The sequence below is a fragment of the Alligator mississippiensis genome, chromosome 1 (genome assembly GCF_030867095.1).
Source record: "Alligator mississippiensis isolate rAllMis1 chromosome 1, rAllMis1, whole genome shotgun sequence".
In the NCBI taxonomy this organism is placed as follows: domain Eukaryota; kingdom Metazoa; phylum Chordata; order Crocodylia; family Alligatoridae; genus Alligator; species Alligator mississippiensis.
Window position 1 is genome coordinate 123,222,484 of NC_081824.1, and position 286,186 is coordinate 123,508,669.

Sequence of the window (286,186 nt, forward strand, 5' to 3'; positions counted from 1 at the left end):
CCTATATTTTGAGTCCATCCTGCACAGCCCTGAGCACTCCAGAATAAGTTCAGCCATTTCTTTTCTTCAGGCTAGGAGATTTCAAGCTGTTACCCTCCTATTCAGGCTTCTTCATCCCTTATTTGAGGCTTATCTCTGTCTGATTTACTTGACACTTCTTGGGTAACTACAGCTAACTACCTCTTTCAAAGGGTGTTTACCAAGCCCAAGTGAGGTATCAATAAGTCTATTCAGTACGTTGTTGCTGGAGGTCTGTCTTGTCACGCACACATGTAGGCAGCTCTGGGTCTTAGTAAGGGCCCTATTGACCCTCCTTTTCCTGTGTAAAAGCTAATGAGGGAAACTCAGAAATATTAACTCAGAAGTATTACAGCACCATCATAGCTTATCACTCCCCTACATGAAGAATATCTTACAGACTGATGGTAAAGGCAGTCTCTTATGAGGGATCAGCCAACCTCAGGCAGAGATTTTTTTTTAACCTAGGTCTCTCACCTCCTGGTTGACTAATTTAGTCACTTTTCTATTACCTAAAGGGTGAGAGAAGTAGTTAACCATGTTACTCTGAGGACTTTCACTCTCCATCAAGTTGACTCTCCATCAAGTTTACTCCATCTAGCAAATTCATTTCTTGGACACCGCTATGAAACTTTGCAATGTGTTGTATCAGAAACCAACCAACTGTTACAGCTACATCCATACAACTGATTTTCATGCCAATCACACCACTAGATCCATGTCCTATAGCCAAGCTCTCCATAACAAGCAAATCTGTTCTGATACCACCAACCCCTTGTACGCCATAGCCACTCAAATCAACAGGTCCAGACTTCAACCTCACTCCAATCTGCTGTAATATCAATTGTTACAAGGACAACTGAACTCCTTTTGTTGTCACCTTCAGCCCCCAGCTTGAACATCTTGTACACATCATTAATGACTTCCAACCCCTCCTGGAAAATGATGACTTAAATCCAAGGTAAAGTAGCCATAAGGGACAAGCCTGTCCTGGCTTACAGGCCAGGCCCTCAACTTGAAGCAACATCTAGATTACCTAACTCCTATTCTCACCAAGATAGTAGGCTTTACAGTGGACCCATATGCTAGTTGTGCCACCTCATCAACCCAAACTACATCATCACTGGACCAAACAAAATGGATTCATCCATGGTTCATTCACCTTCTCCTCTACCAATGTAATATATGCCATCACCTTCTAACAGTGCCCCTCTACTGTCTATATTGGCCAGATTGATTGGTGTCCATTCATTCTTTCACAAAGGGATTTCCAAACATCAATCCCAGAAAGACACACAAGCCTGGAGCAGAACACTTTAACCTCCCTGGATATTCCATCACTGACCTCAGAGTAGTTGTTATTAAGCAACAAAACTTTTTAAACCAATTTGAAAGTGAAATTGCAAAACAAAAAATAGCCACAGAATGGATTGTGTTAGGTGTGGTATCAACAGAGATTATAGATTCTTATCTAATTGCCTGGACATAACCCTTATGTCCTTGAATGGGTTAATTGCATTGTTTATCCTCTACGATGTCTACAGTCCATCTTTGCCTGTCTTAACAGTGCCCCTCCCCATAGCTTTCCCTCCCCCTTTCCCTATCTTTTGTATTTAAATTACTTTATTCCTTTCTATTTAATACCTCTCCACTCTGAATATCTATTCATAGCATCTGACATGATAAGCTTTCACCTATGGAAGTTCATGCATTTCTGCATGCGTTGGTTTCAAAGATGCCACCCTCCCCTGCATTCTTGTTAAAAATGGGAAAATACCTAATCCTCCAGCAGTGTTGTAAATATATCCTGCCATTTCATTGTTTCCCTACAAGTGCCCAAAACAATATGTTTCATGTTGAACAAAATTAATGCGCATGTTGGGATAGAGGGGCGATCATTTCAATATAAATAAATAAATTGAGCTTGATCCAAACTAATTTTTTTGTTTGATTTTTGGCAGCTTTATGGCTGGCAGATTTTTCTCTGTAGGAGCTCAATGATGGCTGTTCATGTCTTATAGGCATCCCAGAAGTAGGGCTTAAGGAACGAAGGGAAAGCAGAGAGGCTTGATGTGTAAAGCATTAACAGAATTTTCATCTTTTGGAAAAATGTTGCATTATTTCAGTCATAGCTGGCCTTAGGAGTGAGTGACATGGGCAACTGCCCAGGGCACCATGGTCAGGAGAACACCATACATATACACACACGCACGTGGGCACCGTGAGTAGCAGGTAGTAGTGCTAGCCTGGGGCACTGCTTGGGACCTCATACAGTGTTGGGGTCATGGGGGCCTCAGTGGGGCAGGGCAGGGCAGGGCAGGCTGCCCAGGATTCCGTGCATGGGAACTGCAGTAGCAGTGGCAGAGGGTACCGAGGGGGAAAAGAAGGGTGGGGGACAAAGCACAATTAAATCAATTAACCTAAGAAAGGTATTTTATACTTCCACAAAATGTCCCATGCCTTATTCAGGAGGCAGGCAGGTATGCCTTGTTTTACAGTCAAGTAATGTTGTGACTTCCAGCAAAAGCTCATTTATTAATGATGAAATATTGCTTTATGATGCTTTTTCTGAAGTTTATCTCCTACAGATAGGGCAGTGTGCCTCATATAACACAGGAGGCCTCTATAGCTGTTATCTTCAAAGATGGTTAAGCACTGAAGGAATGCTGAGCTTAGAGAAAATGATAGTTTGTTTTTTTTTTTTAAGATCATTCATTTACAAGAAGGCTCCAAATTGGTACAGCAGTAAAACAACCCAAGACATGTGACATTTGTGTCTTCATCCCAACTTCACATATAGTTCCTGTTCCTATAATTGGTGGGACAAGAGGCAAAACACTGCAGGAAAACCTCGATCCAAGTTTGGATTTCAGTTTTGTAGTTACAGCTGGTCTCTACTTAACACCTTCATGGAGGATTGTCACCCCACCTTTACAATTTCCCTTTCCACCAGGTCTGTACCCTAAAACTGAGTAGGAGATTAGACTTGGTTAGAATTAGACAGACACTGGTGATAACATTCACTGCTTTCCTGTATAACACTAACTGCAAGTTCTTTTCTTTTTATTATCACTACAACAGCTCTTGGCCTATTAATATGCCATTCTGTGCAGAAAACAGTCTAGCACTTTCAATAGGAAAAAGGTGGTAATAAGGAACATTGCAAAGTGCAGGCCCCTCCCAAACTAACTCAGAACTACCAGAGACTATAGTAGGATTTGTAAACTCTGAGGAGGAGGAAGTCATCACAAAATTTTTAGGAAAGAGTATCATCACACTACCAAATCAGTCCAATCTTAACAGAATTGGGATCTTTTTATTTACGCTCATTCAATGGAGAAGAGAATATTTATGTGCCAGTTAATTTTCATTTGAAATTAGCCCTCTGCATTGACACCCAGCTTTATTGTGGGGCAGCTTTTACAGATGGTAACTCAAGGTACTTGGCAGATCCCATAGCAGAGATTGTAGTATGCTCTCTCAACTCAAGTTTTGTTATCCAGAACAACCTACAGAGCCTATTGGGATAGAATCCAGAGCAGAGGCTAGGCACATCTACACGTACAATTATACTATACTACACCAAAGTAAACTCATTCCAACATCACTGTCTATACGTGTATTTCAGTGCAGTTATTTACTGCTTTGCAGGATACCACTTGTATCTGATGGGACTATCCAGAAGCACGGTAAATTAATCTAGGGCACCCTAATTGGACTCATGTGTAGATGGTGATTATTTACTGTGCAGCAAATTAGTCTGCTGCATGGTAAAGCATCTTGTGTAGACATGCTCAGGCTGCTTCCAAATTAGAACATCAGGATTTTATGTTTGAATGAAAGGATGGTAGTAAGGAGTTTGAGGTTCACCTTGGGTCAGCCATTACATGAACACATTTGCACTGTGTGTTTTCTTCCTCAAATGCTGCAAATACTTGGTTTATCTGCATTTTATATTCTTACAACATGTACTTAAAGCAAGAACATTTGTGTTTTCTATTTAAAGTAACAGTGGAATTTTTGTACGCACATCATGTAATAAATGTCTTTGAAGACAGATAAGGAGGCAGCCTGATTTCTCTTCCTCCCTCCCTCCCGGTTGTCTGTGACAGGTTTCACATTACATTAGTGTTACTGCCTGCATGTAGGCCTGCAGTCAAAAAGACCTCAGGATGCCATCACCACTCTTTGCAGTCACTGCCTGGGAGCAAACATAGTGATAGTCTCCAAGAATCAGGATGGGAATCTCTTTAGAAAATGACAAACCAGGAGCCTGAAGGGAAGTCTACAGACAAGTCACCCAGCTGATGGTGGCAGTGACACTAAGCTGCCGCTCTTTTTATCATGAGCCACCATTTCCAGCTGCCCTAGGTTGGGCATCTTAAGGCAGCTCTGATCTGGCTTTCATTGTCTGTTACCCTTTAGAAAGTCTTTTACACAAAGCAGAGAAAACCATCTATTTTTTTTTCCACAGGGGACTTCCTGTATCTATGTAGTGGTTCTGCTACCCAACCATGTTAAAGGAGTTGCTCTAACCTACCTGACAAAGGCAGGTCTCGCCTCCCACAGGCAATGACTCAATATACTAATTAGTACAATAAGGATATCTGAGGGTTCTTCTGTCAACCACTTCAACCTGGGATACACATTTTTTTTCCTCCTACATTGCTGCAGTCACAAAAGTTGCAGTCACTCTAATGATGGAAGTCATGTCACCTTCATTTTTTGCACATGCCTGGTATCTGGAAGGTACATATCACCCTAGCATCAAACAACAGTTAGAGGCAGTAGCAAGCATGCTCTAAAATTACTATTCTCTTGACTCCCCATGCTCCAGTTTCACCCTGCTACTCCTCTTTTCTCTAGTACTATGTTCTTTGTTTTGTGTCAACCATTCTTCACCCAGCTTTTTCTCTTTGGACTTGCCATAAGAAAAGATGTTGTTAGTGAGAGAAAGACCTCATTAAAAGATGTAGATGTTGCATTTGGTCCTGAACATACTTGTCACTATTTGCTCAAAATCTTCCCCATGGCAGTTTAAGAAATGAGGTGGAGTTTTCTTCAGAACTCAGAAATGTGTAACCAGAAGACTGTTCATTTATGTAACAACAGATCACTAATTAAAGTCACACTGGCCAGTATGACCTTGGCAAATCAACATGTTATGGAGGTCTGTGTAAGCAGGCAGCAAATTAAATCTAATACATTTGTATTAATTTCAACTAAGGATTTCAAGTACCTTCAGTGCATAAACTAATACAGGGATATGTAGACCAGAACTTTCCAAGCAGTCTAAATCATCCCACACCTAATGACTTTGTGAGTCATGTGCTTATCTTCTTTCACCTCTTATGTGAATCCCATCCCTAGTTTAGATGAATAAAACTGAGCTACCTAAAAACATGTTTATTAAAGGTCATATTCATTAAACCAATTCAAAAGCCTCACTTAATGTCTGCAGACCTTCATTTTTTAGCATGTGTCATGTAACTTCTGCAAGTCAAATCCCAGCCATGACAAGTATCCAGGATTATCTTTACAGGATGTTTTAAATTTGTTTCTACTGGCACCAAATGCCTATTTTCCTGTATAAATTATTTAGCCTAAATTTTGCCTCACTAATCCAATTTGTTTTAATATACAGTCAAAACATATGGAAGTATAGAGAAACTTGAAAGGATTATTTGTTATAATGAAATACACCACCTCAGTGGATTTATCGCCTGTAACTCTGCTACAAAAATAAGCATGAAGAGCCAGCCTTATACTAGGGCTTGCCTTCATATCTAGACTGATCATTTGAACACTTAAACAATTGTTCTTTCAGGTAGAATGCCAAAGGGCAATTGGCCAACTCCAAATTACACTCCTCATTTCTTTGAGGCTTATAAGCATAGGTCAGGTAAGGTGCTTCCCATATATATCTTTTCTTCATCCCATTAGCTGGGCCAAACCTTTCTGGTTTACCTCCTAAAAGAGCTTTCTGGCTTACCTCCTAAAAGAGGTGGGACACCTCCTCTGCAGCATCCCATACCATTCAACTAACAGAGGTATTGAATCGGCAAAACACGTGTAAACTGTGCCTGCATGCTAGGCCAGGTGGTGTGCTGGATTTCAGATCCTCAGGGTGCAATAGCCCTAGGAACCCCCTTCAGGCAGAGCTGCTGACTGAGGTGTCTTGTGGAGAGGTGTGTTACTCACCCTCACCACCCAGGAATTTACTCCTAACCCAATGAAAACATTGGTTTCTTTATCATGTACAACTATACACAGAAAAGAAATGAATAAGCAAAAGAAGAAAAATATATATAATAACAATAGTTGATAATAATATCAATAATTTGAATAAAATTTACAACTGCAACATTAGGTGAATAATTCCACCACACTGGGTGGTCCCACTTGCATCAAACAACCTCAATGATTACATTCACCTGGTTATAACGCTTTAAAACAGTTTCCCCACCCATAACCCAAGTTGATTTTCCTCTGGTCACAATCCCCTTCCTATAATAATAAATGGCAACACAGCTTTAACTATGATCCACCACTAGATGGCAGAGGCAAGGCTTCTGCTGCTCTGGGGAAAGTGGACTCCTTGGCCTTTCTTGGTAACTCAGCAAAACAAATCTCTGATCAGCCACTGCAGGTAATAGGCTTCTTTTTTTAGTTTCCTTCTAAAAAATACACCTCCTGCAAACACCAGGGGTTAAGTGTCCTCTTGCATACCCATACAGTTTTGGGATTTTCACAGACCGCTCCCTCTCTGAGATGTCTCTCTTCCCCAGCACCTCCACATGCAGATAGTGGATTACCTCTGCAGGTCTCTGTTCCTGCAGATCCAAGCCTTTCCAGCTCAAACAGAGGACTTCCCTCTGCAGGTCTCTGATCAGGCAGCTTCTCCCAGCTCCCAGCCAGCTTACCAACTCTTCCCCACTCCTTCCCTGAGTGCCTGTGTCCCTGATCACACAGCTCCAACCCAGGTGCAGAATCGGCTCCTTCCGGGACGACTCAGGCTCTCCTCTATCCTGATGTCTGCTTCACAGCAAGCCTCAGCTCTGTTCCCTCTGCCTGATAGGCATTTTGGGGTGGGGAAGCAGGAATCTCTGCCCCTCTCTCCAGACTGATATTGTTCTCCTCTGGCTTCTCTGTTCTTCTTTTCCCTCCCTCAGCTTTTTATGGCTCAATAGCAGCCAATCAGAGTCCTCAGTTTGCAATGGGGACTCTGGTCACAGTTCAAATGTTCCAATAAAAAGCATGTACTGTGAACAGCACACCCTTCTGCCTGGAAAAGCTATTGCACCCTCTGCAAACTTTTGCCACCTTTCTTGCAAAGTTCATTAGGCACAGCTCACCCACTCAGCTTGCAGCCAAGCATGCCTTTGCAGCTGTTACACATGTAAGAGCCTACTTAAATGGAAATACATTCTTGTATACTTTATTGAATCAGAACCTTTAAAAGTTTGCACCACCAAAATCAGAAATTCCAGTTTGCTGTCTTGATGCCTTTCCTTCTTGTCCCTCCAGTGCACAGCTAGGTTTTCAAAATCTTTTAAAATATATTTCTACAAAGGAAAGCAAAAAGAAGAGGTTAAAATTCAAGAAGCAATCAAGGAAAATTGAGTACATTTCTTTCTCTTTATAGCAGAATATATCTAATATAACCTCCCCATTTATCCTGATTTATACTCACAATACAGAAAAGAACTGGGTTATCTATACAAATATGAATATTCTTTTTAAACATAGTATAATAGTGTTTTTCATTTATGATGAATCCTGGCTAATTCTTTCCTGTAGTTAATTCCTATGGTTTGTTAGCCTTTCCTGTGGTTAATTAGAGCAAACTTTCAGAAACTGAATCACTGAAACGATTATGTATCATTTTATTTTGATCTATTTTAATTTCTGAGAGTAGGTATTTGATTATTTTGCCACTGGCTAGAATACATTATCAATGGACTTACAAAAAGGCTAACATTTTACCTTGAATAAAATTCAAGAGAATAAAATTGAGTCCGAGGGACAGTTAATGAACAATTATGATAATAGCAATGCAAACTGTTTAGACTTTGTTGTACTTATTCTTAGCATTACTATTAGCTGTGCACACCATAACAAAACCTTGTGCTCTTTTCTTATAATAAGATCAACCACTTGTTTTAATCCAAGTTGAAAGAAGTAAGAAAAAAGCCCAATTAATATAAAAAATAACAAGATCACAATGAAACACAAATAAAATCACATGTAATTTGATCAGATGTTCAATACGTATTAGATAAAATTTCACCTTCTACTTAAAGGATATGGAATGCATCTCTCCTTGTAACACTACAAATGTTGATAAGGTGCCAAAATTTTGAATCGCAAATACTCTATTAATGAATAAAAGAAAATTCCAAGACATAACTAAGGCAGGTTAAATTGCTTTGCTATAGCAACCTGAAAGTAGACTGAATTCCCCATTATAATATATTGGTTCTGCCTCAAGAAGTCAAATATATTTAAATTAGCCTTAGTGGGCATGATAACTTTACTGATAAATGGTACATACTGAAATAAAATGTGCCTTTCAAAAATAAGAAAAAACTAAGTACTGTATTGTAAGTAGAGGATATCTACAGGGAGCATATAGCAGACTTAGTCTGTTCTAGCTGAAGTCATTGAAAGAGGTTGTAAGAACATAAGAAGTGCCATACTGGGTCAGACCAATGGTCCATCTAGCCTAGTAGTCTGTCTTCAGATGTGGAAGAAATGGATGCTATGTAGGGAGAGCACTGAAGTGGATATCTCTAAAATAATCTATCCTCTATTTAATATCCTCCCTGACATCCACCATTCTTGGTTTAGAGATGCCAAAGGAAACATCTCCAACCATTCTTTTCAATACCTATTAATGGAACTATCATCCATAAATTTATCCAGTCCCTTTTTGAATATGGTTATGCTATCTGCCTCCATCGCTTCCTATGACTAAGAGTTGTACAACTTAACTACACGTTGCTTAAAGTATTTTCTCTTGTTAGTTTTAAACCTGTCACCTACTAATTTCAGTAGCTGCCACCTGGTTATAGTATTCTGGGACTTCATGTGTATTCGGGGAGCTGGAGGTTCTGGCCACAGCTGCCTAAGGCCAGGGCCATCTTTAAAACCCAGGCCCATGTGCTGCTCCCTGGCCACATGCCTTTCTGGCCCAGAACAGACTGCTCCATGCTTGCACAGCGGTCTGCAGCTTTGTTGCCAGAGCCTGTGCCACCATGTGATGGACACCATTGCTGGGCACCCTGGTTGCCCTGCTTCACCCCATGGTGACTGCCCCTGGCCCAGGTCAGTCTCAGCTGTGGCAGCCTCCCCACACAGTGCAGCCACCATGCTAGGCTCACTGTGGCATTTCAGGCCACCTGCCACTGTGCTGTTGCCCCCCAGACCCTGTGCTTCCCAGCAGGGATGCCTATGACATGCAGCTGCATGCCACCACCAGTGACATCCATATGATCCTGGGGCTCCAGCCCTGCTGCCTATAGGCCCATCCACCCAGCCAGCCAGGACTGATGGCTGCATATCATACAGACCACCTGGGATGAAGACCAGTGGCTGAAGTCATTCTGGATGACCCAAGTCACCTTCCAGGACCTCCTTGAGCAGTTCCACCCACACCTGGAGTAGCAAGCCACCACCATGCAGCCACCCAGGGACACCCAGCTGGCCATCACCCTGCTCAACCTGGCCATGCCCACTAGCCTGTGCTACACTGGCCACCTCTTCAGTGTGGGCAGGGCAACTGCTGGGGAAGCCATCCTGGAGGTGTGCAGCACCCTCCAGGACATGCTTGGGCATAATGTGCTCTGAGTGCATGACCCCCTGGAAGTGGTGGCAGGGTTCTGCACCGTGGGCTTCCCCCATTGTATAGGGCCCTGGATGGAACCCACATGCCTGTCACATGCCTGACTCATGGCAATAGCCCTTAATACAGCCGGCAGGGCTTTCACTCCATCATGCTCCAACATGCCATTGACCACCACAATGCCTTCACCAACATGAGCACTAGAAGGGTGACCAGTGCCCACAATGCAGTTAGGGGCGGCCAGCAGTACACCACAGGTAAGCAATAAGCAGGTAAGCAATAAGGGGCCCTTTGGGCATCAGAGCCGGGGGGCAACAAAGGCACCAGTCACAGGGCTCAAGTGCCTATACACTAATGCTAGGAGCATGGGGAACAAGCAAGATGAACTAGCACTCCTGCTTGCAGAAAATACCTATGACTTAGTAGGGCTAACAGAAACCTGGTGGGATTCGTCCCACGACTGGGAGGTACATATTGAGGGTTATAAGCTGTACAGAAAGGACCGGGGGGAAAGAAAGGGGGAGGTGTGGCGCTCTATGTCAATGAGCGATATACATCGACCCTTATCAAAACTGAGTCAGAGGAGGAGAAAGTTGAAGGATTGTGGGTTAGGTTACATGGGGGGCAAGGAGAAAGGGATTTGGTGGTAGGGGTCTGCTATAGACCCCCACACCAAGGGAAAGAACTAGATTTGGGGCTCCTGAGGCAGCTCTCGGAGACCATAAAAACTAGGGAGGCAGTAGTCATGGGGGACCTAAACTACCCAGATATCTGCTGGGAGACGCAGACAGCAAAGTCCCACTGTTCACGCAGGTTCCTATCGTGTGTACAGGACCTCCATCTGACACAGGAGGTATATGGTCCCACTAGGGGGAATGCCTTACTAGACCTGGTATTGGCAATGGGGGATGACATGGTAGGAGACCTACAGATCGGTGGTCCCCTGGGGGACAGTGATCACCAAATAAAAGAATTCATCATAAGACGTTGAGTGGGTAAGGTAACTAGTAGGGTGAAAGTGCTAGACTTTAGGAAAGCTGATTTCAATGAACTCAGGCGATTAGTCAAGGACGCACTGCAGAGTAAGAGTTTTGAAGAGATGGGAGCCCAGGAAGGGTGGCTGTGCCTTAAGGAAACGATCCTTCGGGCACAGAGGGAGACGATCCCAATGTGGAGAAAAAGAGGGAAAAGGGCCAAGAGGCTTCCTTGGCTGACCAGAGAAATCCAGAGCAGCCTACGGGCAAAAAGGGGGGCATATAAAAAGTGGAAACGGGGAGAGATTACTAAAGAGGAGTATGCCTCCTTTGCTCACGCTTGTAGGGAGGCAGTTAGACGGGCCAAAGCTACCATGGAGCTGAGGATGGCATCCCAAGTTAAGGATAACAAGAAATTGTTTTTTAGATATATAGGGAGTAAAAGGAAGGCCCAGGGTGGAATAGGACCTCTACTAAATGGGCATAAGCAATTGGTGACGGACAGGGGGGACAAGACTGAACTCCTCAATGAGTTCTTTGCCTCAGTGTTCCTAAGCGAGGGGCAAGACAAGTCTCTCACTGGGATTGTAGAGAGGCAGCAGCAGGGTGCCAGACTACCAAGCGTAGACCCTGAGATGGTGAAGAGGCACTTGGAGGAACTGGATGCGTTTAAGTCGGCAGGCCCGGATGAGCTCCATCCGAGGGTGCTGAAGGCACTGGCCGACGTCATTGCACAGCCACTGGCGGGAATATTTGAACACTCATGGCACATGGGCCAGGTCCCAGAGGACTGGAAAAGGGCCAATGTGGTCCCCATTTTCAAGAAGGGGAGGAAGAAGGACCCAGGCAACTATAGGCCAGTCAGTCTCACCTCCATCCTAGTCAAAGTCTTTGAAAAATTTAAGGCTCACATTTGCGAGCCCAGCAGGAAAAATTACGCTGAGGAGAAACCAGCATGGGTTTCTAATGACTAGACTAATCTAGTCTCTTTTTATGACCAGGTTACAAAACACCTGGATGCAGGAGTAGGGGTTGATGTCGTATACTTAGACTTCAGGAAGGCCTTCGATACGGTATCCCACACCATACCAGTGAACAAGTTAAGAGGCTGTGACTTGGATGACTACACAGTCCGGTGGGTGGCGAATTGGCTAGAGGGTCATACCCACAGAGTCGTAGTGGATGGGTCGGTCTCGACCTGGAAGGGTGTGGGCAGTGGGGTCCCACAGGGCTCGGTCCTTGGACCGATACTCTTCAATGTCTTCATCAGCAACTTGGACGAGGGAGTGAAGTATACTCTGTCCAAGTTTGCGGATGACACAAAACTGTGGGGAGAAGTGGACACGCTGGAGGGCAGGGAACAACTACAAGCAGACCTGGACAGGTTGGACATATGGGCGGAAAACAACAGAATGCAATTCAACAAGGAGAAATGCAAAGTGCTGCACCTAGGGAGGAAAAATGTCCAGCATACCTACTGCCTAGGAGATGACCCGCTTGGTGGCACAGAAGCGGAAAGGGATCTTGGAGTCCTAATGGACTCCAAGATGAACATGAGTCAGCAGTGTGATGAAAGTCATCAGAAAAGCTAATGGCACTTTATTGTGCATCAGCAGATCCAAGGAGGTGATACTTCCCCTCTATCGGGCGCTGGTCAGGCCGCAATTGGAATACTGCATGCAATTTTGGGTGCCGCACTTCAAGAGGGATGTGGATAACCTGGAGAGGGTCCAGAGAAGGGCCACTCGTATGGTTAAGGGCTTGCAGGCCAAGCCCTATGAGGAGAGACTGGGGCACCTGGACCTCTTCAGCCTCCGCAACAGAAGGTTGAGAGGCAACCTTGTGGCTGCCTATAAGTTCATCATGGGGGCACAGAAGGGAATTGGTGAGGCTTTACTCACCAAGGCGCCCCTGGGGGTTACAAGAAATAATGGCCATAAGCTAGCAGAGAGCAAATTTAGACTAGACATTAGGAAGAACTTCTTCACAGTTAGAGTGGCCAAGGTCTGGAACGGGCTCCCAAGGGAGGTGGCGTTCTCCCCTACCCTGGGGGTCTTCAAGAGGAGGTTAGATAGGCATCTAGCTGGGGTCATCTGAACCCAGCACTCTTTCCTGCCTATGCAGGGGGTCGGACTCGATGATCTATTGAGGTCCCTTCTGACCCTAACATCTATGAATCTATGAATGCCTGCATCTTCCACAACTCTGACCTGCCAGCCCTAGTGGAGAGCAGACTCTTTGCACCAGGGATGCCAGACCTCCAGCTGGGTGCAATGGTGGTCCCACCCCTCCTCATCGGGGACCCTGACTACCCACTTCTCTCCTGGCTCATGTGCCCTTACACCAGCCAGCTGGACCCCTGCCAGGCACACTTCAACTGGTACCTGGACTGGACCTGTGCACTGGTGGAGTACGCCTTTGGCCACCTATAGGGATGCTGGGACACCCTCCCCATACATCTTGAGGTCATGGAGGCCAGCATCTCTTGGATCATCATCACGGCCCATGTGCTGCATAACATCTGCAAGGCCTGTGGAGAGCTATTCCATGGGGCCTGGGCAGAGGAGGCACAGTGAGCAGAGGACACCTGGCACTGGGAGCACCAGCTGCTGTGGCAATGACAGGAATAGGCCCCTCCCGTGAGACCCCAGACAAGCCACTCGCTCGGAAGTGCAGATCAGGGCACCAGGTGTGAGAGATGCTGAAAGACCACCTGCTCCTCCACTCCCTGCTGTAGGCCAACTGAATGGCTGCCCATGAACCCCAACCCCACCGCACACCCCTGGCACCATGCTCACTCTGGACAGTTCTCAGAAAAGCACCTTATTTCCCTCCACAAGCACAGACTCCTGTCCCTCCTCCATGCCCAACAACAGAGACTTTCCCCCTCCCTGCCCACAATGGACACCAGGATACTGCAGGGAGCTGCAAGTCCTCACTGCCAGTGGGGATGGACTCAAGTCACTGGGCATGCCTGCCACACCCACATGGTAAGCACCTCCCTGCCCCTGACCCCACCCTTGCCCCTGCCTCTACCCCCTCTCCCTGCCCAGTCTGGCCGTGCTCCATTGGCCTCTGGAGTTCCCCCTCCCCGCCCACCCAGCACATAGGGAGGTAGGAAAAAGTGCAAAACTTTCTTGAGCAGCATGGGCATCGCACTTGCCAAGGAATGCATTGATACCAGTGATAATGTCCTTGGCTGCAGGGGAGCAGGGACATGTAGTGCAGCCACAGGCAGACATTGCAGGGCAGTGTGGACTATGCCAGGTGCTGAGGTACATCTGGGCACCATGGTGAGCAGCAGCAGCAGGGTGTAGTGGATCGAGTACCCCTCAGTCCACACAAGCAGTTCCTTGCTGTGTGCCCAGGGTGCAGGGGTGCAATGCCTAGGAGGAGCTGGTGCTGCTGAGGGCCAGTGGTGCCATGGCCAGGCTAGCCTCCTGGGTGGGGCTGCACACCCAGAGCGGCAGGGCAATTGCTGGCCTGGGCTGCCAGAGCTGCTTGATGAGGCTGGGGACAGGGACCATGGTGGGATGGGTGCCTGGCACCCCAAGGAGTCCTCCCTCACTGACACCTCATTACAGCTGCCAGGCCATAGTGGAGGCTCCGGCAGGCTGCCTGTGCTAAAGTATACAGCACAGCTCCAGCCTGGGTCTCGGGGTGCAAGGGTCTGATCCAGCTGCCACATAAAGGTTATAAACTTGTGGGCAGCCCCTGACCAGAGGTTGTGGTTAGGGACACTGACACACTGTGCCCACAAGGCCCTTGGCCTTGGCCTTTATACGGCACTGGCACTCTGACTGGTTGTGCCAATGCTCCTACATGTGACCTGACATGCCCTCATAGACATGCGCATTGGAGCACCCACTCCAGGCATATTGGCAGAGGACCTCCGCCTCGTCCCACAGTGCCACGAGGTTCTGCAGGTACCTGCAATGCTCAGCACAGGGGCATGGTATGAAACAGGCAGGCACATGACAACAGTATACCAGGAACCAGCACTGGAGTATGGACAGGCTGCTGCAGCTGACTGGGGGCCTCTGATGTGTGACCTGATGTCCTGAGTCTGGCCATGTGTCCCAGGGTGCTGCCAGGCCTTGGTAGGTGCCTGCAGCACCCAGCACAGCACGACAGTGCAGGACAGGCAGGCGCACAGCAACAACGTGCTGGGGACCAGCCCAGCTAGCTGGCCTTGGGGCTAGCCCGAGGGTGGTGGGGCTGACCAAATTTGCTCCCAGTCAGCGTCTACTCATGCATTACTGCTCATTAAGTTCTCCACAGTTAATTTGCTACCAGAATAATTTGGCATCATTTGAAAACTTGGAGATTGCACTGTGCAACCCCATTTCCAGGTCATTGCTGAATGACCTGGACAGATGTCTGTGGGACCCCACCTTTTGACCACCCTCTACCAGGAAAAGTGACCATTTAACCCTAGATTTTGTTTCCTATCTTTTAAACAGTTCTGGATCTAAAAAATAACTTTCCCTTCAATTCCATGGCAACACAGTTTTTTTTACAGCCCTTGGTGAAGGACCTTGTCAAATGCTTTTTTAAAGTCCAAATATATTAGGTCAACTGGATCCCCATAGTCCACATGCTTGTTAACACCCTCAAAGAACTCCAGCAGACTGGTGAGTCAGGATTTCCCTTTACAAAAACCATGTTGTCTCTTTCCCAGCAGATCATATTTGTCCATGTGACAGCTTATTTTATTCTTTATTATAGTTTCTACCAACTTGTCAGGAATGGAATAGAGACCCACTGGTCTGTAGTTCTCAAGATCACCTCTGGAACCCGTTTTGAAAATCGGTGTTTTGTTGGCAACCTCTGGCAATCCTTTGGCACAGAGGTCATTTGTAATGAAAGGTTACATACTATTGCCAGTAGTTCCACAATTTCACCTTTGAGTTTCTTTAAAATTCTCGGGTGACTGCCATCCAGTCCTGATGACTTCTTAGTATTTAGCTTATCAATTTGTCCTAAAACTTCCTCTGTTGTCATTTTAATATAGTCCAGCTTTTAGACCTATCTACTAGAAAGGATTGATCTGGTATGGGAATTTCACCAATGTTTTCTGTGGTAAACACCAATGTAAAGAATGTGTTTAGCTTCTCTGCTATAGCCTTATGATCCTGGAGTTTACCTTTTACACCTTGACCTTCTAATCATTCTATATAGACTATCTAGCTGGCTTCCTGCTTCTGATATATTTTTAAAAGTTTTAATAAGTTAATACACTTTGTAATTTTTGTTAGATGATTCTCAGATCTGTTTTTGACCTGCCTTATTTTGCTTGAACACTTGACTTGCCACCTGTGAGTTTTTCCCATTTTTTCATTCTGGGCATGCCTTGCATTTCTTGAAAGATGCTTTTTTGTCTTGAATGTCCTCCTTAACTCTTTTATTAAACTGTGCAGGGATTTTACTGTCCCACTTGGTACCCTTTTTGTCTTGTGGTACAGTAAAATCTGTTATCCAGTACTTCACCAACCAGAATACTCTATTAACTGGAGTTCTCATCTGGCTGGCCAGACACAAGAGGAGTGGGAGGGGACAGGGGAAAGCTTTCACGCAGCTGCTGGCACTGACCACCCTGTGGTGTCATCGCTTTGCATCTGTTTGTGCATATGTCTGTGTTCTGTATGTGTGCTTATGTGCGTCTGTGTGGTTGTGTGTGTTGTGTGTGTCTTCATGTCTATGTGTATGCATGTGTGTTGTCATGTGTATTGCGACTGTGTGTATGCATGTGCATTGTGTGTGTGAATGTGTGCCTGTGGTGTGTTTGTGTGTATGTACATGTGTGTTGTGCATTGTCTGTGGGTGTGTTTGTATGTGCCTATGTGGTTATGTGTGTCTGTGTGATTGTGTCTGCATGCTGTCTGTGTCTGTGTGTGCATTAGGGTTGTGCAACGCTTCAGTCACTGATTCGATTTGGCAGAGACGTGGCCTGATTCGGCAGCCAAATCTCCAAATCCGAATCGAATGAGGAGAGGAGACTCTTTAATCTCTCTAAATCAAATCAAAACCTTCTGAATCGATTCGGAGAGATTTGGAGAAATTCGATGATTCAGATGTAGACACAGCTATAAATGTTTTTTCTACATACCTCAAGGTACCAGGCAGCTCGTGAACGCTGAGATGCTGGGGTGCATGCAATGTCCCATAGGAGCATGGGGGGGGTCCCCAGTGCACTCGGCAGCGGACCTGGAAGTGGACCAGAAGTACTTCTGGTCCACTTCTGGGTCCACTGGGGAGCGTGTGGGCCCCCCCAGGCTCAGCGACTGGTGCCTCCTGGGTCTGGGGGAACACCTGGGGTCCCCCCACAGCCGATCCCTGAGCTGGGGGGGCACAGGGCGCCCCCCCCGCATGCTTCCTGGCAGACCCAGAAGTAAACCGGAAGTGTGTGTTGTGTGAATGTGGGAATGGGGGAGGAGGAAGGAGTCAGGGAAGGGCCAGAGCCAGGGAGAACCAGGCCTCTGATGGCAGGATAGAGGCTGCACCCATCATTCCCTTTTCTTCTCAGGGCAATGTAAAAAAAAAACAAACACAAAAAACCCAACAGACATCACCTTTAGCCAGGAGCAGTCTCAAACCCGGCTCATTCGCATCACAGACAATAACTCTGCCTGCTGAACTAATGGAGCCAACTTACAGGGCAAGAGCTTGTAATTGGTCTCTTCTCCCACCCCCCCCCATACACACACACACCCACACACATGCCCACACTAACACACATGCACACAAACACACGGGCTCTGGGCTCTGCCTGGCACTGGGGGAACACCTATATCCAGGCCCCAAGGAGGGGCTGAAGGGGACCTGTGGGGGTGGGAGGGGTGTGGGGGGAGCTTGGGGTGGAGAAGGGGGAGCCCCTGTGTCCTGGACCCAAGGGGCAAGTTGGAAGGCTGCAGCAGCCTGGAATCTAAAAATACCACCACCACTTGTCAGCAACTGGGTTGGGGGCTCAGTCTCACTCTGTGCAAACCCCACTTTTCCCCCTTGTCTGAAGAGCTAGTCCCCAGCAGCTGGCTCACCCACCCATGAAAAGAAAATAGCATAAGCAATATTGTATACAAAGATAACAGTGTCCTTTTATTTTTATGGCATTTCTTGCAAATCCACCCCTTGCCCACCACTCACAATCAGGGCCCTGCCACAAAACTGCACTCACTTGCTACACCTGGTGGTGAGCATGAGCAACAGCAAATCCTAGATATCTGTAGTATATACATGTTAATTAATACAGTTTAAGTTGCCCAATTCAGACTGCCCTAGTCTGCATTAACTTTAATCCTCACTTAATGAAGATTAGTTCATTTGGACTAGAGCCAATTTTAATTCAGACTACAGATGTCCGTGTATATAGTTATGTCTGTAGTCCAGATTAAACTTAGAAAATTTAAACACTAAAATACTTTGGATTCAGAATTTTGTGTGGAATTTTGCCAGCTCTCAGAAGAGTTCATTCTCTAGCACCCCGCTACTATTACACTTTCTTTGTTTCTTACTGCACACGACTCAGACCATTTTGTAAAGTAGTTGATGGCTATCAGGAAATATTGATTCCCAGCCTCTGTGTCAGGTAAAGGCCTGAGCACGTCAACCATAATGTGTCCTATTGATGACCTAATGAGATACTTCTCTGTACAAGCTATTCCTGTCTCTTTGGAGTCCTTTTCTGCAACATAAGCATCACATTTTCTACATCCTGCCTGCATTTTACCCAGCACAAATTCCCTCCGCTTGGCTAAGATTTTTATGACCTCAAAATGTCCAGGAGTTTTAGAATCATGGACAGCCTCAGAACCTCCTTTTTCAATAAAACTGACACAATAACATCATGTTTGTATATATTGCCTATTGGTTTTCACCATCGGTCCAACATAATATTTCATTTTTAAATTCCAGGTGAAGAAATTAACTATTTGATTTTTGGTCACATGCTATTCTAGTTTCAAGATTTTCTCTGAAAAGCTTTTAACAACTCTAGAGTGCATTCCTATAACCCCACATCTGCTGTTCCAGTGGATGAACTAGGATTATTTGCACATCCTCAAATAATGGAAGGAGGAAATGGACATCTTTTCCTGTGTGTGCATATTCCCTTAGGTAGCAAATTCCTTGCTCTTCTGTTAAGGGTAGAGTTTATAATTAGCCTCCTGACAAAACCAACTGGACAGCACATCAATGTCATAATCACTTTAAATTGCTACAGTGAATTTCTACTATGAAAGTATTCATTCCGCATCCTCTGGATCCCCTTCTCCTTGCACACCCACTTCAAATATTCAGTGTAAAATGAGATTGATCATACTACAATATCTAGGGCAGCACATATTAAGTAATGAATAAAAATCCTTCAGTGTGACCTCACTTAGTTCTCTGTTTCCATGAAATTTGCTGATCCCATCTTTTTTCTTAACCAGAAATTTGGTTTGGGCCCGAGGCCTATTTTAAAGTTTAATTACACTTTGCTGATAGATTTTCTCAAAGACCTATAAAATCTCTTCACTCTCTGTTATCAATAAATCATGAGGGGGTGTTTAACTGGCTGTCCTCCCCCTATACGGGTTTTCCTCAATTTATGCAGCAGATGTGTTCCCAGGGAACAGCGCATAAATCGAATTCGCATAAAGCAAACCCAGTTTACAATGAAACACATAGGGATGTACTCCCATGGTGGTGATGGAGGGAGGGAGTGAGGCTGGGGCTAGGGAAGGGGCGGGGAGAGGGGCATGGAACATCCAAGTGGCTACAAGCAGGCAGCGTCTGCTGCTCCCAGGGCTGCAGCAGGGGCAGCACCGGGCTCTTTGCTGTGCTCAGGGTGGGCAGTAGCCCCACTCACCCCACTTCTCCCCACTCACCCAACTGCTCCGCCTCTCCCCACTCACTGCAGCCCCTGCTACAGTGAATTTTGTAGTGGCAGCAGCCCCGCTCCCATTGCTGCAGCCCACCCTGAGTGCTGGGAAGAGCCTGGTGCCATTGCTGGCTCCAGCCTACTCTTGTTCCACTGCAGGCAGCTGCCCACCCCTGCTGCAGCCCTGGGAGTGATGGATGTCACCTGGTTGCAGCTACACTGTGCCGGGGGGTTTAGGGCATAGTCCCCCAGGGGAAGCAAAGCCCTGGGGTCTTTGGGGTATGACGCAACCCAGCAGCTGCAATCTGCTGGCATTGGCCACTCCCAGAGCAGCTGCAGCAGGGGCTGCAGTAAGTGAGACCCTGACCCCATGCCCTTTTCCTTTCCCCTTGCCCCTCCCCTCCACTCACGGCCTTTTTCCCTCCCCTCACAAACTCATAGACTTACCTGCTTGGGGGAGGGAGAAGTGTGCCTATGCCGATCATATAACAGCAAATTTACCTTGCATATAATGAATTTCAGGTATTAAAAGCATCATCACATGAGAGTGAATTCACATAAATCAAACCCACATAAATCAAGGGAAACCTATAATATTTTTGTGTTGTACCAGGACAATACAACCTCTATCTTTGCTGAATTGGGAGAACAGCTCCTGGTTCCTAAGCCTTAGACCATTCTACTGCTGCTCATTTAAATAAACTGAGCTGTGCTGGAACACTAGGAGCTAACCTTCCTCTCTCTGTCCCCAGCATTTACTAAATATAGTGGTTCACACTTTGCAACTATGGTTCCCTTTTTTTGCTGTTAATGAGAAATATTCAGCAAATAAACATTAATTCAATTCTGATTCCTATCCCCTAGAGTTTTAGCAGCTAACGTTCCTTCAAGACCTTGGATCTCAACCAAGTCTCAGCCAACCCCATCCTTCCTTGGCTAGTAAGCTGCTACTGCACCAAGCTGTATTTGTGGTTGCCCCTCCCTCAGGCAGGGTCTTGTACTACAATACAGCTGCCTACAAATCATTTCTTCCCTTTAGTACTTATCCTCAAAGGACTTTTCCTGAAGCTTATTTCATAGGTATCAGCCATGATAAAATCCAAATAGGTTAGAAGTTCATTCACTGTCTTGGCTATCCAGAGATGCTTCTTCAAATTGCAGTGGTCCCCTTTTCAAACTCAGTCCTCTTTCTTTTCAGACAGGTGCATCTTCCCTAATCCCAGTTTCTATTTGAGAAAAACAAGGTACATCAATTGTGTATTCCTTTCTTTTTAGTATATGTGGCCCAACGAACATCATATTTGAGCCACTGTCTCTCATCCTTGTACATTTCACAGGTCTCATTCAGTAGCCCAATTCCCATTACTGTTTAACTGAGCAAAATTATTGGGCTTATCCTTGTATCTCCAAGTTTTGTCCCTTCATGTTTAGTCTCTCTATTTTCCAAAATGAGTATGGGGCTTTTACTGGATTTCTGTGATACTCTCTCCTGGTAAACCTTGAAGTTAACAATCTTTTTGTGGCCATTTTTTTCATGGTACCAGCATGTAACTGAACTTTTTCCTTTATTTTTTTTTATTTGTAAATTTTTTCTTGTTTTACTAACCAAATTTAATTATTTTTCAAAACCAAGATTCATATTGCCTTCTACGAGGCTTAATAAACACAGCATTGTACTGACTAGGCTTCACATCTTCCTCCCTAGTGGATATTCCCTTTTCAGATGAATTGCTACAAAACAAAATCAAATTCCATGGCAAATATCAAGGTTTTTAAAAATTTCCTTGGCTTGATTTGCAAATTCAAGTTCAGCAGGGTGTCTTAAATTACTCCCTTGCCAGTTTATTCTGGAAGCCCTTGCTACTATCTGGGTGCTTCTACATGTGCAATTAGGCCAATGTAATAAACTCTGGCATAGTTTGCACCAGAGTCAACTGTTCCTGGGCTCAGTGTCTGCACACCTGGAACCATAGCACACTGAACCAGGACAGACCAGGCCTGAGCTGGCAAAGGGCTCGGGGGGTCAGCCCTGAGCTCTGGGTGGCAGCATTGGGTGGCAGAGGGGCTGGCTGGGACACGAAGGTGCTAAAGTGTGGGGATAGCCCCACCCTCATGCCCCAGCCATCCTCTGTCACCACCTACAAATGCATTTTAGCAGAGTAAATTACTGTCAGGGATAGTACTATCCTACTGTAAAGTTAATTAATACTGGTGCACATGTAGACTGGGACACTTTACTTCAGAGCTAATTAAGTCAACTGCACTAAAGCGCATGTGTGGATGTACCCTCTGACTATGCCACAATCACAAGCCTCTCCAGTCATATGAGGCCAGGGGCAGATCCAGGAAGGGTGCAGCAGTGTGGACACACACTGTTCCTGGCTGATTGTGCTATGAGAAGGAGCTCTAGAGCCACTCCTACCTGGCTGCAGCTGTGGGCTATGGCTTTGCAGAGTGCCAGGCTTGGCAAGGGACAGTGAGAGCAATATGATGGTTCCTCCTTCCAGCACCTTCTCCCTGCCCAATTCTCCCCCACAGGCTGGGTTGCCAACCCAAGACAATTTTCTTACTGACAACCTGTAAACTTTTTACAGATCACCAAGCTTTCTTACTGACATATGTTTTACATAATGTAAATGTAACCCTTCTGCCAGACCCTGGACAAGGGCCAGGTTTAAACTGTAGTGAAAAAGTTTAGTGGTTAGTAAAAAAAATATCTTGGGTTAGCAACCCTACTTGACAGAAGCAATGGTTTTATACCATGCTGCCTCCTCTCCAGGGGTCCCCTACTCACCCCCTCACTTCGGTACCCCTGACTATACCCCACATTTTACTGCCCCCACAGCTCTCCCCCCTGTCTTACCTCCACCAGCCCTACTCCCCCTGTCCTGGTAGAGGAGGACCAGTTTCTGCCAGGCTACTCAACACTGTTACAGGCTGATGGGGGGCAGCACCAGCACCAGCACCAGCATAACTGTGGGTTAGGGAAGGAGCTACAGAGAGTTCAGTGAGCCACAAAGAACTGAGAAGAGCTTCATTCATAGTTCTGTGCTCCTGTTTGGACACCAAGTGGCACTGCTGTGCTCCATTTGTCCTTCAAAACTGCCTCCCCCTGCTTTCCCACTACAGAGATTAAAACAGCTCTGGTGGTTTCCTGTTTTTACTGCTGGCTGATTTTTTTATGAACTTGACAGGCATGGGTTTCTAGCTTTGTTGTTTAGGGGGTGTTCATAAATTTACAGAGAGCTGGCAATCCTGCCCACAGCCATTTCCCACTGGCTTGGAGTAGGTGCTGAAGGAAGGAACCTCCATGCTGCTGCCAGTATCCCTAGCTGATGCAGGCATGGTGGGGAGGGAGCCCCAGGGCCACTCTTTTCCCTCTGCTGCCACATGCTACAGGGAGAAGCTGTGCGGGGAGTTGGGCTCAGATTAGGACAGTAGTGGGGGCATGCAGATGCCTTCTCCCAGTACCTGCTCCTAGCCATGGGGACACTGGGGAAGGGGAGATCAAGGGCTGAAAGGAGAATCTGCCTGCCAGTACTGCTGTCCCAGCCAAGCCTGGATCCTCACATAGCTGCTCCCTGAAGCCCCCTGCTGTAGCAGAAAGGAGTGGCTCTCCCCCACCAATCACCAGGTCAGCTGGGGACAACAACAGGGTTAGTGGGGAGCAGCTCCCTCCTTCTCCTGACTTCACATGCCTGCTCCCTGCTCAGATCCCTGGTGTTTCCCACCAACCTGGGTACTCCAGCCATGCCTCATCCTGTCTGTCCTGTGGTCTGAGGGGCAGTGTGCCATACCTGCTTTAGTAAATTCTGGATCCACTCATGTGTGAGGCCTCTTGCTTCTCTCTCCTTCTAACTTCTTGCTGTAACCTGTAGCCATCTTAGATAGATGGCTTTCTCCTTAAAGGGCTAGTTCTGCCATGTTGTCAAGGCTGAACAGCTCAAGTGGATTGCTAGAAATTGCTCTTTTTCTTGTATCTTCTCAGTTGAAAAATTTAGCTATGATGTTGAATTAAGTCAAATAAGCCTTAGTGAGTCTGGCTTTACCAAACTGTCTGACCCACCAAATCTTCCTCCATCCAGCTGGTTTCCACTATAGTCAAATGTTACTTCCTTGATTTCCCTCTGAAGCTAATATTTTAGCTCCTCAAGTGAGATTTGCAAATTATTTCTAATAAATAGCTCCATATTGACTAACCCATCCCTGGTCTCTTGTAAAAATTTATCTGGTCTATGTCAACCAGGGTGCTGTTCATCTCATCAATCTACCTGGGTAGTTTAGAGTGGGAGTTTGAGCTGGGCTTCAAAATTTGTTGGACACTGGCACTATTTCTGCAGTGTCCCTGGTGCTCCCGAAAAGAGACATTTTGTCCTCCCTCTTTCACTCACGTACACCAAATGTAGAAATACAGAGGTAAAGTCAGACACCCCAGAAGTAACTCCCCAACACACTGGAAACAGAGGTCTCAAGAGCAGCCATAAAGGATGTTCGCAGAGCAACCTAACCTCTGAATTTGGGAATTGGGTTTTGTGCAAGTGACAATCAGTGTGAAAGATAGACTTAAATGCACCATTTCCTGGGAGTGCTGGAGACATAATGTACAGGTACCCTTTGCAGCTGATGTCCCACCAAAGATTTTCTCTTTGACTTCATGTTTCACTCAGTCCTTCCTGGAAAGATTTCAGGTCTTGTTTTAATTCCTTTGGTGAAGTCTCCAGCTCCTGCCACCTCTGAGTTCTATGAGAAGTCCCATTATTTGTTCTATCTTGTTTCAACAGATTCCCTTTCCTCTCCTCTGCACTTAGGTAATATTTGGGGCCTTACAGGTTTATTCCTGTCAAGAATAATTAATAAGCAAATCAGCTATTTCTTAGATGCATATATGTTTATTTATGCACAATGTACAAGTACTGATCACAATAAGAAGAGAAGACAGATGCCATGCTCACATTTCTTAGCCTATTTCCACAAAGAGGATTCCACCCAGAGAAATACTCTCTTGGTAGAGCCATGTTTTTTGTGTCTCTCTCCTCGTTTTTGTGGTCCTGTCTGCTTCTGATACACATGGGCACACATACATATACATATATAGCCCCTGCATTTGTAGTCAGGCCCCAGGAGAAAGAAATAAGGTACTAGAAGGGAACTCCCAGGGTTCCCCTGTATTAGCAGACAACCATTTGTCCAAAGAGTCATAAGATCATCCACTTCAACCCTGCTTGCACACCACCATCACAAAGCAGCCTATGGAACCACCTGTCACATACCTAGAGTATGCCCTAAGTAAAGAGAGACATGAGTATAATGGATTTATTTATTAAGCACATGCAGTTTCAGCATATTGTTTCAGCCATCTTAAGGCAATGTTGTCATCAGTGTGAAGAGCTTGAAGGCCACCAGGTAGCATGAGTCAACAATGTGGGACATGGTTTGAACTGGCCCACAAGGGCATTTGTTGTCATTGCAAAAGCCCCACTGGTACAGGTCTGAGGCACAGTGATCCAAAGTATCATCAATACCTTGCCAGTACAGTGGAAGAGGATTTTGGTAGATTTTTTCTCAGACAAACTAGGAAGAGCACCATACCCTGAACTACAAAGGACAGCAAAAGCAAAACAAAACAACAATAAAACCACTTAGTCCTTAACAATCTGACCACCAGGAATTCCTCCCTAACCTCAAAGTTAGTTTGACCTTCAGCACATGAGCAAGTCCCTTTGGCCAGGTATTTGAGAGGTTTCTAAGGACAGATAGGAATCCTAGCATGTTTCAGTCAGATTCCAACCTCTAACTGTGGGCAATATCCAATTCTTTGAGAAAGGCACAAAAAAAAAGGTAAATAAAGCCAAATAAAATATTCATGCAGGTGGAGGGAATATTCAGATTCCAATGAAACTGCAAATTCTGCTAAATACCTTGTCACAATGAGACAAAAAATGAAAGGATAGGGATAACAAATATTTAAATCTACGTATCACATGTTCTGATTACTATTCCAAGGATACCTCTATCCCATAATACTACACTGTCCATAAACTTATTGTTCCAACCTACTGGACCAATTTAGGCTTCTTATCCCAACTGCTTTATTCAGACAACCATTCCAGATTTTTACTCCTTTGATAGAAACTTTCTTCTAATTTCTAATCTAAATTTGCTTGTGACCAGTTTGTAGCCATTTGATCTTGTGCCAGTACTGCTCTTTAATTTACATAGCACACATAGCTTAGTAGCTAATCAGCTTTACACATGGTCTAGTCCAGGGGTGCTCAACCTCCAGCTTGTGGGCAAACCCAACTGCCAGAGCCATGGCATCAAGCCTGTGGGGCTCCCACTGGGTCAGAAAATTTGGTGGAAGCAGAGTGGTAACAATTAATACTGCCGCCACTATTCTGCCATCAAATTTCCAAGTGCCACAAGACTGGGTCAAGCTCAGCCATGTAGTTGGATCAGGACTCAGCCACACCATTGCCACATGGCCTGATCAGGACCCAGGCACTCTCATGCAGCCAGACTGGGCCATGACTGCACCTGGCCCACACACCAGATTGGTCTCCCATTACATGACTGAATCGGGCCCACTAGCCAAATCCAACCGATGGAGGGATTTGGCACTGCCCATCCAGCTCATGGGTAAAAAGGTTGGGCACCACTGATATGATCCCTTTGGGTTGTTTTCCCTATTGTTTCAGCTAACTTACTCCATAATGGACTTTAAATGGTTGTCACATTTATCCTAAATGGAGAGTGCCTAATTTAGATTAGAATGGCTAGCTTAACCCATCAGCCTCAACAAGATTTGGCTGTCTGCTCACTCAGCAAGATTAAAAACATGCTGTGACAACATCTCACTGAGCAGATTGTTGGCATGCAATCAAGACAGCGAATTTCTGGGTGTCTTAAGGCAGTGGTTGGCAAACTATGGCCCACTGACTGCATCTGGCCCACAAAGAGGTCTTGTCCAGAAGTACCAGTCCAAGATGATCTGATCCAGTGACATGGAGCTGGCCCATGCCACCTATCCCCACGTGCAGTGCTCCCCTCAGTGGAGTCTGTCACTTCCCTGAGTCTCTGCTACAGAGAGGATGGGGATCCGTGCCTGCAAGAGTGAGTGCAGGTAGCTAGCTGCTCCAGGAGGTAGAGGCTTACAGCCTGTGGCAGGGGCTGGGTCACAAAGCGTATTGACCCCTGTCTTAAAGCCTCTGAAGTCTGACCAGAGCCTATACCATAAGCTGACACCCTTTTCTGAGAGCTGGATCCCACAGTGAAGTTGTCTGTTGTCCAGGTCTATTCTTGAATCCGCAGTCTCCCACTACAGCTAAAACATACCCTTTTCCAGAAACTCACCAAAGGTGTGAGCTTTCTGGTTTATAATTCACCTCTTCAAGAGGTACATATTATCAAAAAGCAAGTACCAACACATATGCAGATGGATGTTGCGCAGTTTCTGAATATATCAGTGTTTGTATTTGAATGTAATGCTTTTACCTTAGCTCACCCTTAGCTGATTCAGAAGGCAGGGTTTCCTTCAGTTATATGAGGTTCCTGGTTCTGGTAGTCCCCTGCAGCGTGCAAATGCTTAAAGGCAAATGGCTCCTGTCCTTTTATAACAAGATCATCCACTGATCAGCCCCCATCAGATGATCATACACTGCTGCTAAATGACTTTGTTGCAAAGGTAAATTATTCCCTGAAAAACTAACTCTTTAAGAAAAGATCTAGCTTATTGTTTAAAGCAATTCCATTTTAATGGTATGGGGGGTGTTGGTTGGACCCGGGTTGGTCTAAGGAATAGGCAGACAAGGTTCTTCGGGTAAATGTGATATCTTTTATTAGATCAATTAAATAGTTGGAAAAATTGTTCTTTACAAGCTTTCGGGCTTACGCATCCTTCATCAGGCCTAGGGAGAGTCTGGTAATGTTTTGTGTAGAAGCCAACGTGCAAAACGCAGGTCTGTGAAATTGCAAAATATGTGGCAGTGAGGATCAGAGGCCATGGGAGAAATAGGGGTGAGACAGGTGGGGTGGGGGGGAATGTTGACCTGGTGACAGAATGTAGCTGTAAAATGTAGAGGTTACCTGGGGTTATCAGATGGCAAGCAGGTTATAATGTGCCATCAATCTAATATATTCAGTCCATGATTTTTTATAACTAGTAGATTTATGAATTAAAGTTTGTAGGCTCATCACGAAAAGTGTTTTGTAAATTCCCTTTGAGGATTAGAACAGAGAGAAAGTGATTGTCTTATGGGAAGTGTGCACCCGCAGGTAATTCGGTATTTTTGTCTTTGAATGATTTTTGGTGTGCATTCATGCTGGTATGCAGTTATTGTTTGGTTTCTCCTACTCATTTTCCACCAGGGCATTTAACATTTCTGGAGGTGCAGGTGTAAGATTCAAGATGGTGATGATCCTGCTGTAGGTTGTAGTTATTGTGGGAGTGGTGGAGATGTATTGACAGGTTTTATATTTCTCGTCACTGCATGGACTGGATTTATTTGGTGTGCTTTGGGCCATAGGAAGTTTGCTTCTGGTGATAAGGCTGACAAGGTTCAGTGCTTGTTTAAAGGCTAGGATGGGTGCTTCTAGGAAAATCTGTTTAAGAATTGGGTCTTCTTCTAGTATGGGGTGCAATTGTTTGAGTATTTTCCATATAGGTTCCAGGGGCAGATGGTATGTCATAACTAACGGCATGAAATTCATGGGGATTTTCTTTTTGTACTACAGAATTCTTCACATGGTATCCAGGTGGCTCTTTCAAAAGTGTAATCTATCTCCCTGGAGGAGTGTCCTTGTTGAGTGAAAGCCCTTTTGAGATTTGCAAAGTGGTGATCTCGGGTGTTCTCCTCAGTGCAAATTCGGTGGTATCAGAGGACTTGGCTGCATATTACAGCTTTCTTGGAGTGTTTAGGGTGATTGCTTGTTCTGTGTAGATATGTATGTTGGTCTGTGGGTTTCTTGTATATGGTGGTTTATATTTTACCATTCTGGATTTTTTTCATTGATTTCATAGACGTTAGGGGTTGGAAGGGACCTCGAGAGATCAGCGAGTCCAGCCCCCCCCGCTGTAGGCAGGAAGTCAGCTGGGATCAAGTGATCCCAGCAAGAAATAAATCCACCTGTTTTTTGAAGGAGTCCAGAGTAGGTGCTTGCACCACCTCTGGGGGGAGTTTGTTCCAGATCCTGGACACATGCACCATAAAGAACGTTTTTCTTATGTCCAGTCTAAATCGGCCTTCCTGGAGTTTATGGCCATCAGACCTTGTTATCCCTTGTGGAGCTCTGGTGAACAGGTGTGTTCTCCCAGGTCCTAATGTACCCCTTTTGTGTAATTAATCATAGTGTTTAAAAAGGAAATGTTGGTACTGGAGTATAGTCTGATGGAGGCATGATGATTATTGAATTTGTGATGGAAATCAATCAGAGATTGCAGGTTTTCGGTTCAAATGATGAAGATGTCATCTATATATCTTCAGTATAGCATGGATTTGATGGTGAAGTTCCTAAGGAATTCTTCTTCCAGCTGGCCAATGGTATAGCACTTAAGTCCAGGACCCTGCTTTTAGTCCAGTGCCAGCACATCAATGGTATTTAGTCCAAAATGACAGTAGCTCATAGGAAGCCTTATAATTAAAATGCAGTCTGACTCAGACAAATACAGAGCTTGTGATCTTAGACAGAGTCCCAAAGCTGTATGTAGATAGATTCACCTAGTCACCATATATGCCAACGTGTGATAGCCATCAGCCTCTAGCATAGCAATATTCTGTTATTTATTCATTCAAGGGTCAGAACATATATCTCACCTAACTAAAAGGCATTAGATATTAAAGTACCCTACACATAATATAATAAAGACGTGCTTTGGGGCAAAAGAATATTGTGGTTACCCATGAATATCTGGGCAAAATTAATTAAAGCATAAGAATGAAGGAATATAATGATTCTGTTTGTTTATGCCTATTTCATAGATTTTATTTAATAATAGACATTTGAATTCTTTCATTGTGAATTAGGATTTTTAGGTAAAATTATCTAAGCCAGCTTTAATTTAGGCTGGTCACGTTTCTGGGCAAGTGCTCAGGTCTTCTTCCAACTAATTAGAGTAAATTTAAAATTTTAAATGTCTCAAGTTGAGCACCCTAAAAGGAAGGCATTCAAACTCAGAAGAAGCTTTTGAAAATGTGGACCTCAAGTTTTATTGGGTTCTACTGCCTTTCAGCATTGGCCAGTTCCCTCTCTCTGGCACGCTATCATCCCCCTGACTGAAAGCTCATTATCCTGTTCTAGAAATTATCTTGGTCCCACATAATACTGCTATCATATTGTTTATCCCAGATCAACATCAGAAAGGAAGAAAATAAAAATGAAGTGACAGAAAATGTCACCTGTTATAAAAAAACAGCTTTCAACCATTTCTGGCTTCCTGTTCTCTTGTTTCTGTTGGTTTAAGTAAAGCCTAGATCTGGATCTTGGACAGCTGAGAGCTACGCTTTTTATCCTAAGTTTACCTGTGGTCTATAATCATGTAGTCTGGAGCCCATTTCCCCAGGGCTTTGGTGAAGTGCCTGCCAGATTTGTGTACTGAGGTGAACAAACTCCTCAAAGCTTGCACCTTATCTTTTTCTTTATTGTCAGCCCATTAGGATCACAGTGAAGGATAAACCATGAAAATCTGTACCACAGAGACAATTGAAAAGTATTTTGTGCTTTTTCCTCCACCAGCTTCTGGCTTGCCACTCCTAGAGAGTATGGGAAATGCTCTTGGCAATTAAAAAAATTAAAAATAATGAAAAGTCTATGTCTATTCAACAAGATTTGTAGAGTTCTCCAACCTGAATAATTGCAGACAACTTTCTAGTCTATGGTTTGTATAAATCTTGATCCATTTCTCAATGTAGTCTATGTATGGCTTTCTAAGACTAGTTCAAATAGAATAGCCTGTTACTAGTTTCAGCTTCAGCACCTGTAAATGACAACACAAAATTAACTATAGAAATAATTATTCTGTGCATTTTTATAGCATCTTCCATCCTAGGAGCTCATAGTGCTTTACAATCAGTAAATTTAGTCTAACCATATTGTGAACCAGTGACATTCAGTAGTAATCACTATTAGCATGGCTTTTTAAATGAGAAAATGGAGTTTAAGTTACTGTTCCGTTATCAACAGCAGTGTTATGCACATGTAATATCTTGTGTATGCCATTTCATTTCATTCGGGGTTAGTGGGCCTATCTACACATGTGAATAATCTGGGAGCATTTCACTCTCAAATAAACTAGTTGAGAGTAAATTCTCCCAAGCATGTGTCTACACATGCAGAGACATGGGGGTAGATTTGCTGCTCCTAGCAGTAAACTGCTCCTGCTCCCTGCAACCCAGCAACGGGCCCCTGCTCCAGCCAGGAGGAGTTCTAGGCTCCCCCTGAGTGCTAGCCCAGAAGCCAAGAGACAGTTGTCTACTGGAGATGGCTAAGACATTGCTCCCTGCCCCTGGGAGCTGCCTGCTGCCAGGGTGGGCTCTGCCACTGGAGCCCAGGAGGGGACAATGTCCCCCTGCCCTGGCAGCAGGGAGCTCCCAGCCCCTGCTCTGTGATCACAGGGCCCAGGCTGGGAGATTCTTTTCTCCCAGCCCAAGCCCCACAGTCACAAGACCTGGGCTGGGAGATAAGGCCCTGCAGTTGTGGAGCAGGGTCTGGGATCTCCCTGCTGCCAGGGCAGGGGGATGTTGTCCCTGTCCAGGCTTCAGTAGCTGAGCCCACCCTGCCAGCAAGAAGCTCCCAGGGCAGGAAGCTATCTTCTGCCCCCTGCTAGCCAGCTGACCAGAAGCACGTTTGCTTCCAGTCAGGCATCTGCACATGAGCTGCTGCACAGTAACTAATCTCAAGTAAATTTGCTACTTGCATTTGCAGGTACCAGACATCATCACGATTAGTGCCAATTACCACGCAGTCAGCATCTGCAAATGTTAGCTCTACTCATCTGTAAAGCATCTCATGTAGACACCCAGTGTGAATCTTTCATTTGGCTTTTTTAATGTCTTGTATCCAATGGGCTCCCCAAAAAGTCAAAGCAAACCTCACTGCAAGCTACTGAGTTTCACCTGGCTACTCATCACATGATGAAAAATTGATAGCCTATTTCTCTACTGAGGTAAACAGCAGAGAGTGTGGACACTTTCACTGAAGTGGATGGAGCGAAACAATTTATAGCAGCAAAGTCTTGGGACACCAATAGCACTTCGTGGGTCTTAGGCCAAATTATCAATCAGGTTTATTCACTAGTATTTTTCTAAACCTTAGTGAGCTGTACAGCAAACCTTGGCTGATTTTCCAGATAATGAAAGTAACTGAAACCAGGAGAGTTTTGTGTGGCAACAATGGTAATGACTTCCTATTGATGATGAGAAGGAGGGAGCAGGAAGAGGAGCAGGAAGTAGTGCCTGGAGGTCTCAGCAAGGATCAAGGTTCTATTTTTTTGGATGTTATATAAAAGAAGGTTAGACATTGCTTCATCTGTGTTTGGAGCAGCAGAGCATGGTATGGAGCTCAGTTTCCATTTCCCAATGTGCAAGGCAGAGTTGATTTGTTCAAAAGAGTGAACCTTGTTCCTCCTCAGGAGCTGAAAGCTCTATGAATCACCTCTGTGATACTCCCAACTCTTTCTTAGCAAACACCATGCATTAGTCATGGACATGAACTCCCCAACCTTTGATCGTGGTAGAGTTAAGGTTACATAGTATGAACCTTACTCATATTAATGTGGACTTGCTCTCTTGAGCATTCCCATTGCTGTCACCAGTATGAGCAAGGGTTGCAAAATCTAGCCTTTTACAGGTGGGTTTTTGTTTCCTTTTAAAACAAGTGAAAATGTTTAAAAGATGCATTTAAACTGCCCAACTCATATAATGACTCAGTTGGACTCTAGGCAACTACCTACCCATACTCCCTTTGACCAGCTGCCACAAAACCCCCTTAACTTTCCCCTGCAGCCCTTCCACTTAGCTCTGGTTAACTCATTTACACAGGAGTTATGTGAACATGAAAAGCAACCTGCTCTTTATGAATATTACTTCAGCCACAAGTCAGGATAACTCAGATTCCTTATGAAGTTGTTCTAAGCCAGTGTCCTTACATCAATAAAATCACGATTCCCCATCAGAATTGCCGAAGTCAATGAAAAGGGAAACAACTCAAAACTACAAGTCAATACTTGAGGTAAGTGATGCGTGTACATGGTCAAGTGAACAACGAGAGAGGTTTTTTTTCTCCATAGCTTCAATCTCCAAAAAGAAAACTAGGAGAGAGAAACTGGATTAAATTATCACTAGTAAGAAAAGAAAGAAAAGAATGGAAAATGTGATCCCCAAAAATATTCACTCCAATCTAGTGTTCTTTTTAGGTTCTGCAAAGAACCCCACTCATTTCTAAACCTACCATCATAAAATTAAAAGAAAAAGTATTATGAATCATCATGTCCAAACACACTAGAAACATTGTCGCCAGCACTACCAGCCATTCTTGAATAAGGTCTGACTTGCCAAGATACATCTAAGTTACTTCTGACCATTATGGTGCCCACACCAAATTCTGTTAGTTAATAAGATTCTCATGCACTCAGTGAATCTCTAATCAAATTGCAGCCCTGGTAAAGTCAAATTTAAAGAAATTTAACTGAGGCCTGAAGAGGTCCAGTAATATGCCAAAGGTAACACAATGAATAGCCAAATTTGGGATGGACATCTATTCCCTGCTCCAGTCCTAAATACTAGACAACTGCTCACTAAATAATTAAATGTTTATATACTACTCAAAATATTTCCAATAATCCTCTATTGGCCTCAGCGTTCTTTTTTATTTTAAATTTGAATGAGGGTTGGCACTTACTTGGGAATCAAGAAAGAGACTCACTTAGGGGATGAGGAAACAATGCCTGTATATTTTCTGATCAAAAAGCAATGAGACACAGCATAACCAGGTCAATGTGTATGGCAACTGTGCCAGAGCTTCCCAGAGAGAGTCTGGCTTTTGTTGTTTTGCACAGCCAGTCAGAACAATAAGTAAATGTCTTGCAAGCACCTAAAGCACTGAGTAGTCACCAAGCCCTGAAGACCTTCTTTGTTAAGGTTGATATGGCTCATCCTTGTGACAGTCCTTGACTGTCCAAACACACCTACACAAAGAAGAACTGATTCCCAGTTCATGGGAGAGTCTGGCTTTAGACTGATGCATAGAGTGTGTAACCACATTCCATTATGTAATGTCATTGTTTGTTCACTGGTTGGTTTCTAAATGCTATGTAAATGTAATTGTTTAATAGGGGTAATGTACTGCTTACGTATATGCCTACATTACCTTCGCTGCATGGAGTGTCACACCTGCTCAAGTGTGACTAGTCAGGTTGCCCACCAAGAGATGACTGCACAAAGAAGTTATAGTCTTAATATTACTGCTGCTAACAACAAGCCTATTTCCCAACACATGGAATAGGAGAATCTGTGACTATGTCTTGTATCATAAAATCATGGAATCATAGAAAATTAGGGTTGGAAGGGACCTCAGGAGGTCATCTAGTCCAACCCCCTGCTCAAAGCAAGACCATTCCCAACTAGATCATCCCAGCCAGGGCTTTGTCAAGCTGGCCCTTAAAAAGCTTCAAGGATGGAGCTTCCACCACCTCTCTAGGTAACTCATTCAAGTGCTTGACCTCTTTGTCAGGTCTCTTCCTGACAATCCTTCTTCTTGGAACAACATCCCATTGTCAGAGAAGCTGCATCCCTGCTGGCAACACCACCTGCACAGCCACACACTGCTCTTGTAGGAAGAAAGTGTGTTGGAGGAGGGGAGGCAGACAAGGTTCCGTGGGTGAATTTGATATCTTTTATTAGACCAACCCAAATGGTTGGAGAATAGTTATTAAGTAAGCTTTCGGGTTCAAAAACCCTTTGTCAGGCTAAGGAAGCTTCAGCAGTTGGTGTGTGCTCTTCCTGAATGGAATGAAAGGAGGAGGGGAGGAATATAGAGCAAGGCAGGATAAAGGCAAAGGAATTAGGGAGATGTTTTAAGAGGTGGCCAAAACTTGCAATAGAAGCAATAAGGACTATATATGTCGGATTAAACGAGGATAGAAAAGAGCAGCCAGCACTATTTTTTTCCCCCAAAATCTCTGCAATTCAGGCTTTCAGCCACCACTGAGGTTGTGTAGCACCTAGCAATTTATGGACCTGGTCTAAGCATTTAAGTCAAAATCTTCATCTCTCTGTGCCCCTACCCAATACCCAAATATTTCTTGGTGGCTACACTCCTTATCATCCTGGCTGTCTTAGTTATCTTTTTGTATTTTAAGTAGGAGTGATGGAGTCCTTTCATGGTTTTAGCATAAAAAGAAAAATGAGTAAGCTTTATGTAAAAAATATTTCTGACCGGTCTGGACGCTGCTAGAATGCTCAGGCCCAGGCCCAGGCCCAGGGAACAATTTCTTGTTCTCCACTGGCAGAAGTATAGCTCTGGCATTCTTAGGTTTGTTACTAGCTACATAGTTACCTAGAGCCACATGCAAGAAAGAAATCCTATTCCCTGCAGGCAAGGAGCTGACAACTTTGTTCACAGAATAAAAATTCCCACAATCTGCCCTCACCCTCAATGGTTCACACTGTTCCTTCCTTGTCCTTCCTTGTCCATGAATAGCCTTGCTACCGGATATTAAAGTTCTTGCCAGACGTTTGTCCATAATGGCTCCTCTCCTAGATCACTTATCAGGCTCCTGGCACTTATATATATATATGCTTCAGGAGCTTTTGCATTTTCCTGGCAGATGTGAGGCTTTGGTTATGAGTTATCTATCAGGTACATTTTGGGGCGTGGGGAGAGTTGATTACGGCTTCAGCTTTGCACAGGACCTTGAAAAGCCAAGGACCAACCCTGTATCCAAGGAGATCTGCTATCCATTCAAAGAGCAGAATTTCTGAAATCTGGCAATCAAAGGCCATGCAGGCCCAAGCTCAGGAACCTGCTGAAAAAGAGCAAGCAATGCTGAGAATCCTGTTTTATTGGGTCACAAGAGCAAAATAGCTTGTGTAAGGGCCTAATTAGCTCAACGAACAGCACAGCAAGGTGGACCCATGCCATCTGGGTACTCTGAAACAGACATTTTGTACTGGAAAAAATCTGTTTGCTAATATGCACATGTAAATTTTTCACAATGAGGTGGAAACAGCATCAGAAATAACAGTATCAGCATCTGCCTCAGGACAGTTGCTACCTTCTTATAACTTTTTTCTTTTTTCTTTTTCGCATCTGGTTCCATTTATGACTCATACTTCCCAAACAAGCCATATGTTGCTGCAGAAGGCCTTTAACTTTGCTTGATTCATATTGAGCTATATTCCTGGCGACCAGCCAAGTAAATGTAATAAAACCACTTTTTCCATCAAAAATAAAAATGAAATCCCATTTGCAGTGAGATTTAATTAGCAGCCAGTAAGTCATTTTGGTGTTGAAAGCATGCACACTCATGTTTTGTTATAGCCTGATTTGCACCTTCAAACCCCATTCTAACATTTATTAGTTATAATGTGGAAAGGTTTTTCTATTCATTTCACTGCAAATTCTGTAGCGTTAAAATGATGGTAAAGTTTGGAAAACATTAGCTCTCCAAGTTATTTTCTTTAGATGCCACATTTTGCATCACCTCTTTAGAACATTGTGACATTGATGATTTTAACACTCCCGATATGGAGCTGACAACCGTAATTTCTGCTGAAATAGGCAGTCTATCAAGAAACTTGTGTATAAAATCAGTAGCTGGCATTACATTAAAACACACAGAATACAAATGATTAAACCATCGTCACTGCGGATGTTTCTGAAATGGAAAGGCCAAAAAATAAAGAAATCCATCCGACCCATTTAAAACAGTCAAAGGATTCTGTTTTTAAATATCTTTTTTTACTCTAATGAAAATGCTTGGATAACATGCACCTTGACAACAAAATTGTTAGCGTTTGAATGACATATTCCCCTAGGTAGTATTATCATCAGGATGTATGGTTCTGTTGCTATTACTTGGAACATCTTAATTTAAAAAAAAAAGGCACATACACACATCAGAGGGATTAGATTGTCCCCTTTCCTGGAAAATGTCACTGGATGAGCCAGGAAATTCTGCAAGCTTCAGTTTACAGAATGTCCAAGTATTTATCAGGAGCTTGTGGGGGATGAAGGACAGGCAGGGGGAGAGGAAAGAGGGAAGGGAGGATGGAGAGGGAGTGGGGAGAGAGAAGGCTTTGGCTTCTTGCATCTCTATAGGATCACTGAGTAGGAGACATCTGCTGGCCCTTCAGCACTGTTCTCATGTACCCTCCAGGCTAGGTCCCCACATAGCTGTGTAATAGCAGCCAAAGAGAAAACCCAGCCAGAGTTAAGGCTCTTAAAGCTTAAAGCAGCATTAACTCTCACTTGGAGTTCTGCATGGAAATCCAAGGGGTTAGCACAGGGCAATGCCCTAGACAGTGCCTGATCCTTTTTTCTAATGCCTGGCAGCAACCCAGCTCCCCAGAACACCAGCAGCAAGAGTTTCATGGGATCCCAGAGAGGCAATAATGACATGGAAAGGTTACTCCCTTCAGCCTCCAATTCTCTTCCTGCTCCCTTGTCATAAGTAATGCAGCAGACAGGCAGAGCTTCACTCATAATACCCTGCACAAGAGAGATCTGCTGTATTTGAGCCCCTTCTCCTCGCAATAGGACCATAGGAAATACAAATGGAAAAAACTGGTAGGCCATTTAGATCGTATTCTGCCAGAGGATTGTTCTCTTCAGTATCCAGTGCATTCCCCACTGATTTGTCCAGTATTAAAAGACCACTCTCTTCCCTGTAACCCATCCAAGCAAAGCTGCAGAGAGAGATTGAAGGTGAGACTTAGGCAATTTCTCTACAGCAATCACACATTTAATTGTAAAATATCATGAAGATGTATGAAACTGAGAGGAAAAACCTTGTCACAAAACGGCTGTAGTCGCCACTTTATCATTCTCATTTTTCCTGGCAGTAAAATTAAACAGAATTTTGCAACCATAAATGTACTTCTTTCTTTCCTTCTGGATAAATATGGCTATTGTGGAGGGAAGATGGATTATAAAAAATAACAAATGGAGTTAAAGTGCCAGCTGTCATTAAGTTAGTCATTAAGAAGTGCAGTTTTTAAAGGCTAGATTTTTAAACGTGCTCTGCATCCAGCAGCTTCCATTGAGAACATATGCCCAGTATTTTAGAAATACTGGCCGCTGTATTTGGAGGCCTGGATGGGAGCTGTTGAGTTTTCTTGAGATATTCATTACCTATTGCTAACTAGGGCTGTGCGAAGCTTTGGTCCCTGATTCGATTTGGTGGAGATTTGGCCCAATTCGGTGGCTGAACCTCTGAATCCGAATTGAATCAGAAAACCCTTTAATCTCTCCGAATCGAATCAGAACCCTCTGAATAGATTCAGAGAGATTCGGAAACATTCAAACATAGACACAGCTTTAAATGTTTTTTCTACGTGCCTCAAGGTAGCAGGCAGCTTGTGAGTGATGCAATGCTGGGGTGCATGGAGTGTCCCACAGGAGCACGGGGGGCTCCCCAGAATGCTCAGCAGCAGATCTGGAAATGGACCAGAAGCACTTCCGGTTCACTTCTGCGTTCACAGCTCAGTGACTGGTGCCTTCTGGGTCAGGGGGGGAACCTGGGGTTCACCCACAGCCAATTGCTGAGCTGAGTGGGCATTCGCCCCCCCCCCATGTGCTCCCCAGTGAACCTGGAAGTGGACTGGAAGTACTTCTTATCTGCCACGACTTTGAATATTATCTCAGTGGGGTGGTAAACCACCCAAGGTTCCTCCACAATGGGTAGTCCACTAGGTGGCCATCCATGGGACTCCACCTCCCCTATACCCCAGCCTCACGCCAACCTTCGGTGGGTCACTAGATCTTGTCAGCCGCTCCCCCGATGTTGTTGTGCTCTTGACCCCGACGTTCTACTTGTGCCTTATTGTGCCCCGAGCACTTTCTCTTGGGATGACTTAATTTGTTTGTTATCTGGTCTAAGGTGGGCCTCCTCCTGTCCTAGGCAGTCTTAGACCTGAGACCCAAGCTCAACCAACAAGCAAAGAGAAAAAAACAAAAAGGAAGGACAGAAAAATGAGCCATCCTACCAGCGCTCCTATCTGGCGCTCTAATCCTCTGCCTGGGACCTACTTCCCAGCTAGGGGACTCAATTCCCAAGCGTCATCTCGTCCCGCCGCACAACCCCTCGAAAAGGGGGAAAAATAAAAGGAAAAGAAAAGGACACCAAACAGAATTGCCCATTGGAGGAAGGGTCAGTCTAGTTTCTTTCTTCAGCCCTACCTCTAGGACAAGGAGATAACTTCTCATCACCCTCACTAAGAATTCTTTGAAAGCCCAAAGTTGCTACTTAGCATTCTGCTCCCGGTACCTGGGACGTCCATGGGAGGTGACCCGTCGTCTGGCCAGTGATGGCCATGGCTTCTCTTCTTGGGCCGTCACTTCCCTCACACTGTTGAATACAGCTTGCAGAATCGCTCTCCCCTGACATCCTCAGAGGCATCCTGATTTCAGCGCCCCCGATCCCTCTGGGTTTGATCGGTTGCTGCTTATGTTATCACTTGCTGCTGCATCTGCTGCTGCCCAGCTGGGTTTCCTCTGTGGGCAATTACACCCCTCTTCACTGGTGTAGAGAGCTTCCTTTTGCTCTCTTGTTTCCCAGGCATTCCAGCCTTTGCCGGTGGAGAGAGCCCCCATCGGCTCTCCCTTCTCCCACACGCGCTAGCCGTTCCAGGTACAGAGAGCCCCTGCTGGCTCTCCCTCCTTCTGTGTAGGCCAGTCATCAGTGGCATTGAGAGTCCTTGCCAACTCTCTCTCTCTTCCTCCTCCAGCCTTCGCCGGCACTCCTTTTAAGTTCCGCAGGCTGGTGATTGCCGATGACATCACCAGCCAGCTGCCCCTGAATAAAGGCATGGCTTACAACCTGCGCGGGTTCCTTCCCTTGTTCCGGCTGCGCCGTGTGCCCTGCTGCAGGTAAGTATGTTATTATTTTATTTTTCTTCTCTTTTGTGTATATTCCCCACCCTAGGGGCTCCCTGTGTATAGTTTGGGAATCTTTCGGCTGATTGCCCCCGTGACACAGTGATCACAAGCCATGCTGGTACCTCAAGTTATGTAGAAAAAATATCTAAAAGCTCTGTCTATGTCCGAATCGCTGATTCTCCAAATCAGCATTGAATCTTCAGATTCAGAATCAGCCAAATCAAATTGGGGACAGTGATCTGAACCAATTAATCAAATCACTGTTCCTGATTCGGGTCAAATCCGAATCGAATAGAGCCCATTTCGCACACCCCTGTTGCTAACTTTTTAGAGAACATCAACATAGACACTTGGGATAAGCATGCACACCCTCCTCCAAGCACTCTTTTGGCTTGCCTGACGAAGTCTGGAAAATGGCAGCATTTTGAAAGTGCCCACTTCCATGTTGCTTAAAAGCATGCTGGGTACTCATGCAAACACCCACTAAATTTATGGATCAGTGTCTCACACACAAATTTAGGGCCTTTGCCTGCTACTGTTGAATGCAATGATAAAACCCCACGAGTATCACCAGAAAGAGATGCAGGCCATTACTTCTAAAGAAGAGGATAATATGGAAAGAGCATGATACTGCAAGGAGCTAAGAACTCTAAGAGTGCTATTACAGACTGCCTATACAGGTGCTGAGGGGTAAGTGTTTTAATTAGAGCGGTTCCCGGACAGCCACTCTAATAAAAACTGCTCACTGTCACATGTATTAAGCCTTCATGCCTTTCAAAATGGCCATAGGACACTTTATCTAAATCTCATTTGACAAAATGTAGATAAAGCACCCCCACAGCCATTTTGAAACACGCACAGGCTTAATACACCTAACAGTGAGGCGATGCTGAAGTATTCTAATTAGAATGCAGAGCAGATTCAATTAAACAAATTTGAGCATGAACAAGCACATCTATAGGCATCCACTGGTTACCTTGAAAGTGCTTTAAATCTGTAGAAGGTTATGCCATCCTAAAGTTAGAACAGTTTCAGAGCAGTCTCAAGTTAAAGCTTGATGCCATCTTAGACCTGCACAACTCTGATTTGCCACTGAAAGGCCTGGTGAGCAGGGGTACAGACAGAAGCCAGGGGTCTGTTCCTCCCCTGGAGTGGGAAAAGAGTGGGGAGGGTGGCATTTAGCTCAGAGGTGGAGAAAGCAGTATGGGGTCAATGGCTTCCCTCCCTTCTCAATAGAAGGAGCCAAGCCAGAGCCGACAGTAGGAGGGGAGAAATCTTGAAAAAATTATTCAAGTGAAGGGGGAGGGGGAGAAGAAGTAAAGAGAAAGGAGTGAAGAAAGGAATTTTAAAAAATAAAGGTCAAAATCTTGTGTTTGTCTTAATGAATTGGGATTGGATACAGGGAGGAGTTGGGTTAGGGGTGGCAGGGGTTATACTGGCTGGCATGGGGCAGCTGTCCTTGCTCGGGGGTCTAGGGAGGGGAGGAATAGCCATGGCACGAGGCTGAGACCCAGCATACTTGCTGCACAGCACAGAGCATGCACCAGGTCAGAGCTGAGAGCCATGAGGTTTACAGGGTGAAGGAAACAGAGGCACAATGAAGTCGCTGGCCACATTTTGCTGGTCCTTGAGGTCTGAATGTTACAACTCCATTAGATTCAGCAGTGTGGGATGAGCCCCATTATTGTATGCTAACCTGTATCCTGGCTGTCATGAGAGAAAATGAATCATACACTACAATTTGCTTCCAGAGGGTTTCTGTATGTGTGCATGCGCATGTGCCTGCGTACATGATTACACTTCTTAGTTTGCCTCAGAATAGTCATGCCAGTCAGAGGCTGTCACTCATCATTGAACAATAGGAAAGGAGGGTTTATGCAGTGATAATGTTTTTGTTTTTAATTAAGTCCGTTGCTGATTAAGATTCAGGCGCCTCAAGATGAAGAACCAAATAAAACAGAAACACGGGGAGAGTCAACAGAGCAGCAATTGTTAGAACTTATTTCTGTTTATTTTTTCTAACACTGTTTTCTGCAGCCTGTTGTCCAGCCTATATAAAGGGCTGAGTTCATTACCCCTGTTTCTGTGTAGAGATTGGTGATGTATTTTGTCAGCTCCTCAGCCTCTGTAAACCAGGCACCTTGATTGACCCCCATCCTGGAGACCTGGCTGAGAGCGGTCAGTTTTATACTGGAAAGGAAGTGCAGTGCAGAACGAGGCAAGTTAAGGACACCTACACAGGTGCCGGAACATATGTCGGAGCAGACTCGACTAATCAAGGCTGCTGCGAGTCTACTGGAGCGTGCTCCAGCAGCCTCCAAGTCATATGTATTCAGCATCCCCACATTTCAAAATGGCGGTGGGGGGGGTGCTTTAACTAAAGCTCATCAAACTTTAGTTTAGTTAAGCTTTGGTTTAGCTTTAGTTAAAATGCCCCCACCGCCATTTTGAAGCATGGGACGCTAAATACACGTGCCGCTGCCAGTGCTTTAGTTAGAGCAGCTCTCAGTGCTGCTCTAATTAAATTGCCTCCGCCATCCACCCCAGAGCACATGTATAGATGCCCAATATGTCTTAAAAGTCTCCACAGCTGTTACTAGTGCAGATCATAAGCCAAATCAAGCTTTATAAGAGTCTTTAAGTGGTGTATGGGCATTGCACTTGCCTTTTCACGGGCATGAATTCAATCTAGTAATATCATGGCTCTGCCCAGGTGGAATTAGTACATTTGTTTAGCTTCTGTTTTATTTCATTCATACATCTACCATATATTGCTAGACCTTGCAAACTTTTCTAAAAGAAAAAAATCTTGTATGGTCATACAATATCAACAGAGACACTTCACAAATTAAGGAAACACTCCAAGAGTCTCCCTTACTACACACAATGCTCCCCTCCCCCATATCTTTAGAAAGTACTGTTTAAACATAACAGGGCAACTTATTATAGCCAACTTGCCCCTGCCGGGTGAAGGTTCCTCAGCAAGGACTGCATATAGGGGTCTCTGTCAAATTGGAATCCGCAACTCAGCCCTAAGAAACCTACAACCGTTCTGCCAAAGGAATGAGCAAGATTCACTCCTTTCCCTTGTCATTTGACAAGAAAGATCTGGCCTGCAGGAGGTTGTTGTGCAAGAATGAACACCTGTACTCTACTCCTCACAGTCTAGGAGTTGACAGCTGCAGTTCGCAGCTCCTGGTTCACCAGGAATGGAGCAGTGGGGAAATACTCCCCATGCCTTCCCAAGACTGGAGTCATTCCAGTCTGGAGAAGGTATATGAGCAGCAACAGTAGCTAGACGTCTGGGCCCCAGAAGCATTGATGAGCATGGCAACGCTCTCATCTCACCCTACAAGGGTCTGGGCCAACGCAGGGAATAGGGGTGGGAGGGGGGGCAGTGGTGAGAGGAAGGGAAGAGGGCATTCATCTGTTGTGGCAAGGCTTGGGTAGCCTTACTGCTGCATCACTACAGCTGGCCTCACACCACCCTGCTCTGGAGGAGAGCAAGGAGCGTGCGCTTTTCTCCTGCAGTGGGAAAAAGAGGATTCAATCAATGCAGACTCAACCCTTGTTGTGCCAATCGCTGCAGACTCCAAGCAGGGGAGAGGGCAATTAGAGGGCTCCCTTAAGAATAGACGTGACCCAGGGAGCAGCCTTCTAGTGCCCTCTGGCTGGAGAGCTTGCCTGTGTACCTCTCCAGCCAGGGGTCTGGGACATATGTATGCTCCAGCTCCCAGTCTATTCTTCTACCACTAGAAATGAATGCCCGTGCATGACCTATATCAGAGGCATTGGAGTGCCCTGGGCATCAGCAGCACATGGGGCAGTGTTGGTGGTGGTGGCAGTAGCCAGGCCAGCAATGTGCCTCTCCAGGGTCAGTACCTGGGGCTCGTATCCCAATCACCTCCCCTTCATTATGCTAATGCTATATAGATTCATAGATTCATAGATGTTAGGGTCGGAAGGGACCTCAATAGATCGAGTCCAACCCCCTGCATAGGGAGGAAAGAGTGCTGGGTTCAGATGACCCCAGCCAGACGCCCTTCCAAACCAAGAACCCTAAGCACCCAGCTTCAGGCTAGCTTGGGAAATGTTTACCTCTCCACCCCTCCTGCTGAAGCTGTGCCACTGTGCAGGAAAAAAAATGTGTGCACAAAAAAGTAAAACCTGACTCCTATGGGTTAGTTACTCCTATGGTAGTAACTCCTAACAGAGTAACTCCTATGTAGTTAGTAACTCCTATGGGAGTAACTCCTCTGTAGTTAGTTACTCCTATGGTAGTAACTCCTAACAGAGTAACTCCTATGTAGTTAGTTACTCCTATGAGTCAGTCATACCCATGGGTTAGTTACCTGGACATCAGTGCCAGTCCCTGTTTCCAAGATTATTCATGTCATTTTATATGAAGCAGCCCTTGGAGCAAGGACTTAACCTTTCTCCCAGGTGAGTGCCTTGTTCACAGGCCTAGATTCATATTCTTTTCTTCTGACTTGAGAAAACCTGCATTCTTCTCTATGCAGTTGAACAGTGTCAATAGAAAGGGTGGAGATGTACCTCTTTCCAAAACAGCCTGGGGATTCGAGTGATGAAATACAGAGGTGCGGGGGTGAATCACCTAAGATAGAGGAGGAAATTAACCCACTTCCCAAGCATGTGCTGTAACTATTAGACAAAAGATAGAAATCACCAGTGGCCACATTTAAAAGATGGTGGCCACAACTGCATTTTGTGAAGAGTTGAATCCTTTTGGTATATGACAGGTATGCTGTGAGAACACCTACTAGGATTAACCCCTTAGGGAATTTACACTGAAGAACACTTAGATTTTAGATTCCAGTTGGGCCGAAATGGAAAACTGCACAGGGTGGAATAGTTCTAGGCATTCCCAGTGATCAAGAATGGGTTACTACAGCTGAGAAAGGGAAGGAGTGTGAAATAGGCAGTGGGGCTGTAACCATACATCCCCATCATTGAAGCTCATGAAAGCAATGGAAGTTAAGAGTCAAACCTAGGAAGCTAGAGGGTCAAATAGGGAAGCACTGAGTGAGTTAAGTCTCCCAAAATTTGATAGCAGCTGAACATGGGCTTGATTGAGCACAATTTTAGATTTAGGGGGATCAGTTCCACCTAAGTCCTGCTTTACGCATAGCTGTTGTATCTAGTCTTGAGGCTTATTAATATCCCAGCCATTTTATCAATAAGTTCTATTACAGTAAATGTCTGTGTGCAGGTATTTAGCATGCTATAGAAACTGGTAGCTAGCTATCTTACTCAGGGTTTAACACTACAGATGTCATAAAATGATTTTGCAAGTCACTTTTCCTTCACTGATATAAAGGTGAATAGTAGTAACCCTATTCTGTAGATGGAAGGAACTTTCCAGGGTGTCCGTATCTCCCTAGTAGCTTGAGAATGGCCATACAGATTTTATTAGAAAACCATAATCTTTCCATTCAGTACACTAAGTAATTCTATGTCTGCTTTAGAATTCCATAAGATGTTTCATGACTTCAATATAAAAACATATACAGTAGATTAGGTAGTTTTTTTTATAATTTTGACAGTACTCTATTAATCTCTATAAGGCTCTCTTTCAACCCTCTTAGACTGTATCATAAGCACAAACATAGCCCAGGCTTACTTTACCTGGCTTCATCTATGCTATCACATAGAAGATTAAAGAGGGTCCAAGAACAGGTTACTATAGCTGAGAATAGAAAGGAGGATGAAATGGGCATAGATTCATAGATTCATAGATGTTAGGGTCGGAAGGGACCTCAATAGATCATCGAGTTTGACCCCCTGCATAGGCAGGAAAGAGTGCTGGGTCTAGATGACCCCAGCTAGATGCTTATCTAACCTCCTCTTGAAGACCCCCAGGTTAGGGGAGAGCACCACCTTGGGAGCACGTTCCAGACCTTGGCCACTCTTGAAGAAGTTCTTCCTAACGTCCAATATAAATCTGCTCTCTGCTAGCTTGTGGCCATTATTTCTTGTAACCCCCGGGGGCGCCTTGGTGAATAAAACCTCACCAATTCCCTCCTGTGCCCCCGTGATGAACTTATAGGCAGCCACAAGGTCGCCTCTCAACCTTCTCTTGCAGAGGTTGAAAAGGTCCAGTTTTTCTCGTCTCTCCTCATAGGGCTTGGCCTGCAAGCCCTTAACCATACGAGTGGCCCTTCTCTGGACCCTCTCCAGTTTATCCGCATCCCTCTTGAAGTGCGGTGCCCAGAATTGCACGCAGTACTCCAACTGCGGTCTGACCAGCGCCCAATAGAGGGGAAGTATCACCTCCTTGGATCTATTCAACATGCATCTGCTGATGCACGATAAAGTGCCATTGGCTTTTCTGATGGCTTCATCACACTGCCGACTCATGTTCATCTTGGAGTCCACTAGGACTCCAAGATCCCTTTCCACTTCCGTGCCACCCAGCAGGTCATTCCCTAGGCTGTAGGTGTGCTGGACATTTTTCCTCCCTAGGTGCAGCACTTTGCATTTCTCCTTGTTGAATTGCATTCTGTTGTTTTCTGCCCACTTGTCCAACCTGTCCAGGTCTGCTTGCAGCTGTTCCCTGCCCTCTGGCGTGTCCACTTCTCCCCATAGCTTTGTGTCATCTGCAAACTTGGACAGAGTACATTTCACTCCCTCGTCCAAGTCACCAATGAAGACATTAAAGAGTATCGGTGCAAGGACTGAACCCTGTGGGACCCCACTGCCCACACCCTTCCAGGTCGAAACTGACCCATCCACCACGACTCTCTGGGTGCGACCCTCTAGCCAATTCGCCACCCACCGGACTGTGAAGTCATCCAAGTCACAGCCTCTTAACTTGTTCACCAGTATGGGGTGGGATACCGTAACAAAGGCCTTCCTGAAGTCTAAGTATACGACATCCACCCCTCCTCGTGTGTCCAGGCTTTTTGTAATCTGGTCATAAAAAGAGACTAGATTAGTCAGGCACGATCTGCCTGCTACAAACCCGTGCTGGGCAGTAGGGCTACAACCATATATTTCCACCAGTGAAGCTCATAAAAGCAACTGAAGTTAGGAGCCAAACCCACTGGGCACTCTGAAAAACCCAGTGGGTATGTTTCTGAACTTTTAGTCACATAAATACTTTTGAGCAGTCCCCTTAAGTACATTTTGAAAACTAAATGCAGTTGCTTTTGAGTATTCTATGCCAAGTGCCTGCTTCATATAAGTTTCTCCTTTTGATTTTTTTAAGCATAGATACAATAACAAATATCTAACATTTGTATAATGATATACACTTTTCAAAACACTATATAAGTATTAAATCATTAGAAAAAGGCAATCAAAATGAAAACAAAGTGTCTTTAACCTCTTTGAGGTCATCCTACTGAAACAAAAAAAAGACCCAAAAACCAATTACCATTGCGCAACAATTATTTAAAAAAAAACAAACACATTTACCCCAAGATCAAAAGTTGATGGTAAACTGCAGGTTCAAATTAATTAAAACAAGCAAAACAGCAAGCTAAAATCCTGCAACAGAAGAGATTTTATAATGGAAATGTTAGCAGAGATTTTACTTCTGGAGCACCCTAGGCTCTGTTTTAATAAAAAAAAAAGTGTGATTATTTGTCTATTGTGCAGAGCATTTTGTTCTTAAGTGAACTAATACCTCAGCAGGATAATAGAGGTTTTGTTAGATAAGATTTTGTTTTTTTAATTTGTTACTGAGTCCTCCTTTTACATGGGTACATGATCCTGCATGCATCTTGGCTCTGACTAAATATCCTCCTTCTCCTCTCTCCAGGCTTATATGAGCCAATTCCTGGCATTCACACAACTTGGCAAGGCTACCATAATAATCGGGAATAAAGGTAAACACACTGCAATGGACATAACAAGGCAGATCTTCAGCGGGTGTAAATTTTCTTAGCACCATTGATGGAACTATGACAATTTATACCAGCTGAGGATTTGCTCCAATGTCTCATTACTGGGGAAATAAACTGTAGTCTGATGATATCTGGTAGGAGACCAAAATGTGATCTGCTTTTTCAGCTTCTGCATACATAACAGTCTTCTATTTACTCAGCCAATACTTGGGAATCAAAAGCACAGAAAATGTAATATCATACTAATAGGCTTCACAAATAAACTTGGAAAAATCAAAAAACACATGAAAACTACACACCTCATGCATGTAACTGTATATTTATTTCTTTTTAAAGAACACTCCTTAAATGTATTGTAATTCAATATACAAACTTGGTTTCACAGAATTATAGTCCACTAAATAGCACAAAAAATAACCCAGATTTTGGTGTGTGTGTGTGTGTGTGTGTGTGTGTGCGCGCATGTTGATGGTGGTCATGGTAACCCACCATACCTTTAAATATCCAAACATGGGTTCCTCCTCACTTCCCCCCACACTGACTAAACACCAATCCAGATGGTATCCTAGGGATGCTTTATTCTTAAAGAATACTTCTTTCTTGTTCATGAACCTTGTCCCCTGTAGATGGCCACTGTAGCGGTGCTCTCTATCTGGCCAGGAGAGCTGATGACCACAGTTGTGGTACATTTACTCCCATCAGATGGGTGGATGGATAGCCTCCCTTAAAGTTGATACAAGTACCATAGTAAGGACAGACCAGCTGGAGGCGTTTAGAACAGGTGTCCATCTTCTTTTCTCCTCACACCCCATTCTCAACATCCTAGATCCCATGTTTCACTCTTCATTTGATTACATCTAGCTCCACACCATTAGCTTGTGGAAAGAAGCCAAAGGTCTGTCAGAGTTTGTGTCTTCCTCATGCAGCGCACAGCGCTGCTTTCCAAACCATTGGGCCAGCCGATAACCAAGTTCTAGACAGTCATATGTGCTTTGTTACCATTTTTTTACCCCTTAAAGACCCTCCAAGATAGGTATGGGTTGACCTTTGTCCTGATCTTGCTTCCACTGAAGTCAGTGTCACAGCTCTCACCAACTTCCTTGGCAGCAGATCAAACCCCTCACATCCAAATGAGTTACAAAGAATTGTACCAGTGATGCACTTGTACTTATTTACATGGGGTGGAATGTTTTCCCATTTGTTTAAAGGAGTATATAGATCAACATGTTCACATAAGACCAAATATTTTTAATATATTTATAACTGTTTTATAAAGCTTTGAAAAAACTCACAATAGCACATTGTTTTACTTTAATGCTTTACGGTACTATCAGTTTAAAATCACAATCAGCACTTAAGTTATAGTCAATCCAGCAAACAAGAGACAAAAAAAATTACAAGAGTTAAGAACTGACTGATACATCCTTTATCTTTTCTTTAACTAATGCATAAGTGCAGAATAAGATAAGATACTCTAGTTTAAATATCTTGTTTACAATATACATTTTTGTTCTAATTACGCAACAGTAAATCCCATGCTTCACATAGAAAAGCAATCCACAACATTAAGAAAAAAATTTACAATTTATGAAACAAAGTAAATAAATATTAGTATTACAGAATCAGAGCTGTACATAAAAGCTGTTCAGTTTTAATCATATAAAAATATGTTTTAGTGCAACCTCACATATATATTGATGCTGTTTTGCTTTACATCATTTAGATCCAAGTGTCCAAAAAAGGAAAGAAATTACATTTATTACAAAGCAGATACACAAATTCTAAAATATGTACAAATTACTGCTAAAAAAATGCTTATAAGAATATAAGCAAAGTAAAGAAAAGGCACAAACATCTGTACAATTTAAAAGTACCAGACCCAATAAGAATTTCAAATTTCATTTTGGTCAGGCTCGTGATGACTTGTTATTTTAACTAATTCTTTTGATATAACAAAAGTATATATAATAGCAAACTACTGTAACTTAGACCAGGCATGCTGTAAAGTTGAATACTTCTTCTATCTCTAGGAAAGAAAAAAGGGTAAATGTATGGGTAAAAGTCTCCACTCATCTTGTATCAATGCAGTTTGCTCTTCTCAGATGATGGATCTTTCCTTTCCTGTGTGCTTGATGGGGATTCTTTCCTACTGTGAAAGCCTAACTGTCTGACATCCACAAAGCTCTTGTTGTAAAAGGTGGAATGAGCTAACGCAGTCTGTGATGTACCAAAAATGTCCTTTTCACCACCGTGCAAGTCAGGATGGGTGGCTGAGGCACAGGGCTGGCCTGGCTCAGATCCACTAAAGTGTTTAATGCTAAAATGTGCACTTTCTAAGGGTTTCTGATGAGGCTCAGAAGCCCTCTGCGGCTGTTCCACCCCATGCAGAACAGCTTCTTCTGTGGCGATTCGCAGAGAAGCTATGGCTTTTGTACAAGTCTGTATATTTTCCTCCTGTTCCCTCTCTGTAGCTACTAAACCATCTTCTGAAGTGCTTTGTTTCAACAATAGTAGCGAAGAAGAGGATACACCGGATGAAGCATTGTGAGGAGAGGTACGTTTCTCATGGTGTTTAGAAATGCTATAGGATTCTTTTGTAAGTGTTTCTGAAGTTAATCTTTGCTTTTCATCAGAGCCCTCTCTCTGCAGGGGTAAGGTGGACGGAGGATGTAAACCTGACAGGGCCACAGGTACCGAATGGACCATCTGGATGCCTCCAACAGGCATCATAGGGATAGGTGCTCGGATTTGTTGCTGGGAGTGTAGTGGAAGGTGACTGAAGATGTAATCATTAGGACCTTCAGGGAACAGGCTAGACCCGTGATGTTCCGGAACGCCTTTTTCTCCATACACATTGAAGTAAGGACCCTGAGACAACCCCCTTCTCTGTAATCAGAAAAACAGCAAAAATGGTCAGTTCTATTACTAGCAAAATCCCATGCAACTAACCAACCTGTCCAATTTCTCTTATACAACATGTGTGTCAAACAATCTATAGTACAGGGGGCATCCAAAGTATTTTGTAAACTCCATTCATTGCTTATAAATATAATATAGGATATATATAGAGAAGGTTCACAAAGTCTAGTCCAAAAAGACAGCTTCCTCTTAGGTAGCACATAGAATTGCTTTACAGCACCTTAGGTCAGGAAGGAAACAGTACCATATTCCACTGAATGAAAATAAAGAAGGAATCATAAGGAATTTCACTTAGAGAAATTTGGCTAAAACATCAGGGTTAACACATCTACATGTACAAATTCTGCAAATAACTATAGTGCTGGCATTGGCAGTCTGCATTGGAGATTGGCTCTCTACTTCTGGGAAATATACTTTTTAGTGGTCCCTTTTTCGTCACCAACAAGTTCATAGATTGTAAGGAGCTGGAAGGAACCTCGCAAGATCATTGGGTCCAGCCCCCCTGCACTAGGCAGGAAAGACAACTGGGGTCAGGTGACCCCAACAAGGTGACCATCCAGTCTCTTGAAGATTTCCGTGGCCATTACTCCAGGCTTTCCCCAAGGGTGCTCTAGCGAACAGTTGTTCACCAAGCCCTTGATATATTCACCTGATGTAGCGGTAAGTTGCTACCAAGCCCCCTCTCAGCCTTCTCTTTTTTAGGCTGAAGAGACCCAAGTCCCTCAGCCTTTCCTTGTATGGCTTGCCTTGCAAGTCTCTGATCATACGGGTGGCTCTTCTCTGGACTCCCTCAAGCTTTCCCATATCCTTGTTGAAGTGCAGGACCCAGAACTGGACCCAGTACTCCAGCTGCAGTCTCACCAACGTCAAGTAAAGCAGAAGAATCACTTCCTTGGATTTGCTTGAGATGCATCGGTTGATGCATGCCAGAGTATTGCTTGCCCTGCTGGCTACAGCATCACACTGACGCCTCATGTTCATACTATGGTCTATTATTACCCCTTGGTCCCTTTCAGTCGTGGTGCTAGTCGTCAGTATAGTAAAAATATTATCAGATATAATGCACATATTCCGGAGAAATGGGTGGGACTGAAGCCCTGGAAAATGAATTCCCCTATTACATGAGTAACATCAGAGCAAGCTTTTCCACAATGTTCTTCACCCCTGACTACCTTTTTCACAAAAGGGTAGTTCTGTTTCTATGCACATCTAAATCCTTGGCCTCCAGGCAGAGAACACAAGTATGTAAACAGTCTTTAATACAACAGAACACCAATTCTGATTGAGGCCTTTGGGCAATACTGCCATATGAATTCATGAATTATTATAAATGATTTATTAAATAATAATACTAGAGTCCCAATTAATTGGCAGTGAAAGTTGTGTCTCTAAAAGTGATTATGAAAAATACTGGATTTCATATAATCCATCACATGCTAATTGCAAGGTACTGACTTTTTGATCTCTCCCACCAAGTCCTGTCTTGAAAGAGTGATTACAAGTTGACAAGCTTTTATTTGTTCTATATTACAAACATCCTGAGATACAAAATTCCCCCCTTTAAGTCTCTTGATTTGTCTCATTCGTCTTTCATTGGATAATTATACATTCCTAATTGGGGATTAAAGCAATAGGGCTGGAAGAAAGGCAGGGCTACCTTTTCATGTATGGATCTACCTTTTAAGGACTCTCATGGAACTCAAATGCCTAAAATACTCTTCCCTGAATATGTAGGGGGAAATGTATTTACTTCTCGCTGGATGTGCTGCTAAACACAGTCCTGGTGCATGCAGTTTAGGGACTATGCCGGGGAACTGGTTTAGAAGGCAATTAACTATTCCACATTTGCTGCCCCAATTGCAGAATCTCATGATTCACAGCACCTTTATAATGCTCGAGATCTATCAATGCTTGGACACGAGGCGTGACCTGAGATCACCAAACCCAGGCTTGAGATATGCTCCTAGAAAAATGTAAGATATAAACCCCACAAAAACTGTCATAAGAAAACACGGTAGCAGGTCACTGTACTGCAAAAGGAGAAACAACGTTCGAGGAATAAGAAGCAACTGCTAAACCTCTAATCTGATAGTGCTGAAAGTCATGACCATTTCAGTGTTCTCTAATGCAAGCACCTTGGAAAGTCAGCTTGCCAAAGCTTTAGAGATTTGTGGTCCCTCGGCAGTGTTGTTTACATATGGGGTGACCATGTGTCCGTTTAGCTGGGACCGTCCCAGATTTCAGAGACTGATCCTGGCTGGCTGCCGCCCTGCCCCTGCCAGCTTGTGAGAGTGTGCAGGGGGCCTAGAGGGTCTGGGAAGTGGGCAGTGTCCCAGATTTCCCAGATGATGCCCCAAATTTCCAGGCTTTCCATATAATCAGCCTTATATATTTTTTCAGTCACAGTGCTTCTCAGCTCTAGTGTCCTCAGCTGCTTCCCAAGCCAAGATCTGTATTACTACTACATCTAATGTAAACTTGACCTCAATAGAAACAGAACCAGGACAACAAAAATGCTGCAAAGGCATGTAGCTCTTGGTAGAATGAGCTTGGATACTCAGAACCTCTAACTAAAAGTATCTGTCTATGAACCTGTGATGATCAAGGAATCAAGCAGAGGACCCAAGACAAAAAATTCACTTCTGGATTGACATTCTGAGCCTCCTAAAGCTCACAGATGTTCACATACAGTATTCTGCATCAAAACTTTATAGAAGTAGGAGCCGGTTGAACCATTCAAGCTCAAGTCCAGAGTCTGAGTCCCTCTAATTCCAAAGTAGGATAGAAGTTAGTCTGGGCTTTTTGGTTCAGGCCTGCCATCATTTGGGGATACAAGGGTTAAGGCATCTTGCTACAGATTCATAGATGTGAGCCCTATTCTGAACTTGCACCAAAAAGTGCCCTGAGCAGACCCTGGGAAGTCATAAGCTGCCAGACGTGATGCTAACTACATCACTTCTCTGTGTTCCTTAACTATACTGGCCTAGCATACCACCCAGGCTAGAGTGATTTCTATTTTACAACTAAATGAAAAGGAAAGATGAAATAAAGGGATGTCCTTATGATTAAACACAGCCATCTCTTCAGATATGAAACTGTCAGACATCAAATCCAATGCCTTATCATGTACATGACCTTTTTCAATGCAAGCCCTGAACCACAGCTGTCCATCCTGTCTTTTTAAAAGGTTCCCCGAGCCATTCAACTCCCAGTCTTGTTGTTTTGTCCTCAGGGCCAGCTGCCAACTGCACCAGCTGCTTTCCATGGCCCAATTCAACCCCTTTGCTGAGTCCCATGCCACAAGGGGGAAAAGATGGCAATATATTTACCAAGCCCTGATAAAGTTTCACTGCAAAATCACTTTCCCTTTTTAGGAAGGGGCACCTTTTTCTTTAAAGAATAATATTTTGGCTCATTTAGGGAGATGCCCTTTCAAAGATAAAATGCTTCTATTCTACTAATAACAGAACTAATGGGGAAGTTCTACAGGGAGGGCAGCTCAGGGAGATAGATGCTACTTTGTCTTTTCCTTTCCTGGCTGCCCAGTAGGCCAGTCTCAGGAGGAGGCTTGGAAAGCACTCAGCGTAATGGGAAGGTAGTTAAAGAATTTTATTTGACAGTAGACGCTCCAGATTCAAACGCTCCCTACGTGAAGGAGGCATACAGCCTGGGTCACCTGTTGCACGAGCAAGCGCCCTGCCTGTTGTCTAAAGTACCTTTCTAGACTTGCTTTCTCATTTCTATCCAGGAGAACTTTCACAATCTTTTCTCTGATGTCTGATGAAGGGTGTTTGTGACTGAAAGCTTGTTTTTTTGCAAAAATCTTGTTGATCTAATAAAAGATATCACCTCTGTCTGTGAGCCCTGATTGCTTTTTAGACTTAAGGCACCCCTCAACAGACTCATGGCAACCTTCCATAACTTTCATGAATTTAACAGCATCCCATTTAAAAAACTAACTTGTTTATTATGATGCTTACTTCCTTGCAAAGGAGCTAGGCACAGAGGGCAGGGGAACAGCCAGTAAGGGACTCAGTCTGAGCCTGTGCTTATCTGCTTATCTCCTCACACCTGGCTTATTTCCTCACACCCCATGGCACCCTTCAAAGGATCTCAATGCACACCTGGGTGCCCCCCCACCCTGGCTGCAAATCATCAGTGTAAAATGTGGGAGGGCTCTCCCCTCCTCTGACAAGCATGCACAAGATGTGGTTTTCCTGTAATTAATGTTTCGGAACATACCTGGCTTATACACATGCCTGGGCTATTTCTCCCCAAGCACCCACGCAGCCAGAGTATGGCTCTCTGAGAATGCTCTGAGTATAGCTATGTAGACTTCAAACTGCAAGATTGCAGTTCCATAGCTGCACACATACCAGTTAGGCATGGGAAGGTAAAAGAGGGGGCTTGATAATCTTTCAAACTGCAATATTCCATATAACATACTGAAAATCTCCACTGACATCCTGTACCACTTTTAGATTCTCTCATTCCTTGGAGTCTCAGAACACCAAAGACTCCTATGCCTGAAGAAGGGTGATTGCACCCGAAAGCTTGCTAAGAACTTTTTTCCAGCTACTCAGTTGGTCTAATAAAAGATATCACATCTACCCAAAGAACCTTGCCTGCCTATGTCCTTAGACCAACACGGCTATGACCAACAACCCTGACAATCTCCACCACACTTTCTGACCTGCCTTGCACAGTCAGACTTTCACACCATAACCCCAACACAAAGCCAACAGTCTATCCTTAATACATCTGCCTCATTCCCAAGTCTGGAGAAAAAAAGACGTGGGCTTTGTCATGTGCCTAGTAATACAGCAAAGCTGGGCTGTGCTGGATTAAGGGGAAGATCAAATTTCAAAGTTAAGTGCCCTTCACAGAATATCCTGCCAGTGGCCCTAGAACACCTCCGCAGATCCCAGCTTGTGGTAGACGGCATGAGAAAAGAAACACTCCTTTTGATTGCCATGTCCCAAAGTATATTAGGTAAAAGACAACAACATGTTGAATTCCACCAGGAAAGTTACTGGCAGGCAGAACACAAGACAGCGCACTGCTGCATAAACACATGGACACAATCGATGGAGTCTTCAGACCCAGGATCAACTCAAGATGGGGTTTTCAAAGAGTATAAGAGGTGCCAAAATTTCAGGTCCACTGAAAATCCCAGCCTAGTTACAGCCAACATAAAGGAGAAGAAGTGCTGCAAAACAGAATCACAAGCAAGTTGTACAGGAACTGCACATCAACTGGATGTGAGAACTGGGATGGCACCACCCCGTAATCTGCTTTCAACCTCCTGGCTGAAAGCCAATAGGCACAACTTTAAAAAAGTACTTTTATCCCCCTCTAAAAGCAAAAGGAAGGGTCTTGAGTACAGCTCCTGTAAAGGAAAACAGGACACAAGCAGCCTTCTCTTCTCCCCACACCTTCTCAGCCTGTATTAGGTCTGGTACAAAGTGGCTGGGAAGATAAATTACTTCACTTTGGTAATGGCACCAACCTTCTCCAAGGGGAAAATATGGAAAAGGGCCCCTTGTCCCAGCTACGACTCCAGATACTGAACCTGTGTAAAGGGCAGCAGGGTTGACAATTGCTCCAAAATCCCCTAAGAGAATCCTACTGCAGTAAAGTCTAATGGCCCTCCCTATTCCAATACAGAGTTGTGCTTTTATGTTTCAAAGGTTCAATTAAACAACATTGTTCACCAGCATCACCAACAGTGTCAGACCTGCCCTGGAGACAGTGTCTGTGAAATAACTGCTATTGTAGAGAAGTCAACATTTTTCTTTTTTTATTGCCTTTAGCTGCTATTCTTTTGTTCTTTTTCTTTTTTACCTGGAAATAACTAAAATTGATAGTTATATGGTGCTTTTAAATCCTAAAATCTGTGTGTGTAAGCATACCTGAAGTGGAGGGTGGGAGCCAATCAACACAGCATGACCATGGGGAAAGCAGGGAGCTGACCACTGGCTTAACTGCAAGACCACCTTGTTTTCCTAGTTACCATTACACACTTCCAGCCACAGCAACCAGAGCAAACCCCTGCTCCTGTAATACCTACCCTGGGAGCTCTAATGTCAGTGAAGAGCAAATAGGGTTAGTCCCTTCTATTGATAGCTCTATCATTTTTGTAATGGCCACCAAGTCAAAGGTAGGGAAGAAGGAACAGGATTTCATTCTGGAACCTGCACCAGTCACTTACATTTTAATTGTGCAGTTTTGAAAGGGAAAAAAATAGCCTTTTCCTTTCATATAATAGTTTTCAGTTACAATGAACTAAAGGATCACTTGTCCTAAAAACAGATTTAAAAATTCAGACAAAAGGTCACTTTTTCTGTTTGTAGTAAGGCTGACAAATGGTTTTTACGAAAATAATTGCAATTAATTGCAAGATTAAAAAAAAATAGTCGCAATCAATCACAATCTTAATTGCACGGTTAAACAACACTCAGCACCCCGTCCCCATCAGCCCAGACCTGGTGCACCCTGCGGCTCCTCCCCACTACCACCAACAGCACACAGCCCCAGCCCGCCCCACATCTGCTCCAGACTTGCCCCAGCCTGAGCAAACCAGACATAACCCATGCAAACAGCCTTGACCCCAACCTCTCCCATGCCTACTCCAAATTCACCTGCCCATGCTAAGCAGCAGCAACAGCCAGGCAGAAGTTGATGCTCAATGCAGAGGAAACGTGGCCCTTCTCCTTCTCCCTCACTGCTGCTTGGCCCTTTTTGCTGCAGCCTCCTGGAGCCCATGGCCCAGCTGCACTGTGGCTTCTCTGCACTGCCACCGTTGGTCTGCTGGGTGGCCTGGAGGCAGCGGTGACATTAGTGGAGAGGAGCCGCAGGGCAGCCCGGGCATGGGTCCTGACTGGCTGCAGCAAGAAGGGCCCAGCAGTGATGAAGGGGAGGGACTGCTTTTCCCCTGTGCTGAGCAGCAGCTTCTGCAAAGCTGTTGTCACTGCAGCTGCTGTTCAGCATGGGCAGGCAAATCCAGATTAGGAATGGGGTGGGCCAGGGTCAGGGTTGAACACATGGGCTCTGGCTGGTCTGCTCCACTGGTCAAAACTATGTGTGCAATTAAAAAAAATTAATGTGTTAATTTGTTTCTGCATTAATCACACAAGTTAACTGCAATTAACTGACAGCCCTAGTTTGAAGATTTAGAAAGCTTAAGGCTAGAAGGGACCATTGTACCCTGACCTCCTGTACATCATGGGTCATTAAATATCCTCCAGTTGCTTCTGCGATGAGTCCAGTAACTTTTGAAGCTTAGCTTGTATCTAGCTAAAGAAAATCTTCTAGAAAGAGATGGAGAATCCATCACTTCCTGTGGTAAATAGTTTGTTCCAGTGGTTAATCACCATCACTGTTAAAATTTGTGCCTAGTTTCTTATTTGAATGCGCCTGCCTTCTGCTTCTAGCTGTTGGTTCTTGTACGGCTTTTCTCTACTAAATTTAAGAGCTTTAAATTTACCCCAGTCACACTGTCCTGTCTAGGCCTATATCCAAGTGTGTGAATGAAAAAAACAGCGGAGATGCCAATGAGTTTCTGCTGTTCATTATAACATGATTTTTCTTTTATGTATTTTATTGAAATGGATCTGACATTACCTCAAAAATCTTGTCGTTTCAAGAGCCAATCTGGCAAGGTACAGAGCTGATGGTGCTAAACATTTCTCACACTGTGCTATGCACCTTGTAGGATGAGGTGAAGAATGGAGAAAGTGAATTGTAGCAAGTACTGTCAGGTTGCCCAGGGTGAAGTTTGTCACACACCCTTTCAGTAATATCATTAGACCTCCAGGAATTTGTACTCTAGCAGCGTTTCATGCAGTGTATTTAGCCATTCAGAGGACTTGCAGCTCTCTGTTCACAATGTAACAATGTCAACTATGTTGTTCCATATAATATCATTCATTTGATGCCAAGATATTATGACTGCTAAATTAGTGACCATTTATCTTTTTCTTTGCTTAATTTGCCAATAAAAACGGTGACTGATTGTGTGCCTTTTCTCTTCACTAACTGTAATGCTCCAGGACAATTACACCTGCAGGAGTGCTAAAGTGCACGAAGGAACCAATTCCAAAGTTCAGAAATTACTATTTTTATAAGCTTCCAGGTTAATTCTTGTCATCCACAGGGAGGCATCATAACTGGGATGAACAAACAAGACAGATAATGGAAGAGCAATGAGCACAGCCCTGCCAGACTGTTCCAGGTGGGAGCCTGTAGCTCTGTCATTGTTTGCCCATATTGAACCAACACACGTGAATTTTACTTTTTAAAGAACATATAATGTGATGGCAGAGGCAATGTTCAAACAATGTGGCCAAAAGAAGAATCTTAAATAAAAATGAGCTAATTCCTTCAAACACAGTGTGTGTGCGCCGCCTTTTCTGAATACTAGCGCTTGTGAAAAGTGCCAAGTTGACAGCTTTAGAGATCCAATATTTTACTTATTTGCAAGACAGGACTATAGCGGGGTCTAGCAGCAGGAGTTTTTACATATTTTAGTTTCCATGCAGACCTTCGCATCCCTGCTAAAACTGCCAGCTGTGAAGGTACTTTTTAGGATGTAGGCACTTGTCAACAGTCATCAGAGGATGACAATCTCTAGGCTCTAACCATGCAGTGTGATGCACATGGGTACCTCCCTGCTCCTAATTGGAGCCCCATTTCTTCACTGATTTTATTTATCTAGCCAGTATTTCAGTAGTGCCTGTCCATCACACTGCAGTAACAGGACCTTGGTCACGACTAGCTAGGGCTGGGTCTGAAGCTGGCAATCTTAAGGCAAAGACAAACCCATTAATAGTCTTTATGAGCTACCGTAAATCTCCTGAGACAAATGTAAAGATACCAAGGAGCTCATCAAAGGTCATGCAAACCAGCATAAGTCCTTTGAAGTTATTAAAGTCAATAGATTTTTTTTTTTGATTTTACACCAACTACTGGAGTTCTGACCCCAAGTCTGCAATGTTCTGTACCTAGTCACTGTAAGAGGCTCAATCAAAATCCTGACTTGTTCCGTATCTGCCATATCTGCTATGTTCTATTTAAAGGTTTCTGAGAAAACTACATCTTCCTCTTTTTTCCTCCTACAAATGTTTCTAAAAGTTTTTAAAAGAACTTAACATACTAGAGTCACTATATAGATGAAATAAGAGCGCTGGTTTTAATAACAAAAATTAAAATATTCTTTCATACTTACTCCATGTCCCAGTGGAACAGATTCAGACTGTAAATATTGACCCATAGACAATGCTGGATTATGGTATAAACCCCTCCTGGGTGATGCTGCTCGAACTGAGGCCATATATCTTCTCTCTCTCCTTGGAGACAGGTCTCTTCTGGCAGATGTGTCTTTGCCAGGTGACATTGGTCTCCTTGGTGACAGATGACGTCTTGGTGAAACATCCCGTCTTGGAGATAATTCTCTCCTCAACACAGCTTCCTTCCTTGGGGAAAGATGTCTCATGGGTGAAATATCTCTCCTGGGTGATAAATGTCTTCTGGGTGACAGATCTCCTTTGGGCATTAAATACCTCTTTGGTGAATTATCTCTATATGGTGAAGAATCATACCCTGGTGAGGACTGATGGCTGGAAGGTGAGAGGTCCCTCGGAGATGAGCTGGGATCTAGTGAAAGCATGTAATCCTCATCCATACAGCTAGGTATGTCCAACCTGTCTTTGTCAGGCTCTGAATCGGTACTTTTATTCTGGAAAAACCTCTGATATTCTGTTATCTGTGAGTCTTCACATGAGTCACTTGGTGTGATGAGCTGAGTTACCTGAATGCTAGGTAAAGTGACCAAGTAACTGATCAGGGAAGTGTGTCCCACTGAAATGGAACTGTCAGAGGACGCCCCCTGAGATACCGCAGCAGAGTTTACTGACAGTGAGGAGAATCTGGGGGGCTGAGGGCTGGTGCTTCTTGATCTTGTTTTTGGTGTTGAGTCTCCCTGGGTATCATCAAAATCATCATCCTCCTCATCGTCATCTTCATTGTCATCTCCGTCCTCGCCATCTGATTCCTCAGCATCAGAGAACTGGTGTTCACTTGATATGCTTGCCACATTGCTACTCTTCTCTGTTTCCTGGTGCATGTCCTCCATATTTTCTGAAACAACCACAAGAAGTCAGTGAAGTGTGGACATGACACACACTCTGGGCCAAATCCTGCACCCATTCCACGCTCAGAACATCTTTTGACTTTAACAGATGTTCTCTGTGTGGAATGAGCTCTTCAAAAAAACCTAAGTCAGTGGTTCTCAACCTTTTTAGACTTAAGGCCACCCTCAGTAGAAAAGGCAAGTGGAAAATGCAAGCTTTTAGTTTCCATTCATATTTTGACTGTGGAAAAATAGAGTAATTCTGTTGCAAAGATCTCTGAAAGACCACAACAGGTCAGAATGTCTTTGACATTTTGGATAGCTATTGAAACGTCTGGGTTTATGTTATGAATCATGTGTAGATGCTTCAACACCTAGCAGTGCTAAAATTGCATGGCACCCCACAACACCCTTAAAAGGAACCCTGATTGAGAAGTACTGACCTAAACAATATAATAGAAATAAAACTCCACAACTGCATCAGCAATTACACTCTAGGTGCAATTCAACCCTCTGTAGAATGTAAGTTTGAAACCCATCCTCTAGGCGTCTGCAAAGGGGTGAATTTTTACTTTCTGTGCACACTGAAATGTAGGAACAGGAGTGTTCTATTTATTTGGCCTCATGGACTGGGTCAGGACTTCTCATGAGCCAGCTGACCCACCTCTGGCAGCAGAGCAAGCAAAGGCATGGCTGCCAGAGTCACTGTGTTGGCACAGCTCTGGAACTCAGGGGTCCCTCCATTCCCACAACACATACACACGCTTTTCCCCTGCTGCCAAATTTTAGTCGCCAGGGGTGAATGAATTCAACAGCAAGTAATGGCCCCTGGGTTTCAGAGCCACACCAATGCACTACTCCAGTGGCAATGTCAACAAGACCCACAGTTTGACCACTTACCAGTTGGACAATTGTGTGTTACTCCATTTAACATGTCATATTAAAAAATCAGAATTCATGCAAATAAACAGGTTATATTTTTTTATATTTACTGCTTGTTAATAAAATACCAAAGACTTTTCTAAAAAAAAAAAAAAATTGTTTTCTTAACTCATTCTATGTCAGCCACTGTGCTACAGTGTAACGAGTGATTTTCCTACTCCAAAGGCTATTCCAGCTAAAATAACTCAGTTTGACATACCTGCTTCTTCAGTTTCAGCATCATCCACAGATGTCATTGATACTCCGAGCTCCAGGCATTTTTTCATGTGTGCTTTAGACTTCATATGTTTTGTCAGATTCCCTATGAAAAGGAAGAGAAATGACTCCAATCAGTTGACATCAGCAAGGAAAGCTCTTCAAATAAGTTCTTTGTCTTCCTTTCCTCTCTAACCTATAGGGTTTTGTCATTTAAAAACAGACACAACTGATTCATTTAACTCAATCCCCATCAGAGCCAGTGCAATTTAATAAATATGGTATTCACATTTTTCTTCCAAAAATGTCCATGCAAACCAAGGTCCAGATCCTCAACAGTTTTAAAGGAATTATCTGCCTCAATGGGTACATCCACACATGCAGGCACATGCGCTAGCAGCAGCTCAAATAGAGCAGTGCGAATTTGAGCCGGGGCTTTTTGCCTCCCACCGGACATGCACTTTGGTGGGGGCAAATTGTGCCACTTGGGGCAAAACAACCCTGCCTGGCTCTTTCCAGATCTGCAGCTAGGGGGAGCTAGAACCCAGGGCCAGCACCTGTGCTGTCCCCAGCAGTATAACAAGCTGCCCTGTCCTGGCCCCAGCAGTACAAAAAGCAGCCTTGGCAAGTAGCTCAGGGCTACTCGTTCTCAGGAGCTTCTGGGGCCCAGCCAACTGGTACCTGGGGACACTACCCCTTGTGCCAGCTGGACTGCTGCAGCAGCCCTGAGAGTTCCTGCACCCTCTACCCACTGCAGCAGTCTTGCAGTGCAGGCTGCTGCCTGGCTGTGATCTGCTGTGCACCTGCCAGACCTGCATGGGGACTGCACAGCCAGTAGAGTCATCTGCCCTCTGGGCCAGCTGTCAGTGGGCTGTGGCTGCAGGGTTGGCATTTGTGTGGCAGTACTGCCATGTGTGCCTCTTGCCCGGCCATCTGGGCAGCTATCGCCTGGAAAATGTTCCGGGTGTGGTGGCCTGCTTTGAACTGCCAAAGCACGTCCTCCTTGTCCCAATTGGCCAGGAGGTGAGCCACAGCCAGATGGGTCCACGGTGCCAGCTTTGAGCAAGCAGTGTCCTGCCACTGGCCTCCCTAGCAGGAATTCTGGTGTTGCCTATTGGAAAACTGAAAGTCACTCTGTAAAACACCCCCAAATCCATGTTCCTCCACAATTAAACCAAAAGACCACTATATATAGAGGGAGAGAGGGAGAGACAGACAGCAATCAGTTGGGCAATGTTTTATTGATATATCTACAGTGTTAAAGCAATTTGGAAGCCTACCACTGTCTCTACCATCATAATAAAGTGAATTCTAAATACCTATATGTTTTCTTGCCACCCACAGAGGCGACAGCCCTCCCACAGGAGCTAAAGCCCCCCCTCCCCCCAGGGGTTACAGTCCCCCAACAGGGGCCACCACCCCCCAACAGGGCCCAAATGGCCCCCACAGGGGCTACCACCCCCTCCCTGCAGGGCCCACATGCCCCACCCCTGCTTGCTCCTCCTACCCCCCAAATTGCTGCCCCACCTGGCCCCATCCCCCTCTGGCTCCTGCAGCCCCCCCACCCCCCAAGGGCTGCTCCCCCCAGCCCCAACCCCTGCTTGCACCCCCAGCCCCAGATAGCTGCCCCCGCCGCCCCACCCCAGCCTCCGGCACTTCAAAAGACAAAGAAAACAAAAAGGCTCTACTCACCCCAGAAGCGGGGGCTGTGGGGGGCTCTGGGGCCTCCTGGCAAAGCCCCCCACCTCCCACGCATCATGGAGCAGCGGGGAACAGCAGGGCCTGGGATGAGGCCGCTGGGACTGTTGCCCAGTCCTGTGCTGGGGGGGCAGCCCAGTGACCCCAATGGCAGCTACTAGTGCCGGTGAGTGCAAGGGTGGGGGTTTGGGGGCGGTTACTTGCCAGGATGCTGGGGTGGGGGGTCAGCGATCATGGGGGGCTCAGGCGGATGGGGCTGGGTGAGACAGTGATGGGAGGGCTCAGGGACCAGGTGGGGGATAGGTCTAGATGGGGCAGGGATCAGGGGCCTGGGGGAGTGTGCGGGGCCAGCGGTGGTCTCCCCCCATGGTCCCCTCCCCCCTCCTCCAGCCCCCCACACCCCCTAATTATCAGCACTGGAGCCTGGGTCCAGCTCCCTGTGGCCGGCACGCTGTGTGCCCTGCACAGGCAGGGAGTGTGCTTCAGCACCAGGGTGAGAGTCAAGCATAGCCTGGACACAGGAGGAGGGGTGGATGTCGTATACTTAGAATTCAGGAAGGCCTTTGATACGGTATCCCACCCCATACTGGTGAACAAGTTAAGAGGCTGTGACTTGGATGACTACACAGTCCGGTGGGTGGCGAATTGGCTGGAGGGTCGCACCCAGAGAGTCGTGGTGGATGGGTCGGTTTCAACCTGGAAGGGTGTGGGCAGTGGGGTCCCGCAGGGTTCAGTCCTTTGACCGATACTCTTTAATGTCTTCATCAGCGACTTGGACGAGGGAATCAAATGTACTCTGTCCAAGTTTGCAGATGACACAAAGCTATGGGGAGATGTAGACACGCCGGAGGGCAGGGAACAGCTGCAAGCAGACCTGGACAGGTTGGACAAGTGGGCAGAAAACAACAGAATGCAATTCAACAAGGAGAAATGCAAAGTGCTGCACCTAGGGAGGAAAAATGTCCAGCACACCTACAGCCTAGGGAATGACCTGCTGGGTGGCACGGAAGTGGAAAGGGATCTTGGAGTCCTAGTGGATTCCAAGATGAACGTGAGTCGGCAGTGTGACGAAGCCATCAAAAAAGCCAATGGCACTTTATCGTGCATCAGCAGATGCATGACAAATAGGTCCAAGGAGGTGATACTTCCCCTCTATCGGTCGCTGGTCAGACCGCAGTTGGAGTACTGCGTGCAATTCTGGGCGCCGCAATTCAAGAGGGATGCAGATAAACTGGAGAGGGTCCAGAGAAGGGCCACTCGTATGGTCAAGGGCCTGCAGACCAAGCCCTACGAGGAGAGACTAGAGAAACTGGACCTTTTCAGCCTCCGCAAGAGAAGGTTGAGAGGCGACCTTATGGCTGCCTATAAGTTCATCACAGGGGCACAGAAGGGAATTGGTGAGTATTTATTCACCAAGGCGCCCCCGGGGATTACAAGAAATAATGGCCACAAGCTAGCAGAGAGCAGATTTAGACTGGACATTAGGAAGAACTTCTTCACAGTTCAAGTGGCCAGGGTCTGGAATGGGCTCCCAAGGGAGGTGGTGCTCTCCCCTACCCTGGGGGTCTTCAAGAGGAGGTTAGATGAGCATCTAGCTGGGGTCATCTAGACCCTGCTTATGCAGGGGGTCGGACTCGATGATCTATTGAGGTCCCTTCCGACCCTAACATCTATGAATCTATGAATCTATAGAGATGCTCTGGCTACTACCAGAGCATCTCTGTGGAGGACCCAGCCTCCAGTTGCAACAAGACATAGTCCGGGACCATGCCTTGCCCCACTTTTTTCACTGCATTTTTTTTTTACCCCTGGATATCTCATTCCTACACATGCCTCTTGCAGCGTCTCAAAGCCCTGAGAGATGCTGCAAGATGCCCATGCACACTCATCTGGACGCGCCCAATATGGGCAAAATCCACTATGCAGACACCAGTGACATCCTTAAAATTACTGTTCAGCTGCCACCTACCCCTTAGTTTTCACCTGCAGGTACATGAAATCCAGCTAAACAATGACATCACTGCACAGCTAACTGGACATTCAGAGCTCAGAGCCCCAACTCTGAAGCAGGATTTTTAAACTGTATGCCTCCCTTTTCCCCTTCCCCGTCTCCCCCACACCATCACAACCATTTTCACTAGCAAGGACTTATCCTGTAGGTGAATTCACAGGACATCTGAGCTAGGTGGAGTGCATAAAAAATGGCTAGACAGAAACTTTTATTATGCTGGCGCACTGTCCATACATACCCTTCCCCAACCCTGAAGTGCCCCTCTGGTGCTTAGGGTGCACAGCTAGGATGTGGGAGACTCAGGCTGAGATCCTTGCTCTGTACTTGAACCCAGCACAGCAGGGCTTTGAAAGAGGATGTCCCATGCCCCTGGAGATTGACCAAACACTAGACTAGTGGGGGCCAATCATTTTGGGTGGTATGCCATAAATTAGCCCCATACCCTCCCTGAGTGCCACACTGATCCCATTCATGCCCAATCAGGTACTCTGCTTTCTGTTTCCTGCCCTATCCACCACTGTACTGTCTTTCCTGTCCCTATTCTGCCACCTGCCATACACAGAGACTGCCCGTGCCACTTGCAGCACATCCGACAGGTTGGCCAGCCCTACACTAGACTACAGACTTCTGAAGTTCCCTCCTTTCTGCCCCCTGCCCTCCCCCCAAGTCAAAGCCAAAACCAGACCATCTGCCTCCCCCCTCCCCACTGCCTCATACACAAACCCAAGACAAGGAGCTTTTTTCCTATGTTAAATGTGGGGGAAAAAAACCTCATCTTGGATTCAAGGAAATACAGTATGTGTTGGGCATTGTGAGACCTAAGCACCGCTGGGGATCTGGGGCCAACCATCTTCAGCCAACAGGAACAATAGTCCCGAGAGCTGACAACTAGCAGTAAACACCCAGTTACACTCTTCTTGTACTTTCTTTAAAAGTCAGTCTAACTTAACTTTCCTTCTCATTCACTCTTGTGCAATAGCACATCACGTTCCAGTTCAGATTCTCTGCCAGTGATGCCAGCCTCAGCTCTCTCTATGACCACTTCTTCCACAAGCAATTTCACATTTACTTCCATGCTACCTCTGATGCATGGAATATGCCCACTCAGAACACCTCTATAAATCCACAATCTTCCTTCAAATCCCTCTGACTTTCCCAAAACCACCTGGTGAGGAAGTGACAAAGCAGGAGACAGAATCCAGAAATCCTGCCTCCTTCTCCTGCCCTTTAGTCACGAGACACAATTTATTTCAGGAGGAAATAACTGAGAATCCCAATGCTCTGATCCCAAACATTACTGTATTGTACCAAAACCAGGCTATGAATGAATCATTCCTGTTTGACTTGTCAATGCACTGAAGAATATATGGCATACAGCCCATCAGAGCAATTGTGAAAAGTCCTTGTCAGGGACACTGATTGCTGTTGCATAGGGTGAGGGATGATGGACATTCATCCCCTTTGCAACACAGCTCTGTGCTTCACTGGGTCTCCCTGTGCTTGGGGGGTGATGGAGCAGATTTTGGAAGATGTGGCTGAAGGGGCAAGGTTCCTGGATCTGTTAATATCCAGGAACTGTTTTTAGCTATTTCAGGAGACAAGTGCTGAAGCCAGAGAAACTACTACTACCTTAAGGCTTCAGTAGTAGTCACAGAACTGGACTGGTACTGAGTGAAGAGAAGAAGAGATTCCTTCTGTCATCCTGGGGATATTCTCTGTGCGCAGCCCTCAGGGTGTGCACTGGGAGCAAGATTTGACCTCATATACTTTTTTTCACCAGTATCAAAGCGATGCTGAGAAAAGGCTTTATAAGACACACCAGAGCCATACTGCATGAAAAATGCTGGTAAAGAAATTGATTTTTTTAGAGAGATCGTTTCAAGGCAAATCCTAATTCCAATGAATATCATTATCCATGGCCTCAGGGTGACAAATGGAAGCTTTTTTTCAGTGCTGATAAATACATGTGAACACAAGCTATCAGATCTCTATTCATAATTAATGCAGCCATGGATGGAGTGGCCCACCTGGGAGCTGTACATTATTTATAAATTTGAAACTGACCCACTGTCAAGACCATGAAGGCATGCTTTCCTTGCAGATGATGCTCTGCTTCTGCACTATGCCACTACAAGTGTATATTCCCCATAGTATTTGTGTATTACTGCAATTCAATTTTTCACTATGCAACATTTTTAGCATAAGGTAATATTTGCAAGAGAAGATCTTATGCCACTACATTTTCTCTGCAGCCAGATGGGCTGGATAGGAGCCTATAGCTCTTAATTAAGCTATACAAGGAGTCTCACAGTCTCACATAAGTCTCATATCACTGAGATACAAGGAAAAAATGTATTTTGTGCAGTTCCATGTTCACAAACAAAACCATTTCATTTTGATGAAAGATTTCTCTTTGAAGAGATGAATGCACAAAAGAAAACAGACTTGTTTCTGAGCAGAAAGGGTCACCTACCTTTAGTTTTGAAGGCAAAATTACACAGCTTGCACACGTAAGGCCGTACATCAGTATGAGTGCGGATATGTTTTTTGAGCATGCTTGGTTTTTTGCAGCGAATCCCACATTCTTCACAGATGTACTTTCCACGTCCACGGCCTCTAACATATACATAATCCTCATTTGATTTATACCTGTTGGAAGAGGGCAGGCATTGACATTACATAGCCCCCAAGTCATACATATAAATACAGAGTACCTTAATAGACCTTAATATCCCAGTTCTACTCCATGCCCAAAGTATCCACTGAAACCAGTGGAATCTAGGAATGCTGGGGGCCATGCTTATTTTTCAGGAAACACAGTAGTTTATACCCATTTGCGTGTCTTGGTTATTGTTTAACAGCTTGAGAGCAGAGGTTCAGATACCAGAGTAATATACCTTGATAAGAGGCAGATGACATACCTTCTATGCAGATATAAGCACAACAAAGAACTCTCTAACTACAGTGTCCCAAGCTGATGAAGGCATCTACTTCTTGCAATAACACTGAATATTTCAAATCAAGATGTATAATTAGCAAATATATTGCTAAATGTGCTTGTCACCAACCCTACATTAAAGATAGCACTTGGTTGCACTCTTAGTTGCTCACACTGTCTTTCACTGCTAGACAATAAATGAGATCTGCAAAGTTGCACACTTCCCTGATTGTCATGATGGATCAGTTGTGACACGTGGAAGACAGTATGGGTCTGAAGAACTTGAACAAGGGCTATCTTGAGGGTGACAGTCAAGTGGTGTGGACATTTTGAACACTGATGAGTATCACCAAACAGGAAGGAGAACTGAGAAATAATAATTAACCCAGCCCCTTGCCTCTGCTGCTCTTCTCTCGAGAAGTGCAGAATACCCACCATCCTCACTGAAATCAGTGACACTGTAGAAATTTCTCACATGATACTGTCTCCACACTTAAGAAATAATAAGGCTTAGCCTGAAAAAGTATTCTAACATGGTGGCAGATTGTCAAGGAGCAGGAAGAGGTTATAGAGATGAAACTTTTTCAAAATGTATTTATCTCAGCCAAACTTTAGTTTTCATATGATCAGTGGCTCATGACAGCGGGTCTAATATCCTTAGCGTATACAAAATTTTCTTCCCTGCTCATCTCTGTCCTATTTTCCATTAAAAATGCAGACTCAGTTTTCACACTTGGATGCCTGAAACTGAGTGCCCAAATTCATATATTGCTAATCAAACAACTGTAGAGGAGTTTTTTATCTCTCCTCACCAGCCCTAAAACTTTCTCCTCTTCTCCCAGTTCCCTGTTACAATAGGAATTGCCACTCTGTGATCTGGGCCTCATCTTTGACTCAGCCTTATCTCTCTCAACCCACATATACCCACGTCCTACATCTTCTATCTATACAGCAATTCAAAGTCTCAGTTTGTCCTGCCTGCCCAGGCTCCCAGGGCTCTTGTTCAGACCCTCTTCATCTTGATTACTGTTGTCTTGTCTTGACTGACCAGCAACACTACCTTTTCTAAGTCCCTTCAAAACCCAATTTCCTGCCTCACTGTTCCTACCATAATACACTCTATTCTGTATTCCTCCACAGGCCTTCCCTTCTCACCTCACCTCACCTAGCACAAGCTTTTTACCTTTATAAGCTATTTGTCACTTAGCCTTGCTCTATCTATAAAATATACTAGACTGCCATGCTGTTGACTCTCACTTTCACTGTAAGTAGTGGAAGCCTTGATCACTTGCATGTCCACTTGTTTACATGCTATATCCATGCACAGGAAAAACTCTATCAAAATGTGTAAAGCCCTCACCTTATCCTCTACTAATTCTCTCCTTCAAAACTACCCTACTTTGATATTTATAAATCACTTCAGACTGCTAAAAATGCATTGTGATATCTATTTTTCTGCTAATCTCTTCTCAATTTGTTATTCCATCTTTTCACTAACCCCAACCTTGTCCCTCTGTTTTTTGCCATCTATTATACCCTGTCTGACATACAGGCAGCTAATCTCTGCAGGGCGGGATCATCTTCTGTGTCACTTCTATATTAAGTGCCTATTGATGGAGGTGCTAGGGGGCTATGCCTCAGTAATAAAAGTTAAATGTAGAAATTTGGCATTGAGACTGGGTGAAAATTAATCCTTGAGCATCAGAGAGCATGCTGGCCCTAGAGTGAAGACTTTCCCTGTTTGGAAGTGTTAGCTATTGTGATTGACTCATATCTGACCCTCAGTCATCACTAGCCCATTTCACCTTTGCCACCACAGTCACAACATAACTGGGGTTATTACTGATCTGGGCTGGATTTGGGCCAATGCTGTAACGTTAAAAGGCATTACCAATCCCAGAGCTAGGTGGCTCCACTCCAAAATGTCACTTTACTGTTGGTTTCCAAGTCAACCCTATCACTAACATACACAGAAGAGCAAATAAACAAGCCATGAGCCCTCATTACAATCTGGTAATGTCATCAAGCAGCAAGATGTTTCCAGAGCTACCAGGTTTTGTCCATCCCGTCCCTAGCCTACTTTCACTGTACACTATAAGTAACTAACTGAAATGCGGGATGTAGAACACAGACAAGAGGACATTAAATTGCTGATTTTCTTAGGGTAATATCACTTCAAATCCTCCTGGAGTGCTGTAGTCAACAATGATGGAAATCAGATTTTACTATTCAAAGAACTTAATTTGAATCAAGCTACCTGTCAGTACCAATAATGTAACTGTTAGTTCCCTCCTTCAAACCTCTCTGCTATGATGCCTACAAATAACTCCTGACTGGCATTGGTGAGGTAAATGATGTGTTGTGACATCTAGTTTTCTGCTAAGTGCTGCTCATTCTGTCACTTCATTGTCTCACTGAACCCACACCCAACTTTTCGTCCCCCTGGAATATGATAACCATGCTCTTCTGGGCAAATAAACATCTACACAAGAAGGGTAAAGCAGGAGAGAAAACTCCCGCAGTGGCCAGTTTGAAATGGTGCTTGAATGCCCCTAGGACTATCACAGATCTACTGCTACACACTTCTACTGCTACAAGTGCACAGAGCATTTCTTTGGTACTGCCGTCTCTAACAGAAATACATTATGAAAGAAAAAAATAAAACCAATTAAACAAAAACAAAATCCAGAGCAAGCAAACAAACAAAATTCCTTCCTGAAATATGGCACTTCACTGTACATGCTTCTCTCCCTCTGAGAGGACAAGAAAACAAACACGTGACAGATGTTAATCACACCGGTTAATGCACTACAGGAGGCAGCTCAGATGCTCCGATGAAGAAAGTAGTGAAAATACTTATATGGTATACAATACAATACAGTAGAATACAATAGAATAGAACAGAACACAATACAACACAATACAATACAACAGAAGAAACCTGCAAAGAGTGAGCTTGCACAAAAGAATACATATACTGTACACAAGCTTCTGTGAATCATAAAACAAAACCTGCCAGAAGGGTGATTCCATTACAATGAAGACAAAAACTAACAGTGAGCTAAGTGATGACAAAGAGAGAATATGACATCTGTTTAAAAAATAACCAAGCTAGTAAAAGAAATCAATCTACCCTTCCATGAACAATACCACTCTTATATAAAATGGTACTCTTCTGAAATGGATCTAAAAGGAAGACACACTTCCACAACAGAATCACTACCCTGCACACCGCAGCCATGGAGGTACAATATTTCTATCAGGGAAACTGTGTAAGGTGACAACACACCACAAGCTGAGAAGAGAACAGCAGTGCCTTCATCTATGTTTATTAAAGCCCAGCATTAAATCTACACATACGGGGATTTCTAGATTCTTTCTTGATGATATGTAGGATGATGTAAATTATGCTTCTTTACACTCATAATCCCTCAGCCTTTATTAGTGTTTAAGGAAGTTGTAATTAATATACCAAATTTCCCAGGGAAGGTGCTAAAAGGTAAGGACAGGCTCCATAGGGCAAGCTCCTTTAGCTTTAATCTATTTAAACTTTCACATTATTTGCTTTCCTTGCTATTCTCTTTTTGGAAACTCAAGCTCAGGATAGCCCTAACACTACTGTTGCTGGTAGCTGGGAGGTTTGACAGGGAATGATCACTCAACATATGCTCTATATTTTATACTCTTCAGGTGTGTCTACACGTGTCGCTATGGTGACATTGTTACCACACCGTGATTTAGTACTTCCATTTGGAAGTACTAAATCATGATGCAGTAACAGCACGTACTGCACCGTACATGTGGCGCACAGTTATTTTTAGCAGCCACTTTTTCGTAGCAACACGCTGTAATGCGGGAGCACATTGCTACAGCAAAGTAGCTGCTGGTCACATGTAGACACCCGTGGACGCTACATCGCCATAGCGGATTGCTACAGTGATGTAGCATCACATGTAGACACACTCTTCCTGTACAGCATCTGCTACTTGCTACTGGATACTGGGGTAGCTGGACCCTTGGTCTCACGCAATATGGCAGCTTTTACCAGTGTGGCCACTTAGCATGCAAATTGAATCAGCTTAGATCTGTTGAAGATGGGTGATCCAAATTCAGAGATGATGTGTAAGGGAAGCTTGGGTGAGTTATACACTTGTAAGTGGGTATGAGTTTAAGAAACAGTACTTTAGATTTCTTGTAAACTTAGACTCACCTCTGAATGTGGGTCACTGGAAAATTTCTTTTGTAGCCAGTTTACTGGCTGGACTAGTAGCAGAATGAACTACCACAGAGGACACCCAGGATGAGGGATTCCTGGGCTGGCAGAACCTGGAACAATCTCAAAGATGACATTTTCAGTTTTTTAAATGAGGCAGGTTATGCCCCCTTTCAGCTGCAGGTTATAGGAGAAATATCAAAGTCTGTTTGATTGAGACTCCCCACAAGGAAAGCACACACACTGTCATTTTAATGAAAGGGAGAATAAGTTTTTAATGGGTAAAAAATGAAAGATGTATTCAACAGTCTCTTTTCTTCCTTACACCTAAGTCCTTATTGGTCTAGACACTGCTACATGGTGGTAAGAGACATTGGGCCTGACAAGTATGAACAGAACTACCTGGTTGGGTAAGAGGATATTCTGCACTAAATACCAGCTTAGGGACAGTATAATTTCTAAATGTCACAATACAAAACAAAGTAGTTCTGCATGCACTGAAATATAACTGACAATAAATAATATTTTGAATATGCTTTTGTAAGAAGCTAGATATACCATGAATCCAAAAACTACAGTGATGGACCTTTTGTCTGTTTTTTTCAACTTGTTTGCTTGGTTTTAATTAATTAAGGAATAGTATATTTCAATTAAAGCTGGCCTTAGATTAATCTCTGTTTTTAAATTTACAGTCCTTCCAGCTAAACTGTCATACCAGAATTGTTATTACCATGCAAGAATGTATGCCTGAAATAAACATTTGATAAATAATTAAATATTATAAGAATAAGTATAAGTTCCCTTCTTAAGGCTTGCAGACAATGCAGCATTTAATAATAGAAAAATACCCACATGGAAGCCATTAAATACAATGTAATTGCCTGGGGCGTGGGAATATATATATATTTATTTTTATATTTATTTATATATATATATATATATATATATATATATATATATATATATATAAATACATTTTACCCAGCTACCCTTTTCTGTACCCTAATGAAGGAAGTAGCAGTTTAGAGTCATATCTATGCAAGTAGATATCCTTTGTCTTTGCAAAGTTGAGCTGAAAATAAGTCCATAGACTCCTCCATTTACCAGTTACTTGCTATAGGACTAACACATACACAAAAAAGGACCCACTGGAAGCTACAGAACATGGCCTGAATAGAAAAGGTTGTTTACTTCTTTAATTAATTCATGTCCAGGTTCAAATCTGTTTACTCACTAATGATCAGCTAGGGTTAATATTTCCAGTTGCATTTTCTTACCCTCCTTCAAAGATTTTAATTCGTATCGGTTCAGTTTGTTTGGACGCAATGTCTTTATCTCCATGGCTTTCTCCTTTTACTCTCTCTTTGATAATATTCCCCACTACTTTCTTTTCAAGTTTGCTGCCAAACAAGAAGAATGGTTCATGTTTCACCTGCAGAATAAAATCAATGAGTGGTGTTACTGCCCAGAACACAGAACAAGTGTATGCTTCATTTCAAAAGTTTGAATGCTGAATCCAAGTCAGACCTGCGCTTGGATATTAATCTATGAAGCCAATTCATTTGGCCCTTTATGTCTGGTGAGGACTGCTGAAAGGGTAACACAGACACATTTTTATAGGGGCTTGATCCGGTGACACAGTAGAAGCAACTCCATTTCATGCCTCAATAAATTCCCTGAAAATTGGAAATAGGAAATCCTTATTCACCAGATCATATAGGCTTGTAGTATTTCTCTTAACTATACTTCTTCATGCTCACCCAGAAAGGAGGCCTCAGTTTTTGGGTGACATCAAAGGTCCAAATCTGTAGGTCCTTAGTCTATTTCCATTCACTCCTTACCCAGGTAACTACATTTGATATCAGTGTGTATCACTTAAAAAAGGCAACTTAAAAACTAGTTAACAACATTGATTCTTGATCCATGGGAAATAAGGTCCTCAAGTCTTTTCCTTTTCTTTTACCTTTAACAGCTGATTCAGAGTATGATAAAAATGACAGAGTAAAGGGTGAAATGCAGTGACTCCAGACTTGGCACACATTTTTATTTCTCAATAGGAAATATCATAAATGCATTCATTCATTCCTCATAATTTATTACAATTTTCTGTGACGTGCAAAGTCTCAGCTAATGGTGCTTTTTAACTTGCTGCTTACCTGAGCAAACTGTTTCCATGCACTTGACGATGTCAGTTTACCAGCTCCAGGTCTATGCATAGCAGCTAAAGTGTAAATTTCTGTGGTGTTTTTCTGCTTGGACCTTAGAAGTGCTAGAGTGGTCTTCGTACTTAACCCTGATGGGTTTGGGTTACATGAACTAATGCACCACGATGCATACACAGAAGATTTAAGGGTTGCTTGTTGGATGTAATTGGGTTTTGTATAGTTTAAGAAACACCAGCTCACAGTAGTAGTAGTGCGTAGACTAGGGAACTGAAAGATGTGCTGGAAATCTGCTACATCTGTTAGGAGGATGGTTGAGCCTGTTGCTTTCCCACTGGGACTGGATGCCATCTGAACCAACATCCCGAAAGGCAATTTCTGCTGCTTCAGTTGGTCTTCTGTCTGAATGTCTCCTAATGGCAACATAGACCTCTGCGGGCTCATACTCATATCTGATGCTGTTTCATCCACATCCAGCTCTTCTGGTGACTCTCTTCCTTCGGAAGGGCCACTGGACTTTTGCCCTGGTGATGCTGAATCAAAACTGGAAATCTTTTCCCTGCCCAGCGGGAAAGCATCACCTGTTGGCAAGCTGACAGACTGGAAATCTTGAGATGATGAGGACGATAGTGGTAAAGAGGACGACCTGGATGGCAGATTTTCTTTTGGCTCAGTAGCACAGCTCTGCCTAACTAGCTGAGGCTTTTGTGGTCTGGGAAAATCCTTCTTTATATCAGAATTAGTTAACTCTACTGCACTCAGTTCCTCAACAATCTGTCCATACATTTTTTCTTCTTTGACCCTTTTTTGCTGTTTAGTCTCCATAAAGAGCTCCAAGCTGCTTGCCGGCGAAAGCATTCGTTTGCTTCCTCCCAAGTTAGAGGCAGTGTCAGAACTTGAAGTCAAACACAGCGGGATGGAGGATTCCAAGCCAAGTGGTAGAGTCTGTGGTACTTTCCACAAAGGATATTTTTCTAACCCTCCATGCTGACCTAACATCTGGGCTATGTTGAATCCAATTCCTTGCATGGCAGCATTTGTTGCTAATGTTCTTTGAGAAACAGTCTCATCGACTTTGCAAATGACAATAGCAGGGCTGTTGCTCTGTGCAAGGACCTGGGAAATACTTGTATACATGACACTACCATAAGATGGCACGTGGGTCTGAATCCTGACAGGAACAACTGTTCCTGGTAAAGACTGTACAGATCCATCATTTGAGGAGTCAAAACCTGTCTGAAGATGTTGCTCAGAGGAGGTGTCTGCTGATTTAATCCTATGGTCTGGCTGGTACTTAGCAAGAGTATTTTTTGAATACTGTCCAGATGTTCCTGAGTAATGCTGGTATGTTTGCTCTTTAGCATGTATATAATCAGCAGGTTTCTTTCCAATATGCTCTTGAGCATGCTCCAGATGATAGCCAGGAGAAACTTCTGTTTGGAAAGGTGGTTTGACATAGGATTTCTGGAGCTGTTGTACAAAATGATGTTGGAAGTGTCTCTGCAATGGTTCTGATGACTGCCACAAGAGAGGGGGTTGAGATGGTAAGTGAACCATGCAGACAGCAGGATATGGAAACTGAAACAAGGTGTTGTGAAGGGTGGGAAATGGAACCTTTTCTTGATGTGCAAATAAGTGCTGCTGCTCTGCGGGATGTTTGCTTGGAATATAAGGTGCTTGTTGGATCAAGGGATTCCTTAACATTTCCTGACTGTCTGCGAGGATGGCCTGTTGCTGGGCAAGGTGGGATGAACTATTGCTAAATTGTGCACAAGAGCCAACAGCCTGCTTTCCAGAGTCATCTGACTGAATGGGCTGAAGCATAGAGGAGGGGGGATGATGCCAAGCAACTTGGGAGGACCGAAGACCAGCATGCATGTGTTCCATCTGCTCTTGCTTTATATTTTGTTCCACGCTTTGATCAGTCTGGGAAATCTCTGGGAAACCACTAAAAGATGCCTGGCGAACCAGAAAGCATTTCTTCCTTTCTCGTGAGGGAGATAACGCTGTTGAAGGTGCCCCTGCTGCAGAAGCATGAGACAGATTCCCATAATCAAAGGATTTACTTCGGATTTCTGGGATTTCAGCAGTGTGAGGACATGGCATCTGTTCAGATGAGCAACGTCTCATTTCTTTCTGATGGTGATGGCCAGGGACGGAAAGTGAGTAAGCACCAGCTGGAACAGTTAAAAACTCGGACTGTTTTCCAAACTCTTCCTGCTTGGAAGGCGTGATGAATTTAATATTTTCTTCCCTTTCGAAAGACATTGAAAAACTTGAACTGTGGGATAAATTACTTTCTTGGCTGGGACTCCGAGACAGGCTAGTGCCTGTGGATTCAAAGCTGGATTCTCCAGAGGAGTGTTCCATATCAGCAAGTCGTAAGCGTTTCTTCTTGGGTGGGAGCTTTTCTGCTGGGAGTTGAGAAAGTGTTTCACTTCTCTGTGGCCACTGGAATTCTTCAGTAGGTCTTTCCTGCTCTTTACTCTGAGCCTCTTTCTCTTTCTCGGGCTTATCTGGCTCCTCTGTGACGCGAATCTCAGGTACCTGTATATTATGTTGGCGGACCAGTCTGGGCTGCATATGACATGGCTGAGTTTGCTGGGTTGGAGAAGGCTTACTGTCAACATTTTCTGTTTGTGGAACCCGATCCGGGCTCATTGGGGACTCAGAAATCTCACTCTCACATGCTTCAGATGGTGAATAGGTCTTATCCTGTTGGCAAGCAATGTGTTCTGTAGATTCAGACCTCTCAAATGAGTTTGGCCTGCTCAAGGAATTTGTGTGCTGAATGACAGAGATGACATTTCCAGGCAGTTTCCTGTTCAGTGATTCTGTACACTTTTCTTGTTCTGTGGGTAAAGATGGTTCTTCTAGGGAAGCTGCTGGGCTTCCTGACTGTAGGTGAGGTCTACCAATTTCAAAACGATCTGAGTGACAATGCACAGCACTGTCAAGACCTTGAAGGACATATCCGCTTCTTGACACTTCCTGCATTTGGAGTTTGGGATCATAATCTGAAGGCTGCATTCCCACTGAAATGCCAGTAGAACTGCTGCAAAGCATAGGAATATCTTCTTCATCACCTACACTCTTCTCTTTTCTGCGTTTTCGGTTTTCAAATGTGGTTCCATATATGGATGGCATGACCTGAGACTGTCCAAGTGAATCAACAAAATAATCTCCTCCTTGCTTTATTCCTCCCAAAGTTGGTGAGTCTCGATAGCTCTGCTTCTGAGCTTCAAATTCTTCCCATTTTCTGTAATGCTTTCCACAAGTGTCATAGTCATAGAAGGTCTTCTCCCCGGATGTCAACTTCTTCTCTTTTAAGGATGGTCCTTTTTCTCCTACTGTCAATCTGCTGGAAGCAACAATGATATTTTTTCCTGCTCTTCCATGGTAATCTGCATCTGAGTGCCCCTCCTGCACAGAGGGTAGTTCAAATGCAGCCTGTCTTCTTAACATCCGTTGATGGGATATCCCTACTGTCCCAGGGTAAAATACATCGTCTGAACCTGTCATTCTCTCATCAAATGAATGGCTTCCTCTCAAAGAAGGGGGAATACTTAAATTGGTTGCAGAAGAGGTTGGCATGGAGTTGCTTCTAATAAGTGGAGAAGCATCTACAGGGGGTTCTAGTAGCCCAGGGGTGCCAGCCTGCTGGCTTACTGGGTACAGGGTTGCTTCACTTTTAATAGATGATGTCGTAGTCTGAGATTGTTTGGATTCTGTGTTGCTGACACCAAAGACCTGGTTAGATTTAATAGTGCTGAGTTGACTAGGATCAAGGAGCTCTTCTTTATTTGGAGGCAGCTGAGAAATATGTTCTTCAAGCATCTTGATGTCTAACCTGTTGCTTCCAAGAGGTAATGGCTCTGCTTTGCCCTTTCTACCCATTAAACTATGTTCTTGATTGCTGGTTGCTACTGTTAGTGCTGTCCTTTGATTAATCCTATAGAACTTCCCAAAGATTATTTCTTCATAAGACTTTGCATTAGTATTTGGAGGGCTTACTTGCTGCTCTGCACTTTCTGAGCGAGAAAAGTAACCAGAATCAGTGCTTCCTTTGCTATGTGGGCTCAAAAGATTCAAGGACTGCTCAGAATCTTGTCCCTTTTTCTCTGAAAGTCTTAGTGCAAGTCGCTGTTTAACGGTATGAGAGTCATCAGACCTGGTACATAAGGCTGGGTTTTGCAACATGTCTGACCGGACATATGGGGAACTTTCACTGGGTACCTGAATCCCACTTTTAGGGATAATCAAAATGGGAACCTTCATGGGGCTGCTCAATGATTCTTCCATGGAGGAGTGAAAGCTACCTCGGGCAGCAAGGTCCAGTGGGACTGGGGGTACTGGGCTCAGTTTGTCAGAACCTTCAACAAGCAAGGCCTCCTCATCAGTGTCTGTGCTCTGCTCACAATCTGAATGTATTTCCGGCTCCACATCAATAAAACTGGCATCCAGGTCCAACTTAGATACAGTTGACTCTGTGAAAGGTACTAAGCCTGCTTTAATTGCATGGGCATGTGATTTCCTGTGCTTGTACAAATTGCTCTTTGTCTTAAAAGAGAAACCGCAAGGAACACAAGGGTATGGCCGTTCCCCAGTGTGGGATCTAATATGTTTTTTAAGTACACTAGGTTTGGCACAAGCCCTGTTACAGTAAGGACAAATGTATTTGCCAGGTTTTTTGGGTTTGTGCTCTTTTTTGTGAGCATCTTCTGATTGTTCTACTGATTTCTGTGAATATTGGCTATAAGCAGGGTTCAAACTTGAAATCTTCTTTCTAGAGAAACCTCCACTATGGCCATGAATATGAAAAGGAAATAAGTCTTCTGAGGCAACAGACTGCAAGTGGCCAGGAAACTGCCATGTGTGGCTTTCCAAGCTCTGATGTGGCTTTATGTTGTGCAAGTACCCTTGTGGCAATGAATGCTGTGGAAAAGAAAGTGAATGCTGACATGAGTAGGGACTTGGCCGATGCTGTGGATATTGCTCCTCTGTGACTTGCTGTGCAGCTTCACTTGATACCAGTTTCCCAGAACTAAAAAGTTGTGCTGATGCAGTGTTTCTAATTTGCTCGTGATCTATTTGTGGTTGCCTCTGTACATCTTGGTTGCCAAAAGTGCTCATCTTAATAACAGCTGAATCGTCTTGCCTCCATCTACTGGGTACTTTAGCAGTTTCTCCAGACCTTGAGGTAGCTTTTTGCCCTATAGCTGTGTCTCCAGAGTCCATTTTGTTACACAAGGTCTTAAGTACTAGTTCACTTGAAAGCTGTGCTGACACATGGAGTGTGTCCAATGCTGTGCTTTTTAAAGTTTCGTTGCTCCCATGTTTCCAGGACTGTTGCAAGTTCACAGACTTCTCTTTCTCTTTGGAACTTCCCACGTAGTAGTCTATAGGCATTAGATTTGTGTCTCTATGCTAATGTTAATTATCACACAGTTCTGTTCATGGCAGGAACTTTCCCAAACAGTTTATTAAACATTTGCAAAGACTTGTTACGGCATTTGAACATTTTCCACTGTTACTAATTGTTGAGAGGCAGAATGATCCAGAATGATATTCGCTGATCCGCTAGAGAAAAGTTCTTTTCACCCCTTGCTCAACAATGCACCAATCTGTAAGAGAGAAAAATAAGAACATACAGATTAATATAACAGGGCATCCCCATCATGAATAGTTTAATTTGTTTTACAATTCTCAACAGTAAGCGTGATAAATATGAAAAATATTCTAACATTTCAGTCATTTTTATTTGAATTATACTTTTTTTCCAAAGAAAATTAAAAGTAATCAGTAACATAACTAGGGTGGAGTGACTGGGACAGCAGCCTCAGGCACCAACTTACACAGGGGGCAGAAAAATAACATATACTGCCATAGCCGTGCAACTGTGCCAGTGGCACCAGCAGCCAAAAGCCAACATCGCCCTAGGCATCCACCTGCTCTGTTAAACCCCTGACTGTAACCAAGCTGCAAAAACCCCATGTTGTAAGTAGACAGAATGAATGGCTATGAAATGGTCATCAAGGAAGATAGTGAAACTATGGCCTACATTTTCCAAAGTGACTAGTAATTTAGGGTAGCCAACTAAAGCCACTTCAAAAAAGAAAAGGTCAAAGACCTGCCCGCATTTATGTGGCCCGCTGAGCTAGAAGAATTAAGTAAGGTATGCCAGTTTTTGTACTAATGACACACAACAGAGTAATATGCTAAGCATCACATCCAATGCCTTTTGCCATACCATCTAGAACAACCAGGTACCCATTTACAGCTGGTTTGACTGGGAGTATCATTTGGCACAAGCACAATAGGTGCCCCGAAATTACTCCTTTAGATCCACAGCTACATGCCTGAACCATTCTACCATTTCACCCCTTCAAAGACTCTGTAAAGTGGTGTAATTTAAAATAAGTACTGAGACACGTACTAAATAAAATCCAGGCCCTCTCAAGGTGTCCCAACTTGAACAAACAGGGTGCTTGTAGATGTGCAGAGACACTGCTCTGATGTGCTGTAATTACAGCGCATTGGAGCAGATTTGATTAATTGAGTCTGCTGGACCGTGTAAATCAGCATGCTCCAGCAGTCTCCACATCTCATGTATTCAGTGTCCTTGAACTTCAAAATGTCAGTGGGGATGCTTTAACTAAAGCTCAACGAACAAACTTTAAGGTGTCCCTGCCACCAGTTTGAAGTGTGAGACACTGAATACATGAGAGTGGCTCTTGGAGCTGCTCTAATTAAAGTGCCTCCCCACCTCAGCCCTGGAGCACATGTAAAGACATCCACAAAGACTGAGGCCCACAAAACCATCTCACTGGAAAATGTAGCGTTCTAATTCAATAACCTGTTCAAATCACTAGACCACGTAATTGTCTTATATGATAAAAGACAAATTTATATGATAAAACACAAGTTACCCCTTTTTAAGTTATTTTTAAATGGTATATATTGTTGACCCCCCCAGTGCTCCAAAGGGAGCTAAAGTCAAGAAGTTTGATGCTAAACAGCCCCTTTCTGCCAAGCAAAATGAATATTTCTAATGGAGTGATCATACAGCAAACTTTGATTGAAATTCTGCACAAATGGATATGGCTAGGAAATAAAGGAGAAGACAATACACATAACACATCACACAAATATATCTAGATACACTCAACAATCAAGTAGCAGTTTAGTAAACGCAAGAATCTTATAACTTAGTGCTACTTGACTTCCTAATTCTAAAATTCCTAACAGGCGACAAACCTGTCAAGAAGATCTTACCCAAAACCAAAGGCTAAGTTGGAAGAGGTATGAGATGATCAGAATATCTTCAGATGAGAACTTCAGTAAAGGATGCAGGAGGAACACATCTTAGGGTATAACTAAATGTCACCAAATTAAGTGGGTCAGCTGTGCCAGGATGTGTCCGCTTCATTGGGCAAAACGTATCACCTGTTGTCCTACCCACTGATCCTGCGGGACAATGGGCAATGTGTTTCCCACTTGCAGAGACCTGCCCCAGGGAATCTCTGAACTGCATCTCTGCAAGTGAGGAAAGCTGACTCTTTTGCAGTTCCAGGGCTGAGGCTGCTGAGATTGACATCCCCAGCCCTAGGAAAACACTGGAGCAAATTCGACACCCACAGGTTGTGCAGTCCTGGAGCTGGAGCCTCCTATCAGCTGTGTGGCAGTCTCAGCTCCAGAACCACAACAGAGTATTGACATGTGTCAAGGGACTGCCAAACCAGGGAACCCAGGGATGCCAGCCTTCCCAGGGCATCGGGGGACCAATCCTGCATACCCTGGGAACTACAAATGAAGGAGTACCTGCCTGGGGTGGTTGGATGGGCAGCTTCAGCCTGCCTGAACTTTCCAGCCTTAAAGCAAAAGGACATTGACCACAAAGCAGAGGCACAAAATCATACCACCTGTGTCACGGGCACAAATTTGGGCATGGACCTTTGTTTGCTTGGACTTTGTGCTGCCATAGTTTTTTTATGGAAGCACAATGGTGACATTTGTTTACATCCTTAGATTACTGACCCCTCTTTTATCCCTCTCCTCAGTAAAAGCTTACAACACTACTTAATAGAAATGTTCACAAATACGGTCAGAAAGATGATGTTCTTCTGTCATTCTTTTGGTCAAGCTAGAACACACTGATCTGAATACTTAAACAAGATTAGACATCCTAAACCTGATTAAAACTGACTTGAACTTCTTTCAAGAAGTTTCTCTCATTGGGGACATAGTTCCTTTTTATACTACTTCCCTTAATCTAACTTACATTAACCTAACTATACTTAAGGCCTATTAAACTACTATAAATAAATTTAACCTGACGGTCTACAAAAATAAAAAAAATGCATTTTACATTTTTAAAGGAAAGTGTTTAAGCATAAGCTAAACTAGCAATATCAATTCATATCTCCATCTTCCTGTCGACTGCATTACATTGTAGTCAGAAAATAATGCTGGAGATGAAGGCTGAAGATGAATTATGACAGTAATAGTTTAAAAACTGCAATTTCGGAAACTTATACATGTCAGATTTAAAAGTAATTTAGAACTGCATGGTGTCTAACCAGGCTACAGCACTTGATATGCTGAAGTGCAATATGTTTCCACAGTTCTATTTATAAAGAAAAGAGCTTAGGGGCATGATTTGCACTGCCAAGCATAGGCAGAAGAAAAAAAATTGCAGGTTCTCAGCTCCCATGTTTTCAAAACATAGTATATTTTCAGCCTGATACAAGGATGAGGAAAAAAAGGAGTCAAGTTTCCACATCAGCTGAAGGATCAAGAAAATACAGAGCTTATGGAATGTATTATATTCCTGTGGCTGGAGGACTGAACGTGAACTGAAAGCAATTGAGAAAGAATAGGAAAGTGAAAAGAGAATAAGACATGTTAGTTTTTTTTACAGAATAAGTAAATGTTACCTGCATCTTCTAGACCTCTAGTAGGCATGATGATCTTGAAACCTCCTGTGAAAAAAACACATGCAGTCAGGAGAAAGTCTTAAAATTGAGACCTGACACTAGACAGAGCATTATGGTAACTTCCTACTGTACACAGCAGGAGACAGAGAAGTGCATTTACCCACCCACTAGCAATGAGCAGCACCTTTGTTCAAGATTTCATCCCTGGGATACAAGAATATGTGCTAAGTAGCAAATCAACACCCAAATCCATTGGTATTCCTTGAGAATCCAGCTTTTTCTCCTCCAATAAGAAGCCAAGACATGCCAAGAGAAGTCACTGTAAAGAATGCCTCCACTATGACAGTCTTATTAAGAGCTATAACTTGCCACCTGCATGCATTACAGAAGAGAGAAGTCTCGAAGAGGGGCTTGAAGAAATAAGACTTGAAGAATCCTTTTTTCTTATGGACACCACTGAAGTATCTCCAGGCCAGAAGTCCTTTCAACAGGTACTAAGAGGACTCTTTTCAGCAGCTGAGACAAAATTCCATATCTCTCCTCCATCTCCATTACGTACCCAGCCTCTTGCAAGAAAGAAACAAAGTTCCTGGGGCTGGACTGCGTAGGGACATAGAAGGTGGGCTTAGGAAGATGAAAAAACATCAAGGGAAAGTTTTCTAGGTCTGGCAGGCTGTGAGGGGCAGAGGTTCCAATCTGGAGGTACATTAGTAGCATCTCTAAGTAGGTCTATTGAGTGATGCTAGAGAACAGAAAGTCCATGCTAGAAAGTCCTCTAAGGCAGCAGTTATCAACCATTTCTGGTTGTGAGCTGGAGTGACCCATTTCAGGTCAGACGTGGATGGGTAGGTACTAGGACCCAGTCGCTAGTGCCATTTCTCTGTGGCACCATGAGAAGAATGCCTGCAGCAGGTGCTTTTCCCCACAGCAGCACAGAAAAGCTTCTGCCAAAGACCTCTGCTACCAAATATCACCAAATCCCACATCCATGAGCCAGATATATTGGTTCCACAGGCCAGATATGGCCCACAGGTGTAGGTTGCTGACCCCTGCTCTCTGGTCATATTCATAGGAACCAAAGCCCATGAAATACATGGGAAGACTTCCACTGACTTGAGTGGAATTTTCACCTGTTCCCCCAACCTTCATTATGGTAAGAAATGTTCAGTAGAATAATGATTTTCATTTAATTCAAGTGTAAGCTGTGCAAATATTACAATCATATTTATTTTGATCCTTCAGAGATGGAGAACAAATTCCATTGCATTTCCATTTACCTTTAGAAACAGATCTTTATGTTAAAATGGTTGGGGCATGGAGGTGGGTATAACAACTCTCAAGTAGAAACCTTTACAAACATAACCTAAAAGACCTATGCTTAAGTCTTCTGAACAAAACCAATAGATAATTAAAGAATTTCTGTTATATATGATAGAAAAATATGCAAAAGAAAAAAGAACAAATATAGTACTAATTTTCTGTAACCACACATCAACAACTGTTGCAAACATCAGCGTACAAACGTTTACAATATGGCTGCATACAGATGTTTATTTCTATGGGAAATTTCCCAGAAATCCTTCTTACAGAGGGAGCAGTACAAATGTTCAGTCTGCACCTGCCCCATCTTCCCTTCTCTCTTGTGCTTTCCTGAGACCAGAGTGATTCCAATCTGGGGAAGGTAACCGCTCCCTTCCTCGGTTCCTGGGGGGAGCTGGGAAAGACTCCCCACGCCTGCCCCAGACCTGCTTCCTCATTTTGCCGTGCGTCTCTAGGTGTGGAGGGGAGGGAGCATTGGGGCAAAGCCCACAGCCCCTACCTGTAAGCAGGACAGTGCCCAGCTTGGGGAAGAAGCAAGGAGCAGTGGCTCTTCCTTCCTGGACCACTGCGGCATAGCCCTCAGCTCCTTCCCCAAGCTGGGTGCTTCCCTGGATCAGGGAAGGGACTGAAGGCTCTGCCTCACCACTATGTTTCCTTCCTGAACCACTGTGAGAGAGAAGTGGGGCAAAGCCACCCATCTGGAGCATCTGCTCCTTTGCTCTACTTTCAGTTTCAGAAAGTGGAGCAGAGAGAGTAGCAGGGTAAACCTCCACCTTCTCACTCCTGGGACTCTGGTGTGAGAAGTATGTGGGAGGGCTCTGCTCTGTTTGCAGTTCCCAGGAGGTGAGGGGATGGAGAAGTTGGACAAAGCCCCTGCCCACTCCAGAAACCTGGGACTCTGGTGTGAAGAGTGAGCAGGAGCTTTGCCCTGCTAACCTAGGGAGAGGCTACCTGAATTCTGTTACCTGCCAGCTTGCTTCCCCTTGCCCCCTCAACTCAGCTGAGGGGTCAGAGTGGAGGGAGCAAGGGGAGGTTGGCAGGGCAGGGAACTGCTCCCTGCACTTGGCTCTCAGTGCTTATTTCTCTGGAGTTTATTGCTCCCAGGAAGCTCCCAGGTACATGGTTTACATGTGCGGCTGGACTCTAGTACCCTGAGCCAGGTCACAACAGCCCTGGCTGGCAGTAGACTCGGGGGGGTCAGCCTGCTAGCCTGGGGCTGCTTTGACCAGACTCAATGGGCTGTGGAGGGACTGGCTGGGGAATGAGGGTGCTTCAGCGTGGGGTTAGCTGCCAAGCAGCCCCTGCACTGAAGCAACCTTGTGCCCCAGTCAGCTGGCTCAGTGTCTGTACGTGCGCTGCTGCATATAATATTTGTAGTATTTCTAAATACAAGTACTACATTGCTGTAGTATTTACAAGTACTACCCTGCTGTGGAGTTTATTAGTTTTGTGTGCTGTAATAGGGGTACATGTGTAGACACTGAGATGTTTACTGCGCAGTTAGTTAGTCAACAGTGCAGTAAATGTCTTGTGTAGATGCACCAAAGGACATTCAGCTTTGATATGCAAATGGATTTCTACCGTACAGAATTTCTCTCATCTTGTCATGAAAATGTCATGTTGCTGGAGTAAAAATCTTTTCATTTCTCTAATTTCTTTCTCCACTAAAGAATAGGAGTAAAAGAAGTTATCACCAGTTGTTTGAGATCTACAATGTTTTTGAAACTGCTACTGTGGAGCAGATCCACAGTTCTGTATTAGGAAATGGAAGTTAGCTAAAAAAAAAAAAAATCCTTCTCCAGACAACTCTAAATTGAATTTCAATTCATGAATGATATTACACAAGCAGGGAAGTCAAAGAAGAAAACCTTGCTGGCTTATGTGCTATGAGAGCAGAATACAGGAAGAAGAGAAAATGGTTACTAAATGATACAGGACAAATCTTTTATTCTACTGTAAAGAAAAAAACCTTTTTCTAATTAATGGTCAATATTGCAGAAATGGAGGAGAAAAATTCCAAATCATGTCCCTTAAGTTCCATATTCATCCTGTAATGAAATATGTGTAGCAGAAGACTGTTGGACTGTGGTTGGAACCATGATGGCAGGAACTATGTTTGGATAAATGATGTTGTTAATACAGTTCTAATAAGTTTTTCCATGTGGATAAGAAATCCTATATTATAAAAAAAAACAAAAAAACTCACCAAAAACTAGCTATTTTGAGATCCATGTTATTCCAAGACAACCTAGCCAATTCTTCATTATTTAAAGTTCCTATAGACTAATTATGGCAACTAACCAACTGCAGCCTAATTCAGCTAGTCAGAAATAAATAGTGTCAGAATGGGCTCCACCAGTTTTGTCAGGAAAACCATACTAGACAAACATGCCAGACAAACCGTACTGGCCACAACAAAGTTTGAACACAATCCTGGCTAACATGGTTTAAACAGAAGTGTAAGCAGGGTTGAAGATGACATTTGTACCTTATTTCTTTCAGTAGTTTAAAACATCAGGTGTTAGTAATCTAAATGAAAAGATCTACAGGTTTGAAACCTATCTTTCTGTTTTTCACAGGCAACCCCTCCTCCCTTATTGAGCACTGTTGTGCCACGTCAGGTCGGTAAAGACTTTCATTAATCAACTGATTTATATTCCTACTTTGGTCCAACATCACATATGTCTTTTTCCTATACTGCTCATCATAGAAAATAAGTTCTCTAATAAGCAGAAATTACCAATATTTCAAGCTAAAGAACAGAGAATAAAAATGCACACTTTCTTTAATGCCTTTGGCACAGCACTGCTTCCTTTGGAGTGATTGAGATGAGCCCACCTACAAGGAGGAGAAACTGCAATGCAAGCTAAATGGAGCATATCATTTGCCTTTAGTTGTGAAGTCTTCTCTGGAAGTGGACTGAGTCCAGATTTTCCTATAGGAAAGTGGAGTTGCAGCCAGACCCTCAAACCACACTAATACACTATCTTCTCAAAGCAAACCGGCGGATTTTAGATTTCATTTCAATGAAAAATGTGAACGTGAGAAGATTATTGGGAAACTGGGAACTGTATTTATGTCAAAAGCACCTATTAAATCAAGGGTATCGAGACATTTTATTAAGTGATCATTATTTCCCCTCACCTTTTTTCCTCAGGTGCTTCCATTTGTTGTATGCATGGGACATAGATATTCATTTGCCTAAAGAGGTTTCTTTTTTTAAGAACCATTAAAAAGAATTATACTCAAAAGCTGTAAGATAAAATTGGCAGGATACAGTTTGCACTGCTTCCCAATTTGTAGCTCATATTACTATCCTTGTAAATGAACAAGTTGGAAGCTTATATATTTCATGCTAAATTCTGAGTTTCTCATAAGACAAAGCTTCTTTTAACTGCTGAGTACAGACTAAAGGTCAGATCAAGCCTTGGTTTAATGCTTTTCTGTGAAACTATGCCAGCCTGAAGTTGCCCTGAAACCTCAGTAACTGGATACGGGGGAATTTTTATTCTGTAGGGGGATCCTTAGCATTGATAGGTTATGGTGGCTCCTACAGCACTGTTATATTGATGCAGGGGGGTGGCCAGGATCAGCAGACAGTTCTAATTTATGCCAGGGTTAAACATGGCAGTTAGCCAGCCTCAGAATAAAGGAAGGCCACATTTGATCTAAACCCTGTCAAAAGTAAAGACTTACTGCCGGGTTTGCCTCCTCCCGGTGAAGAACAGAACATCTTTGTTTTACTCACGTGCCCCCCACTTCCCTCTGCACTGCTTCTGATACCCTCACCAACAACCATGCATTGACTAAATGTTATAAGTAGGGTGGCCATATGGGACAATGTGAAATCCAGGACACTGCACCCCCACTCCTGGGACAGGCATCACTATTATAAGTATTCAGACAATTAAGAAGTCAATAGCCTGTTAATGATGCATTGTTTTCTTCACAGTTGTTAACAATCTCCTTTTTAATGGGCATTCTACTAATCAAGCTAACCTATTAAGGCAATTTTGCTATCTGCTAGGGTTTCCTATTTCACATCTTGTGCTGCTCCACCTCCCCACTAAACTGTACCCTGTCCCCAGGATGCTTGTTTTAATTTTCACCAGCAGCCAGACCAGCCTCCAAAATCTGGAATTGTCCCAGGCTATCCATGATGTATTGTCACCCTAGTTATAACCATCCATGGCTACCACGTATTCCATCAAGAACTTGGTGGTTACATTCCAGGTCCCTGGAGATAAGAGTTTACAGGCAATACACCACAAAATACCTGAGCATGCAAGCCCACACTACTGAGAGCTGAACTGGATATGCACAAGTGTTTTCAGTAACCAGTACTAATTGGCACCTCTAAATTCAGGGACCACACAGGGATGGAGACTAAACCATTCTCTCATTTCTCTGCTACATGCTAGTGAAACAGCCTGAGCAACTGTGTCCTGCTGCATGCGCTGCGCTCAGACCACAGAGGTACTTAGTCTGTTGGATTGTCAATATAGGCACCTTTCTACCCCACATGAGAAAGAAGAATGAGGAAATGTTCCCAAACTTCACGTCTCAAACGATATTCCAAACACCAGGAAAACTCCATTTCTATGTATCATTGCTCTGTATTTATTAAGAAAACAAGAAGGAAGGTGAACCTCCTCAAATATCCCAGTTTTGTGAAAACATTTCTTCTTCTTGATCAGAGATATTTTACCTGGTATTTTCAGCAGCCTTGGTTTAAGGGGTCTCCTTGGATTATGGTTTTGCAGCTGGCAATCTACCTGACTATTTAAATACCTCTGAGAATGAATGTAAATTCCTGTGCTTGCCACTGGTACTTGGCAAAGTTTTGAGTTATTTGAGCATGGAAGGTTCTTTGTGCTTTTGATACAGTTCTGGAAGAGCTCAATGGAATTCTTTTTTCCATACAATTTAAGAAAGGTAGCCCATTTTTGTCTGAGGCAACTCTTTTTTTCTTTAATATACCACCTTGTATATTTTAATATTTTTAAATACTATGGTTATCTTTTCACACAAGAAGACATCTTCACAATTTATTCACTTAACTCCACTACAGTCTATATGCCTGATACACTACCCTGTTTTATTGAATTCATTATCCTTTCCCCAAAACTAGCTATTGCATTAGTTACATTTCAATGAATTGCTACATTGAACAATTCAATGAAAAAAATGGAAAACTGAAAAGATGTTTTTACAATTCCATGAGTTAGGCTAAGCACACTGAATGATAACATTAATATCGTAATATGTTAGAATTTTCATACATGTATAAAAGTAAATATTTCTTTACTGAGGATGCTAATCAAATATATATTTGATTGTGAGTTTGTTATTAAACAGACAGATAAGCATCAAAGCTACTAAAGCTGCTAGAAAGAAAAAGGGAAGCCCTGATTGTTTATTCGCAACATCAGGCACCATACTAGTGCCTACATGGATTCCCAAGAAAGTTACAGATTTAGGGTAATGAATTACCAGATCCAGCTGCACGTGTAAAGTCTGAACTATATGAACAATTTACCATGAGGCAAAGAAGGGGAGAGGGTTTTACCACCCATCAGCTGTTGCCCATGTGAATGCTTTAACCTCTGGCAGCTCACTGAAACAGAGCTAAGCTATTGGGTGTTAGCTTCATCAACTACAGGGTAAGAGCATGCACATGAGCAGTTAACATGAAGCAGCTGATGTATGGTAAAAGCCTGCCTTCCCTTCCTTCATACCAGTTCCTTTTTGTGTCCAAACCCTAATATTCTTTGGAACCACAGGATCCTCAGGGTGGCATACCAGTTCATGATTTTAACTCACAAGAATATGTGCAGGCACTTTTATGTGCAGAGTAAGTCATGGCCTCAAAGGGCAGATGTTGTGTATATGTCAAAGTTGGTACTGGAGCAACAACTGCACTCCTGATTTGCATGCTCTCTTCTCTTTAGATACTATCATTACTTTTGGTGTGCATTTGGGAAAGACTTCTAGAAACATGAAAGAATGAAAGGATGCACACCAATGCACAGTGCTTTGGGTATTATCCCACAAATGGCTTAACTAAGTGGCTCAGACATTTGGGATCCGGCCTTAATCTCATTGAAGTGGATGGAAAAGCTCCTATATTTGTCAACCAGTGTTAGATCAGACCCTAAGGAATTAAGGGACATGTTACATGTGCTTGGGGGGGACAGGGTGGGGCGTTCATTAGAGTGGCTATTGGGACCCACTTTAATGAAAGCGCCTGCAGCATCTCGTGTATTCAGTCCCTCACTTGAAAATGGAGGTTATGGAGCTAATGCTTTAACTAAAAGCTTGTTAGATGAGCTTCAGCTAAAGAACCCCCTGCCACCATTCTGAAGTATGGGGATGCTTGACACCAAGGCTGCTAGAGCATGCTAATTAACATGCTCCAGCAGACTCGATTAATCACCTCCAAGGTCATTAAAGTTTGGTGCTGATAAAAAGAAAGATTTGTCTAACAACTTTAATGAGATACAATTATGAACATATCCCATAAACATTTGGGCACCTACTTAAATTAAGACCAACATAAAATAAAATAAAAGAAACAGGTCTCAGCCTAATTCTTTTGAGAAAGCTGTCCATTCCATTAAATTCATCTTAGCTTGCTACATCTGCACTCTGCACAGCTGTTTCAGTATAAAGCCAATGAATAAAAGTTACAAAAAAGTTACAACTCCCTCTCTTCTGGACAAATCAGAGATTAAACTAACTGAAATGGGAGATGGGGAAAATCCATATCTATGTTGCAATGGCCTGATCCAAAACTCATTTAAGCTAACAGACGCTTTTGCTTGACTTAAAGGGACTTTAGATAGAAGCAGAAGGATTAATTTTAAAATGACCAGAGCAAGAGCTAAATTATCCCAAAACTGATTCAAGATTCAGGGCCAAATGCTTAAATTACACAAGTATGAAGCTGAAGCAACTAATGCTGAAGCAACAGTGATAATTCCAACTATACACTGTATAACAAGTGAGTCTGACCCCTCATTTGCACTTAATTGCCAGATCCAAAGTACTGTATTTACTCAAATATAAGATGACCCCTCCCCCCAATAAGATTCTATATATGAAAAATATATACATTTATTATAATTTCCTGGTATAGAATCTAATTATTGGGGGTTCACCTTGAATTGGTCTCCCTCCCACTGCTACAGCAGGGAAAATAAATCTGGGGGGGTCAGGTAGCACTCTTGCCTTCTGCCTCTCCACAATTTCTTCCCCCTGAAACCCTTCCTCCTCTAACTGACAGACCCTACTTTCACTGAGTACATGGAAGTGAGGGGAAAATCTGAAAATACTAACCTTGAAATGGTCAAATTACTACAGGTACCCATAGACTTAGTTCATCCAGAACTGCTATATGAATTTTTTAAAACTGCTACCAGTTTCAAAACAGACTTTTAAGCAGCACATTTGTACCTACTTGTACATAGGATAAGCCATGCACAAAATTAATCCAAAGCCAAAAAGCTCACAATTTACCATATAATTCATTGAACTGGGCCCCAGCAGAGTCAACAGCATTTCAAGCCATGGTGACCCCACAGCTCAGCACTGCTTAGTATCACACTGCAGATACCCCCAATAAAGGATACATGTGCTAATTAGCCCCCACTCGTGACTGGGTGTTCTTGTTATAAGTCCTGGGATCCTCCAAAAATTGATATGCAGATAATGCACAGGACAACCTGGTCCAGCTTCACCTCAGGCAGGGCAGGACTACACTAATCATATTTGACAGGGCTAGAGAGGGGGTGACACAGGTATTCTGGATTAATTGTTTGAGGCCAAATTTAGTGATGTTTGCCAAATGTACAAGGCTGGTGACGAAACAGGAACCATTCAAAATGGGAAAGGAAGGTGCAGCTCAGTAGTGGCTTACCATGATGTGAAAAGGAATTGATGTTGAGGGGGGACTACATACAATGGGCATTAACATATATTTTATTCAGATGGGCTGCACTAATCTATCCTTGTGGTAAGGTTTCCATCAGCATGTTTGCCCAATATAGGCCATGTGTTTTATAGTTATGCTCAGTGTTGGCTGCATTTAGTCAACTTCATAGTTGGCTTTCATTACCAAGCACATGCTACATTTGGCAGCAGTTTAATGATAGACAATGTATTTAATGAAGTTTCTTTGTATGTGAATATGAGATGAGGACCTTTCTCCCCTGATGCTGATTGGGGAAAAATATCTTGTCTTGCATTTGAGTAAATACAGTAACAGTGTGAGCTGGAGGAACCACCTACAGAATGCTTATGAAGAAAACACTAACATCATATTGTAATAAATCTTCAGTCCTTTGACTACAAGGAAATGAAGATACTTTTCTTTAAGGAACTTGATTTGCCTTATGGATTATAGCAGCACAGCTGCATCCAAACACACAATTCTTCCTAAATTAAATATCATAAGTATAATTTTGAAAGTATGATTGCCACTCTTTAGCTATATCTGTGAAAAAGACACCAAAAGTAACTTATGCTCAAGTTAAGCATATTTTAATATTTAAAGAAATCATACAAGAAGCTTACAGCAGAACTACTTTAACATTGACCTTTTCACTGCAAGGACAAGGATTGCTCACTCAAACTGCATCACTATTTCCTGCCTCAGCATCACACAAAACATACACATTACTACCGGATGGAAAAAACATATAAAAAAAGCTTACATGTTGCCAGAATCCAGCTGAACACAGACTTATTTCCACAGGATGACTATAAAAAAAAAAGCTACATAGGAGCCAAATTCATCTTAAACACTTCCTTTATTGGTAAAATTTCCTAAACCAACCAGTTTTTTTCCTTGAACTGAACAAATAATTGCTATCAGAGAAAGGCCAAAACAGCCTACAGTACAAACAACTTTGTCAGTCAATAAACAGCTCATTGATCTTTCTGATCACATTGCTCTTAAAATAACGGGTAAATATTTTGTTTCTTATTGCCTAACCGAACTGAGCACAGAAGTGCATAACAGCTTGACTGAGGTGCTTGAACATATCGGATAATACTGCTTCTAACTGTATTGGCTATCCATGTTCCAACAAGGACATATTGAATCTATCTATACACACCAGAACAGGAATTATGAGGATAGAAAACAAACTGGGAACATCCTGAAAATCAATAATCTTATCACGATGCTACTTAGTTCTTTTAAGAACAAGTTCAACCAGGGGTGTCAAACTCATGTGGCCCGTGGGACCAGATAAAGAATGTGAAGCCATTCAACAGGCTAGATAAATAGTGCCACAGGCTGGATCAGGTCCATGGACCCCTACCCACCGCGCGCGCGCACACACACACACACACACACTATATTCCGTATCCAGTGCCTATGGCATTTGCTCCAGCCAGTCCAGGACTGTGCCACACACGTTGCCCACTCTAGCTAGATTAGATCAGCCAGTCTTAAGCAGGCACTGCAGGGATGCACAGAGCACACCCCACCCACTCCCCAAACTCCCTGCACGCCAGATCCACTGCCCACTGTGGCCAGTTGGAGACTGAGCCACACACGATGCCCATTCCAAGATGGCTTGCAGCACCCACCCTGAAATCAGTCAGAGTGGTTGCTGCATGCAGTTTACATCCCAGACCAGCCAGCATTTCTAGTATTTCTGTCATAGTAGACAATATTTGCTAGTGTAAATAAAAATATGTAGTAATTTATTCTTTTATTTCTGTTTTTTGCATCAGAGTGTATGGAAATACATAATGGGTGAAAGTTACCCCGGGACAGAGAGCCTATATATCATTTGGGTATGCTTCACACACTATTTTGATGGCTTTAGTAAAACTTCAGTGATGATGCACAAGCCCTCTAGTTAGGTTGTGCATATGCATTTGAGTTTCACTTGAGCAGGTTTAGTAAGAAAAACACTCTAGCAATGACTCTCTGCTTACCCTGTACTGTAATAGCATGGGAGCCAATAGCCTCTAGTCCCTGTTGCTAACTTTTACCTCACCTACTAAGCAATGTAATACAATGTAATGCAATTATATAGGTGCTGTACTGTCCTAGGGAGGCATGAAATGGGAACACAGGCACACAGAATACAGGTTAAAAGGGACCTTTCAGGCCATCAAGTCTAGTCCCCTGATATCTCAGGCAAACATATTACATTTTCCCTTCCCTAAATTTATGAAACTCCATCTCGTTTTTCTGAATACTGCTATTAGAAGGCTGTTCCAGAACTTCACTTCTCTGCTGATTAGAAAACATCTCTGAATTTCCAGTCTAACTTTATTTGTGGAAGTTTATGCCCCATTGTTCTTGTGCCACATTGTTCTTTAGCTTAAAAGGACACTTAGGTTCTTTTCTTTCCCTGATCCCTCCCTCCACCATTTGTATTTATAGAAGGTTATCATATCCACTCTCAATGTTCAGCTTGCTAGATTTAATAAGCTAAGCTTTTTCAATTAATGCTTGTTAGACACTCTCCATTTCCATGTTCATCCAAACAGCCCTTCTCTACACCTTTTCTAATTTGACTTGAACATGAGTGACTAAAACTGGACAAAGTTTGTGAGATGAGACCTTTCAATGTCCTGTTCAATGACATTAATACACCAAAATATATACTGAATATACCCTGCCATATTATATATATGTATATGTGTGTGTGTGTGTGTGTGTGTGTGTGTGTGTATGCTAAGATTGCATCAAATTGGTGGCTCATAGTTACCCTTTGATCAACTAACACACCTATCACTAGTCCATCTTTGTCCTACTATGTTACTTCCAACTGATAGCTTAAGAAGAAATTCCCATTTCTATTGCTCTAGTCCTCAAAGACTTTCAATTCTTCCTACATGATACTTTAGCACTTCTTGGGTTATCAATGCCTCAAAAAACTGTATCATCAGCAAATTTTATTGGCATGCTATTTTTTTTGTAAATATTAGATAAGAAGTGTCACAAGACAGATTCTCGAGGAACTTGGTCCTAGTAACTTCCCTCCAGCCCAACCCATTGTCATCTGTTCTTCAGTTAGTGTTTTACACTTCTTATACTAATCACCATCTTCTCCATATCTAATCACCAGTTCAGTAATTTGCCATGTGGCATAATACAAAATGCTTACTGAAGTTTACGTAGATGAGATCTACCACACTTTTGTTGCCTAGAAATCAGATTTCCTATCAAAGAAAGTTACTAAGGTTAGACTGGCATGACTGTCCTTTGGCAAACCCATGTTTCATTTTGTTCTAGCTCCATGTTTAATTTTTTTTCCTCCAAAAGTTGTTCTAAAGCTTGGCATACTACTAAGGTCACACTAAAAATCCTGTGGCTGCCTACTTCCCCATCTTTATAAATAGAAGTACTATGTTTTTGGTTCTTTAGCACCACCCTTGACTCGACAGATTTATTGAAAATCTAATACATTTGCAATTCCATGGGTCAATTATTAAAGCATATTAAGCTTTCTGAGTTTTTCTTCTACCTCACATCATCATTTTAGTAATTCTTACTTTACCCCTAGGTTTTTTTTACTCAGAAGCTTTTATAAATTTGTGTAAAAAATAGTATAATTTTTAGAGAAAAATAACCAGTTTTGTTTAGAAAAGAGAAAAAATATAGAATAAATTGATGCAGGATATTTTAGTGAGATATATTTGCATTTTGTTGAAATTTCTTTTTTTCCTTGAATTTTCTTCTAAAAGCTGGAAATTTGTGTGACAATATTAGAGAATAGTTATACTTCCTTTCATACCATGAGTGAAAATATGCATTCAACCTACATTTCACACTACAGTTCTGGGGCTCGATTCTACTCCAACTATTAGATGTGTAAATGAACTTAGGTGCCTCTGTAGGATTCTACTCCACCTTTGTTCATGTCCCTAAAAACCAGGCACCACAAGCCACATTTACTTTTGTGGCATGTGATGCATAAAATTGAGTCACAAAAAAGGAGCTAGGAGAAGGAGGACCCACCCACCCAGAGTGTCTCAGGAACTAGAGAAGAATGAATAGAATTGCATTTATGCACGGATTAAATCCACTTCTGGGCCTGATAGGTGGAACAACATCTGGACTCCAGTGACAAAAAGCTACAAAAATCTGTGTGTGTAAACATGCCTATTGACTTCAATGACCTGAATAAGAGCTATATGCATGTGGACAAAGGTTTGCAAACTTTTGTGCTTTCTTTGCTTTTCACCTCTACTAATTATTTTGTGCAATCTTATTTTAATTCCTGGCAGATTGAACTAAAACCTGACATAATTGTCAAAAAAAATGAACACAGAAGTACATTCAGAATCAACTGTGTTTCTCTGTTGCGTCTTTCCATTTTGGGGACTAGGAGCAAAAGAAGGCCTTTGCTCTCTGTTTTTCAGTCAGCTCTGAGCTCAAAGTTTAGCCAGGCCCAGCTAGCCAGCTTCCACTTCTGTTCATCTTCCAGATATCTTATTAGCTCCCATCCTCCTACCCCCACCCACTTAAACTGAGCCATTTGTTTCAATTGGTGATTTAACGCAGATGTTTCATTGTGCCAAATGAAGTCAGTTTATACCGCATCACATAAGGAGAATGTATATTCTGGATACATGAAGTATATTAATTAGACTGTACATTTATTACTGCTCTTCCGTTTATAGCCCTTAATAAATAACTTGCTTCTGGTTTTTCCCTTTCTATATATCATTGTAACATCATTTTGGAATATCCACCACTCCCTGACACGAGTCACTGCAAGCCGGCATGTATTACATATGTACATTTGGTGGATTTCTGATGGGAAATTTCTGTGCTTAATGAAAGAACGCATCTACTCTAGTGCACTCTCCCCCCAGACTACTGCAGCCCTTAATAGAGCTCCATCAGCAGATCCTCCTTTCACACTCACGCCATGTTTGAATCCTTTCCAGTGAAAGTGGAAAGGAGAACATTAAAGGTCAGATGTTTGTGTGGCAAAAGTCAGAATAGGCTCATGTGCTCAATCACGTGAGTCTGATCCCCCAGCTAGAGATCTGGTTCTTTCTCTTGAAATGATTTTGATCCACAGACTTCCAAATAAAGGCAAGTACCTGCATTCTTACTTGAAGACAGAGAAACTGAGACACAGAAAGGTTGGTGGCAAAGCTAGGAATGGAACAAGAGTCCATGTATAGTGCAGTGCAACTTCCAAGTTCTGCACAAATTCTCTTAATATCAATTAATATCTCTTTTGGAGATATTCTAACAATCCAAAAAGGTGTGTTGCCAACAAAAAAAAACCCATATAAACTATTTTAATTAGTCTGTGCTGCTGCTGTATTTTAACACTCAAAACACCTAAAGGAATTAATAACCTCCCTTATTTAGATGATATCTCCACCCCCATCCCCTTTGCAACATTTTAGGACACCCTGTTCACTTGGAGATGGTGAATCACTACAAGCCAGCATGCCCACTTGGTTCCTCAAAAGACACAAAAGGTGTAAAAATAGCTCAGGCTAATGAAGCAAGCACAGCGTCAGCAGCCAGATGAGCGTGGGTGATCAGATAAGGGTCTGTTGTTGCACAGATTATTAAGAGAATGCTTGTCTTTTTTGTATTAAGCTTTGTTCCTCCTGCACTGCAATCAGCCGTTTGCAATGCCTGAGAAATGACACCTGACAAGCTCCACTCCTCCTATAATTGCAAGTTTCATACAAGCTCAGGAAGCAGTGGCTCACTAGAAGCTGAAGGTACAGTGGAGGTGTCACTTTAAAAAAACCCCATAAAGCCTAAAAATAGCCAGGACGACCCACTGCATATGACTCTGTGTATATATTTAGCAAGTCTAACACCAAACTTGTTTTAAAAACAATCTTACCTTTATGCAAAGCAACTTCCTGTTTCTAAACATAGCCTGTGAACCTGAGCTATACGGAAGGGGAAAATTAAGAAAAAAAAAACAGATCTTGACGTTGTTGCTTTTAACTCAGAGCGCTGAAAGGCTAAATGTGACAAGGCACTGCAGAAAGTATACAAGGGGCTGGTGACAGCATGCTGGAACTAGCTAACAACTCTTTATAAAAAGATCCTATGGTAAAAGGAGGGTCAATTGGAATAGGAAGGGAGGGTCATAAAAACATAATCACTTACACTTGCAATAATATTTCCCTTCTGCTCACCATCCAGCAAAAGCACATTATATGCTATTGTGTGGCCATTTTACAAATATATTTCATACTACAACTTTAAGAGGGAGTGTTAGAGCCTGTAGCTTCAGAGCCAAAAACGAAGGCTTCCCCCTACTTGAACTGAAGAATCTTTTCAGCTGTGCGAGAGAGGAAGCCTGTATATAACTGTGTCAGTAGAAAGGGATACAATCACTTGCATAAACGCATTTTTATGGGCCAGACAATGGCAGTACGCTCAGTCCAGCATACATAGCTTCAGTCAAGTGGTTGCCAGATGCCCAGAGATGAGTCATAGCACATTTTCACGCTACCTGTAGACATTGCTCAGTATGGGTTAGGTTATAGATCAGTCACACTGATAAAATTTCCAGGGCATGCCTATTATGGTATCAAGAACTCTGAGAGTTTCACATTTTATATCTTAATAAAGATATCAATAATTGTGCAGCCCAGATATTCAGTATACTCATCCTTGGCAGCACATTTGCACTTTTTGGGCATCCATGCCTGTTAATGCTAACCAAAAGGAAAGGTTATTGGTCCCTTAAGAATCTTTGCAATTGTTTGAGGTGTAGTTCTGGAAAAAATATTGCTGGAAGTAGCTGCTGCTGTGCCAGTTTTCTAGTATTCCAAATGAGCCATGCAAGGAAGTGATCTTTTCTACAATTATGGTTTCTTACTTAATATTATGACTCCTTTGGCTGACGTTTGCATAAGGGTTTTATATTATTATTATGTATTTTTCTTGTGTGGAAACAAATACCTCACATCAATCATTCTTGAGTTGGGGTTGAATAAAAATATACAGTTGATCCTTAATATACTTCTCAAAGCAAATGTTAAAAAGTGCTCAGTGTAAATGATTACCAAACGTACAAGCAAAATTCAGCTAAAAGATTATCCTACTAAAAATCTTATAATTTTTATTTAATAAAGTCAATATTTTAAAATACTGGTAAATGTCATAGGAATATATGTAGAACATTAACCCCAATGGGAAGTATGTTCTCTTCTTCATATACATTGTTAACTCCCACTAATAAGACCATTATTTGTTCATCACCTTAAAATGATCTTCTCTTCCTTCCCCTTAGTAGTAAATGGTAATCAAAGCCAAAAGTCTCTCCTAAGCTAGATGGCCCATGAGGTAAGCCTGGTTAAGGCACGCAAGGGAATGGTATGGCCAGCATCACTGCACAAATGACCAGGAAACCACTTGGTTGAGTGGAGGTAAGGGAAAGCAGCCTTCAACAACTGTCCATAGCAGGGCTGAAACCATCTGTGGGCCATAGAAAGATGCTTTAACCACTCTTCCCCATCTTCCTTACCAAAAGGCAAAAGGTAGATATTTTTTACCACGACAGATATTCTGCTACAAGACTTATGATGTTATTTTCTAGACAATGAAATTCTGATATGAAACTGAATGATGATATTAGAGAAAACAGGAATAGAAAAGGTTTGCCAGTAGTTTTAAATACTTGAACCAATAGTTCGGCTATAGATGAGGAGTTACATGCACATATGACATTTAATAGGAGCCATAATACGGCTGAAGACACATTAGCCAAGCAATCAAAGCAAAAATTTCTGTTACACCACAGTAAGAGATATCTAAGAGATATCGATAAGAGATATCTCTTAATCTTTACCTATTCAAAGTCTTAAGGAGATACTTTTACAGAGAGAAATAAAAATTGAATGCGAAGGAATATTAGTAAAATGTAAAACCAAAGACATGAAGTTCATTCAGGAGTCTAAATGAGTGCACAACATCCTCACACGCTGCGCAAAATGAGACAAACCCTCCCTCACCCCCCTAAACCTGGTACTATGAAGCAAAGCTAGTTGTCTACCAACTGCAGGCAGGAGTCCACAGCCTAATCTGACTCCACAGATGGTAAGTCCAAGTGGAATCTTTGTGGGGTTTATTTGCTGTTTGCAAGAAAAATTTCCATGACTCCCATCCTGGCTCAAGGGAGACTGAATTGGAGAGGATGTGGTCACATGCAAGTAGAGAAAGGTTAACCCTAAAGAAGCCATGGAGTTCACAACAGCACAAACAGGTGACAGCACCAGAACTACTTCCTGTATTCCTACAATATAAAAGGTGAAGTATACAGACCACATTAATGGTCCTGAGTGGTATGCATGAATAACTGGGGCTGATGAGGAAGAGCAAATTGGTGCAGAATACAACAGTGAGGGTAGGAAGGGTAAAACTGTAATAGGAACTGGAGGAAGGCAGTAAGAAGGTGCTGAGGGGCTTCTCTATCTTATAGCTTCTTCCACTGTGCTCTTTGATGCTTTTCTTGTTATAATCTCCCTGTTCTACCCCTGAATGGTCCTACTGTCACCAGCTTGCACTTTCCTCCCACATAGCACGGTGTCTTATATAACCCCCATTTACGTCATCCTCAGTCTCGCCCAGAGTCTCCAAAGGAGTTGCTACAGATCATTCTCACAAAGGTGAAGATTAACGTTTTATTGACAGTTACTGGAGGTAAGCAGATTGGCTCATAATGCAATTTTTTTTTGTGACAAAGACGACTTATTTGGATATAGGGAATACACTACCACAGGCATGGTTTGTCCTGTAAGACTAACATATACCCTCATTGTTTGGTGAAAGGGCAGGCCCAATTATGTGTCTTGTATTATTAACACTCTTTTTATTTCATCTCTTGATCACATATCCTACTCTCAGTCTCCCTCCCCCTGCTTATATAGCTTTCTAACATCTACACAGATCTTGTTTTTAAATTGGAAAGGCTCTGAAAAATGTGGCTAATTAGGTAGGCCAAACTCATACCTTGTGGGGAGAGATTACAGTGGGGTACAGAGATAGCTATAGTGAAACATCCATTTAACTGGGATCCTCCAATGAAAAGATGAGAAATATGAGATATCTACCAGACTGAAGTAATAACTACAATGTATTATTAACAAAACTCAGGTTTCTACAGCTGATCTTACCCTAAACATGCTCCAAATTGCATTTAATATTATCCTCTTCTTTCACTCTGAGCTGTACCAGTACCAAAAGGGAATGGCATTATTAACTCTGCATTACATTAAGCAAAAAGCACAGAAAAAAACCCTTTCAAATGCTGCGACCAAACACACACAAAACAAAAATGCTTCCCCATGCCCCGACAATTCAAATGTTATCCTGCAAGAAAAGCTGAACCTAATATCCTACACCAGGTGAGATGAAGAGGGTTTACTATCATTACCACATACATTTCACAACTAGAATCATATCTCATCTGTAAGGAAACACTCCTATTCCCTTTCTATACTGAACAGCTCTGTAAAGTTACAGTTGCTATAACGAACTTACCAATTGTCTCAGTTGTGACCCAACTCCTACAGCAATAGACCCTTCTTTTTTTCTGTTCCGCAACCTAACTAAGCATCTGAACAACTAAAGTCTTCAACCCCATTTTCTCATTCTCTAAACTGAGGATGAAAATGTCATTTCTGATTTTGAATTAATGAGATTTCTCTGGATAAAATAACTCCAATCACTTGGATGCAATTGTAGAATATATGTCACTCCTACACCAATAAACACAATTTCTCTGCTAGCATGTGTAAAGAGCTGTCTGTAGAAGCTCTTAAAAGAAACTATAGGAGTAGTTGTTCGTATCTTCAGAAGCTGGTAATACTTTAGAGCAATACAAAGTTACAGATGTGTGATCCAAAATTCAGCCTCTTATTTCTGATCTGTAAAACTTCAAAGCTAAGAAGCTATCAGTCTGACATTTCACCTCATTGTTTGTCTCAACGCAGACTGAGTCACATTTCAGAATAATAATTTATCTTTCTTCTTGATCTGTTTGAGTGTATTATAGAACTAATTTAAAGATAGGATTTGACATATTTTGAGTATATAAAACTGGTTCATAAAATAACAGGAGTACAGGGAGAAGCACTTTGCAAATAACTGTTTGAAATACCCTGATTCACTGATTATGCTTCCCACTAAACCTCAATAACTTTAGCCAATTATGATTCAGTCTAATCCTCAAGTCCGATTAAGACATGTCCTTGCAAGGAAGTGCAAAGGGCAGGGAAAGGCCATTAAAAGGCCAGCAACAGTTGCATTTCCTGCTGGCCCTCCAAAAGGGACAAAAAAGCAAAAAATGTAGGACCCTGCTCTCTTTTACTCCTCTCCACACCACCTTGCAGAATTGAAGGTGTGTGCTCTAAATCCTCCTTAAGAGGCAGGATGCCCTGATTCTTCCCAAGAGTCTCCAGAGTCATCTTTCCTCCCTGAACTACAATAGCATTAGTGTAGTAATGCCTCTAAATTTGGGGTTGGCAACTTGCAGGTTGTTAAGACCCCAGATCCAGCCTCAGCAGCTGGAGAATCAGCAGTAGGCTTCAGTGGGAGCAGAAGAGGAGGTGTCCCTAACGTCCTACTGCCTGCCTTGTTCCATATTCCCTCCACAGCATCTGCTGATCACTTTGGAGGTGCAGAGATTTCTGGTCTGCAGTACTGCCAGGATTACAACCAGCTGTCCACAGTTGCCAATCCCTCCTCTAACTTATTCTGTACTCCTATGCAAAGTTGAGAACCCTGTTTTTCATTCAGTTGCGCCCAAAAGCCTGCTTCCTTGACAGGTCAGTGGTTAAATAAGTACAACTGGTTTCCTGCATCTCTTTCTTTCTCCCTACATTCCCTGCTTTCCCTTTTATTATGGTATTCATCTAAATCAGTGCTCAGAGGCTGTACAGTCTAGGGACATGGTAAACTGGCTGGTCACTACCCAGGTGAGAGTCACGGGAGAGGCCCAAGAGACTGAATGTCACCAGCCAAGGAGTGAGTCAGATAAGCCCCATGGCCTACGGGAGTTGCTCCAAGGGGAGCAGGGCAGAGTGAAGGGGGCACAGTATTGTGCAGTGAGCAAGAGGCCCTATGAGAGAGGGTGGAGTGCAAGAGGCCCCAGTGAGAAGGGGGCAGTATGAGTGTGCGTGTGCAAGAGGACTGACAGGGGACTAAGTTTGGTCTGGCTTTAGGCCAGGAGTACAATAACATTCCGGATGCCATCTGTGAGGCATGGGCCACGGTGTAGGGAAGGTACGGAGCTGTGGATAGTACCCCCGGCATCGGGGCATAGAATGAGCAGCCTCCCGCATTTTACCACCAGTTACAGAGTTACGGAAACAGCAAAGTCGTAGCAGGTGAGACTGGGCTGACTACCCGGTCAGCAGTCGTAGTAGGCATCATCTCAACTGTGTCAGAGAAATCAACCTGTGACTCCAGAGTTGGTGTCATCATGCAGGTTTTGGTTTCCTGGACCGTGATCCGCACTTCCATGCAAGGCACCTCCTGCGCCGTGATGGGCTTCATCTCTCTGCAAAAGGTAAGAGTCTCTTTTCTTACAGGTTGGCCGACCTCCTACATCAGGCTTTAAACTAAGTTTGACGGGGGACAGGGAGGAAGGAGATGGAGAGAGTCTAGAACCTACAAACTGCGAGATATGCAACAGTATATCCCAGGTAAGTACTAAGGGGCCCATTGGGCATAAGAACGGGGGGAGACCAAAGGCACCATTCGGAGGGCTCAAGGGCCTCTATACTAATGCTAGGAGCAAGGGGAACAAGCAGAAAGAACTCACAGTTCTGCTTGAAGATAATAATTTTGACTTAGTGAGGCTAACAGAAACCTGGTGGGACCCTACCCATGACTGGACGGCACACATTGAGGGCTATAGGATGTACAGAAGGGACAGAGTAGGGAAGAAAGGAGGCAGGGTAGCTCTCTATGTAAGGAGCATTATACATCTACCCTAATCAAAATGGGATCAGAGGAGGAGAAAGTTGAGGCATTGTGGGTGAGGATACATGGCGGTTGAAGGGAAAGGGGTTTGGCGGTGGGGGTCTGCTACAGACCATCACACCAAGAAGAAAAGCTAGACTTGGAATTCTTGAGGCAGCTCTCAGATAGATTTGAGAGGGTCCAGAGGAGGGCTACTCATATGGTTAGGGACTTGCAGGCCAAGCCCTATGAGGAGAGACTGAGGGACCTAGGCCTCTTCAGCCTCCACAAGAGAAGGCTGAGAGGTGATCTTGTGACTGCCTACAAATTAATTAAGGGAACGCAACAAGGGATCAGAGATGCTCTGTTCACCAGGGCACCTCTTGGGGTGACAAGGAACAATGGTCACAAACTGACAGAGAGCAGATTTAGGCTATACATCAGGAAAATCTTCTTCACAGTAAGGGTGGCCAAAATTTGGAATGGGCTTCCAAGGGCGGTGGTGCTCTCCCCTACCTTGGGAGTCTTTAAGAGAAGACTGGATAGGCATCTGGCTGGGGTCATCTGATCCCAGCACTCTTTCCTGCCTAGGCAGGGGGTTGGACTCGATGATCTGTTGAGGTCCCTTCCAACCCTAGCATCTATGAACCTATGAATCTATAAACATGCTTTTAAGCAGCACTTTTGCGCCTAGTTATATATAGGACAAACTATGCATGATACTATTCTAAAGCCAAAAATCTCATGATTTTACCATTAAGTTCATTGGATTGGGCCCCAGCAGAGTCAACAGCATTTGAAGCCATGGTGACCCTGCAGCTCAGCACTACACAGTACGTGTGTGCACTCCAGATATCCCCAAAAAGGATCCATGCGCTAATTAGTCACCACTCATGACTGGAACTAGGTGTTCTTGTCATGTGTCCTGGGATCCTCCAAAAATTTATATGCAGATGCATTGGACATTTATATGAGGGATAAGGCAACCTGGTCCTGCTCCACCTCATGGGGGATAGGGCCACACTAAGTCACATGCGACAGGCTCAGAGAGCGGCTGACAGATGGATTCTGGGTAAATTTGGGCCCAGTTTGGTGATTTTTGCCACACATTTAAGGCTACTGAAGAAATGTTCTCTGTATGCAAATGTAAGACAAGAGTCTTTTCCCCATGCTGATGGGGGGGGGAGGGGGGGAGGGACAGTGAAGAGGTGTGGAAGGAGAGGGGGTTTCTCTTATATTCAAGGAAATACATTATTAAGAATGTGGGGGCTGAGGGGGAATCGAGGATCGGGAACCCTTGGGAACGCTAGCTGGGGTTGCGGCTGCGATCCCATGACGGGCAGATGGGTACTCTCTATCACCAGAGCGAAATTAGGCACAGACTAGACACGTATCAATTGGAAAAAACAGAGATGGCTTTACTTACACTGTAGAGTCATATACAGCGCAGGCAATCGTAGTTGCAACAATTCTAATCTCTAGTCGCTAATCGAGGAGCTCTTGTAGACCGGGTAGCTCGGGTCTAACTCGGGCATGCAACACGGCGGATACGTCGCAAGGCTTCGTCGACATGGAGTCGTTGGCAGGTGATCAAGCTGCCGGAGTTCCACTCTAGGGGGAATCGCGGAGTTCTCCAACTAGGGCGGAAACACCCCTAACCTTTTATACGGCTAGCGAGCCAATTGCCAGCCGCCACGTGGGAATAATTTAACATCGGCCAATCGTGTTATGCAAATCTGCATATCCTCGGCGGGAACTCTATCCCCGCTGGAACTCTTCACCATGCCGAGAATTCCCCTGCCTTACCGTGCCTTGTGCTGGAAAGTTCCACTGTGTCAAGGCACTGATCCAAATCAGCTCTGACAAAGAATACTCTTTAAAACAATCATTGGACAAAAATTATTCGAGAGAAACTGCATCTCATGTAAGACCAAATTACACTCTATGTAATTACCTACTTCAGCGAGCCTGCCTATGCCAGTGGAAGTTTTGTTTGGAAATTTGAGGATCTGCTTCTGCAATGGATGTACAAAGATTTGGGAATGGAAACATAGATTCATAGATGCTAGGGTCGGAAGGGACCTCAATAGATCATCAAGTCCGACCCCCTGCATAGGCAGGAAAGAGTTCTGGGTTCAGATGACCCCAGCTAGATGCTTATCTAACCTCTTGAAGACCCCCAGGGTAGAGGAGAGCACCACCTCCCTTGGGAGCCCGTTCCAGACCTTGGCCACTCTAACTGTGAAGAAGTTCTTCCTAATGTCTAGTCTAAATCTGCTCTCTGCTAACTTGTGGCCATTATTTCTTGTAACCCCTGGGGGCGCCTTGGTGAATAAAACCTCACCAATTCCCCTCTGTGCCCCTGTGATGAACTTATAGGCAGCCACAAGGTCACTTCTCAACCTTCTCTTGCGGAGGCTGAAGAGGTCCAGGTGCCCCAGTCTCTCCTCATAGGGCTTGGCCTGCAAGCCCTTAACCATACGAGTGGCCCTTCTCTGGACCCTCTCCAGGTTATCCACATCCCTCTTGAAGTGCGGCGCCCAAAATTGCATGCAGTATTCCAACTGCGGTCTGACCAGTGCCCGATAGAGGGGAAGTATCACCTCCTTGGATCTGTTCGTCATGCATCTGCTGATGCACGATAAAGTGCCATTAGCTTTTCTGATGGCTTCGTCACGCTGCCGACTCATGTTCATCTTGGAGTCCACTAGGAGAGAACTTCAGGAGTTCTCTGCATAAGCACCCCCTCAAACATGCATGCATGGCAAAATGAGGAGGTCCCTTAGCCTAACTGTATGCCAATCACTAGGATACCCAGTAATTCAAGTGAATTCAGGAGTTTTCCTGTTTTGGTGGCCGGCTAACCAAAAAACAAATTAAAAAAAAAATGAACCTATATCTATACCCACAATTCATGAAACATTGTATAAAGATTCCTAAAGTAAATGTCAGCACTGAAACAAAAGAGCAAAGATGCAATGAATAAGAAGAATATTTTGTCTTTTTATACGGTAACCCAGTTCTACTGAGGTCAGATTTAATGGAAAGATTTCCCTGGATTTAAATGGACATTAGAACCTGACTTTACAAAATGCTGAACATCCCTCTGAGCTCTCTCAGTCACCACTAATTTTCATGGAAGTTCAGATTGGTTGGCTTTTCTCAGGCTCAGCCCCATTACTGTTTTTTTTTTCACTCAGGGTACTAGTTAAACCCAAAAGCCTGCTTCCTTGACCAGACTTCCATTAAATAACTGTAATTGGTTTCCAGCCTCTCATTCTTTCTCCCCATATTGATATATTTAGCATGAAAGTACTGAAATTCTAAGCTGGCATGCCAGGTCTGTTTGAAAACTTAGGTAGTGCATCTATAGTATTAGGGCTGTGCAAAACAGCAGTGTTCCGCTTTGATATCCATTTCGACGTTGCGACAAAACAGTGTTTTGTTTTGAAAGCACCGTTCTATTCTTTCGTCGAAACAGTTTTGCTGTTTCAACGCTGCTTCGACGTTTTGATCGGGATGCAGTTGGACTGGGGAAGGGAACTCAGACCGGCTGAGTTCCCTTCCCCAGTGCTGGAACCGTTCCCCAGCCCAATCGCAGTACTGGGAAAGGAAACTCAGCTGGGCTAAGTTCCCCAGCCTGATCACAGTGCTGGGGAGGGGAACTCAGCCAGGCTGAGCTGCTCAGCCTGATCATAGCACTAAGGAGCGGAACTCAGCCGTGCTGAGTTCCCTTCCCCAGCCCAATCGCAGAGCTGGGGAAGGGAACTCAAGCCGGCTGAGTTCCCTAGCGCTGCAATCAGCTTCCCACAGCCCAGTGGAACACAGCCCAATGGCAAGAGGCATCGTGCAGCGCCGGCTCTACCCACCTTCCACCACTGGGCTGAGCTCCATGGGGCTGGTGGAGCTGATCGGAGTGGAACCTAGTAGCGGGAGGCAGGTAGAGCCAGCGCTGTGCTCCCATTGGCTATGCCAGCTCCACCGAGCGCAGCCTGGCCATGGGAGTTGAGGAGAGTCAGGACTGCACTCCCTGCCGGCCTGAGCCACATGGGGCTGCAGAGCCGCTGCAGCACAGCCCCGGTTCTCCCGTCTCCCACCACCTGGCTGGCTCCTTTGAAACTCAAAAAGTTTCAAAACATTTCAGCTGCCCTCATTTTGTTTAGAAGCTGTTTTGAAGCCCTTCATTTCATTTTGATTTTGCTGTTTCGAGCTCAAAATGAGTCGAAACTGTGTCAAAATGAAATAGCCAGTGAAATTTCCCACAGCCCTAGTTAGTATATCTTGGGTTTGCCTACACCTGTACAAATTTCCCGGTGTTCCCCTGGTAACAGCAACAGTGGGGTCCCCAGTGTAGGTCACCTGATTACATTAAAATGAAAGTAGAAAGACACAACCTGGTGGCTACCATGCTGTTGGTTACAGATGCCCTGTCTATATTAGTACTCCTCCCACATGGGAAAAAAATAAAGAAAATAAAATACAGGCAGGGCAGTGCTTGTCACCAGCATTTTAGCCCCTATGTTACAGTGATCCATTCTGAAAAGGGTTGGATTGAAGGTGGATGAAATACGAGGCATGAGTCAACCTTCATTGTCCAAAGTCAAGAAAATTAAGGATTCCAGTGAAAACTCCCCAAGATTAGGAGTGTTCCTGTTGATCAAGTGGCAAATGCAATAGATCTTGGTAGAGATGCACCAATACATCAGTCTGATATCAGATTGGCACCGATATAAAGAAAATTGATCGTATCAGAAATCGGCCAATAATTTGGCCAATAAGTGCCCATGCATGCATACAGTCGCAGCGTAGCATGCAGGCAATGAGAAGCACAGCCTGGCAGCTTTGAGAGCTGCGTGCAGCTGGTTAGTCTGTTGTGGTGGAAGGGGAAGGCAGGGGGAAGGGGCGTGTGTAGAGGGGCAAATCAATGCCCCCCGCGGTGATGGAGGGAGTGGGGCTGGGGCAGGCGCTGCCCAGTCAGAGCAGGGTGGGGTGGAGCATGGGACGGAGCTATGGTTCATCCAAGGAGTGCAGGGGGGGTGGCTCCTGCCACCGCGTGTAGGGCCCAGGGGCAGGGGGCATGTGTCCCCGGATCTGCATGTGAAGGGGGAGGGTGGGCTGCAGGTGCTGGCTGGGGCTGCTCCAGGCTCTTCCCAGAACATGGGGGAGGGGTGGGTTGGGCCAGGGCTGCACTCGGGATGGGAGGCAGTACTGGGAGGAGGGGACTATGGTGAAATTTGGGGTGGCTGCAGTCCCCCTGTAGCCCCCTGCACAGCACTGCAAATGCCCGCTCTGAATGCAGCCCCAACCCAACAGCCCCCTTCCACACACCAGGAAGAGCCCAGTGTAGCCCTGGTCCCAGCCCAGAGCTGCAGCAGCCGTGCCCCCACACGCAAATCTGGGGGCACCCCCCCGAGCAGGAGCCCCCTCCCCACCCCATGCCCCGCCTGGGCAGTGCCTGCCGTAGCCCCACTTCCTCCCTCAGCACAAGGATCTTGATCTGCTCCCCCATGCCACTTCCCTCCCCATTCCCCTTCCGCCACAAGAGACTTACCAGTTGCATGCAGCTGTATCAGAAATTAGATCTGTATTGGCAGATGTGCCTCTTTAAAAATTGCGTATTGATATTGGCCCCCAAAATCTCTATCAGTGCACCCCAAGTTCTTGTTTTGGTTTTTTCACCCTTTCCCCTTTCAGTGCTGCGCTAAGCTGAACTGCACTGTGGTTCTTTCTCAGTAAATTGTGGCAGACTTTTGTGTTTCTTGGCATACTGTGAAGGCAGTGGCTGACTATAAGCACTTGAGAGCAAAGTAGGCATGCTACTGGTCCAAGTGGAAACAGAACCTGGGCTTTAATGGCAGGCACACCTGTGATGAAAGATAAAACAATCCCCATTCCATCCCCCCCCCCCCCCCCCCCAACACACAAACTGCTTTTTCCTTCAGAGTCCTGTTTTTCAGTAATATTCACTTGTCCCTTCAGGTTTGTCATTTCTGTGGTCAAAGGCTTCAACTTGTTTTCCACAATGTCCTCAACATATGCATGCTGTCTCTGTCTCTCTCTCACTTGACTGCTTCCAATAAAAGCTTCCTTTAATAGAGCTGTCCTGACTCACAGGTGCGGGGGGAAGCTGACCTCGCTGCAGCATCAGGAGTCTCTGACGCACTTTGGAGGCTGTGGTTTGGGGTTTGAGAGAATTCAGCTTGGCCTCCTTTGTTTTGGCCTGCATTGCTGAAAATTTTTAAAAACCATAACTTAGAACTCCTTGTCATTTTTTTAAAGCAGTCCAATTAGTAATACTTGGTATTTCAGCTATACAATTAGGAAGTTAGCAATATTCAGTATCAGTACAGAGCTACATGGAAAGGCAGCCACAGAGGCTCCTAGCTAGCTCCACCTCCACCCACCCACTCCCAGTTTCCAGCATTTCACATTCCAAAACTAGAAATGTCTACGTAACATAAGGTCACATTATTGCACAATGCACTCAGTTCCTTCTAAGAGCTACTGCATCTTCAGAAGTATATCCAGTATAACAGCAAGATAGTTGTTTACAGTGAATTTCTATCTGAGTGGGAGTATTTTCCCCAAGAATCTTAGAATAAGGACATGAAGTGTATGATTCTATCATGCATTTGGTAATATCATACCGAGCCCACACTCATTTAATACTTCCACGTCAGCACACTTCCTCCCTTAAAAGCTGATTTTTTAAGTGAGAATTAATTTGTATTTTTTCCTTAAATACTTATGCATGATTGGTATTTTAAGAATCCTTGAAACAAATTCTGCCCTCCTCAAACTGGAAATAATGAAGCAGATGTTAATAGGTTTTTTTTTTCAAGTCTAACTGTGAAATATAATCCATCAGTACCAGTGTTGACCATTCTGTCAACAGTATATAAATGTATTTTTCTTATAAATGCTCTGAATCAATTTCTATGGTTTCCTCATTCACATACTCTTTAAATGTCATAACTGAATGAAAAGCTCAAGGGTTACATAATTGTAAATGGATGAAATCCTTGAATATCAGTACAACGCATCAGAAAAATGGCTACTGCATCCACCAACCCACCCAAAGACAACACAAGGGTAGAAATGAGGTTGCCGAATTATATTATCTTTAAGACTGTAATCAGATTTCCAGTGACTGTCAAACCACTACAGTTAGTACGGTAACTGAATATGAAATTCCTCTGGATGCATAAAAGTTATGTTGGCATATCCTGAATAAAACTACTGTGTTATGTTCTAAAAAGGTTAGATGACCATCCCATATTTGTTGAATGTCCATTAGTTTAAAAAATCCTCATTGTGAAACATTATTTAGAGCTAAAATGAAGTCCCTTTTTAACTACAACCAATATAGAACAAAGGATGTTGCTTTTCTCTTTAATTTCAGCATTAGAAAAGAAAAGAAAAAATATAGCAGGCCCTGCTTCTAACAGGGCCAAGCAAAAATCCTATGCTATTCCATTTTTATTTTTAACATATACTGCACCCAAAGCACCACAATACAATGGAAAAACAAGGCAACATTGTGGAAAGATAAAAACAAGTAGTTACTTTTATGAATATTGTCCTGAAAAAGTAAGCCTTTCATTTCTTAAAGAGCATTTACTTTTTTCACATTAAGAAGATGCAGCTTTGCTAACATAAACTGATGTTCTACCCTTCTGTTAACTCAGTCTTGTAGGAAATGGTCTCCACCAAAATACAAGGACCTGCCAAGGCATATATTTTCCTCCTCTCCATTGATCTTTTGACTTGCAACCTTAACTACTCGCTATTAGAAATGGGTGCTTAGCAAAGTGCTTAGCACCAGGTAAGACTGAGTTTCTACTAAAAAGAGAGTGCCAAAACGCAATGCCTATTCACTTTCTTTGACTTTGGGACAAGATCCACGCAGGAATACAGAGACTCTCATATATAGACAGAAAGTAGGGCAGGGAGGCACCTTCAAGACTAACTGGACCCTCTAATGTGCCACCCTGCCCCACCTTCTGCCTGACTTCTAACTAAGAGAGCTAACCACCCTTCTACTAATACAGATTGTTGAACTGGGTCAGACCAAGGATTCATCTATCCTGCTCTCCCATCTCAAACAGTGACAAACTGCAGATGCTTTAGAGGAAGTATAGTACCAAATGGGTATGAACAGACTAATCAGTTCACTGTCATGCCCTGCCATTCACCAACAGTGGACAAGCCTACACAAGATGCTTATGTGCAGTACACTAATTGCGCATTACAGCGTCATGGCAAAAACCATGATATTATGCTAATGCACAGTAGTATTAGTCTATTATGCATTAATGTGAAAGCATGTGATTGCACTAATGGGCAGTAGGGTAGCCTACTGCATGTTTATTTAGTACTTCCTTTTGCAAGTACTAAATTTAATGCACATTCATTAAGGCACTGTTCATTAATGAACATGTAGATGCACCCAGTATGTTACATCCTTAACTGTCATAATTAAGATCCTCTGATGGACCTATCCTCCATCAATCTGCCTTATCTCTTTTTGAATCCAGTTATATTATTGGCCTCCACAACATCTTGTGGCAATGAGTTCCATATGTTAATTATACACAGTGTTTAAATTAAAAAGTTGTACTTCCTTTTGTTTGCTTTAACCCTGCAACTTCATAATTTCATTGGTTGCCCTTCAGTTCTAGTATAAGACAATGTAACTAACAGCTTTGTATTCACTTGTTTCTACATAATTCATGACGTTATAGACCTCTATCATATCCCCTCTCCATCCCCCCTCTTTTCCAAGATGAAGAAACCTAACCTTTTCAGTCTCTCCACATGCAGAAACTGTTCCAGACCTATGTGATAGGTCCTGTACATTCTCCCATTCTAGTAGATCATTTTTATCTTCCCTCTCTTCCAGTGAATTCTGGGCTTTCCTCTTCTCCATTTTCTCAATTTATACCCAAGCCTAAGGGCCTATTCCCATCATCCTGTGTTCTACATTTACTGGACATATTGTGAGAGATGACCCTCAAGTGCATTAGTCAGACTTTCCCAAGTGCCCTATTCTCTCTGCAATGTCTGTCTGAGCCAGAGTGAATGAACTAATGCAGCAAAACATGGAGAACAATATATTGGCAGATGGAGGATGGTGTCAGATGGAGGATGGGGTCAGGATATTCTTACTGAGATTTTCTGCCACAGATGTTAAAATACTTCTGGTAAAACACTGCCTAGAGTTGATTTCAGTGGGACCTCAGGGGTTAACTGAGGACTTATTAAACATTTTTAACTGATTTATATGAACCATACTTAAATATTCCTGCATAAAAGAAAAAAGGGGGTTGCATGCCCTACCACTAAAAATAAAATAAAACAAAACAAGAATTGTCATACAGCAACACATAGGGTGTTTAAAACAATATTAAACAGCCTTACTGTGTATGTCCATCTCAATACTCACTACCCAAAGAAAGAGACTGTAACTCTCTTAAATCCTTCACTGGATGTGAGAACTGTATTCCAAGATACATTATGTTAATATAGTTAGGTTTTATTCTAAATATTTCAGCAGGCAAAAGGTACTGTCTGTTAAATGTGCAGTGCCTAAAGATTTGAGGACATGGATTTATTTCTGTTAAGTAAGACCTGTACCTTGAACTCAAGGTAGCAACAGAATCTTAACTCAACCAAAACAACTTCCAAAGTAATGTAAAAAAGATATGATTACTGACAGAAAAATCCATAACAAAGCTGAAATCTCAGTACTCCTTTGATTTCATCTTTCATCAAGGTCTTTTGTCTTTATTTTCCACCATTCCAGACAGCTAAGTGAGCTGGGCCTCCTGAAACACAATCTGATATGAATCATAGGAGTTCTGCAGCACCCTCTGGTGAGGAGAGAACACATTCTCTTGGCTAATATACTCTGTCAGCAAGAAGCCATATTTCCAGCAGATATGCGGCTTATAAGGCTGCCTTGAACTCTTTATGAATCATTATTCCCTTCCTCCAGCCAAAAGTGAGATTCAGAACCAGCAGCCAGCTTTCAGAAGTAGCATGCTGACCCAATCAGGACTGAGTAATTCAGAGGGCCCAAAATAAAGTGGCTGCATAAACGAATATAAAAGAAACGGTAGGAAACACCTGAAAACAGTTCAAACGAGACTGAGAAGGATGTCGAGACCCAAGTGAAATTCCTGCTTATGAATTTTCATATTTATGTATTGTTATCCAGCTTCTACCTTACTGCTACTGTAGTTAAAGCAAGCTAGGGTTTTCATTCTAAGTCATTCATTTGGAAGCTATAACATGGTTTCTAAATCAACTAATCTTAAACCTGGCCCCATGGATGGAATATTTAAAATGAAACAAAAGGAAAAGATGTTTTCAAACCATCAAATTATTTTATCAATGATCAGGAAAAGTGTTAAACTATATTACATAGCCACAACCTTTGTGCCTCCAGGAAGACTCATGGAGAGACTTTGCCTTAGGTTGGATCAGACATAGGTAGTGCTGCTTCCTATTCACATGAAGTAAGCAAGCATGGGTTTTGCTGCAGCCTTCAGAGTGGTGCAGAATACATTCTCTGGAGGCCACCCATAACTTGGGATGGTCCCTGATATGTTCTAACTACTTCTAGAAGACTTGTTGCCCAGAGCATGGAGATTTATCAGGAAACTCACAGGTCCATTGAAGAGGGCAGTCAAGATAGAGGTTTTAATACTTTCAGCAACACTGAAGGCATTGGCGATGCGCAGGGGGTGCATGTGGGTGCAAATGCACCCCCTGAATGTGATGGCGCTCACCCTGCCCCTGCACCCCCCAACGACAGCGCTGCAGCTGCCTGCAGCAGCTCCCCACTTGCCTCCGCCATGCTCCCACCGCCAACAGTGCCGCCACCACCTGCAGGAGCTTGCTGTGCCCCACCAGCCTCTGCGGACACGAAGCATGACTGAAGCAGACTTGAATTTATACCTAAATAACTACATCCTAAAGACCAACTGAGAGGTGGTGTGACAATAAAACATCAGTATCAACCCTTAGACAAAACTTTGCAGAGAATAAAGCAACTGCTGCAAAACATGATGAATGGTCAGAATTATTGCTTTATATCAGTGATTCTCAATCAAGGTGCCTCGACATCCTGCAAGATAGATCCTTTTAAGGATGCCCCAAGGTGCTGTGCATATTACCACTGTTAGACGTACAAACATCAACACATGATTCACAGGAATAACCCAGAGAGTTCAAACAAGAATCCATACTGTCAAAAACATTCTGACCTGTTTTGGTTTTTCTGAGTTCTTTGCAACAGAAAAATTATTCCATTATTTTTCTGTAGTCAAAAAACACATAAAAGCTAAGCAACCATTTTTCCAAGCGGTGCCTTGAGTACAATGAGTGGTACCTTGTGTCTCTATTGTTTGAGAGCCACTGCTCTATGCAAGAGAATATTATACACAATACTCTCATTAATTTTTAATTGTTTTTGTAATTTGTTACGTTCACCAATGGTAGGACATCCTGGTTTCATGGTTTGATTAACCAATTGATGACAGCAGACTTTATTGATAGCAGCCTGAAGGAGGGTTCAAAGAGTATGGAGCTAAACTGTTCTCAGTGGTGGCAGATGGCAGAACAAGGAGCAATGGTTTTAAATTGCAGCAATGATATTAGGAAAATTTTCTCACTAGGATGGTGGTGAAGCACTGTAATGGGTTACCTAGAGAGGTGGTGGAATCTCCATCCTTGGAGGTTTTTAAGGCCCACCTTGACAAAGCCCTGGCTGGAATGATCTAGTTGGGGAAGGTCCTGCTTTGAGCAGGGGGTTGGACTAGATGACCTCCTGAGGTCTCTTCCATATCTAATTTTCTATAATTCTATGTTCTCCCATCACATACGCTCTTGTTGCCAAGATCAGGCACTGTTATTCTTTATGATGCCCCAGTCAGAAAAACAGTACAAAGGTTGAGTGGGGAGTCTCATCAATTCTGAAGGCATTATATCTAAGCCAGCTTTATGATCTCTTAAATTGTATTTTCTTAAAATTGCCATTTAATCTAAATTGTACCCAAACAGACTTTCAACTTTCCTTATTGTTAAAAGTAATCAGCATATTAAATGAACACACAAAAATGTGGAAGCCTAAAAATGAATGACCAAGTTAGATGTTTAAGAACATTCAGGCAGTCAGTGTTTCCAAATTAGAGCTCTTTTTGTAGAGAGTTTGTGATGGTTTATAAAGTCAGTAGAATAAAACAACACTTTTCTAAAAAGGGAGACATGCCTCATGGGAAATGAGGTCTGGCTAATACACGAAGACATGGGGGTTTTACCATTTTTTGCCAAGTGTATCCCTTCTGCTTCAAAGTTTCAGCTCATGTACCCCATTATATTTTTTTCTTAGTTTTAAGTGTGTGTGGGGGGGGGGGGAGCAGATTGAGGTCCCTATGGTGAGCAAGGGAATGGGGCTGGGACAAGAGCTGCACAGCTGCGGCGAAGTGCGGGACAGAGCCACAAGAGTGGTTTGTCCGGGAGGTGTGGGAAAGACCTCTATGGAGGTGCGTGGGGTAAGGCAGGCACTGCTGCAGGCTGGACTCTGCACCCTGCTGCCCCAAGAGCCACGCAATGCCATGTGCCTGCTGCGGCCGACCAGGCAGGGGATACACACACACACACACGCGCACACACACACACACACACACGAAGATGAAGACACAGAGACAGACACAGATAAACACACACAGACGCACAAAGACACACGCAGACATGCAGATGCAGACACAGACACGCACACACACATGCAGACAGGCACAAGAAGATGAGGACGCGGACACACCAGCAGGTAAGTGTGTGTGGGGGGAAAGGGTGGGGGCAGATTGAGAATGAGGGGAGGAGTGCGTCTCTGTGCCCACTCTCAGGAGCAGGGCTGGGGGGCGATGGCAGCAGTGCAGGCCACACATGTGCTGTCCGGCTGGACAGAGAGGGCAGGGGTCACACACAGTGGCCACCACTGCTGCGCCCTGCACTGCTTTCTTGTGGCCAGTTGCACATGCAGCTCCACAGGCTGCTGATGGGCAGCGCGCAAGGTTCAAGGCATGTCAGCAGTGTGCGAAGCCACACATGCAACCGGCCACAGGAAAGCAGCACAGGTCACGGCAGCAGCAGCATGGAGCGGTGTTGGCTGCCATGTGCGAGCCCCAACCCTCCCTGGGCATCCAGGCAGTGCCCTCGCCCCCCTGGCCCTGCTCCTAGGAGCGGGCACAGAGAACAAGCTGAGGTGGGAAGGCACTACAGTGTGCTGCATGGGGCCAGTGGCACCTAGCGCACCCCTCTCCTTCCCCCGGGTAAAAAGCAAAGTATGGGAAGTTGCCGGGGAAGACACCGCTGCCGCACCCCAGGGTGCACTCCGTTCCTGCCCACCTGCGCATACCCCCTATGGCCTTTCTAAGTACCCCTAAAGGTACGTGTAACCCCAGTTATCAACCTCTGACGTAGACCATAGAAAAGAACTCATGATGAGGCACTTGGAATGCAATTCTCATGGTACAGAATCTTGCAGAACCATGAGCAACTCGTTTCTGGTCCTACCCGCTTGGAAATCACTGCCCCTGCTGCCCCGCTGGGAGCACTGACACTTGGAAGATGGAGACATGCGTTTCCCAGAAGAAACTGGATGTTTAATAAACAAAAGCTTGTATTGTAGTTTCTACTGTGAAAGTAACAATTCTCCTGGTAGAAATTTAATGCCTATGCATGGCCATTGGCACATGATGAGGAATGGATAGGTGCCTGGTGTTTTCAACAGATGGAAGTAAAACAGATGGAGTTCACATTTGATTTAATAAATTCACAGATCCCACATTAAACACACTGCAAGACTTAGGTTCATGTCCTTCAGTCACTTACGCACGTGCTTAACTTTAAGCATATGATTAGTCTCATTGTTGGTAGCAAAGTGTCTATAATGAAACTACCCGCTCACATGCTGCTGACTGAATGCATGCATGAGACAGGAAAACCTATCAGAGAAGACAGTGTAGAACAACCACAGTATAGAAAGGAATAATGACAATATTCCAGAACCTCAGTTCATTTGTATATAGCTTTACATAGTTTTACATTAATTTTGTGCCAGCTGGAAATCCCTACTGATGCATTTAACATACAATTAAAGACACATTATTATGAATCAATAATCTAATCCAATGCTAATGCAGGATTCCTTCCCACAACATATTTCAAATAATCGCATTTTAAATGACCCAAGTATTCGGGTTTCTCACTCTTCCCTATTTCAGAGTGTATTAAATCCTTTCCCCTCCCCCCAGTGAGAAGTAAAGAAGGCAATGAATTGAAAAACAGAAGAGTGGGGCATAAATATCAGACCTAAAATGCCATTAAAAGGCATCCATGATACTGGCCCACTGCCAACTGCTGCAGGGTACAAAGTGAAGGAGTGGACACAGCCCATTGCTCAGCTGCTACCATGACCTTGAGCCATGTGTGATGTGCATGCACTCTCTGGCCATGCTCAGATTTCTGCATCACGTGGCTTTGTCTTGGTTTTCTCCTGAAGTCCATGTGAATATATGATCTCATAATACATTTCCTATACATACCAATATAGTACACACAAATACTGCAAGAGAGCACAAGCATGTTTTTACTGACTTATCAACAGATGTGACAGCAAGACAATGAACAGTGCTGTTGGTTTAGGTCTTTATGTACTTGTGTAACCTGGCCTGGCAATTGGCTTACCATTAGGAACTCAGCCTGAATTTTCCATTATTTTATTTTAATCCCAGTACACCTGCTGAGACCATTCTTGTCCTAGTTTCCTATTTCCACACTGTTATTTCAGCTGACAATCACACCTTCATTACTGCTAGGAACAAGAAAACTTTTACTCAGGTGTAATCAGAGTCCAAAATCGAAGCCTAAGACCATATAAAAGTGATCACAGCTTTACTAATTAAAAAAGGGAAATCTTACAGTCACTTGGCAGAAATGTGGGCATTTGTCTGTTGATTAGCCTCTGGCTTCTGAAAAGGAAAATAAAACAATTTAACTGTGAACCTCACATGGGAGACCGATGGGGCTCTTGTATCACTGACCAATACGGTCATGAGAACTGGACAATCCTGGAACCACTAGGGAAAAGCAGGGAATGGAAGGGTTCAGAACACATTAAATCTTAAGAGTCGGGGTAGTTCACTGGGAATAAAATGATCTGAAAAAGAGAAGGGAGGGTAGAACATTTCAATATTTCGTTTTAAATGGAAATGCATTTTGCGGATGAATGTAATGCTCTTTAATAAACAAAGGGGATTAGACTAAATTCAGCCCTGGAAAAAATGAGCACAACTCTCCAAAAAACTTAAAGGCTGTATCCACTTGGAGCATACCTGAATTTTGTCCAAAACATTTCAACTTAGTCAATACAGGGCACGTCTACACAAGACATTTACTGCAGAGCTGACTAATTAGCTCTGCAATTAAGCCTCCATGTCTACATGTGCAGCCCTACTAGGTCACAGTAAACTAATAAACGCTGCCGTAGGTTAGCACTTGTAAATAAAAGTACTATCCTGCAGCAGTGTTATTTACTATACAGCAACGCACATGTATATGCAGACATGACTTCCTGGGGCACAAGGATGCTTCAGTGTGGGGTCTGACTGCTGGCTAGCTCTGCACTGAAACACCCTTGTGTCCCAGCCAGCCCCACTCCAGCATGCTGAGCCAGGCCAGAGCAGCCTCTGGCTAGCAGGCTGACCCTCTGGGACCCCTGCCAGCTGGGGCTGCTCTGACCCAGCTCAAAACTATACAGTCCTAGACACTCATGTAAATGCAGTGCCCGGGAACAATAAACTCCAGCACAATATGTGCCAGAGTTTATTGCTTTGTATTCATTGCGTGTGTAGATGCACCCACAGCCATCTCAGTAACTTCTCTGTGACAAATAAATTAAAACCTGCAAGACAGGTGGGAAACCTTAAACATAAATAAGAGTGTGGAAAAGCTGTGGTCATGATTATCTGGTTCAGCCAAGACCTGGTTAGTGTAAGTCCAAAGACAACATAAGTACATTTTAAGACAGTCATCCTTGCCTCCAAATCCGATACTAAAACCCATCAAGGTACACATCTGGCACCTGGTATACATTAGAGCAGCCTGAAATCTACCTGAATTCACACTGACTGCCAAAAAAAATCAACCAGGAGTACAAGAGACATAGTCAGACCCTCTATTCCACAGCCATGCCACCTAAAGAGGTAGCCAAAAGAAGGGCTGGCTTAAAGAGTACTCATAGAAACTTCACTTCACCCAAAATATTCCTTTAGCCTGGCCAGATACACCATGCTTAATGATGCTTCTCACATGTGGAACAGAGCAGCTGGAGAACTAGGGCCCATGTGGCCAGTAAGATATACTGTACAGTCATAAAATTCACAAATGTTGAGAAGTTACTTGGCACAGTCTAAATTCTGATCAATTAAATAATCCTGTGTCTTATTAATGGGAGCTAGTTGGATTTCTTCAAACCATGTTATGTCATCTATACCCTATGAGATTGTGGAACTAGTAAAGGTTTGATGGGTCACCCACCTTTCCTCTCACACTCACAAATTTCTTCCATTTACCCTTCTGTGGGAGGCAGGGGGTAGTTTGTTGAGACCTCTTGGTAGTAAAATTCATTTAGAATGGAAAACTTACTGGGTCCCCCGCTCTCTCCTTTTAATTAAAGAAAGAAAATGTACGTTAATGCCTGGATTTCCTAAGGACACACTCCAGACCAAAGGCAATCACTTATTGCAAAATTAGGTTTTCCCCTCCTACAGAGACAGCTCTGCTGTAGTAAAACCCATGTATATGAGAGAAAATGCCTAGGACTCTTCTCCATGCTCTTTGCATACCTGTCACTGTCACACAGCTGCTCTGATGTCGTTTACTACTTCCTGTGCAGTACAAACTTCATACCACTTCCCCTATAGAAAAAAAAGAGCCTTACTTGTTCTTAATTGACAATGGAAACACTGTCATATTTTCCACTAGCCAAGTTTGAAACCATTACTGAACAAACCTTCATTAATTTTTCCACCAGAAATGTCAGGAAACAGCTGCACCAGAAATGATTAACTGTCCTTATCACCAATATTTCACTGGATTCTCCTATATTATATCATTTTTGTTTGGCTCTCTTAAAGCTGTAATTCAGTTTTTGTTGCTGTCATTCTTTTGTTTCATACGTAGACACACAATCCTCTCTTCAACAGCATCTGAGCGTCCAGGTTCAGCAAAGCATGAATATTTTATGACAGGTAAAAGAATTTGCAGTTTGGAGCTACATACTTCTAGGAAAAGATTGCTTCCTGCAGATTGCTCAGCTGTGTCTTTCTTGGATTGCATTCTGTGAGGTTCATGACTTGAAGTCAAATAACATTTGCCAGTCAAACAGCTAAAATTCACTACACGTGCATGTATGTGCAGTTGCACGTGCACACGTACAAGCACACACACACACAAAAGACTTACTGCTTTTACTTTTCCATTGCTTTCAACCGATACTTATTCCTTCCTCCCACCTCCTCTTTGTCTGAGCTATACCATGTGTCAAAACCTATCACACAATGCATTATATATTTCTAGAAAAGCAAGTGGAACAGTACACCTCATAACTCCAAGTGTACAACCACTGACTTGCTATAAAGCTTCAGTACAAAAGAGAATACAGCTATCTGGAGATAGCTGCTAACATGGATCTGAGGTTCCTGCCTGGCTCAAAGTTTGTAGTCTCTGATCTACTGGGCAAAGTGCCAGTGGGTCTGGGAAGAACAACAACAACATGGATTTGCACGGTGCAGTGACTTTGAGGTAAATTCCTCCAACTTTCTGAGAAGCACACATTCACAAAACAATCCCAAGATTACTTTGCCTCCTGAGAAAAGGTATGAAATATATGGATGTAATATTACCGGATATAAAGTACACTGCTTAACATTTTAATCCAGTTGAAATGCTTAATGATATTTATCAGTCCTATATAAATGATGGAGGGATTTTACTGTGAACATCTCCCACATTCACCTTGAATCTGAGTTTGAACTTTTATCCTGAAATATTGTCACATAAGCTGTACATACACAAAACCAGGTCTGCTTATAGGACTAGGCACATATGTGTATTAGGTACCCTCTGAGGAGTTATGCAATTATGCGCCTGCGCAATTTTGCACATAAAAGGCATGACCGCACATAATTGCAAAATTTTGCATAATTTAAACAGGACAGGCTCTGTGCCTCCACCTCCATGATGTGAAGGCACAGAGCCACATGACTGGACAGCTGGATAAGTAAGGAAGGGAGCTCCTGCCTGCAGGTTGGTGTGGGGGTGGGGTTTGTGGGTGGCTATGGGCTGAGTGTCATTGGGCTGGGCCAGCCAGGTGGCTCAGTACCTCCAGGTAAGACTTCCAGCACTCCAGCTGGAAACTGCATGTGGAAGCACAGAGCCTGCACAGCCCAATGGCACACAACTCTGTGCTTCCATGTGTGGCTTCCTACTGGAGTGCTGGAAGCCCCGCATGGAGGCACAGAGCCAGCCTGGTCTGATGGCACATGGACCAGGAGCCATGCACCACCAGGCTAGGCAGAAAGCCGCACATGGAGGCATGCAGGTGCAAGCCACTGGGCCAGGCAAGCTCCTGTTTGCCTCCACATGCGGCCTCCCACTGGAGTGCTTGAAACCCCACATAGAGGCACAGAGTCCACCCACCAGCACGTGGCTCCCAGTCCACGCGTCATACGGTCAGGCCAGCCAGCTCCATGACTCCACATGGGACTTCCAGCACTCCAGCAGGAAGCTGCACACGGAGGCATGGAGCCCATCCAGCCCAATGACATGCAGCTCCCGCCTGCAGTGTCACAAGCCCTGCATTCTGGCATGGAGCTAGCCTGGTGTGGTACAAGGTGCACAACAGCGGGCCGGGCTGACCCCGTGCCAGCATGTGTAGGCCCTGGGGCTCAGCCAGAGGTCCGTGACACCAGGGGTTCTGCCTGCCACAGCCATGACCATCCCGAGGGCCCGCCACCTGCAGCAGGGGCTGTGAACCATGGGGGCAGGGGAATGTGCGTCAGGGGAGTTCACACCCACGTACAAACCCCCCCCCACACACACACACCCACGCCCCTTCATAACCCCACTATACCCACCCACAAACCCCACACCCCACAACACCCATCCACAACCCCACACATACACACATCTCCCACACCTTCACAAATCCCCCCCACATTCTATACCCACCCCAACCATAAAAAGTACCTGCATATATTTCTAAAGAAGGTTCAAATAGTGTTATATTTAGTTTAATTCCTATAAAAATATAAAAGTAATTACTTTTGCATAATTTTTCATTTTTCTGCGCATTAATTTTGAATGTTTTTGTGCATAATTCCCTGGGGTGTAATTAGGATTTCCATAAGGTTAAGCCTATCACGTGTAGTTTGATATTTAGTAACCTGGTTAATGTTGCCAATAATAAGATCAAAATCTTGTTTATAGTAGAAATATCACTGGATATAAATGAATATTAGCAGAAGTATAGAAAGCAATACACACACACACACACACATGCACACACACATTTTATACATGAGAAATAGTGCACATTGCCTAGCACATTTTTCAGTTAATCACCTTCCAAGGAAATGTGCTTTGTAAAATATGATTCAGAGAAAGCTTTATTCACAAACAGGCAGACACTGATGCCCTTACTTAGTGTTACTCTTGTGATCCATGAGTGTTTTCATTGTTTTCAGTACGTTTAAAGATATCAGAATATGAATATGAATTTCTAAGCTATGACAACTTAGTAGTTAATCGGTGGATGGTAGCTACAGGATTTTATTTTTTAGAATACCATACAAGACATTTGCTTATGGAGCACTATTTGCAGTAGTCTATTTTCTACTCATATGAAACACTGCCAAAAATGTCTGGTTTTCGAAGGCATTCACTTTCATAACACAATATTGAATTTCTCCTTCAGAATACCCTTATCTGTCTCTGTTCTAGTTTGAAAGCGATAGGTCACAGTGCCAAAGGATTTCAAGGACTCTACCCATCCAATATATGGAATGTTAATGTACTGCCAGCTATCATATAGCCGTCTGCTGCAGCATGATGAAAGCGAAAGCACATACATTATATATAGATACAGATGAAGCTAACTCATTAGGTTTCATTAAGTAAGTCTTGACATTTTTTGTCATTGGAGGAAACATAATAAGAACATGAAGAAAAATACTACCACCGATGCACTCTGTCATGTATCTCACTGCAATCACAATAGTGATACTGCTTCTTATAACCATAAAACAACGGTTCATACATTAAATAGGTGAAAGAATACATACATTTACTTTCAGATCTCTTTCAGTGAACTTAGTTCCTGTGAAGACTGCTACACTGACAGCCCTAGAGAATGCTGTCCTCTATTTATTCACAGAACAGGTGCAGCACAGGAAGTGACAGTGCAAGCATGGCCCTGCCTGCGTGCCTCAGACCTGCTCTGGAGTGCAAGGGGGCAGACTGGCTTTTGTACCCATTCACATGTGGCTTCCCTGCCGAGATGGACAACTGATATCAACTATGGGGGTCAGCAAGACCTGACATGGAATCTCCTGCTCCCTGGAGGACTTTCCCATTTACTTTAAGGCATGAGGTCCAGGTCCCATCCTACTGGTATTTCCAGCAACTGCTATTGCTTCTATCCTAAATAGTCAGGAAGCCAGCAAGTAGGTTCACTGTCCCATTAACTCAGCTATGTTCTGGGGGATGGGAACCAGCATGCCTACATTGCACAGCAACACTGGAACTGAAAAACCACTGCTGCTGCTTCCCTTCAAGCTCCAATTCACTCAGCTTGGACCCAAGCTGATGTCCTGAGAACAAGGCCCAGAGCTGCTGGATAAATGCAAAGCGCAGGCATACCAGAATAACAGGCAGCAGGCAGCACTGCCCCAGGCCAAGGTGCTTATGAAAGAAGAGATGCCTTAAACCAGAAAGGGCTTCCAGGGTCTGATTGTGCACTGAGTTGCCCCCTGTGCAGCCATTTCAATCTGAGCCAAGTCTGTGGAAACTGCAGAAGAGCAGCATTTTGCACAAGACTTGTGTTCATTTTGCACTGGTCTAAGTGACAAAAGGTGTCCACGTAGTGGAGAAGCAGTCCTGGTCTCCTCACAGCATTTCAGAGGATTGGCATCAAACAGCTAGTCCTCCACACTACATGGCATCAAAGCTTCCAGGTCTCTCGTGCAGGTGAAAGGAGGGCAGAGTGGAACCTTATTAGGCCACGTCCAGATGAGCATGGACATTTAGTTCCTCAGGGACAAGTAGCAGCGACACACCTTGTGCCACTGCTACTTGTCCCCCAGGGAATACCCATGTCACGCACGCTCTGGTGTGCAGCAGGTTACCCCAGGTGGGGTAGGAGAGTCTGGGGCCAGCAACCATGCTGGCCCCAGCAGCCTTACCTGGGATCCTGGGGACTGGGGAAGCTACAGCCATGGTGCTCCTGCTGCTGGGAAATTGGCTGGCAGCTGGAGTATGGCTCTGGCCCGCCAGGCTCTGGTTTTGGGCAGCATGCACTGCCACCACATGCGCTGCCCCACTTTTTTTCTGTGCGGGTTTTTTCAGCCCTGGGGTCTCCTAGGGTCAACTCCCCCTCCCCTCCCCTGCAAGGTAGCAGCATGGGGAATGCCTGACTGTGTGGTGTGTGATGCTACAGCCAGGTCTTTAGCACCACATACCACATGACCATGCTTGTCTGAACGTGGCCTTACAGAATCTGCTTGGAGACTAGTTAGCTTGTCTTTAAGGTGCCACCCTGCCTTCCCTTTTGCTTGACTTCACACTACAGGACCAGCTCCATCTTTCTCTGGGTGAAGACAGCCATTGCCTGAGAGGCTTTTGGGCCTGCAAGTTTGACAGTATTGTGTGCACCTGTCCTCAAGGAAGAGATGTTCTTTTAAGCCTCTGATCCCAAAGTTAGATTGCAAGATCTAGCCATTACAGCCAGCAGTGGAGGGCACAGTTTGTTAATGGGGATCTTTTTATAGCTCACACAACATATTTACTATGGTACAGTTATTAAGTGTTTGCTTTAATATCATTAGCACACAGGGTAACAACACATAGTATTATGACAATAGCAGAGCTTTGAACAAGCTTAATTGAGAACATCTATTCTAAATTCAATCACTCCCAACCAAAAAGCAAAATATGTCGTTACCAGCCACCTCATTATCAGAGAGACTATTCAGCACATAAGAAAGCAACAGCAATAAGGGCCCCAACTCACCAAAGTACCATAAAATCACACACTAATGAAACTTGAAAGATTTATGCTAAAATGCCATTTCAAGGAGCAGTTGCTACCTAGCTCCACATTCCAGTCAAATTTCATCCCAGTGGTGCCTTTCCTCAGTACTAAAGCGTGGTCACAAATTTGTTCTTTAGAGTGACAGACGTTCCATTTATTTTGTTATTCACATTTTCTTATTGTGAATGCTCTCCCTGCCAGTACCACCATCCTGTTCCCTCCCCTTAGGAACAGTGTTTGAGGAAAGCACAGCAGATGAGACAGGTTTTTTCAAGGCAGATTCCATGGGGCCTCCGGGTGAGGTGTTTCCTGCCTGAACCCTACATCTACCTCCTGTAGCGCTACCATTCAGGCTATGCAGCAAGGTCTCTTCTGTTGCAGAAAAAAGAAAAAGAAGAGCAGCACAATGCAAGCAGCTTCTCTTCTCTTCTTTGTGGCAAGGGGGAGATGCACAGACAACAAATCTCCTGTGTGTGGGGGGACCTAGCGTGATCTGAGCCAGAACTTTCTGAAACCTCAACAAAACTTTGGGATCAGTCCCAGGGCTTAAGTCAGGGGGTGGCCCATCCCAGTTCATGGCCCTTCCCATGAATGTGCAGATTGAAACCTCCATGAATTCACAGAATGACATAAAATTCTCACAGATACAGACCCACATATACAACTTTGACAACTCTTAGGGGTTTTTTCCCATTGTATTTGGTATCTTTCAAAAGCCTCATGTCCTGGGTCACTCATGATTAACTGGGAATTTCAGTTTGCTTTTTTCCCCTAAAAGGATATTTCTGGACATCATGATGCTAAGGAAAAAAATCTTGAAAATTGGAATCAAGTTTATCCTAAGGGTCCACAAAAGAAAGGCAAATGCAATGAAACCAACAAGTTTCTGCCAATCTTGTGAAATACTGAGGACTTCTAAAACCTGGGGCTAGCAATTGTTATAAAAAGATAAAATACAATTTTCTCAAAGTCTTAAGCCTATCATGGCAATGATAATTGTTATACTTTCATTTCATTAAAGGCACATACTTTTAGACAAAGTTAATACCAAATCTTTTCAACCTCTGACTTCTGGGCCTCATGGAAACTTGAGATTCGTAAGAAATTGCTGCGGGCATCTCTATACTGCAGTTGGATGTGCTTCCCAGCAACATAAATCAGTCTCTACTGAGCTGCAAGCTTTCACACCTACACTATTGGTATTCAAGCTAGTTGTGTGGGTCAGGTATCTACAACTTATACTGGAATGATTTCTGTAAGTGCCATGTAGATATACACATATAGGACCCAAGGTGTACTTTGGGGTTCCTTAACTATCAGAAGCATAAATACCACACTGGAAGTAACAAGATATTCAGAAAGATCTCATTAGTGCCTAATCTGATCAACTGCGTGGTCAGCGTCTCCTGTACACGCAGCTGCTTGGTATTAAAATTGATCAAATTATGAACTAATGAGAAATGTTCACCCAGTTTGTAAATATAGGCCCAGTGGCCTCGGTTAAATCAAAGCACATTCTTTTATTGTTCTCTTACCTTGTTGCTGATGTTGAAAGTGTGGGTGAACAATGGTTCCAATCAAGGCAATTTGGTTGACTACTTCCGTATGTATGGCTGTTTACATTCCTTTCCACCTATTTGGAAAACAAATTGGAAAAAAATATATATAAAAATGATGGTAAAAAGCCAGCCAGCTGTTTTATTTCAGAAGATAATTGGCATTATGATGCTGAATGAATAAATAAGTGTAAGAACATGAGTGAGTCAGTGCCTTTTCTTCCCCCCACCCCCACCCCCTCCCCTTATGAACAATGTCGCAAAAGCTATAAGTTTTTCTCCCAGGGTTTACAACTTGCATTAGGCTACAATATGCAGGTAACATTTCTTCAGAGCTGAAAACTTGCAGTATATGGAGCCAAGGGGTACATAAAAAAATGCATTTACAAATTCTAAATCAGCCACAGTAAGATAGTGCATGTGTGGGTGCTGAACATACTAGTTCATCATTAGCGGGTATGCACTTAGAACTTGCAGCTTTGGGAGGGTGCCTGCCTCTGAACATTTGAAGCCAAATTCGGCAACAGGAAAGCTATTTAAAGAAGGGTTTTTTTGGGTTTTTTTGCTTTTTTTTTTAGCTTTCAAACCCTCCTGAGCTGTTTTGAAGTAACAGAAATGTAAATGAAGAGAGAAGGCCTCTGCTTTTGACTGCTTTGCTTGGCAGTCTTCCTGTGCTTTAAACATGGCTTCATTTTTTAAATTCTTCTTTTTATTTATTTTTTTTTGCATTGCATCAGCTGTCTCCTGAGAAGTTATCCACCTATGCTGGGAATTTCCACAAGCAATTCTTTAACTTGCAAACTCAACACATACTCTATGTGTGGTTACTCTCTGAAAAAATCTCTTTAAGATGTCACCTTCTTAGTTAACAGATCTGCTCCTTGTGGAGGTAGATCTGCTGACTTTAGGAACAAAAAAATAAGTTTTTACTGCTTTCCAGCTATTTCTCTTGTTTGGGCTACATTAATAGGACAGCTGCAAGAAAGCAAGTTGTATTCTAGTCCTGAGTTGAGTTTACTAAATTCACATTCTGCCCCTGTACCTGAGGAGCCCCATGTGAATACAATGAGATTGCCTTTAGCCAGGATACCCTGGTAACTTACAGGAGCCTGAGAGCTACAACTAACATGCGTACAATAGCACAGATTAAAACAGCCTTCCTTTTTGTTACAGAAATGTTGCCTTCAGAGACAATATGTTCCAAATGTGCTTGGCCACTCAGGTCCCATAGAAGGACTGCCTGGTGAGACCTGCTTGGTAAGACCTTGGAGAAAGATGGCAAAGTCCACGATGCAATTCCCAGTCATTTCCATGGACACTGAAATGCATCAAGATGTGCATTGACATGCTTTGCCATATTGTACGTGCAGTGTGATACCCAGCCATGAAGGGGTGGGGTACGGGCATGGTCATCGCTGCTAGCAGGATACACCTGAAGTTCAACAGAAGTGCAAAAGGATGGAATAAGCTTGGAACTTTTTGGTAAAGAGGTATGTACTCATGGTTTTTTTTTCTTTAAAGTTTACTATTGACCAGGAAAACAAACAGGCAAATGATGTGTTACTACACAGTAATGTCATCAATGATCTGTACAGGCATTTGAGCATATAAAATACTATATGTTCTGGCTCCAGACCTATACATTAGATCACATCAGTGATATAACTTGCTAAGAAATAAAATAGGATACAGAGTCACGGTGCCACTTCTGAGGCTTTGAACACAATCTTTATAGGAGAAATCCTAGCAATACTGAAGTCAAGGGCAAAACTCTCTTCGGCTTCAAGAGGAAAGTTAAAAAAAAAAAAAAGAAGAAGAAGAAAGAAACCTGGCTCCCAATAAGACCCTCCTGCAGTAAAAACTAATGTTTCTACTATGTGGAATGTGTCTTCCCATGGGATGGTAAGGCCCCTTTCCAGTCCCCCTTATTAGCCCTTTTATTCTGTGAAAATAAGGCTAAATGCCTTTGCTGACACCAGCTATACAGGCAATCCTCTACTTATAATGTTTTGAGTTACAACGTTTTGCACTTACAACGTTTATAAATTGACACCCTGTTTCAACTTTATGACGTCAGTTTCGACTTTACAGCGCTTGATTCGATGCAATGCCACGCCAGCAAACAAGTTTGCTGCGTCACTCATCTCCCTGGAGAACATCTGTCCAAACTTCCTTGGACACTTTCTTTAAGAAAGCAGACAAGACTCCAGAAAAACCTGCAGCCAAGACTCCTGAGAAGACTCCAGCCAAGAACCCTTCAAACAGTCCAACCAAGAGCCCTTCAAAACGTCCAGCAAAGCCACCTCAAAGAAGTCCTTCCAAATCAATGATTGCTATTTACAATATAAATACATTAATGTAGCTATATTACTCATCTATAATTGACTGAGTACAAAATTCTGGGTTATTTTTGGTGAAAATAGGGTATCAGGCCTTGGTTCAGGAACCAATCCCCCATTTATCACATTGCTTCCTAATGGGAAAATCGGTTCCGAGTTACAACGTTTCGACTTAAGATGTGGTTTTCAAGGACCAATTGTGTCGTAAGTCTGAGGACTGCCTGTACTGGCAAGAGTTGGCTTTAATTAATGTGCATCATAAATCTAGTTCTTAAATTCCCAGTACAAAAGCATTTACTCTCATTTACACAGATCCCCCTTTACACAGCTTTGGCATTAGTAAATGATGCTAATAATAATAAAGCTTGGTAGGTGAAAGATATTATTTATGATAAAAAAGCAAACTGCTGTGGCTTCTCAACAGCTGCAAAGGCAAGTTGGAGTCTCTAAAGAACTCCACAGTCTGCACTCACTGATTTCAAATGTATCTCTTGACACACCTGCTCTCACACCAGTTCAGTAAGTTGCATGTGTACAGCTCAGGAGAATTTAGAATCTAATCCAACTGGCAAAAGTCTCCATTTCACTTCAGTAAGAGTTGGATTTGATTCTTAACCCACACTTCAGAGAGTTTAATTTTGCTCTCCTTAATTGGGCAAAAAGCCCAATAAATGAAAGCCTGGAGTAAGTAAGGACTGCAAGAGTTGGGCTGTGTGGTCTTACTAAACTTCCTTAATAGCATTTCAAAACAACATCAGAGTTAAAGCATACTACATGCTATAAGGAAGTAGCCAGCATTTAATGCTTGTAATAACCACAGACAATGCGTGTATCATCAAGCAGAATTTTACTGCCCAATTAAGGCTCCCAAAGGTACTATCATAATACTAAAAGCAGACACTTTTCATTTGTTTTTATCTCTTGCATTGCTAAAAGAAGATTTAAAAACTTGAGAAATTATCGGTTCTTTGGCAGGAAGATTAAATAAGGGTGGCTGTATCAGTCCTCTAAGAACTGTCCAGTGAACACACACAGTAATGCAAAAATAATCTCTGATAATTTGCTAATATTTGGTCATGTCTACTCAACAGTTTTTGTTCTAATTTACTGCTGTTGTTTGCCAGCTCAAATGTTAAGATTAAACAAACCTCCTAACTCATCAGAACTTTAATACTGCAGGAGGAGCAAGGAAAAGCATGGCTTATAGCTTGAAAATCTTTTTTCAATTTGAACTTTGTATCTCATAAACAGAAGGATTAGTCTTTAGACAGGGCCTGGAAACATGCACACAGAAGCCCTCTGGTAATAACTGTTATTGTCTGTGTCCAAGAAACTGTTTTTCCATTAGGTTACCCCGTGGCAATTCCACCCTTTATTTTCTATATGATAAAACTGCACATCAAGTGCCAACTGCAGACATATCAGGGACTTTGGTATCATAGTAACATCTGATTTTAGAGATGAATTCCCTTGATAGACAAACAAGAGCTGCAACACTGTTTTGTATAATGTCTTCAGCTGTCCATCTCTACATTAAGCATAGCGAGAGAGTGGGAATATACCGTTTCTAGCAACATGGAAAACTGGATCATTACAGTGATCAACAGCCCTGCTGCCTATCTTACAAGTACAGCCACCTAAAATCCAGATTCTCCTAACTTAGTTGTAAACCTGCATCCAATTTCTAGTGTAAACTGAACTGTAATGCTCTTATGGAATTTGTCGGCCAGGTTTGCAAGACAGCAAGGGACCTACTACATTATAATTGGGTTCTTTTGTACAATAAACACAGTGTACTCCATTTATTTGTACACCGGATGAGTGAATAACTTAATTCTATGACCAATGACAGCTTTGGTGTACAGTGCTTTGGGTGGCATGTGATCCTTTTAAGGGTGTCATGGAGTGCTACACAATATTAGCACTCTTAGGTGTACAAATACCTACTCATGATTCACAAGATAAACCCAGAAATTTCAAATAGGAATTCATAGTGTCAAATACATTCTGACCTCTTGTGGTCTTTCTGAATTCTCTGCAACAGAAGTGAGCTATTATTTTTTTCATAGTCAAAACATGAGTGAAAACTAAGAGCTGACATTTTTTAAGGGTGTCTTGAGTCTAACAAGGGGTTCCTGGAGTCTAAAAATGTTAGGAAGCACTGGTGTAGCCTTGCTTATGTTACAACAAGCTCTGGTTATCTGTGTATAATTTAAATGTATGAAGTACTTAAGTGCCTGGTCTAGCTAAGCCCCTCTGTTTACTTTGTAATTTAACTCTACTCCGGTTAACTGCATAGAAAACGTAACCATCTATTTTGTAACTAACTAACTGCACTCCATTTAACTGCCAGAAAGAGTACAGGAGAAACAGCTCTCAAAGGGCTGCTGGTAGAAGCCTCCAGTTTCAAGTTAACTCACAGACCCCCAGCATCCCATGATGCTTTGCACTTCCCCCACAACACCCTCCCCTTCCTCACAGGATGGGTGTGCTAGCCTTGGCTCAAGCTGTCTACGCCAGTTCAGCAGGGAGGCATGCTCTAGCGCCCCCTGGGTTCTGGCCTGGGCCACTGCAGGCATGGGGCTGCATTTCTGGAATCAAAAGTGAATGTCTGCTCGCTTGCTTATTGGTTCAATCTACACAGCTTAGACTACCCTGCAAAGATTCAATCAATTCAGCCTTGGGCTTTTTGACTATCTGTACTTAGCCTATGGATGACTATAAGGAGGTCTGGAAATGAGGGGAGATAGTCAAGTTTGGGGACTGCTTAAACTTCAGCACTGTGTATTTAAGGAACACTGTTCATGCAATTCATCTATGTCTAGACAAGGTGAAGTACACACGTATCTCTACATTTGCTCTCAGAGTTCCAAAAAAATTTGGCAGCTTTTGATACTCCAGAGCTTTGTTGTCTTATGAAAATAGTGCCAAACCTAATGGGCCAAAACACTGACCTGTCTTCAAAGTTACAGAGGACATGATCAAGTTAATGCATTGTTTTAAATTAGTATCCTGAATAACCTCACAAACTTCTTAACATAGATTATTAACCCAGAATTTAAATTTCAGTATTTATCCTGTTCACATTTCTGCTCAGTGAGGAATATTTATAGCTTTTTATAAAAGTCAACTTCCTCAATTTTTTTTTAAAGAGAAGAGCTATATTAATGGAAATTTTGCTACGGCACATAGGTTGTCTAAGTTTATAAACAGGAGAAAAAATTAACCTCAGAATATCCACTTGCATTATATTGTTCCAAGTGTCCCATGTATAGCATCCTCAATGATCTTTCCTTGTTCAGATAAGGGCATAAAAGGTTATTTCAGTTTATTAAAATGAAACATGAAGTAAAATCTTTCTGATGGATTCTTTTGGGATATTGTATAAAGTGCCAAATTCCCAAGACATTCTCTCTCTGTCACCCACAGCCCAGCATGCCCTTTTCTATGTGACTAGTATACCATTTTCATGCTAACATAGAAGCTAAAGGTTGCAGGGGGGTTCTTTTGGGGTTTTTTTCTTTATTCTACACAAGTGCTAAATTAGTAAGAGCACATCCCCCTAAGTACAGGCCTGTAACCTCAGTGCAAACAGTAGTTAGACATTGCCAGATGGGATTCATGCCCTCACTAACCAGACTTGATGCTTATAGACAATGTGACAGCTGACACTGTGTCCATACACAAGTTGCTCAACCCACTCGTCTAGTATGCAGTTGCCAAGGAAATATAGCCATTTGCACAGGCAGCTGGCAAAAAGATGCAAGTACATCTGGTGATCACTTGAAGTGGGCAGGCTAAACTAATCTATCAAGGTATTAGCAAAGCTCATTTTAGGATACCAGGTAAAGTCTGTGCTGTAAATGATTCAAAACACACCTAGTAAATCCAATTGTAATTACCCAGAGGAGCCCACATGGTGAAGTGCCATTGTTTTCCTTCCTTCCTCTGAATGACTACCCAGCTGTGCATCTTTAGCTGATGACACATACGCAGGGAGAAGAAAGAAAAAGAAAGGGGTCACTAGTATTATGCAGAAACCGAGGCAAAGATACTTGTGCCTGCCAATGAAGTAGGCTGCAATGTAGCAGGTGTTTTATAAGCCCCTGACAATCACTTGAGTTGTCAAAATTATCTCACTGGAAACATCATCCCTGCAGGCCGTCCATATGAGTTCAAGCCCACAGCAGAGCAATGGCAGTAGCACTGGACAATCTCATTTGCAAATAAAAGCTAACTTGCCCCAAGACATTGGCAAGCAGCCACAGATGCAGAACACAAGCAGGGAAGTGTGATGCCTGGGAATAATAAAAATCTGTCAGTGGGGAAAATCTGTGAATTCCAAGGATTTAGGGTCTTTCTGCAGTTTTTTGCTATTATCTGAAAAATCTAAGCTCTTACCCGTTATAAAATAGAAGCCCTTACTGCTCCCTGGATTTGCTTTCTGCACCTCAGAAAAGTAAATGTAAAACAGTCCTGTTGTCATCACATTCACCAGGTAGAAATAGGCACAATAACACCAAGGCAGCGGAGGTGCAGGCCCTTAATGCTGAGGCATGATCCCTCTGCACTGATGTCACTGTTCTCTTTGTGTGTTCAGTTAAATCAGTAATTTGTCATGAGCGTGGGCCCTCACCCATACATGGCATGCTGGAGGAGGGATGACTTCAAACTCCGTTTCTAATCCAGGGGGCGTTGCCAAAGCACAGTGTTTGAGTTTTATGCGTGAAGCGTAGAGATATTTTCAGCTCCTGAATCACACTTTGGCTCAACAACTAACTTCAACTTCTGCTTAACCAAACCATTTTTGTAACAATTCCACATCTTCTGTGATCTCTACTGACTCAAGCAAACGAAAATGAGTTGGAAGTGCCATTAGAGAAAAAAACATAATCGGCAAATAAATAAATTAATAAACAACCCCTTTAAAACTGCTTTTATTTTATTTTTGAGCTTTGTAAAAAAATACATTCTGGTGCTAATAAAGTAGTGTTTCAGAAATTACATTTGCTTTTGTTATTGTCCTGGAATTCAGGTTCATACTCTAGAGTTATTCTTTTATTCAGTGCTGTCAAGCAATACTTTTAAAGCCTCAAATGTCCCAGAGAGCACAGGAACCTATCTAGGTCTGCTTAACCAATATAGACAAAAATTGTGAATGGCACCTAGTCCTAGTTACAGCTTGGAGGAGCACTGCGTAAGGGGCTTATGGCCTCATTTAAGTGACCCTGGCTGCATCTACATGAGACGTTATTCTGCAGTGATTACTGCACATTTCTTTAGTAGTTGTATATGCAAGTACTAAATAAATGTGCAGTAACCTGCGTCACTGCACAATATTGCTGGCGAATGCCGGTTTTGTAATGCTATTGCACAATAACCTAATACTACTATGCAGTAGCGTCATATGTCACAGTTTTTGCCATGCGATGCTACTGCGCAGTAGTATCAGGCCACTGCACAGTCAGCATCTATTATGGACATGCCCCCTGAGTATAGTATGTATTTAAGCTGAAGGAGGGGGATTGTTATGCTGTGTTTTTCCCACAAAATGGTGTTGAACTGACCATGACATTAGCTACATTTAGCTGTGGTGAGAAAGCAATGCCTCTTTATACTATACTACCCCATTGCCCCCCTCCCCTCTGCAAATAGCTGGCATATCCTGCATATAACCAGGAATAAGTGCACTCCCCTTTGTCCAGGGCTCAATCTTCTTTGTACAGAAGTCAATGGGAAAGTTCTAGGAAAAGAAGTGCTTGGACAAAAAATCCTACCCTGCCTTCCTCACTCAGGCTCCTACTCAGAAAAACACTCAAGCACATGCCCAAGTCTATTTCTGATCAGCAAGGGTACTAAGAACATGCAAGAGTCCCGGTAAAGGTGACAGAACTAAAGGATATGGCACGGTGCTGTTTCTAAATGAAAAAACTTTGCAAAACCAGGGCCTCAGGCATAATTTATATGGATTCTGGCCTTAATGAGGAAGGCAAGAATAGGATTTATTCAGACTCTCCAAGGGCAAACTACTACAGCTCAGTGGGAATTTAGAGTCTATAGGCTAAAACACTCCCCTAAGCCATGTTGAGTTCAAGATGGCTTAAAAGAGTCTTTAAAATACCCTGTATTTCCCCCAATCCCATGAGCTATACTAATCCTTGGAATAAATTACAAAAGCCTTGTGGCCACCCTAAATTACACCTGGCTGCCCCAAAGGAAGGGACTATGTAGGGAGTTTCCTCAGGGGGACAGCATCCACTGGCTTCCAGGTTCTGTTGCCAAAATGACCCAAAACATGAACCAGCTTGAGGGCCAGGATCTGACCCTGTCTCTTTTTGGGGGCTATGGCTCACTGCTGTGCCAAAGGCCTCATGAGCTATATAAACATAATCCCAGAAAAATGTTTGCAGGAATTAAACAATTATGGCAAAACCAAGGATTACACAAGAATTTTATCTTCCAGGATGACACAACACAGAGGACACAGCACAAATCCAGACAAACAAAACACAAAGGCACAGTAGAAAAAATAATCACTTAACAAACTGCTTTTCTTATAACTACTAGGACAGAAATAATACTGAAATGGCCAGCCAGCCCTGAGATTGAGATAAACTGAAACAGAGGAGAGAACTGAAAGTCAGAAGACAGACTGAAAAAATAATAGAGGCAACAGATAGAAGGCAAAAAGGTACTATCCAAACTACAGCTAGGAACAACCATATCTTAAATGTAGTTGATTTGGCTTCTTGCTGTTCCCCATTGCAGAAAACACAGAGTTTTTCTTTTAAAGGAAGTGTGCTAGAAAAGTCATGCTATGAGCTACCCGCAGGTAATGTACAAAACGGCTTGAGGATTGTGTCAGAATTCCTTACTCAGCAAAAATGATTTCTCTCAACAAAGCAGAAGTGAAATGATAATGTAACACAAAAGGGCCAGATTCTGACACTCTTTAAATCTGGTGCAGTAGCATCTTACTGCACAAGTTGTCCCAGATTTCAGTGAAGCTATTTGTGAAATTACATCTTATTCATGGAAAGCACACTAGAATCTGGTCCCAAATGAGCAGTAGATATGTTCAGTTGTTGCTAGTGAGGGTTCACTCAAAGGACCAAAACGTAAAAGCTCCCTCTACCTGAGCTAACAGTTTCCCTAACTTGACTCTTGCCCTTCCTGTTATGAGTATTGAAATTTGATGGAGTTTGGTTTCCATTACAGCACTGTTATACAGATTATGATAAAACAGTTCTTACCAGAGTTTTTCTAGCATGATTCTCAGAAATGAAAAGGAGGCCTTTCACACTAGTAAGGAAAAAAAAATAATGGCAAGATCAACTATTTTTAAAATGATTGTTGCTAGCATTTTTTTCAAACACAGTATGGAAGGGGCTTTTATCGTCCATCTGTTATTACAGTTCTTATGCTGTTCTTTCTCCTTACTTTATTTCTATAATTAAAGGAAACATAATAATACTGTTGGGCCAAAACCTGACCAAAAGATGAGGTAGTCCAAAGGTATTGCCGACAATATTATGTGACTTCAGTGCAAAGCTCTTTTTCTAGCATCCCCTGAAAATTACATTAGATTTTGGCCACTGCAGCTGTGGATTTTTAAAATTTAAATCTGATGCACTCAATAACTAAGATGATTTATTGATTTAAGGATTCCAACTGTGAACCTGCCATCAAAGTGACATGCCAATCTGCTTGAGAAGAGTACAGCTATGTGATCGTATAACAAGCAGCAAACACTTATTTAGAAAGAGAAGGTGAATTTAATGATAGCACTAAGAAGAACAAATGAAGCCAACAAAATTAAACTGGAAGGAATTACAGGATGAAACATTAACCAACCCCTTGATACTCATTACTTCATATATGCTACTCCTTGTCACCTGGCTTGTCTGTTTATTATCCCTGAGACATCTTTGACTGTGGTGTTCACTTTTCCTCTTGAACCAACAGAGCCCAGTGTTTATAACCATCCAGGCAATTTTCAAGACCCATCTTCTCTTGAAGGCATTTCAGGGATGTTGGAGTTTTTCGTGTAAACAAGAGAGACAAACTGATTCCATCTGAATCATCTATTTCGCACAGCAAAGGCATCTCAGTGCTCATGGGACAGCCTATTTGATAGAAAATTTGTCATTTGAAAAATTTTATGAACCATGGGGTTGTCTTGAAAAATGACTTCCAAACTGTGTTTTTAAATGTTGAGCAATGTCTAGGACTTGGGAGATGGCAAAGCAAAATAAAGTAATGCATGCCAAAATGAAGTAAAATGTTTGGGGTATACATTTGAAAAGCTCTGGTGGTATACTATATTAGCAAAGTACTCTTAGTACAGATACAGTTTTACCAGCAAGCCACTGAGATAGTTTAATCCATGCTCCTCCGCTCACCTCCCACGAAGTGAAACACACTATCCTGTTAAATCTGAATTTTTGGCTATAACTACTCTAGGAATGTCTGCTGGTCAACCAGGGATCATACATGTTAAACCCCCAATTGTATGACATATGAGTGCTAACAGGGTATGGCCTTGAAGTGGCGAGGGTGAAGCAGGTATCGGCCTCTGCCAGCATTGTTAATGTTATGTTCTCATTTGCTTTTATGTGCAATACCAGTGGTTTTCAGCCTTTTTCCAGTTATGAACGCCTACAAAATTTCAAATGGAGGTCCAGCCCCCTTTGAATTGTAAGTATGGGTATTTGCATACTTTTGATTGATCTTATTAATCTTTTGCAGATTCCTTAGAAATAGTCTGCGAACTCCCAGGGGTCTGCCTACCACAGGTTGAAAACCACTGTGTTCTATCATATCGTATGCAATGTCACTACGCAGTGTCTCGGCAACTGCTCCCTAAAAAGGAAAAATCCAGCACTTTACTTGAAAGAAAATCCATAGCACTTGGAGGCATTTATTCACACTGCCGCTCTCCCAAGGATACGGAGAGGGGCAGAAGAAAACAGGAGGAGCCCAGCTGGCTCACCTCCCTCTCTGACCTGACCCCTCCAACTACGCAAAACCCACACTGAGCGCACGCTCCATGAAGCCAAGAGAAAGCGGAAGCACACTGCCAAGATGGAACTGTCACCTTCTGCAGACCCAGGCTCCCCTCCATGCAGAGAGAAGAAGGAGAACATGTTTCTGTAAGTTCCTGCGAGTGCATCTCAGTCAAGACACCAAACTAAGCATGCCAGATGAGAGAGACATGCAAAAAAGTAAAACCATATTCACCACGGCACTGAAAAAAACTCATCCTGTGGGGCAGCAAAAATATCTTCTGGGTGTGCAACCTATTGTATGGTCTCTTGTCCCCAATTAGTTGAGCTGTTTGAGATTTTAATGCTGTCATCTATGAGAATGGTTTTCATAAGAGAGTAGGAAGTGACTTTAATATGCCCTTGAATAAATTAAGAGCAGCAAGGGATTTGGCAACATGCTCAGATGTGGCTAGAAGCCTGTCGAAGGGTTTACCTGCCTTTGGTTTGGCAGTGTCTAGAGCTGTGCTCCCTGCCCACCAAGCATTATCTAATTTCTTTACAAGGCATGCAGTAGATATTTCTGGCTTGGATCTAGTCCAGGCGACTATGGTTTCCATGGACAGGAAGCTTGAAGGTTTGGGATTAAAACGGCAGGAGGCTGAGAAGAAAATTGAGGACCTGGAAATAACAACTGATGGGCCTGATGCAATCATCACTGAGAGCACTGCAGACTGTGAAGCTCTGAAAAAAAATTAATCAGCAGCCTGGGGAATAATCTCAAACAAAGGGCTATGTCTAGTATAAGAGGAGGCGGGTTCTGAGAACATACTGACAGGGTAGAATTTGGAATCATCTTACAAATGGATTTCAGCAAGTTCCCTATTGCACAACATACCCACATATGCCTGTGATACACAAGCTTGTGATGTAAAAGTGCCATCTGACCTACTTGGGTATGTCTTATCTCAAAAAAAGCTGCTTCTAAGAGCTGCAGCAGTAATGTGAATAGAAAATCTGGGATAGACACACTACATTTCCACATCACTGCAATGAAAACACAAAAACTAAGGGGTGCCAGGAAGTTCATTCAGGTTATCACTACAGGATAATGATCTAATAAGCAGTATTTGGCAGGGAAATAATTTCTTCAATGCTGACACACAAGTCTGGCCCTACTTTTCATAGCTCATGAAAACCCTGCTTCTGTCCAAACTACAGAAGAACCTGGGTAGAGGGGAGGAAGAGGACAGCCAATACATATTGCAGAATTCTGCCTTCTTAGAAGGTACAAGACATAGAGCTCAGGTTCATCTCTTCTTCCACAGGCAGATACAACAGATTCTAATCACAGAAGTTAAGATAGACATACTAAAAATCAGTCATGGAAGAAAAAAAGAGTATGTGATCCTCGTGCTGTTACCATGCAGTTTCAAACTTTTGTGACTATTCTAGATAAGAACTAAGAAGCCAAAATTCCAAGAAAACATGTAACTTTTCTTTCAAAATCATTCAATGATAGACACACCAAACTTACAGAAGTCAGGAAAAGGTGCTATCACATTTGCTTTAATCTACCTGGCCTGTATTAAAATATTTTAAGAGCAAGCTACTTCTCCAGGCTCTTATCTGCTGTGTCTTACCCGACCAATGATAGACACATCATTCTCCAATTGGGCTAACAGAAGATAAGCAAATGAACTCAAAATTATCTGCTTTGATATATTTCCTTTTTCTTTTGTAAAATCATAAGAAATGCTTGATATAAATTGCAGGCATATGTATCTGCATCTAAGTTCCAATGCTTTTTGTATCCTCGAGTTACTAGTTCTGCCAGGGAATGACAGAGTCCCTGGTGGTGGGTTGTAGGTCACTACAGCAATATGATTGTAAAGTCCAATCCAACTATTATAAAAATCAGTAGAATCTGGATTTGACCCAAAAAGAAATGATTTTTTCAGTTGTGGGTAGTTTATTTTCATTTTACATTAAGTTTCTTTTATAAAAGTTAATCCCTACTGGAAAAAATGTTAATTACATAAAAATGGGACCTATTTTTATACAATAAATGTTTCATGCAAAAGCCCATAAATGATAAAAACATGTCTCTTTTACTCTAGGTCAAATTCAAAATTGCATTAACAGTTGGATCAGGCCATATATATGCACTGCCCTACTGATCTGCAGAACTGTAAAGGATATCCTTGAATAGCTAGAATAATACACAGTAGTAAGAGTTCATAGGCTCAGAGCTTTAATTTGTATACTTGTAGCAGACGTACATTCCTAATTGTTTATGTCATGAATGTGGTGCACAACTAAAACTATGTATGAAAATATTTTTGTGAAAGAGATTTAATGCCAGAGGCAAACACAATGTTTTACAACTACTTTTGTGTTTATGAGATGTTTTAATTCTAATAGTGCTAGTAGGAATATTTTTTGTAATTAAGTATTAGGAATGATTATTCACATTAAGCATTTTAATACAGCATTCTTTTCTAGCATATTTCTGAAGTAAATCTCTATCTTTCTGTTTGTGTGTGCTGTAATAGTTGCATATTGTTAATACTATTTCTGTTTTTAACATCCTCATCTTGTACTTAGTTCATGATTTTGGTCCCTATTTTCTTAAATAGGATAAAAATTGCATGCCAGCTGGAAGAGAAAGTCAATCTGGAAAGAGATTCACAGAAGGATACAGATTCACAGCAGCATTCAGGCTGAAGGAAACCTCTATGCATCACCCTAAATCATCTATAGTAGATACATAGTCCCACCTTGACTGACTCCACAACTTTTCATGGCAGTTTGCTCTATTGACTTAAATGTTTATGTAGCCTTTTTCCAGGATTTCACACAACTGTTCCTTTTTGTATCTCAGACCTGTTCTTTTTTTTCTCTCCTAAGTGACACAGGAAAATAATTTAACTCTGTTCCCTTTACAACATGCCTCCTTTCAATTTTTCTTTCTCCAGAGTACTGTTATTTTCTAGAATTTTTGTTTTTTGGTCCTCCAATAAGGCCTTCCCACATTGGCCACTCTTGAAAATTAACATTTGTAGCTCTTTGGTACACTGAAAAAGCCACTACATTTCCCCAAGTCTCTAATGATATCTGTGTTGCTGCAACTGCACTGCTAGCAGTACCTGAGCTAGTTACTTTGAAGCTAGTTTGGGCACGTCTACACAAGCTGCAATTCTGGAAGTGACTACAGTGTACATAGAACAAGAGTTTCATCTAATGCCCATACCTATCAACAAATATGACATCCCAGGAAGGTTGATGAATACTATCAAAGATGATTAACCAAGTACAGAGGGAGTATGGGACCTAATCAGATTCACAGGGAAAGTCTTTGGTCAAACCAAAAGGAGAAAGTAGAGCTGCTGATTCTCAGACCTACATATTAATTACAAGATCATCCTTCCTTCCATAGTGATCTATTCTAGAAGTTCCAGAACTTTTGCTTATTGCATACCCCCTTCCAGATTTACCAGCTGCCCGTGTGCCACTACCAGCATACATTTTGTATTTTAACCCCTTCAAGCTCAATTATTATTATAATGAAAATTAAATCCACCATTACACAATTTCTCTCGCATATCCCCAGAGATGTCGTATGTACCCCCAGGGGTATGCGTACCAGCATTTGAGAACCCCTGATCTATTTTATTCAAAGCCACCTGGACGACAGAGCAGATGTCATAACAGTTAAGAACTGTAATGATAGGGATTTTTTTTCCTGTGTGATGTCATGTGATACTTTGTATAAGGGATCTCGCTTGAAAAAAATAGATTTTTTTAATCTTTAGTGATTCGTCCAGTAAAATCATAGTGCTACTTCTGTCATTAATTCATGTACATGCTTGCAAATAAAATCTATACATGTTATACTTTACTTTGATGAACTCAAAAGCCATTTAAGTAACTCAGGGCCTTGTCACACATTACACTGTGAGCTGTACAAATGTTCCTGAGTGTTAATGTTAGCTAGAGTTTGGAGCAGTCACGCATTCAGGCCAACAGGACCCTGGAGGACAGAAAGGTAAGAATATCCCCCTCTCTTTCCCCCATTCCAGGCTCCCCCCCTGCCACCTGCCACCCTACGGCTCCCCCAGTTCTTCCCTGCTCCAGGGGCTCCCCCCTGCCCCTTGGGGTTCTCCCCCCACTTCAGTTTTGGCTTCCTGCTCTTCTCAGGGCTGCACCAGCCCAGAGAGGAAAAGTGGTAGTGAGACCAGGCAGGCAGGTTAACCCTTCCCTGCCTGCTCCCCTAGGACAGACAGTGCAGGCAGCCATAAGTAAGTGGGACAGGGAGGAGGAAGGGTAGGCTGGAGTTGTGAGTGGGGACATGGGGTGTTGAGGAAGGCAGAGGGGCTGGGCAGAGTGAGTGGGGTAGCCTACTAAGGTGTAGCCTAAAGAGTTGGGTAACACGGATCAGAGATAAACCTAGGCTCAAGTAGCATGACTTTAAGCTGCTTAAAGAGCGCTTAAAACTAGTTTCAGGTGTTAGTGTGTGGACAATCCAGGGGTTAGGAACTCCAGGAGCTGCCTAAAATTTACAGGTGGGTCTACACATTCGTTAATGCACTGTAGTTACTACACACTGAGTTTAGTACTTGCATAACCAAGTCCTGAATCAATGCGCAGTAATTGGCACTACTGCACAGTAGCACCAGCGAATGGGTTTTTACAGCTGCTAGTGTATTGGCACGGGTTTTGGCCTGCATGTTACTGCACGGTGTTATTAGGCTACTGCACCGGTCACGTCTCTTGTAGTTCAGGGGTGGTCAACCTGCGGCTCTGGAGCCACATGCGGCTCTTCAGAAGTTAATATGTGTCTCCTTCAATCTTTGCAAAGGCACATGGTGGAAGCTGGTCACCATGTGCTTGGACACAGATTCAAGGACAGGTATTAACTTCTGAAGAGCTACATGTGGCTCCGGAGCCATAGGCTGGCCACCCCTGCTGTAGAGGTATCCACAAGACCCTCATAAAAAGAGGATAGAAAATATCTAATGACAAGAGGGAGTTAATGTGAGTGCTACAAGTCATTTGTTCTCTTTTCTAACATCCAAGTCTTACTCCAAGAGAGAAGGTTTGGCCTTGCTGAATGCAGACAGCTGAAGTTAGCAGATGCTGAATTCTACACCTAGTGCTACCACTGACCAGGCAGACACAAGGCCAAGACTTTCAAATCTGGGAAGTTATAGTTGGACACCCAAATAAGCGGCCTCATTTTCTGGAAGACCAAACCCACACAATGCTCTCAGATTATTTTCCAAATCAAACCACTAATGCAGATAAAATACGGGAACTGAATCTTTTAGTTAAAAACAGAACACAAAACTCTCCCAAGAACTAGTTAGACCTGGTTCTGGTGTTCTGCTGAAGCTCATGTTATGCAGTGCTGATCAGTGATAGCTCAGGCACTAAATGGGGTACAGACATAAAATAGTCTGGAAGGCAGGAAGGAGCCTCAGGAGGTCACCTAGGCCAGCCTCCACTGTAGATCTATGTTAGACTCCCTGGCTCTGAGTGATTTCTAAACAACCCAAAATATAGAATTATATGTCTAAGTGTAAGCACTAATGCTTGAAAATGTTGGCTCGACTTTTTGCATCCCAATTTCTCCATCCATGAGGTGAGACACCTATCTCACTCGAATGGCATAGGGATATGTGTTCACAGTCCTATGGTAAAAATGTTACATTTGTTGTTATATACAAAAAATCTTTTTTTTAAATCACCACAATAAATATACAAATACATTTTGTTAACCAAGTTCCTTGACCCGGTTTGTAATTTTAAATGAATTGTGTGCCTAAGAATGGGGTAGACAATTTTTTCTGCTAATATATATATAAACTAAATGGCAAAAAAAAAGGTACTGCCAGAAGGAAATAATTGTTTCTCTTTTTGAGTTTGAAATTGTGAGAGGATCCCTGAGTGGCTGATTTCACAGTTCTGGCAAATAGCTGTCACATAATATTACCCAACATGTTTCAGAATCAATAAAAAGGTAGGGTGATTTTTTTTTCTCCTTGTTCATGGAGCTGCCTCAGCAATCAGCTAGAGAAGAAGAACCACTGTGCCTCTGCATGTTGCCAACATAAGTAGCTGAAAACATGCTTTACAATAGCATGGCATGAGCAATTTATTTATTAAAGAGATAGCTGTAAAGTCTGATACAAACAGACAAGCGTTAAGCCTCCAATACACAGCTCAGAAGACAGGCTTATTGACCATAAAATGCATTATATAACCTAACTTGTATTATGTCATCTGAGACCTCAGTTAGTCCATTTTTTTCAGTCAGCCATCAAGCTACATTCCTTATGTAATACTGCCCTGATACTAACCTGAAGCAAACAAGTGTGTGAGGAAATACTGCTATCACAAGCACTGAAGCCAAGCACTGTCAATAATAATCTCCATTCCACATAAGGCAAAAAGTTCACCCTTATTATAAAGGGAATCCCTTATTCCATCCATCGAGATCAGTAGCCAAACTCCTATTCACTTAATTGAATTAAAGAACAGGATCACAGGCCCCAGTCCAGCAAAGCACTTAAGCATGTGTTTAAGCAGGTGAGTAGACCACTGAAATCATGTGCTTATAATTAAACCCATATCTAAGTCCACTGCTGGATGGGAGCCTTTGTGCATAATACTCTGTGCCCCAAATCAAATCAATACAACTGAGAAGTGACACAGAATACTGCAGTGCTTAGTGGCTTGCTCTCTCTCTCTCGTAAATACGTATTCAATCGTCTTTGTACAACAGGAATCTAAGTAGTAGCAATCTTCCTCCTACCCGTCATTTTTGTGCAGTCTATAAAAATGAAAATAAAAAAAACTCACAATCCACAGTTTTCCAGAGCGAGGGCTATACAGCGGGACCTGCAATTTTCAATCAAATTAAGCCCAGCTTTAAGATGCTGCTGTTCAGATACAATTTACATGCTGCCAATGTGTTCCTGCTTATAATATTCTAAGATTAATTGTTGCTTGGGCAGCCCAATTTCCAAATATTTTGCAGCCAAGCTGACCATGGCAGTACTAGCAGTTATGACTTCTAACATTTGTATATAAATTTGTTAGCTTTAAAAATGACCTCTCATCCCCTGGAATAGTCTCTCAAAAAGACAGTTTCAGCCCACGTGCAAAGAATTTGGACTGCTGCAGCTGTTTGTTGAAAAATACAAAGGACGCCTCTCCCAGGATCCTCAGTGCAGAGCTTTATCCCAGCTTTGAATTCAGATGAAACATTTCAAATTGGTTTTAACTGATTTTGAAAGCTTATCAATATTTAACAAGAATTAGCTGTGCTCAATTTCCCTAGTCCTTTTAAAACAATTTACTAATCCTTTTAAAACACCTGAAGTTCCATGTATAGGATCATACTCTCTTGGCAATGATATACCATATGGATGCAAAGGAGTGAACTGTGTTAAAAAACCTAGCTATGAACACCACCCACGTAGGTCCCCAGAAACAAATGGGAAAACCCCAGAAAGAAAGGGCGAAAAGACTTTTTCTTTCCACTTGTTAAAATTTTCTATTATGAAAGGGGGAAAAAATCATCATTTTAGGTTTTCTCCAAATTCTTTTCATCCTAGTGTACCTAGGTGGTTCATCAGGTTGCATATATTCTTACTAACCCAACCTGCCAAAAGAAGTAAGTTAAAGGTGGCTTTGTGTCACTGGTCTTTTATGCACATATATTTAGGTGCAAAGATTGCATTCAGCCCTTGATAAGGCACAATTCTGATCTCACATTCATCCCAGCAAATATCCAAATTAATTCCACTGTATTCAAGAGAATGACATGGGTTTGACTGAGAAACCAGACTGACGATGACACTCTATTATCCCTCTAAAACCAGGTTTTAAAAAAATGTATTCTCTAGTTCTCATGTTTTTATGGACACCCAAAAAGTTCTATGTTATTCTCTTAAAAATATTACAGGAAAAGGTTATGACTGATACTCATTAAAAAAATCAATCATAATTTCATTAAAAATTAACAAAAGAAAGCATTAGTGTTGTATTACTAACTAGTGGGGGTCTCATATTATTAAATTGAGAAGGGCAGCAATGGAAAACCTTTTTAGATTGGTGTTTCCATTCCTTTCCTCTTTTGCTTGGTTCAAAAGCCCTGCATAATTAATACTGTAGTACTTAATAAATGCTTATGAACCTACTACCTCTCTACTCTTTCAGTTTAATTAGGTGATTGACTTCAGGCATACTATAAATTATAATGACAATTTAATTACTTTTTTAATGTGCAGACTTAAAAGATTTATAAACAGGAATAGAATAGTACAGTATATTGAAAACTCGAAATACTGTGAAATGAAGCACAAAATAAAGTAATATAATCCAAAGTATCCATCTAATATTTGAGCAAATATAATGACTGAAACATATGTTACATGCAGCGTACAGTACAATCATACAGAATTCACTATTCCTCATCAAAATACTGTTGACAGGTCCTTGGAATTCATCCTCTGGTCAACATGATTAGATTTCATACTCAATAATCCAAAATTATTCTAAGGAATGGTCAAATAACAGAGCATCAGTATATCCTAACAAAACTGTTTTTGTTTTTTGTTTTTAATGAAGGGCTGATTCCCTTCTTTGTTAGGAAATTTCCCCTCTCATTTCATCCTACCAAACCCACACAGAGAAAACAGGAACAGAAACCTGTTATGAAGTTCTAGCATCTGATGAAGCGAGCGGTTGCTCGCAAAAGTTTGTGCATCTCTGATTCACTTAGTCCGAGGTATCCAAATTCTGGACACCGTGGGAGACACATGCCTCATGGGCCGCACACCCTGTAGGTGTGCCATCCCTAGAATTCCCCCTCAGCTGGGCAGCCCAGCTCTTCCCCCACTACATGGGTAGTGCAAGCAGTCTGGCTCCCCTCCACTGTGTGGGCAGCGCAGCCTGTCTTGGCTTCACTCAGTGCAAGCTAACTAGTCCTTTTCCTGCTGGGATCTCCTGCTGCCATGGATGCAATGCCCTCTTGCTGCCTGGCCCTCCCCTGTCCCCAGGAGTGGCAGAGAAGCAGAGGCCAGAGATGGGAATGAGAGCCTGGAGGTCCCCGCCACAGAAGCAGCAGGACTAGGGGTTGGGCAGAGGGGTGGGGGAGGCAAGGAGTGGCAGCATTGTAACCCCTTGCAAGCTGCTAGTTGGACAGTCCTGAGTTGGTCTATAAAATGCACCTCTACCCTGCCTTCTGCCTGACTTCAAACTAACATGACTAACTACCTCTCTCTGTCCATGGAAAAAAATACCAGAGTAGGTAACAGACAACAGATTTAATAATCTCCTGCACAAAATATCCCCGAATAGAATATCACACACTATCTGAACTGCTGGTGTTCCAAATGAAGCCTATTTTATATTGATATTATTTCATGTCTCACACCCAGAAAATACTCCTTTCATCCAGAAAATCAATGGGATCACATTTACATGAATTGAGGATAAATCAGAGAAAAATCAGAATCATTTACTTTTTAAGTACTGATCCAAAGCAATCATACTACAAAAGATATTCTGCAGTAAGTGTGTGGAAACCACTTGCAAGGAAAAAAAAAGGATTAACCAACAAAGATGTATGGGTATTTCATAAACACAGCTCTTCTGACAACAAAGTATCCAGCTTGAATTCTCTTCCCCACACTACTGCTGTCACTACAGAAATTAAGCAGCTTTTCTCTCTTTCTCCAACACCTGATATATACTGTGCACGGTTTTTCCATCTTGGCAATTTCTGCATGAAAACTGTGGTACTGTGTTGTGTGCATGTATGGGATGGCATAAATAAAGGGGGCAATGTTTGTTACTCCTAGCAACTCCTTCACTAAGCTTACTTTTACTTCTAGGGTCCATGTTCAGGCTGACATGAGTCTTCATGTTGATGTGAATTTTCTTAATTTGAACATATGTTTTAAGTAAGTCACATGCTGAAGTACTTTGTTGAATCAAGCCTTAAACATGCTTAGAAATAAAGATGAGCAGGGTATTCTGAGGCAATGTAGGAAATTTTTAAGACTGGTAACTTGTAATGAAAAATACTAGGCTAGCATTAATAGGTTTACCATTGCAGGTTTTCCACTAGTATGCATTCATTCTGGGGAAATCCATTGCCTTCTTTGTAACTATGGAAGACCCCAGTCCTGCAGCAGCTGTCAACAGGAGAAATGTGGCAGGAAATATATCCCTTATCTATGCAACCCTCCTTCAATGCAGTATGTAGGGTTCAGAGAGAAGCAAGATATGCATGGAACACCGAAGATCTGGAGACAAGTAGGCTGCATCCTGCACCACGTGGAGTTTGCCACAGGGAATTGTCATATGTACTCCATATACGGGAGGCTACTGCAGCTATTAATTTTGAATAGTGCTCTGTGGGGTTACACTGTAACTAATCACTCTCCCAAATCCTTCCACTGCTAATGTCCCTAATGTCCAACCCCAAGTACTTGAGTCAAGCACCTAGAGGCCTGGATTCTACCTTTAAAAATGATTAAGAATGAGTATCCAGACCTTATCTAAATGAGACATTTGCATCCATATAACTTAATTATTTTTAAACTAATATAAATAAAGAGATGGAAGATCCTATACGGACATTCTTATTTCAGTTTAAATTAATCCCATTCCCAATCCAGATACTAAACAACAGAACAAAAAGCCTTCTGAAATTGAGGCTAGCATCAGTTTTACCACACTAGTTTAATTCATGCCTTAGCTTTTATATAGGTAAGTATTTGGGCAAGAAGCAAAACTTTCCCATTTAGGAAGTGAATGTGGTTTGGTGAAATGATTCCTGTTTATCAGTTCACAAGTATAAAATTGCAAATTGGCCATTCTTACTGGAGCTGCTGAGATCTTCAAGATTACACTGTGAACATTAGAGAAAAATAAATGTTTACAATAAGCTAGAAAAATAGTAGGCAAATCATTATCATGAGCAGTCTACAAGTAGTTTTAACCATCTGAAAGGAATTCTGTGTGCGCGTCTATTTGTATTTCTATTGGTGCGTCTACACGTCACCATACGTTGACATTGCTCCGGCACTGTGCTTTAGTATTTCCTTTTAGTATAAAGCATGGCGTAGTACAGATGACTACTGTGCCACGCATGCGGTGCATGGTTAGATTTCACTTAATTTCATGTAGACCCACATATTCGCTACATCGCTGTAGCACACCATACAGCAACATAGTGCATCATGTAGATGAGCCCTATATGAACTAAATCTAAAAATATGTCCATGGTGCAATATTATGACAATTGTATCCATAGGTGGGGGGGGAAATTACTTTGTCTCACTCACGCGGAGTGAAGTTGAACAGAATGAAGCTCAGTTCCACAACTTCCTAATGTGTCTGCCTGTCTGCACTGGCACAGCTCAGAGCCAGAAAAGGTATATGTTAAAGAGAGCATACTGTAACGCTGAATAATGTAGTGTATCACAAGAAGCTGCTTTGTCTGCAGTTTCCGTTTTCGGAACAGTTGCGCAAGTTTTAAACAATGGATCTCCTACTGAGCTACTGTTTCATCTAACCTCACTGTACAGTGGGTGATTGATGATGGGTCAAGAGGGCAGTAGACTTTGGGTGCACAACCCTTAAATACTTTATCAAAGATGGCAAAAGGCCATGTACTACAATAACACAGCAAATACTTCCTTTTACTGTACAGCAGACAAATTCCTTCCTCTCTGTTGGCTAAATCTGCAGCTTGTGGTTCACGACTCAAAGCATGTACAATGCTATATTAACCAAATATACATTTAAAAAGGCCACCCATGGCAGAAAAATCTTTATTTTTATTCCTGAGACTATCTGACTGTAAACATTCTCACAGACATGAAAAGTCATGCATGTCTGACTTGACACCACTAGTAAGCAGTCTTACAGAAGCACTTCTAGATACTACATGGTCTTTTAGCAAATTAAAAAAATACAAAATCTATCACTTTTGTTTTGAAATTAAGCAGTAAGATTTGACCAGATTTTAAGATAGAGAGTAAACCTGGTCCAGATCTTCTGACTGAAAAGTCTTCTGCTGAAAAATGATAATCTGATGAAAATTAAAAATGCGATAAGAATAAATAAAGGATCGGATTTTGTTAATTTTTTGTTGCTTTTTTAGGCTAAAGTAGAAAAATAATTGTTTAACTTTGATAGGATCAAAATATCTTGTTTCATCATTTCAACTTTGATGTTATATTGCAGAATATAATAAAGGAGAGAGTCAAAACATTTTGATCTTATAAAAAAATTCATCACCTGCATTTTTTGGGAAATTTCACATTTTCATTATTATATGGAACAAAAAAAAGCCATCCAGATTTCTGGGATGTTGGTTCCACTGGGTACCCATCTATGTTCTTATCAGCTTAAATATCATTAAAAATCAGGTCCAGAATCTTTAAGATTACCTCTGTAGCCTTAAAGTCCTAAAATGAAGAGAAACAGCTATAAGAAAATCTATTCTCATATCCTGTTTCTAAAGGCAACTGAAAGGAAAAGGAACCTCCAAAAGAAAGCTCAGAGCAGTAGCATAACTAGGGTGGGTAAACCAGGACATTAGCCCCAGGCACCAATGATGAGGGGGTTCCAGAATCCCCCCAACAGGAGTCTTTGCCATGGAAAGGGCAGCCCTGTGCTACCCCTGCCTGGCCATAGAAGCCAAAGGCAGTGCCATACCAAGCAGTATATCTGGGAGCAAGGGGCAAGTAGAGCAAACAGAATGATGCTCCCCTTCCCTCTCCCTCCCAAACATCCCCTGGAGCCTTGGCCAAAGTAGGCACAGCCCTGCACCCAATGGGAATGTCTATGCGTGCATATTAATGCAACATAATAAGCTCTGGCACATCACATTGGAGGCTATTATTGATCCCAGGAGCCATGTTTACACATGTGCCTCGGACTACAGCATATTGAGCCAGGTCAGAGCAGCTCTTACTGGCAGGGAGCCTGGGGGGGGAGGGTCAGCCTGCCAGCCTGGGGCTGCTCCAACCCGACTCTATGTGCTGTGGAGGGGCTGGCTGGGGCATGAGGGTGCTCCAGTACACTGAAGCATCCTTCTGCCACAGCCAGCCGGGTAAGCTTCTACGCAAGCGCCGCTGCAAAGTAAAAAACTCCTCATCAAGGTAGTACCTGTATTTACAAGTACTACCTTGCTGTGGAGTTCATTAGTTTACTGCAGCCTAATAGCCCTGCATGTGTAGACACTGAGACATTTACTGCAGAGCAAATTAGTCTACTCCGCAGCAAACATCTTGTGTAGATGAACCCATTACATAAGTATCTGGGTCAGAGAGAGTGAATGGGGCACAAGGATTGGCTCCCAGGGAGCCTAGCCACAGGGCTACTGCTGCCAGAGCTGATGCTGGTACAGCAGCAGCAGTAACAGTAACCCAGATGAGTAAGATTTCCTTTTCCCTCACCCGCTCTCCCCACCCCACCCCAGTTTACAGTATTCACATACCCTCGCCGCTCTCACACCCTAAGTGCTCAAAGAGCTGATTGGGCCTCTGGGTCAGAGTCAACTATAACAATTTGAACTCTTCTTTGATTGATAAGGATTTAAGCACCATTCCTAGGTTGCCTTCTCAGTTGGCAGAAAAAGCTGAAATACTGGCAGCCACTCCAATAATGAGATTATTGAGTAACAACAGTGCAACCCCATACTGGACTCTTAATTTTGGGTACTGGAGATTGTTCTATGTTAGGACAATAGTGGCTAGCAGTTAAAGATGTAGAATAAGAAGAGTAATTGCCTTCTTGAAATAAGCCAGGATTATTTTGGCAAAGAGCTGCTACTGATAATGAGAGCAACAGGTCCAGCACAGATATAGCGTGCATGCAAGGGCTTCTGTTCTATTCTGTAGAACCATACTCATCACTATATCTGAGCCTCCCCCAGAAGCATGTTCTTCAACACAAATAACACTTGCCATGTATTACTTGTTCTATCATCTTCAAATCCAAGGGAGAGTATACAGTGGCGTGTCTAGTTCTAGTAGGGCTGGAAGAGAAGAGTGGTGAGGTTTGCTGAGGTCCTTAATTCCTGGGAAAATACTCACCATTGTTTTAGATCAGCTACCCTTTTTCCCCTTGAGAAAGTTGTTTCCTGTAGAAAAGAGCTTTACCCTGTTTGCAGGAAGTTCCGCTGAGGGAGAGGACTACAGCTGTCACTTCTGATTTATGCATAGTGCAAGGCACGTAGTAAAACCAAACAGTCATACTATTATTTATTTATTTTAGGATCAGAGTTGGAAGGGACCTTGAGAGTCCCCTAATCAAACTCCCTGCATGTAGGCAGGACTCACAAGTCCTAAACCATCCCTGAGAGCAGGGCCATCCCAAGGGGGGCAAATCGGGGCGACGCCCCAGGTCCCGCACTTTGAGTGGCCCCACAGAGCTGGGCAGAGCAGCCGCGGTCCCTCCTACAGGGCCCACCTAGTGCTGGTGGCTCTGCACTGCCACCACCGACTTCGCATCCTGCCACTCGCCACCCCCCACCCCCACCAGCTTCTTCACGTCCAGGCCCCGCACAGACTGATTTGACCTAGAAAGCCCACACCCTACTAGGGTAATCTCTGCCTCAGAGACACTATCCAACCTCCTGAGAAGTTCCAGTGAAAGAGATGCCACACTTTATTTGTAGATTGTTCATGTTATGGTAACGTCAAAAAGTACCACTCACATCCCAGGGTCCAACTGGACTATAAACAGAACCAGAAGATGGTCCCTGTGTCCCAAAGAGCTTAAATTATGTTGCACAATTCAATTGTGGATATGAATGTAGATGATTGGTGTGGAATAGTATGATACACTAACACCATTACAGTCAATGTGGTATCAGTCATTTCACAGTAAATTCCTAATTTCCATCGCTTAAAATTGGACAAAGATTGTCTTGTAGAGTGTATATTGGTAGTGGAGATGGCAAGTGTGTCACAACCTTGATATTACTGAAAGTCAGTTATTGCATACCTGCATGCATATATATATTCATATTTTTAATTCAACAAGGTAGGTTCAACAAGGTCCATGTTTCAGATAAATTTAATACATTAAGAACAAAATAATGACATTATTAATTAATAATCACTATATAGTGAAAAGACTCCAGAGTAATAAAACCCATCACACACATTTTTGGGGTTGTTTTTTTTTACTTTACGTTGAACCTCTATGTGCAAATAAATGCTGTCTTATAAGCAAGGCCCCTCAAAACAGAGGTCAAACAGAAGTGAAGCCCTGAGACACATACATCATTGGAGGCCTCTTCCATGAGAAGATTTCCACTGCTCAGTTAAAGGCAGAATCAGAAAGAGAAAAGGGCAAGCTGAAATGCAGTTTCCATTCCCCATACGTGGGTTATTTTTGCATAGGGCAAGTGGAACCGTGCACGTGAATTTCCTAATTAAGCATGAAGGGACTTGCAGTGACAGAATTATGAAAGTTACAATGAGAAATGATTATTTTTTCTACTTGTGATGATGAACCTCAGAATTTGCAGATCTTCAGTATTTAGAGATATTCAAATTATCCAAACCTCACGGGTCTTCAATCCTAATCTGAAAATCTCACATAGAAGAGGCTTTTTTACAAGATTATGAGTGTACCTGGCTCCAGAGAGAGCCAAGAAAGGCAAAAGTGTGCAAAAAATGAAAAAAAAAACAAAAATGAAGTTAACTAACCTTCTCTGAGCCCCCACAAAGAGATAGGGTTTTGTGTGAGTCAAGCAACAGGTGAAGCTTTAGGTTATTTCATACTTTTTCTGAACATGCTTGACCATTCCCACTTATTACCCTCTAGCTGATTACTATTTTTGAAACTGCATCCAAAAATTATACTGTAAAAATAAATACACAGTAAACACTGTTCTGTAAAGATTAACTTTTAAGATAGAAACTCAACATTCAAAGAATCTTCAGGATCCCAAACTTCATCAATTCCTTCAACAGAGCTAAAAACGGAAAAAAATAATTTACAAGTACTGATCATTCTAAGAATTTATACTTAGTAAACCTGAAAAGCAAGTGACACAATCAGGATCCTACTACCATGTGTTGACATATACTTGCTGCCTGACCTTGAACAAATTGCTAACCTTACTATGCTTCATTTTGCCTATTTACCTTCCTCATATAGGTATGTATAGGCATTTAGATGCTTCCACAGTAGACCTTTTCACTACCATATTTACCTGAATATAAGATAAGGTTTCCCCCCAATCAGAATGGGGAAAAAAGCTCCTCCTCTGATATTTGCATACAAGGAAACCTTATTAAATACATTTCCTATCATTAAACCACTGCCAAAAGCAGCACGTGCTCTATAATAGAAACCAACTATGAAGTTGATTAAATGCAGCCAACATTGAGCACCACTATAAAATACATGGCACATTTGGGCATTCATGCTGACGGAAACCTTTTTTTTGGCCCTTAAAAAAATGGGCAGGTGTTCTATCCATAGGGAAGTGGCACTAGGCCTGGAGGTACTGCAATACCAGGCTGGCACTGAGAGGGCCAGTCAGCCCTGACACCTGCTCCTTGGTGCCCAAAATAATGCATTTGGTCTTAGCCAAAAGGCCTTCTACAAAGATAGATTAGTGGAGCCCATCTGAATAAAATATATGATAGTGTCCATTGCACATAGCCCCCTTTGGCACCAACCCTTTTTAAAGTAATGATGAGCCATTATACTGAATATGTTTCAACTTCCTCTTCACTCCTGAAGCTGAGCTATGCCTGCCTTACTCATTTTCAATAATTCCTGTTTCTTCACCAGCTTTAAATGTCTGGCAAACATCATCAAATGGGCCCTCAAAGAGCTCATCCAGAATCCCTCTGCCACCCACTCTCTCAGCCTGGTGCCTATGATTAGTGTGGCTTCCTGAGGTGAAGCTGGATCAGGCTGCCCTGTGCCTCAATCTACATACACATTTTTGGAGGATCCAAGGATGCATGAGAAGAAAACCCAGTTCCAGTCCTGAGTGGTACACACATACTGAGTAGTGCTAATTTGTGGGGTCATCATGGCTTCAAATGCTGTCAGCTCTGCTGAGGCCCAGCCCAATGAACCATATAATTAAATCATAAGTCTTTTGACTTCACACTAGTATCATGCATAGTTTGTGTTATGTATATGTTGGCGCATCTATATGAGATGACATTGCCATAGTGATGAGCTATGGCGACATAGCTTGTTGCTACAGCTACACAGTGGGCATGAATTGTGATACCAACACTACCGTGCAGCAGGATTGCAAATGACCTGTGTGGTGCCAGGACTGAGCAGTACCGGCAGTAACTGCATGCTCATTTAGTACGTGCTAAAGCAAGTACTCAAAGATTGTACAGTAACAACCGTGCAGCTGGGTGCACATGTAGATGTGCCCAAAAGGTATAAAACTGCTGCTTAAAGATGTTTATGGAATACCTGTGCTAAAACCTGCAGCAGTTTCAAAATATGTAAAATACTTCAAACCTGGATGAACTAAGTTACTACAGGCATGTTTATTTTGAAGTCAGTATTTTCAGATTTGTCCCTTATTTCCATGTGCTCAGAGACAGCAGGGTATGACAGTAAGGGGGGGAAGGTGTACAAAGGGAAGAAGCTGGGGAGGACAAGGGGGCCACCTGTTCCCCCCTCCCAGATTTATTTTCCCTGCTGTAGTAGTGGAAGGGGGACAAATTCAAGGCAAAACTTCAATAATTGGATTCTATACCTGGAAAATTATAATAAATTTATACATTTTCCATATATACAATTGGGGGGGGTCATCTTAAATTCATGGTCATCTTATAGTTGAGTAAATATGGTAATGTGGCCATCTTTAAGTATAAGCTGTTATAAGCATATACAATACTGTTATATATTTAAATTTCCTTGGTAATCTTCAATTGGTTTCTGTTTCCTACAACGTAAGCAACAGAGACCAGCCACAGAGCTGGGATCTAGATCCAAAATCCAGTGGTTCTTGCATCTAGGGGTAGTTTTCAGGCTGCTGGCTAGTGTATGTGTGTACATATATGTAAGTACACCCCTGCACACAAAATACATGCTCCACAGCGTATTTATAAGTAGGCACTTATCAAATTATGCATATTTGCTGAACAACATGCAGCTATAATCTAAACCAAGAAAAGCAATTTTTGTTTTTTGTTTTTTTTAATGACACCATTGCAAAATTCTTTGCTCAACTGTCCTCAGTTATAAAGTCTCAGTGCAACATATAACGAGCAGTTCTATGAGCACTGCGGTATCTTCTGAATCACTGCCATTACCCGAGAAAACCCCAGGAAGTGGTTTGAATGAGAAGCTGGACTAGCCTTGCGTAGGTATCAGCTGATGTCACAATACACACAACACAAAAGTCAGTAACAATGAGGACATTGTGAAACCAGGAATAACCTTCCCTTATCTTCCGCAGTTTGGAAAATAATTTCTAGCCTGGTGAGTACATAACTTGGGAACAAGTCAAATGGTTAATCATTCACCCTGGGTTTAGTAATTAATCTCAGTTTCAGACCAAGTCCTAAAATATCCAGAATAATGTGAGGATCACTATGAGTGAAACAATAACAAAAGTGTGTTGGCCTACATCTGTAAAGCAGTCATTTTTCCATAAACACTTACAGTTAAGCAAAGGCAAAAGAGCAATCCAGACAGCCGCCTAAACTAAACTAATTAAAAAGGATGTTGCTCTCCAAACTTTTCAAACTAATATTTCTCTTGTGCACCCTCTCATGCTCCAGCCAATATAGATCCCAGCCAGTCTTTAATTACTGCTTCTCAGGAAAACTGGTAAGGAAATGATAAAGGGCCACAATGGTTTTAATCCTGTGAACAAGCACACAGTTGCAAATGCCTCATTGTGTATTTGCTATGCAAACAAAGTGAAGATCTGAACCAATGACCCAGACACCTCAAAAGTGCTGGCACAAAGGCCATCATCCTGCATTGCTCAGGCACCCACCAACTGAATCAGAGAGGAAGAAAGCCATCAAATCGTTAGCTGTATTTCTGCTCAGTATGTATACAAAATTCACCAGCCCACACAACACAAACTTTCTTGATATACCCCAGCAGAAACAATAACCAGAGCTTAGGAGCATCAGGTCCTTCCGCTTGATTACACCAAAATCACGTGGAACTTCAAGCCAACCCCCCCCAATCCCCCCCAAACCCAGCAGGCACCTGCAAACAGGTGCAAGCAGTGAATACTAAAAGCCATATCTTGTCATCATATCACATGTGAAACTGTCATTTATTGAAGTCAGTGGGAAGTCTGGTTAGAAACTGATAGCAAGATATGACCCCAAGTGAAAGATATTTGTGATACGAAAAATGGAAATATATGAGCAGGTTTAGAAAGGCAACCAGAGGATAAATAACTCAGCATAAAAGGAAACACCTGAAAAAATAAATTAATCTTGTTCCATTTTCAAATCCCTCCCCCAAATTAGCAACATATTTACCATATTTAAATTTTGTGTGGAAGGGTTGGCTTCTATGTTATATATAGGTGACTTTTCCAATCCATTGTAGTGCATAATCATGGTAAAAATTGCCTCCCACAACACCACAAGATTTGCTGTTATGCCTCCCTACAAATGTACAGAGAGAGGTATTGAGCTGTGTTAGTCTGAAGTCAAGCAGAGGACAGGGTAGGCTTTCACCTTCTAGACTAACTGAATCAGAGATGTGTAACATAAGCTTTTGGCTTGAGCTCACTTCATCAGATTCCATGCTTCTTCACATATGATCACTGGTTTACAGCTTTCCTTCATTGTTGCCTGATATTTAGTTTTGTTTATTTGCCTTAAAATAATAGCACTGAGGAAACGGTAAGTTACACTTTTGACCCATTGTATAATCCTACAAGTGTTTCTACACTAATAACCCATCTCGCATAAAGCAGACATTTCTCTAATTGGCATTTGCTGAATGTAACAGCAGTTTCTGCTAACACAGTGGCTTTTTTATTGGCAACCTCTTTAATTATCTCACGCTTGTTAACATGGAATCTCCTTTCTGTCATTAGAGAAAAGCAAACCTTTGTTGACCGCAGATGCAATAATGTAATATATTTCAGACTTTGTTCTTAATGAATATTACTGTTAAGGGTTTGTTTTTAAAGCTAGGATAGTGTTAACAGTTTTTTCTTGGGAATCTGTTACAGAAAAGAGCACAATCCTGACCTTCAAGTCAGTGTTTTGGTGTTTCTCTGATGTGCTTCAGAACAAAAGTTCAAGCTGTATCTCATTTCAGTTTGTCACATTTTGTTTTTGTGTAAAACTGAAGAAAAAAACTTAAGAGTTAACAGCCCAGGCTGCTGGTACTTTCCCTTGCCTTCAGGTTTTCAATGTCTGTAGATACCAACATGTGCAGTGCTTTCTTTTCCTTTCCTTTCTGGGCCACAGAAGTCTTCAGAAATTGTATTCCCACCCATCATCAGTGACTGGTGGTGTTATCACATTGGCTAGGAACAGACGTTGCATTTCTCCTAGCAGAAGTTGTGCCTGTGTTTGCCCTGTTGCACAAATATCCTAGGATTGGTGTGTATATACATTGCGCCCTGAATCAGGGTTTAGTGAGTGGCTGAATGCACTGCCCCTTTTCTGCCATTAATTCAATTAAGCAATCCCTGGATAACTGTTCAGACACACTTCGTGATGTCCCAGGATAAACTGTTAGTACTTCTTATCCTGTGAACCTTTTAAGGATTTATTCCAGGATAACGGATATAGGCATTTGAAAGGCTGCATTAGGTCCCTGGATAAAAGAGACAAATGACAAAGGACAAATCACTTAGGAAAATATTAAAACCTGATTTTCTTTGGAAGTCAGAATGCACCCAAAGCATGTTAACGCTTAACCTAAACCCTTACTTAAATAACAGAGGGCCCACATTTTCCAAACAGATGCTGGAGTTTATGCCTAGCCTAGTGACTGAATGGAAAAAATCCACTATGCTAGTAGCACACCTCTTACTTTCCATTCCTGTTGTGCTCACATCCTATTATCAATTTTTTATAAGCGGGGGGGGAAGGAATTTCCTAAAAAAAAGATTACAATTGTCAAAAAATATTTGGTGTCATTTAAATGGCAGATGCTGTAAACTGTTGGAGAAATCATAAAAAGTCCATGAGGAAATACTGGCAGCAGTGGAATAAAAGGAACAAACAACTAGTTCAGATATAAACCATACTTTTTAACAACACATATTGAAAACAGACTCATTATTCATTTTACTTGTTAATATATGGTTTTGATTTGAACATGCTGTTTCAATAACCCCTTCTAATAAGACCTCATGTTTTCAGTAAAGCTTGCAATTGAAAGCTAACACATTTATAAACTTTGTTTATATATAGTCAGACCAGAACAAACAAAATAAAGTTGTAAATACCATTTTTATTGGAACTCAAGTAAAAGATTCATATGCCTGGGTATTTAAGTGGGCATGTCTACATGAGACGCTTAATGGTCAGAAGACTAATTCTACCGCACATTAGCACAGCAGGCAAAACCCGCGCTAATGTGTGAATATGCAGTAGATCTAGTCTAACGCGCATTAACATCACTAAAAAACCATTCATCTGCACTAATGCACAGTAGCACCAATTACAGAGCATTAAGTTAGAACCTTCATTACAGGTACTAAACTTAATGCACCGTAATTACGGCACATTAATGAACATGTAGACGTGCCCAGTATGACATAACTATTAGTTCCTGAAAAACCTAAACTGTAGGTTTTACGAACTCCCCCCAAAAGCTACTGAGATTCAATCTTCATCCTTATTAGGGTATATATCACAGTTATCAATTGGGCCTCTGAGGAATAGTTATTGTAATAACCGTATTATGCTATCTATTTTTGTACAAAATTCTTATTGTTTTGGGGAATTTTACAAGGATTTAGAAGGATTTGGCTATATCAGGATTGCATTTTTTTAAATGTCACCCTTTCAAATGAAAGTGCCAATATTTTTTTTAATATATTTCTAATGCTTTGTCCAGCTTCCTTTTTGAACTACTCATATTAATCCAATTATATATTGCTCTCCTATGACCTTCATTAGGGAGACTGTTGCATAGTCTAGTCCAAAGTTTTCAAACTTTTTTGGCCACATACCCTGCAAAATATTGTTGCCTATACCCAGTGCATCTCTGCATGTTCATTCCTAAGGGAGAATGTCGACAGTGACGTCAACATGTGGCAATGCCATTACTCACTGAGTGTTTACTAATCAAAAGCTTTACCACCATTATTAAAATTTAGGCACATACACCTTGGCAAAGTGCCACAATACCTACCTCCAGGGAGTATACATGAAAACCACTGGTCTAATTGATTTTGCCACTGGGATTTTTCCCCCCTGATATTTGGCTTCAAATGCCATTTGCTTAATTTCACCCTTTTATGCAATTTATACTCCCCTAAGAGTGCCACACCTTCCTGGATGTTCACATCTTTGAAGTACTTGTACAGAATGATATTTAGTTTAAAACCAATCAAAGTGAAAAATGTACCTTATAAAAATGCTAAATTAAAAGGCTCATCTGGGTCTTCTGATTTAGAGCCAGACTCTGCTCCTGCAGTAGTTAGTGGCAAAAGTCCAAGAGGAGCAAGACTGAACACTTGATCAAGACTCAGGAGTGTGAACGCATGCCAGCATTAATACTTGAAAGAAAGGTTATGTTTAAATCAGCAACACAGTGGCTACAATACAAATCTTTAATGACATAACACTGACCACTGGAAGATGGAAAATCTCTCAGAAAAGCAGCTCCATGTAAAAGATATTATTGTTCCTTATATTGTATGTCATAGGATTATACCAGCATGATCTAAGGCATAGCCCTTCTCTCAGCCATTAATCAAGCAAGTCTGGCTCATCTCCACTTTCAGAATCTCTGCAGCAACTGAGCACTGGCACTTACACAATTGTAAATTTATAATTGTAAAGATCCTTTTTTGTCTGACTGAAAATTTGTATCTGCTGCAGTCATTCATAAGTGTGCAAAAGGGACCATAAAACATAGCCAAATCAAAGGGTATTGCTGCACCTCTGTGGAAGGGTAGAAAATGTCAGGGCCTTGAGGGTTAGTTTTCCAATGGAGGAAAAAAAATCAGTGATGGGTCGCTTCTTTATTTAAACAAGCCACATGGATGCATGAACAAATGTAGTTAAAAAGCAGTGTTCTGGCTGCTTTTCAGAAATGTCAGCCTAAGTTGTTATGCCACATTTTCAGAAAGCAATTCTGCAACCAGAACTCAATTTAATTTAAAAAAAATGAGGCTGTCTGCACAAGCACTGGTCACAAGAATCGTCAGGACATGCTCATGTATGCATGCCACAAAATCTAACACCATTAAAGCATTCCTTCAAAGACTGTTCACACATTGCTACAAGAAGCAGTAAGATTATATAGAACTGTATCTGCCACCTTATGATAGCGTTAGACCCACTTAACCTAGGTATAAATGAGCACGCAAGGAAGAAAACACAGAAGAACCAGTTACTCATATATCTGAGGATATGGATACATGCGTGTGTGGAGCTGTTTCAAAATGAGAACATTTAAAAAAGGCAGCAGCTGTTACATTCTAATTGTTATGTACGGACAAGCTGGGAACAATACAAATGCAGCAAAACTACCCCAACTTTAACACTGCTTCATCAAGCATTAAAGCGGTAGCAATTTTGCTGCATTTATTCCTGCATTCCTCCATGGCATGTCCACATTATTAGAACATGGCAGCTGCTGTCCTTTTCAAATGTCTCCAAATATACATGTGTCCATACCCTGTAATAGAATAACTAACTGAATCAAAGTAAAGCTTCAAGGTGTTGTCAGCAGCAATCCCTTGATTCAAGGATGATATCTACCATGGCTCGTTGAAGGGTCTTCAAGTGACTTGAGTCCAATCCTTGAGACACAAATCCAACCGCAGAAGTTGCAGGTCTTTCCACAAGGAAAAGTAGGCTACAGTCTGGGATTCCTCTCTTTTTCCTTTTTCCACTCTCTCTTCTCTGCTTTAACAGCAAGACATTTTATCTCAAAATGGGCTGCAGTTTGGTTGAGGCTGCAGAACCATTGAGATCTGTTGGCAGGGAGCTCCTCCCAACTCTTGATGACAGCATCTGTTTTTTTGAGGTATACCTTCAATGTGTCCTTGTAGCGTTTACTCTAACCACCAGAATATCTCAGGTCAGTACTAATAGAGTATCTCCAGGCTCTTATGATGACAGTGGTAGGTCACCCATGTTTCACATCAATAGATGACAGTGGGGTTGATGATTGCATTGCAGACCTGGATCTTGGTGTCTTTCTGGAGACTGTAATGAATAAAGACATGACAAAGCAGCTTCCCAAATGAGGAACTTATGCACCAGATCGTGTGCTGGATCTCCTCATCAATATTCACACTCTGAGAGAGGTGGCTACAAAAGTAGGGGAAGTGCTCAACTACCTTCAGTGTCTTTTCCTGGATGGTAATTTGAGGAAGGGGGTCATCATGGTCTGAGGCAGGCTGATAGATCACTTTAGACTTCTAAATGTTGAAAGAGAGGCTCAAAGTTCAGGAGGCTTCTCCAAAGAGATCCAGCATGGACTAAGGGTTTTCCTCAGTGTGCGTAAAGAAGGTCAAGAATGGTTGTTTTGAATACTTTGGCCTTACAACAGAAATGTCTCAGACTGAAAAGCCCCCCATACATTCAATATTAAATATCAATTCCAGAAGTCGGTCCTTAATGAGACCAGACAGTCCTTAATGAGAACCAGGATAACTGTCAAAAAAATGGAAAACAAAATTGGGGGGGGATGATGCATCCTTGCTTGACAACAGTTTAGATAACAAATGGATGTGTCCACAATAAACTACAAAGAGCAATCACAATCACCTGGTCACGGAGAAACCTCAGGACATTGGTGTACTTTTTAGGAAACCCAAAACTGGCCAATACTTTCCACAAGTCTTTGCGACTGATGGAATCAAAGGCCTTAAAAAGGTCAAGGAAGGCCATATATGGGTCCTAATGATGTTCCTGACACTTTTCTTGGATCTGATGGGCAACAAAAATCATGTCAAGTGACTTATAAGATGGTCTGAAAGCACACTGAGATTCTGGCAGAATTACCTCAGCAAGACGTGAAAGACAGTTCAGGATGACGCAGGAGAGGATTTTCCCTGCTGTGGAAAGAAGGGCAACACCTTGGAAGTTCCCACACACAGACTTATCTCCTTTCTTGAAGACAGCCATGATGTGGGCATTCCTCAGGTCCCCAGGGATCTCTTCCTTGATCCAAATTTGGAGAATAAATTTGTGGAGTCTCAGAACTAGTCCCTTGTTACCACAAACAAATTGCTGGCAAGGACACCTTAGATTGCTAAAAGCTAAACTGACCACCACTATTAAGAATAATTATTTATATTTTTCTCTTCTTCCATACCTACATCTTCACATTCCTTTTTTTTCTACATAGATTCTTCTTCAGACTAGATACTTTCGTTGTAGATACTTCACTCAGCGAACAAGGTTTCCACATGTTAAGGGGTAGACTGTCGCCTCTAGGTATGATTGAGTTCAAAAGCGTTCTAGTGACAACAGGCAGATATGTAGAAACAGAGAAACCAAGTCATAACATGAGACTGCATATCAGGCTCATTAAAAATTATTGTTAAATTGTTCAGCCTGAATTGAGTTTCCCCTTCAATTAGACTGAAATCTGGGGAAGGGGGTGTGTTCAGGTAAATTCAGAATGGAGAAGAGAATCAGATCATATTAGTCTACACTAATCTTTACCAGGATGCCAACATCTACATCCTGATATTTCATGTGTCTATTTGTTCTAGATCCATTTTGTCATTCTGTGCACTGATCTGGTAGCCTCCTTGAATAATTGGCCTTGAATTAGCCAGTTCCCTAAAATGTTTTCCATCTGATCACTGCAATAGACACTCCCTGGGGCTGTCACTAGGCCAAATGGAATTGAGAAACATGTAAGGTAAAGATATGTAAAAAGGCAGCTTTGTAATGATTGTAGTGCCCACAGCTGTTTGTGGTGTCCATGGCTGTTAACCTGCTTGATAGACTGCAAAGATCCTGCTCTGAACCACTGAGGTCTTGCATGTGAATTATGCATTTTGACTTCTGTAAGCAGGAAGCAAATTGAAACATGAAAGCAACTACAACTACTCATAGTGTATAGTGGTTATCACCTGGCTGACTGACATAAAGGGGCTACCACTCATTGGTCTGTAGAGGCTGATAATCCAAGTCTTAGTATACAGGCTTATATAACTGTCTTCATTTAACCTTTTTTCTCCCTGTTCCTACTCTGAAATGTATTAATGCCACTCTAGGCCAATATCAGTCCTGGGGCTCTTGCTCACTTAAGTAATCTTAAGAAAGTCAGTGTGACTCCCTGTAATAGGACTACTCAGATGAAAAGGAGTTTCACGATAAAGGATTATGAAAACTTCACCTGAGCCTAATCATCCTACCTGCATACAATGATTTAAAGAAGGAAAACCCTTCAGTTACTTAAAAAAATTCAGAACTAAAACATTCCTTCTTCCAAATATTTTTTTTCACCATACTGCAAAATATTGTACAAAATAGAGTGCTGAAAATATATTTAATTTTCCCACCTCCATTCCTTTTAAGCTACTTGCAAATTAAGGAAATGTAACCATTATAGCTTGAACCCTGATCCTGTAAGCTGATCCAACCTCAGGGGGGGCCTACTATGGATGTAAAGACTCAATTTCAATGGGATGTCATGCAGACATAATGATCAGCTTGTAACATCAGGATATGACGGTAATAAGATGATGATGAACTAATACAATCATAAGATAATACATTCCTTGAAGGGGAATACTTCAGTGCACTAGTCTGCCTCATGCTTCAGAATGCCCTTAAGGTGTGTAGTTGACTCACCAAGGGAAATATCTTGACCTGAGTTCACATTTTCATTGATTATTCAGCAGCAATGTCTTCTTTCTTCACAGAAGGCAATAAGAGAGGAAGGATCATGGGCAGGTTGCTTTTCGTATTTCTGCTGGCATTTTTCCTTCCCAGTGCAGTACCCTTAGGTTCCCCTTTATTCCCAAGAGCACTGAAACAACCACAGTGCTGAACAATATAGCAGTCTTGGAAATATTGATTGGTTGTCACTTTGATACCATTCCCAACAAATAAGCACTAAAGCAGTCATTCTGGGCATATGGTCTCAGAACTCTGCTTCAATGGTTAAGACAGAAATGTAATTAATTTAATTTAGGATGCTTCCCTAAAGCTTTTAAAAACATATGGGAATTCAGCCCCTAATACTAGGGAGACACGATTGGTTTTCCTATCCAAGGATAATCAATACAGCTCTGTGCATATGTGGTGCTAGCAACACATTTAAACACAAAACACACTTTGCTTATAGTGTTATGACAAGAGGCAGTGGTCATCTTTAAAGAATTGCCAGTTTTCCCTTAGGTCAGGGCTATCAGGCTTGTGGGCTGCAGGCTGCATGCAGCCTACAAGGGGTTAACTTGCAGTACCCAGGTTCCCACCTTCCCACTGCTCCCTTCATGGTTCTGGCTGCTGCCCTCATTGCTCCCTTCATCACTCCCTCCCCCGGCTTCCACTTCCTATCCTGCCCCGGGAGGTGGGGAGGGGCAGCCCATGGGGCTAGGAGAGCACGTGGCCTGGGCACCTGGGTGGCATGACGCATCCCTGGACCAGGGAGCTGGGAGTGGGGTTAGTGGAGGGAAGAGGGAATGCCCTTGCAGATGAGGCCTGAGGAGCCTGTGGCCCATGATGGTGCAGCCCATGTGGCCCCTGGCTGCTTAAAAGTTGGATAGCCCTGCCTTAGATCAACAGATAGCTCAGTATCTGTAGCAGTCTAAAAAGATAATACTTATATAGTAAAAATACGGGCAAGATTTTAAGGCTCAATGCAAAGAACTCCCATGGAAAAGCATGAGTTATTTTGCCACCAAGGTTCTAATTCCTCAATAAATCCTGTGTAAACAGATTTCTGTGTCCAGACTGAGTCATTGAAGTCAACAGAGCTGCATATAGGTATACTCACAATGAACCCTTGCAGGATCCATCCTGATTAGTATTCATTCCTACAATGACAACCTTGTCACAATACACAGGTAGTTACATGCATATGTCACACATCAAAATGGACTTCACCCCCTTATCTTATGCACAGCCCTGCATGGAGCATCCAGAAATGACAGGCAATTTGCTAATACTTGTCTCCTCCATAACTTAAAACCCTAAGCAAAAATGGTTGAAGGGTCTTCTGGAAACTCAGTAATATTGAGCTTTTTGCAGATATAGTATAAAAGAAAGCTACCTTAAAATATTATAGAAATCCTTGTCTGGAAAATACAAAGATAATAGCAAAGCCAAAATCAGCCCATTATCTATCTTTCCCATAGATATTAATATGAAGCAGGCTGTAATTGTTCCTAGAAAGTTGAAATAAGATAAACATAAATAGTAACATTCACAAATATATTTTCAAGCTCTAAATTTTCAAAGTGCAACACCCCAGGAGAGCTCAGTAAAATTTACTGCAAATGATTCAAGACTCATCAAGCCTTTTGTGCCTAACCTTTTACAGAGTCTGAATTATATAACCAGCTTGTCACGAATCACAAAGTCTTGTTGAAAAGACTGTAAAAAATATTATAGCGAGAAAGAGGTAGAGAGCGAGTGCGCTCTTAAATCATGGTCCTGTACCAAACAATTTTCTTTTCTCTCCTCTCAAAGCTTTTCAAGCCTCTTTTTAAGCACCACTCCACTTGCTGGTATTTCTGCTGAATGCATTTCTTAACTAATACCCAGCTACTAGGGGAACAGATTCCAGAAGTTTGATTCAAAGCCAATGGTCATGCCATTACAGGCATCTGTTTGCCTGGGTTGCTCAGGTACATTATACATAGTCTGCTCCCCACAGAGTGATGGTAGTAATGTTGCATCTGCTATAAAGACTAACTTAATGATTATGTGTCCACTAGTCACTGATGTTTGTTAACTAACTCACATAGGAAATCTTGTTTTGTTCAGCAATCAAGATTCTTTGCCTAGTAGATTAGAAAGAAAAGTTAGAGAGAAAAAGACCCAGCAAAAGCAAACTTTTCCTCTGAAAATGTAAGAGTCTAAAAATCCCACCCAAAAACCATTGGCTTCTATGTGAGAATGTTTAAGCAAAACAGAAACTAGGTACCTAACCAGTCAAGGCCAGATTGAGGTTTTTAAACCACAGGTCATACATAGAAATCCACCAAGAAGAATTTTCTCACCCCCCAGGTACCAATCATTCCCTAAATACATGTGGGCAAGATTAGTGCGTGGGATCAGTTTGCCTAAGATAGATAGATTTACCAGACAACATACACATTAACCAACAAGATGGAAAGTTCTAATTTGACTCTGCTCACGCTTCTTATACTGCATCCATGCCTGTGGTAACTGTATCACAGGGTCATTCCCTGACAAGTCTAGCTGCTAGCTAAAGCATTTGACAGATCCCTGCACCAGAGCTCAGGAGGACCTGAATATTGTAGTTGCCATTGCATTTGCCATCAAAAGGAGAAAGCAGGAAAGAGAGAAGAAGAAAGGGAAAGTGTCTCATTCCGGAGCTGGCTCGAGTTGCTAAAAACATCCCAGAGAACACTGACAACATCTCACAACTGTACTGCAACATCATGCACACGTGTTAGAGCCAGAGAGAGATGGGAAAGCTAGAGTGCAAAGAAATCAGGGGGTAATTTATTAAATGGATTCGTCATACTCATTTCCATAATGGAAAGTACTTCAGATCAGGAAATGAACTGCTGCCACCAGCTCAATGGGTCAATATTGCAGGTGTAACATAACCCTAAAACCACCTGGCTTAATGCACCTTTAGATTTATCCCAGACAGTGCCTGGATTACACACATACATAAATCCACTTCCTCTTCCTACCTATTAAATAATCACAATAATGACAACAGCAATAATAGGTATTATCTACTTGAAAATTCCACAGAATTTCATTTGATATAGTTGAAAATAGCATGTGTCCCCAGAATAAAACAGAATGACAAACTGACATCAAGTTCAGCTAATGAAAATACATGTAAATTATTCTACTGTATCATGTATCATTAAAACACTAAAAAAGACATGAAGAGTTAAGCAGTGCATCTGCTTGACAACCCTTTCTGTGTGGATACTTTCCTTGGGTTCAGGAAGCATATCTTCTCTCTAAAGGCTGAGCAACAGAGCTAGATTTACCGCCTTCCAGACAAGGAACCCCCCTTCCCTCCCCCCTCCCTCCAGTGAATAATATCTGTGTACTACCTGCATTTATCAGCACTGCAATCCCATATCTTCAGTCATTCAAAGAATTTAACAGCCTGGAAATTCCTGTTGTCCATTATTTGAGGTCACAGATAAAAGCTAAACAGCAGCCGTAACTCCCATCAATCATAAGTCACTCACTGATAGAATGTATGGTAGGAGACCTACTGATGTAAGCTAGTCACCAGAGAAAATACCCACTGATGACGCATATCCAGGCATAAAAATAGTTACAGGGCCCCCAAAGGGATTATTCAACAGCCTACATTTAGATATTCTTACAAGAGACCAGAAGTCAATTTGCTGCTGTTAGATGGCTGGGGAGTGTTGAAGTTTAAGCTTCCTCAGCAAACATAACCACAAATAGCTGGTTTAAATAAACTACTGCAATTACAAGCTGTTTTGTAAATTTTAACACTACATTACAAGGATTAAGCCTAAACAGACCTACTTACTATAAAATGCTATAAAGTCTTTTTGCTTTTATTCTGTCCTTATCCATTTACAAACTCCTTTATCACACTAGTCAGGGGTGGAGAAAACAATTTAAAATTAATCCAGAGATATTCAAAATAAACCTCCTGTTCCACCCACCTGAAAGTAATATTTGTTTTTGAAATTACAGCACAGTGCTTTGCATGTGCTACAGAAACTACTCCTTCATAGCCATGATCTTCAGACAGTACTTGAGTTGAACTTTCTGCCCTCCTTGTGTACTTCTCTATCTTCTATTTAGAAGGGATTATACTGTTAATCTTTTACCTCACAAGCCAAAACCATGTAAAAAATATAGTACAGTATTGCCCATATCCAGTACAATTTTAGTGATTTTTTACATGAATATTTAATTTAAACCATGGAGGTTTTAAAATAAATAATCAACTATTATTCATAATTCTCTCCTCCTTGAGGTTCTTAGGATTTTTCATATGCTGTCATGGTAATAGACTGTATTAGGATGTAAGTGGGCCTGCCAAAACTATTGACAGCAATGTTAGCAAAATTGGTGCAACTTCTAGTAAGTATAAAATATTTGGGTGAAATCATCAAAAGCCCTCATGTAACTTAGGCTCTCTTTCTTACCCAAGCCTATCCTCTACCCATTCCCGCTCTGCACGTATCAAACTTGGAAATGAGGTGGTGATGTTCCTCTGCAGGCATCACCCCTCCAGCCCCACTTCCGTTCTCAAGTCCTCTGTGCTGGAGAGTGGCAGTAGAGTGGGAAGATGACCTCAGAGACTCATTTCTGTTTCAGGACGTAGGAAGTAGAAGTGGGTAGGCAGCTGCACTCAAGAGCAGCAACCCCAAACGCATTCCCAAAAAAGTAGTGATATACCCTAAGGCTTCTCTAAGTCCCATTTCCACAACTGACACAAGCACACAAGAATCAGAATCTTACTGATTTTCAATGCAGTTTAGGCTCTAAATGGTTTACTCACTTCTGGAAATAGGACTCTGGAGCCTAAGTCACTTAGGCACTTTTGAAACATGTTCTCCTTTATCATACATAATCAAGCATACATTTAGAGACGTACCTCTCTCCACAGCAGGCAGGGGAAAAAGCTCATCTAAGTTTCAGGAAACAAAAGTTCTACCTCGTTTTTTTCAACTAAAAATAAAAGTGCAAATTATTTTCAGTACAGTGATTTCAGACATCACTCACGTTTCTCTCCTGTGCATATATATATATATATATATATATATATATATATATATATATATATATATATACACACACACACTGGCAGCCTGCATGGCCTAGTTTAAGAGCTGTAAGTAGAAAGGTTCGTTTGTGCCCTCCAGGCCGCTGCCAGACATTAATTTAATCACGTGATGGGATCTGAGGGATTTCATCCCGGATCCCCAAAATTGCGCATCCTGCCAGATGTTCAAGGTCTAGCCTGGCAGGACACAATTTTGGGGGCTGGGGATAATATTCCTTAGATCCCACTGTGCAGCTGCTGAACTTGTTTGAGCCTGCCAGCACATTGGGGAGCCCAAGATCAGGGAGTCATTCCCCAATCCTAGGCTCCCCAAATGCTGACATGTTCAAAGGATGTATAACATGCACTTTTAATCTGCAACAAATGTAACATCTGGAGGGAGTCCTAGATAATATGTCTACCAAGTCACTAGAAAAAGCCTAGTATTGTTCCCTCTTCCTCTCATCTATTAGCCCTGTGCCCATTCCCTGGCTGCCCACCCCAATTCCCTGCAGAGTCTAGGAATAAAGCAATTAATTTCCCAAAGAAAATGTGGGAGACAAAACAATCAAATCCTGTAGTGCATGCTATTGTAGGAGCTCTCACAACACCACAAAGCAAGTGTCATGAAGACTAGCAGAGGTGCAACTGTGCAATATACCACATCGCTGAAAATCTGTGAAGCAGTAAGTAGCCTTTTTAGCAAATTTGCTAATTCAAGAGGAAAACAGAGCCTACAATGTTTCACATGCAATGTACAGTCTCTCACCAATAAGAAGTTATAATTCTCTTTCTTGTCAGGAACCTTTAAATAACTCATATCAGGCGCACTTCTCTAAAATGAACGTAATAATCATTTATCATGGATTACCGTAACTTTCCCACATACAATCTAGCCCCCAGTCCTACACCCATGGAAATCAACAGGAATTACACCACTGGCTTAGATGGCAGAAAGACTGGGCCATGTTCTATATTCCCCTAAATGAAATAAACACTTTTTCTAATTCCATATTCCTTGCTTCTACATTGATGTGCTCTGGTTATCCCCAGGTACCAGTTCAGCCTTTTGGCAGCTGCTACCAGTCAGAATATTCACTGTTAAACTGCACCAATAACTGACCTGGACTTACTGATTTTCAGTGCAGTTTAGGCTCTAAATGGTTTACTCACTTCTGGAAATAGGACTCTGGAGCCTAAGTCACTTAGGCACTTTTGAAACATGTTCTCCTTTATCATACATAATCAAGCATACATTTAGAGACGTACCTCTCTCCACAGCAGGCAGGGGAAAAACCCAAGGTCTTGCAAGATGGGAGGGGATTAAACATGGAGAAAATTTAGTTTCTCCCCCAAGGTGTCACAAGTAGAGCTTGGCTACAGTGGAGGATTCAGTCTTCTGACTTTATATCTTTCACTAAATCTTTGTGTGCATTTATGGTGGTATATTAATATTTAATAAAAATAATAATAGGATTCTGGATGGGAATGTAGATGCAATATAGTTTCTGCTTTGTAGGATAGGATATGATTACAGTTTTTAATGGAAATACTGCAAAAATGAATGATGCACATTATAAAAAGTAATGCTCTTGTCTTTCATTTTAATGGAATTTTTTTCTGCCAGTCTCAGCAATACCATAATTGCTAAATTTACCATCAGCCACACAATTCCCCATGTTGTCTACTTTTGTGATTTTTATCCTGAGTTTTTTGATCTTTGATGTTTACCTTATAGTCCTAGGTCCTGAGGACATGTGATTTCCCGTGGGATTTCCAGCCTCCATTAAAAAAAAATATATGTTTCTTCCCCACCCTACCCCCATAGGGAAAAAAATCCTTGAAAGCATGAGCTTCGATTGCTCTCATTCCAGAAAGCAAAAAAGAAGGGGGATTTTAATCATGATTTTTGAGACAATTTCATGATTTTTTAGAACCTGACTCATAATTTTTGAAGTGTTAGGACTTGGCAGTACTGCAATTAATAAAAAGAATGCTTCATTGCACCGCATGTTATATTCAGGTTTTGGCAACAACTTTAATACAAGATTCCTTCAGATGATTAAGAAACACAAGCTTGTTCCTGGAACATCAGCTGCATTAAGAAAGGTAATTTTCTATGTGCTCATGATTTGCTGATGTATAGAAGGGGTTAATTATACTGGCAAGACATTTGGAAAAGATTCTGATGTTCTGTTTGCTTATTATCTCTTAACTTACTGTTAAGCAACTAACATTAGTTTCACCTCATAAGCTACACGATACAATAGACTTCATTTTGAGCAATGGAGCATTCAATTAATTCAAAATTCCATAGGCAACAAAAATCTTATTATTTAAGTAGACAAAGTCAATGTGAATATTACACAAATCTTGCCTCTACTAAAAACCACAGATAAACAGAGAACTCTCAAAATCCTTTGCTTATTTTACTTACTATGGAAAAATGGAATGTTTCACCAGTTTAACTTTTGTTTCCATAATTGAGAGTATGCTCCTGTAAACGCTTCAAGTTCATATGATCCAAAGCTAGTCGTAAGAGGATCAGCTGAAGACATGCTTTAATACCACAAGACTTCTTTACATTTGCCACAAAAAAAAAGGAAAAAAGAAAAACAAAGCCAGTCCAAACAAACCACAATTAAATCATATAGGTTAGGGACAGACCTTATACATAAATTAGTTTAAGTGATCAGAAACTGGTTTAAACCTGTAACAGAACAGATGTTCAGTGCACATAAACCAGTTTGAAAATGTCTAAAACCGGTCTAGTCAAACCTAGTTGAATGTAGCATCAGACTTAACTGATTTGACTCAAACCAGTTTATGCAATGTCTGTCCCAGACCCCTTGCTGGTTTAAGATAACCAGACCCTCACAGCATCCTGACATGCTCTCTGAGCTTGGCGAGGCTCTCTGCTCCATGGCAGGACTGGCCCCTCCTCTCTGCTCCCTGGCTGCAGCTCCGGCAGAGACTTTCAGGCACAGCAGGGTCTGCCTGGCTTCCCCCCCTGTCTCTCCACTGCTTGCCGGACAAGCAGGGATCCCCCACTCCCTCCCATCTCCCACACCATCTCCTAGCACCATGAACCCTAGGCATGTGGTATGCTAGCTAATGCTAGAGGTGTGTCTGTGTGTGAGTGTCTCCAATTTCACTGGGACAGGTAGACAGAACAGTAACCGCTTAGGGCTTTTTGCAGCTAATCAACAGGTCAGCTGTTAAGCTGTTTAAGAAGAGTTTAAACTAATGGAGAGAGGCCATTGTTTTTCTGATGAGATGATAATCACTGTTATCAGCCTCCTGCTGGCTTGCTCACCTGTCAGTTTGCTGCAGACAGTATAACAAACCAGGGAGAGGAAGATTGAAAAGCTCCATATCATCAGCAGATGCATGCACTGCACACATCTCCTTGCCTCAGACTGCTAGCCCATGGCTGGGGGCTGGCAACACTCCTGCCCTTGAACAGCCAGCAGGGAAAAGCCGAGGATGGTACAGGCAGACATCCCTAAACAGAGGTACTGCCTGGGCCTTGTCACACCCTGCCTCAGCTCAGTACTGTTGAAGGGAAGGGAGGGCTGCTCTACTGCCCACAGTTTCTAGCCTGAGCCACTGCAGGCATGTGCCTGAATTTCCTCAGTCCAGAAAGAATGTCTGTCCAGTTACAAACCAGTTCAGCCTAGCCAGGTTAGACTAACCTGCAAAGATTGATTCCATTCAGGCTCAGGCATTTTGAACATGTGTCCCTAGCCATACTGAACTTTCATGTTCAGTCTTCACAAGCAAGCTTTGATTTGATAAGCCCAAGCACTGGCACTAGAATTCTGATTCTAAAAGTTATGTTCACTTTTATATCAATCTGGAAAAAGAAACACAGTGTGTGACCTGGAGATAAAACATATGAAGAGTGCAGGGAACATGTATTCTCCTTACCTCTTTTCCTCTGGCCCTGTCACCCTATCAACAGCTTTGTATCATGCTACTCACATCTAAGTAACATTTTCATCAAAAGCAGGTCTAGGGCACAGCACAGAAAACCAGCTACTTCCTCACCCTTTAAGCAGGTGTGTGTAAATAATTAATTTGTATTTGGTTTGATAGCTAAACTGTGCAAAAAAAAAAAAAGGGGGGGGGGATTACTCAAAGCATTTTCTTTTCAGTTTTTCTCCCCAAAATGAAAAACCAAAAACATTTGGTATCAATCTGAATGAAATGTTCTGTTTGTTTCAAAACACGGTTTGTTTTGGCATAGTTAAAAGTGAGGGAAGCAAAAGACAATGGCAGCAATTGTCATTTTACCCACTAATTCTGACATTTGTGCAGAACTTGGGTTTACTTCCTTCCTCTGAGAGGACGTGAAGCCCCAACACCCACCTCCCAGGTACATGCCTCAACCACTAAGTTCTGGCTATTCTGGCATCAAAATGCTCTCAGCCTCTCCTGCTGATACTGTTCTACTCTGCATGGACTACTCAAATATTTAATGCATGTAAGAAAATACATGTCAAGATAACTCTATGCACTCGTGATGAGAGATTCTTGGTTCAAGCCCACCCTTTTCTTCAATCTCAGCAACAGTTTGAACCAGAATCTCTTGACACTAAGAAAAGGACCATAACCACTGAGCCAAAGAGCCATTCTTGCTCACTCAATGAATATTTAAGAGTCCCTACAAAGTGGAATAGCATCAACTGACAGCAACTCACCCAAGAATATCCTATAGCACTGTGCTTGGGGCACTCTTCTAGGATGTGGATAATGCATATTCAAATACCCGTAGGCAGAAGAGAGAATTGAACTACAGAGGATTACTTCCTGGTTGACTGATCTACACCCTAGTTAATAAAAGGGGAACCTCCTCCTTCTCCTACAGTTTTGTGAATCTCGCTATGTTTCACTGGTCCTTGCAACTGTCCAAAACAAAACTTTTCAAAAAACATTGGAAGAGTTAATTTTGATCTTTCTAAAACATGGTGTCTTTTTCATTTCAACCAAAACTGTTTGGCAAAATTTGACTTATATTTATTAAAAGTCCTGACCACCCTAAAATTGCATTTCTAGGCAAGTGAATGGTTCACTGAAACCTTTCACTCACCTGATTCCCTTTTCTGTATAAAAATAATGATATAAACAAAAATGCACTTACCTGAAAGTATTAATAATATTCTGATCTTAAAAATGTCCTCATAGAAAATCAAATGATTTTTATAAAAAAATTGATGAGTTATCGTTACTGTTTCTTTTAAAATCATTCTATAAAAATTTAATGGAAGGTTATACATCCCTGCTATAGTATTCTACAGGAGAATTTTAAAAAGCAATTCTTTATCAAGTTCTGCAGGTTTTAAGACCAATTCCAATACGCCCCTAACACATTTCTAAAGAACCCTTTTGGTTCCATCCCTATTAAATGCTTTGCAACTTTTCCATAAATTTTGTGTTTGTCTCAATGAAAAAGTTATTGGGCATTATTTTTCCTATCTTTGGCATCTGTCAGCTCACTTTGTGCAACTGCCCCAAAGCCATTCTCCAAAGGCTGAAAAGTCATGCCTTCACCAGCATCAATTCAACAATTCCTACCTCTAATCCCCACATGTGCACCACACTAATCAAGTCTTTTCCTCCTCTGCTGATCTCTCCCTAATGTTAACATACAAAGCTTTTAATTTTTAACATGACTTTCTTATAGTGATCTTTATTATTAGTTAAGCATTTTGAGAAATTTACAAACACTGCGGAAAAATCCCACTGAGTACTCTGAGAGTCTTCTATTGTAAAATTCACAAACTCCCTTAGCGCATTATAGAAACCCACGACAAATATCATGGTGCAGATTCAATACCTGACAGCAGTGTAAACATCAGCAAATTTTCAAGGAGAGTCACTAGCATCTTAATTATCTTGATACTGTCTCAGTTATCAAAAGGACAGTTTGACCTATTCTATGGTCTTGCAATATCAGGAGGAGAGAACCACAGAGAATGAGAACAAAAGACAGTCACTTGCTTAACTTCCTACTTGTTTATGGCATATGAGCATGGTCTGAACATTTTCTTTGCATTCTTATGTACCCCAGCACACTTCAGTGGGCAAGACAGACATTGCCCATTGTCCCACAGGCCTCTGCTACTCCCAGGAATTTAACTTAAGGTGCCCAGGTAATCTGAGTTAGGGTGTGCCTCTCTGCAAGTGGCAAAACTTGGGCAAGCGTTCCAGAATGACTGGAGAGCATGGGCAGCTCTGGGCTGTTTACGTTCTCATACCTTAAAGCAAACAGACATCAAAATAGGGGAACAAATTTATACCAACTATGTCACAGTCACAAATTTTGGGCATTTATAGAGCTTCAAGGGGTGTGGATGTCCATGGAAATGTTTATGGCAGCCCAAAAGCCATAAAAGTTCGTTAGCCATGTTAGTCTGAAGTCAGGCAGAAGGCAGGGTAATTTTGCACTTTATAGACAGTAATTAATACTAATCTTAAAAATTAAAATTAATCTATACTTTTAAACTAACTAAATCAGAATATCCCTCTAATTTAGTTAGTCTGTGAGGTGTAAATATACTCTGCCTTTTATCTTGTGCATGACGTGTGCACGCCTAACATCGCTAATGTTGCAAGGCACCCTGTATCGCTCGTAAAAGGATCTCAAGGCACCTTGATGTGCCATGGAATGCTTGTTGACAGTCACTGACCTAGACAATGGTATCACAGCCTTCGTTGACACCTGAGCTATATTTATGTCCATCAAGGGCTCATCCATCCCCTTCCATCCAACTGAGGCTGAAATCTGAAGTACAGGTCTCCCAACACAGTTGCAGCTCAAATTTCACACTCCAACTGTGATGGCATTTTCCAAGTCTTCAGAAGATTGCCAAAATTGACAAGTCAAAAAGTTCAATCAGCACATAATACTTCTGATGTAAAACATGCCAATTCACATACACACACATTATATGAAGCTGTTTATGATAGAAATACTAAAATGTGCAATTCACTTTGAAGGTACATAAGCTCCAACGTGACATTTGTATTTCACAGATCTCACTGCCCTGCTCTACTGCTTATGAGTTTTTCAGTCACTTGGCTGACCCACAAGAACAGAGAAAAGATTATGGCCAGTTCAGGAAGGAAGGCAAGAGAACAGCTTGCGAACCTACATTCCACTATGTATGAAAAAGTCACTAACTGAGCACAAAGAGTATTTACCAAAACCTGTCCCTGACCTGTGTGGGGAGGGTCAGATTGAAAGAGATCATGAGAAGAAAGAAAAGTGGACAGAAGACAACAGATAAAAAGAAGGATATTCAGAATTCTACAGCAGCTCTACTTGTCCCCAACCCTAATTCCTTAGTTTTCCACAAATAAATAAAACAAAGGCCAAGAAAGCAAAGGCAGGATGTCTTAAGAAAGCTGAATCCTGTGAAATAGTCACATAATACAAATTGGAGCAGAGAACAAAAGAAAAAGGGAACATTTTTTTTCTTTTTGGAGGGAGATCTTTTAGTTCTGCATGCAGATAGGCATCCTAGCTCAAAAAGCCTTTGAATTTCAGGTCCTGCAAACTTGTGTGTCAAACACAGTAGGGACATGTAAAAACAGAACTGGCAACTCCCCTACCACTCCCAGTCTCTAAGCAGAGGCGCCGACAGAAGTGACAATTTTTTGCCCACTCTGGCCCCTGAAAGCGCTTTATAGCCGTTACCTAACACAAGTGCACAGCTGCAGAACACTTTAAAACGGCCCAATCCAGCAACAATCTGAATCCTCATTATATGAGGGTTCAGATGAAGGCACTCCAAAGCACAGCATCTTCATTAACTTGTATCTGCGCATGCCAAGAGCAGGGTTCAGCTGACACAGCCCAGCCCTGCTCCCAGCGCTGTTTTCAGAATGGGAGGGGGAGAGGGAGCAGAGGGAGCTTGTTCTGGGGGGTGCCCAGTAAGCACTAGAGGGTGGAGCCACGGTGCATTGAAGCCTCTCCCACAACCCTCCTCAAGGTGGGGGCCTCCAATCCACCCCCCTCCCCCATCCATTGCAGCCTGTAGTAATCCCAGAACATACTGCCCTTCCCTGTCTTCTCCCCCTCCCATATGGAGACAGCGCTGGGGGCTGGAGTGGTTGGGGCAGAACTAGGGCAAGCTGCTGCAGATGCAGCCTCTCTCCTTGGATGGCCTCTGTAACAGGGGGCCTTCTCTGGGCCAATTTCACTGTGGCCCACCCACCTGTTTCTGGGCTAACCGCCTGTCTTTTCACCCGCTATACCTTGTTGTTAATTAGATAATTGATCTTAATAAAGTGGGAGGCTGCTCATTTCCTGCCCCAATGCCAGGGAGCGCTATCTGTGGCTCCTTTCCTCCCCTACACCGCAGCCCAAGCCTCGCAGATGGCAACCATAGTTCTCACAATCAGCAGCCCCTCACTGGGCCCCAGAATCCTACTGTTGAACCCCTCTATGATCCCTCTATTCTGGTGGCCTAATCCACCTTCGTTCTCAGCAACATAGCTCCCTGAGCTGCTTTCCCCTTATGGGTGTGGTCCCCCCCCGCCAGGACCTTGGGCTATAGCCCTGGCCCACCTCCAGGCCAGTTGGAACCCCAGGCCCTCAGCTCTTGGGCGTTCTTCATGGTGGGCCCCTGGCCCTTTGACCCTTCCAGTCCTGGCCCCAACATGGACCAGTCGGGGGAATGTTCAGACAGGTTCGTGAGTCCATGGCCTCACACTCTTCCTCTGGGGTCCACCTTCCAGACCCTACAAAAAGGGGTAACCCACCCAGTTGTGGGGGTTAGGGGCTGAGGCACCCCTACCCGCCTTTCACCTGGGTGGTAACTGGCCTGGCATTTCCTGGGGGCTCCTGCGCCACTGGGAGCCCCACCATGCCACCCACTCCTGGCAGGGTGCAGTTTTAGGTCGTACCCAGGACCAGGAGCCACCTGAGCATCCCCTACAGCTCCTCCTTTTCCTTCAGATGATACCAGCAGCCCTGCAGCCAGACGATGTTGTTGCCTGGCTCCCAGCAGTAAAATGCCCTGCTTATATGGGCAGCCCTGAATCTAAAATGGCTGCCCTAATCAGGCACCTGCCGGCTTCCGGCCCTTAAAGTGGCAGGCATAAACAGTGTCCTGCCACAGCCTCCTAATTGGAGCTTGATTTCACACCCTCCCAAGCCAACAGCTAACATCTGTTGGGTTGGGAGGATCAGTCTAACTCATGGCGCTTTCTGTGAAGCCCCATGAGTTAGACTGGGGACCTACACTGCTATCTGCACCTAAAAACTCATGCTGGCATAGAAAAGCTTGTCATGGGCATCTCAGTTCCCGCAGACTGGAGCTCAGTGTATGGTTTCTCTGCAGGCGGCCACACATTTCATGTTTCCAGTACCAGAAGGTGCTTGATATTTTCATTAAAAAGCCAAGGTGCCCTAATGTAAAAGCTTATACCATTATGACAGGAAGACACATACCAGCACACATTTACAGCCCTAAAAACTGACACTTCTTTTCCATATGAAACCAATCTCTTGAAAAATTGATCATAAGCATATTACCAGTTAGATAAGCTAGTAACTAACAGAAATTACTACACTGCTTAGAAAAGGAGCATTAAGTTATGTAAAACCTATCACAAAAACCGGAAGTTAACTTAACTCCTAAATGCAGTACTGACCCAACAGGATGAAGAAGGAAGGAAGAGCTGGAGAAAGATTCCATCTGTCTAATATACAGAAATGGCTTCCCTGTTCACATGGCATCAACCAAAGTGTTGTTTATCCTAAAAAGCCCCAAAAGAAAATTCATCTACCACCACATGAAATATATTCTTATAACAGCTATAACTCCCTGCATTTATATATATTGAATTCTAATTGCTCATGATTCTCTGAGCCTTTTAGATGGGGATTGAATAGCTAGCATAGCTTAGGGGAGGAGGGAACTAATTGTTGAGGTTTGAAATTAAAATAAAATGGAGATAAATGGAGACCATGAATAAAAAAATACTGGGACAACACATGGTAATATATGAGTTTTTATAAACTATAGTTTGTATTGCCAATATCAGATGCATCAAACATGACTTTTGTTTTTAAAGCATCAAGTGGAATCTGAAATGAAAGCCAGAAGTTATTTGCTGAATGCTTCATTCACAAAATCACTTCCAAAGACAAAACTCGAATTCCAAAGTACCAGAAGCTAGTTATTTCCTTACTGACAGACTATATGATTTGGCATTTCTGTTACAGTATATAGCTATTGTGTTAAATTATACTATGTTTCTCTTCCAAATTTAGTACCATATGCTAATTTCTCCTGAAAGCATTAAATTGAAACCACACCTTCATTTACTTGTCAGCTGTTTCAATGTATCAAATATTATCAATCCTGCTTTGTGACTATTCTCCAAATCTATATGGATCTTTTCACCTCAGGATTTCATCAGTGATCAATAGGAGAAAATATTAGTCACCACTTTACGTAACTGCAGAGTAATGCACAGGATTTAATGCCCAGTTCATCAGAGACAGGAGAATTGTGCTGGGGTTATTGTCAAGATGTTAAGAGGGATTCTTTTACCCATGGCTACATAATGCTTCTTTACCCCTTACTTTCCTAATATTTGGAAAGCTTAGTAAGAGACCATAACTAAACACGAAGCCATCCCCTCATGCCATTTTCCTATGGACACCTATTCTTATAGGTAATCCCCCAAGACATATAGCTACAGAATATTTTAGACACCTCCTTGATGCATACCCTGAACTGATGAGAAACTTGCACTCTTGGTGCTCTCTTCCTTCTAAAAGGTACCTTAACTTCCAATAGATTTTTCTCTCCAGCCTCCAACCTATTCTAATGCTTTCTTTTCCCCTGCATGGCCACTCAATTGCCATTTGACAAAGAGGCTCATCTCTTTTGGTCTAATCCCTTCATCAATGATAGAAAAAAAGTTCTCTCTCCCTGATAGCATGGCTTCTCCCTGAAAAACATCGGCTTTGTAAAAAAAAAAAGAAAAGTTATAAGGGAAGATAGGAATGAGTCAGTGTTTCCAATATTTGTTGTTTGGTCATGAGACTTTCAATAGTAATGTTTTAAGTAAAGCCCCAGCTCCTAGATACAATAACAGCATGAAAATCTCACTTTGTTTTTAAAGGAAAAGTAGATTTGTAGCCCCAGAGTTGTACAGATAGGTTTGAAAAATGTGACCTAAATTCTCCTTGAGACCTCAAAAAAGAGGCAGCAAAATAAGTAATTTTTAAAAAATATCTCATGACTTTCTGGTAACTCATGATCTTTAATGTTATGGCTGGTAATAATGATGACCAGTTCAAGGAGCAGAGACTAGCAGAGTGAGAAGGAAACAACTTCACACTGCCTTGACCTCTTTTCCTAGGGAAGGAAAGATTGAGGAGGAAAAAAGCATCTCAAGGGCAGGTTTTACTTCCCCAGCTAAAAGAGTAGGATTTTCTTTTCACAACAGGCCTCTGAGCCTCACACTGAACTGAGCTCAAGTAACATGAAATGATAATTGTTAGGCACAAGGTAGATGGTGACGAAGCGGTAAAGATTGGTTTTTATTTGATGCAAATCTCCTTCCAAAACTAAACCTAAAATTCTGATTCAGTCCAGTACTTCTTGGTAATCTAGCTTGTTTGAACAAGTGGAAGAACATATATCTAGAAAAGAGCTCTCAGTGATATGAATACGCCTCTTTGACTAAATAATAACTGCCTCTGCTGTCGCAGAAAAAGGCCAATAAAGCTCTACTGACAATGAGCTTTAAAAGATTAATTTTCTTATTAACTGCATTACTATGAAGTGTGGCATTCAGCAGGGGGAAAAAAACTGTAAACCCACAGGTGTGGCTTGCAAATTAAAAAAGAAAAATGCCTGCCCTATTAATCTAATTGCCGTATGTGTCCTATGGTAACAATTAGCAGCAATCTCACTTGAATCTTATAAGTAACAGCATTCTGGCCTTACCTCTTTCCCTCCCAAAATATTCTGACTCATGAGAAGCTTTCTGAATAAAACTGCCCCTAACCTAATCTCTGCTAACCTTATTTTCGATTTTATTTAAGGCACAGAATTATGCCCTTTGAGTGACAAATTAGGGGACCAGCATAAGGTTACTTAAATGCCACAGTAGCGATTCAAAATGAGGCACCAATGGGACTTAAGTGGTATATGGGCTGTGACCTGCTCTTCTGCGCCAAAGTGCAGAATGTAACCCTTGGTGCCCACCAATGCTTTAGGACCTTACGTGGCTAAGGGTCAACCTGAACCTTGCAATGTAGAACAGAATGAGCTTTTGACATCACCAGCTTGGCATCCATGTTTTCAAATCATGTGTATCCTATCCGCCATACCTTTCTCTCTTCTATTCTCTTTTTCCTCATAGGTACTCTCCCATTTTTGTCTTTTTGTTTATATCTTTTGCTTGCTCTCTTTATTTCCTGTGTTCCTCCTACAGAATAACTCCCCTCACTCCCAAGCAGCTTCCCCTTTCTTATTTTATGTCCTCTCCTGGCCCCCTGATTTCTGTTCCCTCTCTTGAGCTCCTCTGCCTGTCTTTCTGCTGTTGCTCTGCTGCCCTGCCCCTTCCTATTGTAGTTGTTGGTTCCTCTCCTTGTCTTCTCCTTCCCTTGATGTTTCTCTTGGTGCTTTCTCCTCATCCTTCCTGCCAGACTGAATGAGATACCCCACTGGGAAAGTACTTTTCAAAAACAGACAGCCTGTTCAAAGTGTTGTACTAGCTCTGGGCCTCTGATAGGAATTGTGAGCTTCGTTTACTACATTGTTCTACTTGAATGACCCTGCTATTCATTCAGGACTGTACATACAGTTCCTTTGTGAAAAAGAAACTGGGAAGATGAAGGCATCATATAATATGGGACACCATATATTAATTTTAAACCCAAGATTTTAACAAACTATGCTTGTTGTTTATTTAGTTGGGCTTAGTAGCAACCAGGAACCACAACAATAGCAAATCTGGGAAAGTGGTATCAATCAAACTGTTTAGGCTTCCACGTGTTGCTCTATTCCAGGGGTGCTTAACTGCTGGCCTGTGGGCCAGACCCAGCCTGCAGTGCCGTATCATCCAGCCTGCAGGGCTCCCCCTCGGTATAGAAATTTGGTGGCTGGGGTGCAAAGGCACTTCTCTGCTGCTGCCAAATGTCCAGCCCCATGGACAGCCCCAGGCCCTGGATGCTGGATGGGGCACCAGATCTTACCACATCGGGCCATGCAAGGGCAATATTAGGACACAGGGGCCAATCCCAGTATAGGAGTCCAGGAAGGGGTAGCATCAGGCCCTCAGGGCCCAATCCCAGTGCGTGGGGCAGGGAGGTGGTGGTGCTGAGCCTCAGGACCGAATCCAGCCCATGGATGGGCCCCATGCCGCTCAACTAGCCTGGGAGGCCAAAAGATTGAGCACCACTATTCTATTCTGAAAAGTAATTATCTAAAAATGGTACTGTTTTGCTTTACCATTCTGCTCCCGGGAAGAGAAAATCACCCTTGTGAAGAAAGCCAACCCAAAGTCACCACACCACTTAAACACCACTTAATTGCTCAGATTTCAAAGCCTTTTTCTAGTGTTCTGCACAGGGAAAATATGTGCCCACCCCTCCCCTCAAAGTGTGCCTAAATTCAAAAGTTTCAATTTTAGTGACAAAAGATGTATTTCTTCATTTTACTAGCATTTTATCCTGCTGGTCCTAAAAACACAACACAGGTAAGAGTGAGTCGAATTCTACTCCTGCATCAGAATAGTTGACGATGTTCCAACTGCAGGGATATATTCTCCTCTTGGCTACATTCATGCAACCCTACTGAAAAGTGTGGGCCAGATCCACTAATATGCTCTGGTGGCTTGTGTACTTTATAAACCCAGCTGTTGCAAATCCAGTTTATGGATTTATGGATCCAGTTTATGTCTGGTTTTGCCTCACTAGCTCAGGACAGCTGTTCTAGTCTCCAGAGTAACAACATCTGGAGACTCCTACCTGCCTGCATGAAACTGTAGCAGCCTGCGTTCCTCCAGCCTCACGGACTAGCAACAGTAGTCACTGTACTAGACTAGTGTGAGAAGGCTGGCACTGGAGCCAGGATCTGACACAGGCTGGCAAAACACAATTTGCTCTTCCCTTGCACTGTTACAACTACTTGGATATCGGGAAGGAAAGCACAGTGCAGCATGGTGAACCAAGGGAAACACAGGAAGCCAGAAGTGGATTCAGAGAAAACAGCAGAGTGGCAAAAAAGGAACAGATAAAAAACATTACTTGTTACCTGTGGGAACAACAACAGTAATATATCTTAGAGAAAAAAATAATTCCTGTGATTATGCATACTGTGAAAGCTTTCTTTTTCAGGGGACTCACCAGTCTCAGGAATTATGTATATTCCCCTGGCACTTTGGACTGCAATTGCCCTCACAGTCCAATACAAATTTTAATTTAACATCTTCATTTCTGAGGGGGAACTTTGAGGGAAAGCACAAAAAAGAATTTTTTTTTCAAAAGAGTCTGTGTTCCTCCAAGCACAAAGGCCTTATTTTATATATATGAGTGGGTAATGTTGAAAGTTCTTTTGTTTTTTTCCAACTTGCTCCCCACCCCTCACTCTGAATGCATTAATACATATACCTCGAACACAATTGGGCTCTTCGTGTTGCCATGCAAACTGAAACCTTTGCAGTTTAAATGGCAATGTATGCCAGGGAGCATACTGTTCTTACACTTCCCATCACAGAAGTAAAATCACTGCATAGCATTAACTCCCCTAGTATTTTAGACATTTAGCTTCTTGTCTGTTCATCTTTACATAGGCTTTGGGTTTTTTTTAATCCTGCCACATGTAAATAGGATACATCAAGCGTAGCTATTCTTATCTTTATGAAGTCAATCTCTCACATGCTGAGCATATTTTAAAAGGCACACCAAACTACAGACTTGCCCTTTTTTGTCAAAAATGGTTTGCAGGCATGAAACAGCTGAAGCAGTGGGTAGGAAAGGTTGAAGTATATGAAATATAATATGGATTCTGTAAATGCAAAGAATATACAATGTGCTCTTTTAGTAAAAGTTAGATGCTAATGCTCTCTAAAATGCTTATTTCTAATGCAGCCCAATTCTTCTGTAATGCCTTGCACATGTTTGTCAAGCAGATCAGCTTTGATAATAAGATTCTTATGGTAGGGAAAATCTTTCTGTATCTTTTTCCACATATGTAGCACCTATAGGGGCGCCAACAGTAATAAGGGCTTCTGTAATATAAATACTGTATTTTCTTGCACACAACTCGCATCCAGCCTCTCAAAATCATCAAGTGAAAATTAGGGTGTGATTATATGGGTCCACTAATTCGGTGACAGGGAAGCAGTGGCAGCTTTAATTGTCTTAGCTCTGGTTAATACTGCCACTGCTTCCTTCCCACCAAATTTCTGGACTGGTGGGGGCGTTGCTCCTGGATGAATGACATGGCCTCTCATGCCAGATTGGACCAGCCTTCAGGGTTAGTCCATGGCCATACCCAGTGCATGGCCCTGGACCTAGTGTGCAGTCTCAGACTCAGCATATGGGGTTCAACTAGGAACATGGTTCCAGAGTTGGTGTACAGGTTGATACCCAGCATGAAGCCCCAAAGCCAGTAAGCAGAGTTGGGCCTGGCACACTGCCCTGGAGCCCACATACAAGGTCAAATCTGGCATGTGGCTGCAACTCCAGCATGACAGATCAAGCCCAACACATGCCCAGTACACAGCCCTGGACCCAGAGTACAGTCCTTACAGTCCTGAATTCAGTGCACTGGGTCAGACTCAGCATGTGGCCCTGGACCAGTGCAAGGGGTTGGACTTGGTACACAGCTGTGGACCTGGTACACTGGGCTATCCATGGACTCCATCCAGTGCACAGGACTGATGGTAGGCTTGGGAGCAGGCTTGCCTCTCACTGCTGTTACTCAGTTAAGGAAGATCGTTTCTTCAGGCTGTCCTGCAGAAACAAGGTGAAGACTACATATAGGGTATAGCTGTATGCAATACAGCAATCCATAATACCTGGTAATTATGATTTTGTGTTACAGTTATGTTATATGTCTATAGTTGAAATCAATATTATTATTCTAAACATAAATGGGTTGAGTTTCTAGATTCCAAAAAAGGCTGCATCCAAAACTGTATTTCTTCCCATTTTTGTCTTCAAACCAAGAGTGGGATATAAAATTTCCAAACTTTAATATGCAAAATGGCCATATGTAAATAACCATTGGTGCACATAAATATCAGGCTTGTGCAGATATTCCAGCAACACCACAGGACACTTAGTTTTCCTATACAGGGAGGCATTCCCTAGATGCCTTATCTATAACATGAATCCTTGGGTAGCATAAAGAGACAGCAGACCACCCACTGGAAATATCTTCTTTTGCTTCCCAGAGAATCTTGTGACTGATTTTATGGATGAAAAAGCACTAGGTCATGTTATGGTGAAGGTACTTATCAGCCTCACATCACTGAAAATTATACCATATAGAATATTCATGGAATAGTCGCAGCAGGAGCTGTTAAGTGGCTGGTCCAGCCTGAACTCAAGATTACTCTTAGGCTCCCTTCTTTCTCATTCCTTTTCTCCAGAGACGGCTATTTTCATGGAATCTGGCATAGTACCCAAACTCCAGGATTAGTATGGAGGACTCTTCTACAGGCCTTAAGTTGAGTGGCAGAAGCAACACCCTCAGGGATCCATTCCACTTACCAAGAGACCACAGTTAGAAGTCTAACAGCACTTTCAACCATGCAGCTCTATGAGGTGGTGAATGGTCTCTTTCTAGTAGTGATGATGAATTTCTGACATGCTAGTATTCACCTCCAATGCATCTGGTCTACACGAAACCTTCACTATCAGTTGTCTAGTTATAGAAGAATGTGTATTGTGGCCTGCTGAAAGCCTTTTGTAATGTCACAAGCTTTAAAAAGACTCCAGGGACTGGTTAGAGACAAAAGGCAAAGGATTTATGATTGTTAATGACGTGTAACCTCCACATTTCTACTTATTCTTTCCAGTTTGATAAAACTAGATATTACAGGGAAAATTATTAACATTTTGGAGGTTAGCATTATTCCCTTCTAAACAATTCCCTGATAAGGAAATCCATACTCTTTAGGATTCCACCTGCACAGATTCCAGTTCACCACAGCTTCTGTTGAGATGGGAAAAGGAGATGAGTTATGTTCATTATTATCTGGGTGTTTGACTTGCACTGGAACATTGATAGACCTCAATCCAGCAAGGCACTTGCATAACCTGAAGTACATGAAGAGACTCCAATGGACCTTCAACATTACCACTTGAATACCAAGGCCTAGACATGTGCTTAAATGTTAGACTCAGCATTACTGAGCTGAAAACCAAATGATAGCAGTAAGAGTTTTCTGTCCTTTTTCTGTCTTTGCTGCAGTTGCACAATGAGGTTGAAGAATAATACTTGACTATGATTTTCATGTAAATGCCTTCCATTGGGGAATGAGATATTCCTGGACTCTCTCTCCATTGCAGCCTGTGTCTAATATAAAAAGTCAAAAGAAATCCAACAGTAATTAATGGCTGTTTTGCTACATGTAAATAACTTAATTTTAGGGGTTAAATAATTTTAGAACAATATCTAGAAACTGCACATGCTTGAATGTTTTTCAAGACTTTTTTATATCACCAAACAATCAGATATTTCTTATGCTTTACATCTCCATTTTATCACAGTTTTATAAGGGACTAAAAGAGGAAGGTTTCTTGGGTCACATGATATTTTTTTCTTTATTGCAAAGCTTTGAACCTTTCAAAGTGTAACTCTTTCAGTTGCTTTTCTGTAGCAGAACGAAACTAGCTCTTCTGAGGACATGCATTTCTATCAACTGTACTCCTGAAGACCAGTTTCCTAATATATTTTGTAAGACTTTATAGATAGTCTGACAAAAGAGGAAATAATAATAACAATAATAATAATAAAAAAACTTCTATGTTCTTCTGGCTTCTCCATTTCACAGGCTTTAATGTTTGAAATAAACTTCCTTTTAAATTAGGAGGAAGGTGCCAAATCTGTGAAAGTTATAATCCTGTATCTTTCATTTATCTACTTACCACTAACAGCTGAAAAAGCTCCAGCAGGTACAAAACAGTAGTACATATGCTTAGCATCATGGGGCACTGCATACACCTCACTCGGAGTTTTACTCTCTGTATTGGCTCTCCATTAAATTTGATTACCTAGGAGATCACGTCTCCCATTGCAATCATGACATCCCTTAGAAGATATCTTCTACTAAACAATGACATTTTCAGTTAGCAAAGGGAAGATGGTGGACTTTTCAAAGGAACTACAGAGGTCACGAACATCAGAGAAGAGGGGATCACTTTCAGGATAAAATGTAAAAGCTGTTGTTTGTTTTCAGTTCAGCTTTTCCTCAGAATTTTTTTCACCTGTACCTCAAAACCACTCAAACACAGACATTAATACATGAATTAAAAAGCCCTTCATAAACTAGTCAATCTGGAGCAAGGGGGATTATTATTCCTATTTCCATTTCCAAATGCTTAGATATCAACATGACAGGAGTCATCTAAGTACCTACACAGACAGGGTGAGAGACTGAAAATAATAGTGTTAACTGTATTAGGCAAGCCGGAATTACCTATAGGCTCCACATGGGCATTCTAGAAGCACTTTCTATGTAAACAGGATCCTCTCTGACTTCTAAGGGAGATACAATCTCAGAAAGCTTCTTTTTCCAGAAACATAGTTAAGTCAGGGCCAGAACCCGCTTCACCCCTCAGAATACCAAGTTACCATCTGAATTCCGTAAGCATTCAAACTTGTTTAAAGAAGTACATTCTTGTCTCCCTCAATAAGACTGCTGCAGTGCCATTTTATCTCTATTTTAAGTATTTCTCATATCTTCTGCTGAAGGGGCAATACTTCAACAATGTCACAAAGTGTCTTTAAAATTATAAATAAAATCAAAATACTCTGGCACTTAGCATATTTTTGGAGCAAATAATCATGCTTTTACTTCCATCTGCCTATACCTTCTGTAACTAGAGAAGCAAGTCCACTAACATGTTTTATTTGGTTGTTTTTAGTGGTAAGCTATAGCCTTGTAATTTTATTGTTATAACCTTCAACAAATCATTGGGAAGGAGCTGCTCATAGAAAACATATCCATACAGAGAACAGAGAATAAAATGCAATCTAGCCCAGCCAAAGTCAAAGTCCTTCCACTGACTTCACTGGGACATGGCTCAAGCCCCTACATCAAACCAAGATGCTATGAGCTAGAGGATGGGCGAGGTGCTATAAATTGCATTGGATTGGAAGGCAGTACAATCACTGTTCCCAGAAGACCAGTTTGTTTATAGCTTTACAGTATAAGAGCCTATATTAATATTTCTAGGGCAGAACAGTACAGTAAAACAAAAAGTGTGGTATATCACATCTCTGTCTAATTCTCTGCACGTAGGACCCTGTATGCAAACTGAATTCTTATCAGAATCTATGTTCAAAGTCTGTGGAGATGTAAATACCAGTGTAAATTACATGTCAAGGATATCAGTACCACCATCTGGCTGTATTTGGTAAGATAGAGTAATTTTCACTTATTTGGAATTCAGAGGACATGTTTATTAGTCTTATGTAGATGTTCAGAAACAGAAACAAAGAAAGTAATTATTAACGTTTCTACACAAAAATGTGCCTCTTCAACTACACTGGTAGTACAAAGAAGTACAAAACTATTTGTACAGTTGCTGTTATCTATAAAAGTGTTTATATCAGGACATCTATTCTTTTTTTGGGTACAAAAATAAGCTTTACCAGTATAAATCACTTTTATATCAGTATAACTAATGACATACCAGGGACTGTACTGCTATAACTAAACTAGTTTTAAAAAATCCACTCAAAACTAGAATAGTTTTATCAGTTTCTTAGTAGACCAGATTTGACAGATATCTTGCAGAAAGGCTGGGCTTAATATGTTGCATACATGACATAAAATTTACTACCAGTGATATTCAGCACCTTCACGTTATTATTGCCAAGCTGTTCCAACAAATGATGTCTAATGTAAAATGCAAGAGTTCATGTATAATCAATCACTGGTTCCCAGGATATAGAAACCATGACTCTATCACCATGGCTAAGTACAGATAGTCAAAAAGCCTGTTGCTGAATCAATTAAATCTTTAGTTGAAGGTGAGTAGATTGAACTGATAAGCAAGTGATAAGCAAGTGAACAGACATTCATTTTTGGTCTAGAAATGCAGCCACATACATGCCTGTAGTGGCCCAGGCCAGAAGCCGCGGGGCATTAGAGCATGCCTCCCTGCTAGGCTGGAGCAGACAGCTTGGGCCAAGGCTAGGTGCCTGTGGAGAGGTGCAAAGCATCCTGGGACGCTGGGGGACTGTGAGTTAACTTGAATCTGGAGGATTCGAGATCTGGGATCTGGAACAGAAGTTCAATAAACTGATTCAGCCTAAATCAACTAAAGATGCTACTATGTCTATCCAGATTTATCCTAAACTGGTTTTGGCCATTTTGAAAGTGGTTTATGTGCACTGAACATCTGTTGTGTTACAGATTTAAACTGGTTTCTGATCACTTATACTGGTTTATGTGTAATTTCTGTCTCTAGCCCATGTGTTTCAACGTAGCCTTTTTGCAGATCACATTCTAGAAAGAGAAAGAGTTCCCATCTGAAGCATATACAACAATTACAGACATTGAGAAGTTCATCACATATGAGTGAATTCCATTAGGGTGAATTGTGTTTTCACTTATTCTATTACACTAAAAAATCTGTCAGAAACAGTCTCACTATTTTAGAATGTTAAATGTACAAAAATAATGAAAATAAAAATAAAAATAAAAAAGTAAACTAAAGATTAGAGGTGCATCATAGCTTTTGTGGGGTTTTTTCAATCCAATAGAAATGATTTTGTGACACAAAGCAGCAAGCAAGCAATTTCTATTATGACCAGATTGCCTTGGCAGGTCACTCCAGTTCACAATTCAGAGGCATTGTCAGAACAGTCAAAAGAAGTTTGCACTGCTACAAGCCAGGTTGCAACTAGTCAGTGGACAAATAACTAAACTTCTGATTTTCATAATGTTGGGTCTTTGACCAGTACTTTTTTTATTTGACTTCTCATTTCTTTCTCTTTTTTAACTGAAAAAATTGGTTTAGAAAAAGTTGCCACTTTTGAATTATATTGTTAACTACTGCCTGAAAATCCCTTGCACTTATTGTCTTCCCATTAGTGACTAAAACCATTTTGTTTATTAGATCTATACCTAAACATTTTAGTATTAATCAGACAAAATCAATAAACAAATATAAAAATTACCTCGTTTTAGCAGTATACTGCTGAAAAATAAGATATTTGGGCAGAAAAGGAGTGGGTGGTGTGGGGCGAAGATTTAGTTTTAGGGTGCTGACTGGGGAGTTGATTGGTGTTTCTTATCTTGTAGAATGTTTGTCTGTTATTGTATGTCACCCTGAGTCTTTCTAGATAGGGCGGGGTCTAAATATAAATCATCATCATGACTATCATCATCATTATCTAATTGAAGGACTCTGGAGTCAGTGGTAAAGCCATTACAGATCCAGCCAGAGGCAAGCTAAGGCAACCAAAAAGGCTACTGAACTAAATGTGATAGGACTCTTCTCAGGTATTCAAATCCCTGAATCCCTGGAATTTAAGCACTGGCTCTTGGTTGCTAAAGTGAATCACTTCAATCTACTAAATATGTTACAATGATGATGAAGCAAAAGCATAGAGCTACTGACGTAAGAAACAGAGAATTAGTGTTCCCTCATTTTTGTGGAAGTGAAAACAGATTTATTCGGCATGGAAAAATACACATATATTATGCAGCACTGATAGCTGCACCATAGTTTAGAATGAATTCATCTTCACCGTAAAAAAACCCAAAAACTTAAGCATCCCCCAACTGTTCTGTATCTCATCCCAAGATACGAACTTTTGGAGAGGGAAGTTTGGTAATGATCAGACAAAAAATTTTAAAGTTATGATGTTTGGAAATTTTAGCTTCAGTCTACATTTTTTTTAATTAATTAATTAATTAAATTTATTCTAATGCTTTTTTGACTCATCGTATCTCTGAAATGGGTTGACTTTGACATCTGTTATGTTTTGCTAGCCAGGGATGCAAACTGGTTCACTCACGCTATATATTTCTTCTTCACTTATTGTCACCCAAGCAAATCTGGTTTACCCACCTAATGCTTATAGTATTCTTAAACGCATGTAATATTAAGACACAAGGTTCTTTCAGTAAATGTGATATCTTTTATAAGATCAACTAAATAGTATTGTTAAGCATGTAAAGTTAAGACAAATGTATTATGATTTTTTTCAAGAGGTGTATTTCCAATGTGCAATGGCTCTAATGAATTATCCCTTTTTTCCCCTATAGAGTGCAACAGTTAACTGGCAAGCGTTACAAGCAAAGGTACCAGTTGGCTGGATCTACTTACGTAAATGCAGAACACTATGGTCCAGTCCTTGAGTGTGACTAAAGAGAGCTAAACACAGGATCCAGGAGGAGCAGACAAAGATGCTGTTCCCCCAATTCCCTGTTTTGTTCCCAATATATGAGTTAAGAGTAGTTCTCACATGGCCTTAACTTATTCTGATGGGGATTAGCTCCCAAAGCCAGACTCACTGATTGCATGAACACAACAGTGTTCTAGCCATGCCCCATCTCTAGGCATACTGCTATTATACTTATGTCAGGAGTGGTAGGGCTGGCTTGGCATAAAGCCAGCTATTCTGGCTCCATGCCAGCCAGGGATGCCCACAAGCCAAGGGAATCCTCAGCTGCCTGATTAGGACATGCTGGTACAAAGGGGATGCATCAGGGCTGATGAACAGGCCTTTTCACGTTCAACCTGTTCCATAATCTCACCAAGCATGCTTTCCCTTTTAGTCATAAAAACATTGTTCAAGCAACATACTGCCTTAGCAGGAAATTTATGGAGTTCTGACACATGGTAGTGTAGTCTCAGACTGTTGAAACTCCAGTTCTAATGTAACAGCATATTATTTCTTATGAGTATATTATTATTATTATTATTATTGCTTCCAAAAAAACAAAGAGGTATAATTTAGATTTGCTGGACAACCATATCTGTTTTGGTGTACATATGACATAAGCAAAGTAGCTATATCCTTTGCTTGTTCATTTTCATTCTTTCATACTTCAGAGTTTTTCTTTCCCAAGTAGAAGAATGGAATGGGAATGGGAGTATTATTTCCATTACTCAATGGAACTAATATCTTTTCTAGGTGTTGGCTGGACTCATTCTATTGTAGGCAGTTCAAACTATTTTACTCTCTCTAAAGCAATGAATGCTTTAAGCAACTGCAAACCTGAAAAACCATAACTTTACCTACCACTATGGAAGCTACCCCGATATACAGGCTCTTTAATGCAACCCACAATGAGATGTGGTGTTCATTATTTTCCTTCTCACAAATTCATTAACATCTGTTTCATCAATCTGTTCCTAATGACTGCTGCTAAATATTTCATTTTACATCACCTCATTTACTTTTTTAAAAGATCAACAACATTTTCCCAGTGAATAATTTATTTTCTCTGCTACCCTTCAACTGTATTCTTTAAAAGACTGTGAAGAAATAAAAGCATTAAGGCACCACATGGATAGCAAAGAAAGATTTGAAAAGTTGTTACATTTTAAACATCAAAGTCATACTGAAACTAGTAAAATGACAGAAATATAAATATAGTAGGCAAGATGATGGAACTACTAGCAGACTGCTGCAGCTTTTCATGTCCAGACCAAAAGTTCAAATCAAGCCCCACTACTCATGAGTAAAAGTTCTCACTATTTTCAGCAAACTGATTTTGCCCAGAAAACTGGTGTCTCGGCAGTTGCTTTGTCCCTTCTAGGTCAAGATTCCTTCTCTAGTTCCTCACCCACTTCTACTTCCTATTTGAGGAAGTGATCCTGATCTTCAAGGCTAGTCATGGATCAGGTCCCAGCTACATCAGTGAATGCATCACCACTCACAAGTGAGCTCAAGAGTTCGGGAAGACTGTAAAATTCCCTGCAAAATTCAGGACAAACTGTTCTTGGAGAAGGCAGCCGATTGTGGAAAAAACACCCAAACTAAAACCAACTAATCCAAAACCAAACTATCTTCAAAACTTACTGCAGTACTAGTTTTGGCCCAACCTTCCCATAATAACCTACTACAGTGAGGGAGAAGAAAATAAGATTTGAAAAATGTGCATATACAAAACACAGAAATTATAGTTGTAATACTTAGCCCCTTCTACCAAAGAAAAAAAGACAACTCCAGGCTGTCCATGAAAATGTAATTTACATAGGCAGAACTTCAATATTCTAGTTTTGGGAACTACAAAATGGCTAAAATAGACAAAGAAACAAATGGTCCACCTGGTCCACAATTCCTTACTGGAAGTTGCAAGTGAAAAATTATGGATTGGGTAGAGGACTCAAGCCTAGAATTAAATGATCCAGGAAGAAACCATCATGGGAAAATTTGGACTACTGCTGTATAGATTTTACTTTTATTCTGGATTATAATCTCCAGTGTTGTCAAATAAGGGTTAAATAATTTTCATGAGCCATAAATCCACACTTTAAAAAAACAGAGGAAGTTGAATTATCAATACTAGCAAGTCAGCTTGCTATCATATCTGTGAGAAAATTTTTAAAAATAAATTGTATTGGTTTTTAAAGCAATTATAAAAGTATAGTAAGCATAATATAAACTATGGGTAAGCAACCAAAAAACAGACTAAAATATTCATTTTTTAGTGCAGCAAAGTACACTGATATAGAAGAAAATATGTGCTTTTTTGCATTATAAATTTTCACACCCGATAATGCAAGCAATATATTCACACCAACAGAGTTAAAGAGGTGTTACAAACACAGGGATTTAGACCATGGCTGCAAAGCATCTCTGTGTTCTAATATTTAACAGACAAAATCCTAACACTTAATTTCTTACCTTAGATACATGTAATTGGCTTATTTGAAAAATTCATAAGGATTTACATAATGGTCAATGGACTCAATATAAAATCCAAACTGGATTAGAATAATTTGATAATGTAGATTAGATAGACACTGTATTTGTTCAGTAAATACCATACTTAGAATAATAATATTTTTAAGTGCTATATACATATAGATATTGACCAACAATCAAAAATAACTCTACATTATAACTAATGTAACTTGGAAAATAAATACGCCTTTAACAAAAACCTGGTTGAAAAGGAATGAGGAAAAAGCAATATTGAAATAAATTCTAAAAGAATTGAGCGTAAAACCATAAAACTGTTCTTTTCTTCTCTTCATAACAAAGTTAATGAATTAAAAACAGCATGTCAATGTCAAGTTTTAATTTGTGGGCATCTTTCAGTTTTCCTGTATCAGATATTAATGCTATTTAAAAGTAAAGGAGACGGCCTCTATATAGTTGCATCTAACATCAAAAAGTACATTACATATACAGTGGTACTTGTGCATTGTATTATATAACATAAAACATAAATCTAAAACTCTCATAAAACAAAGGCTTATATCTACTTATCAGTTGTCTTTATATTATGTTAAATTTAGAATTTATTTTATTATCGTGATTGAGGCACTGGGAGGCTTTTACATTGCTTTAAAATTGTAATATATATCAATAAAACATTGTGTTCAATTTATACTTATATATATAGCAGGGTTTCATTTTTAATCATGGAAAAACTCAGATTTGGGGGTTTTAATCAGAGATTTTATTTTTATTAGAGAATGTTTAAGTTTTAAACAGAGAAAACCAGGCTCCCTGCTCATCACAGAGTGTAAAGTCCTTCATCAATAACCAGTGGTTATTCTACCCTATGGCTCCTAATATTGTTAAAAGTACTGGAACAGAATTGGTGTAGCAAAAGGTGGACAGTTTTGGAAAAAATTTCTACTTCTGATTTCTAGCAAGGTTTACAGCAGTTCTACCAGCCAGGTCCCTGGCTTCTCTTCTGAGAATGCTAAACATGGTGCTACTGTGATCAACCGAGATAAAATGTTATGTGATGCAAACATCTGTCTGCTAGGAAATGTACAGAAATAAGAAGATTATTTTACACAGGGCACTGCAATTATTCAGCTGTAATGCTTGTAGATCTCTAATAATCTGAGCCAGATTTCAGATTATGCCACAGAGGTTATATTGTACTGTGCTACCAGCCAAATCCCTGAATCATCCAGTCCAACCTCAGTCTGTTGGCCCAGAAATCACAGATCCTCATGCCCTCAGTCCTTTAACATCCAAGGCTCTCCTAAATTCTGAAGCATTTTCATTCTGCAAAGTGTTGTCTCAGGCATCATCTCAGGAGCCAAGAGATTCCTGATTACCTGGTGACCAAGCTATTTTCCTCTTGCTGAAACATTCTCACAATTTCAATTGATAATGCTCTCTCCAATAATTAAATAATCAATTTCTTCCCCCAAATGTAAATGAGTCCAGCCAGAAAAAAATTCTGTGGGACTATAACAGGGACCCCTAGCTCCTGTTATTTCAAAGAGATAGGCTGCAGCACTAAAGGGATACAAAGCTTCAGACAGCTAATTGCAATCAGCAAGACACCTAGGAAAAGGGCCGAGCCCCAGCACAGACAGAATAAGGGAGAGAATTTGAGTTTTTCTCAGAGGCAAGATGCCCTGCAAAGCGTCAGAATGGTTACAGATTGAACCAGACAGAGGTGGCTCAATGATGAGTGGGGCAGTGAGGCATCTAAAGTGGTACTCTGGTAATCTGAGGGCTGCCTCCCAAATTTATTATCAAGATTAAAGGGTGGCAGAAAAACACGGCAGGAAATACCCTGGTCAACCAGAGTGTGTAACAGGTCTTGAGCTGGCAGCTAGAGAGGTGAAGGCACCATTGTAGGGACAAGCAACAATCATCAGTAATAATAATAAGGTCCCCTGATGGTATTTCTCAAAGTGTGGCTTACAAAATAAAATTATAAAGAAGTGCCCTCCAAGAAATGCTTGTAATGAATAACAAAATTATATCATATTGACAAGTAAGACAGTAATTAGAGTCACCTTGTAAGCCCCTTAGTCATACTGCTAAGCAGGCAAATGGTTAGTCTCATAGAAATCAGTGGGAATGTACATGGGAGTGGTGTAAAAGATTCACAATCTAGTCCTAAACTTAATTGACCATATTTAGGGAAACAAACATAGTATTTCTGTGAGGTAATAAAATATTTTTTCTCGAGTTAGTCTAAGAAATAACTGCAGTACTCCCCTATTGTACTGCTGATTGTAAATGTTGGCTTTCACTGTATATTTAAATCTTTACTAACATTGTTAAGGTTACATATTTCCTAATCCTTTTCTTATTGCCATAGAAGCTTCTGGCTACAGCCTCCCTCTCAGTATGCTAAGTAACACACTTTCTCTGGAGAACAATAAATGAGAGAAGCAAGTTCGAAGTGTCATCTGTCACCAGTCCCTTTCAGTGTGCCAGTAGCATCAACAAGTGGAGAGGGGTGAAGGGAAGCCTGGATAATGAAAAGATGAACAGAAGGTACACTGAATCAGAAAACTACAGTGCACACTGCAGCACTGGAGAAGAATCTGTCTCAATGCAAAAAGTATCTTAACAAATAGAAAAATATGCAATATCCCCCAGGTATAAAACTGCAAGAAAGAAGTGACATATATTCCAAAACAATGCAAGGGGAAAAGGGGGAGAAAGCTGGCAAAAGGATAGTCCTGAATAGGTTCTCAACATTTTACAATGGAAAATACCAAGGTAAACTGCTTTTCTTTTCTCTGCCTTTCTTCACTACCCAGAACTGAAAGTCATATAAAACTCACATCATAATTGCCTATGACACACAGTACACACTTGCAAAAAAAAAAAATCGAATGTATTGCTGTTCTTAACAATATTTGTAAATTGTTCTTAGTACGTTGTTGTATCCTTTCTCTCTTTTCTCCAGCCCCAGCTTCTCAGTGGCAGTGATCATAATAAAATACGTCAAGAGTGACAGGCAGTAAACACTACTGCTTTTGCACTTTATCTGTAGTGAGGATGATCAACTAGGCTGGTGTGCCTGAGTGGCCTGGGGTCACTCAAGTACCAACTGCTCTGGAGATCAACATTTCTGAAAACAACCGTCCAGCCCAAGATCAGAAAGCAGGCATAGCTCACAGTAATTCCTACTCCCAACTCATCTATCATTAACAGTGATCAAACTTTCATTGCAGAGAGCAAAATGTAGTTAAATGGAGCATCTTGTCAAATGTAACAGTGTATGTCAGAGCTATGAAAGCGTGGGGGGAGTCCTTAAGATCACAAGTATAAGTGTGAGACACATGGGGTGGGGGGGGACGACAGAAAAAACAGAGAAAGAGAGTCATCGGGAGCACAAAAGATGAGCTGTGATTATTAATCAGAGCCTAGCTGAGAATCACAATGGGCTCTACAGACTTCAATTAAACAGAACCAAATTAGTTTAAAACCATATTCAGAAATAAATATTAGCTGACACAAAGCAGCCACTATGCGTTACTATGTTTACCCCGGCAAGCTGCCTCTGCCAGGGTAAGTGAAAGGTAAATTCATATTTTGCAGAGCAAAATTACGGAACATTTTCTGACAGAAATCAACTTTCCAGCTCCCTCCAACATAAGTTGGGACTGGCAACAGAAATGGTATTTCATTTGTGTTATAAAAGGATGGCATAACTCAGATGACTGAACAACCTCATTGTGTGATTTACATATATGCTGCTATACCTATTCAAACAGCTAAAAAACATCACTTCTTTCTTATGCTACTGCTTATATGAATTTTTAAAAGGGCACCCTGAGTCAGATCAGCCTGTGCCCCAGTACCAGGAGATACTTCTCCCCACCTCCCCAGCAGGTCTCCTGGGAAGGACAGAAGACACATCACATCTCACTTTGTGCAGTTTCTTATTTAAATAATACTAGCTCTTACAGTGGTCTTTGCAACAGGTTCAAAACACAGAAGTATGGGAGACTGGAAAATCTTCTGGCCACTGAGCATTTACTGTCTGTTTTAATTCATTCAGCCATGTCACCTTTGCTCTGCTTCCAGGATCTATTGAGATTCTGACTTCTCCTGTGCATGGAATGGAAGTTGAAAGGCTCCATGCAGCCTTGCAGCAGAGTGACAGTGGCTGACAGAAAATAAACCAGACAGAAACTGTGACCATAACTCATTTAGATAATGTCAGTTGGAGAATCAGTGATAAAATTCACAGGAAATCCAAAATAAGTGTTTTCCTAAGGAAGTCCTGAAGGAAATGGAATACCAAATACAAAGGGGTCCAAAACGGATCCAAGCAAATAAAATTTACAACCCTAGCTTTCTCTCATTTCCTTTCATTTACATATACATTTAGTTTGGTTGCAAGGTAACTCACCATTAGCAGGAGAAATGCTGGAAATTCTGTTTATTCACAAAACAGGTATGTTGGCTGTGGACCATGCAGGTGCAAGCTTTGAGCTGTTGTTATGCCCAAATAGTTCATACCTGCTATAACAGAAGCACATCTGCATCTTGGTCAGCAACAGTTAAATCTCCCTGGCTCTATACTGAGATCAGAATCAGTGCTAACAGCATTGATGGCCTTTGCAATACAGACATTGACATGCTGGGAAAAGAACTGAAATGATCTGATCCTTTCAAAAGCTAAAATGTGCTTCTATCAGCTAGTAATGGTGTTTGATAAGGATCAATTTGCATTAATTTTAAATCTAATATCAGATCTATAACACATGATCTATACATAAGAGGCTTTATGTTCCTATAAAATGTCTTTTAAAGAGGACAAAAATATTTTCTTTAGCATTATTAAAGGTCTAAACAACTTCACCTCGCTAGTCACTTTATGGAAAGTTTGTCTGAAAACAAAATGCAGGCAAAAATCTAGGTCCAGGGGCAGCAACTCATAATATGCCTAAAATTTCATAATAATAATGATAGTGGATTTTCATTTTGATAGACTAAGCTGCACATCTGATTGTGGCCCAGTTTAAGAGAAGCTGACCTACCAGTCAGGGATAAAAGCTGACATGAGCCAAGAGAGATAAGCTCCATTCCTGTTCTGCCAGTAGTTTGATAGTTGACCATCTCTTAATATCTCAGTTCCTGTGTTTCCTGATGTTTGAGGGATAATATTTCATCATCAATAAAAAGCAAACTGAGATCCATAGAACAAATGTGTTATAGAAATTGACACTTATTAACAATTAGTATTAAACGTACATCCCATCATTACCAACAAGTATAAGGTATAAGAATTTGCTGTAAACAAACCTAATGGCAAGCTGAGAGCATATGCTATTGCGCCATTACTTCTTGTTCCTCAAGGAAACTCACATGTACAACTGAACAGGAGTAAAGACAAGATTTTCATGATAAGAAAAACAAAACAATGGCCTGACCTGACCTAAATGAAACACAGGATACTGCCCCCAGCATACACATCTCCTTAATCCAAAACTTCCTTTAAACCGCTTTGAATATGTTGACCAAAATGCAAAGAAAGAAGAAATCCAATTTGCTATGTCAATAACATTAAAAAAATACTGATGTTTTCTATTATTGCAGGCATCTTCATAAATAAATATAAATGTCTTTTATAGCAGAAAGCCACTTTAAACTTCAGAATAAAATATGCAAATATCGGTCCCAATCCAGTCGATAATTTTGCACATAATTTATTTTAAGCACATAGAGTCTCATTGAAATAGAGGCCCTGAAATGCTTAAAGTTATGCACAGAGGAAAGGGCTGGATCATGACCTCTGGAATCACCTCCATGCTGCTGAATAATGTCTGGTGACAAGTGTGCATTTACCAATTGAATATAGGAGGAAATAAAGATTTTTCCCCTTATTAAAGTTCTAGACAAGGATTTGAGAAGTGGGTTCTGCCACAGATTTCCTGTCTGACTTCAATCTCTCTCTGCCTCAGATTGTCATCTGTAATAATACTTCCTTTCCTTCCTTGTCTGTCTAGACTGAGAGTTGTAAGGGCCAGGGACCATGTGTTTGCAAAGAGTTTAACGCAATAAAGGCCCATTTTTGTCGTGGGCCTTTAAACATTTTTGCAGTAGTATGTGAAATGTATTATTACTAATACGGAAGTGTCATCTTGCAGTTCCAAAATGCAGTTCCAAAATGTTAGTATTCTCACAAAGCTTGATTTGCAAATAGTAAGCACTAGGGAACGAACATTACCTTTCTCCCTACTTCCTTTTTTCCCCTTACTAAATAGATTCAGAGAAAGCAAAAAGATGTGGGGGGTTCACAGATACAGAACATGCACTGCTGCCTTCCAGCTATGACCTGCTGTGCTTGCATCCCACTGTTCTTCACATCTTTGGCCTAAGTTTTGAATATAGATGCCACTAAGTAACAAAATATTAATATATTAATAATTCACTCTGGATGCATCTCAACCACAGTTGTTTTTGAAGTGCCTGCCACCAGCTTCCCTGCTCTGCATGCTGCTGCTTTAGAAATACAGAATGTCAATCCCCAGCCCTCTACACACCACTCCTGGCTCACCAAGGTAGGGCAAGGCAAAATGATGCCTTTAAAACTTGATATTATTAACGTGCAGCTGCAAAAATAAACCACAGCAAACATCAGTTTGTTATCTACAAATAAGTCATATCCAGTACTTATCTTTTAAAAAATATATAAACAGATACAGGTATCAGTCCATAAAAGCCCTGTGTAAGTAACTCAGTGGAGAGGAAAACGTAAATGAACGAAAACACATAGGTTCTCTTCTAAATACATCTCCTGATAATTTTATCATAGGCGTCAAGGAGTGCAACTACATGTGCAATCAACATGTAGCAATACACTCCAGCACAGTTTGCACTGGAGTCACCTGCTCCCAGACACAATCTCTTCACACGCGCCAGGGACTGCAGCTGTTTGAGCCAGGGTGGAGAAGTCCCAGGTGGAGGCATTGGGCACTGGAGGGGCTGGCTGGGGCATGAGGATGCTACAGGGAGGGCTAGCTAGCAAGCACATGTCTGTTACATGTGTCTGCATGCTCGTATGTGTGTCTGCACACTTCTGTTGACGACCCTGGGCACAGTTTACATGTGCATTTCAGCACACTAAACAACTCCATCATAGAATAGGACTTGTCCAGGCCAGTACTATCCTACAGCATAGTTAATTAATTTATTGCACCTTAATACAGCCACACTTGTAGACAGTGATGCCTTACTGTGGAGCTAATTAGTCAGCTTCACAGTAAAGCATGTGTGTAGATGCACCCAGGTTTCTATGCATGAATGGGGGGTCCTGAAATTAATTGGGAGTAAGGCACTTAGTGCCCTTAGGCTCCTTTGAAATATTTTATGCTAAATACAAAAATGCCAGGACTGAATGATTTTATCTCAATTACCTCTTTTATTTGGGGGTCTATAGCACATGTTTACTCAGCCACTATTTTTACTAGGTCCTTTCCTATCTGTCTTCCCTTAGCTTTGATAGCATCCAAATATGGATTCTTTCAAATGATCTTCTAAACCAGAGCTGTGCTTATTGTTGTTTAGTTCTCATGAAAAGCTGAGGTAGGCATTGTTGCCTATTAGTCTGCTTGTGGACATTTGGGCACCAGAAATTCCCCAAGTTAAACTCTGGACTCTGCCATTCATTCTCAAAGTGAACATCTCTGGCCCTAATTTGTCCCTGGGATCTATGCAGGGATGGGAGCCTCCATGGCCCGGCAGCTCTCTGCATATGTGGAAGTGAAGGTCAGTTACCTCTGCTTTCTTGTCACATCACACACAGTGCCAGGAATCTGTGTGGCAAGAAAAGGTAGGGTCCAAAGATGCTGTCACTGGCCTTTCACTAATCACACAGCAAATACTTGCAATGGAGCACTTCCATACCAGGGAATCCAAACTTACAGGACGAGTTCTAGCGATTAGAGGTGTGCTGGGATCATAAACCCAGTGGAGGGAGGTCAGGGGAAATGGAAGAAAGGACACTAATCTCCAGCAGTTTTGGGAAAATCGTTGTGTTCTGTATCTGTACAGAATGATGTAGGAGTCACCTGCACTATTCTTCCTTCATGAATTTTCCAGAGAGGAAGTAAGGCAATGTTTGAAAAATCCTTTGGCTGGCAATGACAGAACATTTTCTTGAAGAATGCTAGGAATTTAGCCATCAAGTTTGGCAGACTTTGGCCTCTCTTAAATGAATAAATAAAAAAAGGCTTGTATCTCTTACAAAAGAAAACCTTTCAAATGTGAACTGATGCAGCACTATCATTCTGACTCTGTGGAGCAGGGGTGGCCAACCTATGGTATGCACAGTTGTGGGACAGGGAGTGCCACAAGTGGCACGGGTAGCCTCTGTGGCAGATAGGGCAGGGAGTACAGAGCAGAGCAACAGATTAGGCAAGAAGCCCAGGGCAGGGAGCAAAAAGCAGAGCAACAGGTTGAGCAGGCAAGTGGATCATAATGGCACTTGGGGAGAAATGTGGGCCTTACCTCATGGCATACCAGCCAAAATGATTGGCGTCCACTGCTGTGGAAGGTGCACTTACTGTTGCTTGTAGGTTTACCAAGGAGCTACAGTCAGTTAAAATTAACAAGATTTATGTGTTCCAAAATTAACAAAACTGTAGATCACTGGCACATAGCTCAAGAAGAATGTCAAACTTAAGCTATTTCCCCTCCGACTTTGGAAAACAGTAAGCAGCTACTGATGCAAGCACTGGCACTATCATATTATTTTATTGTAAAATACTCAGTAAAAAAGAAAAACTTGTCTTTGATTGTTATAATCCACTGAATTAAATGTTTCATTTAGAACTAATTATTCATACTTGTGCGTACCTATCTCAAAAAGATTATGTATCAAATAAAAAAACATATAAACAGATATTAATGAAACTTCAAAATACTAATTTGAATAAAACACTGAAGAGAAGCAACTTTTGAACCAATTTATTATTTTTTAAATATTGATAAGAAGCTTTAAAGTTAACTTTTTGCTTAATATTATTATTGTTATAGGCACCTTATTTGAGACTGGTCATTTTCCCCTTTACGAATCCTTCCCATACTTTATTAGCCCGTCTTCTTCACTTAAGCAGTAAGAAGTCTCGGCAGCTGGCATCCAAGAATATTTGAACAAAAAGAAGACACTGGGGAAATCCCTCTTGCCCAATACACTTGTAGTTTAAAGAAAGATAATCTCAGAATCTTAAATTGAAGGAATGGCTAGCAAAACTATTTCAAAATTCTAGTATTCTATCCATGTTGGTATAGACAATATTGGTATTTATTTTTAAATTGCAGGTTTTGATTGTTGTTTGTGCATAGAGAAGAAAAATAAAGTTGAATTTATAGGAGCAAAAGCAGATTGTTCTACTTCCTACCAATGTGCTGTCAGGCTAGTTGGTATCACTCTAAAGCATTAAAATGTACTCAAAAATCCTAAAATCAGAACTGTAGGGGTCCTAAACTCTTTATTGTGGCCTCATATAAACAGTCCATCATTATTCAGCCATGCACATAAATATACACTTAAAGCACATGCATAAATCCAATTGATTCTAATGGGGCTTAAGCATCTGCTTAAAGTTAGGCATTGTTGAACAGAAACAAATAAATGCACATTTAACTATTTTGTTGAACCACGCCTACTTCTTGGTCATATACAATAAGTGTTTTTGGCTTCTATAATACAAGTAAATCTTGTAGTTGCAATATTTAATTTATTGTTTGTAAAAGACTGAAACTCTAATGGTGAGCATTGCACACAAGTAACTAAATGTAGGTTGGATACTCCAAAGTACTGGCCTGAGCAATTCCAAGATGGCATTACTGTATCCCAAAAGTCTTCAGTTATGTTTCTCAGCAAAGGTAGAAAACAGTTTATTTGATTTAAACTATTCAACAAATACAGAAACTTAAGTATTTAATTTGTATCTCATGTGTCAGAGGTAAAAGGAAATACCAGAAAGAAGTCTTAGAAGCGAAATGAAGATTGCTTATTATTTTTCACTTTTCCTTTGAAAGCTGGATATGCAGCCAAAAGGTTTGTATGGCCTTAGAGAATTGCAAAACAAATTGTTAGGATGTTGGAAGTGGGGGAGGGGGAAATGTAGGTGTTAAGAGCATATGAGACTACTTTAAATTCTGTCTTCCTCTAACGAAGCCCAAAATACTTTTGTCCTCCAGAATCAGCTGTGGTGCGCAGAAAATGGTAGTGCTGCACTTTTGACCTAAAACACCTTCCATGTGTTTTAGTTCAAAAGCATGCTCCCACCATTTTCTGTGTACTGACATGCATTTCACCACTTATTGTTATTTATTTTTCTCTAGGAAATCATATTATTTATTTTTCTCTAGTTATTATTCTTTGTTTATTATTTACTAACTAATTGCCTGTCAAGAATGATGGATTTCAGAGTGTGCCGAAAAAACATGGCCCCCCTTCGCCTCCTGCTCACCCTTTGGGGCCTGGCATGTAAAGACTCCCTCCACTGATGCCACCTCCTCCAGCCTCCAGCACGGGGGCTCCCTCCCCGCACCCGCCTTCGTCTTGCAGCCTCGTCAACATCTTCCCGCAAAGTAGTCACATGATAGTAGTTTCATTGACTGAGGGCACATCTACACGTGTCACTATGGCAACACTTTTGGAAGTACACAGTAAGAGCCCACATTGCGCCATATACCCAGCACACAGTTATTTTTAGCAGCTACTTCACTGTAGTGGCGCACTATACCAGGGAAGCACGTTGCTACGGTGACATAGCATCACATGTAGATGTGCCCTAAATGTCCTTTCTGGTCTCTGTCATGAGAGCAGATATCTTTCCTGACATCTTTTTAAATCAGGTGGAAAGTAAAATCATCTTCTTCTCTTTCCCAGAGAAGGCCAGATCTTCAGCTGATGTAAATCAACATAACTTTAGCCATAATGCTGATTCTCTACAGCTAAAAATCCTCCATACTGCCTGCTCAACCAGAAGGGCACCTGCAATGCATCTTCATGTGCACTCTGTTGGTTCAGGAAGTTCTGGAGCCCTCAAAAACTCCAGAAGATCTTCCCCACTCCTCCAAGTGAAATATTTAAGTAAGATTTTTCAGATCAGTTGTCCTTTAAAATGTCTAAATTTTCCACAAGGACGTGGAAAAACTTGAGACAGTCCAGAGAAGGGCCAACTGTATGATCAGGGACCTGCAAGACAAGCCATATGATGAGGAGAGGCTGAGGGACTTGGGCCTCTTCAGCCTACAGAAGAGAAGGCCGAGAAGAGACTTGGTAGTGGCTTACTACTACATCAAGGGAGTACATCAAGAACTCAGTGAATAGCTGTTCACCAGGGCACCCCTGGGGAAGACCAGGACCAATGGATATAAACTGCTGGAAGGCCGCTTCAGGCTCAATTCCAGGAAAAACTTCTTCACAGTCAGGGTGTCCAGACTGTGGAATAAACTCCCTCCAGTGGTGGTGCAGTCACCTACCCTGGAAATCTTCAAAAGGTGACTGGACAGTCACCTCGCTGGAGTCACTTGACCCCAGTTGTCTTTTCCTGCCTAGTGCAGGGAGGGACTGGACCCAATGATCTTCCCTTCCAGCCATTAACAATCTATGAATCTATGAATAAATGCCCTCAAAAGCAATGATTTGTTGTTCTGGTAGTTTCAGTAGGTTTACTAACCCTGTCAAGAAGGCTGATACACAGAGTTGTGCCCACACACATCCTCTCCAGTGCTGCCATTCAATCTGTAGTTCACTCCGATACAAAGTCTTCTAGCTCACATTTCCAGCTGATGTGGAATCTTAGTTTCCTCCCTCATATGAGATTTTGCAGGTGGGAATTTGTCCCCATTGGTTCAATAACTCCACCTTGAAAGGACAACTATTCAGTTCCAATGTATTGCCTCACATGACATTCATTCATAGTGCTAAGGTTATATACTAGTAACAAAATAGAAACCTTTTGGGTTTTCTGTTGGGTTTTTTTTTTCCTGTTGTTATTTTTCCATACTTCAAATTCCAGAACATTTTATTTAATACTGAAGGGTCCCCCAGTATAAGGAGCTCCCAGTCTGGAGTACACAGTATAAGGAGTTCCCTAAAAGCTAAGAATATTTTCAACAGAGAAGAGCCTAAACCAAACACTTATGTTTAAATAACACATGCACTTTTTGGTCTGACATTTTCAATAATATCTGAAAGTTGGTGTCGTGTCCTACCTAACTTCAGGTTGTCTTACTATTCAACATATAAGGATAATGTAACAAAACTGAGTGCAGTCAAAGAAAGAGAAACCTACCTTTTCCATGCTTGTATGTTCTTTCATTGCATTCTACTCTTTTAAGAAGTTCACCTTTTGAGCACAGAGACTGGTCACTTTGGGAATAACAGGTATTTATGTAAAGAAAAAAAAAAGCTAAATGTCCAAATCCTGATATCAATTATAATGTAAAACACTTAATGACTTCAACAGGAGTCCTCGTTTAAATCAACAGGAGGGTATCATGATCATCCTCATGACACTTCTGTGAGTGAACGAAGTGCTATTATACTATTTATATAGGAAAGCCTGTGATGTAGAGGGATCAAGACATAAACCACAAAAGCATTTAGGCACCCAACTCCTATGGAAATTAATGTAAGTTAGGAGCCTATCTCCACTGATTTTGCCTCAAATGACTTGTCCAGAGTCACAAAGAATATCTTTGGCAGAACAGGGGTCAGCAACACCCGGCACGTGTGCCAAGCATGGCATGCAAGACCATTTTGCTCAGCACACTACCACCAGCCCAGGCTCTTGAGCAGCTGCTGCCAGCCACAGAGCCCAGGCTGCTCCCAGCAGGCGGCTGAGAGGCTGCAAGCCCCGCTGCAAGCAGACTGGGCTCCGTGGGCTGGCTGCAGTTGGGAGGCTGGAAACAGCTGCTCCGAGCTCCAGCATGTCAGCACACTGGCACCTTCCAAGATAGACATTGTGGCTTTTTTGGCACTCCAGCCAAAAAACATTGCCTACCCCTGGAATAAAACCTGAGTTCCCCAAGTCCCTAGCTAGGGCTCTAACCACCAGACACCCTGCTATACCAAAAGAAGAATCACATCAAATATGGCAAACAGATTGAATATGATACAGCTTGTGTGATCTCATTTTGCAGCCAGTAACACATGCTTGAAAAGACTAATATATATTATTTTATCTATATTACATTGCCACTTTTAGTCTTAATGCCCAGTCTTCAAATGACAAATGCTAACTTGGATTAAGACTTTCATGTTACCAGAGTCTTTTAGGTAAAACAGTGAAAACCTTTCCATAGGAGAGTTATATATATACATTATATAACTATAATTTATATAGCCCAAATCAGGTAAAAAAAAAAAAAAAAAGATACTGTACAGATATTATGGTATTATTTCAAACCTACATGAGCAACATGAGCGGAAGTGAAAAATTTCCATTTTTGCTAACACAACCAGCCACCACATTGCAATTTGCTAGCAAAATGGGCTTGCTGCAAAGTAAACTCAATGCCACAACCGCAACGGAAAAGGTTTTAATTTACTGTTAGGCACTATACAGTGAGAAGCAACTGCTCAAGTAACAAGGGCTTATGAAGATGAATCAAGACTTTCAGAAGGCTTGTGCATACTTAATAAAGTTCAGCTCCAAAAATGTCCAGAGGTTTCAAAAGTTTAGATCCAGAGTCCTGACTTTATCACAGTAAAGAAAAGTGGCTGAGTCTACGTTTGCATGGAGATTTCCCCTTCCTTGGAAATATTCAAAAGGAGATTGGACAGACACCTGGCTGGGGTCATCTGACCCCAGCACTCTTTCCTGCCCAGGGCAGGGGGTCGGACTCAATGATCTAATAGGTCCCTTCCAACCCTAATAACTATGAAACTATGAAAGATTCTGAAGTTCAGAAGTGCTTTCTTGCTATAACCTAACATAGTACTAACTTCCGTAATAGCCAATATAGGAAAGGGATCAAAGATTACCTTCTCGCCCTCACCGAAAGAAATCTACCCATTATTACAGCAGGTTTCCTGAGGACAGGTTGCTGTGTGGCGTGGCTCAGCTGAGTTTCCTGTCACGCACTGGTCAATAAGTATACCGCAGGTAAAATTCATACTGGGAAAAAGGACCAGAACAAGGTATATGTCCCACTTAGGTTACACTTTAATAGAACTTAAGTTTTGCCTAAAGGCAAATTAAGTCCACATGAGGGGACTGAAGGGTATCAGGGAGGCGGAGGATGAAATTGACAGTTATTTCCTTTCCCTGCAGGACCAGGCACCGAAGGAAGAAGCAGCCCGGGGAATGCCCTCCACAGCAGAGTGGCAGACGGTCACAGCCAGGACCGGAGCAGCTCGCAGCAAACCGGTACCAGCTTCTCCAGTCCGACTGGTGAACAGGTACGAGGCCCTGGCGACCCTGCAGGAGATGGAAGGGGAGGAGGAAACCCTTGGGCAGGAAGAAACACCACATTCTTCACACTCCGAACAGGTCAAGAGATCCAAGAGGACCCAGAGGAGGAGGCGACGAGTGCTCATCATAGGCGACTCCATCCTGAGAGGTATGGAAGGGCCCATCTGTCGCCAGGACCCCTCAGCACGAGAGGTATACTGCCTCCCTAGAGCAAAGATTCGGGATGTGACGGAGGTAATCCAGGCCAGGATCAAGCCCACCGATTACTACCCCATGATCCTAGTCCATGTGGGTACTAATGATGCGGCCAGGAGAACCCCCAATCAGCTGATGGTGGACTACAGTGCTCTGGGCGGCGTGCTGAAGGAGTTCGGTGCACAGGTGGTATTCTCTTCCATCCTACCAGTGAACGGACGCGGAAGACGGCATGAGAACTGCATCCGAGAAACCAACTGGTGCACGGGCCAAGTCCCGGAGGACTGGAAAAGGGCCAATGTGGTCCCCATTTTCAAAAAGGGGAGGAAGGAGGACCCGGGCAACTATAGGCCAGTCAGTCTCACCTCCATCCTTGACAAAGTCTTTGAAAAAATTATCAAGGCTCACATTTGTGAGAGCCCGGCAGGACAAATTATGCTGAGGGGAAACCAGCACGGGTTCGTGGCAGGCAGATCGTGCCTGACCAATCTAGTCTCTTTTTATGACCAGGTTACGAAACGCCTGGACACAGGAGTAGGGGTGAATGTCATATACTTAGACTTCAGGAAGGCCTTCGATATGGTATCCCACCCCATACTGGTGAACAAGTTAAGAGGCTGTGACTTGGATGACTACACAGTCCGGTGGGTGGCGAATTGGCTGAAGGGTCGCACCCAGAGAGTCGTGGTAGATAGGTTGGTTTCGACCTGGAAGGGTGTGGGCAGTGGGGTCCCACAGGGCTCGGTCCTTGGTCCGATACTCTTTAATGTCTTCATCAGTGACTTGGACGAGGGAGTGAAATGTACTCTGTCCAAGTTTGCAGATGACACAAAGCTATGGGGAGATGTGGACGCGCCGGAGGGCAGGGAACAGCTGCAAGCAGACCTGGACAGGTTGGACAAGTGGGCAGAAAACAACAGAATGCAGTTCAACAAGGAGAAATGCAAAGTGCTGCACCTAGGGAGGAAAAATGTCCAGCACACCTACAGCCTAGGAAATGACCTGCTGGGTGGCACAGAGGTGGAAAGGCATCTTGGAGTCCTAGTGGACTCCAAGATGAACATGAGTCGGCAGTGTGACGAAGCCATCAAAAAAGCCAATGGCACTTTATCGTGCATCAGCAGATGCATGACGAATAGGTCCAAGGAGGTGATACTTTCCCTCTATCGGGCACTGGTCAGACAACAGTTGGAGTACTGCGTGCAGTTCTGGGCGCCACACTTAAAGAAGGATGCGGATAACCTGGAGAGGGTCCAGAGAAGGGCCACTCGTATGGTTAAGGGCCTGCAGACCAAGCCCTACGAGGAGAGACTAGAGAAACTGGACCTTTTCAGCCTCCGCAAGAGAAGGTTGAGAGGCGACCTTGTGGCTGCCTATAAGTTCATCACGGGGGCACAGAAGGGAATTGGTGAGTATTTATTCACCAAGGCGCCCCCGGGGGTTACAAGAAACAATGGCCACAAGCTAGCAGAGAGCAGATTTAGATTGGACATTAGGAAGAACTTCTTCACAGTTCGAGTGGCCAAGGTCTGGAACGGGCTCCCAAGGGAGGTGGTGCTCTCCCCTACCCTGGGGGTCTTCAAGAGGAGGTTAGATGAGTATCTATCTGGGGTCATCTAGACCCAGCACTCTTTCCTGCTTATGCAGGGGGTCGGACTCGATGATCTAATGAGGTCCCTTCCAATCATAACATCTATGAATCTATGAGTTAGTTGGCTGAGAATCAGGACACAAACCTTTAGAAAGGTAGTGTTTCCTTATGTGACCCTCTCTTGAGGTCTGTTCTCAGATCATGCCCTCTTCTGACATAGTGGGCATGTCTACATGTGCATTTACATCTGCTTAAATTTACCGAGCAGTAAGTGAGAATAGGCCAGTGTCTACACATGCAGGAGTTAAACCATATTAACGTTGTGTGTGGACTGATTTGGGATTAAAGTTAATCCCAAATCAGTCCATACACACAGAGTTACTGCTCAGTAAGGTGTCTACATATGTATTACCGTGCAGTAACTAATTGGGTGTAAATTTGATCGAGGGTAAATTTGATAACTGGTATCAAATTTATGCTCTAGGCAGCCTAAGTCGCCATATTTACTGCACAGTACAGGCATGCACATGTAAACATGCACCCATACTTCACAGTAATTTTGGTTACTGTGCAGCAAATATTCATGTGTAGACGTGCCCAGTGGGAAAAGACTTGCTGTTCCTTCTTGCAACCACTTTTTCAGCAATTCAGCACAAGGAAGGAGTTTACCCATTGCCTTCCACAATGTTGCCACTAAGTGAAATCATAACCATGCCTGCTAATATCACGGGATGGAAGGGAAAGTAAGCCTTGTAATAATAAGAGAGTTATTATTAAAACTTTTCCATCTTAATCTATTTCAAGCAAAAGTTTTAATTTTAGGCTATCAGCCTAGCTGCAAGTTCATTTAATTTTTCTGAAAACTTGCTACACTGCTAAGAGAATTCTTTTTTACAGATGAACTAGTAAGGAAACACAAATAGCAGATGAAATAAGAAAAAATTAATGCATTTCTCTTCTAATTTAAACTTAATTTACGCCTAGTAATTTTCATGCAGAGCCTCTCATGTAGCTAAATAATTAGTGAAAATTAAATTTCCCAATTTTCTTTAAACTTGCAAAAACAGTAACATTTAATTGGTGGTAAATACTTCAAGCTTTACAGCAATAGGATGTACAAAGAAATAGGGTTAATTTTAAAAATATTTTGTGGATATTTAGCTTTGAATATAATGCAGTCTACACTGATGTTTGCAAAAAATATATAGAAATCAAGAAAATGGATTTCTATCCCATTACCTTATATTCATAAGACAAAATCTCCCTCTCTTCAGAAAGCCATCACCAAGTATATGAAACCCTTAAGATAAACTCAGGCTTAATTTTGATGATATAAGAAAGAATGTATTAGTAAACAGCACTGGCCACTCTACACATGTACAAATGGTCCTTGTAGGGTGCATCTACATGTGCAATAAAGGTGACACAATAAACTCTGGAGCAGTTTGTGCCGGAGTACGCTGCTCCCAAATGAAGCATCTACATGTGCGCTTGGGACAACAGCACTTCGAGATGGGGTGGAGCAGCCCTGGGCTGGCAGCAGGCTCGGGGGGTTCACCTTGGGGTCCAGGTGGCAGTGCTGGTGGCAGAGGGGCTGGCTTGGGCCTGAGAGCACCAAAGCTGCACAGCTGCATGGCTGACCCCCTAAGCCTGCTGCCAGCCCAGGGCTACCCCACCCTGGCTCAAAGTGCTGCTCTCCCAATCACTGTCCACATAGGCGTTTCAGCACAGTAAATAACTCTGCCATAAGATAGTACTGTCCACAATGTCCTGATACTGACACACATGTGGACAGTGACACTTTACTACGGAACTAATTAGTTAACTCAGCAGTAAAACACACATGTAGATTCACCCATAGTGATTATTTTATTTTCTAACAGCCTTATACTGCCCTAGACTTACTTGCTCAGCACCCACTAACAGTGGTAAAAACTGCACCAGAAATCAGGCCAACCTCTCTTTCTTCAACCCTACCTCAAACAATGGCCAGCATTATGTCTGTGCCCCTTCGTAGGCAAATAGCCCAGCAGCAGCTATTTGGCCTGGCTTTGCTCCATACCCACAGAGCAGCACCACAATCCCAAAATCTGGGCATCTGAAGAACACCCAATCACATCCAACTCATTAAGCCACAAATAGAGTCAACGGGATGCAGTGGGTTGTGACAGAGTCATATCAGATTATAGACAAGGTCACACCTGAAGAGGGAAAGCCAAGGAAACAGTGGGCTATGGATATGTTTACTGCGGAGTTGTCTCATTAGCTCTGCAATAAAATATCACTATCTACATGTACAGTGCTATTAGGACAAAGTAAACTAATGAACTCCACTGTAGGATAGTACTGCCAGACACAAGTACTATCCTATGGCGGAGTTATTTACAGGCTAAACCTCCAGAGCCGCCTGCCAGCCAGGGCTGCTCCACCCCAGCTCAACATGCTGCAGTCCTGGGCACCTGTACAAATGGCACACCTGGGAGCAATAAACTCCAATGCAAATTATGCCGGAGTTTATTCAAGCACACTAATTGCATGTGTAGACATGCCCAGTGAGAAGCTGAGCATCTTCCCCAAACCAGAGTTGGTGCAAGAGTCAAGTGACAGTTCCCAAAAAGGACTAACCATTCCTTTGCCACCACTGGATGTGGGTTAAAACAAGCACAAGTCAATACTATCATTTAGGCTTTACAGGCCTCATTTACTGGCAACAAGCAGCTCCATTTCACAAGAGAAAGGGACCTCAATTACCATGACAATTAATTCACTATACATTATCACATGAGAAAATTGGCCATTTCATTGACACTGAACCAAAAAACTCAAGAATCCAATACTGTGCTCACAGATCTATACCAATATTCTGTTTGTACATTTTAGATGGAGTTCCAGAATTGATATTAGTTATTGATATTAATTAGAACCATAAAGCAAGAAACCAAAAAGTCTCACAAAATATATCAAAGGAAACAGATGACTTGGACCTAAATAATCCTTCAAATACAAAAAATGCCCAGTGAAGGGTCTCTGTCCCCTGGGGAAATTTTCATACCCTTGTAAGTATTTTAATGTGTTACTTATATTTTCAGTCTACTCTTTTAACACTATAAGGGAAAAAAACACACAGCTAGAAAACTAACTCAACAGAGAGTGCCGATCATTGAAAATGCATGAAATCCATAATAAAGACTGACATTTCTTTAAAAAAACCTAAAAAAACCCTTCTTGAGTGAAGTTGGCTGCTCTTGAAGTATATATTGAAAGAGCTGGAAAAATCCTGTATTTATCCAAATAAACAAAAACACAGCACGCAGCAAAACTGTAAGTTTCACTATACTTCCCTATCAATGTATTTCAGGCCTGGGTTGGAGTGTTCTCTAAGCATCAAAAAATACTTCAGTCTCAGTCCATGACCAACTTCTGATCTTTTTGCTAAGATTATCAATGTGGGTGCCGTTTACTGAAAACTGTGTATCAATTTACACAATACTGATGAATTTTTAACATTATCCACTCTTCCTAACCAATGCCCCTCATATAGATACTATATTCACTACCAACCATCACATGTAATACTGACATATAGCAGGTTAAATTACAAACAGACTGTAGCCATTTATTCCAATATTTGAATATAAACTATGAGTGATAGTATTTGTACTCATGTACCTTTTATCCAAAGATGCAAAATGTGTCATAGGAATAAATTAATGCATCCTGATATTAATAGTTCACTACTATTGTATCTGTAAACTGAAACACAGAGGCTTAAACGTGCCCAGCCCAAAAGAGATGGTGTTTGAAAGAGAACTCAGGAGGTCTGACTGGTAATCTTCTAAATCATTATTACTCTTACCCCATTATTTCTCTTCATATATCTCTCCTAACTTTATTTGTGAATATTTCTTGTTTCACACAAGAAAAGGTCCATTCGAGCTTGGGCATGGCTTTGAAAAAAAATGGAATAAACAAAGAAGAATTGTGTCAAGAAAAAACTATTCTAGAAAGATTTAATTTAAAATCAATTGATCCTATTCTAAGTGTATTCATATATCCTTTTGCTTTCTTTCTTACATCAGTTGGTTGGAAAAATCTCCTGAGGTAAAGACTGTAGTACTATTGCAAAGCCCAGACAATGATGCCCTGAGAACAGGATTTTTATAATCATTTTTTTAAATCAACTGTGCCATAACCATTTCCATTCAGAGTTGACTGAATCTTACAAATTTAAAATACCCCCCATGCCTCCTAGCATACCACAACATACACATTCATTATAGTGTTTGTCTTTTGCTTTTAAAAAGTGATGTTTTTGCCTACTATTGTTAAAAATACATACGGGTTGAACACTAAACTGATCCATTTCACTTGTAAGCACTCTGCTTTACTCTCATGTTTTGCCTGACTTGGCTAAGGCAAAATCCATTCTTATTTGTTTCTGTGCTTCTGGGCCAAAGTAGAAAGGCAGCAGATAGAAAGGGTTAAATAAGAGATTTCCTATCAGTATTTTGTGAAAGGCAAGATTCTGTATTCCATCAAGTGAGAGAAATCTATTCAGGCCCTTTATATTCAGCATTATTCAGCACCATTTGAACCATATTTCAGGATCCTTTGAACGTTTTATGCCCACCTGACAGTCTGTCCTCTATATTATGCAAGTGATGCAGTCTCCCCAAGGCACATTATCACTTGACCATCCTGGTCTTTTCAGCTGAGTTGTATCCACTGACATGCTCTGTAAAGTGAGCCACTGAAATATAACTGTATGCTTCTCTCAGTCACTTCTTCCGAAAAAAGACAGAGAGAGAGAGAGAGAGAGAGAGAAATTATCATATTTCTCGCATCATCACTAAAGCACAGTAATAACCAGCTGATTGGCTGGCTCTCCTAGATGGAAACATCAATCAGGGCAGTGTGCTAGCACTGGCACACTGCAGAGTGCAGACCTGAAACTAGGTCTCAGCCGGCTCTACTGCAGGGAAGGAAAAAAAGAGCACTACTTTCTCAAAGCAGGAAGAAGGGGAGGCCATGAGCGTTTCCTGTTGTGCAGCTGAAACAAGCAAAGACGTCATTACATTTACACTCCCTCAGGGTGTCAGCAGATTGAAGGCCAAAGTTCAGTCATTTCCAATGCACTGCAAGGAGGGAGGATTTTGAGGAGAAACCAGCAGTGGCTTTTACTGCTAAAAGCATTCTCTAAACTTGCACAGCAAAATAGTTCATTCACATGTTACCAAGCTTGGTTGCAAAGTACACTGTGTGCCTAGAAACTGTATTTGCTCAAGATCTGAGTTGCTGCTATTTTTTTCTATGGAGCTTGAGTAGAGAGCATCATTGCAATACAAAATTACACCAAGCGTTTACCTCTTGCACACCAAGCTCTTACCTATTTCCTATGCTTATATAGCTACGTAAGATGAAGCCGTACATATTTTTGAATGCACAGAGAAATCCATTTTCACATGCAAATATTTAGTGTAAGCTTATAGTTACTATGGAAGTCCCCTGATGAATACTACTGACAACCCAACAAAACAAAAGTGAATAGATGCTTCCCATCTTCTTCAGCCATCTCCTTTATGAAACAACTTAAGATCCAAATGAACATTTCAAAATAAAACTATAAATACAGTCGCCATTAAAAAGTCAGCATGTTCCAACCACTACCACACAAAGGTACTTGAGATTCCATAGCTTCTCCCCTAAACACACTGAACAGGAGAAATGCATGGTACCAATGCTCCCAAATAGTGAATGTTGACCTTCAAACAATGGTCACTGTATTTAATGTGCCTCTGGTTAAATGGGAGGCTCTTTGATGTTTGAACATGACCTTTTCCACTATGTGATATCAGATCATTGTAGGGAAAGGTAATACTTTTGATGTGTGTTTCTGATGACCACCTCATGGCCAGAATGCGGGGAGCAGAAATAGTGGTTTCCATAACCAGAAGTATGACCTGTTACAGTTTACATTAAAGAGACAAGAGTGTACTTTGGGGCTGTCACATTTCGTACTCTCAGTCTGCTGGGAACAAAAGGTTATTTTGAATATGCACTGATCAATGAGTTATATATCCAGGTGTTTATTTTATTAAAATAGCACCCAATAATGTTTTCATAGTCAACTTCTTAACTAAGCACATCCTATATATTTAGTCAATTACACACTTAGCTACCAAAGTACTAGGTGATTTTGTAATTTTAGACCCTCTTTGCTGAAGGGAAATTATTCAAAGCCAGAACAGCTCTCAGATGCACTAGCTGGGTCACATGGTAAATAAAGCTTGTGCTATTATCCACGTACATGTATTCTCTGACTGAAAAGGAGACATCAGTCTCAAGGGCTATGGTTTTAGAACCTATCACAAGAAATAACTTTGTTTTAAGAAGCAAATTCACAGATTTTTTATATTGCAGTAGTTTCCATTATACGGTTTTCAAAGGAGATTCTGATCTCACCCCTGTGTCAATTTAAACTAGAGCTTACTTGGGTAACAGTGAACTGTAAAAGTGATCAGAACATTCAAGTAAGCCTGAGAGTATTTCCACTGAACATAACATCCTAAGCAACATAAATACTATTCATCAGCTTTCTTGAAATTAATATACTGCACTGAAGCAGGGTGAAAACCTGCCTTCCTATGTTAAGCCTGTTATGTAACAAGGGCAGCGGTATACAGAGTTATACTGTACTTCTGATTGCATTAAGACTATAGTCCTAGAGCAGTGTTTTTCAACCTTTTTTCATTTGTGGACCCCAAAAAATATTTTAATGGAGGTGCAGACCTCTTTAGAAATTTTGAATGGAAGTGCAGACCCCTTTGAATTATAAATATTGTAGTCACATAGTTTTGATTGATCATAGTCATCTTTTGCAGACCCCTTAGACATAATCTGTGGACCCCCAGGAGTCCACAGACCACCAGAATATTAGAAACAGCAGTACCAGACAGATGTAAATATGAAAAATGACTGTTTCAGTGATACATATTTTTTAAGAACAACAGAGCACAAAAACAAAAAGCAGTGTTTTTATACAACTACCACATCCAGAAAGTTAATCTTTGGGTAATTATATCTTACTGCTCTGTGTTATTTAAAAAACTGTATTAAACCGTCTTTAGCATGGCATAAGAAAATGGTCTCTGTTCCTTGCAGTATATATCATTATACTTTAAAAATGTCAGCATTCCATTGGCTTTTAATTCCACTAAAGTTTAAGATTTTAAGCAAATACCAATGGATAAATGTAAATGGTAATAAGATCTAACGGTCAGTTCTAATAATTATTGGTATGGGTATTTCCATTCTAAAAGGACACACTCCACTGATGGCAAAAATACTATACAACTATATGTGGAAGACCACTAAAAAATGTGTTTGCATTTTAAATAGTTTAAGGTCACCTGCAAAATATTCAACGTTCTTACAAATGATTATGAACTTACATGTACTTTGACCTTTGAGAACCCATTAAGAGAACTACTACTATGAATCACAAGTGCCTTTAAATTATTTGTAAGTTTATGTAAATATTTAAGACCTTTTTAAAAGAAAATTTGAGACACTACAAATAGAAAGACACTATCTTGAGCTTTTCAGTTGAACTACCACATCATTAAAAGGATTAGTTCCACTAATCTTGTAAACAGAGAATTAAAAGTACCCTGGTGCCATTTTTGTGAGAACAGTTTGGTAAATAAAGATAACAGGGGAGTAGTTGGTTCACTTCCCAAACTGTTGAACACATGACAGCAGGTAATTGCATATCTTCAAAATAAATATGCTGGGAAACAGCTTCAGGTACATACTTCTCTAAGGAGATGGGAGGAGTACACCTGCTTTATAGTGTATTGCTTGAGTGCCTCACCCATAGGAAACCTAAAGATTGCATCATGCTGTGAATTCTTATACCCCACAGCCATGAACCAACGTGCTACTTTTCCACTTTTTTTTGTTCATTTTTTCTTTTAAAACAAGGTCATAGATAAAAATGTTCAGGAAATATTCTATCCTAAAATGGGAGATGAGGATATAGGATGTTTTTTCCCTAGCATACACATCTGTGGAGTGGAATAGGCAGGCCTGTAACCAAGTATTTACTAGTACTAAAGCTCCAAATGCGGTAAATCACTGAGCACATCTACACGTGCCAATTTAAGGTGTGTTAGCCATTTTTAAGGTGCATTAAGGGTCCACCCTTAATATGCCTTAAAAATGGTGATTTTAGGCTATTTGCACCTAAATTTGATACCTGCAAAACAGGTATCAAATTTAGGCTTGAATAGCTAAAGTGTCTTAATGCACATGTAGATATGCTAAGGCACATTAACACTGTATATGTCAACTGACTTGGGACTAACTTTAGTCCCAAGTCAGGGCGCACACTGCATTAATGTGCCTTAGGACACACACGCAGACGCGCATCTAAATCACCTTAATGTGCATTAAGTTTAGGCATGTGTAAAGGCACATGTAGACACGCCCACTCAAACATATGCCTTACTATACAAGGACAGGGTGCTGAATAAGGGCATAAAAGGCTTTGTTCAATAGAAAGGGGATGTGGTCTGCCTGATTCTGAAATTAACCTAGTGCTCTGCCTGCAGACTGTAGGGCATAGCAGGAATAACTTAAAAGTTGTAGTTCCTTTTATAAAATCCAACCCAAATACCAAGGAAACATCTGATTTCAGGGAGCGTTGAATAGGGCTCTCAGGAATCAGTGAGGTATGACTCAGAAGACATCTTCTTGTCTACCACACCCAGGTGTCCTAAGCAGTGGTGTCCAGTGACGGATATCTATGGTATAAGCAACTGTTCTGTTCCTCCCCAGTATGTCTTATAGTGCATATATATCCATATATTCATGTGTGTGTGTATGTATATTTCTACCAATTTTAAGAGAAACAGTACCAGGCAAGGGCAATCAGAACTCTAAGGCACTTTAGTAAATATCTTTTATTACTAATATCAGCATGGCAAACATAAAATAATGGGCATAATTAAGCTATATAGCAAGGGGACTAATTGGAGAACGAGGGCAGAAGTAAGCTCTGGTTTAAACTGAGACAGGAATGACATCAGTTTACTGTTGAAGGGGTTTCAGTTGAATACTTTTATTTTATTTTTAATTTCTCATCACAACAGAGAAGTTCCAAAAATTATAAGCAAAAATCTGCCATTTTCAACAATATGTAATCTAATTTCAAGCTACCAAATGCAATAACTATAGTATTTACTGAAATTGTTTTCATGGCAACACTGAGAAAACACTATAGAACTGTTAAAAATATTAAATCAACTTCATAGTTGCTGTATCTCATGAATTTAAGAAGAACCTAGGCAACAATAATATTTAGAATAAATATTTTTCTTATGGGAATAGCATTTTCACTCAAACAGACCAGACGATATCAATTAAAGAAACAAAGATTAGATACAGAAGGCCCATATACTGAGTTTAAAGTGAGTTTGTACTTCACAGAGTAATGTTCTTGTTTAGAAAGATTTTTTTGTGTTCCATTCTGTTATAGTCTGTTTCAGGACATTCCATCTCTTTCTCTTTAAACATTCTGAACTAATTAAAATTCGGAAGAGAGTAAAACATCTCCAAAAATGCTCCAGAAAAGTAACAAGAGCAATTAGGGGGTGGGGGAAAGGGTTCATAGTGAAGTATGTCTTGAAATAAAAAGATAATTGAACAGGCTAACAATGATTCCCAACTATGCACTCACGCCATAAACCTAACTCCCTCTTTAAAAAAATGCAGAATGTAACATAAATAAATAAATAAATGTAGTGAAACTGAGGTAAAATACCTTTCTACGCAATAAGCCATCTGTTCAAAGCAGAAAACCACAGGGGTTGTGGCTATGAAACGGCCTTGTAAGAGAGCCAAAAGCTGACAAGAGCAGCATTCGAAATTGTGGAGTAGTGTACCAATAATGGTAGTAAGGGGGCAGAGTAGGTTTAAGTTTCTGGTGAGAATTTACAAGTCCCATGTCAGGCCTTGCTGAAACCCAAACTGCCACAACATCTTCAAATGACCCTTCTGTTCTTGAAACTCCACTGACACATTTTTATAATGTACCACTAAGGTTCCGATGGCTTTAAGTAGCCTGTTACTGCTTCCTGCAGCAGCAGTCACCAGCTATGTCTTTTCTATAGGAAGGAATGTTTTTTTTCTAATGTTCCAGACAGTAAACTGGATTCCCCCAGCTCCTCATTTACTTCCAGAGTCCCTGCCCTCTACTCATTTTGTTTTCTGATCTTCTGTGAAACTGCTGTGTCATGACAGTGTTCTGGTATATGCTTTGTGGGGTACCTGAACTGCAATAGTGGCTTATGGAGCCTGTGCATCCCACAATGCTTGTTACAGCCCTTTGGCCCCTTTAAACTAAGCATTGCAATTGCAGGCCACATGCTTGCTCAATGGTAAATGCCTTACAGCAACATCTTGTATGAGGCTTCCTGCCTCTTAGGCAGTAGAGCAGACAGGAAAGACCCAGGATCAGAGAAGTACCATAGGGTTCACCCACTGTGGTTAGTAAGAGCAACTAAAGAGGAAGGGTGTCTCTTCTTCCTTTCTAACTAGTGAAGCTGTGACTGGTTACTGTTTTGTATTTACTTCAAACTGTACCTTGCTGAAAGGGTTTTGGACTAGATGTGTGTTAAAAACTTTAGTCTGCTTTCTTAGCCAGTGAGTTTGCCCATTGGATTACAATGCTTGGGTTTGTGAAATGGCTTCTAGTACTTTTGTGTTTCTTTTCACCACTGTACCATGTACAACTCACATGACCACCAAGCCCTATAAAATTAGGAGACCATCTGCAGACTAGAGGGAATTCATGAGCCCAAAACATTATCACACATATATTGGAAAACAACAAAGTATGCAATTATGGTGCATTGTATGCATACCTCAGGGTGTGAAATAAGGCACAAGTCAAAAGCAAAATGCTCCCAACACTCAGCAGCAATCTACAGGTCAGGATCCTTGTCGAATAATTTATCCTATTAACCAACCCTTTCAGCCCAAGATTATATCTTTTAAATTCCTGTCATGACTCATGAGTTTTTGCCAGGTGTTTAGTTTCTGTTTCTTTTGTTGTGATTATTACAAAGAAAGTATTTCCCCTTACCTCTTTCATCCAATAACCCTATGGTACAGATGGATGCCCAGTTATTAGCTGCACCTAGTTCTTTCTATTCACTATTGCCAGGTTTCTATTATGCTTAACCCAGGCTTATGGCAGACTGTTGGGAAGGTTGGATCTGAAGGACCCTATCAATATAATCAGACCATAAAGTTTTACTGACTTCCTATCTTTTTCATGCTGAGTAACACCAATAGTTTAAAAATTTGCTCATTCATGTCACAAATTATGGCATTTTAGCTAAACTTGGGTCAAACCTACCTAAACATATCAGCAAAGTGGAAGCATGAAGGAACTAAAAGGAGATTCAGGTTTCTCTCATCTTCTAAACTACCATCTGTTGCACTTTTGTCCCTAATCCTATAAATGTTTTCCATTCAAATGACATTGAAAGCACCTTGGGGCAGGGAATATGTCTTACTCTTTACTTCCAGAATTATTTGCCTGATATAGACCAATCATTAGAAACAATGGCAATTTCAACTAAAAGTATCTTACTTTTTAATATTTTCCTTAAAGTCTCTACATGTTATTTCCATGTAGATATTTTGTTCCAGTGTTCTCATCCAGTGATGTTAAATATGCTAAAGGAGAAACCCAGAATGGCAAAGGTTTCCATTTATATGCTGAGATTGGCAGCAAGAAGGGAAAAAGATGTGCTCTAACCACTACCTTAAGGATTCAAACTGAGTTTCATTCAAAACTGAAAGATAAAATCCTGTCCTTGATGTCACTGAGATTTTACTATTTTGCAGCTACGGTGAAACTAGGATTTCATTCAAGATGGCAAGATTTTCTCTTTATTTGCAAGCACCACTTATTTCCTGGGCACCATTTGGGAGACCTTTTCTTGTTAAGTGCACTAAGTTGAACACTGTGGGTCTACAAAGAGATTTGTGCTTGACACCATATTCAGAATTACTGACGGTCAAGGAGCTGAACCAGAAGTACTGGAATGATCTGAATTACATTTGTGATATTTTGCATGTTTGCAACCTATTTACAAACCTAATCTATTCAAGAATTGACTCTTTTGGCAGGTTTCCACATGAGCCTTGATAACTGTAGTACAGACACAGTGCTAAGATGAACGGACTAGAAGGGTTAATAAGCACTACATACAAGATAATTGTCAGGAGCCAATTCATGAATCATCAGCGAAGTCTCAGAATAAAATCCCTTCACTTTCTATGCAGAATAAGGTGAAATGATTAGCTATTTCAGAAAACAGGTGATAAAAAGAAACTAAATGTACCCCAACTTGAAAAGGCAAAAATGACAACTTGGCATCTAACAGAATATGACCCTGACTGACCCAGAGACAGAGAATAATGGAATCTACACCAGTGATTCTCGACCCTACAGCACCCCAGCATGCTTTAAAAACCTTTTAGGCATGCCATGGGGTGTCATGAAATACTTGTATACTGTTAGGTGTGCAAACATGAATCACAAGATAAATGCAAAGTTTTCAAATAGGAATACATAGTGTTAAAAATATTCTGACCTATTGTGGTCTTTCTGGGTTCTTTGCAAAAAAAATAACTGCTCTATTATTTTCTGTAGTCAAAACTGAGTGAAAGCAAAGAGCTGACACTGTCTGACTGGTGTTTTATATCTATCGAGAGGTACCTTGAAGCTAAAAAGGTTGAGAACCACTAACATACATCTACCAGTTGGGAGAAGTATTGACTATTATGGCACAATCCTATAAGCAATGAATAGTGCGTGGCAAATAATTTTTTGGAAAGGACACCTGAACAGATTCTGGTATCAGTTACACCAATGCAAACAAAATAATTTGTTAAAACAAATTAAGTTAAACCCAAGTAATACAAGTGTAACATACTAGAACTCTGTAGACACGTCCCGATGTGCGTGGACATTTGGTTCCCCAGGACAACTATCAGTGGCGCCCCTTGTGCTGATGCTTGTTATCCCCAGGGAACGCCTATGCCACGTATATTCTGGTACGAGGCAAGTTACCCTGGGGGGATAGAGGAGGCTGGGGCCAGCACTGGGTTGGACCCAGCAGCCTTACTGGGGGTTCTGGGGACCTTCTGGGGCTGCAGCAGCAGTGATCCTGCCATGCAGAACCTAGCTGGCAGCGGAGTGTGGCTCTGGGTGGCCAGGCTCCCGCTTTGTGCGCCACTCCAATTTCTTTTTCCAGGGGATTTTTTACCCCTGCAGCAGTCAAAAAAACCCCCTCTGTGCTGCTCTTTTGCAGCACAGAGAACAATTGAACTTGCAGTATGTGGTGCTGCAGACGTGTCTGCAGTGCCACATACTGCAGGGCTGCATTCATCTGGATGTGACCTGTGCGTGCATTTGCGTGTGGACATGTACAGGTGTGTGCATGCACATACACGGAAGCTAATGTCTACACATTAACAGCTTGAAATGTTAATATTATTTATAAGAATATTAAAAGACAAATCAAAGGAAAGACTATGGGACAAATTTTGCTCGCAGTTACAGGCAATATAAATCTGAGACCACGAACTCTGATGGCATTATTCCAGCTACATTGCACTGTATCAAGACTAAATATATATACCTGGTTATGCAGTATGACAAAAACAAAATCTTTAATTTTCTATACAAATTTACATCCATTTTCTAAAAAGAATAGCAATCTAGCAGCAGAGCTGAAGTGTATTCTGTAACTGAGAACCAAACACCAGTATCATTCCTCCATATGGTGACAATATATGGTTGCCCTATGGAACTGAGCCAGAAAGTATGGGGCACCTCTGTCCTATAGCCCACGTGTCTGTAAATAATCACACTATCTATTTTTACACACTTCGTTTGCCAGACAATCCACTTGACTGAGACAGAGTCAGTCAAAATTGTTTTCCATTATTGCCTTCTGTGCTGGTTAAGCAACTACTGGTCAGGATCAAATGACACTGCAACTAAATTAAACCAAAATGGCGTGTAAGCAAATGTAAATAGAAATACTTTCACATGCTGAGTGAGAGAAGGTCTGCCATGAAATGCCTTGAGTGAAAGACAAGCAAGGAAGAGTGAAACAGTAAAAATTAAAGAATATTACCACTTACATTAATCCAAGATGGTGACAGCCACTTCTTTTGAAATTTAGCTTCTGGCTGACATATGTTCACATGACTTTTGCAGCTAAAATACAAAAGCCTCAGCTGAGGCAAAGCTATAGTAAGAGTACAGTTATGTTGGAGATGTTATGTAATAGGGAAATTTGGTTTGACAAACATAACTTCTAGTAGGGAAGAATGCCTCACTGTCAGTCACATTAACAACCCCCTGCACACACTTATCTTCCCCTCTGTATTCCACGGCTGACTAGCTTCCATCTGAACATACACATTTAGTGTTGTCCTTTTCTGGGTTTTGTGCTTTATTTCAAAGGGTGCAAGGTCTAGACAGAAAGAATACCCCTCTCTTACACTTATCCCATATGTAAAGAAGGACCTACAGATAATATAGATCAATGATTCTTTAAACAGGGTGCTGCAGCACTCTGGGATGCTACAAGAGCCTTTCAAGGGTCCTGCAGCATGGATGCCACAACTACTGTCAGTGCTCCTCCGTGTGCCTCATGTAGAGTCAGACCAGAACTGCAGCAAAAGCATGTACACCTGCCTGCATTAGGATTATCAGACAGACAGAAGTGCCGACTCTGTGGCAGCCCTTCCCAGTTCAACCCTGCATGCTACTCCCAGAAACAGCATGGTATAACCGCAGTTGAGAACCACTGAGGTTAGCTGATGAAGCCTAACAGTAGTTCTCAACCAGGATGGTGCCAAATACAAGAAAGTGTTACGGAGAGGTGCCCAGAATATAAAAAGGTTAAGAACCACTGGATTAGATCATGCTTTGAAAAAGTGTGACCCTGTCTCTGCATGCCTTTCCTTCCCTTGTAATGCGAAAGGTGGTTTGAGGAATAGGGTAAAGGAAAATTAAAATTGTGGCTGTTCAGATCCACTAAATCTAAGCCACCTCACCTTTAGTGGGAAACAATGAGCAAAGGCCTCAGCTACCACTACCTATCAGTGGGCACGTCTACACATGAAATTGGACGCAATAAACTCTGGCACGGTGCGCACTGGAATTTATTCCTCCCAGGTGTGGTGTTGACACATACACCTGGGACTGCAGCATGCTAAGCAGGGAGCAGATGCCCCATCAGTCTTCCAGCCTGGAGCTACTCTGACCCAGCTCAACATGCTGCGGAGGGGCTAGCTGGGGCATGAGGATGCTACAATGCAGGGCTAGCCAGCTGCCAGCCCTTCACTGCAGCACCCTCATGCCCCAACCAGCCCTGACCAGCATCTACACGTGCACTGCAACAAAGTAAATAATTCTGCCTTAAGACAGTACTTGTGTTGGGCAGTACTATCCTACAGCGGAGTTAATTAGCTTACTCTAGCATAATAGCACCATGCATGTAGACACTGACACTTTACTGCAGAGCTAATTAGTCAACTTCACAGTTAACTTCTTCTGTAAAGGTGCCCAGGATGTAGTGTAGCAATTACAAAACCACTAGGCACCATTTTTGCAGGCTGAGGAAAGCAGTGGAAGATTTCCCTCCTTAAAGAATTAGCCTTTGTCACTGTTTGTCTGCGAGTTACCTTAGCCCTCATAAAAAGTATCACATCATCAGTCTTGGAGAATGAAATCAGCACAGCCAAGTAGCAGGACAAGCATTCCCCATCTCTGCTTCAGAGGAGCCACAGTTCCATTTGCATGCCCATTCATGCCTCTCTGCTGAGACTGTTCACAAACATGACAACTGAAATGTTTTGTTCTTATGAAATTACACAAATATCACAAACTTATTTCATGGAGGCCACTAAAAAGCTACCAGATGGTAACATCTTTCAATTATTGGTGAACCAAGCCAACATCCGACTACAGATTCAACTGGTGCTGAATATCTTTAACATATCTCTGTTCTTCCTCTTAATATCTTGGGGACTGAAAGCAGTGATAACAACCAAACAAAGCAAAAGAGATGCACTATGTGAACTGCCCTACAATTCTACCAGGTTGTGATTGTTCTGCCTTGTAATCCTGCTCCTTTCCGAAGACAGCTTTCCAAGCCAGCGCTAAGAGTTACACCAAAGTACATTATAGTCTTTAGTAAAGAATGGATCATTCTGAAGCTTTCTAAAGAGCATTCATAACCTGTCATGATAAATCAGGTCAAAGTCATGAATAATTCTGTACATTTTTTTTCCTGGGAATTTAAAAAATGTGGTAAAAATAAAAGATGTGAACAGTATGTAACTACAAACAGACTTTAGATTGCTCATGAACAATCCCCATAATGGAGGTCAACATCAGCAACACATGCTTCTATACCATTGTCTTCATCCCAGTTTCCTTCCTACCACATTAACTGTGGAGTTAGCAGCACAAAAAATTTAAAAAATCAAAATCTTTGCTATTTTGCTAACATCAGACCATGATTTCTTCATCAGTTACATTACTTTTATTAGAAACTAAAATCCTAGTGAAAATCACACATTGGTTCAGGTATATTGGTAACATCCTAATCAAGCATTTTCAGGAATCAACTATATATCAAAAAGTCAAATGAAATGAAAATAATCTGCCCACAACTTAAGTTTTAGGGAGCACTTACAGACTGTATCTAACAGCTCAATCTTACGGTTGGCAAAATTCCCATTTACTTCTGTGGGAACTTTGCCTCTATCAGGACTGGAGGACTAGGCACAAATCATCGATTAACATGCTACATTTTGTGTTCCACTTTTGAGAAGGGCTGTGAAAACAGTTACATACAAATACTTTGGAAGGTATAGTAAAGAAAAAACTCTTCTAACCTTTATTTATTTAAAATGGATCTGTCTATGGTCTGCATTATGCACATCAAATCAGACTGTCATAAGGATGGTTTCTTATCTTAAAAAGTATAGAAAAATCTTGCCTTTGTTGTCATAAATTAAGAAACTCCCATGGATCTCCCATTAATGAAATCCTGGTTCTAGTAAAGTCAATGGAGAAACTCTTGACTTCAACAGGATAAGGTTTTAATTCTATGAACCTGTATACGTCCAGTTTTTCTTTTTTAAAAACCATTTTTGTCCCACCAAGCAAGAAAAACAAATGCATTTAATCTTACAAATGTAATGGACCATGTAATCTTGTTAGAAGACAAATGCAATTATCTTCCTTCTGGTTATTTTCACAAGTTGTAGTTACATGTAAAACAAGCATTGTAAGATTTCAAAAAAATCCACTGCACCAAGATGCTAGAAATTATCACACACACACACACACACTGGCTCATATAAACTACATGGTTTAGTCCTGTTCTCGAAAGTGACTAGGCAAAAATGCCACCACTGAACTCAGTAGGTCTACCTGCTCAACTTATTTATAGTCCTGTTTTTTCACCAGAATTCTTTTGTGACTTTTTTTTTACTTTTTTATTCTTCCTCTCTGCATATCTCTGGCCTTCTAGGAGAGACTGAGTTGGATTTTACTCTGCCTCCTGGAACATCCAGGGAATCAGTTACAACTGGGCACAAAGGCTGAAGTCAAGAGGAAGAAAATACACAAGGTACAACTTTAGGCAATCCGGCAGCACAGGTTTCAATGAGGGCCAAGTTTGCTTTCGTCAATTTATTTTTGGTGATGTTTACTTGTCATCAGAAGCATTTTATCTGGGAATCACTTAAAGACAATACATGTGGAATTCCAAAATGAGTAGAAATATACTTAGAAATCCTTGAACCTTATTCCAGACACTGCTAATTCTCATCACAAGCATCTGTTCTGCTGCATATTGGCCATTCTCTGTAACTAAATATTATCACATCTTCCTGTCAACAAAGAACACCCCCATTATTAGCCCATAAATCAGTGTGTTAAATGTTTCTTGACTAGTTTTGACATGTTTAGGCAACAAAAAGTTATTTTTGTTTTATGATAGCCACAAACCAAATTAAAGGCAAAATGCATATGACTTAATAGTAGGTTTTATGCTACTGTCACCATTAAAAAGGTATGCAGTAAATTTGTATTATACAGTTATCTTGAAAAAATCTAACATGCACTTTTTAGTGAATTACCCTACTGTAAACAAAGTACTATGCATGTGCCACATTTACTTCATAGTTAACATATGGGTCCTTGTGTTTGTATAATAGGACGTACCCCATGCTTATTTTATTTCAAAACAAACTCCATAAAAACATGGAAATGGAGAAAGCACTATTTTAATTCAAATGAAGACCACACTGATACCATGCTGACAAAATATGCAAAACACCCTGACTGAAAAGATTATTTTTTTTAACTTAGACAATTGCTCATTAAATAAAACTTTTTAACAAATATTATTTTTGTTATATTTTATGAATTATATCGTTTTGTACATGTATTTGAGTATTTCTTTCAAATTTTTGAACTGCTTATTATAAGTCTTCAATATCAAACCTTATTCATAATACTCTTTATGAAAAATTATAGGGCCCAGTTCTGTACCCACCCCCCCTTTCCCCAACTCTCCAGTTGGCCCGTTAAAAGATATCACCCCAAAAAATCCTTGCCCCTCACATAATTCCTGGCCCATCAAAGCTAAAACATCGCTCTAACACTATCATTCTTTTCAATAGATATTTTCAAGAGAAGTGTTTGAAACCATAGGTTCATAGCATTACTGCAGACTTAAAGGTCAGAAAACACATTATACTAAAATATTGAACATATGATCATATTTTCCCAATCTAATTTTTAATTTACAGACTCAAACCCATACTTTTTCACAGGTTGACTTTTACAAGTAGTTTCAATTCCCTTCACCTCTTTTTTACAAAACTATACATGCAAATTATGTAGCTTCTTTCCGGTGTAATCTTTATATAGAATTTATGATAAGCACTATTCTAAAAAGAAACACTTTTATAGCAATCAAGTTTTGGGCCTCTCTTATAACATAAAGTAGCAATTAAAGTGCACCTTTCAAAAAAAATACAGTGCACTCCTTTTCCTTTTTGGCAGTTTGTGTAAAACCAAAGATTTTAGCCAATGAAAATATAATTTAAGTAAGAGTACCAGCTGTCAAGGCTGTAATCAAGTGAACTTGCAGTTTAAAACAGAGACTTAAAATATTTTTAAAATTACTTTTGAAGGGAGGGAGAACTGATGTTTTGTTTTGTTTTGTCTTTGGACATTGGGAAGTGCAAGAAGAGAAAGAATGTCAAATACACTGAAGGTAAATCAAACTTCTACTAAATGGAGAAAAAAAGTAAGAACCAGTATAAAACATGCAAAATGTTCCTATAAACTATTTAAAAGTTCTGAACCAAAGACAATGTATCATTTTTCAGAAAAAGAAAACTTGCAATAAGACCTAGCCTTATACAACAGTTAAGTGGGTACAATCCCAAATATGGCCACAGTCATAGTTATAAAGGTGCTCAGAGTACACATATAAATTATAACATTTATAAAAGTATCATTGTTGCCACACTGGTGTACTATACCACTTTATCTATGCTAGTATTATTAAAAACAATACAGTTTGTATTTGTGTGCACAAGCCCTTTTGTGCCCACCCAGAGGAAGCATAGAAAAAAAACAGATGAGACTATATGCTGACTCATATAAAACTTACCCTTACTCAGAAATCAATGAAAATGTAAAACACCAGATTTTCAGCTATGCCTTCAATTTTATGCTCAGGAAAATGTGAAAGAATGCAAGCCCATAGTGGCACATACTAAGACAGATAAGCAAACAAAGAAGTGGGCAAAAATGAGATGGTCCAGACATCACTGCTATTACACCAGTAAATATAGATCAGAATCTGACCATTTTATAGCTATCCGGATCAGAAGGCCAGTAAAAAGGTAAGCCATAATCTACAAAGTTTCCGTATATAATCTAAGATACAAACATATGTTCAACGTATATAGAACAAGGAAGAGAAGGAGGAGAAGTTATATCACAAGGTAAACAAAATTGGATGTTCCTGGAGATTAGTATGCTTTTTTAGCCCTGTTGATGATCTCTTCAGCTCAGAAGAAAGGTTAGCATGGAGCAACCTGGTCATCATAAAACCAGAGAAAAGTAGGGCTAGAAGAGACTTGAGGAGATCATCTAGTCCAACTTCCTGCTCAAAGCAGGATAATCCCTATCTCAGCTAACTCAGTCAAGTGTTTGTCTAACCTGTTCTTAAAAACTTTCAAAGTTACTATCACTTACAAAGGAGTTTTGCTCTCATGCTTTTAAGAATCTTGCATACATTAAAGAAGAAAAAAGAGGCCCTTATGAAATATTCCTTTTTTATATTTCCTATGGAACAAAACTTGATGCAATGGAAGAATTCCTAAAAATTGCTAGAGATACTTGTTAATATCTGAAAATATATTTTTTTTAATTAATGATATATGCTTTTGGTACCATTAAAAAGAAGTTCACATTTCTGCCTCATAGGTTAGAACCCGGTATCATGAAAATAATATCCAAGATTAATATGATTGAAAGATATTAGTGAAACACCTTATTATTCTTTCCTCCCTCCATGTCTTTACTTTGTGCCCTAGTAATTTAACTATTTCCTCTGTACTGTTAAGTAATCAGTTCCTTTTGCTGAAAAGATCCTTATAAACTTCACCAGGTGAGGAAAACAATAATTTTTCTACTTTATTTTTTTTTAAATTGGAATGCACCATGTAAAGGAGACTGTAAAAACTGAATTAAAAAAAAAACAGCATTAAGCAATATTAGATTGACTTTGTCTCTTTTCAAGAAACATTGGCAAGAATCAATTAACAGCAAAGTCTCCTTGTCACTTACCATACCTTAATCAAGTACAGAAGGCATACAGTCTCTGCATACCCTTCTGTTCAGTTCTCTGGAGAATGAGTAATTAACTTTTGTTGACAACTACAACCCATCACAGTTAATAAAAATTATGCATGTCCCTTGTTAGGAAAACAGACCCTTTAAACCCATATCTTTTTCATTTTTACCTCATCTGGAAAACAGAGGTGAATTAGATCATTCTTTCCTCTGCCCCCTCTGAATGCCACTACCATAAAGAATACAACTCTTAGAGTATCTGATTTAAGTTAATGACTCGAGCCAACTGGAGAAAATTGTCATGCGAGTCTGACAGTTTATCTGGAATTCTTATGTAAAAACCAGTAATAATCACATGGAAGAAATTCCAGCTGTACTCCCCCATTTTCAGGGCTGGACTAACAGCCATCTATATGAATACGGAACCACATTTTAGTACAATCCCCCACTCTATTGAAATTTGAAAGACAGATGGCTTCTCTTCTTTCACAATAATTTACATGTCACATAACTGATCTTATCAGCTTACCACCTACAGTGAAATTGTTTAAGAGCAGGCATTTTTCCTCTGAAAGATAAGGATTACAGCATTCAGCAAAGTAAACCACTGCTGCCAGACATACTGCTTCCGTATTCCAGCTGCCTTTCCCCAAATGGTAGTATCAGCAACTGTCCTTTTAATGACTCAGGGGAAAAAACCCACCAAAATGGCATTTGTTACTTTCACTTTTGCTAAAACCCAGTTTGCAACTGCTCCTTCCAAAAGGAACCATCTAAATACCAATAAATAAATAACATCTAGTATGGAGTATACACTAAACTTACTCCTCTATGATAAGCTTTCTTTCTCTAAAGTTTTTAAGCTCAGCCTGTAAATATTAAGACTGGTATCTCAAATGTATTTTTAAAAGTGCTCTTTTAAAAGTATTAGAGCTGATATACCAAGAGAATAGGCATTAAGTTGCCACCAAGCAATCTAAACACTTTACAGTGCCAAACATTCAAGCAGACACATGTACCATTATTCAGCAAGAACCACATGGATGCATATGGTTCTCTGTTTTGTCTTCATGGTAACAAGATGGTTTGTAAACAGATCTCACATAGGAGGCAATCCAGTCACTTGAGGATCTCAAAATATGTCTTTGTGAAGAACAGTTTTGCACTGTTGCCACACAATAGGCCTTCGCTGTGTTAATTTTCAATTACATGTCTTCCAGATTTGTACTTTAGGCCAAATTCTGCTCTATTCTACCCTCATAGTACCAAATGAACTGAAATGTATGACTAAATACAGATAGTATTTATATCCCTTGCTGTTAATAACAATCAGTAAATATGAATGCTATATGTTGTATAATACTAAGCAGTCAAAAGATTTAAACAACTATACCCAGGTTAATCATACTTCGGTTTTGTGCCACATTGTTTCTACCTTTTGCCCAGGCAAAACCCAAAGCAATCTCGAATTTATTTACAGAAATAAAGAAATAATAATACAGCACAAAAAATAATACAAATCCAGCACATTGTTCTGTGTTAACAATATTTTAGAAGCAGGCAAAACAATCAAAGCCATACAGAATCTGTCAACCCACCAAATCCCCAGAATGCTGAAAGTGACCCCTAACTTCAGAATCAAGGAGAAACTGAAAATACAGGGGTAAAAAAACCCAGAGTTTTGAGAGTCAGATGCACTAAAAGTATGCCTGAAGACTACAAACCTACCTAGCAGACAAAGCCTTTAAAAACAATTATATTACACTAACACATTTACATATCATTTTCATCATCAAAGTACAAATGACTGTGTACCCTGTCCTTACATTAACCTGAAGATTAAATTCCTGAAGAAGTTTAGCTCCTGAAGGGAGTTTAGCTTAGCCCATGTAAAGAGTTAAAGAATTGGATCCAGAATTTACTTTTAACTCCATGACTGACCAGCTGTCCTTTCACTTTCATAAATACTATAATTTATGTTCCAGTATCACCTAGAATAGAGATCTGAGACCCTTTGTGCTAGATGCTGCGCATAGAGGGAAAGATTGTGTCTACTCAAACAGCTTCATACAGTGACATACCCAGCAAGGAATTATTTGTGTTCTCTGCAAATCACTTTGATGACTTCCCCCTTTAATAACTTCCCCCACTTTAATAATAAAATACAACATAGATTCAGTGTAAGATCAGTTTATCAGAAAATTAGTATCCCTTATTCTGCATGTACCTTCTACTGCCATTAGGATACAGAACTATCACAATTCTAAATTAGTGCCCTTCATTCGGCATGTACTTTCCACTGCCCTTTGGAAGAACCAGAACCAGCCAAATTCCAATGGTGAAACCTGCTCCAGCCCAGAAAGAACAGGAATGGGTTAAAAACTGGGTTTGAATTACAGGAGAACTGGGGGGGGGGGACGACATAAGAGACAAGAAGCCCCCTGTAAGATTTGAAAATCATAACCTGAGGAGTCAGAATACAGGGGGATTTTATTAGGTTATTGTGATGGGCAGCCCAATTGTTTTTTTGTGGACCTCCCAAAGAGCCAAAATGTAATTCAAATGCTGGTTAAAAAAATATTTCTAGTAAAAGGTCATTTCCCATTAGTTTCATTTAAACAGTACCTCAAAAATCCCTGAAAATTGTTTTGAGAGTCATACTTTTAGTACACGTTTTATCTGGTTGATTGCTATGTCAAGACAGCAGCTTAGAAATAAAAACAATATTCTGCATATTCCTGAAATGGGGGGGGGGGGGGGTTTAGTGGCTTAAGGGTCAGAGCTTTAATATTAAAAAAGAAAAGCCCCAAACAGTTGAAGCCTTTAGGTGAGGGCAACAGTGATTGGGATTCCAGCTGCATATCGGACCCATAAGGAAGAAGGCTCTGCAAAGCAGCATTGCCATGAAAATACTGGGAAGAGAAAGGGCCTTGAGCCTCCCTAAATGGGACTCTTCATTATATCAGTTGCACAAAATGACATAATTTGGAGAATGAAGGCTTGGAAGTGCGTGGAATCGAGCAGAAAGAGGGGCTCCTTCCTCTCTGCTGCAGGTCCCCAGGTATCAAAGCGGGGTGATGCCATGCCCTGGCGGGAGGAAGGAGAGGGGCATGTCCAGGAAACGCTTGGGGAAGGGGAAAGACCTGCAGCCGGCCTGGGAGAAGCACTCTCGAGCCAGGCTGCAACCTGGGATTTCCCCTTCCCATCTGATTTTCCCATCATCCCCGAGGAACTAGAGGCCAAGGCAAGCTGGGGAAAGCAGCCTCCCTTCCCCCCCACTCCTGCCCGGGGACAACCCCTGCAGGGCAGCAGCCGGCAGTGCCGGCGGGGCTGGGCGCGGGGGCACGAGCCCGGCTGCAGGGGGGGTCGTTGTTACATAACCCGAGGGAGGCAGCCGGACCTGCAGCCACCTCTTATATAACACACTCGCTCCGGCGAGGGGGAAGCCGGTCTGGGAGGGAGGGCCGGAGCCTCCCCCATCCCCCGCGCGGACAGACGAGCCGGGCTCCCCGGGGAGCGGCTCGCCTTCCAGGGGGCAGCACATCTGCTGCGGCGGCAGCGGCGCACCCCTTCGGTCACCCCCTTCCCCGGCCTGCTCCACGTCATGGAACATTCCCGGAACGGGCCAGGGCCCGCCCCCGGCACCGACACGCTCGCGCGCACACACACACGCATGCATCTACCCCCGTGCGCGCATACACGCATGTACCTACCCCCACACACACTCACACTCATGGAGCTACCCCCATGCACGCACACACACGAAGGTATCTACCACACACACTCATGTATCTATCTCCCAGTCACACTCTACCCCCATGCACACACACGCGCGCGCGTGTACCTACCCCCACACACATTGATGTATCTACCACATACACACGTATCCTAACCCACATGCACACATATACATGTATCTACCACATACACACACCCTCATGTATCTACCCCCATGCATACACTCATACCTCTACCCCATGCACACACACACATCTACCACACACTCATGCATCTACCCCCACACTCACACTCATGTATCTACCCCATGCACACACACACGCATGTATCTACCCCCCACACACTCACTCTCATGTATGTACCACACACACACACGTCTCCATCGCCCCCACATAACCCGCCCTCCCACCTTCTTCCTCCCCCTCCCAGCCCACGCGCCTCAGCACAAATCAGCAGCCAGAGCCACCTCCAGGCTCCATCCGTGCCACCTCCCACAACTGCCCCCCACCTCCCCGGTGCCACTGGCATGCCAGCAGCCACCCCCGTGCAGCTCTGCGCGCAGCCCCACAACCCCTGCACAAGCGTCTGCAAGTGTCTCCCCCCCCACTTCTTTCCACCCGCTCCCCACACATACACAGAGTCCCTGCAAGAACACACACACACATTATATGGTCACACACGCATACACTCTACAGGATCAGACATACACCGTGTCCCTACAGGGGCGCACACACCATTTATTCCCGCACTAGGCGCCCAGCGCGGGGCCCAGGCCCGCAGCCGCCCCCCCTCCCCCCATTATAACCCCGCACATTCCAGTCCCCGGCGCAGATTACGCAAGCCCCTCGCTCCTCATCTGCATACACTTACATGCTGGGTATTCCCCACATTTCCTAACAGCCTGCCACTAACAAAGACCTTCCCTAGCCTTTCCAAGATGGGGGGGAGGGGGGGCAGGCACACGCAGTGTCCGGGGAGACCGGGGCTGATTCAAACAACAACCCCCAACTCCCCCAGAGGTGCCTTTCCAGGCTGATCTCCCACCCCCCTCCCCCCATCTACCTCCGCGGCCCCAGGGCTGAGCAGCAAGTTGCGAACAGATCCCCTTGCAAGTTGCAGGCGCAGGGTGATTTCCTGCCCCCCCTCCCCCAACTTGACAAGTACTTTCCCCTGCTCCAGTGACATATTGCATCCCTCCACCCCCCACCGCCATTCCAAGAGGGTCTCCCCCCACCTCCCAGAGGTTGTCAGCTGGTGCCCATGACAGGGGACAGGGAGGGGAGGGGAGGGGAAGGGAGGGAGGGGAGGGGGAGCAGGGGAGATCCTTGCTGGAGCAGCTGCTGCTCACCTGGGAAGCCAGCGAGGAGGAAGGAGGAAAGCCCTGCTGGTGCCCTTGTTGTGTTGCTGGTTGTTGATCCCGCCGTGGGCGCTCTGCTGCGGGCTCCTAAGGTTGTGCCCGTGGCGAGGTGGCTCGTACGGAAGGGCAGATAGCGATATTCCAGCAGCCAAGGGGCGTCTGTTTCATGTGGGTCCCTCTAGATCATTGCTCTCTCTCTCTCTCTCTTGCCTTTCTAAATGGTGAGGTTTTGTTTGGTTTGATTTTTTTTTTTTTTCTCTAAGGGAGACACAGAGGCCCGGACAGCCGCAGTTTTCCTCTTTTTTTTTTTTTTCCCCTCTGCTGGAGGGAGCCTCTCTGATCTGCAGACAGACTGGGTTATTCCTGGCACCACTTCCCAGAACAGAAGTTACAAGGAGAAGAGAGCGAGAGAGGAGGGGGGGGAGAGCTCAGCCAGTGATGTCATCGGATCCCCCAGCGCGTCCCGGGGAGGGAGGGAGGCTGAACCAGCAGATCCAGTTCTGAAGAATGATGGGCTGGTTGGTGTGTGTGTGTGTGTGTGTGTGTGTGTGTGTGTGTGTGTGTGTGAGAGAGAGAGAGAGAGAGAGAGAGGTGCACTGTGCAGACAGGGGGGGAGGAGGAGGCAGGGCTTCTGAGTGCAAAGCAGCAGCCTCTCCCAGCCAGAGGAGATCTGTTTCCCCCCCCCCTCCCCCTCCTTTGAAAAGGGAACTCCCAGGAGAGCCAGTCTCAACTTGCCATGCAAAAGTTGTGCGTCTTCCCAGCTTGAGAATTTCCTTTAAGGATGTGGGATCCTCCTCCCCCCTCCCTCCCTCCTTTCCCCCCACCCACCCCCACCTCCTTTCCCTTTCCCTGGTCAAGATCACGTTATGTGTCAGGAAGAAGAAAATAATCCTGGAGCCCCTGCCGCTGCCGCCTAGGGAGAGCGTTTCAACCTGCTGCCTTGCGGTTTCCAAGGCATTCATTCGGCTCTAACGTGTGTCATGCACTGCGTAGTTTCAATCATGGGTGGCTTTGTCCTCCCTCCCAACAGGAAGGGGGAGCAGCAGGGCTCCCAGCGGCTCCTCCAGGGCTCTTCCAGAAAGCGGGGGTTTGCCATCTGTCAGCAAAGAGCCCCCGGGGAGCCGGGTGCGTGCAAAACAAGTGAAAATCATGCCATTTGCAGTCGCAGGGCTCCTTGCTGTATAGACAGGCAGTCAGGTGACATCCCTCTTGAAGAGCACTGGATGCATGCACTGAGCTGCTATCGCAGTGTTTCTTTTCCAGGCTGCTGTTCCCAATCCAGACGCCTGCAGCAGACAGTGTAATTGCAGTGACTGGACAAATGCCCCTCAAACTTGTGCCCAATATGGTCTCTTTGCTTTGCAATTAGCTTACATGGGGACCCTGGCAGCCAATGAGCATTCAAAACGTTTTATATCCGTGGCTGTTTCTCTCTATTCTGTAGAGAGAGAGAGAGAGATGAAGGGCAGGGATAGGGGGCAATACCAATCCTTCTGCAGCAGAATATCTGTGCCTGCCTTTCCTTAGTATAGTTTCTCCCCAGCAAACATGTAAGCCAAGGGAAATCATTCCATCTTTGCACTATCTAAAGCAAAGAAGTTATTTTTTTATGCTGGTCCTCTTTCATAAAATTAAAAAGAAAAAAGTCTTTGGCATTCAGACTCGGTAGTTAAACAGGAAGAGAATGTCAAGATAAAAATAGATTTTAATGGAAGTCCTTACCTGTGTTGTTAATAGAAACCTTTTGATAACCAGAATCAGATGCCTTTGTGACAGGCAAGGATTTTTGTGGGTGATATCTTTTACTGGACCAACAATACAGGTGGTCCAATAAAAGATAACACCCATGTTTATTTTTTCACCATTTGTGCATTTTTGGTGACACGTTTTGCTCAGAGAGTAAAACTAATTTGGCTATAGTTTCACTTGGTTTCTAGGCACTTTGAGTCAATTTTACTTCCTGATTCTCTGGCACTAGCACAATGGTGGTGTTGTTTGGTTTCCCATTGCCTTGGGGAAGTGTTTATTTATTAAGTATGGCTCATTTTAATTTTGAACTAGAAAACTTCTCCATTCCTATTCTGTTTTGGAAAACTTTTAACAAAAAATTGGGCTTGCACTATGGTAATTTGATGCTGCATTACTGCCAACTTGCAGTTTTATCGCAAGTTTTGGATTGGCATTTCATATAAGCTCCAGCTCTTGGACCTGTAAGATTACATGAAAATTTAAACTTTAATTTAAAAAAGAGAAAGAAAGAAGACAGTATATGTGTGAAACCTGAAGACTGTAATGTAATCTAGAAACTAAATTTAAAGAAACCAAAAATTATTATTTTTGTTGGTTCAGTGTCATATTTTTCATGTCAGTCTCATTATTTTTTAGACCTGATTCACAATATTTTAATATTTTGGGCTGGTAATAATATGAGAGAATCTCTTAATTCATATTGTAATGTTTTACTCTCTTAGGGTCTGATCCAAATTGACCACATTAGCCTTTGGATCAGGTACAAAGGGCCTGGAGCAGCAGGTTCTCAGAACCTTGTGGACCTCATCTTGTTGCTCCAAGTGTCTTACATGATTATGACCAATAATTTTACAATGGCAGAATTATCTTTAATTAATTAATTTAATTGTAAATTAATTATGAGCAGGCCTCCACCCTGTACTTGGAGGGCTTAACCCTTTAAAGGAGTGGACCAAAAGCTAACAAAGAATTAAGTACTCCCTGATTTGTTATGCTTACATATTCTTCTTATTTTGTTTTTCAAGTTTTCAATACAAGCTGTATTATAACTGTCTTTCCTCTTTCTGAATATTTTCTGGATACCTCTATTTTGTCCAACTGAAGATCTTGAACTTGACCTGGAGATACTGATCCAGCCAAAGCAAATTACGTTGCTTTGAACCTCACCTGAGTCATATTTGACAGAGTTTGGTTTAATCTGAGATTGCCCCCATCCTGCCCACTTTCATAGTAACCACATTTACCTTGACTTTTCCCATCCTACTTCACCAAGGACTGAAGCCAGTGTCTTGGAAGGGCCTTCTGGGAAGTAGTGCACTCCTGACCTAGGGATCTGACACTTGCTCCTTTTCTGGTGCTTGCAGCATTTCAAAAGTTCATTTTCTTTCTCCCTGAAAATAGGTCTGATTGGGTACTTCAGTAATAAGTGAGGCCCAAAATCATCTTAAAGAAAGAAATGTTCATTCAAAAATGACTGAGTGAGCTGTAAGTGTTCTCAGTAATAGCTTCATAAAAGAAGGGAAACTCAGTTACTGTTGATGACATCAAAAGAAGTCTCACTTTGTATCCTGCTCTTGACATGATCTCCCTGTAGCATTTGAATCACAGCCCTCTGAAACTCTTTTTAGTCTCTGATTCTACAAGGTACTTATTGTGCGGGCCAGGGGTGAGCCGGGCCCGTCTTTGCGCACGCGGACTGTGACCAGCAGCCCGGGCACGTGGGGCCGGAGAAAACCGCGGGGCGGTAAGGTACGCGCAAGCTAGAATTAGTTACGGAGGCATAGTGGTTGATTGAAAAGATTATTTACTTACACCCAAGATGGTCGCGGTGTAGGCTGGACAGTTTCCAGGTGCAGCTCCGCTTAAATCCTCGTTGGAGGACTCTGACAAACTCGGTTCTTTGGCCCCGGAGTGGTTTAGGCTCCGCGGGTTCGGCAATTCTTTCCTCACGGAGTGGCTGAATCTCCGTGGGTTTTGTTCGGTTCCCAGGTCCCCCGGAGCTGTTAAGACTCCGTGGGTTCGAAAATTGGGCATATAGGATAGGGATACATCTAGGATTGCGCTCAGCGACGCGGAGAGGCTAGAGGCTGTTTAAACCTCTGTTGCCTGCTTAAGAAAGGCGCGTTGGGTCCGCAAGGGTCCACATCGCTTGGAGATCTTCACACAGCGCGAAGTCTCCTCCTCCTGGCGAGTTCTGTATCTCTCCAGTTTTCCTCTCTCTCCAGCTTGGGTGGAAGCTACCCAAGCCTTTTGTATGACTAGCAAGCCAATAGCTAGCCGCCTCGTATGCCTACATTTAGAACCGGCCAATAATGTGGCGCAAATCTAAATACAAATGGTGGGAACTCCTTTGCACCGTGCATCTCTGAGATGCAAAAGAAATGCACCATGCAAAGAAGCTGCAAATTGGCGGGAAATCCCCCGTTGCACCAGAGTTCTCTCCCGCAGCAGAGAACTCTACCGTGCAAGGAAACTGTAATTTTAACGGGAACATAATTTAGCGTTGCCGAAGCACACACAAACAACAAATCACAACTTTGGGTTGTGACATCCCCCCTTGCTGAGAGCATAGCTAAATTATGCTATAATCTTCACTCTAGAACCTTGTCATGAGTTGTCAAACGAGCAGACAAGCAAACAAACAAATAAACAAACATAAAATTCGCTGCCCTGGGATTAAGTTACATAACAATCAAGAAACAATAATCAACACAAACACATAATCTGATTCATAACAAAATTGCATGATCAGGGCTTCAGTGGGCGTCATGGCAAAGTCGCGCATCAGGCCCTCACTTCTTTCGGTGATGTCATCCCTCTCAGGGCTCCTCCTCGCCACGTACTCTGAATATCGGATCTGTAAACAGAAAGCTCTCAAAAAATAGATTAATGAGCTTATTCAACAAACTTAAACAATTTCCATGGCTCAATTGGATGAAATCGTTGAGGATCCATCATCTGGCTCTTCTAAATAACGAAAACCTAACTCATAAGCCAATTGCCATTGGCCTGCGTCTCCTAAAATCCAAAGCTGCCACTTATTGAGTCCGGAACGCTGTAGGAGAAATCCAAACATGTATCGCTCCTGTAGGGTTCTCGGTGGCAGTGGTGGAAGATCGGATCCATGACGTCTGGTGCCTTGAGGTCCAGTCGGGTGTCGACAGTCCCGATCAAGAGACAACCTTGGCTCCATCAGGATACACAGTCGTGGCAACTGACAAAGAAGATTACTCACGGGTTGGTTTACCATTGGACTGAGCAGAATCCGAAGGACGACAATGTTCTTTTGCCCATAAATCTCGAGGCAACTATCTAAACTGTGAGAGGTTAGTGGAACGGTTCCAGGATCTCACAAGTGACGGTGAGGCCATGGTCTTATTCGCTGGAGTGATGTCAGTCCCAGCGCACATGCTCTCGGGTTCCAAGCACAGTACGAGACGCTGATGAATGCCAGCATGAGATGCTCTGTGCCGGTATATTCTGGCCGTCCTGCATGCCACACGTGGGCTTTCTGACTAATCAGTCCTGCAACAAGCGCGGGTAGTGGAATAGGCAAGTGAGTATTAACTGTTATCATGTCGATGTCGGTGACATGTCCTCTACTCCACGAAGCTTGTCTGACTAGGGAGCTTGCTTCTTCTTGATTCAGCAGGTCGGATCCAAGTTCCATGACTAAAAGTCCTAACCATACAGCTAGAGTCTCTTCAGGTTGAATTTTTGATGCTCTACATAAATCCTGCAACTCAGCTCTGGTGCGAGCATAATAGGTGGTAGCAACTCGGTTAGTTGTTGTTGTAGAATAAGCTGCTCCTTCGGGAGATGATGCTGTTATAGGCTGAACTGCTGCCATGGGGGTTACTGCTGCTGTTACTGCTTAAGGCAGGAGGGGCGGATGCACTCCTCCGCTTGACTCTCTCCTTCGTCAGCAGGAAGGCGTGGTCGGCAGAGACGTCGCCGCGTCGCTAGGCGGGGTTGCCGGAGACGACGCTGCGTCGATGGGCGGAGTCGCTGACTGAACTCTCGCGGGTTCTTCAGAAGCTCCATCCTTCTTTTCCGGTTCTTCCACGCGGTCTCCCTCTTGCTCAGCGCCATCTTGGACTGGCGTTTCAGGCTCCTTTTTCTCAGCCGCTTCTTTGACCGCTCGGATCGCCATCTGCAGCTGGGTTTTCAAACTTAAGTTCTTTTGCATTAGATTCATTATAGTATGAAAAGTTGCACTACATTCTCCCCCCTTGTTGTACCACGGGGCCACCCTCTCATTTGCGGCTCGTTCCTTCTCCATGTCTTCGCAGAGCTCGGATGGTAGCTCGCAACCCCTTAATCTAGCCACCATGAGAGGAGGGAACCGGCAGATCGACTCCGGCTCTTCACTCTCCCGAGCATATCGTAGGCATCGGGCACGCTCCCGGGTGAAAGTTGGGTTTGTTTCGCCTGCCGGATTGGGTCCGGCGAGGGACACAGTATCGAGGGGCCTGAACAGGACCCGCTCGTCTCTCATTATACACCCGAACGCCACGGGGAGCAAATACACTTCCCTCTCTCGGGGCTCCGTCTTTGGAGACTCCCTCTTCTCCCTTCAGCGACAGGCATCTGCTGACAAATCTCTCACCCGTTCCGCCCGCCTGGTGGTAAGCGATATGCGCTTCCAGTTCCTCAAAGTTTTTCACTTGGCGTTGGTTATCGCGCCAAGGGCAGTTCTTAACCAATTCTAGCTCTAGCGCGTCTTCTCCTGATCCCATCCTCGTCGCCATGTGCGGGCCGGGGGCGAGCCGGGCCCGTCTTTGCGCACACGGACTGTGGCCAGCAGCCCGGGCACGCGGGGTCGGAGAAAACCGCGGGGCGGTTAGGTACGCGCGAGCTAGAATTAGTTACGGAGGCGTAGTGGTTGATTGAAAAGATTATTTACTTACACCCAAGATGGTTGCGGTGTAGGCTGGACAGTTTTCCAGGTGCAGCTCTGCTTAAATCCTTGTTGGAGGACTCTGACAAACTCGGTTCTTTGGCCCCGGAGTGGTTTAGGCTCCGCGGGTTCGGCAATTCTTTCCTCACGGAGTGGCTGAATCTCCGTGGGTTTTGTTCGGTTCCCAGGTCCCCCGGAGCTGTTAAGACTCCGTGGTTTCGAAAATTGGGCATATAGGATAGGGATACGTCTAGGATTGCGCTCAGCGACGGGGAGAGGCTAGAGGCTGTTTAAACCTCTGTTGCCTGCTTAAGAAAAGCGCGTTGGGTCCGCAAGGGTCCACATCGCTTGGAGATCTTCACACAGCGCAAAGTCTCCTCCTCCTGGCGAGTTCTGTATCTCTCCAGTTTTCCTCTCTCTCCAGCTTGGGCGGAAGCTACCCAAGCCTTTTGTACGGCTAGCAAGCCAATAGCTAGCCGCCTCGTATGCCTACATTTAGAACCGGCCAATAATGTGGCGCGAATCTAAATACAAATGGCGGGAACTCCTTTGCACCGTGCATCTCTGAGATGCAAAAGAAATGCACCATGCAAAGAAGCTGAAAATTGGCGGGAAATCCCCCGTTGCACCAGAGTTCTCTCCCACAGCAGAGAACTCTACCGTGCAAGGAAACTGTAATTTTAATGGGAACATAATTTAGCGTTGCTGAAGCACACACAAACAACAAATCACAACTTTGGGTTGTGACACTTATAAGGTATATTAATAATGTTAAACACAGTAAGGGTCCTATGGAAGAGACTGAAGTTACCTCTGAGTTTAGAGACTTTAGACTTTGGTTCTATAATGTTCTTCAGCTCAGCCCCCAAAGCAGGTTTTGACAGGCTGAACAACTTGAATTTGGGAAGGATCCCTTTAGGCAGAGAGAGGTCAGTTGTACCCAATTGCTTGGTTCCACATACAAGAGCTTTTTCTGTCTCCTCTGCAAAACTTGCATGAGGTGAGATCTTATGAGACCGTTATTGTGGGTAGGGGCTGTGGCAGTTTTGGTGTTTTTCTAAACCACTGCCTGTAGTTCTATTCAGAGGTAGCAAGAAGTGCCTGAATCACCAGATCATCTGCAATCACTCATCTAGCCTGGCTGTCACAAAAAATGACTTAATAGTGTCCACCCTACAGCATGGTCTGTTTCCAAACAAAACTTTGGTTTTAACTAAGTTCAAAACTAGAAGTAGGATCATTCCAAAGGGTGAGATTTCCAACTGTGACAAGTATAAATTTCACTGACTCACTAGGATCATTCCTTCTTGTCTGTCCGGAAAGCACCTAGTAGCACATCATACCTGCTGATAGAAATAAAATACAGTGAATGATAATAATACATAAAGGGGTGGCACACAATTTACTAAACACAGTCATTTGTTTTAAAATATGATTGGCTCCACAAGCATATACATTTGTCAGTTTTGAAAACTACTGTTGCTGCCACAACCACATAATAGAAAATATTAAATTATTTTTCTTCATGCCTTCTACTGAGTTGAAATGTTAAACAACTCTTTTGAAAATTACAAACAGTTTTAAAACAATACATTCATTCATTGGGGATAATTAGTTGTTCTCTGCCTCTCTACCCTGTCCACTTGAGAACCGGCCTACTTCCTCATGAAGTTATTACAGAAATAGTGGGACTTTAACAATCTCTCTATCTGTAAAAAAAAAACTTGACAATATTTATCTGGTTCGACATGGTTATTGTGAGGCTAAATTTATGCAAATGTATAAAGCTTCCTGACAGTCTCAAAAGGGAGAGATGCAAATTAATAGTAGTGTTATTAATTATCATCATCATTGTAGTAGAAGGAGAAAGAATTGGAGGAATAATATGATTGCTCCATTAATTGTGTTCTTATGGACGGGATAGTTTAGAAAACTGATAATGAAATGTTAAACCTTTCATTCACAAGAATCCAGGTGTATGAACAAATGTTAATTGAAAAGCTTGCTGTTAATATCATTTGTGTTTATACTTCTTTTTTCTTTCAATTGAGTGCACGTTTGGGTGTGTCATGCCCTCATTCTTTTTCTACCTGCCATATAGTTCATCAGAGTCTGCCTCTAGAAATTCAATGCAAACAAATGCAAGGTGCTACACATCGAGAAGAATAATCAAAAACACAAATATAAAATTGTTGACACCTGACTGGATGGCAGCATTATGGAAAAGAATCTGGGAGTCTTGGTAGATCACAGACTCAATATGAGTCTGCAATGTAATGCAGCTTCGAAAAGGTTAATGTGGTTTTGGGATACATCAATAGAAGCCTCAGGTGAAAGACATGGCACTGTCTTGCACCTGAAGCTACTCTACTCCGCACTGGTTAGGCCTCATCTGGAGTACTATGTGCAGTTCTGGACTTCACATTTTTTAAAATATGTGGAGAAGTTAGAGAGGGTCCAGAGGTGGGCAACCAAGATGATAAAGGGCTTGGAAAGCAAGTCATACGAGGAGAGGCCGAAGGAGCTAGGCATATTCAGCTTGTGGAAAAGACACTTACGGGGGGGACAAGATAGCAGCTTTCAACTACTTGAAGGGCTGCCATAAAAAAGAGGGAAAACAGCTTTTCTCTCTTGCTGCAGAAAGGAGGGTACAGACCAAGGGCTTGAAATTTCAGCAAATTAAGTTTAGACTGGATAGAAGGAAAAACGTCACTGTTAGAAGAGCGAGGCAGTAGAACAGACTGCCTAGGGAAGTTGTGGACTCTCCATCACTGGAGGTGTTCAAGAAGTTGGACAGCCACTGGTCAGGGATGATTTAGGTGTAGCTATGCCTATGTTCTACTATGGGTATTTCCCAAGCTTCTGGGCTTTGCTGGTTTCTCTTGCCCCTCCTTTCTGCTACATGTGTCTGGGTGTTTTTAAGCCTACCTCAGAGGCATTCAGTGTTGACTACAGCCAAGGCCAGAGAGTTTGACTGGGATATGCCAACATTTGTGCTGGGACCAAAGCCTGAGGTTCCTGGCTAAGGGGTCTTGCCCCTCCACTGAAGGCCAAATCATTCACCCCATTTGGGGTCAGGAAGAAATTTTACCCCATGGTCAGATTGGTATGGACTGTGGGAGGGTTTGTCTTCTACTATAGCAGGGGACATGACCCTCTACCTGGGATGCCTTGAGGATATATTGACATCTTTGTATAGGAGCAGGACATTGACTGACGTGATTCCCGTGCTTTACCTATGGCAGGTTAGGGTTTTATGTCTGGGTTCTATCAGGGTTGACAGTAGTCTTACATGGAGTTTAAATTACGAATTGGATAGGGATGATCCTGCCTCAGGCAGGAGGTTGGACTAGATGACCTCCAGAGGTCTTTTCCAGCCCTACTTTTCATCTATGGCTTTTATAACTACTGGCTCAGATAGAATGAATATTTTTGTTTATATAAATATCTAATCTTTTTATTAAGCCTCTTAAACTCATGTCCTTGGGGATACCTGTGGCAGTCAGTTATTTATTATGTTTTTAAAAATGCTGCTCTTATCAGTTTTAAATTTGTTGCTTTTAGTTTGATTGAGTGCTGCTTTGCTTTTGTAGTATAATGAAAGGTAAAGAAGAGGTCCAGTCCCTATACCATTCATTATTTTACATAGCTCTCATATCCACACTTACCTGTCTTTTCTCTTCTATAAATAAGACTAATCTTTCCTCATATAAGTTTTTTCATGATTCTTCCACAGAACATGATGAAGTCACAATGAAACAGTTCTTTACTGAAGACACTACATCAAGCTCATACAAATATCAAACAAGGTGAAAAAGCCCAAAAGCTGAAGGTGTTTAGCTTTCAACAGCGTATAAAAAACCTGGAGGAGGCAATAGTAGAAAGGGTGTGCTATTTGCCTGGCAAAAAAATTAATGGAATCATTTCCTTGAGGAAATGTTTATTTGCTACGCTGAGCTTTCCATTGAAAAATGAATTTCTGTCTTTAAAACATTTCCAGGGTAAGAATGAACTGGTTCTGTATACGTATATACTTGATAGTAACACACCACCATTTGACATGGCAACTAGGAACAAAATGAAAGGGCAATTTTCTGAAATTGTAATTAGGTCCTGGGAGAAGTAGTTTTTAAGGCCCACAAATCCTGGAAAAGATTTTGGAAAAAAATTATTTTTATTCTTAATTTTTTCACAGCTAATTAGCAAGCTGGCTAAGAGAATACATACTGCTACCTGCAAACTTTGCCAAGCCATTAAGTGCTCTTCTAATTTAAGATAAATGAACCCCTTAAGTGCTACCTCCAGCTTGTCTTTGATCATAAATTTTAATATCAGAATCATATTTAGATTTTTTTTTTAATTCTTACTTTTAGGCATTTAAAAATACTTTCCTTTGTCAACAACCACCATATGCTAGCAGGCATAGGTTACTTCTCCATCTTTCTTTAATGAAATAGCTCTTATATTTATTTTGCATAATATATTCAATCAATTTTTCAGTTTTTCTTAGAACAGATGAAGAGCTTGCCATAGGCATAGTATGATTTAACAGCATCTGAGTTATTTAACTGGAACAATTAAATTACTTCATTGTCCAAAAGCTTAACTTACTGGCACATCTTTTCATTCAGGGTCTTCTTAAACAGATCACTTTCATTCTTATATCAAATTCAATTTAAAAGAAGAAAAAGCAAATGAAAAGGTTTTGGGTTCTGTGTGTTGTAGTTGTAAGAGAAAGTTTGAAATGGTGGCTTGGATAAATGATCACTAGTGAATACAGGGAACTTGACTTGATGACCCATGTTCCAGTCCTATGTTCCCATGTAAGGAGAGTTTGAGGCATCTCTAATGTCTCTTCACGGTGAAATACAACATACAGTAACAGAAGCTGACAATCTGAATGCAGGTGATAAAGAGTACCATAGTAAAATAAGTAGCAGGGGTATTTGGACAGAAAGCATTAAATTAACCAAACTGGAATTTAGCCATATTACTATTGCTCATGTGAAACATGACATGAAATCCTTAACAATTGCAAGTGTTTGGAACTTTGGTTTTGTGTCTCCTGATATTTCCAGCAGTTCAAGGGCCTTTGACACTATGCTGGTACACTGGTTCAGTCCTGACACAGGGGGAAGTGTGCCACCTACAGAACGACTCTGTCACTCTCTGCCCAGAAGGGCTTTCTTTGGTTCTGTCACATTCATTCACTTCTCAATACTTCATACCACTTAGTTCATGAAAACTAGTAAACTCAAAAGCCAATGAAGCATGGAGGCAAACATGAACAAGTATAATACAGGCTGATTCAATCTACTACCTGTAACAGTAATACAGCTTAAACTAAAATAAAAAATCTCTGTTCTGAAGGATACTACAAAAGTTATACCTTACAGTGGTTAGTGTACCTAATTTTAAAAAAGAACGTTGTAACTAAAAACATGGGACCACTGTACATTATGGGACTATGTTGATGTGCTGACATTGAAGGTATTTATGGGTGAATCCCTTCTTCATTTCATGTCAGACTGTAGTTGTCTGTTTGTTCACTTTCTTCAATTAATCATTTGGTTGAACAGTTACAAAAAAAAACTCTCTCCCAGGGCTGTCATAACTTGTTAAAACACACCTAAAGAAGTCTCTATGCCCACCTACATTTTATGTTATTAAGTTACTTTATATATTGTATCATTTTGGAATATAACCAGTACCTTGAAAAATTGTTACATACTGTGCATTTAACAACAATTTATCATGATTAGTATCATCTTTACTTGTCTGGCCTTCTGACAAGTATAAAATAATATATATTTTAAAGTCCATGGGCCAACAGTAGGTCTAAAACAAATAATTAAGATAATTCCTCTCCACAATTTAAATATTTCCTCCACATAAATAAATTTGATTACAATTTCTGAGACTGGATGATCTATTGTTTTGATTATGAGAACCTGATACTTCAAAGACACTTATTTAAATCCAGCTCATGAATACAATCACAAATCTTAAGCGTGTAAATTCCAGTTCATTGAAGTTCCCAGTTATTTGTAAATTTTAGTAGGTAGTCACACTTCAGCATTAGCGCTATTTAACAAATGAGGAACTTTTGTTTCAAATTTTAAATGAAATAATTGTATAGCGGTATCATTTTTTTAACGTTAAGTAGCTGGTAAAAACATTTAATTATAAGCCTGCAGCTACATTTTGAAAATTCAACAAATTTCAACCATCTTTCTTTAGCATGTAAATCTTCACAGTTTGGTTGGTCTGTAATATATAAATATCTAACAGCTTTACTGAGAAATAAAGATATCAGTACTAGAACAGTCTGAAATTTTCAAGGAAAATAGTCTTTTCCCCCCAAATATAAACTTTTGTGGGGAAAAAAACCTTTTAACCTTTTTCTTTTTTCCAGTATTTTTCAGCAGAAGCTTTTGATGAAAAGCTCATCCTTTCTTAAACCCATTTTTCATTCCAAGAATGAAAATATGATACAGTTGCAAAATTAATTTTACATCTAGCACTCTGAAAAGAGAAACATTTAAATAAATGTAATATTTAGGAAAAAAAAATGTGTTTTTTTTTCAGGAATTGACCAATTCTGATTTTTAATACACCAATGTATTTTTTCTGAATACCTCATCTTTATAAATGTAAGATATTAATAAAAGAAAACTTCTGTATTAGATTTTATTCTTTTTTTGGTGTTTTCATGAAATTTTTTAAACATATTGCAACTCCAATTAGATGTGCAACATATGTTTTGCATTTCGTAATCCATATACCATTCAGCTGTAATAAAAAATATATAAGGGATGTGAGTCATTAATCATATTCAGAGAGCATATTTCTAAACAATTAATACATGACCATTTGCCAGTAAGTAGCAATTTGCTACATATAAGGGCAAAATATGGTTTAAACTTGCATATTTTAATAATAGTTTTAAAATATTAAAATGGTAGAAAACCATAATGTAGCTAGCACTTCTCTAATGAAGTACTGTATTCAGTATCACTTGGGATGTGATCCAACTCCATCTGCAGAGATTCTCACTGACGTCAGCAGAAGATGGATAGGGCCTTTATAAACCAGTCATTTCAAAAGCCGCCAGTCCCAACATTTCCCCAGGGTTGAGCTCTAGGGTACATCTCCTTAAGTGGGGAAAGTTGGGGCATCTCTGTTTATAGAGACATGAACCGGGGAATCTCCAGGGTGCATCTCTGTAAACGAGGAAAGTTGGGGTTCCCTGGAAGCATGTCTCTGTAAGCGGAAAACTCCCACTTTCCCCTGTACAGAAACGTGCCCTGGAGATGCCCGGGCATAGGTATCTAAGCAAGAAATGCTAAACAGGCACTTCCAGGGCTTGAGGGGCCTGATCCTGCATGGGAATTCCTGGGGTGCACAGGACCAGGCCGCTGAAACCCTGGGATAATACGTCGCCCATTGTCCTGCAGCACCAATGGGCAGGACAACAAGTGGTATATGTTTTGCCTAATGAAGCAGATCAGCCATGCCAGAACACACCCTGGCACAGCTGATCCGCTTCATTTCGCAATGTCTATTTCAAGCCTTAGAGATGTGTTTTACTTTAAGAGTAGACCTAATGACAAACCCTCTGTGCCTCAGACTAAACACATGTTTTGGTACTTTGTTAGATTAGGCCAGAGTGCTCAGTACCTTTCAGGATAATTTTATTAAAGCAGACTTTCAAAGGAGTCATAAGTTTTATATATTAATTTTTGTACTATGACATCCACCTACTGAGAGACTATACCAGTATGTTGAGGTGTATGTGTACTTACACAAAAGCATGTATATACATAGACATTTTCTGAGATGAAGATTTGTTTTTTCTTTATAATTATTAAAGATATCCTCTACTTTCCTGTATGTTGAAAGTGGCGACATAGACAAACTGCTGCTACAGGCTATAAGCTCATCAGATATCAAAGTAAGCAAAGCTTATCAGCTCAAGGATGAGAAATCGCTGAGGAAAACTCATATTATGCAGGAAGCATGACACAGTGTGTGGCTCTCTCTCTCTTTCTTCAGAAATAAATATTGGTCCATTGCCCTAGGTACTGTGTTCCTTGCTGTTGGAGTGTCTCTTTCAGATGGGATGTCAAACTTCTGTAAATGTAATTCCTGTGAAGGGATGCAGACATTATTCAAAAACTGCCCAACCTAATCTTGGGTCATTACTGTGCAGCAGAACTGCGTATTTTCTCCTGCATGTAGTGATACTTATATGGGACCTTTATATGAAGGAATTATCAGTTTGGCACAAATCAAGTGTTTTTTAATACCATGGGTGGCTGCTAATATACTTTAAAAAATTCTTAGTATTATTTGAAAAGTATTTGACATAGATGAACTGAAGACAAGGGAAGGAACCCTACCTAAAAACATAAGGTGACATTGCTCATTGTACATTAGTATTTGTGGTTGTGGTCTCTATTTTTTTTTTAATTTCATGTAATTATTATTATTTGGAAATGGGAACAAGTATTGTATTGTATTGTATCGTAGAATCATAAAATCAGAGTTGGAAGAAACCTCAATGATCATTTGCCCCAAATCCCTGCATAAATGCAGGAATGCTGTTCATAAATCATCCATGTGCAACGCTTATCCGTTCTCCTCCTGAAACCTTCCTGTGAGGGGGGTTACTCTTACTGTTCTCAGGGGTGCTCAACTCCCAGCCCATTCAACCCGTGGGGATCCCCACAGGTCAGGAAATTTGGCTGTGAGGGAGTGGTGGAAGCTTCACATAGCCAGATCCAGCCCTGCAGTGCAGTGGTATAGGCAGCACACAGGGGCAGATTAAAGCACAGGCCCATGGGGCCCAAACCCAAGCCCAGGGACCCCTGCCAATCAGGGGTCCCATGGGGCACCAGGGGCAGCACAGCCCAAGGGAGCATCCTGGCTGTGGGCATCCGGGTCATGCAGTGTATGCCTCCTCCCCTCCAGCCGGGCCAGGGCCAGGGACGGGTCCAGGTGCTAGGGGCAGGCACAGGGCTCCCACCAGGTAGCGAAGGCTTCCTGGGGCTGTCTGCTGCCAGAAAGTACCATGGGCATCTCCGCTCCCCCTCACTGCTGTCTTTGGGCGGTCACTGACATCAGCGCTACTGGGATAGGATGGGACAGCCCCACCCCACTCAGCCTGGCAGAGGGGCAAGCAGCTGGGGGTGGAGCTCGTGCCCCCTCCAAGCTGGCTCCAGCCCTGGCCCTGGCCCTGGCCCATCCCGCAGCGTTGGTGGACCACAGCTCTGGCTGTATGATACCTACCAGATGGAGGGGCCCAGGCCATCTTCACCTCATGCCCCCTGACTCACTCCAGATGTGTTGAGGAGGCCGGGTGGGCTCAGCCGCAGCCCCCTGGCAGGCGCAGTGGGAACCTGTCCACACCTGGTGGGGGGCTTCCGATTTTCTGCTTGCCCATGGCACGAGTAAATCTTATTCTACCAGTGGCAGTGCCAGTCTAGGCAGTGGAAGGGCCAGCTACAGAGCGTGAGCATGGTGAGCAGTGACAAAGCAAGTAACAGCAAGGCAAGCAGGGCTGTGTTGATACAGCCCTCACTACACCCTTGCCACCAACTGCCATGCCCAAAGGGGCCCCAACACCCCAAATTCAGTGACAGCTCCCTCCCCCCCTCCACTAGCCCTAGAAGCCATATATTTGATGACCTGACACAGACATTTAGCTGCATAAGTGCTACTTAGCCATCTAAAGGTGGAATTGGATTTGGACCTATGGACTAAATGTAGTTTTGGCTTACAACCTGTGCAATTCATCCTAAATCAAAGAATAGCCTAGAGCACAAATGAGCACCGAATTTGGCTACAAGCACCAATGAAAAAAATCTTTTAGTGCACAGATAACATGAAAGGAGGTATTATTGTGAAAAAAATCATTGAAACTATTCGCTCAAGATACAGCTTCAGTCAAACAAAAGGAAATAAGGTGTGACGTTGTATCAGTAGAGACACTGTACAGCCCCCCTCCCCCCCCCGAAAGTGAATTTATTACAAGAATAAATTCTCCAAGGTTTAATGTTTTGTCTGTCCAGGGCCTCTCTCTAGATATGGGTAAATTCCCTAACAAAAGGAATACTAAAATCTGGGAAAACAACATGTTCCATGGAGTTTGACTTAAGTCTGGTGCTGCAGAATAGTCAGTAAAATTGTTGCTTTCGAATTAGAAAACAAAGTTTTACATGTGCTCTGGGGGTGGTGATGCAGTGTCTGTGTCTCATGTTTATGTTTTTTTCAAAAAACATAGAGACCACAACCACAAGCTTTAGTTAAAGTGTCCCCGCCACCATTTTGAAGTGCAGGGACACTGATACACGAGATGTGGAGGCTCCTGGATGCACACTAGTTAGCGCACTCCAGCAGTAATTACTGTGCTTCAAAGCAGCCTCCCCACATGTCTGCAGGCACCCACCCAAACCTGCTAGTGGCTCCCTGAATTTCTACCACATCAACAAGCAGGTGATCCTAAACTTTGGCCAGTACTTTGGGATCACAATTCACGCTGCCTCAAAGCCATTTATAGAGCAATATTTATACATTTTTCTGCACCATGGTCTGCCTTTTCAAGAACAGAGGATGGTATTGCTGTTAGAGGTCATGCAGAAATAGATGTTACTTCCGTACAGTGATAAGGTTCAGTGCAAGTAGAGCATATAAAGAGGCTGTTTTAGAGCACTTTAAAGTCTCTAGGCTGTCTGCGCAGACTTTTTTTAGCTTTGGATCAGTCCCACACACAGCATAAGACAAGCAAGAAAGTGAGAATGCCTGGTATACAGAGCAAGGAAGGAAATACAGGAACAAGTTAAAACATAAATTAAAGAAAAAAAAAAAAGAGAGACAAAGAAGAAATCAAGCTGGGTAGGAAGAGAAGATGTATTGAGGAATTGTTTCATAATTTTCAGCTTTCCTTAGTCAGTGCCCACATGTTTCAATTCGGGTACATAGTTAAATCCCTTCTTAAACTGGGGCCCTATTTACTGCATCTCCCAATGCTTAAGGTTAAGCATATGCTTAAGTACTGGCTTTAAAGAGGGATTATTAATTTCTGAGCCTTAACATTTTTGTGAAGGAAGCAAGCATGTGCCAATGTACAAATATCTTAATGCAGAAATGGTTCGAAAAACAGATCCATGTAAATGCCTGGAACTAAATAATAAATAACAATTTGCATTTTCAAAAAAAACATTTCTGAAAATTGTTTATTTCATGAAGAAATGCCTGACAGATGGTATGAGTAGCGGTAAGGCATTTAAAACAGTACAAATTTCCTACTGTTCTGTCCATTATTTCCATGCTCTGTTCCATCCATTAAACACTGAGGGATTTTTCCTTCATAAACTTTAGCTTGGCCTGCTAATACATATAGTGCTTTGTCTAGGCACTGCAGACTGAAAAGTATGATAATACATAAGAAAAAAAAAATCTCAAATAACCCATATTGATGCCAGTGAAATGATGTTGCTTGAATGATCTGCCTCCACCGTATAATATATATTAAGCATGTAACTCAGGGAGCACCGATTAAATAACAGTAACCATTAAAACCAATAACACTGACCCTTTAAATACTATTCATCTGGGTAGCATGGTTAGCACAGTAATACATTATGATTAATAAATAAAATCCACTATAAACAACCCAAATATCTAATCAGCCTAGTAATGGAATGGACACAACCATTAACATCAACTGCTGTATTACATGATAGATAATACTTTATTAACCATCCAGACTTTTAACCTGATCTACTAGCATTTGGAATTGTGATAAATTGACATAGACTACATATACAACACCTATACAATTTATGAAATTCATTTTATAGCACATGCAATCAATAATTACTTTTTTCTCCTTTATTAGTTACATTATTCTTATGTCCCAAGCAGTTAATCCTCAAGGACTGTGAAGTTTAACTATAGATCTGTTTTTGAAACTTTGTAAGCCTTAGATTAATAAAAATAATAATGCAGACCTACTAGAACGGGGCAGACAAAATGCAGCCCGTGGGCTACATCTGGCCTGCCAGGCCCTTCTATCCAGCCCACAGGGCACCTAAAAAATTTAGAAAATTACTATTTATCTGCTCCTGGTTGCCTGTAAAAGATGACAGGAGCCAGAGGCAGTAGGACCCAGGAGCCCAGCCCTGCCCCACCCCCAGCCATTTCCCTACTTCCCTGCCTGTGCAGTGCTCTAGCACCACCTGGCTCCCAGTTGCACCACCAGACCATGGGAGCATTGGGCACGCGCTGGTACCGGGTGTGTGTGCATGTGGGTGTGTTAGTTGGGTGAGTCCCATACATACATCCCATGATACACATGCATACACACCCCTCCTCACACTGCCATACATGCACAGCCCCTCACACACCCCAGCCACCCTCCCTCCACAAACAGCGCCTCCAAACCCCATACCCACTCACACCCACATATCCACACACACACGCTCCCTCACCCCACACATACCTCCCCCACACCTATCCACCCCCCACAGATACACCCTCCCCCACATCCCACACACCATCAGCCCCCCACAAATCTATACTCACCCCTGCAGGTCCCCCATCCCCCCCCCAATATACAAGAGTAAGATTTCATTTTAGCTATTGTGCAATCATCTCTGTGTATACTACACAAACACATGTAAATCAGGACAAAATTATTTTTTGAAATCAAATTAATGAATGTTGTAGGTATTTGCTTTTTAGATCATAATTTGGTATTTTTTTGGTTCTGAGACAGCAAAACCCCTTGCTGAAAGGAGTACTTCCAGGGACAAGGGGAGAGACTTCTGGTGGCAAAGGTCAGGGGTCAGGGGGTGGGACTTCCAGTCACAAGATAGTGACCAGGGGGCAGAACACCTGTCAAGGGGCAGGGATACCCATGTGGTCCTCGACAGCTTGCCAAAACTTGGTAAGTGGCCCTCCACCCAAAATAATTGCCCACCCCTGCACTAGAAGTATCTGGACTAGGGGGAGATAGAATGTTAAATAGGTTTTTCAGAATATAAGACAAATATATTATTACTGTTCCCACTGAGTCAGAACTGACTTATAGAGCTGAGTGTTCATGTGATGGTCTGCTGGGACAGACTGAGATCTAGAGGGATACCATAAAAAAATGTCAGTCCTTTAGAAAAATCAGTGGAGATTCAGAAGTGTGCTAAGGAGAGTTTTATGAGAAAGGTTTTTAATATTTTGAAAGAAAATGTGTCTTTTTATAAGCCATAGTTATACCTATTGTGACAACAAAATAGTTTGCTTTATGAACTTTCTTATTTAGAAAGAGTTGTATTTCAATTTATTTGTATGTGTTTTGGTTGGTATGTAACCAGCCCAACATAGGTGACTGGTAGGTGAAGCATGGGGGGGCATGTGCCCCCCTTGACAGGGCCGTCCCCGCTGCCAATGCCAAAGCCAGTCTCTGCAGGTACTTGGCAGCTCTGTCCCCACTACCACCACCGGCATCTGCGGGTGCTCGCCAACTCCATCCCCACTGCCAACACTCCCGCCAGTGTCTGAGGGTGCTCGCCAGCTCTGTCCCCACCACCATCACCTCTGCCACTGCTGCTGGCTTCTGCAGATGCCCCACCAAACTCAGGAAGCACCAGTCACCCATGCAGCCCAAGGTAAATTGTAGGATTTAGTGGAAATATATACTTCAGTCTGTTCCTGCTCCTGTTGAAGACTGCCTTTCTAGTGAACTCCACCATGGTTATATCTGATTGGTTCTCAGAAATGAATCCTTTATCCTCATAACATTCTTTTAGAAGTTGGGAAATATATAATTATCCACATTTTTCAAATGGGCAAATTAAGCAAAGAGGTCGTGACCTAGCCATGGATAAAGGGGCATAAGGGGATAGTAGCCCTCCATATTCCCCTGTGCAACTTCTTTTATGGAGGCAGCCATTGAATGCTTAGTCCACTTGTGGTTTAGGGTGAGGGGCAGGCAGTGCCATAGCGATGAAGTATAGTGCCCAGGCCAAAGCCCACAGTGGCAACCTGCCCTTGCCCTGCACACAGATCTGGGGGGCACATACCCCCCTTGCTTGCTCAGGAGTGCACACAGCAGTGGAAGTCACCCTTTCCCTGTCCCTGTGCTCCCCAAATGATCTGCTTGCAGCTGTGTCTGGCACCCCACCCAGGCTGGGCAGCGCCTGTTAGCGCCTCTTCACTTTGGCACCCAGGGCAGTCGTTCTGCTCCCCCTGCATCCTGGATGGCAGTGGGGGCAGGAGAGGGAAGGGGGTAAATATGCGTGGAGAAAATCAAAAATAGGAAGAGCTATAATTCTGTTGGTTAGGGTCTACCCAGTTCCACTGAGCCAACACAGAAGTTGAGACGGTCACTGTCCAGGCCAGTAGTAGATTGCTGTCTCCCAGGACCAAGGAAACTGACCCTCTGAAATGGGTAAGTCTTTCCCATAGGCAGCACAGCTAGGTTCACACAGGGTTAGGAATAAATGTTTAATCTAACACTAAAGGCCTGGTACAAAGCTGCTGAATTCAAAAGAGAGACTTCTACTAACTAGAGGACATTGGATCAGGTCCCGAATGATTTTACATAGGAACCTCAACACAGAGCCAGGCATAAAGCATAAAACACCCAAGTCCCAAGACAGTGCTTTAATAAGGAGCCTAGACTTGTTAGGTCAATCACAAACCTCCCATTGATTTCAAAGGACATGTGATTGGGTCTCTTCTGCATGATTATCTAATAAACTGGCAAATAAAAAAAACTGCACACAAATTAGATTGCTTGAAAACATAACATAAGTAGGGTGGGGTGAGTAAGGCAAGTAAGGCACTAGCCCCAGGCACCAATGTAGAGGCATTGGTGGTGGGGAGGCAGCACCACCCCACAGCACTTTGCACCCCTGTTTTCTGGCACTTGACAACATCTCTACCCAAGAAACCAAAATCACTAGTTACGCTTCTGGCAGAGATACATGCAAGGGGTTGTTTATAGTTCAGATGTAATTGTGCTCTGTTATAGGCACAGTCTGAAACAGCTTAATTGTAGCAGGGATTCTAAATGTAATAACAAAACCTGTGAAGAAGGGAAAAGGTAGGTTATCACAACTAAGCTATTCATAGCCCCACGTTGTAACAAGGCTTGTGGCAAGATGTCTGCTTCTTGAAGTTGCTATTCACTACTTGTTTTTTCCAGAATTCAGCCATAATAGATATTCTGACTGAAAGTCAGAGATTTTTAGTATTATTTTCCTGCTTCCATGGTTAAAAGCCTTTTAAATTCCACAAAGGAAGACACTAACTGGAATCACTGTCAAATACTTTTGAAATCTTAGGGCACTAATTATCTCTTGATCTATTTTCCTTTCCTTTATTTTGGGCCTTTGAGAATTAAGAAACATCTGATTTTGGGGTGCAATGTTTAAAATTTTCCTCTACAAAATAGGCAGTTGAAAGGACATAGTGTTTTTCCGTTAACATTTAAAGAAAACGGATTTTATTTTTTTGGCTAAATTGCACAGACATATATTCTGCTTTTACTGCTGTGATTTTTTTCTTCTTTGGTATATGGGATACTGTTATTTCTGCTCTTTCTTTCTGTATAAATAGAGAAACTGGGCTATTTCATTCTTTTAACTTTTTTCTTCTTTTTTAAGTTAAGGATAGGACATTAGCTAATCTCTGATTTCATTTGCATTATTATTACAGTATTATATGTGTGCCTTGAAAATGAATAGGCACCCAATTCTCTCCTATAAGGACTGTTTGAACTCAGCAGAGTGGAAAGCCTGTGAGCTGTAGCTCATGGAATTTTCCTGTAATTCTTCTACTATGTGTGTGGGGGGAGGAGGAAGGTAGAGAAGCAGTAGGGGTTTGAAATCACTGTATTTACAATTTACAGCATTGTAACTGAAAGCAAGATCTAAATTCATATGACTTATTCTGGAGACATAATGAGATTCCATTTGGAGACTATAGGGAAAGAGAAACTGATTTGTAGTCAGCCAGCGAGTAAGCCAGCCAATGCTGCATTTGAACTGCTAGTGAGGAAATGTCTCCTTAAGAAGAACATAGCTGAAAGCTGTAGCTCAACATCTCTGCAAAGAAAACATTTAGTCAAGATGAATGAGAGGAGTGGATACTGTGGATTATTTAAATAGGCAGAGATTTTGGTCTTAGTATTGTTGAATGTTCCTAATGGTTTCTTGAAGTCCAGTCTTTTTGGTGAGCAAGGAGCCTTTAATGCTGTGGAGGAAAAGCTTTGGGGGTTTTTTGTTGTTTTTTTTACTAACTGGAGACTCTTGTTGTGGCACCATCTCCCCAAGAATTGCCAGAGAGGATGAAAAACCTCCTTTCCAACTATAGGGTGGGAGTTATTAAGACTGATTTTTACTAATGATTATTTCAATAACCAAGTGAATGACGATATTTCTTCCACTGCAGGTTAGCTCAGGGTCTTGTGAGTATATTTCAACCTACTTCATAAAAAAAAAAAATTCTCAAATTCAGACCAGACTGTCTCTTACACAGAGGAAAAAGGTTGTAAAATTGTCTCTGTTTGAATTGCAGTTAATATAACTTATATTGATCCTAGAAGTACTCAGAATATTCAGGTCATGACACAAAAACTTACGTCATGTTTTTTGTTGGCTGAAATTTAACTTGTGTTAAATTTGGCCCGTTATTAGAAAATAATTATCAGGATTCATAAGCCAAATCAAGCTGAATTTCTTGAAGCTGCTGTTTCATAGTTTCATAGTTGATAGGGTCAGAAGGGACCTGAGCAGATCATCAAGTCTGACCCCCTGCCATGGCCAGGAAAGAGTGCTGGGGTCAAACGACCCTGGCTAGGTGATTATCTACCCTCCTTTTGAAGAGCCCCAGGGTAGCAGCGAGCACCACTTCCCTTGGAAGTTGGTTCCAGATCCTAGCCACCCTGACTGTGAAGTAGTGCCTCCTGATATCTAGCCTGAACCTACTCTCACTCAACTTGTAGCTGTTATTCCTAGTTACTCCAGGTACTGCTCAGGGGAACAGGACCTCTCCCATTCCCCGCAGGTCCCCCCTGGTAAGTTTATGGACAGCCACCAGATCCCCTCTCAGCCTTCTGTTGGGCTGTCACTAAAAAGTGCTCCATGTTGGGCATTCTCTAGATGCAGAGAAACTTACAGATTCATAGATTCATAGATGTTAGGGTCGGAAGGGACCTCAATAGATCATTGAGTCCGACCCCCTGCATAGGCAGGAAAGAGTGCTGGGTCTAGATGACCTCAGCTAGATGGTTATCTAACCTCCTCTTGAAGACCCCCAAGGTAAGGGAGAGCACCACCTCCCTTGGGAGACCGTTCCAGACCTTGGCCACTCTGTGAAGAAGTTCCTCCTAATGTCCAATCTAAATCTGCTCTCTGCTACCTTGTGGCCATTATTTCTTGTAACTCCCGGGGGGCGCCTTGGTGAATAAAACCTCACCAATTCCCTTCTGTGCCCCCGTGATGAACTTATAGGCAGCCACAAGGTCGCCTCTCAACCTTCTCTTGCGGAGGCTGAAAAGGTCCAGTTTCTCTAGTCTCTCCTCATAGGGCTTGGTCTGCAGGCCCTTAACCATACAAGTGGCCCTTCTCTGGACCCTCTCCAGGTTATCCGCATCCCTCTTGAATTGTGGTGCCCAGAATTGCACGCAGTACTCCAACTGCGGTCTGACCAGTGCCCAATAAAGGGGAAGTATCACCTTCTTGGACCTATTCGTCATGCATCTGCTGATGCACGATAAAGTGCCATTGGCTTTTCTGATGGCTTCGTCACACTGCCGACTCATGTTCATCTTGGAGTCCACTAGGACTCCAAGATCCCTTTCCACTTCCGTGCCACCCAGCAGGTCATTCCCTAGGCTGTAGGTGTGCTGGACATTTTTCCTCCCTAGGTACAGCACTTTGCATTTCTCCTTGTTGAACTGCATTCTGTTGTTTTCTGCCCACTTGTCCAACCTGTCTAGGTCTGCTTGCAGCTGTTCCCTGCCCTCCAGCGTGTCCACTTCTTCCCATAGCTTTGTGTCATCTGCAAACTTGGACAGAGTACATTTCACTCCCTCGTCCAAGTCGCTGACGAAGACATTAAAGAGTATCGGTCCAAGGACCGAGCCCTGTGGGACCCCACTGCCCACACCCTTCCAGGTCGAAGCCAACCCATCCACCACGACTCTCTGGGTGCGACCCTCCAGCCAATTCGCCACCCACCGGACTGTGTAGTCATCCAAGTCACAGCCTGTGGCAGCGAAGTGCCCCCACAGGCTAGTGAGGGAGAGAAGGGAGGACCCACAGACCCCAGACCCCAAGAGAAAGCCCCCAGAGGGGCATACGTACCGGCTGAAGAGCAGCGGGAAGAGGAGCCACATCCGCGGCTGCAGCCGCGCGAACCGCCATTACGCCGGTTCTGGCAACAGCTGTTCCCGGCACGGCGAACAGCTGAGCCAATCCCAGCGGCCGTAGCAGCTGCGGCGGGAAGGTTTAAAAACGCCAGCAGGACAGGGAGAGAGGGGGAGCCAGGGAGAGAGAGTACGGGCAGGCAGCCCGTGCTGTGGGCTCTTGCACAGAGCGGAGAGGACCCAGCCTGCGGGTCTCAAGCAGGCAGCTTATCTAAGAGCTGTACACCTTTCGCGAACAGCAGAGTGAAAGGCGGTCAGAGAGTGCAAGCCGAGGCACTCTCTCAGTATCCTGAAGCGGCCGACGCTCAGGAGGCAGGGGAGCGCTCTGCTGCCGGTAGGAGAGGGGAGACAGCGGAGGCTCCAGGAGGGACCTGGAACCAGGGGGAGCACCCACCAGCTCCTCCTGATTTGGAGGAGTATTTTCTGTAAGAAGGGAGGAAGGAGGAATCACTCCCAGCAGGAGGGAGAACGACCGGGAACCGGGGACCCGGTCTGAGGCCGTCATACAGGGCCTGGAAACATCTGGAACGCATCACCCAGCAGTTGGCGTGTGGAAGGGGTGTAGGGGAGGCGGAGCCCCGTGGACCACCGCGTCACTCAACCGTGAGTAACACCGTCTATCAGGAGGCCCCACCCAGGATAAAGTTCTCCACTGTAGACCCCTCTAAAGGTAATTGATTACATCCAAGTCGTGGCAGGCGAGTTGAGGGGAGGGGCAACACCCCGATAGGCCAGGCGGAGCTAGACACAGGCTCCACACAGCCTCTAGACTTGTTCACCAGTATGGGGTGGGATACCGTATTGAAGACCTTCCTGAAGTCTAAGTATACGACATCCATCCCTCCTCCTGTGTCCAGGCGTTTCGTAACCTGGTCATAAAAAGAGACTAGACTGGTCAGGCACGATCTGCCTGCCACGAACCCATGCTGGTTTCCCCTCAGCATAATTTGTCCTGCCGGGCTCTCGCATATGTGAGCCTTGATAATTTTTTCAAAGACTTTGCCAAGGATGGAGGTGAGACTGACTCGGCTATAGTTGCCCGTGTCCTCCTTCCTCCCCTTTTTGAAAATGGGGACCACATTGGCCCTTTTCCAGTCCTCCGGGACTTGGCCTGTGCGCCACGAGCATTCGAATATTCCCGCCAGTGGCTCTGCAATGATGTCGGCCAGTGCCTTTAGCACCCTCGGATGGAGCTCATCCAGGCCTGCCAACTTAAAGGCATCCAGTTCTTCCAAGTGACTCTGCACCATCTCAGGGTCTACGCATGGAAGTGTGGCGCCTTGCTGCTGCCTCTCTACAACCCCAGTGAGAGACTTGTTGTGTCCCTCGCTTAGGAACACTGAGGCAAAGAACTCGTTGAGGAGTTCAGCCTTGTCCCCTCTGTCTGTCACCAATTGTTTCTGCCCATTTAGCAGGGGTCCTATTCCTCCCTGGGCCTTCCTTTTACTCCCTATATATCTAAAAAACAATTTCTTGTTGTCCTTTACTTGGGATGCCATCCTCAGCTCCATGGTAGCTTTGGCCCGTCTAACTGCCTCCCTACAAGCACGAGCAGAGGAGGTATATTCATCTTTGGTGATCTCTCCTTGTTTCCACTTTTTGTGTGCTCCCCTTTTGGCCCTTAGGCTGCCCTGGATTTCTGCGGTCAGCCAGGGAAGCCTCCTGGCCCCTTTCCCTCTTTTACCCCGCATGGGGATTGTCTCGCTTTGTGCCCGAAGGATCGTTTCCTTAAGGCACAGCCACCCTTCTTGGGCTCCCATCATTTCAAAACTCCTACTCTGCAGTGCGTCCTTGACTAATCGCCTGAGTTCATTTAAATCAGCTTTCCTAAAGTCTAGTACTTTCACCCTACTAGTTACCTTACCCACTCGACGTCTTATGGTGAATTCTATTATTAGGTGATCGCTGTCCCCCACATGGCTACCAATCTGTAGGTCCCCTACCATGTCATCCCCCATTGCCAATACCAGATCCAGTATGGCATTCCCCCTAGTGGGACCGTGTACCTCCTGTGTCAGGTGGAGGTCCTGTGCACAGGTTAGAAACCTGTGTGAGCAGTGGGACTTTGCCGTCTGTGTCTCCCAGCAGATGTCTGGGTAGTTTAGGTCCCCCATGACTACTGCCTCTTTAACTTTTATGGTCTCTGAGAGCTGCCTCAGGAGCCCCGCATCTATTTCTTCCCCTTGATGTGGGGGTCTGTAGCAGACCCCTACCACCAAATCCCTTTCTCCTTGCCCCCCATGTAGCCTAACCCACAATCCTTCTACTTCTTCATCCTTGGATTCCGTCTTGATGAGGGTTGGCGTATATTGCTCATTGACATAGAGCGCAACCCCTCCCCCTTTTTTCCCTACCCTGTCCTTTCTGTACAAATACAGATACTTGTACAAATACTTGTCAATAATCATCATGTGGTTACTTTGTCATTTTAGGGAGGGGTATTGAGAAGAACATGAGATGACTCTGTCAATACTCAGGCTCTAGATTTCCTTGAAACCTGCTAATCTGACTTTGACCCTGGGCATGGCATGGAAAGTGATCTGGTCTCATTGGCCAATAATCAACCCTCTTTTGACAGATTATAACTTCTTCAAATAACAGTAATAATCCAAAGTTTTGTTTTTGTTCCAATGTGTCTTCCCCTGGAACTTCTAATTTAATGTCTAATACTTTTACTCTAAAAATGCCAATATATCTATGTGTATTGCCAGAAAGTAACCAAGTGTCAATTTTCTGAATAATATGCCCTTAAGAAGATAAAAAAATATTCTATTGTCATATAAAACAAATGGACTTGGGAAGAAAATATCATTCTTCTTCCTGAAGCAAATACCTTTAAGAGTCAATAATGAGAAATGGAGTCTGGAAGAGCTGTTGCATAGCAAGTAGAACTCAAGAGCTATGTAAAATAGTTCTGTTTTTTATGTTATATAATTATATGGTGACTCATTCTCTGCATAGACTGAACAAGGTTTTCAAAGAATCTCTGTACCCAGTATGTTGAATTCCTTTGACAATCTGTCCCCAGCTATAAGTGCTTGAGCCGTTCCAAAAACTGCAGCCATAATGCATTGTTCTTGTTTCTGTTATACTGCTTTTGCAAGGGTCTCAATAGAGCTGTTTATGTATTATGACTGCTTATTGGATGCTTCTTCGGTTGATGTTCTTCTACATGCTCAGGAAGGTAGTACGTACACATGCAGGGGAGAACATACATGTTTAGAGATAGACTAAATATACCATATTTACTTGCATATCACATGCACTTTTTTGCCTCACAAACAGCCCTCCCATTGGAAGTTGGAGGGCCGGGCCAGAGGGCGTAGCCTGACACTGGGCCACAGGGCACATGGAAATCAGTTTGCAAGAAGGTAAGCAAGGACTCAGACAGCTTCACTTGCCCTTTAGCCACTTTGCCCATTGCTACTGCCACTGTCCTAACTCTTTGGCTGCCAACCAAACTACCACCCCATGGTGGAGCCAGTACTACTGCTGGGGCATGGGGCATGTGGCAGTGGCAGCAACTCTGGCTTTAACATAGGGCACATGGTAGCGATGGCAGCTCCTGGCTCCAGCTCCAGCACAGACAGCCACTGCCAGAGCAGCTACCTCCACCACCACCATCAGCCTGCAAGGAGCCTTGTAGTCTGGATCCAGCCCTGGGCACAAAGTAGTTTGACACCTCTGTAAAGAAACCTAGGCAATGTCCAAAATACAGTGCTATACAATCAGTATAATCAGTATATACTGAAACCATATTGCCACCAAGCTTATATCACACACAAGAAATCCAGTTTCTAACAGGAACACACATCCCATAATTCATCATTGGGCTAAACAGCAGCATACATTCCTGAACCAAAAACACCAGAGACAGGAGCACACTCAGCGCAACAGGCACATCCATCAAGCTCTATGCAAGTAGCAATGCTGACATACATACTACATAGCAGTTGTCCAATACTATGATACCCACATTCCTTAGGAAGGCTAAAGATTGTGTCTGTGTCATCTCCTGCATATTCCCATGCCCTGGGCCTCCCTGCCCTTTGTCTGGGAACTGACATTTGCCCTTTGCTGTGTTCACAGTTTGCTAATCTGTCATCTCTGTACTATGGTCTGCTGTCACTACTATGCATGGATAAACATGGCACACGTTTCACTTTATTTCTGTTTTCCATGGGCCCTACTGAACAAAGGGGTGTAAATGACATGGTAGAGAGTGCTGCTCAGAAATAAATATATATTTTTCTTTGTTTGTTTGTTTTTGTTTTAATTTTTTTTCCTCGTGGTTACTGAAGTTGCCAGTCACATAACGTGTGTGTGTGTGTGTGTGTGTGTGTGTGTGTGTGTGTGTGTGTGTGTGAAGGTAAGGATGATTTTAGAAATATTTTATATGTATATGTTGTCATGACCCAAAGGGTATGATTTTGTGCGCGCTTCGGCACTGCAGAATTATTTCCCGCCACATGGAGCTTTCTTTGCACGGTGCAATTCTCAGTTGCATAGAGAAAACCCCGGTGCAAAGGAGTTCCCGCCACCCGTATGTAAATTTGTTTCCCACTATTGGCTGTTTCTAAATTATTCCCATGTGGCGGCTAGCGATTGGCTTGCTAGCCGTATAAGAGGCTTGAGCAGTTTCCGCCCAAGTTGGAGGAGGAGAACTTCATATCCATCTCGTGAAGAACTCTAAGCGCGCTGTGGAGCCTAACAAACTCCGCGTGTGCCTTAAAAGAGGATACAGGGGCCTGATCAACCTCTAGCCTCTCCCTGTCGCCGCCTGATCCCTCGACGTACCCTTCCCTGCACGCTTTCAGTCGGTCCACGGAGCCTAGCAAACTTGTGTGTGTGTATCCAGAGCTCTGTCCAGGTTGTTTTAAGAGGCTCGAGTTTTCTACGGGTCTTGTTCGAGTTTTGTTTTCATTTTGTAATTGCAACTCAAGAATGTTTTTCTGCCTGCACCGCAACCACCTACGGTGTAAGTAAAATAATCTTTAATCAACCTCTATGCGTCAGTGCCTAATTCTAGTTCACCGTGCCGACCACTTTCCCCGGCCCACGTGCCCGGGCTGCTGGCCACAGCCCCTCGGCCCCGACATGGCAACGAGGATGGGATACGGGGAAAGCATGATAGAACTAGAATTAGTTGAGAACTGCCCTTGGCGAAGTGGGAAACGCGACGTAGCAAGCGTTGTGGAACTGGAGGCGCATATCGCTTACCACCAGGCAGGCGGAATGGGTGAAAGGTTTATCAGCGGACGCCTTTCACCGAAGGGAGAAGAGGGAGCTTCCGAAGACGGAGCCCCAAAAGAGAGGGAAGTGTATCTTCACCCCGCGGCATTCGGGTGTATAATGAATGATGAGCGGGTCCTGTTTAGGCCCCTCGACACTGTGTCCCTCACCAGAGTCAGCCCGGCAGGCGCAGTAAACCCAACCCTCACCCGGGAGCGTGCCCATTGCCTAAGATGTGCTCAGGAGAGTGAAGAACTGGTGCCGATCGACCGGTTCACCCCCTTTATGATGGCGTCTAGATTGAGGGGTTGCAAGCTTCCATCCGAGCTCTGCGAAGATCTGGAGACGGAGGAACGCACCGCAGATGAGAGGGTGGCCCCGAGATACGACAAGGGGGGAATGTTAACTGCAACTTTCCGTACAGTAAGTGATTTAACGCAAAAAAATTTAAGTTTAAAAGCCCAGCTGCGTATGGCCGTTCAAGTGGTCAAAGAGGCGGCTGCGAAAGAAAATCTTGAGACGCCATGCCAAGATGGCTCCGAGCAAGAGGGAGACCGCGTGGAAGAACCGGAAGAGAAGGGTGAAGCTTCAGAGGAACTCACGAGAGTTCAACCGACGCAGCGTTGCTTCCGGCGACCACGCCTTCTTGCCGACGGAAGGGAGAATCGAGCGGAGGAGTGCATCCGCCCCTCCTGCCTGAAGCAATAACAGCAGCGATGACTCCCACAGCAGCAGTTCAACCTGTAGCAACAACCAGCCGAGTTGCTACTACCTATTACGCTCGCACCAGAACTGAACTGCAGGATTTGTGCAGAGAATCAAGAATCCAACCTGAAGAAACTCTAGCTGTATGGTTGGGACGTTTGGTCGTGGAACTTGGGTCCGACCTGCTGAACCAGGAAGAAGCAAGCTTCTTGGTCAGACAAGCTTCGTGGAGTAGAGGACACATCACTGACATTGACATGGCGGCGTTCAACGTTCACTGGCCTATTCCACTGCCAACGCTTGTTGCAGGACTGATCGGTCAAAAAGCCCACGCATGGCATGACGGACGGCCAGAACATACTGGCACAGAGCAACTCATGCTAGCGATTATCAGAGTCTCGTACTGTGCCTGGAACCCCAGAGCATGTGCACTAGGACTGACATCACTCTAGCGAATAAGACCATGGCCTCACCGTCATCTACGAAATCCTGGAACCGTTCCAGTGACCATTCACAGCATAGATAGTTGTCTTGAGGTTTATGGGCGAAAGAACATCGCTGTCCTCCCGATTCTGCTTAACCCAAAGGTTAACCAACCTGTGAGTAATCTTCTTCATCAATTGTCACAACTGCGTATCCTGATGGAGCCAAGAATATCCAGTGATCGGGAACGTCGACACCTGACCGAGGCTCAAGGCGCAAGACATCACGAATCCGATCTTCCATCATTGCCACAGAGAACACCAGAGGAGCGATACATGTTTGGATTTCTCCTACAGCGTTCTGGACTCAATAAGTGGCAACTTCGGATTCTAGGGGATGTAGGCCAACGGCAACTGGCCTATGAGTTAGGTTTTCATTATCTGGAAGAGCTAGACGATGGCTCCTCGACGATTTCATCCAGTTGATCATGCAAGAGAGAGTTGGCTCCACTCTAGCCATGTTTAAACACCTGTATTATATGTTTTGGGGAAGTGGTAGTGCGTTTAACTAACCGCCCTATTGTGTGCGGGTTTTTGTAAATATTAGTGAAATAACTGTTTTAAGAGAATTCTTTTCACAGATCCGGAACTCAGAGTGCGTGGCGGAGAGAAGCCCCAAGAAGGATAACATCATCGGCAGAAGCGAGGGCTTGACGCGCGACTTCGCCATGACACCCACTGAAGCCCTGATCGTGCAATTTTTTGTTATGAATCTGGTTATGTGTGTATGTATTTGTGCTGGCTATTATTTAATTCGATCCCTGGAGGACGAACTTCTTATGTTAGCTGATTTTGTGTTTACCCGTTTAGTTCAACGACCCGTTATAAGAGCTACTGGCAACCCGAGTGACAAGCATGTGGTATAATTCAGCTGTGCCTTCAGCAAGGGGGGATGTCATGACCCAAAGGGTATGATTTTGTGTGTGCTTCGGCACTGCAGAATTATTTCCCGCCACATGGAGCTTTCTTTGCACGGTGCAATTCTCAGCTGCATAGAGAAAACCCCGGTGCAAAGGAGTTCCCGCCACCCGTATGTAAATTTGTTTCCCACTATTGGCTGTTTCTAAATTATTTCCACGTGGCAGCTAGCGATTGGCTTGCTAGCCATATAAGAGGCTTGAGCAGTTTCCGCCCAAGTTGGAGGAGAACTTCACATTCATCTCGTGAAGAACTCTAAGCGCGCTGTGGAGCCTAACAAACTCTGCGTGTGCCTTAAAAGAGGATACAGGGGCCTGATCAACCTCTAGCCTCTCCCTGTCGCCGCCTGATCCCTCGACGTACCCTTCCCTGCGCGCTTTCAGTCGGTCCACGGAGCCTAGCAAACTTGTGTGTGTGTATCCAGAGCTCTGTCCAGGTTGTTTTAAGAGGCTCGAGTTTTCTACGGGTCTTGTTCGAGTTTTGTTTTCATTTTGTAACTGCAACTCAAGAAAGTTTTCCTGCCTGCACCGCAACCACCTACGGTGTAAGTAAAATAATCTTTAATCAACCTCTACGCGTCAGTGCCTAATTCTAGTTCGCCGTGCCGACCACTTTCCCTGGCCCACGTGCCCGGGCTGCTGGCCACAGCCCCTCGGCCCCGACATATGTATAATGCAATATATGTTTTACACCCCCGCTCTAGTGCAAACTTTTTCTATCTTAGTGTTCCATGTTGCCCTTGTATTTTATGACATAACTATGTGTACACTTTTATATTAACTGGGTTGTCATTGAGCTGTCTGACCCCCTGCAGCACTGCTTCCCCCTCTTATAAGCTTGGTGAAGTCCAAAGGCATCTTCCTATTGACTGCACAGTTGCCTTCAGTATTTTTCTTTTTCTTTTTTTTATGATGGTGATAACATTAAAATGGTGTTGTCAATGTTGCATTTCCACCCCACAATACTAGTACTCCTTCTTGTGCCTGTTGGAAGGATTTAGGGCCTTTTACTGAATAACATTTTTCCCAAATCACAGATGATTCTGAATTTAAAATGACCCCAATAAATAGATTAATTCCCCTACCACTGCAGTGGCAAGCAGTGGCTATGGGGAAGGTGGTGGTGGGACAGGGACAGAGGAGTCAAGTTATGTGACCCCTGCTCCTTGCCACCTGACCCCCTTCACCACTTGCTCCCCTGGTTGCTTGCCCTCTGCCACTGAGGCCTCCCCCTGTGGTACTTATACCCCTGCCATATGCCTCCTGCACTTGTATGGACCCCTCCCACCTGCCACCCCAGCACTGCTATCCCAGTACCTGTCCCTCCTGCTTGGCCATCTTGCCACTTCCCTCCCTCCTGCCTCCCCCTTGCTGCCTGCTCCCTGCCCTCCACCCCTACTACTACTTACCTTCCCCTTGCAGTTCCAGCTCCAGCAGGGGCCCCACTCTGGCCTGGGACAAAGCACAGAGCACGTGCGGCGGTCCAGCACACCAGCTGTTGCAGTGGCAGCAGCTCTACCACTGGAGCTGGGGTCAGAGCTGCAGCTGCTGTGGGGCTGGGCTGGGGCTGGAAGCAGAACATGTTCTCTGCCCTGGCTGGAGTGAAGCCCCAGCAAGAGCTGGAGCTGTAAGAGGCAGGTAAACAGTGGTGAGGAACAAAGGTAGGGTGAGTGGAGGCTGTGGGGGTAGGTGGCAGGCAGGGGCAGTGGTTGTTGCAACTGTGACCTACAGCTGCTGCCCACACTATTGTACTCAAATCTAAGACTTGGGGCTTTTTCCCTAGTAGCGAATGGGAGGAAAACCCCTCATCTTAAATTGGAGAGTAAATATAATAATAGTTAGTAACTCTCTTACCTCCCTACACAAGCTTAAGGCCAAAACAAAAAGCTTAACATCCTATTCACCTTGAAACAAAAATGTTTCATATCAGCCACTTGCAAGAAAATAAAAAAAATGGAAACAGCAAGAAAGCTAAGGCATATACCAGGATGGCCGAGTGGTTAAGGCGTTGGACTTAAGATCCAATGGGTGCATACCTGCGTGGGTTCGAACCCCACTCCTGGTAGCTACTGTTTTCTCTTCCAGAGAAAACAAGACAGGTACTTTGCTGAGGTCACCTGACCCCCAGTTGTCTTTCCTGCTTGGTGCAGGGGGCTAGACCCAATGATCTTCCAAGGTCCCTCTGGCCTCACAATCTATGAATTTATGATTCACAAAACTGATAGAGAAGGAGCTCCCCTTTTAATATATATATTTATGCAGTGTAGTACAAAGCTTTCTATGGCATCCTTAGCTTACCCACAGACTTATAAACACACACACAGGGTATGTGACTGAAGACTTCAATTACTAAGAAAAAAGATCAGATAATCATAAAAAATTAGGGTTGGGAGGGACCTCAGGAGGTCATCTACTCCAACCCTCTGCTCAAAACAGGACCATCCCCAACTAGATCATCCCAGCCAAGGCTTTGTCTAGCTGGGTCTTAGAAACCTCCAAGGATAGAGATTCCACAATAAAAAATCTAATTTATTATAATTTTCCATGCCCAGAATCTAATTATTGAAGGGTCACCTGAAATTTGTCTCCCCTGCCACTGCTGCAATGGGGAAAAGCCATGGCAGGAGGACAGGCAGTGGGGGAGGTAGCAGTGAGGGAGACACTAGGGGGATAGGTGGCAGGTGGCAGATGGTAGGGGAAGCAGTGTGGGGGCAGTGGGGGAGCAGGAAGTGGGGGTAAAGCAGCTTGAATCCTGCCTCTTGCCAGAGTGCTGCAAAGGTAAGTGGCCGGGGCAGGGGAGGGATGCCAGGGGACAGGCTGCAGAGAAGGGAAATGGGGTCACCATCACAAATCCCTAAACTCAAAGATGATCAGTGGAAAATAGGTGAGGCTCTATTCCCCCAGGCACCACCTGGGATAACAAGGAATAACTGCCACAAATTGATTGAGAGTAGGTTCAGGCTTGATATCAGGAGGCATTACTTTATGGTTAGGGCTGCCAGGCTGTGGAATGGGCTCCCAAGGGATGTGGTGCTGTCCCCTACCTTGAGGGTCTTCAAGAGGAGGTTGGATAGATATCTGGCTGTGGTATTATGATCCCAGCACTCGTTCCTGCTCAGGGCAGGAGCTCAGACTTGATGATCTGTTCAGGTCCCTTCCGACCCTAGAAACTATGAAACTATGACAGAGCCATGGTCCACTCCCAACATGTCCCTGCGATGGGTGCAGATGCCGCAAGCAAGGGACACCCAGGGAGTAGATCGCTGCTCTACCCCAGGCCCTGGCCCTGGCCCCAGCTCTGTGCTGTCATAGCCCAGGGATCCCGGCCCCAGCCTCATCAGCCCTAGAATGCTACTCCCTGCCCACCTGTGGTCCCATCCCATTCACCCAGCCAAGTACACCCTGCCTGTAGGAGTCCTTGGCTGGTCTCCCTGGAGACCCCACCCACCTGCCCACTCCATCCAGCACTTCTAGCAATGGTTGCATGGCAGATGGGCCAGGTCCATCAGAGGCAACACTGGCAGCAGCAGCTAAAAGAAGCCACCACCATGGGGATCCAGGTGGGGCCGAGGCACCTGCCACAGTCCCTTGGCAGGCTGGATCCAGCCTGCAGGCCATATTTTGCCCATACCTAGATTAAAGCATTTATTTATTATATATACGGTCCCACTAGGGGGAATACCTTACTGGACTTGGCGCTGGCTATGGGGGAGGACCTGGTAGGAGAGCTGCAGATTCTTGGTCACTTTGGGGACAGTGACCACCAATCAGTCAAATTCACCATACAATGTGGGTGAGTAAGATAACTAGTAGTGCTTGACTTTAGGAAGGCTAACTTCAGTATGCTCAGAGATGGGAGTCCAGGAAGGTTGGTCGTTCCTAAAGGAAGCAATCCTTCGGGTGCAGAGAGAGACAATCCCAGTTGAGGGAAAAGTGGGAAAGGAGCCAAAAAACTTCCTTGGCTAAACAGGGAAATCCGGGGGAGCCTAAGGGCAAAAAAGAAGGCATACATGTGGTGGAAGCAGGGTGAAGCTACCAAGGAGGAGTATACCTACTTGGCCCACACTTACAGGGAGGCAGTTAGAAAGGCCAAAGCAACTACAGAGCTGAGGTTGGCAACACAAATCAAAGACAACAAAAAGTCTTTTTTTAGGTATGTAGGGAGTAAAAGGAAGGCGCAGGGCAGCATAGGACCCCTAGTGAACAAGAAGTGACAGAGAGGGGGGACAAAGCTGAGCTATTCAATGAGTTTTGTGCCTCCGTGTTCCTGAACAGGGCTCAAGATAAGTCTCCTGATGGGTTCTTAGATGGACATCAGAGGGACACCAGCCCACTAACTGTCGACACTGACTTGGTGCAGAGTCACTTGGATGGACTGGATGTGTTCAAGTCAGCAGGCCCGGATGAGCTGCATCCAAGGGTACTGAAGGAATTGGCCAGTGTCATAGCAGAAACACTGGTACAGCTGTTTGAGTGCTCATGGCGCTTGGGTCAGGTCCGGGAGGACTGGAAAAGGGCCAATGTGGTCCCTATTTTCAAGAAGGGAAGGAAGGAGGATCTGAGTAATTATAGGCCAGTCAGTCTCACCTCCATCCTACCAAAGGTCTTTGAAAAGATTATGAAGGATCATATTTGTGGGAGTCCAGCAGGAAAAATAATGCAGCAGGGAAACCAGCACAGATTTGCAGCAGGTAGATCATGCCTGACCAGTCTGGTTTCACTTTATGACACAAAATGCTTAGATGCAGGAGTAGAGCTGGATGTCATTTTCTTGGACTTTAGCAAGGCCTTCAATGTGGTATCTCATCCTATTCTCATAAATGAATGAAGAGGCTGTGACATAGTTCTTTACACGGTCTGGTGGGTGGCAAATTGGCTTAGCGGTCACACCCAGAGAGTGGTAGTAGACGGGCTGGTATCGATCTGGAAGGATGTGGGTAGTGGGGTCCCATAGGGTTTGATCCTTGGACCTGTACTCTTCAATATCTTCATCAGTGACTTGGATGTGGGTGTGAAGTGTACTCTGTCCAAGTTTGCGGATGATACTAAATTGTGGGGTGAAGCGCACACTCCGGAGGGTAGGGAATGATTGTAGGCAGACCAACAGGTTGGAAAAGTGGGCAGTTCACAATAGGATGCAGCACAACAAGGACAAGTGCAGAGTGCTGCACCTATGGCTCAAAACAGCACATCTACTGGCTGGGAAGTGACCCTCTCAGCAGCACAGAAGTGGAAAGGGATTTCAGAGTCATAGTGGACTCCAAGATGAACATGAGTTGTCAGTGTGACAAAATCATCAGCAAAGCTAACTGTGCTTTATCATGCATCAGTAGCATCATGGATGCAAGAAAAATAGATCCAAGGAGGTGATATTCCCCTCTATGCAGCATTGGTCAGACCGCAGTTGGAGTACTGCATGCAGTTTTGGGCACCGTACTTCAAGAATGATGTGGATAGACTTGAGAGGGTCCAGAGGAGGGCCACTCATGTGGTTAGGGGCTTACAGGACAAGCCCTATGAGGAGAGACTGAGGGACCTGGACCTCTTCAGCCTCCGCAAGAGAAGGCTGAGAGGTGATCTTGTAGCCACCTACAAATTCATTTGGGGGACGCAGCAAGGGATCAGAGATGCTCTGTTCACCAGGGCACCTCTTGGGGTAACAAGGAACAATGGTCACAAATGGACAGAGAGCAGATTTAGGCTAGATATCAGGAAAAAACTTCTTCACGGTAAGGGTGGCCAAAATTTGGAATGGGCTTCCAAGGTAGGTGGTGCTCTCCTCTACCTTGGGGATCTTTAAGAGAAGGCTGGATAGGCATCTGGCTGGGGTCATCTGATCCCAGCAGTCTTTCCTGCCTAGGCAGGGGGTCGGACTTGATGATCTGTTGAGGTCCCTTCCAACCCTAGCATCTATGAATCTAACCATTCCTTAACCCAGCCATGTGGCTTTCTCCATACCCTCTCAGAATGGGCCAGTCACTTCTGAGGCATTGTCTTACCTGAACCAAGTACAGTAGTCCCCATGAGAATGGGCCCAGGTAGGAATGGGAGAGATACACAAAAGATAAAGACTCCATTGAAGTTCCTTCTACTAAGGGAGTGGTAGATAGGGAGGACATAGGGCTGAGATGCATGGAGTTGGGGGATAAGAAAGAAGGAGGAGGTCATGAAGGAATGTGGTGGCAGAGGGTCCCCACATGGACAACCCAGTGACATTGGTAGGTCCCCAGAAATATACTCTCTCTGGCAGCTGACCCTCTAACTTTGCCTGAAGAAGGGGAGTTCAAAGAGGTTTCCTTTTTCCTAATCTCATCATGATTTTTTATGGGAAGTTTGATCCGGCCCCTGGAAAGTTTGAAGCTATGAAGCGAGGTAGGATTCATCAGACCTTTCATCAGACACAGCAGGATGAGGGGGGATTATTATTAGTAACCCTCAGCACAACTTTTGACCTCCTACCTTAACACCCCAGCCTCACCCAGCCCCACAATCCAGACAGAAAAATCCTCACTCTTCCTCCAAAAAACAAAAAACAACACATTCTTTGTGTTGCTGAAAACTGCAAAATAAAATGGAAAACACAGAAACCAGAGGATGAGATTTCCCTGGCAAATAAACTAGCAAAACAGGAGAAATAACTAATAATAAACCCAACTGATGAGGAAGCTACAAAACCTGCCAACACACCTGCTAATCACAGGGCTAGATGATTTACCAGCCAAATGCATGAAGGGCTTTTGTGCAGCTTGTCTGGAAGACCCTAGGATATTCTTTCTTCCATAGAAATCTGCTGAAATAGAAATTTGATTTTCTGGGTTCTTCTTTGAGCTTCAGATTTGAGGAGCTGCTATGTCTCCTCCTTCTGCTGAGATGAAGCTTTTCCGGCAGGTTTTACTCCTGCGTTGTGCTTTCCCAAAGAAGCCTTTTCCTGTCATTTTTTGTGTCTTCTTTACCATTCTACCTGGAACCCTGAGTCCTACTCAAGCAGAGTAAGACCTTCTCTTCCAGCTGAGGAGGGCTTGGATCTTGATGTCACTCTCATGTAACCAGTCTGTTTTGATGGGTGGTATAGCCAATGGATTCAGCACAGGACATATAGTTGAGAGCTTTAAATCCCTTCCAGAGTTCCTTAATAATGAGCTCTAGAGTTCTGCAGTTGTGGGCAGGACAGAGCACCTTTCATGAAAACACTGTTGGAGAGCCTTGCAGACTTTGGTCTTGAAGAGATTTGATGTTGAAAAATCTTCACATTGCTTTGAGCTGTTTTCAGTGTTTTTGAGCAAGCCAGGTGTTCATAATGGATCTAACAATAAGACGATCTGTCCAGCAGTAGTTGATACCTCACATGGCTCATGATACGAATATCCATCTGATTAGAGACTTTAACAATAACATAGACAAGGAGGTGCCACTGCTTAGAGTGAAGGCATCTTCAGATAGTTTTGCATTTGTTACTCTGTAGATGGTGTTTAACTGTTTATAATGACGTTTGTGCTTGATGCATTTGCTCAGGAAAAAGATGCCGCTGGAGTTGACCAGTAAGAGGGGTTGGTAAGAGTCTACAGGGACTGACAGGAGTAAGGACAGAGGCTGCAAAGTGGATGGGGAGAGGCAAAAGATCAGAGGTGGTGGGGGAGCAGGTAGCAGCTGCTTGCCCTGGCACCATTGCATACACAAATCCAAGGTGAGGGGCTTTTTTCCCCATGTTAAATGGAGGAAAAAACCTCATCTTGGATTCAAGTAAATACAGTAGTTTTTACCCAGCTTAATGTAAGTATTGTTGAGGTCATTTTTCCCAGATGCATTACTTTGCACTTGTCATCACTGAAGTAAATCTGCCATGTTTTGGTCACTCACTTGGTGAAATCCTCTCCATCAATTAGGCATTTGATCACTGGGAATAATTTGGTGTCATCTGCAAACTTTGAGATTTCACTGCGCACCTCCATTTCTAGGTCATTGATGAAAATGTTGAACAAATTAGGGACCAGCACAGATCCCTGCAGGACTCCAACTTTTACCCTCTCTCTGTCCTGAAAAGAGACCATTTAGCCCCAGCCTTTGCTTCCTATCTTTTAACCAGCCCTAAGTCCACAAAGAACCTTCCCTCCAGTCATATGGAAACAGTTTTTCTAAAAGCCTTTGCTGAGGAGTCTTGTCAAAAAAAATTTCAATGTCTAATCATATTATGTCAACTGGATCCCCCCTGTCCACATGCTTGTTTACATCCTCATGCCAGCAGATTTGTTAGGTAGGATTTCCCTTTACAAAAACCACGTTGACTTCTCCAGAGACTCAGTGGTCTTCCAGGAAGAGGTGCATGGAGTAGGTGGAACTGTCCTGCATTCCTCTGTTTCTGGAAATAGTTAGTGGGTGGAGGGGAAAGACTAGAAAGGGCTGCAGCAAGAAATAGTACTCCTGGATGCTTAGGCTTATCAGACAACCCTAATGCAGGCACAAGAAGGTGGTGGCAACAGCATCCCAGTTTACCACTGAAGTACACTGAGGCAGCACAACAGTGGTTCTTAACTAGGGTGCCACCAAATTTTAAAAAGTTATAAAGTGGTGCTCTGAATCTAAAAAGGTTGGGAACACTGACATCAACTGTTTTGAGGCTGGGATTAAGTTACCAGAAGCCACGAATCCAACTTTCATCAGAGTTCCATGGGTGTCTGGGCCTGGATAAATGGACCTGACACTAGTCATTTTTACTCCTTCTTCCGTCTACCCTTGCAGATTTCTGCTTTTGTGAGACAGAAAGTGGGATATAGATGTTACCCCTGCAAGGAGTGGAAAAACCTGTTTCCATTGATTTTCCTTTGGTCCATTCACTGGGACAGACTTTGGTGGTGACTCCCAACCAATTTTGTTTAAATAGAAAGGAAAAAAAAAAATAGGTTATGTCTGCTTGGTCTGTCTTGTTAGTAATAAATAATCTATACATGTTATGATGCCTAGACTATATTTCAGTATAACAGTAATGATAGTAGTAGCACACTGTTTGATTTGTACTTCTTTCTGTGTTACCATAGAAAGATGAGTTTATTTTCTGACAGCATATTTATGAGGTGATAAAAATGAGCTAAATTAAGAATGATCAGGGAACCCCATTCACTCTTATTGAAGCATCAGACAGTAAGTGCAAGAGACAGGTGGCATAAGTGTTAAAACAAGGGTGGAGAGTATGTGCTGCAGGGAATCAATCCACTACATTAACAGCTAATGGCACACTTAGTATTTATCCATTATTTATCACATAAATAAGTATTACTGTTTAGACTGCAGAGGTGCTTTCATAGAGCAGTGACACTGATTACTGAAAATTAAGGAATGAAAGCTGATCTTAAATTAATTGAAAATTAGTGAATTGCAACTGACTCCAAATGGTGCATACATTCAACCTAAAAATACTAGATTTCCTCTGAAAATTAAGTTATTGTCTTTTATTACTTGCTGGACAAATGTTATCATTTTAGTGTTAATATAATAACAATAACAATATCCATATTTCTGGAAAAAAGATGAAGGGTTTATGATATAGCCACCACTGATTTTGAAAATAGAAGACCTTTTTTATACATGCTATTTCATTTGAACTTTGTTATGATTTTGTTTTAAAATTCAGGTTATTCTTTCCTTTTTGGCTTATTGCCACAATCCAGTGAAAGCAACTGAGAACATTACTAATGATTCTGGAAAGAGTAGTGCAATCGAGCAATATTAGTCAAGATTTATTCTTTACTAGATATATCCTATCTTATGTACTGATTTTAAATTTCATTTTCCCCTACGTAGATAATCCATTACAGTATGATTAAAGAGGTCTTTATTCAGGTCTGTTAGACCTTGAAGGGAACAAGGTAGTGCACTTGCTCCCTTGTAATCAGCTACTTAATGTTCAATTCTGCCTTATGCAACATATAGCCACACAGACTTAACCCTTACTAGTATAGATAGTTAGTGGGGCTGTGTGAAGCTTCAGTCACCAATTCAATTTCAGTGAGATTCGACCTGATTTGGTGGCCGGATCTCCAAATCCATATCAAATCGGGAGACCTATTAAAAGGTCTGAATCGAACCCAAATCCTCTGAACTGATTCAGAAAAGATTCAGAGAGATTCAGAGATTTGGATTGGCCAGGGAGAGGCAGGCACAGCCAGGTGGCTGCAGGTTCCCCTGCAGCTTCTCCGGCTGTGCCTGCCTCTCCCCAGGTGGGGGCAGATGCAGGAGAAGCCCCCATGGCTGCCCAGCCCAGCCCAGCCCAGCCCAGCCCTATCTCCACCCACCCCCAGTCTCCTGGCGTCTAAAAAAAAAAAAAAAATTCCTGCACTCACCGGGTGCAACAGCAGAGATCAGGGCCTCTGAGGGCTCATGGCAGAGCCCCCCTGCCATGCAGTACAGGACAGTGGGGGCAGTTGGGGATCACCCCCACTCCTGGCACCTGTGCATCAGCTGCCCCATGGCACAGGTGCAGCACAGCTTGGCACCTGCGCCATGGGGCAGCTGTCTAATAAAAAAATCCTTTGATATTTTTGTTGCTATTTTGTGAGTTTCATAGTCTCATAGTTGGTAGGGTTGGAAGGGACCGGAGCAGATCATCAAGTCCAACCCCCTGCCATGGCAGGAAAGAGTACTGGGGTCCAACTACCCCTGCAAGGTGTTTATCCAGCCTCCTCTTAAAGACCCCCAAGGTAGAAGCCAGCACCACTTCTCTTGGAACTTGGTTCCAGATCCTAGCTGCCCTGACAGTGAAGTAGCGCCTCCTGATATCTAGTCTCAATCTACCCTCTGCCAGCTTGTGACTGTTATTTCTTGTCACTCTTGGGAGTGCTTGGGGGAACAGGGACTCCCCCAATGCCTGCTGGTCCCCCCTGACTAGTTTGTAAATGACCACTAGATCCCTCCTCAGCCTTCTCTTGTGGAGGCTTAACAGGTTCAGGTCCCTTAGCCTCTCCTCGTAGGGCCTGCCCTGCTGCCCCCTGATCATGCAGGTGGCCCTCCTCTGGACCCTCTCCATATTGTCCACATCCCTCCTGAAGTGCGGTGCCCAGAACTGGATGCAGTACTCCAACTGCAGCCTGACCAGTGTCGCATAGAGAGGGAGGATCACCTCCTTGGACCTGCTCGTGATGCATCTGTGGATGCATGACAAGGTACGGTTGGCCTTCCTGACCGTGTCCCCACACTGTCGGCCCATTCTCATTTTGGCATCAATAATGACTCCAAGATCCTTTTCTGCCTCTGCACTGATGAGAAGGGAGTTCCCCAGCCTGTAGGTATGCTGCTGGTTCTTCCCCCTCAGGTGCAGTACCTTGCAGATCCAGAGTCCAATGAAATTAAATGGTGTTCTTTCCACTTCATTCAGTAGGCTTTGAAGCAGGCCTTTGACCCATCTGGAAATAAAAATCCTTTTCTATTTCATAAGGCTTTTGTTCCAAGTTATTTAAATATGATCATGAGGATGGGGCCAGGGAATGTAAAACTATACAAAAATTGAAGCCCCCCCTGAAAAAGGGATGTAATTGTTATAAATCAAAAATTTACCAGAAAAAATAATCAAAATCTTTAAAAAATTCCAACATAGGAAGTATAAAACTGTTTTCTACTCATGTTAGTTTTGTCATGGCAGCAACTACTGAGATTTGCCAGATAATAGACTCTTAGAAGGGCCCCCAAAGGCTTTCAAATTTATCATCATCATTTTTACAATCTATCAACTACTCCCTCCTCTGAGGCTACTTCCAGCAAAGCCATCATAATCCATCCTCCTCTCTTGCTTCTGTTCACACCATTCTATTTTCTTAACACTCAAAATGATGCAACCTATCACGTACATGCATGAGGTAATCCTCATAGCAAACCTATGAGGTAAATATTCCATTTCTAAAAGGAACATAATCACAACTGAGCTAGAGGGACTTACCCAAGTCTATTCAGTGAGAAAATAGCAAGACTGAAATCTGAGGTCAGGAATTCATGGCTGACTATTGTTTTTCTCAATGAACTCAGTCATTAGCCTCCCTTTCTTTCCATTCATCAGGGATGGGTTGGTTTTTTGTTTTTTGAGGGTTTTTTGTCCTCTGTAGGCCTCCTGTGCAACCCAGAGGAGACACACTGTTCAGGAAACAGGCACTAGTCATGTTCTGCTTGATCTGCAGAGAGATGAACACTATGAGGTGTCTCAAAATATATGTTTATACCAATTACCAAGCATTTAGGAAGTAATTCGCTAAGTTAATTTATTCACGTGTGTTTCTAGTGAGATCACCCAAGATTGTGTGTCTACAAATACAGTACAGCTGGTTTCCACTTAAGTTTGGGCTAGACCTGACTTTCCCTTCTCTTTTCTAAGGCACCATCATAATTTTGAAGCAGTGACATTTGCACATCTTTCCAATCAGGGCACCCAACAAGGAAAAAGAATATGGTGCTACTTTCTGGGATGATATCAGTGTCAATGAATGAATCATCAGACCATCATTACATATGCACTGTTTGCAGAAACATTTGGGTGTAAACACAGCAGGCAAGTCAGTGAGCATATTCACAATGGAATGCTCTATCATGAACTTAAAATATATTGGATTTGTCTGGGTAGAAGCGCAGGTTGTTAAGAGGCTGGGAGACTATAAATTAGGCTTCCCTAAACATGTTTTAGAGCTGACCCTCTTTCCCTAACCTCTCCAAACGTGGATAAAGATGTGACCCAAATACTGTACAGAGGAAATGAGAAGATCACTGTGGACAACCACCCTATGAAAGCATCACTATACAAGATAAAATGTCAACAAAATGGTGGTAGGGTGCCTTGCCACTGTGGTTAACATAGAGACAAGTAGACCATGCAGCAGCAGCATCGTGCATCCCAGAGGAAAAAAATGCATGGTAGCAGCAATGACAGCAGCAAAAAAAATGCATGGTAGCAGCCATGACAGCAGCAAATAGGACAACAGATGGACACTGTGTACACACCTGGACGGGCAGAACAGCATTTTCCAGCTGGTGGCAGTAACAGCCCTATTGCTGGTGCACTTGTCTGGGAAGTGGTACAAGGCAGAGATGTGGCTTGCTGCTAGGAAGCTACTTTTACTGAGGAAGCAGGAGATGGCCTTTGTAAGCATCTCCAACAGAAGGGCTGGTGGATACTATCAAAGGTCTTGGAAGGTGAGGCACTTAAGGAAGAGCCAGAGACATCAGTTTGGCAATCTAATAGTAAGTAAGTATTGATTTGTGTGAAGTCAGAAAGGCCAGGCAAAATGACACTCAGCCTGTTCCAGATCCTTTGGCTGGTAATTTGCTTATTAATCCTTTATTATTTATTTATTACTAATCAGCAGGATTTTTCCTGTCACCCTGTGCTGCTGAAGGGAATGCTTCCACTATTCCTCCTCATGGATCATCAGGAACTGACTATTCTTCCTGGACTAGTTATGTCTTGTCACACCTAAGCCAGGTTCTACAGATGTATTTGGAAGTAAAGAATACTCCACATTTACTTGTATTTTTGTAGTACTGTCATGTCATGTTGGTTGTTTATAGAAAATGATTTTTTCCAAAGTAGCTCTTAAAAGCCCTAATTATGTTTGGTAGAGGCACAGTGTGGAAAAACATGCTTAGGGCAGCCATCTTTCATCCTTCCTGTGGCCTATCTCCTCACTTGCAAGCACAAGAATGACAGCAAACAGAGAGCTGGGCAGTGTCATGGAGTACAAGACTTTCTGAGAATCATTCTCTAGACTAGCAGTGGAGTTTAATGCCACTGGGGAATAACTTTCTCCTACTTGTTTCTCACTGAAACCTACATCCAGATGGCAAAAAACTGCTGAATTCACAAAGAAGCAGGGCTGGAACAGACCTTCAGAGTCATCTAGTTCAACCCCCTACCTGAGGCAGGATCATCCCTAACAAACTATCTT

The 286,186-nt window shown here is 42.6% G+C and overlaps 1 protein-coding gene and 1 non-coding gene across 4 annotated transcripts; one reads left to right on the top strand and one right to left on the bottom strand.

Annotated features, from left to right (window-relative positions):
* Positions 1-47,955: 47,955 nt before the first annotated feature.
* On the bottom strand, positions 47,956-240,536 carry HIVEP2 (HIVEP zinc finger 2). Of its 3 annotated transcripts, none has more exons than XM_006278421.4 (9): positions 239,844-240,536; positions 128,953-129,050; positions 83,796-83,840; positions 74,854-80,483; positions 73,975-74,129; positions 68,020-68,195; positions 61,842-61,943; positions 59,798-60,708; positions 47,956-50,538 (listed from the first exon to the last, which is right to left on the bottom strand). In XM_006278421.4, the coding sequence occupies exons 4-9, from the start codon at positions 80,266-80,268 to the stop codon at positions 49,732-49,734; spliced, it is 7,566 nt and encodes a 2,521-aa protein (XP_006278483.3). In that variant the 5' UTR covers positions 80,269-80,483; positions 83,796-83,840; positions 128,953-129,050; positions 239,844-240,536; the 3' UTR covers positions 47,956-49,731. The 3 variants fall into 3 exon arrangements, with proteins under 3 accessions (XP_006278483.3, XP_019343931.2, XP_019343933.2); XM_019488386.2 differs by lacking the exon at positions 239,844-240,536 and adding an exon at positions 170,730-170,828; XM_019488388.2 differs by lacking the exon at positions 83,796-83,840.
* Positions 240,537-274,252: 33,716 nt separating this feature from the next.
* On the top strand, positions 274,253-274,335 carry TRNAL-UAA (transfer RNA leucine (anticodon UAA)). Its single transcript has one exon. It is a non-coding gene; the product is annotated as a tRNA-Leu (tRNA).
* The last annotated feature ends 11,851 nt before the right edge of the window (positions 274,336-286,186 follow it).

Coding starts and splice junctions, on each gene's coding strand:
- HIVEP2 (XM_019488388.2), bottom strand. CDS start 80,268: ATGCCTATAGACTACTACGTGGGAAGTTCCAAAGAGAAAGAGAAGTCT. Junction 74,130..74,853: donor CATGGAAACAGTTTGCTCAG/GTAAGCAGCAAG, acceptor TTTATTCTGCAG/GTGAAACATGAACCATTCTT. Junction 68,196..73,974: donor ATTAAAATCTTTGAAGGAGG/GTAAGAAAATGC, acceptor CTCTTCCAACAG/GTATAAATCAAATGAGGATT.